Below are 222670 nucleotides of genomic sequence, written 5' to 3'. Positions count from 1 at the left end.
GCAGTCATGGGTCTGGAGGAGTCTTCCTAAAATATTCTGGAAGTCTTAAAGAGAGCTGATGACAGGCTGTGAGAGAGAACCTCAAGACCAAACTCGTTTTTCTCTCATTATGATACTTAGAGCTTCGACTCCAGCTTTGCTGAATATAATCCCATCATCAAAACAACACAACCTCCAGTTTAAAAAATATTTTAAACCCCCAGGGAGGGTTAAATTGCATCTTGACTTGTTCTCTGCTGCTGGCAAGGGAGCTCCCACTCCTGTAGCTGGCAGTAAATTTGGGGGCTTGCTGCCTGCAGAGACCCTCCAGCTCCTGGGTTTGGTGGCTGGGACTCCAGGCTGCCTTCTGCTCCCTCTAAGCAGAACCAGAGAATCAGAGAATATTTTGGGTTGGAAGGGACCTTCAAAGCCCATCCAGTGCCCCCCCTGCCATGAGCAGGGACATCTTCAGCAGCTCAGGTTGCTCAGAGCCCCGTCCAGCCTGGCCTGGGATGTCTCCAGGGATGGTTCATCCACCACCTCTGTGGCCAACCTGGGCCAGGCTCTCACCACCCTCAGGGGAAACAATTTCTTCCTCAGGTCCAGCTAGAATCTCCCTCCTTTAGTTTTAAACCATCACCCCTTGTCCTGTCACAACAAGCCCTGTCTGTCCCCATCTATCTTCTTATCGGCCCCTTTTAAGTACAGAAAGGCTGCAATAAGGTCTCTCTGGAGCTTCTCCAGGCTGAACACCCCAACTCTCTCAGCCTGTCCCAACAGAAGAAGCTGTGTCCAAGGGGTACAGAGTCCTTGGGATTCAGGGCCACCACCCCGGGATCCTGTGTGACAGATTATCCCCCTGGATGGGGACAGCTGAGGGAAGGATCTCTGCCTCCTCTCCAATCTGCCATTCAGATCTACTCGACAACTGGCTGAAAGCCATTATTCCCCTAACTGTTGCTTATTTTTAAGTAATACAGCTGCTCTGCACAATCCTAACCACCTTTTTGATTGTTCATTAGGGACCTGCAATACTCTTGGTTTATTCCATTTAAACCTGGATTTAACTAACAGTAGTTATGTGCCCCATCACCTCTTCATTATTAGACTGAATTGCTTCCTAAGGACCAAATCATGCAGAGTCTGGTGGTTTCTGCGAGGTGCCGGGCACCCTCTTTTCTCATCCATTTCACTTAGGCAGCCGCTTTTGATGGAAATTGATGGCACATTCGGGCTGGACGAGTCCTGAGCCGATGTTCAGATTCTGCATTCGAAATCTTTATTTGCAGCAAACAATGATGCACGTGACTCTGCTTAATGCAAGTTGATGTCTGCGTGACCATCAAGGAACGAAGGCTTAATAGAGGATCAATAATCGCAATGATCTAAGTAATGGTTTTGAAATATTTAATCAGAGGCAGCAATTAAGGTTCCTTTGATGTTGCAAACTTAAATCCTACGGTCTTGAATCCGAGTCTTGAATCCGAGTCAAGTGTTTACCCTTAATGATTGTACAAGTTGCCCTAAATGACACCTCTTCCTACTCAAGCTCAGCTACCTACAGAGCCCACACAGAACAAAAAAAATCACACTTTGAAAATCACATGAAATTACAATGAACTTTCTCCTTCAGCAGCTTCTTGTCACTTTTAAACAGTGTGAAACTAAAGATAGAATTTATAATTTAACTCGCATGTTAGCAAGCCATTAAATGATTCCCGAGGAAATTTTTGATCAAGTGGACTCAGGTTTTATAAAGCATAAAGACCTGTCAGCATTCCTCAGCTAGTGGGGGCTGAAATGTTATTGGGCTTTTTGGCTTTATTTTTCAGCATAATATTCAGATTTTGGAAGTGAAGAAGAATATTTGCTTGCTGGTAGCCTGAATTTCACTGAGATACAAATCTCTGTCTCTTTGAGAATGATAAAAGAAGTCAGGCAGGGTATTGTATACCATCTTGCATTAAGAAAAACTCAGAGGTTTAAGGCCATCTGTATTTAAATCCAAGGACAGATGAGACATTTAAATTTTAGTAGCACTCAGTTATACACCTGACATAGAGAAATGGCTGCAATCCTTTTTATCAGGCTGGAGAATAGGCATTAAATGACAAAATATTAGTCAGGCCATAGATCCACGAAACCTATAAGTTCTGCAGCAGCTTCATTAAATCTGTTTTTTATCAGAGGGGAGAGAAGGGTCTGGTATAACATTGCTGGCATTTGAGGCATTGGGCTTTTAGAGGATCGCTGCCAGATACTTCATCCATCTGTCTATTTTCATATTTATTGTTTTACCAATCACTTTATTCATCCATCTGTTCATCTGTGTAAACCCATTTTTTTAAATTTTAATTTTTATTTATAGACTGACCTTAATAAACTCCCCTCAAGTACCGCGTGTTTATCACTGTCATGGATGAAAACGTTATTAATGACAGGAGGGCTGAGCAGGGGAAGACGACTCTGCCCTTTAAATTCCTTTTCAGCTGACTGGACCGCAGCAACTCAGCTGGGTGGAGGTGGCTGGATCGATAAGGTCGGAGTTCAGTCACTGGTCCCATCTCCTCCATCATCCCCATCACCGCCAGCTAACGATGCCTGCAGGTGGAGCGGGGGCACGTGGACACGTTTATGAATTGCCTCGCTCCCTAGAAAAGGCTTTTCCGCCCCGTAGGAGAAGCTGGGAGTAGCTCGGGGTATTTATTTGGAAATGTATACAAGGGAAGACATGGAAGTCAATACAAGAAAAGGAGCCGGTGTGCTCAGAGGAAATATCGCTGGCTCGTCGTGCGGCGCTGGCAACGGGGGTTTCAGCTCTTCCAGGGAAATTCTGATTAAACATAAATAAGGGATGTGCTGGTCATTAAATGTGTTCCACATCACACAAAGTTTTCAGCACATAGTCACTAGTGTTGTACTTTCTATCCAACTATATAAACTGCCTTAATTGCCAGGAATCTGGGGCTGATAACCACAATGTTGCCTTTTATTTTTTTTACAAGGAGTCCCATGGAAAAGACGAGGGGCAATGGGTCCAAGTTACTTCTGGAGAGATTCCAATTGGGCACAAGAGGAAAATTTTTCACAATAAGAACAATCAGCCGTTGGAATAATTGCCCCAGGGAAGTGGTGGGTTCACAAACAATTGGCTGGTAAAGCTGGTGGGCCAGCTTGTCTAGACCAGGCTTGTGCCAAGAAAGGTTGGACCTTGAGGTCCCTTCCAACCTGTGGTTCTATGATTCTATGGTTCTACGATATGCCTCTGTATTTCCAGCAACAGCCAGAGCTTAGATACCTGCACCTGGTTTGGGCAACAATAGACACATTTCTTTTTGCAGGCGCATAACTCATAATGCAGTTCAGTAAATGCCATTTATTACTAATAATCATGTCCTTCTTTAATTGCCAGCAGCAATGTGGATGATTGTTACACTGAAAATAAAAAGTGGTAAGAGCATCTCAACGTACCTCGAGATTAGACACCTTTGGATTAAGAGTGTTTCAAATTTATGATAGGTAATAGTCACGAGGTGGCTATAAATGCTTTACGGGTTCACTTAGTTGACATAAGGTCTAAACTTGCCGCAAAAATACATTTTTATTCTGCTGCCTTAAAGCAGGTTTGACAAATACTCTCCAGGATAACTCAAGCCTCACGTTTTATCTTTGGTTGGCCTAGGTGCCATTTGCGACAGGGATTTGCCGTGAAAGATGTAGCTGTGAGGCTGGGGACATTCCCCTCATGGCTTCATCTCATCTCTCGGCTCATTAGAAGCCTTGGATTCCTGCCTGGGATTTTATTTTGACCTCCGAGGTGTAAATCAAGTCATAAACATATTTAAAATAATGTTGTTGAAAATCCGTAATTCTGACAGCGAAATGAGCAACAAAAAGTGCATATAATATTTGGTGACATGTAATTTTAACTTCATCCAGTCTCTTTGCTTTTGAGACATTGTTACCTGCAGGAAAAGGCAATAAAATAAGGATGTACAAGAATGTGTCAAATGTAGGGCTTCCCTAAATTACACTCTGAGGCACAGATTAATACATTTAATACATTCCAGTCATGAGTGAAGTACTTACAGCAGAACAACTGCTCCTTCAGTGATATCATTCACTGGAATGAACTACAGCTAACACTGACAAGCTGGAAAAATGCCCCCACTTTTCAAACTGTACAAATGGCATTTGGACACAGTAACTCAAAACTGGACACTTCATTTCAAGTTTAAAGCTAGTGGTCCAGTCAAAAGCTATTACTCCATCTTCTTTATTTGTAGTCCATGCTTTTGTGCTCTTTAAGAATCAAATAAATACTGGTGTAATGGTTAGCAACTGCCAGTTCAACGAAAAATACTGCTAAATTCACCAATAAGTCTTTTTTCTACACACACAAATTTATGACATAAGAACCGAACCCATTCCTGTTACAATGTCTGGATAGTTTTTTAATGTAGAGGGAGACTCACTTTAGTGATAAGAGTTTAAACCTCAACTACTTTTTCCTTCTTTCTGGATCATACATCTCGATGGAGAAGAGCACGAGATAAACGACCGGTGCGTGTAAGCCAAGGTGCACTGAGCTGGCCGGTTCTCAGCTCCGTCCATCCGGCAGAGACAAGTGATCTCTGTGGCCTCTTGCACCAACTGCTCCTTCCCTTTTGTGTTTGCACTGAACAAAGCGATTATTTAAAAGCAGGTGCAAGATCTGCACCCACCTCTGAGACCCTTTTGAGACCTTGATGGAGAAGGGAAGGAGGCTGAGCTCACAAGCTCTCCAGGTGCCTCATCCTGGTCCCTTCTGTACAATCCTCTTTGGTCCATTGTTTGGTCCCAAGGGTAGGTGTCAGAGGATGGACCAGACTCTGTTCAGTGGTGCCCAGTGGCAGGATGAGGGGCAATGGGCACAGACTGAAGCACAGGAGGTTCCATCTGAACATGAGGAGAAACTTCTTCACTTTGAGGTGCCAGAGCCTGGCCCAGGCTGCCCAGAGAGGCTGTGGAGTCTCCTTCTCTGAGACATTCAAACCCGCCTGGACACCTTCTTGTGTGGTCTGCTCTGGTGAGTCTGCGTTAGCTGGATTGGACTGGATGATCTCCAGAGGTCCCTTCAACCCCAGCAATTCTGAGATTCTGTGATTTGCAAGTCCCTTCACCCTTGAAGGGACATCCCAACCTTCCTACCTTGCCCCACCGCAGGTGATATAATTAGATCCCAGTTTATGATGACCACAGACATCGAGCTCCCACATGTGCTGGTGCAAAGGGAGGGAGCAGAGCCACCCTTTGAGCAAGCAGGACTTTGTACAGAAGCAAGCGGTTGCCCAGGGGATGGGGCTGGTTGTTTTCCAGTCACTGTAGCATCACGTGCAAGCTTCAGGACTTGAATTTTCAAGTTCCTGCTTTGATCTGCCTGTACAAATAACCAATGCTGACAGGTATGAGGCTTGAGCTCCTCTGTAGCCATCAGAATGTGCAGCAAACTCCAAGAGAAATCTCTCCTGCATCCCCGTACAACTACCACACTGGGGGCTATGAAGATGTCTGTGAATTAACGTTTATTCCAGACAACCTCTATGCTAAAAGAAATGCATTATTAGGTGCCACGTCACACCTGGAAGAACGCTTATGGATTTGAGGGTTACACTAAAAAATGTGCTAAACTTCTGAAATTGGCTGATGCGAGAACTAAGCAGGGATGGTGTGATGAAAGGAGAAATATTCATGCTGTCCAAGTGCCATATATTCCTCCAGCCAGCCTTTTTACAGTGTGCTGCATTCAATGCTACAGTAAAAACAAGAACCCAACAACCCACCACAGGGAAGAACCCATTAGTTTCTGAAAGAAGAGAAACTCACAGCCTAACGTTTCTTCAGAAAAGTACACAAATATGTTTCCCCAAACTCACGAGGTTACTTTCAACTTGTTTTGGGGAAGACAAGGAACGAAACCACAGGTAATTCTGGATTTTCTAAGTATATTGGTTTTGTTCTCCAGCTTCCCCAGGCAGTGATTATAATCCTATTCCTTTCTATTACTGATGTTTACCACTAGAAGACTTAAAAATATGGGGCTGTTCTCAGGATTCTTTTCCAGCAGAGCAGGCTCTGCAGTGGTCCCATCTTCAGGAGACCCATGTTATCTGAAACACTCCAGAACAAGTGTCTGGAAACAGAAAGGATTTTAATTTCCAGGGAAAGAACTTACATTATCTTTTATCCTGTTTCTTAAAGATACTGACACTGAGATGAACAAGGGTTTTACGATGTTCTAAGTAATTTCATTTGGTGTCATAATTACATCTTGATTAATTCTATCCACATGGAAAATTATGAGGAATTATTTTTTTATCCGCAGGGCACATTTTCAAGATTTTGTATTAACTGCAAGTAATGCGAGTTGGGGAGAATTGTGATAGTCTGCAGACAAAGAACCTTCAGTGACTGAGAAGGGATAAGTATATATAAGGGACAAGTATAACGGGGGCAGGATTGTCCCCCGATCTCTGCATTGACATTACAAGAACACAAAGACCACGGAAGCTCCTGTGCGAAAAAAGCATAGACTGCTGATACACGAACCTCTGTCACCTTGCTTCTTCCACCACACACAACACGTCTGTTACTGTCTTTCCTTCTTGGATAGAAGCTGCTTATGATTTGCTGCATGTTGAGTGAGAGATGGGAGCTCAGCAGCCCCAACCCCACCACATCCAGTGGGACACACGTCCCATGCAGCATCAATTGCTTCCAAAACAACAGGCTGGAGGACTGGGACTCTCATAGGTTTTCTAAAACCGTAGAATCATAGAAGCATTTTGGTTTGAAAACACCCTCAAGATCACCGAGTCCAACTATTAACCTGGCACTGGCACTAAACCATGTCCCTAAGAACCTCATCTACACATCTTTAAACCTCTCCAGGGATGGTGACTCAACCAATCCCCTGGGCAGCCTGTTCCAGTGCTTGACAAAAGTAATTTAAGAAGATTTTAATCCTTTCACCTCGTCCGGTTGACGCCACTTTTTGACGTTTGGCTGCTATTCTAAACAAATAAAATGTAACTTTCCTAAGTGGACAGACTTGTAAGTTGTTCTGTGGATACTGAGAAAAAAAATCCTCACAATTAATATTCATTTGGAAAACAGAATTGGTGTCGCTTTTCCTTTCCCTCCCTGCCATTCTCTCTTGCAAAATAGCTTCACAGTGAGGAACCCATTACCGGCCATTGCACATCATTAATTTTACAATCATTTCTCTTCTGCTGTGTCTTATACTCTTGTGTTATGCTGCATAATACTGTCATCCCAGCCGAGGAAGCGTCGCCTATTTCAAGCTTAGCACTACTGACCAGAGTTAATCAGTCCAGGAGAGACCTAAACGAGACATCCCAGAGCAGTGCAGGGGTGGAGCTCATGTATAGATATGCAGTCATGAAAATACATCGCGGATGAAGAGACATTGCTTTACGTAAAGGGGCTGGGAGCGCAGGCAATAGCTGTGGAGCTTGGCAGGTTTCTCTGCAGTGGCTTGCTTAGAAATCCAAATTTCAAGAGCGTAAATCAACCCTATTAAGATATAGCTCACTGTATACTTAAAACTATACTGAGACCTCAACACATTGTATGTTTGTTAGGCTTATGACAGAGAATACATTTAGTTTTACCTGTTTGAGCGCCCATCCATTAATAGACTTAACTATTTATTGACTGTACCGGAGGCTTTGGCCACTGGAGGCTGCACAGATGCCACCAGCGTCTGTGACTTAGCCAGGCAGAGCTTATGGCGGCAGAGAGGACACCCTTTAAACCTGAAGGCCAGACTAGCTGAGCTGAGGCCTGCAGTGTGTGTTACATGTAAACGGGCTTTGGATCCAGCCTGGCTGAGAGCAGCACCGATCAGACACCAGCGTTCACTGCAGCCGCAGGACCAGCTCTGGTGGAAACAATCTGACTTTACGCACAGGATAAAGCATTTTCACTAGAGCAGGTGAGAGGATGCAGTGCTAAGGATGCTTTTTTACGAGTACATGGCTTCTGCTCACCAGTTTTTCTTAAATATAATCTAGCCACTGGTTTACATTGGTCCACATCCAATCCAAACCCACAAACCCAGCTTGTAAACATTTTGAACTCCTCTATTTTTTTTTTTTTTGCATTTACCCAGGTAACTGGGGTTTATATGCATCTTGTACGATGGGCCACAGGATCCTAGATCAATAGAAATAAGAATGAAAAATAACACTATGTTGCAAATTGCTATGACTAATTCCTCGTATTATAATACAAAAAACAATTCAATCCATATCACAGGATTTTACCAGCGGCCAAGTACTAGTTTGGAATTTTACCAGCGTCTTCCTGCTTTCCCATGGAATAACAGCAAAACATATTTCCAATCCTGCTTTTGACTCGCTAAGTCCTGCTGACAAAATCGTTGGTTTTAAGAATGAAATGAACTGAATTTCAGATGAGCTCTCTCCTCAAGGTGCCCACATGTGCAACAGCCCTCAGATGTGTCACTCGTGGAAAACCCACCATGACGCTGGGAGACCTGATGCTCCAGCCGCAGTGCCCATAGAGCAAACTGACAAAATAATTGGATTACACATGCACAATTCAGACTTTCGGTTACTGGGTGCTTTCTTGCTCCTGGTTTCCACAGAAAAGTCAGTTTTTTGTTCCTTAAGTCCTTGTACTGCTTATTTACATATGAAAAGGTAAGTTTCTAAAAGAGCTTTCCTATTTTACTACATCTAATAGTTAATAATTTAAATCTGTAGCCATTATCATCATATAGATTGACACAAATGGCATATGGATCATTCTGGGGATGAGGGTTAGTTTCTTTTAAGAGAGAATTGTTTTAGTTTTTGCAGGAAATTAATCAGGGGAATGGGCTTTGTGGAGCATGGAGCAAATCTAATCTGTTCTTTGTTCAAATTTGCCTTGCTCCAATTCCTAGCAATTGTAGACAACATGCTCTTTTGTTCGGGAGCCACTTGTTACATGCATAATTAGAGACTGCAGTAGCTGTGTTTAAAGAAAAACTGTTTTCCAATGTAATGTGTGATCTTGATAATAGTATTTTCATCAAAGGTAGCAATTACATTCATTAAGCTGGGACTGGCAAGGCAGCAAGGAAATTAAGTGGAAGGTGAATAAAAAGCTCCCCGTTTCTTTTTAAAATCTCTGCCTCTTTATAAGTTGAAATGCACCATGTTGAGCTGCAAACTGGAAAATACATACTGAATATAAAAAAAAAAGAAAGAAAGCAAAAAATAAAGTCCTCCTTAACCTTTCTGAATAATGATCCAGAAGATATCCTAGGGACACCTACTATAGATGCACTTTTCAAATTAAAGGGCTTTATTCTACATTAATTTCTTATGCAAGTTTTAAACGAGCTCAACATATGATTCAGGTCTTTAAAGGCTCCAGGGCTCTCCAGGATTAATTCACTGTTCTTTTCACACATAAATTAATTGTTTTGTGTTCTCAAAACCAGCAAACAGCACATAAATCAACCAGTTTAGAAAAGATGCAAGACTGGTACCTTTTGCAAATCACTGGAGTTTGCTATTTACACTCCATTATTATAATATGTAACTTTTAAAGGAAAAGCTGGAAAAGCAAGACATAGTTGTTAATTCTAAGCAGACTTCTTCAGTGTGTAACTCATTTTAGCAATTTGATTCCTTGAAAGACAAAAGTAGCGAAGCACTGAAAAGCCATTCTTCCAGCACTCTAATTATATTTTTTCCCAGTTAATAATTCAATTACACATCACTAACGTATTTGCAAACATTCCCACGTAAAAATAACTAGTTGTGGGGATTTTTTGCCCCCTGTCATTTTGCTTAAGCCTTGTAGAAGTGAGATTTGTGGATGGAGAATGTGAAAATCTAAAGACGTGAGCGCGGGAGTGCTGTGCCCAACCTGTGGGCTCCCCCAGGTGCTCCTGTGGGGTGCACACACAGGAATATCACTTTTTAACTCCAAAATATAATATATTTTTTATTTTCCAGGGACTGTATCGCAGGCTGAGAAGCGGGTCCATCTCCTCGTCCCTTTGCCCTATGCCAGCAGCCGGGGCAGCTCATCCCTACAGAGAAATCACTGCTTCAGACCAGGGCTGAGCCCTAATTCTGCACACAGGCAAAATACCCCACGTCAGGGAGCTCAGCAGGCGCCAAGCGGAGCAGGTGACACTTGCAGCAAGCAGGGCAAATTTAATTTATTAATACAAGCACTCAGAACAGGACAGGTAGCGAGAAGCAGGTGATGACAGGTACTGGGCTCCCTCCTCATCAGGGAGGTGAGACCACACCTGGAATATTGTGTCCAGTTGTGGTCCCTCAGTTCCAGCAGGACAGGGAACTGCTGGAGAGAGTCCAGCGCAGCCACCAAGATGCTGAAGGGAGTGGAGCATCTCCCGTGTGAGGAAAGGCTGAGGGAGCTGGGGCTCTGGAGCTGGAGGAGACTGAGGGGTGATCTCATTAATGTTTACAGATATATCAAGGGTGAGTGTCAGGAGGATGGAGCCAGGCTCTTCTCGGTGACAACCAATGATAGGACAAGGGGCAATGGGTACAAACTGGAACACAAAAGGTTCCACTTAAATTTGAGAAGAAACTTCTTCCCGGTGAGGGTGGCAGAGCCTGGCCCAGGCTGCCCAGGGAGGTTGTGGAGTCTCCTTCTCTGTAGACATTCCAACCCGCCTGGACACCTTCCTGTGTAACCTCATCTGGGTGTTCCTGCTCCATGGGGGGATTGCACGGGATGAGCTTTCCAGGTCCCTTCCAACCCCTGACATTCTGGGATTCTGTGATTCTGTGGATGTTCCCCACGCTCCCTTCTCGAGGCGAGACAAAAAAATGAAGCCAGAACCTGGCTGTCCCTACCTCCAAAAATAACCATTTCCCCCTTTGCCCTTCCCAGAAATAGAATATGAAACCACAGCATCTTGGCCAAATTGGAATTTGCATAGTTCTGCGGAGCATTTCCTTCAGTTAGGAATGATCTAATTACTCTTCGCTTCCTCTTCTAGAAATCATTCCTGGATAATGAGGTTAGCATAGAGCAGATATGTTTCAGTCAAGAAATAGATGTTAATTCAGTGCCAGAAGGCTTTTACAGTTAAAAGACACACCAGATCATCAGGTGCTTTAACCCGGTGCTGTGTCAGCACCCTGAAGAACTGGCAGACAAACCCAACTCCCTTACAGCCCAGTTTCTTACATGAGGGTAACAAGGCACATTTTAAATAATTATTAAATAACGATAAGCTATGTTACCTCCAGAGAGCTGTTCATCTCTGCAAATTGAATCCCTGAAGTCAAAGCACAGCGGAGCTCAAGTATTTCTAGGGTAAAATGGAAGACCTGTTGCTGCACCTTTCTTTGGGCCTTGGAAACCGAGAATCCTGCATAGCACTCAAATACATTTTATGAGAAATAATTTGCTGGATCTAGATTTTATTATGCAAGTAACAATCAAAATAACCTGCTATATAAATCAATTTGCTACAATTAAACTGAGAAAATGGTTTTCTTTTTAAAGCTTGTTTGACAGACATTGAGAAGACTGAAGTAATTTGGAATTTAAGAAGGGAGTGTAACAGTTTGTCTTTGGTAAAAATAATACAGTGGAACATAAGGAATTTTTCTGTGAACATGAGGAAAACAAGACTACGAACGTAAATACAGCCTTCATATCATATAACCATCTTCTAGTACATAATGGGGAGTCATAAAACATTTTCAAAGTTGAAAAAGCACCTGAGCTGGAAAAAGTGCTTTGCCTCAATTCTTATGGGAACAATTGCAGCAAATGCTGTGTTTGGTGTGTAAACATCCTCCATCTCAGGAAGAGAATGTCGAACATTTTCTTTCCTAAAACAAACAGCATCAGCTTTTGCGCTAAAACACATTTGCTCTGTACCAACTATGTCTTCAACAGCTCCATAAACAGAACAAATTCGAAGGAGCTTTTCAGTATTTAACTACTCTTCCAGAAGCTTAACTTTGATTTCTGAATTATTCCCCAATTGTTTTTTTAGGCCAGTTTAGCAGAGCTGCTACAAAGCTGTTCTCTATGAGATAAAATGTAAGAAAAAAGAGTAAAAGATTGTGCCTACAACTTAGTAAAATTTCCAAGTTGGGTTTTTCACTTCAGCTGGTGTTGGGTGCATGATACAGTAACTCCATAAATAAAGTTATATCAGGTAATACTTCTTAGCATAAATAACATTTGCAGCTTCTGGGACTCTTAACCTTTCATACTTTCTGCTTTTTGTATCCCTACAGATTAAAAAAATCTCCAGAGAAGCTGGTATCTTTCAAAAATGTAATTATCATGTCTTTGGGTACCATCTAAACAAAGGCAGAAAAACTCAGCGACACAGTATCAAATTAAAACTGGATGACTGCTTTGGTTATATTGAAAAATTTGCATTTCGTTTGCATATTTAGGATGCAAATTAGGGAACAGAAAAAATCTTGCAGCGTGTCCTAGAAAATAATTCAGCCCCAAAACATCCAAGAAAACTTGCAGCAAGCTTAATGTGATGAAAAGGATGGTCAGCAAATCATTCTGTTCCTCTGCCAGGGGGTCATTGTTTAAAAACCTTGGCTGAATGTTCCTAAGAGAAGGGAGGAAACAAGCCCTCAGCCTGGAGAACAGCAGCTCTGGATGTATCACAACTTCTCATGTCCTCTGATTGTTTAACACCTCAGACTCTAAGACCTCCAGGCCTGGCCGGTTCCAGAGCAGAATTTACTTTTCAGGCCATAAATGCTCATTTCCCAATGAGGTGACCTACAAATAACATGAGCTTGCGATGTGGAAGTCGGGGATTTATTGCTGTATTTTGGATTTAAGTCCAAATGATCTTGAAAGACAGAAGAATATATAAAAATGCTATTGCTGCTTATTGAGACTGCACATCTTTTTGATTTCTATTTTAAAGTATTTTATCAGAAAGAAAAAATGCAACATTGTACCCTGCACGTTCTTTTGAACATTGATGTATAGCAATATGAATCAACATTTGAAAGATCTATGAAACAAGCTATTAGGAAACACAGGGGTTAGTTCTAGTCACCCGATGTGTTAGATGGTTATTGTACACGAGCAGAACATTTTTAGAGGATAATAAACGCCAAGATTTCAAAGCAGCTTAATAATGTCTCTAGTACCAGATAATGAGAAATTCCCTCAAAGCTGCTAAGCTGGACTTTGTTAATTATGGCAGCTGATCTTACAACTGGCATATTTAACTGAATAATTATTGTAATTCCTATTTATGTTTCCGCCAACGTTTTGCGCAGCAATAACATAACACAGCATAACAGGTAAATAGTTACGAAGTATTTGTGGTGGCAAAAGGCTCCCAATGAACAATTACTTCATATTTCACATAAGCATTTTCTAACACAATCTTTATACCGGGAAAAGAAAATATGGAAGAAAGAACAACAGCACAGAAAACAACATATAAAATGTTGTATTTGAGTATTTCCCAAGTAGTGATCAAACCTTTCTGTGGAAATCTGCCTCAGAACTTACCACAAACCAGAATGATATTAAAGAAACCTGAGAGATGATACAGTCATTCTCTCCCAATACAAAACTAGCAAGATCTGGGAAAAATGTTAAATGACAGATTATTAGAGAACCATCACCTGATATACAAGATTAGCATCATATCAAGTCAAATATCAAATTCAGGCACTTTTTAATACATTCTCAATACAGGTCTTTTCTTCTAACCGGGGAAGCCAGATGCAACATTTGATACTGGAAATGCTGTTCCAGGGCAATACACCACATTGACTGGGCTGACTAAGGGCATATAAAGGGAAAATTCTCTAATATAAATACATCTTGTGTATAAAGCGTCTTTGAGTCCTGTCATTAGCCCAGAAACAAGTGAATTCTTCCCAAAGTCAGTGGTACGTGCCCTTTTCAAACAACGATGAAAGAAACTCAGTAGTTAATTTGTGCGCATACTCCTCCACAGAATTTTGTAGACAAAAATCAAATACAATAAATACATTTCTTTCAAAAGTTATTGTGTACAGAATACAGAACTGAGAGATGTGAAATATTTACAGCTGTAACATTAGTTGAAGGCTTGACCTTGCTTTCCTAAGAACTGTTGAGTAGCTCCTGAAGCTGTTCAGCTGTTTCCTGGACTATGGGATCTGTGTTCAGATTGTAGGAAATCACATTATTTTGACTTTTTCCCCAATTATTTTTTCAAATGGATACCTGACACAGTTCTACACAACGAGAAAGGCCTTTTACATAATCCTGGATATCCAGCCTCAACAGTCCTTCAAAGAGCTCTGCACTTTCCTCCATAAAGAGTTTGCTTTTAGCACTATATTAAGTCAATTAAATATTGCCACTCACTTCCCAGCCTCACACAAAACCGTAGAAGCCACGTTAAGACAGTACCTCGAACCAGGAGACCTATTAAACAGTGGGAATCAAAACCTGTTAGCAAAGCAGGATAAACTGCGGCAGCTATGGACTGCACCTCCCATTAGCACAACACATCGTGTTCACCAACTCAAGCATTTTGCAGTGTGGTTATCATCATTTTACACTCACAGATAGACTGTGCTGAGCAGAACAACTGTAGTTAACCATTGTGGAGTCTGTAGTCTTCGTTCTAGTCTAACGACCTCCTCAGTCATTTCAATTCAGCTGAAAGAAAGCCTGCAAACAGCCTGAAATATATTAATTGTAATCATAAGCATAATAACCAGGCTAGAAGAGAACTTCAGAAATCATCTAGCTTACCCTCCTGCTCTTGTATATTTAAACATCTCAAAGCTGTTGATCCAAGTGATATGGGAGGGGCTTTTTAAACTGGCATAAAGACAATTACCACATTAATTTTTCGCCTATCAACAGGCAGAGTGCGGATGTGGGGGGAGTGATTAACTAAAGTAGTTATTTCCCTTTGAAGCTGACAGCAAGTCAGAAAACTCTTTGTGCTTTTCCTCCTTGCTTGTTTCTTTGTATAAGGCACTGTAGTCTGCTTGTTTTACAAAACCATATTTGTAATTAACCCCAGTTTTGCCAAAAAATCCTTTGGGAGCCTGGCACTGTAACATTCTAAGCTCCACTTGAAGTGAATCATCAGTGACTGCCAAGCTTTAAAAAGGAGATTCTTCTAAGTTAGCCAAAATCAGAAAACCAATCTTCCCCTCCCACAAACACTTGAAACAAATTGCCAATTACAGCAATTATAATAATTTTTCACGTATTAAGCTTTCCATCTCTTGATTCTTAGTTAATTAGTTCTCCAGCACTGAAGAGGTTTCTGCAGTAAATAAAATGTCTAATTTTAAAGTAAACAGAGGGACAAAAAAAGCCAACACTTCTCACTGCCCCTCCCTCTCAAAAAGAGAAAAACTTTGCTCTGTTTGTAGAGAACAGTAACTTACATGAGCGGCTTTTCCAGTCCCTCCCTAATTCCCAGGAAGGCTCTGAGGATTTAAGTTTGTAAAATGCATTGAAGATAGAAAGGCCACTGTGAGGTAGTACCACAGCATTCCTGTTACCTAGCTCATATCTGTCTTTTTTGCAGAACTACAAGAGCTTTTTTAACCCCGTTTCACAAAGATTTCAACTCAACCTTTTATGAAAGGAGAACTATAAATAGCCTCTTAGATTAAAACCCTTAACAGCTGAGAAGGCTGGAAAGGGAGGTAGATATTATCCACCTTTCAGTACTACAAATTGGGGCTGGAAGGGCTTAATTACCAAGATATACTTAAGAAGACACTAAAGGCTGCTATAAAAATGACTCCAATCACAGCGGCTCCACAGATATCGCTCCACCTGGGAGAGGGGAAACCATCATTTCTGTCTCTTCCCACGTACCTCTCCTGCACCCCACACTGATAACGGGCACCCTGAACAAACAGCAGCTTTTGCCGTGCAAAAGTCCCACTGCACGTGTGGAATCTGTCCTCCCCGGTGGCTTAACAGACCCTCTCACATCAGGCAAGCCAAGGATTCGGCTTCTTTTGTTTTCACTTTGAAATCTCAAAGTGGGGACACACTGTGTAACATTTTGTGCTGCTACAAAATAATTTCAGCCGATGTCTTGGCTTACAAATGTCTCAGGCAGAAATGTGAATTACACACTTGGTGTCCTGAAATGGGGAATTCATGGTTTTCCTTACAATTTTGTCTGTGATGATGCATTCTTTTTTCTGATTTTTTAAATTACAAATAAATGTGTAATTCACAATAAATATTCAGTGAAATAATTTCTGTTTACAGTCAGGAAGTCCTTCTGGTTTCAGTACTCCTGTGCTAAGCTTTTTGCAATGGTGCTCAACTGGATATTTGAAGTTCCTTCATATATTGTACCTGAAATCAGAAGAAAAGAAATTAGAAGACTACAAAACCACAGGGACCGTATTAAGAGAGATCAAGAGATTGCTCTAACAGTCCAGTTAGAATGTTTACAATTAAGAAATGAAGCTTTGCTGAGCAAGTTCCAGAAACAGGATTATTATTTACATAAATGTTTGTATTTTATTATCTGCAACAATTAAAATACTCTTCTGCTTGTACAACATAATGACAAGATGTTTTCCTGAAAAGCAATTCCTAAATAACCAACAAAAACTAAGTATTTACAAATTCTATCAGCAATAAGAGTCAAAGGGTAATATTGTTAGAAATGTCAAACTCTTGGGTCCAACGATTAAACTGGTAAACAAGGAAGTCTTGAAAATGAAACTCCACACAAATTCACATTTTAAAGTCACAGAAAGTATTTTCAATATTTTTTTTTAACCCAAATTTTCTTTAACAGAATGGGATGCAATGTGTGTATCTGTATTTTTTTGGTACCTAATTAAACTTTTAAACTATCCTTACATACGCAAGTATTTATACCTGAAGTTTTACCTTCTTATACCTGAGCCTTTGAATCTGGGTTGATAAAGCCAGTCATTCATCCCCAAACTTTAGTACTCCTAGTGCTACAAGAAATAAATGTTAAGAAACTATCACTCACCTATCTTGCAGTCCCGATAGTACTTTTCTATTGGATAATTCTTTGTGAATCCAACACCACCCATCCACTCAATACATTTACTAGTTGTCAGTGTTGCAACCTATGAACATAGTTTCAGAGTTACAATTTCAGGATACGAATTCATACAGGTGGTAATAAGTTTTATTCTTTGTAGCTATTTAAAGCAAACCCAAAACAGTAACTAAAGCAGGAACAAGTCATTGTATTCACGCAAGTTATTTTAGAATAAAAAAGACATTTTTCTAAATTGGAGGACATCAAGAATTCACTAACTGTTCTTTCAGTAGTGCATATAACGGACTATGAAACAGACAAGCAGCAGTACACAAGACAGCAATCACAAAAAGGCAGAAGCAATCCAGGTTTGAATCGCACTAAGACTCGCGGTTGTGACCAGCAGAGTGGAAATGGTCACAAATAGAGTCTCACCGTGCCACTTCTCCAGCCACAAAAAGAGAATTCGGACAAAATGACATCTCTCTAGATGAGTGAAAATACTAATTTATTTTCTCTTCTAATGTTGCTTGGTTTTCAGAATTTTATTTAGGGGCTGAAGCAGTTAATTCTTTGGTGGCTCACTTTACATTCCACGCACGGACTGAGAATGAGAAGATAAAAGGACGTACACGGACTTCACAGGAAGACATGAATCAGAAGTTATACATTCAGTAACAGAAGACACATCTAAACAACAGCGAAACAAATCCACTGAATGACGAGACCGCAGGTTACCTCAGCAGCGTAGTATTTGGCCATGCTGGCCTCCTTGATGAACGGCCTCCCTGTCTCCACCAGCCGGGCTGCGTTGTAGGTCAGCAGCCTCGCTGCCTCCAGCTGCGTGGCCACCTGAGCGATCTGGTGTTGCATCCCCTGCGAGAAACACACCACAAATCGGGCAGAACCAGCACATCGAGCAGAATTTCTAGCAAGAACCATTCTTTTCACCAAGGAACACACTTACGCTCTAAAAGAAGAATACAAAATCTAGGTGGTCTAGTGGTTTGCACATCTCTGCGTCTATGAAATGGAAGTTGGAGAAACTCTGGGCCACCCAAGTCCTTTTAGGAGCTGCGCTCCCATTTTCTCCTTCCCTCTTCTTGCATTCAGGAGTGCTGGGGAACTTCTTGCCTGGCTGTCTGGACAGGAGGGTTCAACATGAACCTCTCCGCATCCAAGAATATCAAGGAAAATTTCAAATCTTAACGTTCTCCTCCGCACCACAAAGGCACAGGTAGGTTGAAGCTGTATTTTTATTTGAGAACATTAATATATTATTAAGTCTAGTTCCCTGATGAGCTTAACCAAGAAAGACTTGAAAAAAGTATCTCTTAAATAAAGTAGAGAACTAGCAAGGTGACAACCACGTCTTCCCATGTCCTGTAGCCATGAGACAAGAGTTTGGAGCAGCGGAAAAGTATAAAGGACATGACTGGTCTGAATCCATTTGATTCAAGGGGCGGGAAAAAGGTGATGGAGCTCACCTCTAAATGGTAGGGATTACAAAAGAATAGGTTTATTTAAGGAGATCCAAACATTATGATGATTGAAAATGAACATTTAGTTGTCTAACTTGCTCCTAAACCACAATGAAATCTTTCATCTTATTAGAACATCTAAAATTTGCAAAAATATGAATGCAGGTCAAAATAACAAAATGATTCGGCAATTATAAATTCCACTTCCCATTCAAAAAACGCAGTTCAAATAATTTCCTAGATATCTGTGGGCGCTTCCTAAAATTTGTATAAATTATGAGTAGTACTAATGTTCCTTCCCTTCATGTGAGATGTAGGTTTCTTGTAACAAGAAAGTTACTATAGTAATTACAATTATATATCTTCCTTATTAAACTATAGATCATTTTTGCAACAAAGAGTCTTTTTCATTTTAAGATACGGATATTATCATGAAAACTAAATGTCTTTGTATAACACAGGAAATCTAATAATTCAATCAGTTTTCCTCATCTTTTTATAATTTCTAGTGTCTCTAGAAACAGGCCTTCCCCTGCACCTCATGAACGGGTATAAAAACTGGAACACATTCAACACACTGTGATATTAAAATCAGAAGAGAAAGGAGTTCCACGTGTATTATTTTTAAAGGCAGTAAATATACTATCAAGGAAAAGGAGTTATGTTAATAATGGTTTGAAGTTTTAAATGATTTATATGGTGCTTGCAAAGGCACAGGGCATTGAATTTATATATTTCACATGGCAGATGAATGCTTGTCTGAAATTACTTTGACAAATCATTCTCAGATATTGAGAAGTAGAGACACGACACAGTGTGGAGCACAAACTATTCAAATCAGATTACTAATTTGACAAACTTCATCTACTGTCGTAACTGCTACCCCCTTTGGAAGAAACTTCCCATGTGTTCGTTAACAAGTACCTGGAAATCAAACACGCTTTTCCCAAACTGGACTCTCTCCTTTGTATAGGGGATTGTATGGTCAAAACACCCCTGTGCCAGTCCTAACATCTGTAAGAAATACGACATATTGAGGTGAGTCAGGAAAAGAAAACTAAACCAAACCAAACCCAGCCATAAACTTTGAGGAATAAGCCTATTCCATCCTATTCCGTTCGTGAGTGAAACTTTCTTACTAAAGGCAAAATATTTGTGAAAACACTGTCACTAATACTTCAACAAAAGTTATGAGTTAAGTGTGGTTGCACAAATATTAAGTGTTTCTGGCAAAATTCTTAATTACATGGGAAAATTACCGTAAACTAAAGATCTACAGATGTACATTACACTATTAAAGTAAAAATAATTTGAATGATTGTCTTCATTTGAAGGTGCCAAGAAAGTAGCAACTAGGATATAACAACTACCTGACCTTAACTTTTAATGAGGTTACAAGTGTAACTGAGAATAATTAAGAGTAAAATCCAGATCATGTATTTTAACGCCAGAGCCTCTTTATTATTTATCTCTCTGAGATCAATGGGGCCTTCAGCCCTGGTTTTTAAAAGCCATACCAGGAAAAGTTTAATCACATATAATCTTTAGAAATGATGGAATAGCCAACCCATTTAGCAGCATAGTGTACCACCATGGGGACGTCTAAATTTCATCACGACTATTACTTCTGGTGTGTTTGCAAACTAGGGCAAAAGATAAGGGAGACTGATAGTACAGACATATTACACCCTATACGGTACAACTACATCCACAATAAAGTAGAAGCAAAGAAAAGATTACTTTCAAAAATAAATTAAAAATATAAAAACTTGTCAGAAATAATATTATTATAGGGCTGAACCTGATTTCCATTTAAATCAGTAGCAATCTGAGATCCAAACTGAGTTTACGACAAAATACATTTTGAAATAAGTCCAAGGTCAGCAAATATCTTCCCCTAAGATGCTGTAAAGTGCAATTTTCAAACACAACAATGAATCAGGACGCTTCTGCTATCAAAAAAATATCTTAAAAATAAGTTGACTTTTAAAAACAAGTTGTTGGGAAAACATCAGTTAGCATAAGGTCACATTTGGCATCCCATACAGTCACAGTTGGATGCATTAATATTATACATTTCAGTGTGTTATATTTTCTGCAGCTAGTTCTCTTACTAAAATAAATTTGCATAATGGAAGATAAAAATGTTGATATATTTCAGTAGCAATAAGTTAACCACCAAAGACAAACTAATTGCCATGTAATGTTTTCTAAATCTATTGCTTATGTCACTGAAGGAGAATTTTATCATTTATTGTTGGTTCAGTATTTTACTGTAACTTAGATACAGGAATAGCGACATCTAGTGGCAATTTAGTTTTTAATAAAGTATTTTCTAAATAGTTTATTCTTTTTAGCTTTAAATATTTTGCAAATGTCAATCCAAATCCAAAGTTACATACTGGTTGCATTTGGTATTAAACTAAATTACCCACCTGTGCAGCGATACCTATTCTGCCGGTATTTAGCATTCCAATCGCGTACTTGTAGCCTTGTCCAACCTGTCCCAGGATATTTGTCTCAGGAACCTAAAGAACAGAACCACCCAATTACTCCTGTTCTATTCTGCTTTGCAATTGCTAGTGTGGTTCACTGGTGAATCAGTGTATATGTTTTATTTAATGTTCCTCATAAGTAAAGGCATAAAACATAAACCAGACATCTGATTCCTAGAATATCAGATTAGAACATTTCCCCAAACACATGATTATAAAGTGATGATTAAGAAAAACTGTATCACAGTTTAAGAAACCCGACCCCCCTCCAGGCTTCTGTGAAAGAATAGGAAGGAAAAAGTTACAATCTGCCACAGAATCAGTATGCCTAAGGAAAAAAAAAAAAGGGAATTTAATTAGCATTCTTTCGTTAGATGTGGTCAAGCTCCAATTATACACAAATTATGCTTCAATAGCTAAACACCTTACAATACCTTAACATTTTCAAACGTTACTGGGCAGGTAGAAGACGCTCTGATTCCAAGCTTGTCCTCCTTCTTCCCTACATGTAGTCCCTCTGTGTTGCGATCCACTATGAAGCACGTAATTCCCCTGTATCCCTAGGATGAGTTACAAAAATAATCAAGAACTGGTTTTTATACTAATCTCACCAAATGGTGGTCTAAATATCTCATTCTGATACTGAAATTTCACGCCCGCTACAATACACACTACATTACTAAATAAAATACTGGCGACATCACCTATTCCCTCTATGTCTGCTGATTGTGGCTTAACGAAGGCCAGAATATATTTTTCTATTAACATATATTTATATATACTTAACATATCAATATATAATTATTAATTAATAATTAATTACTATAACAATTAATTAAATATTACTATATATAATACGTATTTATAAAATATGTCTATACTGGAAATCACTGGTAAAGCAAGTTACTGCTGTGCAGTAAAGTTACTGCTCGCTGTTGGAACTTGTATCACAAACGAGGGCCCAGTCTAACATCCAGAACTGCTGCACACATTTTCCTTGTGATTCCAGTTTGCAGAACATGGATATCACTGTTTCTTCACTTTAGAGAGGGAATATACTGAATAAAGTACTCTGAAATTGTTATGATAGTTGTAATGGAAAACCTCAAAGAGTTGATTTGGAATAATGATAATGATTTGGACAGGACACTAAATAACACAGTGACAACACGAAGATTGTATAGCCAGTCTACACTCTGGCATTTCCTACATACGTGCTTAAAATTGTCACATTTTTGAAGTCTTAAGCTAAATTCTTGAAGCACAGAATGGTGATTCCTGATAGCTGTTGTTTTGCCTTTTTCCTACCACGTAACTCTTATTCCCAGTTCTCTCACTCATTCTTGTTCCCTCAGCATCTCCCTGGCCAGCAATTTTGATTTTAAAAATAAATATCTTCAAGTTAATTTTTTTTTTAAGGAAGAGCCACTGGAAGGAGTTTAAAAAACAAATAGAAGTTTTAAACAATTTAGTTTTGTATTTATTACTCTACCATATTTCTACAGTACACTTTAAAGCCTGCAGTTGACTTTTCTGAATCTACTACCTATATCCAAATTGGTGACAAAACTTAAACATGCATATTCAGCTATGCATATTTTTCCCTGAACATACTTTACTACAGTACACTTGTTAGTTCACTGGTGCATGTAGCCTAAGCTCTATTTTGCCTTCTAACAACAGCAACTTGTTAGTTAAATCAGGAAGGTTGGAAAGACTGAGATTATCTGTTCTTCTGTTACTCGGAATAATACCAATGCTCTTCATTTAAGCAATTATGATTCTGACATTTTTATTTTCCCTAGTGGGAGGAATTTATTAAATTGCTCAGCAAGTTCTCATTTTTGTTGGGAAATATTTTTAAAGGTTTGCTGTCAGCTAGGAAAAGGAGCAAAGAATATTAACTTTTAACATGAAATTATTAATATAAATCCATAGTTTCGTGTCATTTCAGCTGTCACTCAAATGCAACTATTCTTCAGCAACTTACTAAGGACGGATCTGTATTTGCCATCACAAAGAAAACTCCTGCGTGTTCTGCTAAGCTAATCCACATCTTTGAGCCATTGATGATATAATAATCTCCTTTCTTTTCAGCCCGAGTCTTCAAAGAAAAAGCATCACTGCCGGATCCAGCCTCCGAAAGACAGAAACTGCCTATCTGTCAATTGAAGGGGAAAATTCAGTTTAATTTGTACTGAACATATTGGCACAACATAAAACAAATTCTGCAATGAAAATAGTTAGAAACAAGCAAAAGTCTCTTAAATACAAATATTTCAACCTACTGCATCAAAGTACCTAAGTTTCAGATATGGAGATTCAGAATAGAAACACTATGTATTTAGACATCTTGCAGAGTCGCTTGCTTTAAAAGTTCTTTTTGACAGTAAATTAAATTTTAATAAAACTAATAAGCATCTTCCCACTTTTAACTCTCAGCTACTGATGACAGGGTGTATCTATATCACCACAGATCTCAGCTCTAACCAGTGTTTCAAAGTTCACACATATTTTCCAATCTTACAGTCACACGTTTAGTTGCTGCAAAAAAAAAAAACCCACTAACATTATTTAACTATTAAAAACTATGTTATCGTTTAGTAAAGTGAGACTTTGACTCACTGTATCTTTAGCCACTCTGGGCAAGTAAGTTCTCTTTTGTTCTTCTGTTCCATACATGGTAAACAACTTATTTATTAGCGTGTTTTGGAGTTCACATAGAAGAGCTACAGCTGGATCAACTTTGGCCAGTTCTTCTACCACCAATATGATTGAAAAAAATGAAGCTCCAGTTCCTCCATATTCTTCCTCAAGCTCAATACTCATCAGCTGAAATGTAAAAGATGAAAATATATTAATTTGGTAGTTTCTGTCAACAACTTCTAAGTCCAAGCTGATACTTAAGAGATTAAAATAAAAACCACAGAATGTATTTCCAGATCCTTCCCCAAAGACCCATTTTCCTTCAATACCCGTAACAAACTAACAGTTCATCACAGAAGTTGATAGTCAATTCATGCAAGAAATAACTAACGTGCAGTACACAGGCCAATCATCACCCTAATCTGATTACATTTTCCAGAACAATTGCAATCTCAACAGAAGTCTAATATTTAGAGTTGTCATTGTATAAAATGACATTCCTTTATATTTGATAGCAGGACAGGCTAAAATTGAAGCCAGGAATGAACATCAGGATATGCACAACACAAGTCCTCGTGGTTGCCCAGTCAGGACACAGAGGAGTCCTCATACCCTTTTCCAGCAACATTTACAAAAATCATGGCAGTTCTAGCAGGAGGGGGAAAAGACAAAGACCTCAACGATACGATGAAGAATGTGGTATGGGAGAGGGAGAGATGGAAGGAATATTACAGTAAAAAAATGGAGAGTGATAATGCAGTAAAAAAAGAACAGAAAGTTGTCTTGCTGTTAATAAATCCAAAATGCTTAAAGATTCATTAATTCATTTGAATTATATCCCTCAATCTTTTAATCTAAAAATCTGAAAGTGCACAGCTAGAGATTCATAAAATGATGCCGCTTTCTGAATAAAAGATTAAGTAAAAGTGTGCAGACCCCTTGTTCAAATAATCCCTGTATTACAGAGTCTTCCATTTTCGAATTCTCATCCATTTTTTGCACCAAAGGTGCAACTCGTTCCTGAGCAAATTTTGTCACTGCAATGAAGAGAAGAAAGAAAGGGTGTAAGTATTCTAATGCTCTCCTTTTGAAGATCAATGTAACAGTAATGGGGGACTTCTGACAGGTTATGGATGTATCCCCTGACTCTCCCAGATGAGTTAATAAAAGGACAAAAAGCTGCCCAAGTGAAACAAGGTGATGTGCTACGAGGCTCAATTCTAATTGCTTTCTGAACTCAGCTGCAACTCTCTAAAACGAAACAAATACTTCCTATAAATTCAGGAACTTTGAAAGCATCTCAGCAACACAACAGTCTCAACATTTAACTAGAATTAAACAACGAAAAAAAAATAAGCTAAAATTTCCCTTCTAGTTCGACAATTCTGAATTTTAACTACACAGATAATAGGTACCCATATTTTTCAGCATTGTCTCCTCTTGGGTGAATGTTTGAAGGGGAGCACAGACAACTCCATCACTGGGTAGGTTTGGCTTGAGTTCTGATTTGGAGGATCTAAAGACACATGGAGAAGCCTTCCAAGGAGCCACATAGGCCAGAAAGTTTCTTTTCAGCTGTTGATAATAAATACAGAACACGCAAACAGTTAATAGAAATTGTATTTGTATACAGACAGCAATACACAATTTTACCCAGTGTTTTCATAACTTACATTCAATGTCCAGTTTGAAAGATTTTGAAAAGATATAAGCCCCCCAGTGTCCTAAAACAAAATATTCTTTAATGATGCCTCTTTTAACCCCAAACAGTTTTCTTTCTGGAAGTTTACTAACATAAAGTTATTTTACAAAGCATTCACAAACATTAATTTTAGTCAATTTCGGTGTTTACAGGCAATAAACCTTCTTGATAGTATTTATTTTTATAGATGATTTTGCAAGTTTGCTGCAGCATGCATAGTACGAAGTGTATATTTTGACAGAATTAATATATTTATGAACAAATATGTTAAGAGTAAATGTGAAATAGACATAGCAACATTTTTTACAGAAGACTTGTTAATTTTAATGATAGACTTAGTTTTCTCCCTGGTTTTCTAAGGACCAGCAACTCTTGTTTCTAAAGCAATCTGATAGCACTTCATCTGGATTATTGGTATTTTGCTGTGAAAGGGCTTAACTTTTAACAGCACTGTGGATTTTTGTATTCAAACTGAGGTCTTATTGACCACTTAATGATTTTCAGACTAAGCACAAGTTTCAGAGACACAGCCGTGGCATATGAATGCTTCTGTATAGTTCATTTCTGTATAGTTAGTTTAAATCCTACAGTTAGTATGTTGCTAGTACTATGTAACTAATAATATGTTTTATTTAGTTGGTTTATTTAAAAAATACAGTAAGGAACCAAGTAATTTATGCCTGACCTCTCCTCATTTGTCCACCATACACAACAATTTCAAACTATATCAAGAAGCATTGGTTACCCAACCAAGAAAGCAGAGATATTGCAGAGTATTTTACTATAGGGGGAATGGCATTAAGAACATGTGGCAAAAGTCACAAAAATGAACAGGACAGTGGCTTTTGGGACCGAGCTACATATAGTGATTGTCAGGTGTGTGGACATAGATAATGTGACAAGTAATTAATTTTGCACCTTGGAGAACTATAAACTACTTAGTGTTCAAAGACTCACTCAAGCAGATCACAGCAGGCTTTAGAAAGGAACATGTTTGGTTTCAAAGTTTCTAACCACAGAATTTCTCAGGATTTTTGAAAAGGTTATCATAATGAATATGGTCTGGCTCAAAAAGTAACAGGCTAACAGTAGCTAAACTGCTGTGAAATGTATTCCTGAAAAGCAGCATTCAAGCAAGAAGCACAGTTCGACTGACTGATCTCAAAAGAGGCAAGGCAGAAAAATGGCTTTGCTCTTGTGGCTCCCAAAACCCAACTTATTCTGTGGTTAATGCCTACAGATCAGAATTTTGCTACAGATACCCATCACTATTGCCATGTCCATCTAAAGTGTGGAAATATTAATGTCTTAGCAAGACACCTGCTGACAGAAACCCCCAGTAGAGATACAGCTGTGCCATAAAAGTAACGTATACACAAGCGTATGCTGCCAATATAGATTTTTGCCAGCACCACTCCTCACCCCACAGCGAGCAGACCAACTGTGCCGTAGCCAGACCGTGATTTAGCTCACAGAACGCAGGACAGTTCTGAAATGCACACTGTGATAGCAGCATTCCTCAAAAAATGGCAGAAGTTTGAGGTCAGGAAGTAAAAATCCCTTTGATCCTTCTAATAATTCACTCCCTTTCATGTTGGCTTTCAACACCTGTCAACTCCCTGGCTGAAGAATTGATGTAAACAGATCTACAGACTCCTTTTCTTGGAGACAAGATTCGTAAGTCTGTTACGGTAAGGAAACTCTGAATTTAGCATAACCAGCCGTACACAATGAAAATAGTGAGAAGTGGTAATATAGAAAACAAATATTGCCGTGAATATTCCATGTTTATTCACATTCAACACCCTTGGTCACATAAAACAACTACTACCTGGTGGGGCTGATTCAGGAATACAAATCTGAATGATCAGCAATAGCTACAACACTTTCCAATGAAGACTGAATTACTGGAGACACTGCAGGTCTTCAGAGAAAACCAGAGAAATAGTTCCTTTAATAAAGATAAAATCCAAGGCAACCATGTTCTGGAAGCTGTCAGACAGGAATGGATTATTTGCAGAACATCCAGCTCTGGTAGGGTCATTCAACACCCAGTTGTGTAAGACTATTAAATATCCAGCTGTGTAAGTCCATATGCTTAGCAAGGTCTGCGAAGGAAAAATCTAAATATACACACACACAAATATATATATATATTTAACACTGTATGTTTCCTGAGCACTTATAGGATTACAAATCACACATACTTCCTGCTTCTTCTACTACTTTATTTCCAAGTACAAAGAAAAGAGCATTTTTCTTTCATGGTGGCACAACCAAAAATGAATCACTGAGAATATTTCACCAGTACCAACCAAGAGCTGTCAGGACAAACACATGGTGCCTTTTTAAGATTAACTTTTGAGATAGTCACATGTCCTACCACAGCAGGAGAAAACAAGGCAGCTCTTAGCGTACTTTTGCAGAGAGGGTTTGACAAACCGATACCTGATTGAGATGGTGCGACAGGAAAAAAAGGAATATTCATAATGATGTTACCTTGAAAAGTCTTATTATAAAACCAGTAGGTTGGCCCCAAGGGATGGGACCTTTGTTGGCAACACCCACACACAGAGCAGCAACCCACAGGTATGCCAGAGCAATAGCAGTGATGTTTTATTTCAACATTTAGATTTAAAAAGAAAATAAAGTCGCTACATTTTTTTTACATTTTTATTCTTAGAAGTCATGCAGCCATAGAGCATTTCTAACTTCCAGACAGCTATTTAAAGTGCATGTGCGTTATTTAAATGTTTTGATACTGTGGCTTTTTTTCCTCTTTTTCTGTAGGTAAGGTAATGATTTACACTGTGACAAGATTCAGACTGCTTGCCCCACTAAACACGTGTATTTGAAAATTCGTTTCTGGGTTGCTGATAACATTGATTTTTCTGTTTATCTCCTTTTTTACCTCCACCTCGGCTCTTTAAAGATCAGTTATTTTCGTTTCCTTCTATTTGTTTTACAATCTAAAATGAGGTTTTAATGCTGGCAGACCTGGCAGCACCAGTAAGATATAAATAAAGGCCAAAGCAATGTATTTTCCTAAGCTCACTTTACTTTTCTTGCTGAGTTCCACTCCTGCACCCATCCTAGCTGGTTTCCAGACAGCTCCTATTTCTCAGCAGAGAAGCTTTATCACAGGACACTTGCTTGCCCTCATTTATGGCATTGGTTTTGCTTTATTTCAGTTGGCACAACACACCCACAAGCTGCCATGAGAAGGTCCTAGGCCAGCGTGTCTTCTCGCTCTGCACATTAAAAGCACATGTGTGGCACAAACCCGGGTTTTCTGCTTGTTTCCTTTGTCTTTTTACCACCTACAAATGTCTGGTCTGTTTAGGTAAGTTAAGGAAACATCCAAGAACCTCTGCTGCTGGACTTCTCACAGACACATGGCCCACGTGCTGCTCCAACTTCGTGTTTCACAAGACTTGCAAGAACTTTTCATAGCAGCAAGATACAGGATCACAGAATGGTTGGGGTTGGAAGGGACCTCTGGAGATCATTCTTCACAGAAAGGGTTGTCGGGCATTGGAACAGGCTGCCCAGGGCAGTGGTGGAGTCACCATCCCTGGAGGGGTTTAAAAGGCGTTTAGACGAGGTTCTCAGGGACATGGTTTAGTGCCAGATTTAGGTTATGGTTGGACTCGATGATCCTGAGTGTCTCTTCCAACCGAAATAATTCTATGATTCTATTATATGGTCTAGTCCAACCCGCCTGCTAAAGCAGGTTCACCTAGAACCACTCCTCCATACCAAAAAAACACAAGACAGAAGGAGAGAAGGTACTTTCATAGAATTACAGAATCACTTCAGTTGGAAGAGATCCTCAGGATCGAGTCCAACCATAACCTAACCTAACTCTAGCACTAAACCATGTCCCTAAGAACGTTATCTAAATGCCTTTTAAACCCCTCCAGGGATGGTGACTCCACCACTGCCCTGGGCAGCCTGTTCCAATGCCCAACAACTCTTTCCAGAAAGATTTTTTTTTCCTAATATCCAATCTAAACCTCCCCTGGCACAACTTGAGGTCATTTTCTCTCATCCCGTCACTTGTTACCTGGGAGCAGAGACCAACCCCCTCCATGCTCCAAGCTCCTTTCAGGCAGTTCAGAGATCAGAAGGTCTCCCCTCAGCTCCTGTTCTCCAGCTGAACCCCCCAGGTCCCTCAGCCGCTCCCATCACACTTGTGCTCCAGCCCCTCACCAGCTCCGTTCCCTTCTCTCAACTCGCTCCAGCACCTCAAGGGCTTTCTTGGTGTGAGGGACCCAAAACTCAAAGCCACCCTCACTTCCCGCACAGCTGCACCTGAACCGGCCGAACAGACCCCGCTCCCCCCAGCTCCGATCGCAGCTGCCACTTCCCACAGACGTAACGGACGCACGGAACCGTAACCGGCGGGCTGAGGCGAGAGGCGCGGGGGGAACTCCCGCCCTGCAGCTCCCTCAGGCGCGCGGCGTCGCCCCGCAATCTCGCACCCCAGCAGCAGCACAAGGCGCCCACCCCGCCGAGCGGCCCCGCTTCACCTTCCCGCAGCTCCTCAGCCACCCGCCCGCCGCCGCCATGTTGCCGCCCGCCCCGCCCCCGGTGACGCAGGCGCCCCCGCCCCCGGCGCGGTCTCGCGAGACTGCGGTGGGCCGGGCCGGGCCGCGGGAGGCACAACAAACATGGCGGCGTTGGCGGCGGGCGGTGAGGGGCGGCGGCGGTGAGTAAACCCACTGTGAGGGGGCTCGGCGGTAGTGCGGCCCACACCCCCCTGGGCCGGCGGGGGGAGGAACCGCAGCCGCGACACCCCCTGCCTGGCGGCCGCGGGGTCCCCGCTGGGGCCTCCCTTTGACGTGAGGGGCGGTGGGACGGGGGGTGATCCCGCGGGAGTGTCGCTTCGCGCCCACGTGTGGGCCGGAGAAAATTCGGGGGTCGCTCGTTGCGCGGGAAGGGGGCGGCGGAGCAGGTGACAGGTGCTGGGGCTCGGCCCGGCAGCCGCTGCCTCTTCCCCCCGCAGAACTCCCTGAGAAAGAGCAGGGAGGGCTGGGGTACATTTTGGGATCCTTCCTCCTTCCTTGTGTTCATTTTAAGTCATTTTCACTGGAAAAGGTGAGACCGAGGCAGAGAGATCCATCCCCCCCCCTCCCTTTTTATTTTCTCCTTGAAAAGGCGTGCATAATCATTTTATTCCCTTATAATTACCGTGTGAGTTCTTACTGGGTCTGTTAAACTACTGCTTTTACTTGAATTGTTTTCTTTAGCGGAATTCTTTAGGCGAAATATTAATCCTCGCACATCTTATGGCACTTCTTAACTTTATACACACCAGCACTGTAACTACTGTTAAATCCAGCACTTGTATCCTTGTAGAAAATTAATAACCAATATTCCACCCATCGGTGTCTAAAGCTGGAGAAGATACATTGTCTGTGCAGAAAACATTCTGTGTAATTAGAACTTAAGGAACATCTGGTGTAATCAGCCCATTTGAGTGCGTGAAACAGGAGCTGGTGTGCTCAGGTTTCTAATAAAAATTGCATTTAGTAGTTTGCAGTAGTGATGTAGCAAGCATGTGGTCTGTATCACTCTTCCCTGAAAAGGAGAACTGCTGGCTGTATATCTATAAAAAAATAACACATAAAATCACAAAAGATTCTTTTGTGCATGCAAATGTAGAGGTTTGAGGTGGTGCTCAAATTGTGGCAACTTACCGACATTGACATTAAAAAAAAAGAAAAAAAAAAGGACGTTTCAAATTAAATTGATGAGGTAGAGAAAGGAAGTTTTACGCAGTTGATCCCCCAAATAATGTCTTTTCCCCGGTTAGACTTTTAAAATGCTGAGTGATTTTCTTTAAAATCAAATATAGTTATAAAAGTAATGAAATAATTTTTTGTGCCTCACACAAAGGGATTCTGTGAAAACATGGACTTTTAACATGGTTTTATGTTGAACCATTCACCATTTAGAATGGTTTAATTTTAAATTGTTATTTCTTCTTATTATAATTTGGTGAAAGTTGACCTGGTCAAGACTCTACATGACCTCATCCTGTTTTTCTCTTTCATATCTTTAATCCATATCCTGATGCCTTTGTGTTATTGCAGGAGATACCAACATATGGAACGCAAATTAACTTAAGCCTACACAAGGCTGGTGACATCTGAAAGAGGGTAGGCAAAATTGACAAATAACCACATGTTCAAAACTAACATAATGGTGATAATAATGACAGTAGTTGAGCACACTTCACAGTATCACAGTATGTTTGGGATTGGAAGGGACCTCAAAAGATCTCATTTGGATGTCAGAAATGAACTAATGCTTGGAAATAACTTTGAAAATATAGGAAAATGTGTTTAAATGTGGTCTTGAACTCAGGACTTGGGTTTTTATAGGTCACCTAATGTTCTGTTTAGTGACTATTAGAAAACAAAAATATACTTATTGAAAATATAATGTTATAAATTATTACTTATTACAATCTGGAGAAATAATAATGTGGCTGACTCATTACCCTCTTTCGAACTGAATCCTAAATTCCATCTTCACAAAATAATTGCAAATTGAGACTGTAGAGGTTTGTCATTTACAGTCCCAGAAAAGAGCATTACCAGTGACTTCTACTGAATATTTTTATTATTTCAGTATAAAATAATCAACTGGATTAAGATTTTTATGCAGGGCAGGAAACAAAAATTTTGGGGGAACTATGAAATACTGCTTTCCGTGAGGCTTCTTTCCATCTTTGCTGATCAGCAACGTTCAGTTGGTTTCCTATCATTACAGTCACCATAACTGACTCTGGGATTTTTTGGTGCCACGTGTTTGCCAGAGAAACTACTCAAATGATCAGTGAAATAGAAGTGTCTTTCGGTGAGATACACAAAGGAGTACATGCAATCTTTGAAAAGGTTTTGCTGAAAGAGTAATTGCTTTATTAAAACTTATAGCCATAGAGTGTTAGAGCCCGTCTTTCTATCATATATATTTTTTCAAGATCTTTTTCTTACACCTTATGGAGTTTGGGAAGAATAATTGGTTTACATTTCCTTTTGTTTTTTCCTTCCAGGGAAAGTGAAGAAGCTGTGCTCTGTGCTTTCTATCTGACCAGTTGGGAGTACGTTTTGGAGCATGTTTGCTACGTAGCGGGGAACTAAAATTCAGGTACGATCCATGTAAAAAAATACAAGAGGCAAGTCAAGCAGTGTCATGTTGATTTTGATTATTATGTCATTTTATCCAATTTGATGTTGTCCTTACGTTACTGTTGCTGAAAGCAATTTCCCCAGTAATATGTATTTAGTGATCTTTAATTAATTAGAAGTTCTAAAATTAATAGTCTTATGGCTGCAAGTTTGTGTATTGGTTTTTTATAGGTCACAATACTGTATGATGAAAGTAGTCTTTCACTAAAACCAAACCAAACCACCGTCACCAAAAACCAAGCTTGTTTCTATGAATGCATTCAAATTCAGTGGCAGCTGTGATGTGAAAATATTTTCCTTCTAGGCACAAGAGGTTGTAAAAGTGAAGAGCGAATATGGGTGAAAAGAAGCCAGAACCTTTAGACTTTGTAAAAGATTTTCAGGAATATCTTACGCAGCAGACTCAGCATGTAAACATGATTTCTGGATCAGTTAGTGGAGAGAAGGAAGCAGAGACTCTTCAGGGAGGTAAGCTGATTTCGGTGCTGTCAAATTTTATTTTTAGAGACTGCCTTCACTGTTCACATGCAGATAATGATGCAAACAATGGTAATTGTACGGAAGCATTTCTGATAGTCATCTTCACATCAGGAAAGTTGCGTATGTACCTTTGTTTTAATCAGGGTTTGTTCTTATAGTTCTGTGTATTTAATGACTGAGGACATCCAGAAGCAGAAGATATTTGGCATATTCTCACAGCACGATAGGCAGCATCCCACTGATTTTTGACTGAAATCTCTGTTGTATTATTCACAGCTGGGACAGAAGGTGATCAGAATGGTCTGGATCATCCTTCTGTTGAAGTTTCACTGGATGAAAACTCAGGAATGTTAGTAGATGGGTTTGAAAGGACGTTTGATGGAAAGTTAAAATGTCGATACTGCAACTATGCCAGCAAAGGAACAGCACGGCTCATCGAGCATATCAGAATCCATACAGGTATGAAATATTCTGCAGTACTTTGCTGTGAGGTGGGGTGGTATGAACTTAATGTTATATTTTTTTATGTGAGGAGTTACCATCTTCAGGCAGTGTGATAGTTATTAAAGTTGCTCAACAATTAGAACTGGGTTTTGGTTTTTGTTTTTTTTTAATGGACTTTTTTTTAAAGGTGTGCCATGTACCTGTTTAAATTATGCAAATTCCTACTTACATTTGTTATTGGAGACTGCTAAATTTGAAGTAACTATGTATGGGAATGAAGTGTAGCATGAAAGTGTCAGTGTAAATTGAAAGGCCCTCTTAGTTTTTCCTCACTAATCAAAAAAGTGAAAATGGTTCATGCTGGGTGGCAGGATGCAAACCCCACTCTCTCCCCCTCCCTCCTTCATCATGGAAGGAGTAGACACATCTCCTTCTCTCTCTCTCTGCTGTTTGAGGCCAACAGCTTCTTTTGTTTGGCCCCAGAGCCCCTGGCCAGGGCCGTTAGAAGAGAGTGCCCGTGGCCTGTCTGGGGGATGTTTGGAGGCTTCAGGGGCACCCACAGCCAGGGTGGGGGTGCAGAGAAACTTCTGGAATGCCCACAGTCAGATCTGATCAGCCAATAAAAAACGGGACTCTCGTCGAGACTCTGCCCATTGTCACGGGTCTCTTGGAGAACGAGCGAGATGCTGCTGCCGAGAGCCACACTCCCCGAGATGGAGACTCCGCTTGCCTTGCTGCCACGTGTGTGAGTAAAATTTCTCCTCACAGGATTGCGAGTGTATCTACTTTCCGTGCACATGTGCACGCGTACTTTCTGTGCTCAGTATGAGCACGTGTAAAATTAATCCTCGCATAATCACGGGTGTATTTTCCTCCCGTGCTTCCACTAAGCACGTGTAACTTTCCATGCACATTTGCACGCGTACTTTCCGTGCTCAATACGAGCTCGTGTAAAATTAATCCTCGCATAATCGTGGGTGTATTTTTCCTCCCGTGCTTCCACATAAGCACGTGTAACTTTCCGTGCTCAATACGAGCAAGTGCATAAATTATTTCCTCGCACAATCGCAAGTGTATTTCCCTCCCGTGCTTCCACATAAATACGTGTAATATTCTGTGCACATTTGCACGTGTATTTTTCCTCACAGGATTGCGAGTGAATTATACATGTACCCTCGCAAGATTGCGAGTGTACACTTTCCGTACTCAATATGAATACGTGTATCCCTTTAAAATAATCCCACACCGTGTTCAGGGAAGTGTGGACTCCTCCCGGACTCAGGGGTGGCTCTGACATTGTTTTGGGTGAAGCCACGTGCGTGCACTCTGTGGACCTCCTGAATTATTATTTGCTGACCCTTAATAATTTTTCTCAACTGATATCTGAACCTGTATTCAAGTTACTTTTGGAGTGCTAAAACCCTGTTTCTCACCCGTTTAATAACAGTTGTTGTGGACGCTGTTGTCCCTTAAACTAACCTCGGGGTGCCTCCGTGACATGCTGCTGCATGGAGATTAATAGGGGCTTTTCTTCCTCCGTTGTTCAGCTATGAAAATATTCCTGTTTTGTACAACGTTCTAGATGTGGAAGTACAAAACATAAGAAGAAGTGTAAAGTTTTCTTATTGGTAGAATATTCACATGTGAAGGCATATCACCAAATAAGTGATTAATAACAGTAATGAAAAGAAAAAATACTTACTGTGGCTTGTTTAAGAGCATTTGCCTCTGTTTGGTTTATAAAGCTGAAAAGCAAAACTCACAATAAGGTTAGAATACTCTAAACTGTTCATGAAGGTAGCTCGGATTTCTTGGCAAATGAGAGAAACCAAATGAAAAGTCCTTGTGAAGTCTGACTTTGCTGCCTGCTGAGTATGTTACACCGATACAGAAGACCTCATGACTGTTAACTATAGCAAGAAGAAAAGGAAAATCGAACTAATGGAAGTTTTTGCAGGTTTCAAGTCTGGTGTGGACTGTCCCCGAACTTTTAAATGTATCATTTCAGTGCTCTTGGGTAGGTGGCATTCTGCGACTCACTTTGAAGGAAGCGCATTGTTGTAACTGGGATGTAATTGTAGCTCTGTTTGGGTACAGATATTTTTAGTCAGATTCTCACTTTGCTGTGAACCGTCGCTTCTCCGCAGTAACTCCCAGATGTATTTTGGGAAAGTTAGCTCAGTGTTGGCTTGTTTGGACAAGGCGTAATGGGGTCGAAAATGGCAACCAACTAGAAAGCAAAGAGTTCTAAGGTTCAGACCCTGAAGATCTTATAAATTCTTCTCTTGTGCTACCGCGAGCTGCCTCTGTGTGTAGCTGTTGCTGTTTTCAGATTCCCAGTGGAAATTTTGCTTAGTGGTTTACTGTGGCTTGTGCTGCCTGCATTTGACACAGAGTTAATGCCATGGCTTGCTGCAGATCTGCAGAGCAGCAGTGTGTTTTGGAGCATCTTTTATCTCTAGTTTTTCATCAAGCAGTTACAGCTTCGCCTACCATTTGCCTCCTATGGTATGTGGACAACGCAAGATATTTTAACAGCTTAACTCTGTGCAGTGCCATTTCTGAGCTTGTGGAATGATGGTCAAGTAGTGGGAGAGAGTGCTACGGATGTCCTACAGTGAACTACGTAATTTAGGATGACTTTTAAATGGTACTTAAAGTTGCAGAAGTCACATCAGTTTTAAAATTTCATGTATTTTCAGTAGCATATACCTATTGCCATCTAAAAACTTGCAGTTATTTCTGGCTAATTGTCAACATGAGCAGATGGACTGCTAGAGCTGTGATGGGAAGCCTAACTTGCTGCTAGAAGATGTTGGTATTATGTGTTTGCTGATTCTTGAGATATTTTTTGATGGCTTTGGCGTGCTCGGGGTTCCTCAAGCAGAATGACTGAAACAACGTGTTGTTACTTAATACCAAATGTCATAAATTTTAGACATACCAGAGAGCAAAAAATCAAGTCTTCCTTAAGTAGCAAAATGGGGGTATTGGGATAGTGTCAGCATTCCTTCTCTTACCCTGGGAAGTTGCCTGCATCTTGTCTATTCTCACATCTTAGGTTAACAGTTCTTTTGTGTTTTCAGAATGCTTTCTTACCCTGCCGCTACTGTAGTGAGTAGAGGTCACTAAGTGGCTTGAGCTGGCAGAAAAATTCCTGCTGCAGATTATGAGCATTTGAGCATAGTTGCAGCATAGTATGTAAAAAAAGCAAGAAAGATTCCAACAACAATTGGGAAGCTGGGAAATGTCCTCAAAAATCTCTGAGCCAGTGGTCATTGTCAAGAAGCAAACATTCCATAAGCTACACAAGTGTAATACTTTGGGTTTGTGCCTTGGCTAGCATTTGGAGTTGTTTCTTATGGTTGTAGTATATATTTTTAGCATTATACCACAGGAACCCAGCTTTATATGTGGGATGACTATTGTTTCAGTGTTCCTGTGGGTATTCCCATCAGAGTGTATATACATGACTCATTTGATCAAATAAACTTTCACAAAGGTGCTAGGAAAAGGTAGCCAAACTGAGGGCACACATAACTCTACTGCAGAATCTTGCAGTCTGAATTATTTATGTTCCAGAAAGCTGGTTAGCAGTGAGAGAAGTATACAGGGGATATCAGCCGGCTGTCCATCAAAGAGCTTCAGAAATTTGGACATGCCTTCACACAGTGAACGCTTTATAGCCGGATTACTGGTTCGAACATGTCTGATGCCTGATGAAATACCAGTAACTGTACAGTGATAACAGTTCATTTCCTGATATTAATCTGTTCAGTTTTGTAATATAGATGTGAACCTCAGACTGCCAGAGGTCTTTTTGTTTTCCTGTATAATTTCGCCTGTGTCTTTTTACAATATATTTAACATCCTTAATTATAGTACCGCACTGCATGGTGTCCTGATGGCAACACCATTTTGCCATTACCGTAACAGCTCTTTGGAAAGCCCCGCTTTGTTTCTTTGGGCAGAGACAGGGGACTCCGGAACAAAGAAGGGTTTCTTTTTATATTTTGGTTTGTTTTTCTTGTGTCTTTTTTTCACTCGAGGCCAAGGAGAGCCAAGACCTGAGTGTTGTTTTGCTTAGAAGCGTGGTAAAGGGCCAAGAGATGAATTACGTGGACTGTGAAGGCTGAGAGTGACTGAATCAACTTTAAAATAGGGAAGTGATAGCTGAGTAGTAGCCTCAGAGCAACCTAAGTAAACAGATAATACATCCTGGTTAGCAGGCAAGTGCAGCCAAGTATCTGCCAAAGTAATTATGACCCAGGCATGATCACACAACTGTTATTAAGTGCAGCTTGCTGCAGAATTAACTTCATGCTGAGTCTGACAGCAATATAATTAGTAGTTACCAGCTGTGCTGTATTAAGGTCATGCAACATGGGATGCAAATCTGTATCTCAGCATACTTAAACCAGTTTAGAATGAAGTAAGTCCGTTCAGGTTGACAAGTTCTTTGTGAATGCAGGGAATTTGTCAGTCTTTTTACGTTGTTGTTTGTACCAAATCTCCAGATCTTTATGTGTGTATGTATGTATATATCTGAATACATAAATGTGCTTATGGAGAAGTGATAGTTGCAGCTGGTGCAAAAAAAGTACTTAGAAGTAGCACAAAAACGGCTCACTTTCTTCTTGAAGAGCCAATGATGAAGGGAAAAAATAACCTTGTATTCAGTATCCCAGGCTCTGATTCCAGACTGGGATGCTCAAAATGGTCTGCTGGTTTTGACTGGGATAGAGTGAATTTTTTCCATAGTAGCTAGTCATGAGGCTGTGTTTTGGATTTGTGCTGAGAACAGTTTTGATAACCCAGGGATGTTTTGGTTATGGCTGAGTGGGGCTTACCCAGAGCCAAGGCCTTTGCTGCTGCTCACAGCACCCACCAGTGGGTGGGCTGGGGGCAGACGAGAAGTTGGGAGGGGACAGGGCTGGGACAATTATTACATTTTGGTGCAGACATTCCTGTTGTCAACTGGTTTTGTGCTTTGTAGGTGAGGCAGAGTTTGGATCCAGTTCAGAGCACCATGTAAACATTACTGCATTCAGTCCTTGGCATCATTGCTGCAATTCCTGCTCAGGTTATCTGTTATGCGAATTCTGGTCACATTTTTTTTTTTTATGCTTACTGTCACTTGGGTGAGGCAGTTGTCTAAATTTAGTCCACTCTTCTACCAGATACCCAACCAAACTCACCACTAGCAGTGACTGAAGCTGAAAGGGAACTGTTTGATCAGCAGCTCTGAGTTAGCTACTTTCTGTTCCATGAAAAGCCTTTTTCAAGCACTCTATGAGATGCCACAGTATAATCTATTTTAATTTTCCAGGCGAGAAGCCGCACAGATGCCATTTGTGTCCCTTTGCATCAGCTTACGAACGTCATCTGGAAGCTCACATGCGGTCGCATACTGGTGAAAAACCGTACAAATGTGAATTGTGTTCCTTTCGCTGCAGTGACAGGAGTAACTTATCTCACCACCGCAGGCGCAAACATAAAATGGTACCTGTTAAAGGTTCAAGGTCTTCCCTAAGCAGCAAGAAAATGTGGGGGGTTTTGCAGAAGAAGACCAGCAATTTGGGGTACAGCAGAAGAGCATTAATTAATTTGAGTCCACCTTCCATGGTGGTTCAGAAACCAGACTACCTTAATGACTTCACTCACGAAATCCCAAATATCCAGACTGAAGCGTATGAGAGCATGACAAAACCAACCCAGAGCAGTGCGTTGCCGAGAGATCCGCAAGACCTCATGGTAGATAATCCTTTAAACCAGCTCTCCACGTTAGCCGGACAATTATCCAGTTTGCCACCTGAAAACCAAAACCCAGCCTCTCCTGATGTTGTTTCCTGTCAGGATGAAAAGCCTTTCATGATCCAGCAACCTGCTGCGCCTGCGGTCGTTTCAGCTGTGGCAGCAAATATTCCTCAGAATTCATCTCCAACCAGCCCAGAGCCTCGTCCCGCACACAATCAAAGGAACTACAGCCCCGTGGCCGGTCCCAGCAGTGACCGCAGCGCCCACACCAGTACTCCCAGCATCAGTAACAGTCAGCCAAGTACTCCAGCTCCAACCCTTCCCGTTCAGGACCCTCAGCTTCTGCATCACTGCCAACACTGTGACATGTACTTTGCGGACAACATCCTTTATACTATTCACATGGGATGTCATGGATTTGAAAACCCTTTTCAGTGCAACATATGTGGGTGTAAGTGTAAAAATAAGTATGACTTTGCTTGCCATTTTGCAAGAGGCCAACATAGTCAACATTAACTGAGAACATGCTTTCACTTAGTTTTTTAACATATTACAGTATATTTTTCGTACTTGCTGAAGAAAAGCTTGCACGTTCCCATAAGGAATCTTCACATTAATCAACTCAACAAAAGAGGCAAATTTATGTTTTCGTAAAACTTGCCAGGGAAATTTTGTATAAGATGTGGTTGTTATTTTATATGTAGCTTTGCAAAAAAAGCTGAGAGAGTGCTATAAGAATTGGAATATTGGAATGCATTTACGTGCTTTCTTTGCTAAATTTAAGTTGCCTGCACTTAATCTCAACGAACATTCTACAAATATAGAAACAGGGTGTGTGTCTTGAAACACAGGATGCAATTATCAGACTATTTACTAGGCAAGACACAATATATTAACCATAAAATAGGAAAGGTTAATGCAGTGACACGTGGTTACTTTGGATACACACTTATCCTTAAAAACTCAGCTACTCCAAACTAGAAAAACAAATAGAAGCAACTTTCACATACAAATTCATTTGATGTAATATTTGCTTTAATCTAATGAAGGTTAATAATAACTTTTTGCTTAGTGTATTCTAAACTCTTCATGCTAGGACTCAAACACTAACCTAACTTATTTTTAAAACTCATCACAAAACTAGCAGATAACAGGTTATTGTGAATGAAATGCTGGTAGGAAAAAAGAGTTAAAAAGCCTGTTATTTACTAGTAGTACAAAACAAAAATAAATATTACACCTTATTTTAAACTACGCTTACCAAAATTTTACGTGTCATTCTTTAAACACGCATAATAAAGAGTCTGTAGAACTAATATATATTCCCTGAAAGTTTTAACTGCCTTAAACTAATTTGTACAGATATTTAAAATTTGCACAGTTAGATTTCTGTCTTGCTGATAGAAGTTCTAATAGAAACAAACAAAAAGTTTACAAATTAAAAATCATTTATTCAGTTTTATCTTGGGCCCAGTTACAACAGGGAAGTTGCCCAGATGTTTGAAAGTTATAACATCTAGTTTATTGTAAGATTCAGCTCAGTTTGTCTTGTCACCTGCCCTAGATTTTTTTGTCTTTTTTTTTGCGCTGGAAATAATGGGAAAGGCATTTGAAGCCATCATGATTAATGTTTGTAGGTGGCAAATGGTAACTAAAGATGTACATGAAGTCCATTGCACGTGTTTATTGGTTTTTTATACTGTACATCTTGCTTTAGAAGCACCTAGGTTAACAGACAGGCACTTTATATAAACCTCAAGAAAACATCCTAGCAAAATTAATAAAAGCTTTTAATGTGCTACATAGGAATTTGTAGTGTTTCAAAAAAGTGAAGAACTGTTACTTTTCTCATATTTAGACATGCACTTTCACCTTAGTTTGTCTTACTTTAGACAAATTAAAGTTTCCTTATGTTTTCCCCTTCTACTATCAGCAATATATGGCAGCAAATGTGTTTTGTTAAATGTAGGAAGATTTTATGAACGTTCTGCAGGTTGGAGGTTGGAATCCGTATAGCAAATGTTTGGTTTTTTCAAATTTTTATTGTTACGGGAGCTAAAGCTTCCCAAAGCCAATGGAAAAACTTACAATGACTTCACTGTAAGATCAATGCAGAAAATAACACCCTTCTGAGAATTTCAGATTTAGAAGTAATTTTTACTTCAATAAATTAGAAAATTGGGAACCAATTATGTTTCCGTCTACCTAACCTACCTATTGTTGAATTTTCTGTGCTTAAGTAACCAGTTGAAGGAACTGGATTCTTGGTTTCACATAGTGTTGTAGTAACGAGGTCAAAAACACGCTGTTGAAGTATTTCCAGTGTAGTAAAGGTGAATAACATGCTATCACTCCCCAAAAATGTTTTTGGTTTCATGCCTGGTTCCAAATCCATTTCAGTGGATTTGTAAATCAGAATGTAATTTCCACTTTTCTAATGACACTCTTTAAAAGTTATTTTATAAGCAAAACCACAACTCTGTGTGCATAAACATAGAGAGTCCTGTATTTTAAGGACTAAAGTTTGACTGAATGGGAATCCAGTTGGAAGTTACTTCTCCTGTACAGGTTTATTAACATACATGGTTCTTCTACTCAAAGAACAATGTAGGAACAATAACTTTCTTTTGATCACATATTGAGACATTCTAAAATCTGCATCTGACTAAAATACAATATTAGAACTACAGATGTTACTGTTGAAGACCATTACAATTAGTAATTTGTAGAGGTCATTTTCCTTGCCTTTTGCTGGATGACATAAACTTCTATTCCTGGGTTCTGACAACTCCAGGGAAGCCTCTGACCTGGTGCTGCTCTGTGAAGCACCTTCCAGCACTGAATGATGTGCCGATCGCAACAGCCGAGTTCTCTTTGGCTTGCGGCTCCAGCCTTTCTCCCACTTGGGATGAGATTAACTCCAAGTGCACAAATATTTGAGATTTCATCCTTCTGTTCCATTCATGTGGTTTCTGATCCATTAAGACTTTCACTGGCAGTGCCTGTAAACATCGTAGATGTTTTTTTCTTTTTGTGATGGCTCATGATTTGGCAATTTAGAACAATGATTTTTGAGCTATGAGGCCCCTGAATGAAATTTTAAATAGAATAGTCAGGTTGCTAATAGAGGCAGCTGGTAGCAAGAGGAAAGCCTGTGTGATCTGATTGATTCCCTCATCCAGGAGGGAATCTTTTGTTGTGGGGGAAAGTATGTTATTAATAATAGAACTTGATAAAAAAATCTAACCTCAAACCTTGCAAATTGTTGTTTAGAAGTGTTTTAATACTGCTAACTTAATACCATTGTTTCTGCTTGGAAGTACCTAAGGAAAAGAAAATTAGCTTGAACATCTGTGAACTGTTGAACAGCGATAAAAATATTCCGTCTTTCCTTGCGCAAGCTCCTGTTTGCAGGGGGTTCTTAGGTGGCTTCTGCCTTTGATGTCGATCCCACAGCCAGAGGTGCAGGGTGGATCCTGCCAAATAACTGCTCTAGACCAGGATTCTTAATTTTTCAGCCTCATACCGTGTGCTCAGTTGTGCCAAGCAGTACCCTGCCTATATTGATTTCCTTCTGTCCGCTGAGTAAGTTTGGAAGGTATATTTTCACATTGTTTTTTCATGATTTTGTACGTACTATTTAATTTAAAGACCAGAACTAGTACTGGAAGATTGTTTTAGAGTATGATCCCGACAGCTCCCCTGCACAAGCAGATCTCCGAGTCAGTGGGGGATCCTTGTCAGGAACTGTGGGATCGAGTCCTGCATTTGGACTTTTCATATTGAGTTCTCCATGTGCTCCACTGCACTAACTTTTGGTTTTGATTTTCTTTTTAGAAACCCAAATCCTTATATCATAAGGTGGTGATCAGCATACGAACTCCTACTAACAGGGAAGTTTGGGAATGAGCTGAAATTTTTCCATAGTTTGACTCAAAGTTCCGTAGTTGCAAAACATTAACTTTGTGGGTTTTTTTGTTTTTATTGTAAATTATTATTTCATAGAGTTGTTGATATTTTTAACATGCACTATTTATAGTACCCTTAATACAGACATTACTTTGAGACTGAATATTCCAATGAACATGCAGATATTAGGGCTGAAGATCTTAATAAATATCTCGGTTAATACTTAAACCAACCATGAAGCAGCTAATAGGGAATAATAATTGAGTTTTTTCACAGATAAAATGTTTAGAAGAGGAGGATTTTGACATAAAGTGTTGATTGGCATTTTAAAATAAAACTCTGTGCTGGAAGATATGTTCCAATGGTGTTTCATAGCAAAATGATCTGTTGCTATTTGTTTTGTTCCAGAATGTTTAGGAGGGTTGCTTGTTTGGTTTTTGTTTCTTTTTGACGAAGGGAATGTAATTTAGAGGTCTTCACTGGCAAGTTTTGTAATAACTTTAAGCTTCTTTGAAAATCTACAGCAAATGGATGTTCTGCTGCAGGAGATCTATTCCCTGCTGAAGCATTTTTCATTGAGCAATCTTTGTGTATGTGCTTGTAAGTACCTGCTTTGTTAATAGTGTGTATTTCAGTGTAAAAAGCATATTTTGTATGCAAAAAATGAAAGCCGTTAGAGTTGTAAAATAAATTTTATTGTGTAGTGAATGTTTTCAGATGACAAGGATAATTCTGAAATAACTATATCAAGTGTAGTTCATGTTGTGAAGCTTTGCTTTTGTAAGATATGAATAAAATAACACTTTCTAATTAAGCCTCATGTTAATTCTTAATTGCATATGATTCAACACGTGGAACTAGTAAACGGCTCCTAAGGTAAGGAAGGTAAGTTTACCTTTTGGGTAAGCAAGGAACACTGCATTTATGTTTCAGTCTGCTTAATTTGAAAATACTTAATTTTAGAGCTGAGCCAGGACACTCTTTAATTCCTCTCTGCTTTTAATTTTTCACATTCAATTGTTTTCCAAGTACTTTGGTTCCTCAGTCATATTTCATTATCAAGAGCGTCTGTATGTCTGAAATCAGAGGTTTTATCACGGTATTGTGGTTGTTACTGCCTGTGGGATGTCTCTGTATTTTGTTAGCAACTTTGAAGGCAGCACCAAATTTTAAGTTCCTTTGGATGCTGCAGTTAATCCTACGTGTGTGTACATGTGTGCAACTCTCGAGAACCTTAATTTAACTGCATCTCAAATTCATTGTGCTTTGCAAAGGTTCTGTCAGGGAAACTCGCAGAGAAGCCAAGAGCCTGATCTAAGGAAGGCACTTGGGAAACCAAAGCAGGACTTGGATGAAACTTGGGTGCTGACATCCTGACTTTGCTGTAGGTCTGTTAACCCACCTCGTGATTGAAATGCCAAACTCATTTCTTGTTTTCATACCTTCCCAGGCACGTGTTTTCTGGAAACGCTTGTTTGACAGAGCAGAGCAGGTCACCATCCGAGATGCTCTTCAAAACTTCAGCTGGAGGAGGCTCTGAGAAGGCTGATCCAGCTTGAAGATAGTCCCACTGTAAGCAGGTAATAGGACTAGATGACTCTTGGTGTTCCTCCCAGGCTGACTTTTCCTATGATTCTGTAAAATTTAAAATCTCAGGATGGTTTGTTGTCAGCTTGATCTTCAAACAGGCTCATTTCTTTTCCATAATATGGGAAGAAGATTTAGAGAATGCACGAGCCTCTTACGAAGCAAGCTGCACCTCTCAGATGTTTGCAGCTGTACTGCTGAAAGAGCATGGCATTTTAAACACTCTTAAAAGCCAACCAATGTTTTCTATGTCATCATTTAAAAATGTATTTATTAAGTGCATTAGTTGCCTCACATTGGAATGAAGAAATTACACTTGTAGCAGGGTCAGAATATTGATTTTGTGTGCAAATTTGGTTTTTCAAATTATTTCCTTGGCGCAAGTCTTCCAAAAATTCTGTTTTGAGTTTGTTGAGTTCTTCTGCCAGGCTCTTCATCTCATTTGGGAGTATGTTTTTATCTGAAAAAAAATTAGAGTTGAACTTTTAACTTCATGTTTCAAGACAAAATTTACAGACTTTAGCTCACATTCTACAAATAATTTTGACAAGTGTGCTGGTTTCGACTGGGATAGAGTGAATTTTTTCCGTAGTAGCTAGTATGAGGCTGTGTTTTGGAGTTGTGCTGAGAATAGTGTTGATAACCCAGGGATGTTTCAGTTACTGCTGAGCAGCCCTTCCCCAGGTAACTGTTACCCATGATGGAGCCCATCTGCTTGCATGTGCCGGGCTCTTGCTTTACCTATTAAACTGTCTTTATCTCAACCCATGAGTATTCTCACTTTCACCCTTCTGATTTTCTCCTCTACCCCACCAAGAAGGAGTGAGTGAGTGGCTGCGTGGGGATTAGTTGCTGGCTGGGGTTAAACCATGACAGCCAGAGTTGTGAAGTAGATTGGCCTCAGTCACACCTGCAGGGCCAGGATACCTTAACAGTTTACCCCGAGGGAATTTCATAGGTTTAATCTTACATTGCAGGCTCGCACCTGGATTATATTGCACGTACCTTTTGCATCCTTCATTGTCTGAGAGATGATGCGCCTGCATGTCTGATCGGCCTGATGGACGGCACTCGCTGCACAGATTGCTCGATCTGCTTCCTAGCCAGAGAGACCAACAGAAAGAGGAATACAGGCAAACACACTAAACTTTAATTAGACTGTCATCAATTTTTGAAGAAATCTTGGAAAACAAGTAACATGTTAGCAGGAACTCAGTGACTGGCGCAGTCTGATTCTAAGGAGCAGCGACTGCCAGAAACAGGTATGTGTGACATTAAGAAGTGAACGTTATTTTCCTCAGTGTCATGTTACAGCTGTAAAATCTTTTTACCACTCTAGTCCACATATTCTTAATGGTAGTTCAGTGGTTTAACTTAATAAGGTGACAGAAGTACCCATTTCAAATAGGAGTAACTCTTCTGTGTATGTTTTTGCAATCAGGAAATACAACAGCTATTTCTGATTTTCTGTCATCCCTGTGTTCTGAACACAATTCAGGAATAACTAACTCACTTATTCACTGTTATTTGAAAGAGCTGTGATTGTGGAGACAAGCAGCACTACCTTTTGCTCAGTGTTCTCTTCGTTTGGCTTCAATGGATTTTCCAAAGCAGTGGCCAGCAAATTAATTATTTGCTCACTAAGGAAAAAAAAGAGTAAAAGACATTAATCAAACAGTTTCACTGATGTTGTAATAACACCTCAGCACAGAAAAAAAACACAACTTTTCACTTAATTTTGAGGCAATAATGAAATAATCTTTATACAGCTAGTTAGATGAAAAACAGTTGCAACTAAAACTACAGCAAATTATTTCCAGTCTTAATGTTTCAAACAATTGACATAATTTTTCAACAATGATTTAGAAATGCAGTTAGTTCAAGGTCAGCTCTGCCAAGAACGCTGGCTGTGAGTTCCCAGCAACGGGCATGTACTGTGTGTAATTGACTGGCTTCCAAAAATTCCCCCATGGAATAAATTTTGCATACTGTTTACATACAGTAAAAAGCTTCTACCCACCCATTTATGAAAATGGAACTTATTGAAAACCCTAGCATCAACCCAGTCACATACTTATCCTCTGAAGTGCAATCAAAACTTTTCAGAATGAGGCTGTTCTGCTCCCAAGCATTCTTCTTGACGTCTGGCATTTCTATTTTTTCTGCCATTAAATATATTGTCTGGTCAGGTAATGGATCACTTCTTAGACGATTTCTCTGCAAGCAGCATTCAAGTGGGCACTCTAAAAATAACTGGCAGAAGCCCAAGGAATCTAAAAGAAAATAGACAATTTTACCTTTAAACTGTTAAAGTAAAAATTTCTGAGAGCAACATGCATGAGAAAAGCTTTATAGGAATGGGGAACTCCTGTGCTAGTTTTGAGTCTCAAAAGAATACAAACCTAAAAAGAATACAAACCATTTTACCTTGAAGGCTGCTCATGTAGTAATTTCTGAGATCAACATACATAAGAAAGGCTTTAAGTGGCCTAGCAACTTCTAATAATACAGTAATAAAGTGAAATTGATGGTAGTATATACAGCAGGAATCTAGCACTTAAGAGTACTTATAACCAAAGAATCACAGCATGGTTTGGGTTCGAAGGGACCTTCCCAGCTCCCCCAGTGCCCCCCCTGCCATGAGCAGGGACATCTTTACCAGCTCAGGTTGCTCAGAGCCCCATCCAGCCTGGCCTGGGATGTCTCCAGGGATAGTTCATCAACCACCTCTATGGCCAACCTGGGCCAGGCTCTCACCACCCTCAGTGTCAATTTTTTTTTCCTCATGTCCAGCCTCAATCTCCCCTCTTTTAGTTTAAAACCATCTCTCCTTGTCCTGTCACAACAGGCCCTGCTAAAAAGTCTGTCTCCATCCTTATGGGCCTCTTTTAATTCTGGAAAGGCCCCAGTAAGGTCTCCCTGGAGCTTCTCTTCTCCAGGCTGAACACGCCAACTCTCTCAGCCTGTGCTCACAGCAGAGCTATTCCAGCCTTGGATCATTTCTGTGGCTCCTCTGCCCCCTCTTAACTTAAAGGCAGTTAAAGAAAGCTGAATTTACAACAAAGCTGCAACGGTTTTCATGTGTAGGACCGAGAAGTAATTAATTACACTTGCGTGCCAGCTGGTGCACCTCGTGCCTCATGCTCTGGTAATAAAAATTGTCATCCAAGATCACGTAGAGCGGCCCAGATGTGGCTGCCGGTGTCCAGGAACGTCCCTCTCCGTGGCTCCCCGCCGGGGCGAGCAGCCCCTGCCCGCAGCAGCAGCCCAGGAAGCGCTCCCAGGCCGGCGGGGCCGTGGCCGGGGCTGACAGCGGCTCCCCGGTCACCAGCGCCCGCAGGACGCGCTCCAGGCAGTGCAGCAGGTCGCGCCGGCTCTGCTTCCAGCGGGGCGGCTGCGGAAGAAAGCGGAGGGGTGAGGGACCGCGCACCCGCCCCAGCTCCCCTGGGGCCGCTGCGGGGCTGCCCGCGGTCCCTCCGGCCGCGGAACCGGGAAGGCCTCACCGGAGGGACGCGCCGCGTTGCCTAGCAACCAGTGACGCTAATGAGCGGCGCGCCTCAGCTGACCAATGAGAGCGGAGAGCGCGTAGAGGGAAGGAGGGAAAAATCGCACTGACCAATGGGGGCGTCCCTGTCGACTCCACCTCCGCCTCGCGCGGGCCGAAGGCTTCCGGTGGGATGAGTTCGTCGTAGGTGAGGAGGGCGCAGGCCCAGCCCGGGCGCTGCGGCAGGCGGCGGCGCAGGGCGCGGGCCAGGGTGGATTTACCGGCCGCCGGCAGCCCGCACAGCACGCACAGGCCCACCCGGGCGCGCCCGGTGCCGCCCGGCTGCTCCTTCTCCACCGGCAGCGCCGCCGCTCCCGCCATCCGCCCGCGCTAGGCTGCGGCTCTGCGCATGCGCGAGGCTGGCCCCGCGGGACGCCCCCTGGCGGGCGGGCGGAGCTTCCCTCACGGCGGCAGCGCCCGACACCGATCTCGTCATGTGCGTGAAACAACCGGGTTTACTCGATAAATGCAATAATACATTTTAATGAACCCAGAAGCGCCAGGCGGCTGGCGATCCCGGGTGTGCCCAGCGGTTGTGGTTGTTAAGATCGTCAAATCCAAATACTACTAAGTGTGGTGTTGACCCTGATGATTTCTTTTAAATTACATTAATGTCATATTATTAATAAGCTCTAAATTATAGAAAAAAATTAATAACAACAATTTAAGATTCTGAGGAGGTGACAGTTTGGAAGACGTTCCTTGCCAGTGCAGATTTAGGCTTGCAATGTTTTAAGTTCGTTTGTCCAGCCCTTTGGTGAAATGGCCATCAAAGGGAGTAGAAATATTTTATCAGTGAAGCAATTCCTTCATTTATTCACTGTTTTTGCTGTTCCCAAAGTTCGCAGGTGAACACAGTCCATATGTGGTTTACAGACTGATCAGTATCCACAGCTTTGTTCTGGCCAGTGAGTTTTTCCCTGCACGGCAGCTTCTTTTCCATTAGTTGCCATTTTGACAAACTGTGTAACTTCAAATATTTTCTTTTAAATTACTACTTTTTTTAATTGTCCTGTTTAGAATGACAGAAGTTACCTGTTGCTTTTGTAGTGGAGTCAGTTTCTAGCAAAAATCTCAAGCTGCGATAACCAGGAAACATTAAACCACTGTTGTGTAACGTATTCCCTGATATATGGATTTTCTATAACAACAGAACTGTTTTGTATAACAACAGAGATGGCTTGTCTCTTTTAGACTCATACATTCTGTCTACAGGGTTTCTTTCCATTGCTGCTCTCCCTATAGGAGGTTGCTTTTCTAAATCACCTGAACTGGAAAGTAAGGCAGCCAGTAGGTAACAAGAGGCAGGATCTGGATCCCAGCTTTGATTTGCTTACGCCAAAGATGAGGCTGAGAATGTGTAGGAACCACCTGCATTCCTGGTGTACGGGGTTCAGGTGCATTCAGCAGGTGCTATGAAGGTGCCTGACGGTCCGAGAGGTAGAGAGGCTGCAGAATTCCCAAGAGGTCTCTGTGTCCTTGTTTTCACAGCAGTGTATGATGAGAGGTGAATAAATTATGTCTGTAGATAACTGAATTCACTTCTCTTTGGCCTGCAAGTAAGGCTACACTTCACAAGAGTCCTGTTCTCTGATGCTGTTATTGATTTAATCCAACAAGAGTTGACCGTCATTCTTCTATTTATAAAAAAAAAGAGATGAGGTAGAAGAGGCACAAATAGAGCCAGCAGCAATTAGCAAAACAATGGGATGTAACAAAATCTGTGTTCAGTGCCTCTTAGCATCAAGTCCTTTCCAGAGGTACGTGCTTTCAGAAGGTGTTTTGGCTGCACAGGGAGAGGACTTGAGAACCGCAATCTTTAATTTCTTTTCAGACCAAGTTACTTGTCAGAATTGGTTGAGGATTTCCCAAGCAACTTTTCAGACAGCTGGTCTAGGTGGGACTTCAGGTCGTTGAGGTCCTGAAGGAACTGCAGGAAACTGGCTTTTTACTGGCTGCCTGAAGGGTGGAAAACACATTTTGTGAAGTATTTCATGACTTGACACAACTGGTATTTCTAAACTGGTTCTTTGCCATTTTTAAACAGTTGCTGGTATTTATACATATATTTAACACTCTCTGCTCCTCCCTCTCCCTTGTTCTGCCCCTCTCCTTAGTAGCATTTACATGTCCTTTTCTGTTCTCTATACAAGCAGTAAAACAGCATTTCTCTTTCAAGCATTTAATCTATTTTATATCTCATGATGTTGTATGAAAAATCCTCCTAAGCAGGACATGAGACATTAGGAGCTTCACTTACAGTGATACAGCAATGTAAACACAGCAAACATGACATAAAGAAGGTTTTAAATACACAAACCTTGGACCAGGGAAATGCGATATAGTAAAAAACTCAGGACTTGATGTGGCAGGCTGGAAAAGATATCACAGAAAATCAAGATGACAAAAAACACAGTAGTTCAAAGCGCACTTAATTATTCAGTATTAAGCTAGTGGTATTTTAGAACTGATTTTCATTTCCTGTAACATTATTCTTATTCTCTTGTAACATTTTTTATTTATAATTTTTATTTTCTTTCATCCAGAGCCTGGCTGAGCAGATTCTCTGGTATTTGACCCAGAATTCAGAGTTCAATCTTCAGCTGTTCTAAATAGCAGCCTGTTCCATCCCCTATTATTCACAGCCTGTGTTGACAGGGCAGTCAATAAACCCCATACTTGCCCAAACAGAAGTCCCATCTAACACATTATAAATTATTTTAAATACTTGAAAATCCAGATGGCGTCAATGCATCAACAACCACAAAGTCATCAGTAACAATATTAGAGAAAAGGCACTGTACAATTTGGATTACTCAACATGAAATAATACAAATATGCATCTGTCTTACCTGATTATTTCTTGTATTATGACTTGGTCTGTTATTTTGCTTTGGTTGCTGCACATTGTTATCCCTGAAATAAAAACCACATCATCAGGCAAATCCCCCTGTGGTTTAACTACCTTCAGGATTCAGCATTTTTCAAGGGACTAATCTACAGCTCTGAGATCTGGGTTCTGTTTCCAACTCCATCCCTTTCTGGCCTTGGCAAATAATTTTAATGTGCTATGATAATACAATTATCAATTAGAATTAGGAAAGTATAATGTATTTTGGGAAAAACTGCTTGAGAACTGACAACTGGAGTATCTGAATTAAACTATAATACCTAATAGCAGGGTACTGGCTGTTAAACCACCTGCTACTACTAATAGCAGGGACGTCTTGTCTTTTAGGAGGTATGGAATTACTTGTATAGATAAATCATCTAACAGGCTTGTTAAATTAATCTTAAGTGTTGAAACATGCATTTGTAGTAAGTGAAATACCTGTGTTCTCTTCTACTTTTCCTGCAGAATTTTCTCTTTAGTGCATCACGCTTAATCACCGCTAAGATAGTAACGATCACTATCGGCAACACGAGGAAGAAAAAAATAAGCAGACCATCTCGAAGTGATGTATCTAGAGAAAAAGAATCGAAAACATGTAAGATAGTAATCTTGTTTAACCTCGTATTAAAGCATTTTTCCTGCTAAAACCACCTTCCTGTTCTAAAATCTACAATCTTCAATTTGTTATGGATCAAAACTAGTAACTCCACTGAAATTTAGAAAATGCTATGATCAGAAAAGCAGGATTTGGCCTTATGTTATCACATGTTCTTTCTGCCTTACCCACCCCGTGTTGTATGATATACAAACTTAACCCTTTCCTATATATTTTTTCAAGAATTCTAAAGCAGACAGATTCATTTTGCATTTGCTTACCCACAACCGATCTGCACGTTTTCTTGGTCTTTCTAAGCTATTAATAAATAGGAGACATTTGCAGACATTTCCCCTGTTTTAAATACTTAAATAAATATCTAAATATCTAACTATTTAAACAATGTAACAGTCATTCTAAGCAACTAATGTATCGCTTTTTATCTCAGACTAAACAGAGGTGAAATTCTCCCTTGGACCAACTTCCTTGATGTCTGCAAACCTACACATCAGATAATGATGTTTGTTTTTCAGGTCAGTGTGTGATTAAGCGTCTCACGCAGCAGAAAAGTAAAACAGTTGGAAAGAGACTGAAAAACCCCCTGTTAGTAGATTATTTCTCAGACAGCGGGGGCGGAATGAAGGGCAGTGTCAGGATCTCACCGATGTGAGCTGGACCACTGTCCACGCTGCCGCCGTAGCCCGAGCGGTTGCAGAACGGCGGCGCCCACCCGGAGTCGCAGTGGCAGTTCCCATTGTTGTTACACACCTACGGGCGATACAACAGGGATTAGTCAGCCCAACAACGCCTCTACGGAAGCAGCCGCTTTCAACCTCCAGTATGTTTGGACTTACACGTTAAGAATTGCATATGGAAACTAGAAATATTGCTTGGGAATAAGCTTTCCCACTCTAACATCCCAAAACACTGAGTGATACTGATACCAGGAGTTAAACCTCTGTAAAAATGAACCTTTGTTTTATTTGCCTGCAATAGACTACAGTCCAAACAACTTCTCGGTTTCACAACCTTTCGACTCCGTTTTGATTTTTCAGGGAGACATATATAAATCAGGAATCACTACTGTCCTCCTCACAGGAATATTTTCGTTTTACAATTCAGCAGCTCAGTAATATTAAAATTTCTCATCCTGGGGTGGGTTAGAAGGGGGTGGTCAGTAGGTCAGAGAGGTTCTCCTGCCCCTCTACTCTGCCCTGGGGAGACCACACCTGGAATATTGTGTCCAGTTGTGGCCCCTCAGTTCCAGCAGGACAGGGAACTGCTGGAGAGAGTCCAGCGCAGCCACCAAGATGCTGAAGGGAGTGGAGCATCTCCCGTGTGAGGAAAGGCTGAGGGAGCTGGGGCTCTGGAGCTGGAGGAGACTGAGGGGGGACTCATTCACGGGGATCAATATGTAAAGGGTGAGTGTCAGGAGGATGGAGCCAGGCTCTTCTCGGTGACAACCAACATTAGGACAAGTGGCAATGGGTTCAAACTGGAACACAAGAGGTTCCACTTAAATTTGAGAAGAAACTTCTTCTCAGTGAGGGTAGCAGAACACTGGCCCAGGCTGCCCAGGGGGGTTGTGGAGTCTCCTTCTCTGCAGACATTCCAACCCCCCTGGACACCTTCCTGTGTAACCTCATCTGGGTGTTCCTGCTCCATGGGGGGATTGCACTGGATGAGCTTTCCAGGTCCCTTCCAACCCCTGACATTCTGGGATTCTGTGATTCTCGAGGGAAATTCAGAAGAAATGTCTTTCAGCGTTAGTGCTAAGAGGTTTACATAAATTACAGATAAAAAGTGGACTTAACTTTTCAAACAGATCAGAAAAAACCAAAGCCATCTGGATGGTTATTGCTTTTATGGAGAGATTTTGTACCTGTCTATGTCTTCTAGAAACAGGGCATGAAAACAGCAGCTACTTACCCCATGGTCATTACACTTCTGCTTGACATCACAGCTGTAGCCCAGATGACTTGCATCAACACATTCAAAATCAAAACAGGCCTGGAAAAAGTAATTTTCAAATATCCTATCCTTTTATAAACATACTATATAAATGTACGTGTTTACAAGTCTACAGCTTTTGCTTAAATGTCAAGAAAAGGGGCTGAAAACATTCAGTACTTCACAATTTTATAGCTGTATTTGTCTTAGATTTTCTTAAATCTGTGGATGTATTTTGATGGAATAATGTGAATAACTGATAGCACAGTTCACTGATTTGTAGCATTATGATTTTTAAAGAGCTAATTAATTGGTTTTGTGTGTATATCTGAAAAAGCAGATTGTTTTATTATATAATATATGCCATTATATAATATGGCATACAAACAAGAGAACTATGTAATGCTTTTGAAAGTTAACTTCCCACTTGGTGAAATATCTTCTGTAATGCTGCCATGATTCATCTTACCTTCTTTTCTCCACAGGCTGTTCCATCGTGAACTTGAGCAGGATCAGGGACATCTGATCCTAAGTCAAAGTCAGAAGACCAGCATAGAACCCCAGATGCGTTATTGACAACGCTCCAAGCAGGAAGATTTTGAAGACTGACAGACGTGCACTGGAGCTTGCCACACAGACTGTGCCTGTATCGAACGAATGACACTCAGAAACAAGGTAAACGGAAAAAAAACCCCTAATATTGGTGCAAATACACCATCCAGTCAAACCTTTTAGCTTGCACTTCAGGGAATGATTATTTTAAATCTCATTCTCTAAGAGTTTGTAACAGAATGTGTGTTTTACATTGAAGATTTTAGGTTTAGCTTTTATTTGCTGGTGACTTACTGAACAGGACATTTCTTGTACACTCCACCTCTCATTCCACAGTTTCCAAATCTATCTCCTTTAATATTCGCTTTCTCAAAGCACACATCAGGTGCTTTTCGTGCCCCTGTACGAAAAACAGTGAATCTTAGTAAGCCTGTGTTAAAAATATGAGAAAGAAAAATTGGAAATGTCTGTTAGGAGACTGTAAGTCCTTTTACATTAAATTATAATCCTACCTTTTCCATATATAGCTTCGCATTGTGAATCAAAACTCTGGCACACTCCGTAGTAGCAATATGCCCTCCTGTTGTCGCATGGGTAACCGTTCATGACATAAACGTCCTCTGGGCAGTAGGCGTTGCTGCCGTTGCAGTATTCAGGTAGATCACAGAGATTCATTTTTGATCTGCACTCTGTTCCTGCCACTTTAAACTAGAACCAGAGAGAAATGCCACTCTACTTTTATTTTGCAACACAGGAAGTTCCAACATGAAACAATGACTACTGGGAACCTTTTGTGATTTTAAGAAGACAAAAATGTTTTTTCACATCAATATGTAACAAGTATCCAAAACTTCCCTCAGTTTCATATGGTGTAGCTAATACTGGTGTTATGAGGGGTGGCTGAGGGACCTGGGGGGTTCAGCTGGAGAACAGGAGCTGAGGGGAGACCTTCTGATCTCTGAACTGCCTGATAGGAGCTTGGAGCATGGAGGGGGTTGGTCTCTGCTCCCAAGTAACAAGCGATAGGACAAGAGGAAATGGCCTCAAGTTGTGCCAGGGGAGGTTTAGATTGGATATTGGGAACAATTTCTTCCCCAAAGGGTTGTCAGGCATTGGAACAGGCTGCCCAGGGCAGTGGTGGAGTCACCATCCCTGGAGGGGTTTAAAAGGCGTTTAGACAAGGTTCTTAGGGATGTGGTTTAGTGCCAGAGTTGGATTGGACTCAATGATCTTAAAAGGTCTTTTCCACCCAAAATGATTGTGTGATTCTCTGATGGAGATCACTGCTGCTGAGCCCCCCTTGCTCCTGTGTCCCAGGAGCGATAACACCGAGCTGACATTCCATTTCTGAGCTACTGGCCAGGAGTCATTAGACACAAATGCTCTGCTTACATGCTCTCTACTGGTGAATGTCATTTGATAATATGAAAATAAGAGTGCTACGATAGCTCTTTTCAAACATTAAAAAATACTAGTAATTAGTATCAACTTAGCTTAATAAAACATAACCTACCTTGCAATTTTTGCAGCACAGTCCTTGAGCGCACTGCGATCCAGGTGTGAGTTTGCAGGTTGCAGCATCACAACAAGGGTTGGTACATTCCTGGGGAACAGCCATGGACAAGGAACTAATATTTTTTACCTCAATATATAGCTAGGGAAGTACATCATTGAACCAAGTGCATGGACAAGCCAAACTTCAAACACATGGTCTCTCTTGCAGGTTCTGAGGCTGACATCCTTCTGCTCTAACAAAAACCAGCATCTGGTTTGGCTGTATTTTTTTACAAGTCATCAGAAAATCATCTGTTTTGATGTGTTGTGGCACAGGGGTTTAGGACAGCTTTACACTTTAAATGGACACTAAAAGAAGCAGAACGCTTTGGATTTTAAATAACACTTATCACCCTTACCCCATCTTATTTTCCCACTAAACTAGCAGTATGATGTAGAGAAATGTTTGTATGTTTTCGTGACTTAGAGAAGGCCTAGACAATGGAACCAGGGTTTGCTGACAGCCTCTCGATTTATTGGTGTCCTTTTTGAGACACACTTATTTTCTGAAGAACAACTCAATATATCCCATTCTTTGAAGGAATGTAAATTTACAAGAAAAATTCCTCAGATATTAATGCAAATCAGGGATACCAAAGGCCAGTATTATAGAACAAATATAATATATAACATAACAGTATCCAGTTGAATTTAATTCATTACCTGCGGTTTGCCACAGTCACATTCTTCATTATTATCAACCACATTATTACCGCAGACAGGTTCTTTGTAAACATGACTTGTTTGGGGAGGATTTCTAAGGCAGTTTCCTTGTCCATTTAGAATAAAGTTCTCAAAATCATCAGCACTGCAGGTGCTGAAATTCCTGGATCCACTGGAAAGCATGATATTATTTTTTTATTATAAATATTTTACTTACAGGAAAAAATACAACTTAAGCCCTTAAAATATCATTGATGTATAATAAATATCATGTTCCATAACACTTGAAGATCATGAGATACATAATTTTTACTTTATTTTGCATCAGAGTACAGTATTAGAAGTTAAAAATGCTATGGATAACATAAATGCATGTACTTTCCATCAGATTATCCTTTCTGGTGTCCTGTATAAAACAGGACATAGAAATTTCTTGTCTGTACCTAGGCTACAAATGGTCAATTAAAAATACTTTCCAGAAAGACATTCACCTTAACTTGGAATCCCTAAAAACTCAGGAATGCATCTTCTTATAGAAGTTTTGTCCAATGTTCAATTACTCTGATTTAGTAATACAAATGTGGGTAGATAAAATAATATAATATTTTTCTCTTAAGGGGAAGCCAAAGAACCAATGAACTGAAAGAAACATGGACCAAGAGGTTTTCTTTAAGTTAACTGTTAACACAATCTGTGTGAAGGATGCATGTTTGCACAGAACAGTGAGTATATGTAAAGCATCCTCAGCAGGTTAAAACCAACAGCAACACACTTATCATTAAAAAAAAAATCCAGATATATTTTGAGGAATTCTACAAATAAAGAATGACTAGACTGGAAAACAGATAGCATTTCAAATAAATTAAAATTATGTCAAGACCTAAGCCAGTGAATTCACCTCTTTGATTAAACTTTTCAAACAACTCCCCATTCATAAAAGTCCTTCAAGATTCATGGGAGTTTCACTATGTATAAGGCATGGTCGCTGCAGAGAAATAACAGTTATTAAGATAAAATAACTGGAAATCTTACTTATCTGTGCTGTGCATAATATAGGACGCAGGACACCTGTTATCGTCATGTTTCAGTCCGAGATTGTGCCCCAGTTCGTGTGCAACTACTGTAGCGTGACGTAACATATTGTTATGATTCAACTAATAGAGAGAATCAGTGTTAAAAAAAATGGTGAAACTAAAGAAAAGACTGTGTTTCTACCTACTGATTTATTCAAGCCACAAAGCTCTCAGAGGCTGTGAAAGCAGAACACTAAATTGTATTGCGAAGTGAAAGCAGCAAGGACAGTCTGTCACTTTTTATGTTCAGGTAGGGCCAGATTCTGCCACTCTTTGTATTCCTTCCATTAAGAAAGTCTTCTGAATAATAACACGGTTAATCAGTCATGACACTGATTTCAATGGAGTCTTCAATACCAAATGTACTGTTAAAGAATAGAATCTGCTTCTGAGCTTGTCCACATTGATATTGTAAGAACAGGAACTTCTGGAGATACTGATTCTGCCCCAAAGGTGGAGAAAAAAATAGTTTCTTACTAATTTTGCCCAATTTAAATTTTTTTACCATTGTCAGCCTTGTTGTGGGGAATTCCAGATACTTGAGAATATGGTGCATTATGTTTACTTTATACCCATGTAAGGAGTTAAAAACTACACATCATTTTGTAGCTGCATTCCCATCCGCAAAACATGGTGGTTATGAACTTTAATGATAGGAGGGTGGGATTTTCTTATGTGACCTTGAGTTAGATGAATTACAAAAGGTAATCAGAAAATGATTTCAGGACTAAATCAGCCAAGTGGACTGGAAGTGATGAAGAGAGAAATGGGGAAATGCCTTTTTAAAATATATATAAGTATAAAAATATGCGCAAGTCTTTACATAAGAAACCTCATTAAAGAAACCACATGACTCCACGTCTGGTCTCCAAGACTGGGGTGAATTGGCCAAATAGGTCAACAAAGAGCACATTCTTTAATAGGATGTTCTGGAAGGTACATCTATGGAAGCAACCTCTGGCAATAGCAACATCTACAGCTCTGGGGTTTGTAAATGCTGAGGGGAAACCCTTCCATTGCTCAGGGACCTCTTTGTCCCACCAGCAGCACATCTCTGATCTTTTAGCATCTCCTGGGTTAGTTTCTTCTGTTAACCACAACACGATGTACTTACAGTGCTGATGGAGCCTCCCTGGACTTGTGAGCAGACGGTTCCCACAAAAGCCATTCCAATGGATCCACCGTAAGTGCTTCTCCCTCTGCAACAAAAGCAGTTTGAAGGTGGTATTTCTGAATAACAACTCAATGTATCCCATTCTTTGAAGGAATGTAAATTTACGAGGAAAATTCCTCAGATATTCATGCAAATCAGGGATGCCAAAGGCCAGTATTATAGAAGAAATATAATATATAACATAACAGTATCCAGAGGTGCTGGAAGTTCATGATTTCTGCTAAAAGACGCTGATGAGTTTGCAACAAATACTGCAAACAAATTTGGGCTTCTTGATGTCAAGAAGAAATTTATCACCATATCAGGGCTTCACTGTAATTCATAATGAATATCTGGATAACACAAGTTGATAATCATGATCAATCACCTAATCTGCTGTGGCAGTGCTGCTGAGTTCACAGAATCACAGAATGCTTGAGGTTGGAAGGGACCTCTGCAGGTCATCTGGTCCACCCCCCCACTTAAGCAGAGCTACCTACAGCCACCTAGAATTGATGAACTGTGAAGAATTAATGACAGTTTCTTGTCATTTTTCCAGGTTAAAACAGTTGGGAAGCTGAATGAATTTTAATCCAGTTATATACTCATTCATATACAACCCCCAAATTATATACATTAACAACAACTGGCAGTGTGGCTGGTTTCTCCACTGAATGAGAACTTACACAATGAGATGGCCAACATCATTTCTCGATCGTTTAAGAAGCTCTTTCTGTCTCCAAGAAACGAATCTACCCAGTACATCTCCAGCTGAACCATCCATTACAGATATGTGGTTTCTATCTGTCCAGATCTCTAATCCAACCAAAACAATCTGGATGTTTAGTGCTCTATACATCTGAAAAAAACCCCATAATAATAATTAAGCTGTTTCAACTGAATTATGGAAGATTACATCAGTATTACTGAATAAGCAATACACTGAACATAGTGACTGAGACATAACGTCAGTTTCTTTGAAGCTAAATATAAAATATTTGTATTTATAAGCTAAAATATTTATAAATTATAAAATAAATAAAAATATCTATAAAACTAAATAAGGAAGGAATATATGACTAAAGGCAATCTACTGCATGAAGGTACCTAAACATTTCGTCCAGTTGCAGAAGTTGGAAAGACCATGTTCATTTATGTCCTTAGCTAATTGTCTAGAGGAGGAACTGAGAAAAGATGATCAGAGAGCTTATGGAATTGTTCACAGCACTGACAGTTTGCTCAATAAAATACTAACAAATGTGAGAAATACTCCTCTTGGAAATCTAAAACATGACGGAGACCTCACATTCCTGGAATGGTCAAAATCTGGGAGCGCACAGAAATGGTATAAAAACACTTGCATCTCTCCCTCTGCTTGCACATCTCTTCGTGATGTGACTTAAATGTGTTACAAATCGTGGTAGAGCTTCCAAATAGTTTCACAACTGCATTAGCTGTTCTTTTGAAAACTATGATAAAGTAGAAACTACTAAATCTGGGCAATTTCTCTGACCTACCCCATCAACGTAATTAATCAGCTCAACTGTTTCCTTTTGCACCGCAGCAGGATCAGATTTCTTCTGCAAAAACTGTAAAATAACGCATGAGAATGTCAGAGAAAAAAAATATTCATGAAGTAATAAAATGTATTTAGCATTGGATGATATAATTACCCTGTTGTGATCCACAACGACAAATAATTCCACATAGCTTTTCTGCGGCAGGACAGCTCGCTTCTTCTGCAATTTAGAAAACAGCCTAAGTTAACATTAACTAATGAATTCAAGGTTTTTTTGCTTATCTTACTGTTTTCATTTCATGTATTTTTAAAGCAATGATGCATTTTTAACGTGGCCTCAAAAGTCAGTTGGCCTTAGATCTCCACATAAATACCTGCACGTCAATAATTCACTCTGCTCAGACACTGGGATGCACGAGCTGAGTGGCAGCTTCATGCCTCTCACATCATACCCACACCTGTCTGGGGCAGAGCTCTGCTCTTCTGCTAAAGGATTGCGTTAAATTCCCTTTGTGCTGTTCTGTTTTAGGATTTCCTGAGCAGTTTTGGGGTCCAGGAATATGAAGGCAACAAGAAAGTCACCTGCTAGGCCAAAACCAACTGCAATGGTTCTAAGCCAAAGCAAGAGCTCTGGACACTCTTGGCTGCTGGAACAGACTGAAGAGAAGGCTTGGACTCGAGAAACAAAGGTATTTACCCTCAAAAGCTTTTCACTGATAGAGGTACTGTTGGATAAAAATGCATATTTCGCAGGCTGCTGCACAAACATCTCGTGATGAAGGCTGCCGTTCAGCACATCGCATTGGAAGGGGATATCCTGCATATCTTCTAACTGGTAAAACACGTGTTCAAATGTGCTGGATGCGTTGAGCGGCTCCATTCCATACCATTTGCCACCGATGTTGAGAATTCCTCTAATTATTGTAAAAGAATGAAAGTTATTCCCCATCTTTTTCCCTCGCACTTATGCATAGGTAAATGAATGGCAGCTGAATACTTAAAAACTATAATTGTCCGTACCACTATGCTGAAATAAATCATCATCTTAGCTTATCATAGTGTAGGGAATAAGTTCAAATGCCCAACAGGATCTCAAAAGACAAAGCAGAACTTGCTTAAAACACTCGATAGTACACAAGTGTGGGCTTTCTGAAACAATTAGCAGGAAAGCCAAATTGTTACTACATGAGTCTGGACTGTGGGTACAGAGCAAAGGGTTTATTTTAGGCCTTGTCTCTAGTCTCACTCCTAGCCCCATGCAGTTAAAGTAATCCAGCACTTTATAAAGAGATAGTTTTTAAGACAGAAAGAGCAGCTAAAAGCAATCACCAGGGTCCAATGAGGGCAACAGCAGTTTTGCACTGCTGAGTGTAGCTGGTTATAACAATTTTGCGTTTGTCCATGGCTCAGAAAGACCTGGCACATGCCCACATGCTGTACCAGAATCTTTCTGAAGCTATTATCTGTTCTCCAGAATCTCAAAACTCTATTTAGAAACAGAATTCTCTAGTTAATATCTTGCGAAAGAAAACCCTCAAAAATGTGAGTTCAAGGTAACCAAAGGATTTGAGTCTGCATCAGTTTACAGAATAGCCTAAAGGAAATATCTGTTCTGCTTAGTGAGATCCAGCGTTACCTGAAATACCAGCATGTTGAGCATTTAATTCTTCATTTAAAGGAATGCTAGAAAATGTCATTGTTTATTCTGAGTGGCATCTCACTGGGACACTGTACATGAAACGTGTGGGTGAACTTTATCACAGTTGCCTCTTACTGCTTGTCAAAAAGACATCAAACTGAACAAGGCTACTACAACCAATGAGTATATCCAAAATCCAGCTGAAGAGCCAAGCTCAGCGAACACGGGGGAGCGTGGACACGCTCCAAGCACATTCTAAATATCTGTGCAATTTGCCGTGTGTGTCATTTTGCCAACTCATATGGACTGATTCTATGGGGAGAACACCACCATCTTTTATGCTTTATTCTGGCTCCTTTATGTTTCTCAAATAAATATAATTTTCTTGTATTCGAAACACATAAAACTGTTTCAAATTGGGTCAAAACTTTTTCCACAGAATTTTCTCTTTAGAAACGTGCCCATTCCTAAGACAGAATTGTTCGCTGGAGCTTCATCAGTGTTTCTTCTACAAAGGTACCTCCGGTTGAGACATTTGCATCAAGTAATAGAGGCCTGTGTTCCACCTGTATTTAGATCATGCTTTCTCATTTTATCTTTTTCTGCGAAGGAATTTTGGAAAAGGGGAAAAAAGTGGTAGTTGAGGGAAGCTATAATACACCTAAAGAGTTTCAGCTTCATCAAAAGGTGAAATATATAGAAAAATGCAAGATAGGATGATGTTTTATCTCCAGCTGTATGATGAACAGCAACTGGTTTTTACTTTGCTACCGCACAATGAAGTAAAAAGCAAGATATAATACCTAAGGCCACCGCATGTGCTCAGAGCAAGCATCGAGCCAGCAATTCCTTCAACAGTGCCGTGGTAATAACAGTGTGGCTGAAATGCAACAAAACCACATAATTAATGACAAAAAAAGGCTGTTGCTTCAAATGCAAACTTATTTTCTGACGGGCCTTTTTATTTGCATGACATTAAGGCTGGCAAGAGTTCCCTATTCTGAAAGTAATCCCAGAGTAAAATATTGACACGAGTACCTACAATAGCATTTGGTCCCTTGGTTCTAGAAAACAACCAGCTTTTTAGTTTAACCCATCACCATTTTTTAGCAGAATCTTTTCATCTACATTGCTTGTCCTGTTCTTAAAGACTCCTCACAAGGGTTGATCTGAGAACATCTCCCATGCACTAAACACTCCATTAAATCTCACTAATCTCACATGCAGTTGAAAGTTGAAATTCAATTCAAAAGTATTTATAAGGCTTGTTTGAAACAGGACCTAAAAACTACAGAGTTTTGGTGCTGCCAGTGTACTGTTAATTGCATAGTATGCAAAGGTGACCTAATCAGGTAGCTCAAATTCAGCCTTGGCATAATCTCCTGGCATCTCCTTTCACACCTTGGAAAACAGTGATGCTGTGTCACCATAAAGAGCCAACTCCCTCATCAGACACAGAACCTCCTGTGTTTTATCAGTGGTAACAGTTAAACACAAATGCTACAAATGTGAAAATCCACAAAAGCCTCTTTTCCAGCAAATAAATTTTTTTCTGTAGATACTTGATGTGCGTCACTAGCATTTTCCTCTCTGCTGCCAAAAATGCAACCAGTTTTCATTGTCCTGTTATAGACATATGAACACACTCAGAATTAATGGTTGTGTGTTCACTTTTGCTTTGGTAACACATTTATTTGCATACGCATCCTTGTCATCCTCAGTTCTATCAAATTGTTAGTACAGCTTCAATTCATAAAGCTTGGCTTCCCTAGTTTGAGAAAACTCTGAAACAAAAGGGCAATTTTATTGTGTATGATACCTTGTTTTTTGATTGTGTTGCCTCCAGTTTCCCATTTTTCCCATAGGTATATAGCGTAAAGTCTTCGCCAACAAGCTTTCTGGAAACAAAAATAAACTACTGCTCTGTTAAAAGTCTAGAAAGCAAGACATAACTCAGGAATGCTAGTAAGTACTACATTCGGTTAAAATTCTGTTATTAAAATCCACAGATATGAAACAAAATACCTAAAAAATGAGCTGCATTTTTTGGAAAATAAGTTACTTTAAAATATTTTGACTAAAATATCTGTAGAGTAGGACCTGACCAGACGCTGTTATATCAGGGCCTGGACTATTACATGCTCAGGAATGAGGAACAACACTAAATACAAGGCTAACAACCCTCCCCCTGTTGAGCTGAATTCTAATCTTCCATAAGGATTTCCTGAACTCTGCTATCCTGTGGTGCTAATAAAAAAATAATAAAAATAAATTTCTGCACAATTATAAAAAATATTATTCCCTTCTATTTGCCAGCTAGTATCATAACAGAAACACTACATAACAGTCATTTTGTAATTAATATAATCTGCCATTTAAATGGTTTCTTCTGATTGTTTTCATGCTCTATGCACCTAAATCCCAAGACGGAATGATTTCTTAGAACACGCTACCACATACTTATTTTTCTTCAGTTTGAGGAGGTACGTTCCATTTCTGGTTTTAATTGAGTAAGAGAGATTGTCATCTGAATGCTCCTGAAAACAGAACGAAAGATACCACTTAATTAGGTGATTTTCTACTTGGTTCTGTCAGTTCCATGTTTTCTTTGACAAGAGAAGTCCAACTAGTGTGTGTGTCTTCAGTATTAACCAGATTTACAAAACACACAATCCTAACCCTTGTGCCTTTAAAGTCTCCGCAACACACTCGACGTTCTTCCCTATGGAAAGTTTAAATTCAACTAAGCTATAAATTTTAATGTAGAAGACAACGAAAAAGTACACAAAGTACATGAGAAATTAAATGTATCTGCCATTAGAGATTTGTAGAGGTGATGTAGAAGATATAAAGTCCACAGAAAGAATGGAAATATAAAATTTGTGGTATTAAAAGGACAAAATAGAAGTGTTAGTAAAGCTAAACCTAGTAAAGTTAGACCTAGACTACCATGCTATATTCTCTAGGCTCAGGAACAGATTGTCCTGGGACGCTGGTGGAGGGGAGGCAGATGCAGTTGGGATGAAGGTGGCTGGACTCGGTTCTCCAAGAAGGGCACAACCCACGTACCCACCCTGTGCCCAACTCCCACGTCGTGTTTCGTGACCCTCCTTAGGTAAATGAGCAGCAGCCGGATGAACGACTCACAGATTCTCCCTTCCTTAATCGGTTTGCACACAGATGACTAATGCTATTTCATCAGCAGTTACTTCACTAATGGAACTCGGTATCTGGAACAATGCAAAGTTACCTCAGAACTCAAGAATTAAGACTCAGGTGTTTTTCTTTTAACTCATTCATTTAACCTGTGCGACTCTGCTGGACCATTTCTACAAAGCGAGCATCAGCCCTTTATGTGACCAAGTACAATGAGCAAAAGAACATACACAGCATGGATGTTAAAGGTCAAGTTCAACATCTAATCTGACTCAGAGGAAATGGAATTATTCATGTTCCTCCCCACTTACAAAGCTGTTACCAGGACTAGAAGTTTGAAAGGCGTTCACTTAGAGTGAAATCAGAGACCTTTGTGGGAACAAATTCACTCTGAACTACTTGAAAACACTTAAGAATCTGAAGAGATAGTGCACATTCCTTCACAAAATTATTCTATATATACCATACATTGTGTGTGTCTGTAATATAGGACAGTAGAAAGACATCAGAAGAAGAATTCAGATAGAGTAACAAACCTCATGAGGAAATGAGTGATGTTTCTCTCTGCCCGTCAGACCTCGAGGAATAACTATTTCTAATGTAGAAAGTCTGGATGTCTGTTCAGAAGATGCACCTAAAAATAAAGTTTGAAATTTCTAAAGAATCGGAAAGGATAAGTGAGACATTTTGTTGGCATCTGCCCAGTGCTCATTGCCAAAAGTCCTGTCCGATCCGGCCATAAATGGAGAACGAGCAATTTCCCCTGTACGGGACCAGTGCTGCCCATGCTCAGTTCGGTCTGTTCTGTCTCTGCCAGAGTTGTTGCATTATGCTGGGAAAAGTCACATAAATCAATGTTTTCATTCATGGCCAACTTAGTTTTCATTTCTCACTGTTTAAACTAAATAGATATGGCCTTGTGTATTTACTTTCCGTATACAGATACGTTTTCAATGCGTAGAAATGCTGTTTTGACCATAATCAAGGTTAATGACTACACCCCCCAAAACAACCTGCACATTCAAGGAAAACTTTTCCTAAACTGGGTGTCCAAATCTTGGCTTTGACTCTTAGTCTTAGTTACAAACTGATTTTTAAAAAAAGTAACTTCAGGTTAAAGCTGGGGACTATTGGAGCATGCAAAGAAAAACTATCAACACAATCTTAATTCTCCTATAGTCTTACCTGGATGATTGATTTTGTAACTTCATCTATCATTTTTGAACATGTTTTCTTCCATGACTTACACTTTTAACTTGATGTACCACAGAAAATTTATGCAGGTACCTTCTCTGTCCACCCATCTGCCCCCTCGCAGTATTTTTTGAAGTAGCTGGCCATGCTAACATCTCACATAGAATTAATTTCCTTCAAGCTTTGTGAAATCACTTCTTTGGTGCTGATCTGTAAATCTACAGCAGGGCTGCCTGATGGACATGTAGTACAAATCCTTTGATCCAGCTTTGCCAGGATGTTTCAGAACTTGCCAGACAGGAGAATATTGTATTTCCAGGAGAATAAATACAGTCCCTAAATACCCTGGGGAATGTTTTTTACTGGTTACAGTGCCATTTGCTGTGGTCTTGCCTTCCAGCTGCTGTTAGATCCTGCACTTGCTCATCTTCTCCCTGTTGCTCCTGCCTCTACTTCTGTCCTTTTCTTGATTTAATCAACTCCCCCTTTGGCCCTCTCCTTCCATTTAAATCCCTTTATTCCTCTTCCTCCCCGCATTGCCCTGAGTGAGGAATACTAATGGTTGTCCTCTGGATATAATTCTGCCACCTGCTGCCTGTATCATCTTGGTTCACCACGCTGCCCCTGCCATTGCCTAACGCTGCATTCTGTTTGTTCCAGTGACAATCAAACCTCCGAAAAGGTTTATAGCCTTTTCCATTATATCAGAGTTATCTCCAGAGCATCACGCTAATGCAGGAAGCTAAAGATAAGAAGTCTGTTGAGTATCTGGTTTCAGGTAAACAGTTATATAAAGATGAAAACAACCTCCAGTGACACTTTAAAAAATTGTGTGAACTTGGATTCATAGAATCATAGAATCATTTTGATTGGAAGAGACCCTCGGGATCATCGAGTCCAACCATAACCTAACTCTAGCACTAAACCACGTCCGTAAGAACCTCGTCTAAATGCCTTTTAAACCCCTCCAGGGATGGTGACTCCACCACTGCCCTGGGCAGCCTGTTCCAATGGCTGACAGCCCTTTCTGGGAAGAATTTTTTCCTAATATCCAACTTAAACCTCCCCTGGAACAACTTGTCTTGTCTGCTCATCAGTCTGGTTTAAGAGTATTCACTTCGGTCAACAGAGACACAACCATTGCTTTTAAACAGGTTACAGAATAAACAATAACATGGGCTTTAATAACAAAAATGTTAATTTTTCTTTTATAAGGAAACAAAGAGATTTCTTCTCAGTTATCGTTGCACAAAGTCACCCTCAGCTGCCCATGTTTCATTCATCATTGCAAAGAAGCCAGAGGATCACCCATTCAAAGCAAGGAGGAGGATTCTTCAGTGTAATGATGATCTCTACCTATTAGATAACATCAGGATTTTTAAAAGCCAGATGCAGGCAGCACACGTTTATCATTAAGGTCTGCCATTGCAACCAAAATGTGGAAGGTGCTATTAGCAAACAGCTCTGCAAAGAATATCAGCACTCAGTATTTACTTCTGACTTTGCTCTTAATTTGCAATAGTTTTGTTATCTAAATCACAGAATCCATTCTGTTTCATGAATTAAATGTATGTTGAACTAACCGTGGAAATGCAGTTCTCATAATTTAAATTCTGACACCTGAAAGCAGGAAACTTTTAATGCAAGGCATAAAAATATCACTTGCTAAGAAATGTTTTGGGTGTCGTATCTACATCTAAAATCAGAAGCCAAATCATAAATGGAAATGAGTTAATGAAGAACTAAACCAAAACTGTAGGAACTTCCTTCATGTTACTGAAGATCAAAATCTTTCTCTCCAGGCTTTATTGTTGATGAGAGGGACAATAACTGCAGTTGTCACAACCAGTGTCCTGTAGGGAAGATGATGTATTTATGTACCTACTACATCCTGGGGAAAAAAAAAACCACACACAAAAAGCTCAACTATAAAAAGCTTCAACCTATAATCTTTTCCAGACATGTTTTTCTTGAAGAGGATTTTCTCAATTAACAAGTCAGCTAATAAGCTAATACCTGGGGAGAGCTGTGACTCGATTTGAGAGTCATTTACAGTCCGGACCGGAGAGTACAGAAACTTTCTGAATATGTAACAAAAACGGAAAGCTTACCTTTTATCCAAAAAGGTTTCCCAGTTAAAGTGAGTCCAAAAGTGAACAAAACCAGGCTGTGTTTTAACATGATTAGATTTCCCGGAGAAACGACGCCAGTATCCAAGCAGACACTGTGTACCCTGCCCTCGGCTGCAGAACTAGAAGAACAAGAACTGCCTGCTCGGAAGGTAAACAACAGAAAAAGCTCCCCGATACCTCATCTGTGCTAAGGAAATGGGAAGGAAAATCTAATCCATTAGGCTTGCGAAAAAAACCCACAAACTGGTTAGACAGCTTAAGGCAAATACAAAGCAGCACACTCTGAAATGCTGATTGGAGAAAGGGCAGCAACCCCTGCCAGGATCAAGCTGGTTTGTTCTGAAGGACTTTGATACCACGGTGAGATCATAGGAGATTAGAAACTTAAAATATTGCTACTCATAGATACGTTGTTTAGGAGGTTTAGTCCGGCTATTGTCAGCTCAGTAAAAAACCTCTAGTACAAACCAATCTACTCTCTGAAATGTCAGCTTCTTAGTTTTCAATGTTTTCATCTCTACTTTAAAAAATACAATGCATATGAACACACGGAAATCCCGCAAACACATGGAAATCCCCAAAACAGGGATTTTACTGAGTCTCTTCTATGTTAAAGATCATTCTTCTCACTAAAAGGCGTTAATTTTGTGCAGCTCATCGCTCTTCCAGGATCAAATAATCTTCTGAGGCATCATGCACCTCGTTGTCACCCAAAGCGGAAAATAAACACTTCTAAAAGTGGATGCATTTGCAATGCATTTCAGAAGTCTCAAGCACATTTAGAAACTCAAAAAGGAGACTGAGACAGTTGTCATGCTACAACATTTACATTAATTAACTTTAATTCATTCACTAATTGAAACAAAGCAAATCCATTTTTTCCATTGCTAGTAAATCGCATAAAACAACAGCTTCTGTGACATAGAGCAGAGATGCCAACTACATTTGCAATATTAGCTTATACAAAGCCTGTCCAAGTCCATCTCTCTGTTTTCACAGACCTAAATAATGCCCCTCACCCGAGCACCAAGAACTCGATATCCGTGTTCCCTGGTTTATGTCTGTACCGCGGTATCAGGAGCAGCTTCCCCCGAGTCCAGAAGCTGGGATCCTACTGAAAATTAAATGAACTCAATCTTTTATTTATAGTCTCTCTCCGTGCAAGCCAGAGAATTGCGTTGCTCCACATTTTGCTGTTTTATCAAGTTCCGTAGTGCTGAGAGGCTTTTGAGGCTTTTCCATCTCTCCAAGAGAGCTTTGTTTTATTAGAAAAAAGACTAATATTGGCATTATGAGGGGTGGCTGAAGGACCTGGGGGGTTCAGCTGGAGAACAGGAGCTGAGGGGAGACCTTCTGATCTCTGAACTGCCTGAAAGGAGCTTGGAGCATGGAGGGGGTTGGTCTCTTCTCCCAAGTAACAAGTGACAGGATGAGAAAAAATGACCTCAAGTGCCAGGGGACGTTTAGGTTGAATATTGGGAACAATTTATTCCGGGAAAGGACTGTTGGCATTGGAACAGGCTGCCCAGGGCAGTGGTGGAGTCACCATCCCTGGAGGGGTTTAAAAGGCGTTTAGACGAGGTTCTCAAGGACACGGTTTAGTGCCAGAGTTGGGTTAATGGTTGGACTCGATGATGTTAAAGGTCTTTCCCACCCAAAATGATTCTGTGATTCTCTGATGGAGATCACCGCTGCTGAGCCCCCTTGCTCCTGTGTCCCAGGAGGGATAACACCGAGCTGACATTCCACTTCTGAGCTACTGGCCAGGAGTCATTAGACACAAATTTTCTCCGTACATGCTCTCTACTGGTAAATGTCGTTTGATAATGTGAAAATATGACCTTAAGCATCTTTTCCAACCAAAACGATTCTAAGATTTGCCCACACCGCGGGTGTTATTTCCACCAGACCGCCCCCCGTGTCAGCCCTTGCTCCCCGCGGGAGGGCGAGGGGCTCTCCCCCGCCCTGGGGGCCGCGGCGGGGCAGCCCCTGGCGGGCAGGCTCCGAGCAGCGGGACGCCCGTATCCAGCCACCGACCGGCCCTGCGCGCCGCCCCTCCCCGGGGCCCCGCCGCCGCTCTCCGGGGCGCCGCCCCAGCCGCCCATGCGCAGAGCTTCGTTCCCGCCGCTTTGCGCAGGCGCTGTCCCCGGCGGCCGCCGCTGCGGGCTGGCGGCGCCGTCCCGGCGGGGTCGCGATGGCGAGCGGCCGCTCGGCGGAGGAGGTGGCGGCCGCTGACCCGGCCGGGCCGTGCGCTGTGTCCGTGCGGTGCTCCTGGCCCTGCGCGCCGCCCCACGGGCTGGCCCGGGCGCTCTGCCTGCGGGGAGACGCCAGGTAAGGGGCGGCGGAGGGTTCAGTTCAGTTCGGCTCGGGCGGCTGCGGGCAAGCGGGCGGTGTGCGGGGGGCCGGGCGGGGGCTGTGCGGGCGGCGCGGCGGGAGCGGGCCCGGCGGGGTAACGCGGCCGTGGCGCTTCCCCCGCAGCAGCGAGGCCGTGGTGGTGGAGCGGCGGGCGGGCGGCGGCGAGGAGCCCTGCGAGCTGCAGCTGGAGTGCCGGCCGCCCGGGGAGATGGTGTGCGTCGGTGTCCTGAGCGAGGCGCGGCACATGGAGGTGTACGTGGGCGAGGAGTACTGCGGGACCGGCCGCGGACAGAGCCTGGGCGCCGCCTGCGCCACGGGGTGAGTTTGCTCCGGGACCCCGAACACCGGCTGGCCCGTCGCTGTGAATCACAGGATGGTTTGGGTGGGAAGGGACCATCAAAGCTCCCCCAGTGCCCCCCCTGCCATGAGCAGGGACATCTTCACCAGCTCAGGTTGCTCAGAGCCCCGTCCAGCCTGGCCTGGGATGTCTCCAGGGATGGTTCATCCAGCACCTCTCTGGCCAACCTGGGCCAGGCTCTCACCACCCTCAGTGTAAAAAATTTCTTCCTCATGTCCAGCCTGAATCTCCCCACTTTCAGTTTAAAACCATCACCCCTTGTCCTATCACAGCAGGCTCTGCTAAAAAGTCTGTCCCCATCCTTCTTATCACCCCCTTTAAGTATGGAAAGGCCACAATGAGGTCTTCCTGGAGCTTCTCTTCTCCAGTCTGAACACCCCAACTCTCAGCCCATCATTCCCTGTCCGTATCTGAGGTGCTGCTCCTGGTAAACCCCTGATATCTGCACCATGAAAACCACCCACCTTGGGCTTTCCTGGAGGTCTGTGCAAAACTGGTGAATGGGGACAGGCACCACGGTCCTGGGAGAACTCCATGGTTGGACTCGATGATCTGAGGGTCTCTTCCAGCTGAAAAGATTGTGTGACTCTGGTTCTAACCCTGGTGTGCTCCTCACAGCTGCTGGTGGCTCGCAAAAGTGCTGCCTCTTTGATAAAGATACAAGTCTGCGATTATGCTAATAGTTACTTTTTCTTCTTTTGTAATTAGTGAAACGTTTAATTCAGTAAGTTGTGAAGTGCCACTGAAATTTTGTTGTGTAAGACTACAGAGGGAGTTAGGACAGGTGCAACTCTCCTGTATTGTTTAGTCTTTTTAGCCAACAGATCTGCTTGTCTCTTCAGCAGATCTCTCTTAGGTGATCTTTACCAAAAGATCTCGTTTCTTTGATAAATAGTCATCTCACACTTAAAGAGCAAGAGAGAAATTAAAAGATTTGTTTGCCCCTTCCATCCGTGCTTTTTCAGGGGCCCTAAAGCAATGTCTTTTTTGTTTAAGTCACTACATGGCACATCTGCTGCTTAATTAGCTAAATAAAAACAACCAACTCAGAGCCTCAGGGATGGTGTGTGAGTAACATACTAAGCCTCAAAAGCTTCTCTAGTAGGTAATGTACATATGCATACAAATCCTTTTGTATATATGTGTCCAGTAAGATTCAGTACAAGTTGGGTATATGCATTGAAACTGCTATACCACATTAGAAATATGTTCCAGTCAGACTTGGTTTTTATGTAAATATTCACCGATATAGTATATTTCTACTAAAGAGAAAAGTACTTCTTATAGTGATGTCTTAGCTTGTTTATTTTATTTTTTCAGGGAAACTGACAAGGTTACTTTATACAACAAGTACCTTAAGTTCGAATGCCCTGCAACCTCCTGTAGAATTAAGGTAGGGAGTTTAACATAACTGTTTTATTTTGTCTTTTTAATCACTTAATTGACTAAATTGCTTTGCTCTTAGTCAAACTATTGTTTTTATACACTTTGTCACTTCATATAATCCGTTAAAAATGTGTTAGATGATGGGCGCTTTGTCTTGATGGCAGCGTTCTCCTTTTAAATTTGTATCGCCGTTTTCTTTTTATGAAGGCTTAATATTTATATGAGAAAAAGAATGACCTCCTAGAGAAAAAAACCCTTCATAAAGCAGATAAACTGCAAGTAATCAATTAGAACTGTTAACTCTGATGGGGTTAAATAACCTTATGGAAGTCTGTATGGTCACTGCTCTTAAGGCCTGATGTATCTTTGGGTTGTTCACCTCTGTTCCCATCAGAATTTTCTGAGGAGTAATAGCAAGGAGAAATCAGCTTAATTTCCCTGGAAAGGCATTTGGCATTGTTTTTCCCTTGTCCCATACATACAAATAAAACACGAAACTACTTTTCTTTCCTAACCAAAATATTTTTCTTCCTTCTTGCAATAGCTGCTCTCCATTGGTGAGAAACAAAGAGTGCTCATCAGTAAAATAGTTGTACAAGTGAAAACAGTGTCTGCAAAACTAGCAACTGATTTTCCTTCACTAGGCTCGAGCATAGATCTAGACAGGGTGCAAATGATAATGGAATCCATGGGGTCCAAGTTGTCTCCTGGTGCTCAGCAGCTCATGGACATGGTCCGATGTCAGCAGAAAGTAAGTCCTGGTGCTTCTCCTTAAATGTAGGTAGTGCTGCTCTGTGACCTTGCCTGCTGTAACAGTTAAACGTGTTCCCAATTGATTTGGTGAAAAAGATTTTTTTTTAAATTATTTTTAATTTTTAACCCAGACTTTTTGCTTGTTTAATCCTGGTTTAGCTCTTGCCCACCTTAAATAAGGAGTGCAATGAATAAAGCTTCAGGAATCGCTGTGCATACACCAAGTGCAGACTTAAGAGCTCTGTATCATCAACGTTTCAGACTTCACTGCCACCCTGCCTCTCTTTTTGTTGGTGTCCCTTGTCAGTAGTGGGTGCATTCCCTGTAATGTTTGGGGTGTAGGTAGATGGGCTGGTTTGTCCCCTTTCTTGTCACTAAAAGCACGTTGCCTTCAACTAAAGGGAATGTGCTCTTTCAGAGCATTTGTTTGATTTGGATCCTAATCCTGCCTACTTCAGGCTATTTAAACAGAATCCTGAATCCATCTGATGTTAATAATGCTCAGTCCTTGGACACAGCGTGGTAAAAATGACATCTGTAAATCTGTTTTGTGACTTAGAGACTGACAAGATAATTAACACATAATACGTACAGGGAAAATCTTTTCCTGTGCTTTTTCCTAAGAGTACAATTCACAACTGCTTTAAAATCTTTACATCACACTAGTAGAATGCTATAATTATTAAGAGTTATAAAGTACCTATCGTTATATAATTTCCAGTGTGTTTTAATACTTAAATATTAATTGTGTTGTTTTTCATCCCATCAGAACAGTTTACCTTTTGGAGACAAACTGAAATGGATCTTTGGGAAAAACTCAGACTTTGGAGGTGACCTTGCAGTAGATGGGTTGCACAGTGCAGCTCTTTGGCCATCACCAGATCAACCAGCCAGTGAACCTTTGCCTGGTAAAAACCATTTAACAAGTGAAACAGCCTATGAAGACTTAAAAACTGGTCATGATCCGAACACACAGGTACCTGAAGGAGAGAATACTTCTGATTCTGAAAGACTTACTACCCAGCAGAACACAGTTGACCTCAGAAGTTATTTTAAAGCCATGGGATCTTTGCATACGCAGCAACAAGCGAGCGAAACCCCAAGTGTAGCCAATCCACAGGTTCTTCTTCCTTTTCTTCAGAACTTGTGCAGTCAGGTCAATCATCTTCGGCTAAAAGATGGTGAGAGGCGTTTTGGTAAAAATGTGGTGACTAAAGAGGAAGGCATTCAGTGTGACGGGTAAGTAAAGTTTGGTACGCTTATTAAATTAGTGGTTTATTTATTCACAAGTTTTAAAAAATAAAATACATAATGTATTTTATTCTCATTAACAACAATAGCGAGTCTTAAAATGCGTGTAAGGCTGTGTGGCGATGAACGTGATTAAAATCAGTTTTCCAGATGAGCTGCTTGAATATAAGAGTTTTTTCAGAAGAAGTCATACCATTTGTTGTTACTAAACCGTTTGTCTTTTGCCTCCAGGTCACCTTTTATGATTTCAAACAAAAGTATAGTCTTTCTGCAATTTCATATACATAGAGTTTGTCTTTCTCATCTAAATTTTCATTTTGGCTCCTAAATCTTAGCTCCAGTTTTTCACAGCATGTGCCACGATCTTTCTGCTGTACTTATTTAATCTCATCCCACTGATCTTTCCTGTCCCTCCTCATTTCTTGGCATTTACGTTGTGGTAGTAGCAGTGCACCCAGTTTGGTGCCTGAGGAACAGTGGAAGTGGTGAGATGTAGGAATTGGGATTCTAATAAAGCCTGAATATCTCCAGCTCCTGGGAAAGTGCGGTGTTTTGAAAGAATTGCATAGTTTGTATAACTCTTGAAACACTTTAGGTGGGAAGAATTTGAACTCAGTGTATACTGTTGAGTTGTGTGGATTTTGTTTTACATAACTAAGCTGCCTAATGTGTGATTGAGCCTTTGAAAAAATAAGGTTGAAAAATTACTATATACCCTAGCATGTTTATAGAAAAATTCTGAGATTGCAAATGTGACAAGCGAGGTATTTCACTAGTGCTGAAAACCTAATACCTTCCAAAGCTTATTGTCTAATAAATGAGGCTTTACATTTAAAAGAAGTTCAAGTGTCCAGGTCTCTATCATGCCCCTTGTCATTAGAAATGGATTATACTTATTCTTATATTTGCTCTTTTCACAGAGTAGAACAACAGCCTATTTGCTCCTATTTGGAAAAGATCATCTCAAAAAATATGGATCTGATGGAGAGAAAACTAATGGACTATATCGATCGCCAGATCCAGGCTCTTCAGACACATATAGATAATAAAATGGTTCTCTTAATGGACTTGGTTCAGAACTCAAAGCCAAACAAAATTTCACAAGCACACTATGATTCTAACGAAGGGTTTTCTAATGGGGAGAGATAGATGTATATGGATATAGGACTTCAGTGTAAGTACTTCAAGGGCAATTATACTTTACAAAGCTTAGTATTTATGGAGTTGTAACTGTAAAGAACCTCAGTGTTGTTTACTTGCATTTTGTTACTGTAATTCTATCCACTATTGTACACAGTTGTTAGTTTTATGGAAGATCTTAAGAATGTGTTTTTTTCCTAAATGCAAGAATTTTGTATGCCCTTTGTGGCTTATTTATTTAAAGCGCATTGCTAAAAGCCGTAGGAAACACAGTTCCAGTTTGAACAACGGAGAAGTACTCTAAATAAACTGAATTACAGTGTATCTTTTTACCTGCATGTAATCGTTTCACTTTTTTGTTGTCTTCATTTCTTTGATGTGTAACGTGTTAACAGTAGAACCAAACGTAGTTTCTTTGTGCTTTTGGTTTATTTTCATGGCTCTCCTGTTGAAGATGTTTATTATTGCATCTATAAGAGGAAGGGTAGTGCTGGCACTGCCTAACTTAGGCTGTTTAAGCACTCAGGTTTAAGTTGAACCCCAGCCTGGGTTCTTTGAAACCTCGCTGGCTGCACAGCCACCTCAATTAGCAATCAAGGCTCCTTAAGTGACATCTAGACCAAGGTTGTCATTATTTTTTCCGTCCTAAATTAATTGAGTCGTGCAGGAACAACTGAAATGAATATGTACTTGGCAGACTTGTTAATTATCCATGCTTTGTTGTCCTAAGAAATGTAAATATTTAATTTCTGGTTGCTCTCAAGGGGACTTTGTTGCCAGATGGGATGTTCTGGGGTAGGATCTCCTGCATGTCACCAATCTGAGGCCGGAGAAGGAGCCTTATCACATCATTTCTACTTTGACCCGTTGGGATGAGTTATGCTGTGATTTGGGGAGGTAGAAATGTGACTCCAAGTCCCTCTTTTGTGGAAGGTCAAGCTTCATACATCACTCTGTTTATTACTCTTTGAAATGTGGGGTGCACCATTTAACTGGGGCTGTACAGGGACTTACTGGTCAACCCTGAAGTTGGGTGAACAGACGTTGGTTGGTTTTGGTGTCTAATGTGTTGGGTGAAACCTCTTGATGGGGAAGCAAGTGTTGACTGAACAAGCAGCACAGGCACGTACATTCAATATCTTTATCTTTTACCTACTATTTTATTCTTCTCCAGGAAAACCAGTGGCTTTTGAAGACTGTCGCATCTTGATGGTAGCAACTCAACAGGGGTAGATTTTGGAGAGACGATGATTTCCTTTGAACACACATTTCACAGTTGTCCCTCAGCTCTGTTCATGCCAAGTGCAGTTTCAAAGTGATTAGAGAACAAAGGGCCTAAATTATCTTGTACTTTACAGGTCGCTTTATATTTTTTTAGATGCTAAGAAACACCCTGAGGTAGACACATTCATTTTCAGCTCAGTGATTTAAGATACAATGCTGGGTTGAGAGGGTTTTTCTTTCTAATTACAAAAAAGTTGAAATATGTTTCCAAGCATTGTTGTATTCCAAGGCTGTTAGTTTATTGCTTTCTTTAGTTGTGATGTTGTTCTTTTTTCCCCCTCTCCCCTCTTTGGGTGACAAATCTGAATGGAAGTTGACACATTTGAAATATCCCAAAGTAGTTAATAGGAGCTCTGGAGCTTTTGGTAGCTGTATCCTCCTTGATGTTTGATGTGATATTTTAGTATCACAGCTACCACAATGATAATATTTGATATTAAAACCACAAATGAAAGAGTGTAGAAGCTGTGTTGTTGCAGGTTCGGGGTTTCTTCAGCATCTGGTTTAGTGAGGGATTCTGTGTAGAGAAAAAACAAAGTGCAGTGTTTAAAGTTTTGAGCACCATGTCATTTTGATTAAAATTAAATAAGTGTTCTTCTTCAGATGTTCTGGTTCTGAGGAGTTGGCCCACACCTATTGCAAATTCTGAGCCTGTACTACTGAAGAGCTGTAAAAATATGTAATAATTGTGCAAAAGAGCATCACAATGGTACCGAACTCCTTGTTATTGCTGCAGCCAAGTTTCTGCCAAGCGGAGCTGTCGTTACTTCAGAACCGGCTGGATGGAGACGCGTTGCTGCAGCAGAGCTGGGCAGAAAGAAACTCGTGGCTCTAACTCTGCACCTTCTAATGCTTTACCAGTTGGTCTTGAGTAAAACTCGGTATTTTTATGTAAATCGTGATACTATGAGAATTAATCTGTGCTTTGTAGTACTCTGAGTGCGGTCTATTTGCACTTGAATTCTTTTCACATGATATATGTGCTCAGTTTCTAGTGTGTGGATGCAGAATCTTTATGGAAATAAATGGGAGCATGATTAAAATGCAAGAGTTCAGAGAGGCTAATAATTATAAAAAAAAAAGGAAGAAAATATGCCTACTACTATTAAAAGCACAATTAATTCTGATTTTTTCCTAGATGTGGCCTTTGGAAGCATGCGGCACAATGTGCTTTTCTCAGATGAAACCTTGGGCTCAATAAAGGTTAGAACAATGAGCATAGCGCGAGTAACAATACAAGCTCTTTAAAATAGCTTTTCCATATCTTGTAGTCTATGTTAACTCTCAGTACTCACCCAGACCACTGCAGAACTGGCTGCTGGAGAGTTGGGGCACTAAAGCTTAATTGTCTTGTAAACAGCTTTGCGGTTCTAATTTAAAAGTGTGATGCTTTAGATTTCTGCTCCAGTGACTGTCCTGTTCCTATTTTTGTTCTAACAGGTAATATGTGCAGGGTGAGGATTTAACCCAGCATAGAATAATAATTAATCTATGCTTATCATCTGGCAAAGCTGCTCTGTAGTATCAGCAAATAAAACTGAGTGAGTTGAGTGGGCTGTTGTAAACACACGGGTTATAACAACGCTTGGCTATGATTTGCAACCTGCCTTTTATGTGGTCTGTGACTTGAGAAATGAGCCCTGCTTCCTATTTATGCTTCATCGAAAAATGGCACGCTTGAAAATCTGAAATCTCTTGCCATTTGTGACTCTTTCTGAATACACAGATCCTGCCTGCGCTACTTTCGTAACCAGGAGCGAGTGCTGCTTTGTCTCCTTAACCCGAAAGAACATCAATCTATCGATGAGTTCTGGAATCTCACAAAACACAAACTGCCTTGAACCTGTTGCTCTGATGCCACAAACTAGTGTGATTCACTTATTAGTGGAAGGAAGGTAATGGAGTTACACGAAGGAGGAGCTTAATCAGATTCTTAATTTATCCGTTGTTCTTACCTGAGGCACCAGCAGACCTGAGGTCTCTCTTCAGGCGGATGGGACCGACGACAGTGTTAGTTTTCCACACGTATGAAGGAATATCTCTTTTTTGCCTGGAGATGCAGCCTCTGGTACAGCGAGAGTTGGTGTCATTGCTGTCGCAAATTACAATATCACACTGGAGATAAACTGATGGGAAGTAGCGCAGGAACCTGAAGGCGTTAAATTGGAATCTTCCATAGTGTTCAAGTGGTGGGTAGGTCACCACAGTGTCATCTTTATTGCAGCTGCAACAGAATTGACAGATGTGTTAAAATAGCCCACATGTAATAATCATTCCTGCAAACTGTCAGCTGTAACTACAGCACTTAATTGCGGCATTGTTGTTACATGTGGGTGTACAATGACGTGCTTTTTTCCTCCCCCTAGTGCAATGTGGTGCTTGTTTTTCCCAGCTCTGTTTATGTAATGCCTTTAAATTTCTATGAAACTTAGCTTTCAACCATGTTCTGCTGAATAAGATAAGTAGGAGAGAGACAAAAATAAAGGAATGTCAGCTATGGTTGACATTTAGATGATATTGCCATCTCCAAATACGTGAGGAAATAAAGTAGAGTCTTACCCGCTTCTGATTAAGTCATACGTTGGTGATCCAAAATCGGATTTTGGCGATGCTATACAGGTATCGACAAACACCAAAAGATTTGGGTCAGTGGAATGAAGACTGACTTGAGTAAAAATAGTTTGGTTCAGGTCTATGTAATATGGGGACTCAAGTATAGGATTGGAGAATGACTCCGAATCGTAGAACGATATGCTAACGTTGTACTGTCCCACAGAGGTTATGTTTTGGATTATGTTATTTTTTGTTATGTACATGATTTCTACGGTTGAGTTGTTTTCCATTTTGCATTTTGCAATAATCTCTACGCTCTTTTGGCGGGTGATGACGTTCCCAGTTGGAGAGAGGAACACAATGTTGGTGTAAGTGATGCTCTGACCTTCGTCCTGCAAAAGGAATCGTACGGAGTGCTCAGTTGTGATTGTATGAGCAGCACACTTGAAAGCAATTGTGCTGAAGTTACAAATACGCCCAGCTTATTAGAGGCTCGAGGTACCCTTGAAATGTGAAAAAGGTTACAATTACAAAAACATCATTGACCATCCTATTGTTTTCAAAACACTGAACGTGCTCAAAAAGGTTAAGGAATGCTGCACAGTGTGGAAAATACCAGAGCTGTGCTTTTGGGAATGTTCATGTTTTAGGGTTTTTCCCCTTTTCTTGTGACTCTAGGATAAGTCCCAGCCATATCGCTGGCAGAGAATGTTAAATTGCATACCTAACGTGGTGCTACTTCTGATAACCTGGAGAGGGAACGAAACATTTGGGGTTAATCCATGTGGATTCTCCTGCCCTCCCTTTGAAAGGAAGAGGAAAAATGTTCTTTCTGCTTCAAAACTGGAAACATATAATTGGGTGAGCTAAGTAAATCTGCTGTTGCCTCATTCACATCCTGTTCATAAACTGCTTTTACAAGCTCCTGTCATTCACAAGCTATTGTTGGCTTCATGTGACATTTTTTTGCCTCTTTACCTGTTTAATTGTTCCACAGCTGCTTAACGGGAAGGAAAAGATGATGGAATCTGTTACAACTGGTCTGCAAGATGGATCGTTCAGATGCAGGTGGGTTTCGTCATAACCAAGGGAGGCCAGGTAAGACTTGCTGAGAACAATTGTCATGCTGTCTGAAGAGCAGGTAAGGGATGCTGCCGTTCAGAGAGAAATTTAAGAGGAAAAAACACAGGACAAAGCAGGTTACCACAAACTGTGCTGCGCTCGTTTCTCCTTTAGACTGGATCCTTGAACCTGTTGCATGGTTCTTGATTTGTCCAAGTCTGAAATGGCTCATCCCCATTTGAGCCCATGCAGAAGTCAGGACAAAATTTCATGCTCAGCATAAAAAATATTAGAGAAGCAAAACCGTGTAAAACTTGTGGCTGGAAGTTTAATTTTAAATCCAGTAACACAGAATAAATCACAGCCTTTTTAAAAGGGAAAAGGAATCAAAGTGCTATTGCGGAGTGGTGGGTGAGAAAATTGATTTATGACAAACACTGAAGCTTTAGAGGGTCCCTTTCCACCTCAGTTGATGAGAAGGAGGACATGCAAATGTATGGAACCAATAAGGAAAGTTATCCAGCTCTGGGGGAAAGGAATTACAAGACACCTGAACCCCATTTGACCAACTGGTGTTGGACCATATTCCTGAGTATCTTGGGGAGCAAAAAAACCCATTCAAACTAACCAGTCAAAAAAGTTTTATCTTTACATCTCAAGGATGCTAACAATGCCTCTTCTGTCCAAAAGAAGGGAAAACTCAGACTTTTAGTGGTGCTGGCCAGAAAAATGGACAAAAAAAGTGAAAGAACAGACTTTCTTTTGCAATGGGTCAGTTAATAACCCACACTCCACAGGTGAGACTAACGTGGGACTTCTGTATGTAAAGAGGGTTGATGGCTGCTGATGAAAAGGCTTAAAACCTCCCTATCAACCATCAATTCTTTTTGGTATTTATAAGGGGAGGGAAGAATTGTGTGTGAGAATAAGAAACAACACCCTCTGCTCGTATCGAGTGCACTCACCATCGGGCTGCACAGGAGCGGGCAGCGGAACGCTGGTGTATTGAGCCGAAAATCCTCTGTAGGAGTTGCTGTCGTCTGTGGACAACACGACTGTCATAGCGTTTGAGGAAGACTCAAATGAGGTCTGAGTACGGCCACAGACTTTTCCTATTAACCCGGTGTCAGTGGTGGGACCGTCATAGACCGCCGTGAAGTCAAACCGGCAGTTTCGGTCGAGTTCCAGGCTGTACACAGAAACAAATATAATTACAGGGAAATCTGAGTGAGGAGAACGTTGCTCATACTGGATGGAGGATCCAGTGCAGATGAAGTGTATGATGAATCTGGTTGACTGAAATAAGAACGGAGAATAAAATAACACATAAATAGACATTATTAAAATAAAATAAACTATGGAAAACCCTCTAAGGCAAGAAATGCTTAATAAGAGCAGGATTCTGCTCCCGTTGAAATAGCAAATACTTTGCTAAAGCTCTGAACAGAAGCTGGATCAGCTATGGTTTTAAATCTCTGATACTTTATATATTGATTGCTACTTATTTACTAAAAATAACCACCCCTTCAAATAGATATTTATATAATATAGCATATATAAATAATCCTTTATCTTAAAACAAAGAGGTTTTAAAGTGTAGGCTTGACTTATGCATCCTCTTGTGCATGTCGCCAGGAGAAGGCTTTTGCCCTTTTTACCATATCTTGGTGCTCGCTGCTCTCGGTGAAAAGCACCAGCTGAGCTGTGATGGGTGGACACCTGGACACCTCCAGAGCATCATCGCTGCTCCTGAATCAACAGATGGACCCTGGCCAGGACTGGTGAGAAGATGCACCGCACTGCACAGAGTTCATCATCTCAGAGGACAGTGGTCAAGGTAATGGTTTCCTATAGAATCCTATACGTTTCATACTGAATTCTTATACAGCATTCTGCAGGCTGAATATCTCAAGATATGTTCTTGAAGATCCTGCCCTTGGAATTCCCTTGGTCTTGAGAGTTTGGTCCCTGCACAGTATCAACTGATGCAGGGAAAGCCAAAAAAGGGCTCCCAGCCCACCACATACGGGAGACCAATCCTGATGAAGGTCAATATGGGCCAGTGAAGTCCGTGCCAGTGTGGTTCCTTTCACCAAGGCATCCATTAGCACCTTGGAGGTGTTTAAAAGATGTGTAGATGAGGTTCTTAGGGATGTGGTTTAGTGGTAAACTTGGCAGTGTGAGGTTACCAGTTGGACTCAATGATCTTAAAGGTCTTTTCCAACCTAAATGGTTCTGTGATTTATACTTGTAAGTGCTTAAGCCAGGGCTACACTATTTTTGTTGCTGAACAGCCAGCAATACTGAGGAAGGTGTGTTTGGGATGGTATTTGCTTTATTGTTTTGACCCTCAATTCTAAATTGCAATTACAATGCACAGGATGGTATTAAACATGTTCCTTATGTAGCAAAAGCGTTATTTATATTGATGGACTTAGTTAAGATCATTCAGGCTAGCTTAAAATGGAGCTGCACCTCGTGGCTGCTCACCTGACATGCTTTCCCTATTTCATTGATGGACACTGCAGTAGCTATAGAGTAACATATATAGTGATGTGGAACACCTTGCAATTACTTTATCGTAAGAGTCAGCAAAGCACATTTGTCTTAAGGGTATAGATGTTCTAAAAGTTTGAAAGCATTTTTGCTCCTGTATTTAAAAGTAATGCCTTTAAACAATGAAGGAAAAAAAAAAAAAAAAAGAGTAATCGAGCATTAGGGCATTTACTCACAAAAAATCCTGGAACTCTAAGTTTATCTTTGAGTTTTTTTCTGTTTGTATGTGCCAGACGCAGTATGTAAATTCAGGGTGAGCTGCTGGGTAGTTAGGGCTGGTAAATGTCCCATTGGGACCAGTTAATTCTCCTCCACAATTTACAGTGTCTGAAAAGAAGAGTAGATAATGGTATATTAATGAGCCATAAAAAATAAAGATCTAAAGTTATGTGACTAGCAGGATTGTTTCTTTAGAATTCCATTCCTCTGGAAATGATTAAAGGTGCTAAAGACAGAGCTTCTATAGAGAGTTTCAGGTCAGGTGGATGTGACAAAATGAGCCTGTTGTCACTATGGTATATCTGCCACATCCGAGATGGCTGTAGAGGAGCTGGCTTTGATTCTGTGAATAGTTAATTCACAGAATCACAGAATGTCAGGGGTTGAAGGGACCTGGAAAGCTCATCCAGTGCAATCCCCCCATGGAGCAGGAACACCCAGATGAGGTTACACAGGAAGGTGTCCAGGCGGGTTGGAATGTCTGCAGAGAAGGAGACTCCACAACCTCCCTGGGCAGCCTGGGCCAGGCTCTGCCACCCTCACCATGAAGAAGTTTCTTCTCAAATTTAAGTGGGACCTTTTGTATTCCAGTTTGTACCCATTGCCCCTTGTCCTATCATTGGTTGTCACCGAGAAGAGCCTGGCTCCATCCTCCTGACACTCCCCCTTTAGATATCTGTAAACATTAATGAGGTCACCCCTCAGTCTCCTCTTGTCCAGCTCCAGAGCCCCAGCTCCCTCAGCCTTTCCTCACACGGGAGATGCTCCACTCCCTTCAGCATCTTTGTTGCCCTGCGCTGGACTCTCTCCAGCAGTTCCCTGTCCTGCTGGAACTGAGGGGCCACAACTGGACACAATATTCCAGGTGTGGTCTCACCAGGGCAGAGTAGAGTGGAAAGAGAACCTAATTGTATCTACATTTTGAGTAAATCATGTGCCATCTTGAAAAACAGGTAATGAAGATGCTATATCAGCCAAAAGAGACTTTGTATTAAAGGAATCTATGAGGTCTTAGTCATTATCTATATGGAAGTAAAAAATATTCAAGTTTAAGTGGGATTTTACTTGATAAACAAAGGCAAAATAAGATCAAGTCAGTGGAAACCTCAGAAAGACAAACGTAGAGTAGAAATGGGACACAATTTTTCGTCAGCAAAGTTCAACACGGGAGCAGCATAAAGTGGGATGTGGTGACTACTCTGTAAAGTGAAGCTTATAGAAGTTTAATACCACGCCATTCAGATCAGCAGAATCCAAGGAACTGGTCACAAGCTAAGACTGGTTTTGTTCAAGTTATTCTTACCTTTTAAGATAAACAGTAAAGAGCCTGATGAATGTAGACCCTTACTGACTTCTGGGACCTGTACTTGGCAGTTCTGACTACATGGTCATATTTTCTTTCTGGGTAAACACTATAATATTTGCAAACTGAGTAAATTTAGTAGGAGCCTGTAAGTAAAAGTAGACTCCCATAATGCCTTCTTTGCAATCATTTTTCTGAGTAAAATTTAACTTCCTAGGTTCTCTGCAAGCCTTTTTGCTTTTTTGCTGCTCTTTTACTGATTATCTCCCCCATCATTCTCTTATGAACTGAAGGGGTGAGACTAATTAAAGATTCTTCTAATAGTCTCTAGTTGCTGTCCTAAACTTGCCCTTAATAGGAAGTTTTCTTTTAATGGTTCAGTTCAGCTGGTATTAATGACTGCATTAAGTTCCGACTTACCTGTTTCTGAAATGAAATAATAGAAGACAAAGAAGCTTCGTGTGAAAACCACAGAGTTTGTTGTTATGAGGAAAGTTAAACTGTCTGAAGATGACTGAAGTACTGGGACGGCATCAGTGTCATTACATATTTGTCCAAGAAGAGGCGAAGTAGTTGAGGGACCATCATATACTTTAATACTTTCTGTTTCGCAGCTCGAAGAAGGAGCAAATCTATTTTAAAAAAACCAAACAGACATAATAAGAACTATCTAAGCTCACTGATAAATATACAGGCTCTTTGGATTCCACAAAACAGATTCAATACTCATTTTACTAAAGTAAATACAGAGAAACATTTGGAGGCAATATTTTTCTGTGCTGTATTCTAATGGAATGAAACAATACAAAGGCATCTGGAGAAAACACTTACTGAAAATAGGAGAAAATGGCCCGAATAGATTGATTTGTATTCCTCTGAATTTGCCAGACGCAGTTTTCATTCGCATTTAGTTCAATGTTGAATGCTTTGCTGGGCTGATTAAATGAAGCACCACAGCGAGGTGTACCTGTTGAAAACGGCAACAAAAAACAGTTTGCAAGGATATCTCTCAGGTTTTCTCTTGCAATAATATTTCAATAGGACAAGGGGGCATGGGCTTCAACTCTGCCAGGGGAAATTTAGGCTGGATATTAGAAAGCAACTCTTTGCAGAGAGAGTGGTCAGGCATTGGAATGGCTGCCCAGGGAGGTGCTGGACTCACCGGCCCTGGAGGTTTTTAAACTGAGATTGGACATGGCACTTAGTGCCATGATCTAGTCAATGGACTGGACTTGGACCAAGGGTTGGACTTGATGATCTCTGAGGTCTTTTCCAACCCAGTCCATTCTGTGATTCACCCTCCACTGTGCAAAAACCCCAGGACAATCTGCTATGGAATAGACAAGCAAAATCTTGCACTATTTTTTTTTTCCCATTTATATTACTGCAGTTTATTAAAGAATCAAATAGTAGAAGAATATTAGAAAATACTTTTTATCCTCATTTTCCTGGTAGCCGAGGGCAACGCGTATCACAGATGAAACCAATGGCAAAAGTGGATAAGCCAAGTTCCTAAAGATCATTGAATCCAGTTCTGAGGCTCAGCCCTAGGCTTGAAACATTTGGGGACCCACGCTCAGGGAATGAAAAAGGCTTTTCAGATTTGAACTTCTAAAGGACTATGTGTGGGATTACTGCATATTTACTGCTGCACACAATTCTGATCCTCTGTCTCTATAAGGTGATGCTAAATGGGAAGATCTTCAGCAGATGGCAGTGGAGATGATAAAAATATAAGGAATAGCTTCCAGACAAGGAATAAGTAAAAGGACTGAAGTATTTTAGGGAAAAAAAAGAGGTGCTAGAGGTTTGTAAATTTATAAAGAGGGTTAATACGAGTTATTCTCTTCCAACACATCAAGTCTGTGGCCTGGGAGGAAACCAGTAAATTGTGGTTTTGAAACAAAGAAAAGGAACTGGCTCTTTGCGTGTGGGTCTTTGCTGCAGGGTGATGCAGATGGTAAATTAAAACAGGCCAAATTCATGAAAGAAAAAGCCTTTGGTAACTATTTAACACAAAGGTAACATTTCTCTGTTTCAAAAGTGTGTTTGTTGGTGACTGGGAGAGGATTCTGGGGAAGTATTATGCAGACTTGTATTTGCATTCTTGTCTGAGCATCCTCTCTTGGCTGTTACTGGGTTCGGGATGTGGGGCTTGCTGGGTTTAGACCCAGTTCTTTTATGAAAAAAAAAATGATCCAACCATGGTTCACATCACTAATATCACTTAATGAATGTTAATAAATTATGAAGTAGTAGCGGATATGGCCAGTGTATAGGAAACTTTAGAAAAAAGTTTATAATCCAGTTTAAGCATAAGATCTTTCTAATTCAATGTTAATCTAAAATGCATGGTCTAAAACAGCAGGAAGAATTCCCTATACCGTGTGTGCAGTCCCAGGTAAAAAGATGAGGCTTGCTCATGAGCTCCAGAGGGAAAAACAAGGTTTAGGAGAGACCTTTCTTGTTGCGTATGAAACCTCCCGGTTATAAGAGCATTACAAAAGCAGCTCTTCTGCAGCCCTGCAGCAAAACTTCATTATCCTACAGTAGCCACCCAGCATTAATCAGGTAAATTGCTGATTCGAGCACAGAATGGTGATCCCAAATCAAGCAATAAATGACTACCTATTGCTTCTGATTGAGGAAAGGAAAGATGAGCAAATAAAAGCAACTGTTGCCCAACTGAATAACTTTATTCCTGTTACTCCAATATGGTATTAATTTATAAATGCAAATTTCAATTCCAGAGTAAAATCTCTTCAAAATCAAGTTCTTAAGTTACAAATTTGTCATAGGGAGTCATATTGGAAATATACTTTTTGTTGTTATTTAACATTTTTTAACATACTTGCTGGCACATTCTGGTGCTACTATGGTGCAGCAGTCCATTAAAATAAGATACACTTTTAGAGATATGTTTAACATTTTCCCCTTTAGTTACCTAAAATACTTATTGTGCAAAAACTAACTCGATTTCACAGGTGAAAAGAAGACTAGATTTCCATACCGTTGAGTTCTATCGAGTTGTCTTCAGCGAGGACTAAAGCGGCGATGAGAGGCAGGAGGACGAGCCGTCCGAGCACCCACATTTTGGTGGCAGCTGGGGAGGTGAGGCTGTTCTGACTTTTATACCCTCTGCTATTTCATAATCATCTTTTCTTACGTAGTATTGCGGAGGGGAGGTTTAATCAGTCACTGTTCCTTTTTAGCAGATATAAATGAGAAAGTAACAGGTGTGCCCATTTTTTTTTTTTTTAATATGTACCGCGTGGAGTAAGTTTAACTGTGCTTTCGTCAGCTCTTGTGGGTTCAAAGCATGTTTTTCAGATGATTTTATTGAGCATCTGTTTGGGTGTGTTGATGTGAGTGGGAATGTTCTGGAAGGGACTGACAGATTCCCTTGGGAGCAGTTTGCTCTTTGTACTAGTTGGCAGGAACGTGGCTTGTCCCACCTTCATTTTGACACCTTTCCCTTTAGGTTACGCTGGACAAATCGTTCCCTGCCCTTGCTGAATTTCCTCAGGTTGTGAAGTGCCACTATCATAGTAGAGTTGTTGTGAGTAATAATTTCCTTTTGCTGAAACAGTCATGGATGAACAAGGCCAGACCCATGTTAGTCACTTACTTAGAAGGAGGAGATTGCAGTGCAGCCACTTTGCAATAGAACTTTATTAGTCCTGTAATAATAACATAAAAAATAATTGAAGAATCAGCCTTTTTTTTTTTCCTCAAGGTAAGGAAACACAGTCCTGAGAGCCTCAATTCCGTGTGTCACAGAATCCCAGAATGTCAGGGATTGGAAGGGACCTGGAAAGCTCATCCAGTGCAATCCCCCCATGGAGCAGGAACACCCAGATGAGGTTACACAGGAAGGTGTCCAGGCGGGTTGGAATGTCTGCAGAGAAGGAGACTCCACAACCTCCCTGGGCAGCCTGGGCCAGGCTCTGCCACCCTCACTGAGAAGAAGTTTCTTCTCAAATTTAAGTGAGACCTTTTGTATTCCAGTTTGTACCCATTGCCCCTTGTCTTACCATTGGTTGTCACTGAGAAGAGCCTGGCTCCATCCTCCTGACACTCACCCTTTCCATATTGATCCCCATGAATGAGATCACCCCTCAGTCTCCTCTTCTCCAAACTAAAAAGCCTGAGCTCCCTCAGCCTTTCCTCACACGGGAGATGCTCCACTCCCTTCAGCATCTTTGTTGCCCTGCGCTGGACTCTCTCCAGCAGTTCCCTGTCCTGCTGGAACTGTAGCATGAGTGCGATGAGTTTTTCTTGCAATATATTTATGCTGCTTTCTCTGTCTTTCCAAAAGGACCCAAGCTCTCGAATACCAGAGCATTTCCCCCTGCAGCGGCGGGTGCCCAATCTTTAAAGCTTCTGGAGGCCGTGGTGGTGCCAGGGCCGCAGATGTGCGGGTACCTGACCTTGGCTCAGTACCCACTCAATGTGGAACAGCCAGGAACCCAGCTCTGTGATTATTCCCAATGTGGGGAGCGGGTATCCCACAGCTGTGCAAACAGCTCAGCTTTGAAGTTTACTAGAAAAGTCAAATTGTGCCGCAGACCTCCGGGAAACACATCCAGGTACTTTCATAAAAACAAAATATTGTGCAAAACCTTTTTTTTTTTTTCCTTCCCTTTTATTAACAAACTTGAAATATGATACATCTGTAATGATCCTGTATTTCTAATCTCAGACCTATGACACCTTTAAAGCAACTAACCTTGATTTTTAGCTCACTTTAAGGATTTTGAATGCAACTCTCTCTATCATGACAATGTACTTATACTGCCTTCAAACACGGAGGCATTAAATACATGTATAAAGATGTTGCATAGCATTTGAATTCCCTTTAGCTTCTGGAAATGCTAAATTTGCATTTCTTCTGTGTAGCCTTTCATTTCTAAAACCCACACATATACTTACTTGTCAGGAATTTTTAAATGCTAAAACACCCATTTTTGTACACATTTAATGTGAGAACTGGTGTGTGGAGCCCTGTCAATCCATGCTGTGTCCATCAGAACTAAATAAAAAATGCCAATGGCTATGATGCCCTGGTAATTTACTCTGGTAGTTATAGGTTGGTAGCCAAACTTTTTGGAATTACTTGTATATAAGTGATTAGGGAATTTTCTTGCCTTGGAGTTGATACTAAGGGGATGGACCCATAAGCAGTGTCCCTGTGCTTGTGCTGCAAAGCTGAGCATCCAAACCGTTTTCAAATCTTGTACGCCAAGCCCATGATCAGGTGGTGAGATGTGTTCAGATTTCAGGTGATGCTGAAATATTAATGGCCTGCTTTGAGTTTCCTACCTCAAAAGAAAGTGGTCCACAAGTCTTCATGAAAGCAAGTAAGTCCTTTAAGATGAGAATGATTGTATGGGAGGTGTTTTAGAATTGCAGCTCCTCAGAAAAAAACTAGCACACATTTGAGTACAAATGAGCAAGAATTCAGCTGTTGTGACACTTATTTACAGGCGTTTTCTCTCACTGCCTGCAGCTGGGAGCACAACAGCAGGGAAAATGTGATTTCAAGTACTTTAAATCATCAGCCAAGGCTGAACCACCAGGTAAGAGATTAGATCTGGAACGTTCATGGCAGATCTGCCTGATTTTTGGCATTTGAGAGCTAAGTTATTAATGGAGAAGCTGAGTTTCAGAATGACTGGCCCCTTTTTTTGAAGAGATGAGGCATAAAAGGAAAAATAGCTGAGAAAAGTGGGTTTTCTTTGTTTTGTGTGGTACAGCCTTTAGCTGCGAGGCATCCTTATTCACTACAAGGCATCTCATGAGTTTGACTAATCTATAAATATTTGCCATATAGAAACTGGGTATTGGTCTTAAAGATGCAGGCCAAGTTCAGCAGATTATCAAAATTTAATTCATCATCTCTTTCCCCGACTGGACTGCTGTACTCCCGTACAGTTCTGCAGTCAAGAAGGTACTTTTCTCTACTATGAACTGAAAAATACTTATTTCCGTTGTTTTTTTCACTAAGTCATTCCAAGTAGGACAATTTAACATTAAAACACAGAAACACTTTCTAAGCTCAAAGTGATACCATTTGAACAGATATTGAAAGAAAAAGGAAGAAGGAAATGCTTATAATGAAGTAAATTTAGATGTAAATTCTTTTATAGTTCTAACCTCCAGTAAGGAAAATTGACATATGGGAAGATTATAATAGTTTACAGGTATTTCAGAGATTGTATCTCAATACACGTACAATTTTTTTTCCAAATTTTTTTGAGTTCCTATTTGAGGTAATTGCTCAGACATTTTTGGTTACAAGGGATAATTATGCTTTTATTTATGTCTCTATGAGCTCAGAAAGCAGCACAGTCATGTTTATGTCTGTAAGACAGGTTAATCTTCCTTAAATGCTCGGTATTTGAGCTCATTGGTACAATGCGGAGAAGTGGAAGAACTGTGAGAGGGGGGAAAAGGTCTTGATGAGAAAAATCAGCCACCCAGTCCAGTTACTTTTTGGTCACTGAGAGTATTTACTGAAGTTTAGGGTTTTACAAATCTGGAACATAGATCCAAAGGATCTGAAATTAAGGAACACAAGTACAGTTAAGATTAAAATACCTTTAGATTTACACCCCCTAGTAAAACGTATTTTTAGAAATTAGTAGCAAATGTGCAACACACTGGTCATGTAAATGAATGATTGACAAGTCATGGTTAGACAAACCATTGTTGGGGCTGTTGCTATTGGGAGATTATAATAATGACGGGGTCACTTGTGCTTCTTTTGCCTCTTGTCTTGTAGACCCAGTAGGGTTGGAAAGGATGATTGTATCTGTTGCACCCTAATACTCTGCACCGCAGACAAGCTCTTGAGTAAATGGGACCTCCGAATTTGAACTGGAGAATCCTCTGGCCTGGTAAATAGTAGTTCCCACAGGTTGGGTCCCTTACACACCTGACGAAAAAGAAAAGGAAAAAAACCTTCATCATACAAAAATTGTGATATGGTCACCCATTCCATTTGTTTCATTGGTTACAAGAAGCTTTCCTTCGTAAATTTCTAACTCTGATGATAATCACAATTCACAGCATGGAATGCCTGAACATAGATGCAACTATATGGAATTTAAATATGTGTGTTGGTATAACAGAACATATATAAATATCACCTATGTAAATGTATAAGTGTAAAGTGCCTGATGGAATTTTAAATATGTGCGAAAGAGTTACTGTTTAGGCCTCCTGTCCTTCAGAAATGATTATTTCAACCTTAGAATTTCTGAAGAGCTATGGAGAAACAATTCCATATCCCAAATCAAACAAAACCCCTTTAAATCAGATGTTTCATCCTTCTCTGAATTTCATGTGGTGTCACAGGTACCTCCACCACGACTGACTCCAGGAATGTCTGGATCAATAGAAAGACAAGCAGCAAGAACACTGCAGAAATAGAGTTGTTTTCATAAAGTTTTACTACAATTAGTTACCAGTAGCACAGGTGTGAGTGATGAGTCAAATTGTGTTGTGCCTGAACTTCTGAATAGTGTAAGGACCCAGTTTAAAACTGTGTTTGGGGGTCCCTCGTGCATTTAAATAAATATTTACCCTTGTAATTTTATACTTGGCATTCCCGGCCTCCTCAGTCCACACTGGCCAATTAAGTATCTTAGTAGCATCAACCTCCCATATTTAGGCAGGTAGGCAAGGTTCACTGGAAAATAAGAAACTTAATGTTAATAAACTATATGTAAGCATAGAGTAAAATGCAGCATGTCTGCTTTGCGAAAGCAAATGTGGGCTATGGGTGGACCTTTTAAATGTGTTTTTTTCTGTAAATGGTGCAGACAGAGGCCAACTCAGCGCCTTGGCACTTACCACCGAGGATGGTTGGGCAGCCAGCTCCTGTATCAATGATGTGTGGTCCCTGGCAAGCCCTGAGCTCCCTACCTGCTTCCCCCCTTTCTTCTGCACTCACATCACCTCTGCCATAAACCTGCCAAGTTTTCCAGTCACATCTCTCACCCAGGATACACTGCACTTGGGAAAAGAAACCATTAAAATGAACAAAGAATGAGACTGTCGTACCTGGGTTTATAGGTTCTTGGGCTGGTTTTTGATAGGCTTTTAACATTGGAAAAAAAAAAAAAAAGAAAAAAAATTAGATTGAATGAGGAAAATTTGTGCTTTTATATAATCATTTAATATACACTGTAATCAGCTGTACACATTAAGACTGTTAGCAGCAACAGTTCTGAAGAAAAGAGTTGTTATAGACAAAGGGCTCATGTCATGAAAAGTGTATGGGACTGAACACTAATGATGATATAGTACTAGCATTAATGGGAACAAGATTTAATTCTGTTTATTCCTTGGTGTAGGTAGGTAGTCCCATGCTCAAATGCTGCTCTGCAGCTGAACTTCAGTTTCCTCTACATTGTCAACACAAGTAGGTGTGTTTTATTGCTGCAGCCGAGTGCCCTTCACCTATGTATGGCTGATAGGGCCAGACTTTAACAGAAAACCTTATCTGTTATCTAAATATCTGAGGCAGAATATTTTCAATTAATGAGCAGAACTTGCAACTCAAATTTTTCAAAAGATAAATCCCACCGTAGAAAACATTCTATAAGGTTCTGTAAGAGCAGAGACTGGGAACTCTGCCAACATAAAATCAGCTTATGACTTTGATAGGTAACTAAGGATGTAAACCAGAGTAATGCTGTGTTACTTACGCATGGTAGTGTCTGCTGCTTTGGGAGCTGGAGACACTGACGGAGTGGATGAGTTTGTTACTATGAGAAGGGGAAAATATAAAATTAAACATCGTTCACACTCTAAACAGATTGATGACTTGCATGTAAAATAGTAAACTGTTCAGCACGTTTCAAAAAATGACCAGAAATAAATACCTGGTGTTTCAGCTGTCGTGGACTCAGTCGGGGCTGTCAAAGGGAAAGTAAAAGCCACGTTTCAGTGACTGTTCCATTACCATGTGAGCAAAGCAAGGACTGTTAATGGGGAGGGAATAAATTTATTCCCAGGATCAAGGATTAGACCAGTTCTACTAAAGCTAAAGCCACACATACCTGTTGTTTCTGATGTTGTGTCTTCTGCAGGGGCTGATGCGAGACAGGAGAGAAAACAAACCCACAGTTAGCTGTTGTCCCAGCACTGGGCAGGCGTGAGGTACCCGAACCCCAGGAGACCTGCAGGTCTCATTCTACAGCTCCTGGAAGATGCTGCTCTGCCCAGGGTGGGCATCAGCAAAGTCCAGCTGGGGTGTGAGCATCTCAGTGGGGAGAATATGCATCCCCAGGCAGGCTGCTTCTGCCCTGCCCTGTGGAAGGCCTTGGAAACCTGTGGGATATTTGCTAAACAATGGTTGGGATGCTGGGGGTTAATGAGATCAGGCTATGGTTTATAATGTATAGTGCCCATAGCAGTGCTGTGTACTGCACTGGCCGCAGTGAGGTCCATGCTGCTGCCTTGGCCCTTCCTGCGGGAAGCACAGGCTGGTCTGTGGGGATGCTGGTGGGGATGCAGCTTTGGGAAGTGCAGGAAGGCTGGTTTTCTCAGGGTAGGATGATTGAGTGCAAATTTGAATTCATATTGGTGTAGTGTGTCTGCCCCTGTGGTTTCCCCTTCACTAGTACTTTCATCAGTGCTGGTATTTTTACTGTACCACTACACAAGCATTTTCCATCCCTTAATTTGTATGGCAGCCAAATGAATTATCCCCTAAATTAAACTTTAGATCTACGAAGATTGTGCACAGAGTGGAGACAGGGAGCCGTGCCAACACCAAATCAGATCATGATTTTTATAGGTAACAAATGATGTAAACCAAAGTAATGCTGTGTTACTTACAAGGGGTAGCGTCTGCTATATCAGGAGTTGTAGAGACTGATGGAGTGGATGAGTTTGTTACTGTGAGATGGGAAAACATGAAATCAAACATTGACCATGCATTAAATATATTGACGGTTTAAGGGTCTTTTGCAGACCTATTGATTCTATGATTCTAGGATTCACATGAAAAATGCTAAACTAGTAAACTGCTCACCATGGTTCAAGAAATGACCAGAAATATATACCTGGTGTTTCAGGTGTTGTGGGCTCAGTCGGGGCTGTCAAAGAGAAAGTAAAAGCCACGTTTCAGTGACTGTTCCATTACCGTGTGAGCAAAGCAAGGACTGTTAATGGGGAGGGAATAAATTTATTCCCAGGATCAAGGATTAGACCAGTTCTACTAAAGCTAAAGCCACACATACCTGTTGTTTCTGATGTTGTGTCTTCTGCAGGGGCTGATGCGAGACAGGAGAGAAAACAAACCCACAGTTAGCTGTTGTCCCAGCACTGGGCAGGCGTGAGGTACCCGAACCCCAGGAGACCTGCAGGTCTCATTCTACAGCTCCTGGAAGATGCTGCTCTGCCCAGGGCGGGCATCAGCAAAGTCCACCCAGGGTGTGAGCATCTCAGTAGGGAGAAGACACATCCCCAGGCAGGCTGCTTCTGCCCTGCCCTGTGGAAGGCCTTGGAAACCTGTGGGATATTTGCTAAACAATGGTTGGGATGCTGGGGGTTAATGAGATCAGGCTATGGTTTATAATGTATAGTGCCCATAGCAGTGCTGTGTACTGCACTGGCCACAGTGAGGTCCATGCTGCTGCCTTGGCCCTTCCTGTGGGAAGCACAGGCTGGTCTGTGGGGATGCTGGTGGGGATGCAGCTTTGGGAAGTGCAGGAAGGCTGGTTTTCTCAGGGTAGGATGATTGAGTGCAAATTTGAATTCATATTGGTGTAGTGTGTCTGCCCCTGTGGTTTCCCCTTCACTAGTACTTTCATCAGTGCTGGTATTTTTACTGTACCACTACACAAGCATTTTCCATCCCTTAATTTGTATGGCAGCCAAATGAATTATCCCCTAAATTAAACTTTAGATCTACAAAGATTGTGCACAGAGTGGAGACAGGGAGCCGTGCCAACACCAAATCAGATCATGATTTTTATAGGTAACAAATGATGTAAACCAAAGTAATGCTGTGTTACTTACAAGGGGTAGCGTCTGCTATATCAGGAGTTGTAGAGACTGACGGAGTGGATGAGTTTGTTACTGTGAGATGGGAAAACATGAAATCAAACATTGACCATGCATTAAATATATTGACGGTTTAAGGGTCTTTTGCAAACCCAGTAATTCTGTGATTCCAGGACTCACATGAAAAATGCTAAACTAGTAAACTGCTCACCATGGTTCAAGAAATGACCAGAAATATATACCTGGTGTTTCAGGTGTTGTGGACTCAGTCGGGGCTGTCAAAGAGAAAGTAAATGCCACATTTCAGTGACTGTTCCATTACTGTGTGAGCAAAGCAAGGACTGTTAATGGGAAGGGAATCAGTTTATTCCTAGGATCAAGGATTAGACCAGTTCTACTAAAGCTAAAGCCACACATACCTGTTGTTTCTGATGTTGTGTCTTCTGCAGGGGCTGATGCGAGACAGGAGAGAAAACAAACCCACAGTTAGCTGTTGTCCCAGCACTGGGCAGGCGTGAGGTACCCGAACCCCAGGAGACCTGCAGGTCTCATTCCACAGCTCCTGGAAGATGCTGCTCTGCCCAGGGTGGGCATCAGCAAAGGCGGTATTCTGTACCAATACCATGCCCCCTTCCCTCCTTCATTGTATATGGAAGCCAAGGGAAAGACTATTGGGATTATCCCTGAAGCTAATGGTTAAATCCACAATATTATACACACAGTGGAGACAGGAAGCCAGTCAATATGTTTTTACAATTTGGGCAGACAACTAAGCCCGTAAACTGGAATAACGCTGTATTACTTACAAGTGGTAGTGTCTTCTGGTTCAGGAGTAGGAGAGACTGCTAGTGTGGAAAAGAAAATATGAAATTAAATCTCATCTGCATTTCAAATGTATATTTTTGTCCCAAGACCCGTAACAGGAGTCTCAGCTGCTTACAGTATAACAAGAAGCCATGTGAACCATCAGGAACACTTGCCTGCATGGCTGAAGGCAGCCCCAGTACCACTGCATTTGAGTCTGAACACACACGCTGAGGTGACACAGCCAGAGGGATGCTGTGTGTCACCTCAGAAAACCCTACAGCAAGACCCCGAGCTTGGGCAGGGAAACCAATGGTGCAGCTGGACAGGGCACAGCTCTGGCAGCCTTGCCAGGAAGGCAGGTAGTCTGCTAAATCCTCACTTGAGACCCAAAATGTGAGTGCCTGACATTTAATTGATTGACTCAGTTCGTGAGCACTGTGTGAGCCAGGGATCCTGCTGTCCTTCACGGTCTGACAGCAGCTCTGCTCAACACAGCTCAACAAGTGACCAGAAATAAATACCTGGTGTGTCAGCCACTATGGACTCAGTCAGGACTGCCAAAGAGAAAGGAAAAGCCAGGCTTCGGTAATTTTTCCAGTCTTGAGTGAGCAAAGCAACGTTATTATTTAGGTGTAATTAGGTATAATGAGATTCTAAACCAAACTACATAGCAGTTTACCCCATAGTTTGGAATTTGTATAAAGCAACTTGTGGTATTTACATCACTCTTGGGGGTGGATGGAAACCCTGTGCATGGTTGTGTGTGTCTCCAGAAAGGTCAACGGGCTCAGTGCAGCAGGACACTTCTGTCCACAGATCCCACCAGGAGCTCGTGTCCACCTGAGCACTTGCAATTCTTTGGGGCTAACGATGACTTACAGGCTCTCTCAGCTCCAAGACAGCATGAATTTTGGCTCAGTGCTGCTAATTAACACTCGGCGATGAGATAAGTTGTATTTGACTAAACCTGAGATAAAAGAACAAACACTGAAGTACTCCGTACCTGTTGTTTCCGGTGTGGTAGGCTCCAGAGGAACTGTTGGGAGAGAAGATAAAAACTATCAAAAGAAGAAAAAGAAGATTGATTGTTTCAGTTATAGAGTGTTAAAAGCAGCAGCACAGTCTGGGTTCTCCCCAAAACTGTGACTGATGCGATGTTTTCTGAAGCCTTGGAGAAATCTACAGATGTTTCTGCTTAGCTGTTGGTGTTTCTGACATGCCATTTGCCCTGTGCAACGAGTACATCTGTTGACATGGGGCAGAGAATAAATAACAGAGAGTTAATAAATAAAATGAAAAAGGTGAGCACCTTCACAGATAACTCCAGCGTCCTCCTTGTGGTAGCAGTCGTGCGTGCCCAGCCCCTGGTGAGAGCACTGCTCCAGGGAGGATTCGTCCCCACTGCACTCCACCTCGTCCAGGAGAACAGCTCCTGTGCCTTGCCCAAAAAAGGCATCGTATTTGGCCCAGAGCGCCTGTCCGCAGCCCAGCTGCCTGCACACAACCGCGGCATCACTCATGTCCCAGCCGTCATCGCAGACGGTGGCCCAGCTCCCGTTGTGAAAGACTTCAAGGCGTCCCGAGCACGTGTCCGGTCCATCCACCAGTCTCAGGGACATGTCTTGGAAAAGCAGAAGAAAACATGCGGGCACTCGGGAGCCTCAGAAATGGGCTTTCCAGGTGCATTTATCAAATAGCAAAAGTGAGCTTTGTGGTGGTGTACAAAAAGTGGCAAAATAATGAAATTTATCTTACTGTAACAAGCCACCTTGTGTCTGTTCATCACCTATCATAAATCCTTAGTCTCATGGTGTGCCATATACACCTCAGTGTAAATATATTTTTTTCTCTTTCAGGCTCTGATATCTGTAGCTAACATAACTATTGCTATTGATACCAGCATTCTTTAACAGCAAGACTCTTAGATAAGCCTCACCTATCTCAGAAACTCTACTTACACACGTTTACTTGCTCTGAAGTTTTTACCTATAAAATTTTTACCTTCTTACCAGTGTTTAAGTTACTATATAACATATATCATCTGTGAAAGCTTTGCAAGACCCATTTAGGGAAAACTCACCAGCTGGAACAGGCTCTGTTGTGACTGTGGGAGTAACTGGCTCTAGGAAAGGAAATGGAAAAGTACATATCTAGTAGATACTAGTAGATACAGAAGATACTTAATAACATTTTTCAGTTACTATGTGAAGAAACAAACCAACAAACAAAGCCCAGTAGTGATTTAGAGCACCCCATTCATCTCTGGAAGCATCATCACCAAAAGGCAGAAGACTGCAAACCCTTTTTTAAATGTCAGGTGTTAATGGTTGCAGTTACCTTGCAGGTGTAACCTTTAATTATTTTTGGTGTCAGACATACCCACCAAAGAGACACGTGTCTGCTTAGGCCACATGTTTAATTCCACTTGAGGCCTTTACTAAAAAAACCTAACTCTATTAAAAATTTGCTTTAATTTTTCCCCAGGGAAAGGTATCCCCAGGATAAGCTGTAAACCAGCATTCTTTGTGCCTAGTCCCATCTGCCCCTTTAAGCCAGTTACATTAAATCTTGGTAATTTTGGGCTCATAGAGGATATGGATCATCGTATGGGTGAGCTTTGCCCATGGACCACCACTTGCCATGGCACTGGTGGCAGAGAGGTTGCAGTGACTCCAGTTCTCCAACCACACACGTGTTTGCAGTCAGAATACGGAATTGCTGGAAAACTGGGAATTGATTTGGAAAAAATCCTAAAGGAAGTTACTAAAAATAATTTCCTAGTAAATACAAGAAAAGGAAAATTGATTTACTAGTCATATTTCATAATTTATGGGAAATCAGTGCTAGGAGGACTGAAATGCTATAGTGATGGTGTAAAATTATGACTCAATTAGTAATGCATAAAGCTGTCAGATAATAGAGTAGGAAATGGCATCAGATAAGACTGACAATAATGTTCCAGGTTGCCAAAGGGTTTGAGAATTAAAATTAAATATATATATATATATATATAAACACCATAAAGCCCATATAAAACTCCACATAAATGAATCAATAGAATGAGCTAAAAAGAAAAAAAAAATGTGGTAAAACACAGTAGTTCTCACAGTTGTTGGTTTCATGCCTGAAACCATTCCACAAACAGAAACAAATTGTGTATCACAGTTGCATTGCTCATAAAGTGATGGTTTACAGGACACGTGCTAACGTACCTGCGCAGATGACGCTGGCGTCCTCCTTGTGCCGGCAGTTATGGACAGTGATGCCTTGGTGGGAGCACTGCCACAGGTTGTCCTCGTCCCCTCTGCACTGCACGTCATCCAGGAGGATGTTCCCAGAGCCTGGACCAAACCGGGCTTCAGACAGAGCCAGCAGAGCCTCTCCGCACCCCAGGCTCCTGCACACCACCTCGGCATCCGCCAGCTCCCAGCCGTCATCGCAGACCGTTCCCCAGCTGCCGTTGTAGTAAAGCTCGACGCGGCCCGAGCATCTGCTGCCACCGTCCGCCAGTCGCAGGGACAGAGTGGAGGTGTCTGCTGTGGAGAAAAAGCCCACACCTATGTCAGTGATGTTCACCTGAGGTGGTGGCACAGCCCGTCTTCAGGCCAGATACCACTCCAGGGAAGACAGGAGCAGATAGTCTGCTCTGAGAAAGGATGTACCCCTGTATTTCAGTGCTCTTGTGGGATATTAAGAACACTTGAACCCATCTTTCTGCCTCCAGTACCCAATGGACATGGGCATAGCCCCCTTCCACAACCTGTTGATCTTGAACATGATCCTCCCCATGCAGCTAGCTGCCACCTCTCCCCACTTTGTGCAATAGAGGGAGGGTTTTCTACCATTTCTTCACCCTCATTCTCATCTATACTGTAGTGCTGTCTAAAGGATGAACACAAATACCCAGAGCAAACCTTTTTTTCTGGGATATCTTGCAATTTAAGGGTTGTTTTTCTTTAAGTAATGCCTGGTTCAGCTGCTTTTCCCATCCTTGCAAACCCTCTGGCATAACAGATGGTCGGCGCAGCATCATTTCCCCAGAACAGTAACAGAGCTATTTCTACAGGCCAGGCTCATTTCTGAGAGCTGGGTACTTACAGAATACTCCAAACATCTATCTCACTTTCAGAGAGAAAGGCTTTTAGAGATCTGAAGTTCCAAATTAGTTTTATGGGCCTGGAGTGTATTTTTCTTTCAGAGAAAGAAATCAGAGACACCGCTGACAACATAATTGAGTTCCTCCTACTTTGTGGCCATCATAAACTGCACCAAGTATACACACCTGTCTTACTCCTTGGTGGGTCAGTGATTACAAGGTTTTCATTTTGGGACATTTTGCTGTCACCTGGCAGCCGTTTGTTACCAACTAATGCACATCCATTCAGAATGAGAGCCATGTTTCCTAAGTCTCTTTCTCCTTAATTCCTTTTCGTTGACCATGATCAAAGCTCCTTCCACCCAAGTACCATGTTTATGGTTTGCTTCTGCAAATGTTGGCTGTAAAGAAATGCCAGCAGCAACGTGCTTGGCTCATTTCCCAAGATCTAGGTCTAAACTTCTGCAAGACTGCCAAACATGATTTCAGGGAGAAAAGATGATAATTGAGACAAAAGGTAATAAACCTGTTGATCTAGGTGTTGAATATTCATCAGCAATAGGCAATTCAAAAGTTTAAGAACTGGACTACATTAGCTGTCTAAATCCAGGTGGGAATTGTAAGAAAGAGACATATTAAAAATTCTACATTCAGATCTTGACTTAAATTACAGGCAGAAATGAATTTGTTGTGATTCAGCTGATATTAAAAATGGCTGTATTGGGAGGTAGACCTCTTTCCTAGTCAAGTCTCTAAGTAAACAAAGTGTTTCATTCATCTGAAATATGAACAATCTGAAATTTTGGGGGGTTCTTTTTCACGAAATAAAGAACTGATTAAGTAATAGTCCCTGAATTCTTTAATGTATTTATTCTTGTGAAAGTGTCTATGGACAGCTGAAAGGCAACTTTTTCACTTTCAACAAATTAATAAAAGAAAATAATATTCGCATCTCTTCAAAATCAATATTTTGTGCTTAGTTAAGTACATATTATAATAAAAGGAATTGTGAAATGCTTAGTGATTCTGACCTTTTAACCCAAAGAATAATTTACCTACAGTTTGTACAAATAAAAGTAATGAGATCGTTATTTACAGCTACAGAGGAGCCTTTTTTTTTCCCCTTTAACCATCCAACAGCATCCCTGTTACACACAGTATGAATAAATAAGACGAAATTGTTTGCTCAAGTACTTGGTTAAGTAGACACAGGCAAAGCACTTAATAGTTACAAGCACATAGTTCCATAGTAATGAGGGTATTATTAGGGAACCATATATACACTGTGTATTATGCTCCTTAAGCCTGAATAACAGTCAACAGATCACTCATTTAAGAAATTCACATTCAAACTCTGAAAGCTGCACAAATAAAAGTAAATCCTGAGTGACCACATTTCATTTCTCGTTTTCACTGGTGTGTGCAGAGAAGTGCAAACTCCTTTCATTTAGCTGGAATAGAGCCCAGTCTAAGTGAGGCAAGTGGCAAAGCCTGATCAAAGCTCTGTAAAATATTCTTCAAAGTAGGAAAGTTTTCATTTTGAAAGTGAAGTGACTGGCAGGAAAAAAGGCAGAAAATCACTGACTGAAGTGTATTCTTCGCTGCGCTGAAGATTTGCCTCTGAATTTCTAAGACAACATTTGTAGAAATTAGGGTGGATAGATCCTGGATTTGGAACATGCAAATATTGCTCAAAATAAGCTGAATGGATGGAGCAGTAAGCAAATCTGCTGCTACTACTGGTATTGAGTCACAGCTCTGACCTTTCGACAGCATAGATAAGGCTGTAGAAGACAAGTGGTGTTTAAAAGAAAAGGCTGTAAATAGAGGAGTTATCAGTTACTTTGCTAATTGTTTGTCATGTTATGCAGCATCTTAGCCTAGCAGATGGTAGGGGTGTTAAACAGAGCTACTGTACTGTAATGAGATCCTCAGCTCCTGCCACTGAAACTGGAACAGGACAGACAGAGTGGCAGAAGGAAAGGCAAGATCTGTGCCCTCTCTGGAGGACATGATGAGAATTCAAAGTGATTTTCATAAACTGAATAAATGACAAAAGTCAGCAAGCTGAAATTCAACAAAGACAAGCGGAACGGGCTGCTCATTGGCAAGAGAAAACCAATGCACAAAGGCAAGAACCATCCTTTCAGCTGGCACAGAGGGACCATAGAAAAACTGGAAGCTGGTAATATTTACACTCCAGTGAGGCAGTCCAGCCTCAGTCTTGCAGCTACTTATTCTTCTTGGCATTAAAGAGACCTCAGCTGCTCAGTCAGTTATTGCACATTTAAGGAAGAAAGAGATAACGAGGAGAGCTTGGATGAACAAATAAAGAATATAATAGGCTTGAAAAATAATTAACTCTGAGGCAAACTTTCAAGAGCTGAACTTAGTTTCTGTGAGAAGCATCTTTTACTATCCTGAAAAGAGCTCCAAAGAGGATGGCCACCAGATCCTCTGCTCCCTGGAGTCTGCAGAGCTAAAACAGCAACTGTAGGCACTACAGAAAACGTCCATGGGTAAAATAACTTCAAATATAGTGTCCAATGCATGTTTTTGTGTGTCTTGAAAATATCTGTCAAGATCAAAGGCAAAGTACACACAAAGTCATCTCCCCCAGTGGAGTTTTGCATAGGAGTTTAAAGCCTGAATGCTTTGAATGCTTCTATGAATGCTTCATTAGAAGAGGAGGTAGGACAGCATACAGTGGATAGGAAGGTCCTAGCTCAGTTGTTACTGATGCAAAATGGCCCTGTCTGGTGAAATTCTAGTCATAAGATTTTATAATAACTAAGAAATTATTTCATAGAATCATTAAAACAGCTTATTCATTAGAAACTTGCAAAGTGTCTTACAAAATAGATGCCAGAATAAGAGAATGAGGAACAGGTGGGACATGAGCACACACATTGCAGCACAATCAGCACTGAAGAGTAGCTGGACCCAAGCTCTGCATAATTTAATTTCCCCTCCCCAACAGGGACCACTAAGAGGTGCTGAGGAGGAGCAGATGCATGGGACAAACACACAAATATGCCCAGGATTGTCTCTTGGCCACTTGTTTGCAGCTCAGGGACATTCTGAGCCCCAGATGGTGCCTTGTGTAGTGATGCAGGACAGGGACATTTCTGCTCCTGAACAACAGGAGGCACACAGGTTGTATCTGACTGTTTCTTACCTTTGCTCGGTGTAGTTAACAGTGTTGGAGTTGATGGCTCAGTAGTGTCTGTGACTGGGGAAGATGGGGTCAAGTAATCCCCATCTGTGATGGATGAACCTGTTGAAAGTTTGAGATTAAAAAAAACCAAAATAGGAATAATGAACAATAATGACCAAACATTAATATGAACCAGAATTAAATTTTTGCCTAAAACAATCTGGATTTGTCATTTTGCTAGAAAAGTGTAAAAATACAGGAAGAGAGCAAACATGGGTTTGTCCTCTGTATTTCTACCTGAGCCTCTAACACTACATAATGCCATGATAAATATTTAAAGTTTGGATTTTTTTAGCTTCTTAGCTACTGGAGAATGAAGCAGCATGTTCTTATCCGTATTTATTAAAACTTCATTGCATACATTTTCCATACAGTATGACTTTTCTTTAGCTAACTTAGACTCAAAATTGATTTTACAATTATAACCTTGACTTTGTAAGCTCTGCTTAGGATTGCTGGTGTAGATACTGCCTCAATTTCTTCGTGTGTTGAAGTAGATTCAAAGAAGGAATACAGGGATGTTGAAGGGACTGTGAAAGAGTTGAGGAAATACATTACTGGAGAAAAATATCAATCTCCTTGGTGAAAGAGTCCAACAGGCATGAGTGGGAAGGTACAAAGAACCAGTTTCTGTACTGTGTCAGGTGGTGGCATCTCCGTCTTTAGGATTGGGAAAGAATTGTCAAAGATTATTGAATCTTTAAGGTGATGATATCACAATCTGATTTAACAGTTGATGCTCCCCAGCATAAAGTATCCACTTTTACCCCCACAAAACCACAGATATTTGGGAACTTGTGCTGATACAAACAGGATAAGCACCTTAAAGCCCCAAATTGTTCATAAATACATATCTCCCAAACTGTGACCAATATTTTAGAAATGAAGGTTTTAGAAGGTGGATTCTTTCTTCACTGAGATGATTAGTTAGCTGTTGGCTGACCTTAAACTTTATGCAGTTATCGTAATCCTACTAATGTAGTCTATTTTAAACAAACTTAAACACTGTTATTGTGAGATTTTATGGCATAAGGGCTGTTCTTACCTCTAGTCGGTGTGGAAGTGATTTCTGGAGTTGAGGTACTACCATCTCCTATAAGCGGGGTGGGTGAAATTGATGATTCTCCAGTAGTTTCAGAGACTGTGAGAAAGAAGAAACATGGAAATGAGAGAGAAAGAGAGTTCAGGTAACACTGAGTGACTGAAATCTGCTCTTGGTGAATTTAATTGCCTTCAGGCTTTGTGGAAAAGGAAGTCTGTTTATTAGCTGTGCCCCACATCCACAGACATGGCTCAAACATGGATCTTCACATTAATATTTTGCATTATAAGCCTCACAAAAGTTTCAGACTTCTCTTCCTGAGAGTAAGAAAAGCAAAAAGAATGTGAGAAGCAAAAATGGAAAGGAATGTTGTAACTTAGCAGTAACATTTATCAGCAGTTTCCCAAAACTGCAATAGGGCATGTTTTGTCAACTTTGAACTAAGAAGTTCAAAAAGTAAAATAACAAAGGATATTCTGGTGAAAAGAGGGAAATGTTTCTTACACCTATTCTTGGCTTATCTGACTGAAAGTCTTTCTCCCAGAGATAGAGCAGTCAGTAGAGAAAGGAGAAAGAGGCCATCAGGACTGATGCTGAAATACAGCATCTATTTTTCCTGCAGTTCTCTGCTGGATCTCCTTGCCCTGTGGAAGCATCACTGTTAGCAGATGGGAGCTGTGATGAAGAGGGGAGGAAGGCTGGAGGTAGAGCCAGCTTTCCCATCCCAGCTCGCTGAGCTGAGCCTGCAACAGCCCAGGTTGACAGAGGCTGAATCTGAGCTGAGAAATCCTCAAGAGGGATTACAGGACCTGCTGGTCCTCCTGGGATGGCTTGATAAGAAAGTCCAAGCATAGAGGCTTATAAATGGTTTAGAATCCACATAGGTAATGTTATAAATGGTGAGAAACATAGGCTGGGTGGCCTTCCCCTGAGTCATGTTTCTTACAGAAATAAAAATAATGATATCCTCCAGATTGGATGGATCAAATTCTGCACTATTCAGCTTGCCCTGAAGCAGGCATTGCATTTGCAATTCCTAGTTGAAGTATATAATCACAGAATCACAGAATAGTTTGGGTTGGAAGGGACCTTCCCAGCTCTCCCAGTGCCCCCCCTGCCACGAGCAGGGACATCTTCACCAGCTCAGGTTGCTCAGAGCCCCATCCAGCCTGGCCCAGGATGTCTCCAGGGATGGGGCATCTACCACCTCTCTGGGCAACCTGGGCCATTGTTTCACCACCCTTCAGCTTTTTCAAGCAACATACGAATTTCAGCAGTGGTAGCAGTGTTGGCGATAGCCAGCCCGTGCAGCCAGAAAGCCAGCAGGTTGGTACCACACAGATGAAATTCACAGACAAACATAAGCTGCACTGAGAGATGGTAATTTTCTTGGCATCTCCACTGATGTTCCCTCCAAACCAAAACTTATAACCATATTTTTTCTAACCTGCAAAGGCCATTTACCTGTCTGCAGTGTAGTCGGGGTTTCTGATGTCGTGCTGTCCTCCGTGGTGGTACTAGAGGCATCTGTGCTGCCAGAGGAGACTATAAGGATGAGAAATTAAATGGTTGTAAGCAGCAATTAAAAACTTAAATGTGATTTGAGAAGTTAGTGACTTGTTTAAGGTGTCAGGCTTGATAAAAAAAATGGCATTTTTGGTTTGCTAAATAACCGGAGAGGGCAGAGCTCCAACCAAGGGAGGTAAGAACAAATGCCTGACTGCGCTCCTTAATGTTTCTCGAGTTTTTATGAAACTTAGACACATGAATCACAATAATCTGGACACTTTCGCCCTATAAAATTGAAAGTGTAGTATTCATAGCTACAAGCTCAGAAGTATTAATTATTAAATGCATATTTCCTGCTAGCCTGGTATTTTTAAAGTGAAGCTGTTGTAAGGACATTATTCCTTGACATAAATGTTTGATTTGTAGTTGTCTGCTATGAATATTTTACAGATTTACATGGTCACATCTTAATCCATCTGCAAACCCCAAATTAAGAGAGTATATGTTTTAGTTAGCACTTGCAAAATGTCTGTTCTTATCTGTATAAACTGTGCTTTCAGTATTTTCCTCTGTGACAACAGTGGACTCAAAGTCTATAACTGAGGCCAAGAGAAAGTTGACAAAATAAAAAGAAGAGAGACTGTCAGTAATTGGGAGTGGACATATGAACTGAAATATTGATGAAAGTAATTAGATTGGGCTTTGCAGGACAGTGAGTCAATGCATAGCCCTTAATTTTTGCTGAAACTTTCACCTTCATTTACTATTTAATAATATAGACAGTAGATATTTCTGGCTGCATTCTTCTACTGCTAGAGATGCAACAGTCATTTGGAAAGATGCAAAGGGATCACTGTTAAGGGAAATAAAGAATGAGATTTGTCATGTGCTGTGGAAGAGACTTTCAGCACACAAATGTGCCTCATCTTCCTTGAGGGACACCGAGGTCCCTGGAGCAGCCGATGCCTCAGTCCCTGCTGGGCTTGAGTTGGGTGCAGAGGTGGCCATGGGGTGGGGAAATATGTCACTAAACAGAATCACCACCACAGAAAAAAAAAGACATTTCAAGGATCTGTGAAGTCATTCATACTTTGGGCTTCATGGAAAAGAAAGTCAGTTCCCTGGACTTTGGGTTTTGGTAACGTGGCTCAGAAGAACATCTTCTAATAAGTAATTGGAGACTGATGCAATCAGTGCACCCCTCAGCAGCATATAAACACACCTCATTTCCATTCTACCTTTGCACTAACTTGAGAACCAGGAAAAATTATACAAGATTATTAAAAGAACTGAAGGTCAAGAAAATATCCAGGTAAGAGTGCCTCAGATGAACTGATGGTAAAGATCTCACCATACATACATGCACTCTGGATAATTGTATATGCAGATAGGCTTAATCACATGCCCATTTTCCAACCACATTTTCCTGTGAAAATGAAGGTGATTGGCTCTTCCAAGGCTAACTACATGGAGAATTATTAAATATTTTCACTGAATTCCCAGTGTTTCTCTTGTCTGCTCTAAACAAATCGCATATATCCCTCAAAATTTCCACACATGACATTTGCAGTTTCTTTTTTTTCCCTTGCCTTTGTCAGTAGGAGGTGGGGTTTCTGTGGTAGTTGTCACAACAGTGCTGTCTGTGGAAAATGTTGATGCAGAAGTGGAAGTTTGAGGGTTCTCTGAGGATGCTGGAAGTCAGAGGAAATAAATTATTAGATAACTGTAAGAATGGTCATGAGAACTGAGACACTGGTGAAATGATTTAAGCACCAGGTTTGGTGCAACACTGGTTTAATGCAAAAGACTAATTTCTGATAGAATAATATTTCTGTTGATTAAGAGCAGTTCTAAATGAACATTCGAGACAGAGATGTGCAGAACATGCAGCATCAGTTCAAGACTACTGCGATGTGGTTTTGCAGGTTCAAGTCTTGAGAAAAATGATTTTGTGAACTGCTCCTTCACTTCTGGGCTACATGTGATCAAAACCTGCATTTTAGCAGCCACTCCTTTAGTGGCTTTAGTACTTAACACTTAACACTTAAAAACCCTAGGAAACATGAGTAATATCTGTACTTTAAGGTTTCCAGGGTGCTATCACTATTTCAGGAACAACAGAAAAAACAGAAGTCAGAAACCTAGACTGGGAGTGTTAAGACTCACCTTATGTTTCTCCCTAATTAGTAGTAGATAAGTGGCTAATACAGCTCCTATGAGCAATCCAAAGAACAGAAATAATGTTACAGTGGATGAATAAATAGTAATTTGGAGCAATAATTAGTGATTCAGAGCATGTACCTTTCTAGAATACTGTCTGCCAAGGAGATGCAATCACATGATTTTTGAGTTAAATATTAATCTCTGGGCATTTGGGAAGACTGTGAAGAGCTAATAGACTTATATCTCAAGAGCCCTGCCTTACCTGTCGGTGCAACTGTGGAGCGTGCAGCAGCTGTGAACATGGGAAAAAAGCCAAAATTAACTTCTACTGTGCAGTTGTTTATATTGCTTCAAAACAGGCTGCTTCTAGCTATGCAAACATTGATTTCAGATATGTTTATGACAAGAGTATTAACTTTGATTTTCAATTCAGACATACTTGGTTCACTTCTGGATGCGCTTCTCCTCTTAACTGGCTACCTTTCTTTTTTTTTTGGGAATGGCCTGTAATCAGATGTTGGCTAAAGTGGTCCTGAACTAACTTCTTTTCATCATTTTTATACCCACTGCTTGCCACTACCAATCTTGGTATCTTATCCAGGACATCCTTTTGTTCCTTGATCACACAGACCAGCTTAAACACAAGGAGCCTCCACATGCACACAGTTCAGCTCTAGCCTGATTTCCAAACTCTGTTTCCTGCATTTACGGTCAACATGAAAATCCAAATAAATGATTAATAATGCATAATTTTTTTGGTGGGTTTGTTTTGGTTTTTTTCACCTGAACAGATGACTCCAACATCCTCATTGTGTCCACAGTCATGTGTGTTCCAGCCAGCATGAGGACAGTCCCAAAGGTAAGATTCGGTTCCTTCACACTGGACATCATCCAGATGGATGTCTTCTGTGCCACCACCAAAGTAAGACCATCCAAAGACAGAAACAACATGGCCACAGCCAAGTTGCCTGCATACAACATTGCCACTGTTCTTACTGAAGTGATCGTCACAGACTGTCCCCCATTTCCCTTCATAATAAACTTCAACCCTCCCGGCGCATTGGTCTCCTCCAGAGACCAGTCGTATTTGTGGCTCTCCTGAAACTAAAGCAAAAGACAGGTGAACATCTCAATTTGTTTATTGCCAGGATATCTACACTTCTTATGTATAAGGTTGCATCCTTGTCTGCACAGTGATGGGCTGCTCAGTGTTTCTGTCTTCCCAGTAGCTGGAGCTTACTGGGGAACGTCCAGAGTGTACAAAGCTGGGAGCTGAACAGCAGAGCCCAAATCATGGTTAATTCAGCCCTGTTCACATGGCTCTGCTGCCTACAGGAGCTGGTCTGTCATGGTGGGTTATTGGCTGTGCTGGTGAGATAACCAGCTCACCTCATGTCACTCCACAGGGGTGCCAGGTAAGTTCTTAGTCAGGACCATGTGTCACCCTCTTACCTTTGCGTCTCAATAGGTCTTTTATCCATTTTGAAAGTTTATTCCATATTAAGTTTTGACCTCCAGTTGAGCCTCCCTGTGAGTTCCACCACATACCACTTGCTGTGGCAGACAAGAAAACGTATTAGCATTAATGTAACATATCACAATTCTAGGTATATATTATGTTTTACTGTGAGATGGCACCCCGTATGTGTTGATACAGAGTAAGATACAGTAAGTGTTGGTATGTGGTGCGTTTTTAAAGCAATCCTGTGGTTCCTCCCTGTGTCTGGAAGGACATGCTCATGTCCTCAGTGGAAGATGACTGCAGAGGACTTTATTTCATGGCAGCACAAAGCACAAAGGGATCCAGTCCCAGAATCCTTGTGTGCATCCTTCAGCTCCAGTGAAGACATGGTCTTCTAGGAGATGAGCTCTGCCCAATTTCACTGGGGCAGTAGAAAGGGTTTACTCACCTTTGCCATATGTGATTACCACAGTAGCAGGGGAGGCTGTGGACCATTTGTCTGTGCAGATGATGACAGTTATTTTGGCTGACATCTCAGCATGTTAGATTAAAAGACACAGGTGAGGTTCTTAGGGACAGGGTTTAGTGCCAGAGTTAGGTTATGGTTGGACTTGATGATCTTGTGGGTCTCTTCCAACCTAAATGATTCTATGATTCTATTAAGCTACTTTCTTCACAAATGTCCACTCAGGTCTGCATGGGAAGCCCAATTTTGTCCAACTTTGCAATGAAGAATATACTATCTACTGCATAAGGTATTTAAAAATGTATGTTTGATTAAACCAGACCATGGCATCATAATTCAGATCCTAGGGGATTAACTGGTCTTTCAAAATAATGGTACAAACATGCAGTATTATCATGTGCTTTTGATGATCTGTAGTTTTAGTCACATAAATACCTTTAATAATCTACATATATTCATTGAAAGGAAAAAGGATTTAGGCTTCCAGGAGTCAAAGCAATGTTTTCAAATGACAGATTTCAAAAATAATATCCTTGCTCTTTCAGAATGAGTATGCTCTGCAGAGCTGTGCCTTTTTCAGTCACTAAAATTAGGAGAAATTTCGTTTGGGGATTTTATTTTTTCCCCTTTTAAAAAAAAAAAAAAAAATTGGCATTTGATCTTCAGACATTCACTTTCACAGATTTTTACTTTAATGATATTGAAGTCTTGGGTTTGCAACACAATATCCTAAGTGATTTTTTCAGTCAAAGTTAATCCAGTCTACATACATCAGGTCAAATCAAAGACAAGAGTCAGCCTATTGAATAAGAATAAAGACCATAACATTACTGAAGTGCTGGGATTTGACCACCTTCTTGAAATGCAGCTTAGTCCCCTTTGATGCTGAACTTCCCTCTGGGCTGCCTTTGCTCTTGTCGTATAAATAATTCAATGTAGCCAACCTCTTAACCTACACTCTGTAAAATTATCTCTTTTTGTAAGGGATTGACATTACTTTACTCACCGTGCCTATGCTGATAACTATAGATCAAAGTATCTAATTCAAACCAGCAAGATTATGAGGAAGGTTTGGAGCTATTGTTTGAAGTTTGAAGGAACATGGCACTGCATTAAAGTATATTTTCACCTGGGTCTGGCAGGCTGCTCTGTTTCTTATTCTATATTTAAAAATGTAGAGAAAGACAGAAGTGTAGAAGAATTTAAATTCAAAATTGGAACGTAAGAACAACATTTAGAGAACAGCTTAGCCAAACTATTCCACTCTACAGAAGAGAAACAATGAAAATGTTCTTCAGCCTACAGCCTTCATGTATATCTATTTCTGGTTATACATATATAATTATATATTTAGCCTATGGATTTGATATGAATCTTTGAATTAGAAGGCAAATTAAACCATCAATTTTATGGAGCAAATCTTGCCTGCAGTAGTCTAGGATACTCTTTTCCACCACTTCCCAGCAAGCTGGTCTGTATTTGTAACTAATTCTGTCTGTAACATTTCCCTGGAAAGATGAAAAGTTTTCAGACACAGTACCTGGTTCAGAGAGAAGAGAAGAACTTAACAGGAGCAGCCAAGTAAGACTCACTTGAAGGTCCATTTTCATTGTGGTTGTCTGTTCTAACTCAAAGCAGTTTCAGAATTTATACTAAATGGGTTCTGGTCTACACCAAAGGTGTGTGCTGTGCAATTTGATCTGTCTTCCTCAACTTCCAGATCAATGCCAAGGAAGTGATTTACTGACTATTTTCATTTCACAGGGTACATCCAGACATCCGGATAAGTAGATCCAGATCACAGAGCTGTTCCGGACTGGCTACCAAGATCTTCCCAAACACTCCCCAGGCACCTTTGTGGCTGTGTCCTGATGATGTGGTTGTTCCAGGAAGCAACGATTTACTTTTGGAGATTAGGCTGTTTGGTAAGGATTCTCATACCACTTAGTTAAGTCTCTTTCCAATTTACAATTTACTAAATGAGATTAAATTGATGTGAGAATTGTGTCAAAGGAAGAGTAGCATCTTAAAAATGTCAGGGAAGTCTCAACAAAATTATCTCTCTCTGCTACAGGTTACTCCTCTAAGAAGCAATTTCCATGCTTTTCTGTATTTCTCTGAATTCTCTTTAACCTGTGACTAGATCCCTCCAGTGTGTTAGAGATCTGCAGTTCTCTCTCTCTCAGTTGCAACCTACAGAGCAATAAAATGGCTGTAAGAGGTATTGGCCAAGGTGTGGTTGGGTAAGAAGAAACTAGAAGCAGGTTTTTATTCTACTTGCAAGAGACACGAAATCATAGGATGAGAGGTGGAATATATTGCAATGTCAGTATAAACACAAATAAATAAAAGACTAGGAGAAAACATGAAAAGAAGTCATCATGAAGAGGAAATATACAACAAGTCATGACAGATATTGGGTCATAACAGATATTGTCCTTTGCCACCTGTTTTCATGGTAGCTTTTCAGATTAGGTGACTTGCTTGAAAAAAAGGAATCCCACCTGGAATGGCCATGCTGTACAACTTCCAAAAGACTGCCCTGTAGCAAAGCCATGGCTCCATCAGGATACGTCCAGCCACACCGTTTTCTCCCTGGCATGAGGTGGTGGTATCAAAACTATTCTGGCTTCTGATACCCCAAGGGATGCTTCCAGCTCTACCTCACCCTGTACTAGCAGGGAGAAGATGGGTCTCAGCTAGAGACATAAACCAAACAAAGCTCAATTTTCTTGGTTGACTTAGAAATGAACATAAATTCTTTCTTTCCATGAATGCTTTTCTTATTTTCTTAACACAGTACAATGTGTGATATCTGTCTAGGTACCCCTGTTCCTACCTTGACAATAACTTACTGAGCAAAAACAATCAAGTATCTAAACTCCTAGTTCCATGCGAAGATTACTTTAAGTCAATATCATTTCCTGAAGTGACTAAGTGGGTTTATCATAGATCCTTATCAATACATTGCAATTCAAATAGCTCTAAGCTGGGCCTGAACAGTATCACATGTACAACTTTTCTTTCCTGACAGCAATTAATCAATTTTATACAAATATTTTTGACTTCTGAATAAAAATAAAAAAAAAAAAATCAGAAATAGCCCAAAAATCCAACAGAAATCTCATGAAGGTTTTCTTCTCAAGCCAAAAAGAAACAAATTCTTTATGCCTTGTGATTTAACCCGAGTCTAAGTGCTTTGGATTTAAAGATTTGGATCTGAGTAATGTTCACAGACGACACAGAAGTCTGATACATATATACTGTTTCAGTGCACTTTGTAACTATCTGATAATGAACCTGTTTATTCTTTGGCTGTTGCTGGACTTTCAAAGATATCCTCTCTAGGAACTGCAGAATCCTGTAGAAATAGTTAATATGTCAATCTGGTGACTCAGCCAAACAGCATACTCAGCAGCAAAGCTAATTGCCTAAGATATCCTGTGCAGTTGGAGCATGGCTATTAATGGAAAGTAGGGCCATAATTCACATTATCTAGTTGTAGGCATCTGCTTTATTTATAAACTAGGCTTTTAATCAGTGGCATTTCAGTGCAACTCTGTTTGGAGCCTAGGTTTAGGGGTGGGAAAATATGGGGGACATGGCTGAATAGAAATATCTTGAATATGAATCATCAAGATTTGCTTTTTCAGCATTCCTCAGCCTTTTTTATAAAACAGGTCCCAAATAAGATATTAGTCCCAGTGAACACGTGCAGGGGTGAGGACTCCACTCCCCATCTCTTGCCCAATGAGGCTGGATCTCACCTAAGGCTATTTTACACCATATCTAAGAAGTAATGGTGGTATGTGTGAATGCTAGCAATGGCTAATCTGTAGTGATAGGTGACAAAATAATGACCAGTTTTCACATTAAATACTGCAGCTCCTGTCATAGACATTGAAGGCACTATTAGAAAGGAGGTGGTAAGTCTTGAGTCCAACACTAAGCAAACAGACTAATCCTGTGTGGCAAGAACCAGCAGTGATGACAGTAGGGTTGACCTTTGTGGTCTTGAAATAGCAAAGGTGTTTCCCAGAACATCTTCTTAATGAAATCTGTCAAAATTCACTCATAGAAAACAAACAGTGTTTGTCTGTAGTGAAATATTTTCACTAGATTGGTTGTTAAGCTTTCTTCAAGGAATGAAGTTTTGCTGCACTGACAAAACTTCCCCTCCCTGGAAGTAGCTTTTGTCAGCTTTTTCAAACTACAAATGGATGTCAGTGCGTATTTCATATTGTGAAATACAAACACACAAAGGTCAGTATGCACAGAAATACATACATTTGTAAACGTGACATATTCTCCCTGAAACACCTTATACTAAGGGGCAAGTTCTCCATGCTGCTTTGTAGCTCTGATGGGGCAACTTCTCCATCATTAGCGAATAGAAGTAAGCTCACCAAAGGCATTTAAACATCTAGTTTTCATGGAAAGCTGTAGTGTTACAATATCCATGAGTATGTGGGTCTAATGTAGTTTAAAGGGCTAAAACCAGCAAAGCTGTTCTGGAGGCTCCTGCCACTGGAGGGCAGCGAGGCACTGTCCTTTGGGAGCGAGAACATCTCTGGATAAGATGGTCTAACATCACAGTGCTTTTGTAGAGTCCGTAAAGAGGCCTCCACTTTAGCAAAAACCTTTAAAAGTAGGCAGAGGTGAAAATAAACATATGCAGAAGAGACAGCTACAAACAGCAGGGCAGATGTTCGCATTCCTTACCTGTCTTCCATCAAAATTGGAGGAGATGTCTCTGGCCCAATAGAGGTCAGGAGAAACTCTGAGCCACTTCAGGCACACACCTGGTTCATCTTCCTTTACAACTCTTCACTCATTATCACTTAATGAGGTAATAAACCATCACACCTGACAGCTCTCATATCTACTGTTTGTAAAGAATGCCATTGAAATATCTTTGAAGGAATCAACTAGGGCTGACTGCCTTTCTTCTGTGTGTATATTTCTTATACAAATACTTACCTGTATTTCTTCTTCCCTGAAAAAAAAATCACTAATGTGTGTGAACTCAAAAAATTATAAACTTTTCTCTGTGCTATAGTAGCTTATTTGTTATTTCTTCAAATATACATACTGCACTTTTGAGAACATTTCTTATGTAACAAATCCCAGGTTTTGCCAAACCCGTCACATTCCCAACAGTCTGGTAATGGCCACGTCAATTGTCCTGCCATAGTGAGGGTGTTTGCAGTGCCCTACAGAAACAATCCCAGGAGGTCTCACCCAGTGGGGCTCTGGTGACGGATCATCATGCTGAAACCTGGATCCCCACACAAATGAACTCATCTGCTCTGTCAGTGCTGACCTGAGGAGACAAGGGAAATACTTCTCTTGGGTCATGAAACACCATTGGTAAGGACCTGCTTAGCTTTCTAAAAAAATAGTGTCTTTTGAAGCCTGATGAAAAATGATTTCATTAAATATAGTAAGGGCAAGGCAAAACATTGATTTTGGAAGAAATTTCTTACATTGTTTCATCAGATTTGTCTTCTATTTCTAAAAGCAGAGAAGAAGGACAAAGTTCAGAGAAACGTGAATGAAGGTTCCTTATTTTTTCTACTTTGAAAAAAACTGAGAATGAACATGGGAGTAAAATAACATATTGTCAAAGAGCAGCAACAGGAAAAGTGAACAAGTAGGGGAGCTGAAGGCTACCTTTTTTCTGCTTTTCGCAGCCCCAAGCCTTGCTGTCTCAGGGGCAGCAGAAATTCCCTGATAACAGTAGTCCTTGCCCTGGTGTACACACATACCTCTGCATGCCTGAGATTAGCAGGGCTCTGGATGATATGTGTGTGTGATAAAGGATGATGAAAAGCTGTTGTACAGCTTTGCGGTATGATTAGCATTTGGAAATGCAATATTCTGTGGAGGTTTGGAGACCCTGGGTATGTATCTGGTTGCTTGGTCCTGTTAAGGCCCATGACATTGTATATTCACTGCTACCGTTACCTATGTCATCTGTTTGAAGTTGTGTAGTGTCCTAATATTTGTTGCTGAGCTGCCCAGACATATTCTTAATTGTAATTATGATGTGTATTCTTTCAATGCATCTTTTTTTCTTGTTTTTTTCTCTGCCAGCCATTCCACTAAATTAAACCCTGGTAACTTTTGAAGTGAAAGGTATTTCACTGAAGAATGTATAAAGAAAAGAGGAAAGTCCATGTGAAGTAAATCACATCCCTGATGATATAACTTTCAAACATGTTCCCTGCATTTATGGTGAATTTATTTGTAAAGCAAAGTTGAAACTTTACATGTGAAGCCATATTCTATGGACGAAACTGAACAGCGAGTGCTTGTTCCAAATTCCCAGTCCCAGAGGAGAATTGCCTTGGGATAAGGATGTCACCATCCAGCCTCTGGAAGCCCCGGTCCACCCTTGTGAATCCTGCGATGGCAAATCTTTGTCAGAAATGAAGGCTGTGCCAATGTAAATTGGGTATCAGTGATCTTGGCTCTGCAGGCAGTAGGACAGGCCGTTTCATCCTGTTACCAGCTAAATTTTGTGTCAACACAGGTTGTTTGTCTTGGCATGAGCTGCATTCTTGCAGTTTTCCTGGTTTTCATGTTCACATGGACAATAATAAATCAATAATAAATTTGCCTCTAGCAAGTCCTTTCCATCTCAGCAGGTACCATGGGTCACACAGCACACAGTGCACCCTTAAAGGTTTTATTATTGCAAAAGCGGAATTGGATTTCTAGTGCACAGGGGGTGCCAGGGAGTTAGATGTGATTAATACTGCCTTTAAATTTGTCTTAAGTAGATTTTGATAGTACAAACAATGCACTAAGAAACAGGGACTGAAACACATAGTCTAATCAAATGTTAACCCTGTCAAAGTCAGCTTCCTTCAATAATAAGATCCATTTATGAAAGCTACAGTTCTATTTAAGCTTTATCTTCTGAGATAATCCTGCTCTCAGGATTTTGATTCAAAGACATTTCTACCTAAAAATAATCAATACATTACTGATTAAAAAGTGCACTAAGACAACACAAAACTGAGCACATAAATGGCCAAACCCCAACCCAATCAACTTCCAAATTAAAGTCATCAAAGCTCACATCACACAAGAGGAGTGAGGAGTACCCTGAGTCAATGTTTCCACTGCTTGTAATTAATTGACTCCTTCTGGCACTCCTTTTCATGAGTACCACTCAAGGAAAGAAAAAGTGTGGAAATTCACAAATGCTTCTCCAGAGAAAACACTGGGTGTTGTGCCTGCATAAAATTCAAGAACGTTTGAGGCAATATTAGAGCCCTAGTAGAAGACTTCAGCGGGTTCCTGCTGAAGTTCCTGCTGCCCATCAGCCCCTGTGGCACTTCCGAGAGAGCAACGAGAATGGGAAACTTTGATTTTCCTTGGGAAATTAATGTAACAATGCTGAATCTCTAGTCATGAAAACATTTCTCCTTGATCAATCTGCTTGTAATCCAGCTTATTTTTGGTTTATTTGAATATCGGATTGTTTCCAAGCATGAGGAGAGAATCAAAGCACAAAACTGATAGATTTCCAACACAACGTGTATAAAGGGAGATTACTGCAGGAGGAACTTATTGTTAGATGGATTATATAAATGTATTATTTTCTAAAGAGTGTTTTGACATGAACAAATAACACTGTTAGCTAAGGTGAAAGTCATGGGGTGATGGGAAGATAACACAAACACTGCTTCTCTGAGGAGCTGTTATCTCCAAGAGTGGAGGCTGTTTGGGATGTAATGTGGACCAAGAATATCTCTGCAATGGAGGACACCCGGCTTCCCTTTTCTCATTCCAGATTGTGGAATCCTGTGTCAATCAGGTTAAAAAAGTTTGCCTCACAGTTTTCTTACTTGGTACATCAATCCTAGTGGACTCTCTAGAGCAAAGAGAGTAGAAACAGTTTGTGTCTTCCTACTTGAGCTAAAGGTCAAGAACATTAGTCACAATATACTCAAGCTTGTGAATCTCAGGTAATTAGCAGAAGAAATCACTGAGACTTCGAGTTTGTAATAGATAAAATTCATTGTAAAGAGGCTTTCCTCATCATTCCTCACGGAGAAATCCCATTCTCATAGAGACTGGGGATTTGTAATGTGAACCCATGACATCTACTGGTTTGAGTGGGCTTTGATGCAGGCTACAAAATTTGCCAATATTTATTTTAGAGGAAAACAGAAGAGAGAGGGGGGTTGCTCTGAATAGTGTAAGAGACAGTACCTGACCCCTGCAGACATCCTCCACAATGCATCCTAACCGGTCAGCACGAGACTCATGTACACTGCATTCCCTATAACCCTGATAAAGCAGGTTTTGAAATTTATAAACACCTAGAATTAAAAGCTGTGCGCTCTGCAGTTTGACCAGCCTTATTTTGTTTGAATTTAGTGACTTCATACGATGGAGGTATTTCTAAATTTTAAAAACATTCTCTTGCCTTTTTTTTTTTTTTTTTGGCAAGACTTTGTTTATAATGTCTTGATTTTTTGGTTACTTTAATTACTGCTTAAAGCTTTTCTCTTCTATGGACCAGTGGTTAAACCCTCTCCTTGGCATATCCAGTGGCAGCCACTGGCCCGAGAGGAACCAGCTGTGTGGAGCCATGGAGAAAATTAGTGTTGTCAAGCAAAAATTGATGGCAGACATTTTTTTACCTCTCAGTTCTCCACTGTCCTGAAGCTGAAGTGGTTGTGCTCCTGTGTCCCCTCACAGACCAGAAGCCCCAGCCCATGTCCATGGTGGTGGCCCTGACCGGGGTACATCGGGGTGGGCTGAGAGGGTTGCAGGGGTTTGCAGCACCTCCTGCCCTGGTGCATTTGTGCTGTCCAGGAGCCCAAACAGAGTGAATTCCAACAAGAAAAGCCAGCCCCATCTTCAGAACCTTTTGGGGCAGAGGTACCATGAGCAGCTGAGGTCTCAGCCCCATGTTCCTGTGGCTCACACAGCCAGGGCACCAGAGCAGCTCTAAGGATTCCCGAAGCAATGGACTGCCTAGGAAACAAAATGCTTTTTTTTTCAAAATGCAATGCCAGAAGCCCCTAAAGACTGTACGAATTCTAGTCTCAATTTCAAACAGTTAATTTTCAGCTTGTTCCGTAAGCATCATCCCAGCTGTCATACCTCACAGCCTTCAGAAAGCATCTCATGTGATGCCTGGATTAATCCTTGCAATGTTGGCAGAGAGAAGTCCACTTGTCTTCCTTAACAATACATTCCTTAGAGAAACCCAGTGAACTTTTACGAAACAAAGAAGGCTTGTTTCGCACTGGCAAGGCTCAGATTGAGTGTTTACTCTACATGCACAGTGTGCAGCTTTCTAAGGCGTTCTGCCCAAGCTGCTCAGGAGCTCAAGAAGAAACTGAAGCAACAGGTTTTGGCCACTGTTCTGTAGCTGGGGATTCACAGTTGTCTTTCTGAGCCTGCAACAATGTCAGAATCCAGTATTTTGGAAAGAAGGCGTGGATTTGCTATATTAATATGAAGTCATGCTCTTCGCCACTTCTTTGCATGGGAGAAGAGACTTCACATCAGCATAACTCAATTTTCATAACATCTCATACAACAAAGCTCTGCTCAAATCCAGGCTTAGCAATGGAAGACATTTGTAACTAATACCAAACACCTCAACATCCCCAGCTGGATCTGTGTATAAACCTTTTATAACCAGATAACTTCAGCAAATGAGAAGCCCTCAAGTCAGGGTCCACTTGTTCTATCAGCTGGTCAGGCAGAGAAGAAAACTCAGTCTTTGCACTGAGTACCTAATTTTATTCAGTGCCTAAATCAAAAAGCAATAAGGGAGATAAAGCAAGGAGTAACAAGATCTTGACATGTACTGGGAAGTTAACTATGTGGTAGGAGCAGGGATGAGAGAGGAGAAGGAAGGAAGGAAGGAAGGAAGGAAGGAAGGAAGGAAGGAAGGAAGGAAGGAAGGAAGGAAGGAAGGAAGGAAGGAAGGAAGGAAGGAAGGAAGGAAGGAAGGAAGGAAGGAAGGAAGGAAGGAAGGAAAAAGTCATACAGAAAAAACAGAAGAGACTTAATCCCCATCCTAGTAGATGGATTTCAGCCTCTAAGACTCCAATGCAACACTCTGCAACTGTTCAAAACTCCAAATTTTATCTATTTTGTTTAGACACTCACAGAAAACTTCCTTAGACCCAACAGGTTTGTGTGGATATGTCTGAGGACAAAATACGGCTCTCACAGTCTTCATACAGAAAGAGAAAAGAAGAAAGAAGCCATCTCTCTGAAACTACAATTTCTGAAAACTGAACAAAAATACACAAACAGAAGACAACCTTCTTCAAGCTGGGCGTGTTCTTCAGAACAGCAGCAGCACAATTAATTTCTACATTACAACCTATGACTAATTAGTTCAGAAAGAACAAGGAAAATCTGCTTAGATGGGCACCAGGTGATTCAGGGCAAAAGAGCTGATCCAAGTGTTATTCTAGGAAAAGAAAACAAATGTCACTCTCAGTAACCCAGTCGGGTCACTCACATGTTTCCTCAGTTAGGCAAGACTTATTCAAATATGCTTTTTGTGTCATAGTTCATGAGCCTGAGATAGAAAATCTCCTAAAATACATGAGCTGCTGTGAGAATTTTAGTTTCTCCTTGTTTTTTTTCCCAGCTATATGGTAACTGCCAAAACAAATAATAACGTTTTAAAACCCCATGAAAACAAAGCTACCAAAATAGAGAAAAACAAGGAGTTGAACAGAAAGTGTAAAAAAGGTTGGTTGTACTTGGCTTCAGAGATGCTGGACAGTGAAGGGTTGCAATGCTGCTGCTGCTGCTTCTTCTTCTGCTTCTTATTATTATCATCTTGTCACAAGTAAAGGGCAGTGTTGGGTCAGGCTCAATAAATGCATTTGCTGTTTTCTCTGAGTTTATTAAGTGTGGTGGAAAATTCAGCAACCCAGTCACAGTGGCTGGCTGCCTGATTGCCCATTCAAGGTAGATTCTAGTGCAATCCTATTAAAAAAATTTGGCCTTGGCTGATGAGTCTCAAGGAGTTATTAAAAAAAGCAATCAGTCAAGTGAAAGTGATCTCTAGAGCATATTAATTTAGTTATTTAATTGGAATTTGGTGCAAGCTTTCAGCCTCGGGCATTAAAGGACCTAAGTCAGAAGTGTGAGCAGAGGGTTACACTTAGCGCCTTAATTTGGCTTGATATCAATGAATATCTGTGCACTTCTATGGCAAGGCATGGGGAGAAAGTAATGAAAATTACACAAGAAAAATTGTGTTTCTTACTCATACCCTGCCAACCCAAATTAGCTTTTTTTAGTCTCAATCCACAAAACATGGGGATTTGCTATGAAAAACAAATCTACTTGCTAGCTACGGGATCCAGAAGCAAAACAACATTTATTTATACCCGATTATAAATATTTTTATAGCATGTTCCTGGGAAGGAGGACTAGAGAGCTGAATTATCTGCTTCATACTTCAAAATTAGAACAGCAAGATAAACAGGACACCAAAGCACAGGAAATTCAGCATACAAACAAGCAAACAGAACTTTGTTTCTGAGCTTTGCTTTAATTGCACTGCTGGGCAAACAGGTTGTATGACAACGCTGGGAATGGCACACTGGAAGGAACTCAATATTCTATTCAATATTTTATAAAAAAAAAGTGTATGTATTTGAAACAAAATTGCTATGGATCCATTCTCTTTCAATGAAAAAGCCCTCCTTCAATATTACTTTAGGGGAGTTATTCAAGGATGTGCAGTTTTGTTGGAGTTATGAACACCTGTAGCTGCATAGTCTGTATATACATGGTATAATTCAATTATTATCCTCTCCCAACACAGCTCGCACTACACAGGTTGACATTTGTAAGGGATTTTAACATGATGTTGGAAACAAGACGCTTAGTTGGTGCTGAGATTGTTGGTTGAGTACATACTACTGAGCGGACAAAAAAAGTACATACTACACGGTTGAGTAGTGACAGACACACCAAGTGATGGCTGGTGTGTCTGGTCTAAGGGTGGAGGAGGTGACAACAATTGCAGCCTCCAGAAAGCTCATTTAAAAAGAACAAATGTTGTGCCCTCCATGTGCTTCTGTTTCTTGACATCCTTGTGTTTGCATGCACCAACTAGTAATAGTTGGCATAACACTAAACCCCCCCCAAAATGAACAAAATAACAAAACTAAGGGAAAAAAACCCTCCAATTTAAGTTTACATTTTGGCTTTCTTTCTCTGTACTTTCAACTAGGACATGAAAGGCAAAACTCACCAGATCTTGCTTTTCATGTTTTCATGCACCAATGGTAAATGTTTATGTGGTATTTGGCTGTTTGGATTGCCAGCATATTTTAGTCTGCACAATACACTCTGAAAGGCTGGGTAAGTCTTGAGAAGCCAAACTCCTCACAACAAAGCAGCATACACCCATGGGGAAAAAGAAAAAGATATATATATATATATATATATATATATATGTTGTCATCAGCAACCAAAAGTACTAAAAATTGAACAAAACTCCTCCTTTTGGAAATGACACACAAAATGTCTTTCAACATTTAAATGGCATTTAAATGGAATTTAAATGAGACTTGAAAATTCTCCTGACTGAGGTTTGATACCTTGAATGAGATTTATGTTTTTTCCAGGTTTAGGATGTATGTCAATGGGAAGGCGTCCCACTGATTTGACAAGCCTTTAGATAAGATTGTGTGATTCAGCCTTAAATATTGCAAACAAAACACCTTTAACAGCACAGTATCTTTTTAATTTAGATTTATTTAATCTAGAAAAGTGAAAACTTGGTGCAAAATCCAACATCAATCTTCAACCAGGTAAAATGCACCTAAAGAGAAAGGAGAGAAAATGACTCCCCATTGCCAGGAGCGACAGACCAAGAGCTGAAGGGCTTGATCAGTGACAGTGAAAACTGAGGATAGATATCGTGAAAAGCCTTTTCAACAGTGATGCTAATTTCAACTGTGAGTCTTGCTAAGCATGAGAAGAGATTTGTCAAGTTAGGGACATGTCTCTTGGGAAGAGATTGGGCTGAGGTGGTGGAGCTGAGGTGCAGATGGAAGCTCCAGCTGATATGATGCTCTGGGTGAGCAGCAGTGCCCGTGGCCGATGAGGAGGAGGAGGAACTGGGGTGGTTGGCACAGAGGATGGAGGCAGAAGCAGCAGGGACCTCACAGCTCTATGGTGTTCATGGGGACAAGTGCCACAATGTGGCCATGTGGAAGAAGCAGGGGAAACCAAAAGAAAAGGCATTTCTGAATCAAGAGTCAGCAATCTGTCTTCCCAGGGCAGATATTTTCTGTAAATTTGCATATGCAGAAAGAAAAAGAATGAGCTCATTCCTTTTGAAGCTTACATTAAGATATCTAGAAATTCCCCATGCAGTATTTCAGAAGCAGGGGCTCACTACATCACTTGGAAAAATTTTAATCCAACAGACCATGCTCTTCAACGCACTAAAACTTTGGTTTCTATTTTAATCACAGAGACATTAATTTCAAAGACAAAATAGAATTGTTGCTTTGTAAACTTTCCTTCCTTTGACTTTAAATTACACTCTTCACATCACAGATTACTTGGAAATCTCTGCATTTTATAAATAAGCACAGATCCATTACTGTTCCAAGAAGAAATTTAACATTAAAAAACAAAAACAAGGTATTAGAATATTGTATAGCCACAATTCCAGATGCCACGGTAAGATCAATTTCTACATTTCCTTTCCAGAAATGACCTATTGCTTCTCCCCAAATTAAATCTTCCTCCCTTTTAATAAACCTTGAAATATTTATTGATGCCTCATTGATATTTTCTCTCCAACTCACAAAATTACAAGGCATTAGATAAATGGTCTTAGAAGGATGTGGGAAAAGAATTGAAGAGGAGAAAAATGATAAAATTATTGTACCAAACAACTCATTAAATGAATGTTGAAATTATTTCTTAATCTTTTAAGGGATGTTAGGATTACAAAGATGTTCTAAGGCATTCTAACAGGATTGATTGTAGACAAAGATATCGCAGCTTCTGGCAAATGGCTTATATATGACAGTCATCAGTGAAGCAGTTTGGTGGCTCATAATACGTGACATTTACCCTGTAGTCATTTAGTGGGTGATGCCGACCTTTGATCTCACATTATCCCGTGCAAAAGAGGTTTCTTCAGCGCAGGTCTCACAAGAAAACCAGCGAGAACAAAAACGACAACGGCCAGGACGGCAACAGCAGCAACGAGCGGCACGAGGAGACTGTCAGCAGCAGCGGGAGGCACAGGAGGGTCCAGCCCTGTGAGTGGAGGCACAGAGGGTTTGGTCTCAATATATTAAAGATCAGGCCATAAAGAGCTGCTGCATTAAAAGGGATAGTTCCTAGATAAGAGTCAGAAATAAGCTAACTTCTTACAATTTCGCTGCTTTGATCTATTTGATCAGGCTTTGCTTTAGCAGGGATGACAGCTTAACTAAGCAAACTTCATGAGCAGAAGACAATGGAGGGAATTGGATGTTTCTCAAGAAGGCTGCGAGTTTGCTCCCTCCTGGCCACCACATTACACAATCAGACTGGAGCTAATTAGATCAATGGAGCTGTAGCACTAAAATAGGTTACACGCTACCGCTCCCTTGAGACAGCCAAAGCAGTTATATTTTTTATATAGGTGGGTGAAAACAGGAGTTTTGCAAGGTGTTGAAAGAGGAAGAGATTTGTAAACAATTGGGTCAACCAAAAAATCCCTCCTTTTTACGGCAAAGTTAACAAAAGCAGATTTCAGAGGCAGATGTCAGAAATCATAGAATCATAGAACAGTTTTGTTTGGAAAAGACCTTTAAGATCATAGAGTCCAATCCCTAATCCAGCCACTGCCAAGTCAACCTCTAAAGCATGTCCCTAAGCACCACATCTCCATGTCTTTTAAATGCCCCCCAGGGATGGTGACTCCACCACTGCCCTGGACAGCCTGTTCCAATGCCCGATAAGCCTTTCCGAGTGCTTTCGAAACGAAGCAGATAGCAAACTACTGTGTACAGATTCACTTGCTCTAAGTCATACAGCACCTAACACCAAATAACCCTTCACATTAATCCTCAGCAGAAATGTGAAAAAACTGGCAACAAACATTTCAGCATAGTAATTCAATTACTATGAAACCCACAGTCATAGATTTTACTGAGGGACAATCACCGGGAGGAATCCATGACATTGTCTTATAATAGAATCATAGAATCATTTTCGTTGGAAGAGACCCTCAAAATCATCAAGTCCAACCATAACCTAACTCTGGCACTAAACCATGTCCCTAAGAAGCTCGTCTAAATGCCTTTTAAACCTCTCCAGGGATGGTGACTCCACCACTGCCCTGGGTAGCCTGTTCCAATGCCTGACAACCCTTGCTGGAAAGAAATTCTTCCTAATATCCAATCTGAATCTTCCCTGTTGTAACTTGAGACCATTTCCTCTTGCCCTGTCAGTTGCTACTTGGGAGATATCACAGAGCAGAATGCTAGGAGGGAGGTTATTTTATTGCAAAGTGAAATGATGAGGTAATGGTAACATGATTTTATAAATTGCATGCACAGCTATGTTTTTTCTTGAAGCCCAGAGTGGTCTTAAAGTAAACATGAGAGAAATTTATTTCACTTTACCAGTAATCCTACTCTGAGCACCCCCATCTCGAAGCTGAACTGGGCCAGCAACCACTTGCACCCTTTCCTCAGCAGAACTTGATTCTCTCTTGGACCTGCTAGTGCAGCCCTGGTAGCAGCGGGAGGAATAGTCCCCGAGCCTGCACACCACCAGCTCGCACTGCAGGTACACGGACGTGTGGTGCCTGATGAACTCAAAGGCATTAAACTTGAACCGAGCCAAGTGGTGGTCGGGGGACTGGTAGGTGGCATAGGAAGAATCTCTAACGCATCTACAAAGAAATGAAAAGGACAATTAGTCTTCATGGATTTACACATGGACATTCCTGCAAAAATAGAATAGATTAAAAGAAAATCATCACAGCCAGCACTAAGAACACGATGACATAAAAATGAAACTTTTATGGCATAGTATAGACTTTTAAAATATAGACTTATTTAAGTTCTATGCAACAGCAGGAACATTGGCAACTCTTTTTTGGTTTGTTTGTTTGTTTGTTTGTTTTCCCCAAGAGAAAGAGACTATAAGTAGAGAAGAGGGGAGAACAGACTCTTAGAATGTCCTGAGTTGGAAGAGACCCACAAGGATCATGGAGTCCAACTCCTGTCCCTGCACAGGACAACCTCACAGTTCACACCATGTGTCTGAGGACGTTGTCCAGTCTCTTCTTGAGCACTGTCAGGTTTGGTGCTGTGACACCTCCCTGGGGAGCCTGTTCAGTGTCCAGCACCCTCTGGGTGAAGAACCTTTTCCTCATGTCCAACTGACCCTCCCCTGGCACATCTTCTGCCATTCCCTTGGGTTCTGTTGTTGGTCACTAAAGAGAAGAGCTCAGCCCTGCCCCTTCTGCTCCCCTTGTGAGGAAGCTGGAGCCACCATGAGGTTTCCCCTCTTACACACGTCTGTGCTATACAAGACATAAAAAACTGAATCTAATGCTTGACCTGGTTTTACTAAAATATTTAATGCCTAAGATGACAGATTTCTCCTGCCAGTTTTCACTATCTCATCTACCTCACTCCCACTACTTTGAATTTTGCATGTAGGACAAAAATGAAGTAAGTGAAACAAAATGTTAGTGAGGTCTAAATGGCATTTCTTATTTCCAGGCTCACATTGTAAAAAAAAAAAAAAAAAAAAATTAAAAAGCAATTAAAAAGACTGATTTTAGCAGTCCGTTGATAACAAGATCTAAACCAACACAGGTTTGCTCTATTATTTTAAATAAATTCAGAAAGCATATTACAGCTATGCTTCTAACAACTTCAGAAAGCTCTTACCCATGCTTGATTATATCATAGGCCACAGTGTTAAAATCATGGGGATCAGGTGATGCCACACATGTGTCCACAAATATCGTCAGATTTTGGTCAGAGCTGTGAAGATAAGCTTGAAGGTACAAATTTTGGTTCAAATCAACATAGTATGGGGAGTCGTGCACTTGCCGCAAGAATGAGGAGGAATCATAAAAAGTGATGTTCATGTCATATCTTCCGAACTGATATTCATTCACGTCTATAGTATCCTCAGCAACATACATTATTTGTGTCCATGTGTCCTCTAGCATTTTGCAACTGATATGTAAATGAATGTTCTTTTTCCTCTTGATTATGTGCCCAGAAGATGTAACCTCGATCGTGTTGGAATAGTTGATTGTATCATTGTTCTCCTGTTTAACATGTAATTTGAAATGAGGAATTGCGTTTTTGTCACATTCCATGTTCTAAGCTTTGATAGAGTAATATACAATTAAAAAATATAGATTCATCTTAAACCCTTTAAACCAAGAACCTTGATGTTAGTCTTTCCTGCTCACACATTTTAAATAAACCTCCTGAAATAGAAATCAGTGGAGAAAAACTCTTCGTTAAATCCAAGGCAGAACCAACTCATTGAACATCTGTAAAAACACCAATTGTGTAGAACAAAATCATCCCAAATCTCCACGGCACTTACAGGACTATGTCTGCTTTAAATCATGGAAAGTTCATGTAACTTCCTCCCATACTTTCCTCCCTGTAAGCTCATTTCTGTTAAGCATGGACATTACCTAAGGCATGGAGACCTAAAGCACTAAAACCCCCCAGGTCTCATTGGTTCACTTCTTAGCACTGTGAACCACAATGTCCCTTTAATGACTCTTTTCAAATCAGATCTTGCAATTCCCCATGCACAACAGTGACCGTACCTCTCGTATCGTCCCACAGCCGTTGTAGGGAATGTTGAATATGACCTCGCGCGGCGTGACTGTTGGTGTACAGCGATGGTCGCTCAGGGTGACCATCTGAGCTGAGTAGCCTTGGGACTGGAGATAGTCTCTGCTAACCACGGCACGCATGTAGTCTGGCAAACACAGAAGGGCTGGCAGGAAAAGATGATAAAATATAATTAGTGACTTCAGGAACCTGTTAATGATTAAAGGTTGTAACTGATCCACATTATGATTTATTCTTAATTTAGAACATCGGCAGTTCACACCCCAACCCATCAGATTTCACACATATCATTTCATTTCCCTAACATCTTTAAATATACATAAATATTTATTTTGCAAACAAAAACAATAGACAGCCTTGTCCATTGAGAAACACTGAATGGGAACTTACTGGTGGTGTGATCTGATGAAATGGAGGAGTAGTGAGCTTGAAACCCTCTGAAGGTGTATCTAGAATCGCTGTGAAAGTGAACGGTCATCATGTTTGAAGAGGATGTGTACGTGGGAAAGGAACCAGAACAAAGTCTCCCAAGAAGCGGGGAAGAGTCTGGAGGCCCATCATAGACTTCAATGTAGTCATCCTGGCATCCGACGCTTTGCATCCTGGTGAACAAATGTCAGCACCTTGTCAAATGGGTTTCAGAAACTCTGATTTAACTGCCTAACGTGTGATAGAATCAGGGCTTAAAGTTTTCATGGCAGAAGTTTTATTCATTTTCTATATAGTTTTAGCAGAAAACTGTGAGCGGAAAATACCCCAGTACTCCAGATTTTGTTGTAGCATTCCAACTGCTGGATGTTATTGAAAATATCTTTAAAATTGGGAAGCTTTCTTATTTCAAATAAGTTTTCAAACTTCTCAAGTAAGTTTTGACTTCATTATTTCCCCAGGGAATCAATATTTTACTTACGCAATATCTCTAAATGTGAGCATAACACGGAAATTGTTCTCTACTTGTATTTCCCACACACAGTCAACGTTGTTTGGATAACTTCTAGGGTAGAACGGGCTCTGTAGTATCCCAGAGGAATTTGAAACTGAGCCACCACAAAAATAAGGTGCTGCAGAAAGAAATGGAAGAGAAATTACTTACAGTAGCCCCCACAACATTGTACTTGAGCTGTACATGTCTCATTCACAGCTCCTGAGAAGCGGGTCTCCCGCTGACTGCAGATGATATTCTGCATGACTCAAATCAAAACAAATATTTGGTTTTGCATTAGGTTTTCTTTCATGTTGCATTCAGGATTCTCTGCCACATCCATGGTGTCAGGCCACCCTCTTCAGGCTGGGCTGGTGATACTGTGATGCTTTCTGCTCCAGTCTCTCCTTTCTGTAGTTGAGATCTGATTCTGGGAGGTGTCATGACAGTAAAAATGGAAGTCTTAAATAGATCTCATTTCTCCTATAAGCGTAGCTGCAAAAAGCTTTTGTGTTCCTGACAGCATGAATGACGTATGATTCTGATGTTAAACACATAGTTAATCCTAAAAGTTTCCTTATAGGAAGGAGAGCACAAGTTCTGAACTTAATTCCTGCAAGATAAGACACATAAAGGCAACAACCTCCATATTTTATATTCCAGCACACTCCTTCCTGCCTCAGGATTTTGGGGTTCTTGGGTATCCCAAGCTTGGGAGCATCAGCTGTATGCACACACAGCCCCTTTGACGAACCCTCAGAAACTTCCATACTATTTTCTGTGAATGGTCAAGCTCTAAATCTAACATCTGCTTTCTAATGCAAAAATAGCAAGTTGAAGACCATAAGAGCTATAAGTAAGCAGAAGAGCCAAAAAATACCCACTGCACACAGCCTCTCTGATAAATGACCTGTGACTCTGGAAGCAAATGAAGAACGTTTCAATTGAACAGGTATAATTTTGAAAAAGAAGATATGTTTCTTAAGGAAATTCTAAAAGAAGACAAAGGAAGTTATGCCATCAGGGAAGCAGATGAAGACAAAATGGAAAATAAAAAAAAAATCAGGAGAAAAAATGATTTATGAGTGCTATATAGAAATCATGACAATAAGGAAACTTTACCACACACACAAATAGTCAGCCGAATAACACTGTTGTGGTTTGATGTTGCTATCCTTTAGATCTTCAGTTCTGAAGAAAGTACATACATCACTTTGCCAGTACTGATACATGTGGCTAAAAGAGATTTAGACAACACTTTCTAAGCCTTGAGCCAGCTGAAGAGCCCAGTGGGGAAATGGCATGTCCACAGTCAACAACTATAACTGCACAATAAGAATCACAGAGGTGCAAGGGGTTATCACAGGTGGTCTAAGAATTATCACGTGAGTTTAAAGTGATATTGCCACAGATACAAAAATCAAATTCAAAAACCCTGAGAGGAAGACACCAATAAGAAAGGTGAGAAGAGTTCCAGAAGAGCATTACCTGATGAAGGTGTCGTGATGTCCAGAGAATCTGCAAGTATGAAGGAAGAAAAACCAAAAGTGAGATTTGTTTTTCAGAAGAAAGATACTGAGGTGTAGGCATGTCCCCATACTGAGGCATAGGGTAACATGACAGGAATCATAGCAATGTGGGAATGGGGACATGGGGGATCATGAGGTTCATGGGAGAGCTCATGTCCTCTGCTGCCCACGTACCTGCACAGATGACGCTGGCATCCTCGCCATGCCCGCAGTTGTGCACACCCCAGCCCCTGTGCCTGCACATCTGGAGGGAGGGCTCGTCCCCGCTGCACTGCACATCATCCAGGAAGATGGGCCCGGAGCCGGGGCCAAAGCGTGCGCTGCCCGGGGCGTCCAAGGCCTGGCCACAGCCCAGCTGCTGGCACACCACCTGGGCTTCGCTCAGGTCCCACAAGTCATCGCACACAGTCCCCCAGCTGTTGTCCTTGTACAGCTCCACACGTCCTTCGCAGCTGTTCCTGCCACCGGAGAGGCGCAGGCTGGTGCCTGTGGGGAGGCAAGTGGTGCTGGGTCAGGGTCCCTCCCACACAGGACCTACGTTCCCCACCTCCCTGTCCATTTTGGAGCTTTGGCCTCGGGGACCATGAGCTGGGGTTGTGTAGACCTACACGGAGCAGGGGAGGGCAGTGAGAGAGCAACAACGCTGGGTACACCTGACCAGGGACATGCTGGGGATCTGTGAGAGATCCCTGGGGGCAGAGGTGCTTACGGCATAGGGGCTTTTGCAGAAAAATCCCTTTGTACGACTAGAGTGTTGTCCATCCCCTGAGGGATAACAACCATGCACTCTGGGGATGTCATGAGCAGAGGGGAAGAGCAGCCTGTGCTGGGCAGACACAGGACAGCCCATCTCCTCTCCTCTCGTCTCCTCTTGTGCTGTACTGGGGCTCAGTGCAAAGCTGGGAACAAGCTTGGAGGGCATGAATTACCTGGTGTGTATGGCCATTCAGCAGGAGGGGTTGAAGGTGGATCTGCAAGGAAGAAAAGGGAGTAAATGAAAGGGAAACAAACGTAGCAGGCTTGGGGCAATGGAGGCGATGGACATAGAGATGGTCATGGCAATGGCAAAAGACAAGGATATGGACATGGAAAAGCAAGGCTAGAGTATTAATGGTTGACAAGAGCATTAAGCTCTGCCTTGCCATTCCCCATTCAGACACAAATCTGATGTGCCCCCACTACTGCCTCATTCTCTCTATGCCATGATCCTGCCATCCCACTCTTTGTCAGTGCATAAAGAACCTAGACCTGTGCATGTGGAGAGCCTGCTGTACCTTCTGTGTGCAAAAACGGGGCTGTTGCATGACATCTCCTTGCAGACACAGGCAGCAGAAAACCTCAGCCTTGCCACTCAAGCCTGGCTCTGCCAAGGGAGGGAAGCACGGCTGCCCCCAAGGGACGGCAGCCAAACCCATCCAGTGGGACCACCAGGAAAGCCAGTGTCCTCTGCTGCCCACACACCTGCACAGATGACGCTGGCATCCTCGCCATGCCCGCAGTTGTGCACACCCCAGCCCCTGTGCCTGCACATCTGGAGGGAGGGCTCGTCCCCGCTGCACTGCACGTCGTCCAGGAAGATGGGCCCAGAGCCGGGGCCAAAGCGCGCGCTGCCCGGGGCGTCCATGGCCTGGCCACAGCCCAGCTGCTGGCACACCACCTGGGCTTCGCTCAGGTCCCACAAGTCATCACACACAGTCCCCCAGCTGTTGTCCTTGTACAGCTCCACACGTCCCTCGCAGCTGTTCCTGCCACCGGAGAGGCGCAGGCTGGTGCCTGTGGGGAGGCAAGTGGTGCTGGGTCTGGGTCCCTCCCACATAGGACCTATGTTCCCCACCTCCCTGTCCATTTTGGAGCTTTGGCCTCGGGGACCATGAGCTGGGATGGTATAGACCTACACGGACAAGGGGAGGGCAGTGAGAGCGCAATGACCCTGGGTGTGCAGAGAGCAGATGTACCTGTCCAGGGAAATGCTGGTGGTCTCTGGAACTTGTCTTTGGGGCAGGGTGCTTGGGGCATGGGGAGATTTGCAGAAAAAGCCTTTGTACAGCTGGAGTGTAGCCCATCCCCTGAAGGAGATCAGCCACACAGCCTGGAGATGTCATGGGCAGAGGGGAACAGCAGCCTGTGCTGGGCAAATTCAGGCCAGCCTGTCACCTCCTCTCCCTTCCCCTCCACTCTCCTTTCCTGCTAGGCCTCAGCGCAAGCATGTGAATAAGCTGGGTGGGCATGTATTACCTGGTGTGTATGGCCATTCAGCAGGAGGGGTTGAATGTGGAGCTGCAAGGAAGACGAGGGAGTGAATGAAAGCGCAGTGAATTCAGTAGGCTTGTGGCCATGGCCATGGACACGGACATCGAGGTGGCCATGGCCATGGCAATGGACAAGAACATAGAGTAGCAAGGCTGAAGTACTAATGGGTGTCAAGAGTGTTAAACTCTGTCCTGCAATCTCCCATCCAGAAAACCCTGATGCACCCCCAGGGCTGACTCATTTTCCCCAAGTCACAGTCCCACCATCCTGCTCTTTTCCACCACGCCAAGCACCTACACCTGTGAGCGTGGAGTTCCTACTGTGCCTTCTGCATATGAAATGGTGGCTTTTGTGTGTTATGTGCTCCTAGCACCAGGCAGCGCAAGCCCCCAGCCTCACTGCTCTGCCCTGGCTCCACCAAGGGAGAGAAGTATGGCTGCTCCCAAGGGACGACATCAAACCCACCCAGTGGGTCCTCTGTGAGAGTCAATGTCCTCTGCTGCCCACACACCTGCACAGATGACGCTGGCATCCTCGCCATGCCCGCAGTTGTGCACACCCCAGCCCCTGTGCCTGCACATCTGGAGGGAGGGCTCGTCCCCACTGCACTGCACGTCGTCCAGGAAGATGGGCCCAGAGCCGGGGCCAAAGCGCGCGCTGCCCGGGGCGTCCATGGCCTGGCCACAGCCCAGCTGCTGGCACACCACCTGGGCTTCGCTCAGGTCCCACAAGTCATCGCACACAGTCCCCCAGCTGTTGTCCTTGTACAGCTCCACACGTCCTTCGCAGCTGTTCCTGCCACCGGAGAGGCGCAGGCTGGTGCCTGTGGGGAGGCAAGTGGTGCTGGGTCAGGGTCCCTCCCACACAGGACCTACGTTCCCCACCTCCCTGTCCATTTTGGAGCTTTGGCCTCGGGGACCATGAGCTGGGGTGGTGTAGACCTACACAGACCAGGGGAGGGCAGTGAGAGAGCAACAACGCTGGGTATACCTGACCAGGGACATGCTGGGGATCTGTGGGAGATCCCTGGGGGCAGAGGTGCTTAGGGCATGGGGGCTTTTGCAGAAAAATCCCTTTGTATGACTAGAGTGTTGTCCATCCCCTGAGGGATAACAACCATGCACTCTGGGGATGTCATGAGCAGAGGGGAAGAGCAGCCTGTGCTGGGCAGACACAGGACAGCCCATCTCCTCTCCTCTCGTCTCCTCTTGTGCTGTACTGGGGCTCAGTGCAAAGCTGGGAACAAGCTTGGAGGGCATGAATTACCTGGTGTGTATGGCCATTCAGCAGGAGGGGTTGAATGTGGATCTGCAAGGAAGAAAAGGGAGTAAATGAAAGGTAAGCAAATGTAGCAGGCTTGGGGCAATGGAGGCGATGGACATAGAGATGGTCATGGCAATGGCAAAAGACAAGGATATGGACATGGAAAAGCAAGGCTAGAGTATTGATGGTTGACAAGAGCATTAAGCTCTGCCTTGCCATTCCCCATTCAGACACAAATCTGATGTGCCCCCACTACTGCCTCATTCTCTCTATGCCATGATCCTGCCATCCCACTCTTTGTCAGTGCATAAAGAACCTAGACCTGTGCATGTGGAGAGCCTGCTGTACCTTCTGTGTGCAAAAATGGGGCTGTTGCATGACATCTCCTTGCAGACACAGGCAGCAGAAAACCTCAACCTTGCCACTCAAGCCTGGCTCTGCCAAGGGAGGGAAGCACGGCTGCCTCCAAGGGACAGAACCCAAACCCATCCAGTGGGACCACCAGGAAAGCCAGTGTCCTCTGCTGCCCACACACCTGCACAGATGACGCTGGCATCCTCGCCATGCCCGCAGTTGTGCACACCCCAGCCCCTGTGCCTGCACATCTGGAGGGAGGGCTCGTCCCCACTGCACTGCACGTCGTCCAGGAAGATGGGCCCAGAGCCGGGGCCAAAGCGCGCGCTGCCCGGGGCGTCCATGGCCTGGCCACAGCCCAGCTGCTGGCACACCACCTGGGCTTCGCTCAGGTCCCAAAAGTCATCACACACAGTCCCCCAGCTGTTGTCCTTGTACAGCTCCACACGTCCTTCGCAGCTGTTCCTGCCACCGGAGAGGCGCAGGCTGGTGCCTGTGGGGAGGCAAGTGGTGCTGGGTCAGGGTCCCTCCAGCCCAACATCCATGGTCCCTATCACCCTGTCCATTTTGGAGATTTGGTCACAGTGACCATGAGGTGGTGTGGGGTAGACCCACAGAGACCAGTGGAGGGCAGTGAAAGAGCAATGACCTTGGGAGTGCAGAGAGCAGGTGCATCTGATCAGGAACATGCTGGGGGATCTGTGGGGGCTGCCTGGGGACAGAGGTGCTTGGGGCATGGGGACATTTGCAGAAAAAGCCTTTGTATGGCTGGAGTCTTCCCCATCCCCTAAGGGAGACAAACTGTGCACTCAGGAGATGTCACAGGCAGAGGGGCGCAGCAGCCTTTGCTGGACAGACAGAGGACAGCCCGTCCCCAATCCTCTCTCTTGGGCTGGGCTAGGGCTTAGTGTATAGTTGGGAACATACTGGGTGGGCATGAATTACCTGGTGTGTACGGCCATTCAGCAGGAGGGTTTGAATGTCGAGCTGCAAGGAAGAAGAGGCTGTGAATAAAAGTGCAGTGAATGTAGCAGATTTTTGGCAATGGAGATGGCAATGGACATGGAGAGGGAGATGGACATAGCAATGGCAAAGGACATGGAAAAGCAAGGCTGGATGGAGTACTAATGGTAATGACAGCGCGAAGCTCTCTCCTGCCATCTCCCATCCAGACTCAAACTGGATGTGCCCCCAGGGCTGGCCCATCCTCCCCACACCACAATCCTGCTCTTCACCACCACAGCAAGTGCCTACACCTGCAAGCATGGAGAGCCTGCTGTGCCCTCTGTGTGAAAAAAGGTGACTTCTGTGTGACACATGCTCCCAGCAACAGGCAGCAGAACACACCAACCTCACTGCTCTGCCGCAGCGCTACCAAGGGAGGGAAGCACGGCTGCCCCCAAGGGACGGCACCCAAGGATGCCCAGTGGGATCACCAGGAAAGCTGGCGTGTCCTCTGCTGCCCACACACCTGCACAGATGACGCTGGCATCCTCGCCGTGCCCGCAGTTGTGCACACCCCAGCCCCTGTGCCTGCACATCTGGAGGGAGGGCTCGTCCCCACTGCACTGCACGTCGTCCAGGAAGATGGGCCCGGAGCCGGGGCCAAAGCGCGCGCTGCCCGGGGCGTCCATGGCCTGGCCACAGCCCAGCTGCTGGCACACCACCTGGGCTTCGCTCAGGTCCCAAAAGTCATCGCACACAGTCCCCCAGCTGTTGTCCTTGTACAGCTCCACACGTCCTTCGCAGCTGTTCCTGCCACCGGAGAGGCGCAGGCTGGTGCCTGTGGGGAGACAAGTGGTGCTGGGTCAGGGTCCCTCCCACACAGCACCCATGGTCCCCACTCCCTCTTCCCCTGGCTATGTCACAGACAGAGGGGAGCAGCAGCCTGTGCAGAGGGCAGAATCAGCCCAGCTCGTCCCCTGTCCTCCCCTGTCATTCTGGGCTGGGGATCACTGCAAGGCTGGGAACAAGCTTTTTGGGCATGAATTTCATGTTGCATATGGCCATTCAGGAGGGGCTGAATGTGAAGCATGAAGAAAGAAGAGGGAGTAAAGGAAAGTGCAGCAAGTGCAGCAGGTTTGTGGCAATGGACATAGATGTCAACATGGAAACAGAAAAAAAAGGCTGGAGAACTAATGAGTGATGCGAATGCACGGCACCCACAGTGGCCAGATGGGGCCCTGCCACAGGGAACCTGCATGATTGCTGCATGGCCAGGGATGGGTCTGGTGGGCAAAAATTACCTGTTGAATCTGTCCAGTCTGTGGTGATCTCTGAAGCTACGGATGCAAGTAAAAATTTGGTGTCAATGAAAAAGGCTCTGAAGACAGTCAGCACATGTCATGTACCCTGTAGTAGCCCATCTTCAAGAAATCCCTGTTCCATGGCACTTATGTGGAGGTTTTTAATTCGATTGAAATGAGCATTATGACTTCTCTGTTTCACAGAGCCTTGTCCTCCTTAGCCAGGAATCTCAGACCCATAGAGGTCTAACTTGCATTACAAAACATTTGATGCAGCAGATTTCTCTTTTCCAGTCATATCCCAAATCCCACAGCACGTCTAGGAAATACCTATGGTACTATCCATGCAGAAACTGCAGGGGCAAAGGCAGAATGGTCCCTTGTCACAGTCTCCCCAGCTGCAGCGAGGGAAAATCCCTCACTGAACAGTCTCATTCACCAGGAATGGCTACAGAGGTCCTGGCCCCAAGCCTCAGCCCCCAGTTTACCAGCTCTTCTCCATGCTCTGCTTGCATCCTCTCAGTGGACTTGGGTGTCAGGAGTGTCCTAACTGGAGTGACCCAGGAATGGGAGAATCCCTCCCATACACTAAGAAGATCAGTGAGTGACAGTGGACAGGGTTACCTGTTGTGCTGGTCTCTGCTGTGGTGGCCATCTCTGCTAGGGTGAACATCTCCACTGTGGTGGTTGTTGGTGGTGCGCTGGACGTCTCTGCTAGGGTGAACATCTCCACTGTGGTGGTTGGTGGTGCTGCGCTGGACGTCTCTGCTAGGGTGGACGTCTCCACTGTGGTGGTTGGTGGTGGTGTGCTGGACGTCTCTGCTAGGGTGGATGTCTCCACTGTGGTGGTTGGTGGTGCTGTGGTGGTTGTCTCTGCAGGAGAGGTTGTTAGTGTTGCAGTGGTTGAGTCCTCTGTGGAGGTCACCTCTGCTGTGTCCAGTGTTGAGTCTGTTGGCCCTGTGGAGATTGTCGGTGCTGTGGTGGTCTCTCCTATAAATGTGGAAGAAAAATGTCACCCACGTGAGGATCAGCTTGTGCAATGGGTACATCTGTGTGTTAACTATGATTATGGATCAGACCAGCATGAACATGGCCATGTTGAATATGGTCAGTCTGTTATAGCCAATGGAGCTACAGATGCAAACAAGAAATGAATGGCACCTAAACAGACATTGAACATAGCACACATATGGTAATAGAGGTATCGGAGCAAGTTTTGTTATCATCAGTGATTTCTCAGTTTATAACGATCTGTTGTTAATACAGGAGAAAATAACCTACAAATGAATTACCTTTTCTTAAAAAGTAAGGGGAAAGTAAAATCAGAAAACAGCAAGATGACACAGTACTCAAAAAGGATGGATAAGGAAAAGAATACTGATGGACCTAAACTTGAAGAAAAACTTGAAAAATACGGAAACAATGCAAAGTGAGTTGTCAGCTATGGCAGTTTGGGTTGTGACTCTGAAACTGTTATTGCTCGTAATGAATGCATTAAGGCTTGTGACGAATGTCATGTAGCCCCATTCCTCCCCGATTAAAATTGCCTACCAAACATAGCTTTGCCTCTGATTTCAACTTGTTTCCTTATTCTCCTTGTCACTGCTGGGTGATTAGACAGAACAAAAGTTCTGCTTATTGCAATGCATCTCTGATCCTTGGGTTTTTTAATTGCTTTGCATGGAGTGAGCGAGCACAACTTGTATATTTAGCGAGAAAATCATGAGTCTGTCCTGGCTCTGCAGGGTCAGTGGAGTGAAAAGACTGGATTGTTGGAAGATCAGACTCTGTTTCCTGAGAACAGGCCTTTTCAGAGGGTGCACAACCTTCCACAGATAGAAAATTCTTCATAATGAAATAGAAAGATTATACATGCACATGGGTTACATCTGATATAACTTTGTACCACATTTCTTGAATGAATGAAATGTTATCTCAGAAGAATGTCTGCATACCCACATGCTGACACAAGTAAATTGAGTGCAATTTATAGCAAAAGTATTTAGAAAATAAAAATGTTGGCAGCACCTGAACAGACAACGCTAGCATCTTCGTAGTGGGCACAGTTGTGCCTCCTCCAGCCCAGGTGAGCACAATGCTCCAAGGAGACCTCGGTTCCATTGCAGTTGACATTGTCCAGCAGGATGTCGCCTGAGCCTTGGCCGAAGTAAGCACTTCCAAGAGCTGCGATGGCCTGGCCGCATCCCAGCTGCCTGCACACAACCTGGGCATCGCGAAGATCCCAGAAATCATCACAAACTGTCCCCAGGCTTCCTCTGTAATAGACCTCAACGCGACCTTCACATCTGTGCCTTCCATTCACCAGCTGGAGATAGGTCTCTTTGGGAGAAAGGGAATTGAGCACAAACACAGTTGAACAAATAAGCTAGAAATGACCACAGGAAGGCATCTATTCGGTCCTCTTACCCCATCAATCCTAGTAGGTTTTTGCCTAGCCCAATATTAACTGTCTGTGAGGACAGAGGTGATTACACACCTTTTTTGTTCCTGTCTTCCAGATCTTAAAATCAGCTACATATATTTAATGCAAAATTTCTACATAAAATTTAGATGGCAGGCTAAGCACCAAATATTTCAGCAAGAAGGGAAATTTTTTAAGAATAATAAAAGCATAACAGGAAAGGTGACAGATGCCCCATCCCTGGAGACATCCCAGGCCAGGCTGGACGGGGCTCTGAGCAACCTGAGCTGGTGAAGATGTCCCTGCTCATGGCAGGGGTTGGACTAGATGAACTCTGAAGGTCCCTTACAACCCAAACTATTCTATGATGAGTCTATCAAAGCAAAGGAGAGAATATGCATTTCTGTATTTAAACAAAATCTAAGCAAAACTATATTAAGAAAACAGCTATACATTTTTTTTTTTTTTTTACTTTCTTAGCTGGAAGAAAATGACATGTTTGAAGAATATATTTCATATTTATGTGTGTGTATGAGGGAATGAAAGAGGACCTAGCCCAAATAACATAAAATCTAAAGAAGAAAAGATTTCCCACAATATGAATGTAGGCTGAAATCCAGCCCCATGAAAAGAATCAGAAAGACACAGAGGAGCTGTATGTAGGATTTAAACAGTTAGTACAATAATGATTTGTACAAAAGCATAACAATATGCAAATGATACAACTCCAATGTATAAACTAGTAACTAATACACCTCCAAAGTAATGCATCTGAAAAGTGAAATAAGAAGATACACCTGGCGTAGTTAGTTGATGGTGGAGTGCTAACAGTGGTTGTGCTTGTGGCATCTATAGAGGAGGAAGAGAAAGAAGCAAGTCATAACATTGTGGATGAAGAAGAATGGACAGGTTTTCTCCCAGTCATGGGGATATTGGAGCCACACTGTCACATGGGAGACAGACAGCCTGAGGGTCTCTGCAGGATGGTCTTCCATGGTGGGCACAAAGAAAAGCATGGTCTTTGACTGTGCCTCCAAGACATGGCTAATTGCAGCCAACAAGGGCCACTTTTGGAAAGTGTCCTGGAATTTAGGAAGGAGAAGCAACGGTACCTGAGCACACAACACCAGCATCTTCATGGTGGCCACAGTTGTGGACACCCCAGCCACGGTGGCTGCACTGGAAGAGGGAGGACTCATTCCCTCTGCACTGCACATCATCCAGGTAGATGGTGCCACTGCCTTGTCCAAAGTAGGCGTTTGAGGGTGCAGAAACAGCAGAGCCGCATCCCAGTTGCCTGCACACGACCTGGGCATCGTTCAGGTCCCAGCTGTCATCACAGACAGTGCCTGTGCCTGCGTAGGTGTTAATCTGTACGCGTCCCTCACACGGGTTCCTGCCGTTCACCAGGCTCAGGGTTGCACCTTGGAAAGGAGGAGACAGGGAACACATGAGAAAATCTTCTAGCAGTCCAGCACCTTCTCTCACTGGGGCATTGGCAATGCTCTAGGAGTTCTAGGCCACCAGGACTGCCACCCTGTGTTATACTAGGCTGTGTATTTCCCTGGGTCTGCTCTCCCACGGAGAAGACCAAGACCCAGCATGTGAGCCACTAACTGGTTCCACCAGAAGTAGTGGCTACAAAAACCAAGACAAATTCAGACTCACCTGGAGGAATGGTTGTTGGGAAGCTGGTTGTGCTTATGCTTGTGGTGTCTGTAGAGGAGGAAGAGAAAGAAGCAAGTGAGGACATTGTGGATAAAAAGCATGGACAGTTTTTTTCCAGCCTTGGCGATGTTGGTGCCACCTGACACATAGGTGATGGAGAGCCTGGGGGTCTCTGCAGGATGGTCTTCTATGGTGGGCGCAAAGAAAAGCATGATCTTTGACTGTGCCGTCAAGACATGGCTAATTGCAGCCAACAAGGGCCGCTTTTGGAAAGTGTCCTGGTATTTAGGAAGGAGAAGCAACGGTACCTGAGCACAAGTTTTCAACAGAATGGACAGTGCTTTCAGCAGGATTATTAAAAATTCAATAGAAAGCCACTGGCTTTATTTCTTATATGCCTGTAAAATGTTATTAGAGTTTTAAATAGAGAAATACCTCATAATCTATCATGTATACATCTGATTACTTCATTCATTCAGGTAAAGCTCATCTGCCTACCAGTTTGAGCTAGCTTGTTTAGACATTTTGCAGTGAACAGTATGAAAATACTGATTTTAGAGATACATTTTTTATAAAGAAGTTTACTGAAGACTTTGCCACTAAGTGAGCAAATAAGTGTCGTAACTTGTGACCTGCAGTATTTAGACTTTGGAAATTAAAACACACACACTACACTTGTTATACTTTGCCTTTCTGCCAAATACATGTTTAGCTTGTTATTAAACACTAAGTCACCCAAAGCAAAACAAATCTAAGAAGATAACATCTCTGGATTTTTTCACCGTGTCCGATTTTTTGTTGTTGGACTAGAAGAGTCAAAGCAGTGTCCAAATTAAATTTGTCTCTATTTGTATGCATTTAACTGTCAGGGAGAAGATACAAAAATGCCCCTTGACTTATATCTTATTTGTTTTTTCAAATATCTATTTGGACATTTTTGAACCATACTCATTGGATTTTTGGGAAGTGAAACAGCAAACCTGGCAAAAAGTCAGAATGGGATTAGGAAATTAAAGCCGATCTGAACCAGTTTTATTTGCTTTCATTCAGGGTCTGTCATCCCTGTGAGAGCTGGACATGTAACTAAGCAGGTTGTGTCCTGCCTCCCACGTTAAAGGTGTCAAAAAGCCAACAGCCTGTGAAAATACAAATACAGCACTTGCTCTGAGCCAGGAAACAGAGGCAAGGGTGGGGAATGGAGCCAAGAGCAGAGAGAAGAACTGGAGCAGCAAGAGTGAGATGACTTATGGCCAGGCAAGCAGAGGACAGATGAAGAAAACTGGTTGAGGTGGATGATGGCAATATAAATCCTCACAGTCATGCTTAAATAACTCATTAAAAAATAATTGGCAATTTTTCTAGGATATACATAGAATTATTTAGCTCAAAGTCACCTAAGTCACTAAGGAGACAGAAAATAAGGATGTAATGAAAATGTCAATGACCAAAAAAAAATTTTAAGTTCACGTCTTTAATTATTTTTAGATGTCCCTCAATTATCCACAGTGCTAGAATATGAAAACCAACTTCTTGTTATATTTCATTAAATTAACAAGAATCGAATAATACAAGCAATATTAAAAATATAGCATGTACGCGTGCATATACTCTGGAATAAATATATATATATATTTTTTTTAATTTTTCTAAAAAAATTCTTCCATAATTCTTAGATCAAATTTCTGGAACTGGAAGAATGACTCATTCATAACATACTCACAGACACAGGTATCATAATGATAAAAGCTAAGACAAGCATTACCATGTGGTAGCAGAATGAACTCCACTACATGGTTTAAATAATTCTTATTCACTATCATGATTAGTTAATAATTTTAGTAGAAAATAACCCTGTGCTATCTCTTTCATCCAATTTCCCCTTTAAACTTTTGCCCAAACTGATAGCAGCATGAATATGATTTCTATTCACCGAACCAACAGAAAAAACCCCAAGCAGTCTTTTTAGATGTATTTTATGTGCCCTGGAACAAGCCTAAGTGCTTTACCTGATTTGACCTCCAGAACTGCTGGACCTAACAAGAGCAGCCATGTCAAAATCATAGTGGTACCCATCTCATCCAGTTCTGCTGATAGAAAGGACTGTCAGAATATATAATCTCTATTTCTGAAGGGGAGTGGCTCTATAGGTTTCTCTTTCTACAGGAGAATAAACCAACCACAGTCCTATGATCCGAAAGAAAAATATGTTTGATTTGTTATTCAAGATTTTGTAACTTCCTGGGTTTTGAAGAAGGATTATATCCCAAGACTGTAATTTTCCATTGCCTGAAAGGAAATATTTATGCCACTATAGGTTTCACAATCATCTTATTGCAGAAAGCAAATGAGCACCTATCCAAAGATACATTTTCATTCTGGATGATGAATCTCAGCATTTTTGTTTTACGGGAAGATTCCTTTGCAGGTCTGGGGAAGGTGGGGGAATATTGAAACTTAAACGTATTTCCTCCAACGAAGTAATAAAAGAGCTTCATATCTTGATTCCAACTCCCTGGGTAGCCAAGAATTCCTCACAGCTTTAGCATATTTCAAATAAAATGAGATGAGACCTGGTGGCCCTATTCAAGTATGACTGGTGGGTCTCTGAACATAACCCACCAGAACTGTGGTTGTTGAATGCAACGTGAAGATACCTGAGAGACAATTAATCGAGACAGTTGCATCCCATCAAATTTGCCAGCTCCACCACAACATCACTACCTTTGCTGTCAGCAGCAGAGCCAACAACAAGAAGGTTAAGGTAGACGGTGATGCAGTCACTTGATGGATGTAGGAGCCACTGGAGATGTGAGGAAAGGAGAGGAGGCAATCAGTGGTCCTGGGCTGAGATACCAGTCCAGGACCTTAGGGTAAAAGAGTTGGAGTGTCAGCAAGAGGAGTTGACTTGAGAGAGGTGTGAAATATCGCTTGCTACTTTCTTTGCTGAGAGCCACAGCTGTAAGTGCAGAGGAGCTCACACCATAATGTGTGTGATAACTTTGCCTCAACACATGGGTAATTTGCTCCAGATAATTAAGGAAACTGAGCAAAGACTTGTAAACAAATCACTGTGAGACATCTGAAGAACCCTGCAGCTGAAATCAACACCTCCAGCCCCAATAAGACCCTTTTGATACTCCCAAGTTCAGGTCCAAACTCTGTTCACAGAGAGATTGTTACATTTCAAGAAAGTGCCAGGAGAATCAGGGTCAGCTGATAACTTTTTGTGAAAACTGTGCAGAAAAATGGGTGGATTTTATGCATAGTTAAGTAAATTCCATAGGTTGCAACTTAGCTTTATTCTAAAATTTCCTTTGATCCTTTGAACCACAAAATGAGAAGAAAACAGGTTCAGATTTCTGTTAAGAATCTTTCTTGACATATTCCGTGTTTAATTTTGCATAGTGACAATTACAGCCATGTCATTCTTTGAAGAACAAATCCAAAGTTTTCCTACAACGTGAAATAATGCTTAATTGTCATTCATCATTTTCTTGCCAGGGTGGTTACTTTCCTGTGTTTCTGTGTTTTAACTACTTAATGAGAAAAGGCTGATGACCATCCTAACACTGAAGAGCCAGAATATTGTTCTTCATCTGATTCCAGCCTCTACAGGCATCATGGCTTGGCTGGCATCACCAGGAGTTAAAATTTGAGGCACAATATATATCATATACAGATTTATTGCCTCCAGGGATAGCCGTCAAGGATGAAGACCAAGGGAAAATGGCTTGAAGGTCTTTCCACAAAGGCCAGCATTATTGGAATGGAAGAAGGAAAACACAAGAGGCCAAAGATAATGTTGGAAGCTTTGAAAGTGAACACTGAGAAGGGTAAATATGTTTTTTTACACAAACAACCACATTTGCACATGAATAAGGAAATGTACGCAACACCTGGTATTCACTATTCATATTCTCCTGGATTTGACATCTTGGCAAGAAGTAGAGAAAATCCAGTATATTTGACTGACCAATCAAACACTGCAATCTGTGAAGCACAAGTAAGTGATGGATGGTGATTCTCCAAACTCTCGTAATAACTGAAAAGGATGGAGAGTAAGGAGAACAGGAAAGTGATTCCTGGATGGTTCAAGCAAAAAACAACAACAACAACAACAACAACAAAACAAAAAAACCAAACAAACCTGTCAAACTGTCCAGGTAAATGACCAACACTGGTTGATTAATTCTTCCCTACATCCTTCACTAATTAATTCTTTACCACAAACTTCAAAGATCTGGATATTTCTAGAGATTTTGTTTATCAGACAATCTCTGCAGAGTAGGAACAGGTAAATATTATATTTCAATTGATTAATTCATGCAAATACCATACAGCACATTTTTCATCCTTCCCTTTGGCTAGGTTATGTCTCTCGCAGTAATAAGTTCTGCTCTATACGGCTTCTTCTGGCAGCTTGAAGTGTTTCTCAGCACCTTAGTCTGTGACAGAAGCTCCACTGAACTATGAAAACACTTTCTTTTCTACCGACTGTTGTAAGGACACTTCTGCAGACATACCTGCTTTTGTGAAGTCCAAATGAAAACGATTGAAAGGACACAGAAGATTCATCAGCTTTCATCTGTGTCTATAAGGGAGTATCTAGAGTGGAATGAGGGTATCCGCAGATTTCTGGACAAAGAAACAATAGTCCATCCATGCATTAAGATGTAACTAGGCAACTTAGTCTAATTTGCTGAGTTCCTTGATGGCCTCTTGGGCTCTGTTGCATGTGTCATGTGAAGCAAGTCCTTGAATATCAATTTGCATTTGTTTAATGGTGAAGATCCAAGTGGATCAGAACTGTCTACTACTGAGAGTCAAATCCACTGGATTTAGCGGTGGAAGCTTTCCCGAGGGTGGCTGGGGCAGCGGGTGGGAAGGAAGGTTCTTGGCAAAGACACCATTCACCAGGCATATGTACTTTAGAGTATGACCCTTTCCTCATCACCAAATCCAGTTTTATCAAATCCTGCACTTTTACAATACTTGTGGATCAAGGAAGGTGACAGAAAACAAGGAGGATGATTCTGAGACACCAGCTACTTGACTCAGCTCTGAACAGTGTAAGCACGTTGCAGATTGAAGGCACCAACATCCTAGGTCTAGGATCTTTCTGCTGGTCTGATCACAATAATATTCAGAGACTAGGAGAAGTAGAAAAGGTGCCATCAAGATATGCCCTGAAAAATGGTGGGATAGTAACACCACAGCAGCAAAGCCACAGCAGGAGAGAAAACAGTAGGTGTGGAAACAAAAGAGGAGAAGGTCCTCTTCTAGAGAGACAGGAAAGCCCAGGTCCAGGCAAGTCTTCCTGGGCTGAAAAGGTCACTGGATTCCTCCAAGCCTGGACAACCTCTGGGCCACACAACAGGACTAGACAAAAGCCAGGTCAGCCTCCTGGATTTCTCTGCCCTTCAAAGGTGGCTTTAGACAGAGAGGAAGAGAAGACCCTCCTCAATCCTTATTCCTCATGTGTGGGCAACAAAATTCAATTTCTAGATTCTGTGGGCAATGCCAGTCCCTCCTGTATGGTCCATTCTCCACAGCATGGAGAGGTGATGAGATGTCTGCCTGGAGTCACCGGGAAAAGGCAGCTTGCATGAAGAAATGGTATAATACAAGCTGTAGTGATGATTCCTGTCAGAGCTGCCCACATCCTCCTTGTCAGGACACGATGTCACCCTAGAGTACAGCTCACCTTCCTCACACGTCACTGCGTTATCTCTGGCTCACCTCACACATAGTACATTATACTGTTCCAAATGAACCTTCCTCCTTCACCGCTGGCTAGAAAACAAGCAAATATGAAGAGGTGCATTTCTCAATCAAATAACAGTGACCTTTCCACCTGTACTAAGTGGTTTCTTCCAGGCAGGTTCTTTCTTTACTAATTTTTTAATTTTGATTTTGCGTGGGGATAAGAGACAGGTCACGCTTCCTTATGGCAACTTACATACATTCTCTCTTTCCCTCCCCATTATGGGTGTAGAAATGCGTAAGAAGATCTCAAGCATTGCTTGGCAAAGTCATTTCATCAGAAGCCACGTTCTCCAACCTGATGATACATTAGCTGGAAGTTCAGACACATACATTGCATATTTGCAAGTATGGAACAAATGTATTGCTCAAAAAAACATTTTATTTCCCTCTTTTTTTTAATGACACATTTACATAACAGATTTGATTATATCCGTCCTCTATACCAAAACTTATAAATGGCCTGCAATTTCTCAGAGAAACATGTAATTGTGAACAACCATACCCCCCAACAATAAGGAACGTTCTACAGGAGCAATTCCTTATGTGCAGTCCCTGTGTCTTTTTGCTTATGGATCTTCACTGAGATATTTTTAAGTGAAAAGTAACATTTTTCTTGGACTGCTTTCCAGGGTAACTCATGGTGCTACACAGCTGTTTTATCTGCATATCAGCAAGGGCAAAACAACTCAGTTCTTCTTTCTCAAGTCACCTAAATTAGTCTTCTCACACAAACACTCAGCTAGAAACTCAACTGAGATGCTCTGAAATGTCCCGCACTGAAGATGGCAGCTCATTTGAATGCTGGGATGGAAGAATCAGCCTTTCTTTAGACTTTAGGTATATTTGGACTTGAGGATTTTGAAGTCAGACTCCTTTGTAAGTTCAGTTCATGGTAACACTGGCTGTTATCTTGATGCAGCACATTCTTCAAACAAGATCTGGATGGTGGAATAGTCAGGTAAGAGTTACCCTCTACACAGATTGTAAAACCAAATAATGAAGCAGATGGCTGGTGAAAATATCCTTCTACCTGCAAGTGTTGGCTTGCCTCTCACATTATCTGGTATGGGATGGGTTCCTGCAGTTTACGCTTCAAAAGGAATCCTCCCACCATGAGAACAGCAGCTACCAGCACTACAATGGTCACAGCCAGAGGAACGTGGGAGCTGGCAGTGGGCGCTGGGCTCTGGGACTCCTCTTTCACCTGGATGTCAGAGGCCAGCTCTGTGTAAAAAAGAGAAAGAGAGAGGCTTATGTTTGTTTTCGCAGGCTGGTTCATCTCAAAGCCAATTAGGCAATGAGAACTTGAAGTAAAATGTTGCAATCTGGATCTGATCAGAAGCCAAACTGCTTTATCGCACATTTATTTCACAAATGGTTCTGTGGTTTGTGCCAAACAAGTAAAGATTATGGCAAGAAATAAAAGAGGAGCTAAGAATTTGCAATTATTACACTCTTAAGACCATAAGGTGCTGCTTTCTGATAGTGGAAACAGCAGATACTGGACACTGGAAAACAACATTTCCAAGGGGACCTACTGATTGGTTGCTAAAAAATCAGAGATGTCAACAAGGCACAGGGACCTTTGAAAAATTAACATAAATCCTGCAGGGAGATGAGTTTTATCTTATCCCTGTTCCCACAGAACCAAACCAATTGCCATTTGAAGTGTGCAGAACAAATATTGGATCTAAATTATGATAGAAGGCAAATAATTTTAAAACATCATATAACAAAATTATAAAAATTAATTTTTAAATTCCCTGTAAGAATTGTAATAGAGTTGTGAATAAATGAGCTGAGCCATATTGCAGAACTGGATTTTGTGTCTGAACTGACACAAACATACACATAATAATAAACACTTATTGAAGTTATTTAAACTTACCAACATTCCTGTTCTCAGCCTGAGCTTCTCGAAGCTGAACAGGTCCAATAACAACATTCATATTTTCCTGGGAAGAACCTGCATTCCTCTTGAACCGACTAATGCAGCCCTGATAGCAGCGGGAGGAGTAGTCGTGGTACCTGCACACCACCAGCTCACACTGCAGGTAAACTGATGGGTATTGGTTAACAAATGAAAAAGCGTTAAATGCAAACCGGGAAACACTGCTGTATGGTGAATAGTAAGAAGAGTAGGTGGGATCCTTAGGACACCTGGAAAGAGACAAAATTGACAGGTTATCTATTGTGAATAAAAACAGCATTACGCTATCTCTGTACAATATGCTTTGAGTTCAAATATAAAAATAGAAGATTAGAGTACAAGACAAAAGGACTTTTTAAAAGTGTTTTTAGTGAGAAGGGAAATTAAGAGACAAAAATAAGGGAAAGCGGCAGTGATTTCTACCACAATCATGTATACAGCACAGAAATTTCGTAGCTCAATTAAATTTGTGTAAACACAAATAACTGAAAAATAACCAGTGGTTCTGCTGGTTTCTGTGTTCCAGGTGAGGACCTGGTTTGCATTTCCAAACTGGTCTACCTGTTTGCAAAGAGGCTCCTGCAGGTTGTTGCAGAAGTAGAAAGGGCCCCTTTCTACTCTGGAAGGACAAAACTAATTCTAATAGACATCTATCTTGGGTCAATAAACCTGCTCTTTAGTCCTTCAATGTTTGCAGAGTACCTTGCTTGAGTGATCACAACACCTGTCAGATTTCCAGATGATTCACAGAGCAAGTTGCCAGATTAACTTTCCTGTCAATGAGGTTCACTTCCTGACAATTACTAGTTTTAGAAGTTACCTAACTTAGATCCTGGTCATTCTGGTTTAATTTAAGTACCCTGCAAAAATATCACAATAATTCACCCTCCACAGAATATCTCAAAGTTGTCATTAATTATGTTTGAATACATTGTGCTCATTTCCCTAACAAAGACCCCAAGGATTTTAAGTCCTCTCATTCTTAAGTTTATTTTATACTGCAGTGATATCTGAACACATATGAAATCTATAGATGGATATTACTGATTTTAGATTTTGTAAATATGTTTGTTTTTAATACAGAGCCCTTGACATCCCTACATTTAATGCATCTATTTCAGAAACAAATCGAGGCCGCAGTTTCTCCACTGCCTCCTTGAGTGAAATCTCCAGTGTTGACTGCAATCTCTGAATGGCATTTCTTTGACATAGATTTTATTCAGGCTTTGCCAAAATATCTTTCTTAGAAGTCTATTTGTATTGAGAATTGCAACCAATGTACGCTGACCCTAGATCACCTCTTTCATAAATGGAGCTCTTTCAGAACTATGCATAGAGATACTTTTAAAATAATTCATTGGAAATTTCTTACCCGCTTCTGATCAATTCATAGGCCAGTGTTCTAAAATCGCTAGGATCTGGCGATGCCACACATGTGTCCACAAACAGCACCAGATTCGGGTCAGAGCTGTGAAGAGAAGCTTGAAGGAACAAATTCTGATTCAGGTCAACATAGTATGGAAAGTCATGCACTGGCCACACAAAAGATGAGGAATTGTAGAATGTCAGGTTTACATCATATCTGCCATACTGGGTTTCAGTGACATTAACAGCATTACTGTTGTCATCAGCAATGTACACTGCTTGCACCCAGGTGTTCTGGAGCATTTTGCAGTTGATGAGCAAGCGAAGGTCCTTTTGCCTCTTGATGATGTAATCAGAAGCAAGTACTTTTATCACATTGGAGTAGGTGATGGTTTCACTGTCGACCTATTTGACACATTAGACAAGTAAACGGTTATCACAGGTAGTCATGTTCACAATCTGTACCACAAACTTCTGTATTTGCCAGGTCCTAGTATTAGTCAGTATTAGTCAGGAAGAACATGTCATACTCAAAAGTTCCAAACTTCCTGGATAGGTTTGTTCACTTAACTGTCTTCTGTACTTTTTTCTCTAAAGCATGTCCCTGAAACAGATACAGGGATTACCTAAACCACAGGAAGGATAATTAGGAATGCTTAACAAATATTTGCCTCCAGAAACACATGTTGCTTTTCTGTGTTTTGAATATCTGTGAGCTACAACACCCTTTGCAATTCATGACAATTTCCCAAGAGTCTATTCAATATCTATGCCCAGAGTTGGAGAGCTCTCCAAAATATGTTGACACCAACCTGTCTACGTGTACCACAGCCGTTGTATGGAACATTGAATATAACTTCAGTTGATGTAATTGTTGGTCTACAGTAAGAGTCAGACAAGCTGATGTTTGACACTGAGTAGCCCTGTGACTGGAGATAGTGTCTGTCTACAACTGCACGCATGTAGGCTGGTGAGCACACAAGGGCTAGGGAAGAAAATACGAATTATTAGTCATTTCAGGTACTTGATAAAGTTTGCATGTTACAACTTCAACAAATGCTATAGCTACTGCCACTTAGGGGAGAGGATTCATAAGCCAAACCACATAGTTTTACACCTTAGACATAGATACAAATAAGTAACTGTCTCTGACAAACTTCAGCTGACCTTAAGTTACTTTCCTACAAAAACATATAACTTACAATAGGCTTTTACTGAGACCTTGAGCATGTATCAGCACTCACACAAAAATGCTAAGAAATGGGAGTTTTTCCTGAATAAGAATCCAAAAGCTATTATGCACTCTGGCTTGCAGAAACATTACTTGGGTGGGAACGGATCCTGAAACCATCTCCATGATGGTTCACTGAGTCCATGGCATGAAAAGCAATGATCCCAGGGAATGTTAGGCCTTTGGTAGAGAGAGATATCTGATGCCAGGGGCCGACTGGCAACACACAGCCTCTTTAAAAGAAGTTACAAAGACAACATAGCCAAAGACAATGGCCATTGTTTGTGCCTGGGGAGGTTGTGAGTGCATGCTAGACAAACTTTCTCACTAGGGCTGCAGGCCAGTCCTGGAACAGGTCATACAGAGAAATTGTGGCTTGGAACATTTCTAGAGACTCAGCTGGACAAAGTCATCATGAACTTGATCTGGTGTTGGCAATAGCTCTGCTTGGAATAGTTGGGGTAGGAAGCCTCCAAAGGTCCTTTCTAACCAATATTTCTATGGTTCTATGAAAAACTGGCTGAAAAGGTAGAAAAAATATATATACATAATGATGTGATGAGAAGAAATAAGGATTTAGACTGGCCATTGTAGAAAACATCTAAAGGCAATTAATTTGCCTTGAAGATTTTTTAAAATAAATAAAATATCATCTGAAAGTGATTGGTCAATAACCGGTTATGAAATTAAAGTTGGAATATCAGCCATCTACAAGCTGTTCAACAACATTAAGAAATACTAGTTTGGAAAATAAAATCAAGGTGTAATTCTTCTGAGCAAAGACAGCATTACAAACTGAATAGAAACTTACTGATGTCCTGGTCTGCTAGAAAAGTGTGATACTCAGCATAAAACCCTCTACTGGAATAGCTGGAGTCGCTGTTAAATCTGACAGTCATAAAATTTGAAGATGATGTGTATGTGAGATAAGAACCAGAACAAATTCTTCCAAGCAGAGGAGAAGAATTGGGTGGCCCATCATAGATTTCAATATAGTCATTCTGGCATCCACCTTGCAACCTGAGGAAGAAACATGAATATATGGTAAAATGCATTTGGTAAACTTTGTTTTTTAAGTGTCAAACAAACAATCAATTAAGATAGTGCACTGACACAATTTCCATGTAGTATTTATAATTCCCTTATAAGCACTGGAAATGTGCTTGGCAACTGTGGGTTTAGTTGAGATTTGGGACCCATTTATTGCCCAAGCAGCAAGTGGTTTACTTACTCAACAAGTCCAAATGTGAGCATAATACGGAAATTATTCACTACTTGTATTTGCCACAAACACTCTGCATTATCTGGATAATTCCAAGGATAAAAAGGACTCTGAAACGTTCCAGAGGAATCAACAAGAAAGCCACCACAAATATATTTTCTCCCTAAAAAAAAAGAAAAAAAAGATGTGATTGACTTAGATTTAGATGTACTTCCCATCAAAGGAAAATACATTTTTTTGTGTGTCCAAGCCATAGCAACAGGAGAATAAATCTCCAGAGAAATCAAATGGTTGTGCTCTTCTCACTCAGGCTGCAGATATTATGATCTCTTGAGAAAACTCCTACTCTACCTTGCTATTAACATTTGGTAGCATTAACATGTAAGTGTATATGAGAGAATGAAAGAGGAGGTAGACCAAATAACATAAAATCTAAAGAAGAAAGGATTTCCCACAAAATCACCGTAGTCTGAAATCCACTCCCAGTGACAGAATCAGAAAGACACAGAGGAGCTGTATATAGGACTTAAACAGTTAGTACAATAATGATTTTTCAAAAAGCATTACATTGTGAAAATGATACAACACCAAATAACAAACTACCAATGAATACACCTCCAAAATGACGAATCCAAAAGGTGAAATAAGAAGACAAACCTGATGTTGGTGTAGCGGTAAGAGTGGTCATGTGTGTGTCATCTATAGAGGAGGAAGAGAAAGAATCAAGTGAGGAACTCGTGTATGCAAAAGCATGGACAGCTTTTCTCCCAGTCATGGGGATATTCATGCCACCCAGACACATGAGTGACAGAGAGCTTGGGGATCTCTGCAGGGCGGTCTTCCATGGTGGACACAAAAATCCCACAATTGATGGTGTGACACACAAACAGGTAGCAGCAAAAGTAGTGGCTACAAAAAAAAAGACAAATTCAGACTCACCTGGAGGAATAGTCGTTGGGAAGCTGGTTGTGCTTATGCTTGTGGCATCTGTAGAGGAGGAAGAGAAAGAAGCAAGTGAGGACATTGTGGATGAAAAGCATGGACAGATTTTTTCCCAGCCCTGGCGTTGTTGGTGCCACCTTGACACATAGGTGATGGAAAGCTTGGGGGTCTCTCCAGGGGGGCCTTTCATGGTGGGTGCAAAGAAAAGCATGATCTTTGACTGTGCCTCCAAGACATGGCTAATTGCAGCCAACAAGGGCCACTTTGGAAAGTGTCCTGGTATTTAGGAAGGAGAAGCAACGGTACCTGAGCACACAACACCAGCATCTTCATGGTGGCCACAGTTGTGGACACCCCAGCCACGGTGGCTGCACTGGAAGAGGGAGGACTCATTCCCTCTGCACTGCACATCATCCAGGTAGATGGTGCCACTGCCTTGTCCAAAGTAGGCGTTTGAGGGTGCAGAAACAGCAGAGCCGCATCCCAGTTGCCTGCACACGACCTGGGCATCGTTCAGGTCCCAGCTGTCATCACAGACAGTGCCTGTGCCCGTGTAGGTGTTAATCTGTACGCGTCCCTCACACGGGTTCCTGCCGTTCACCAGGCTCAGGGTTGCACCTTGGAAAGGAGGAGACAGGGAACACATGAGAAAATCTTCTAGCAGTCCAGCACCTTCTCTCACTGGGGCGTTGGCAATGTTCTAGGAGTTCCAGGCCAGCAGGACTGCCACCCTGTGTTATACTAGGCTGTGTATTTCCCTGGGTCTGCTCTCCCATGGAGAAGACCAAGACCCAGCACGTGAGCCACTAACTGGTTCCACCAAAAGTAGTGGCTACAAAAACCAAGACAAATTCAGACTCACCTGGAGGAATGGTTGTTGGGAAGCTGGTTGTGCTTATGCTTGTGGCATCTGTAGAGGAGGAAGAGAAAGAAGCAAGTGAGGACATTGTGGATGAAAAGCATGGACAGATTTTTTCCCAGCCCTGGCGTTGTTGGTGCCACCTTGACACATAGGTGATGGAAAGCTTGGGGGTCTCTCCAGGGGGGCCTTTCATGGTGGGTGCAAAGAAAAGCATGATCTTTGACTGTGCCTCCAAGACATGGCTAATTGCAGCCAACAAGGGCCACTTTGGAAAGTGTCCTGGTATTTAGGAAGGAGAAGCAACGGTACCTGAGCACACAACACCAGCATCTTCATGGTGGCCACAGTTGTGGACACCCCAGCCACGGTGGCTGCACTGGAAGAGGGAGGACTCATTCCCTCTGCACTGCACATCATCCAGGTAGATGGTGCCACTGCCTTGTCCAAAGTAGGCGTTTGAGGGTGCAGAAACAGCAGAGCCGCATCCCAGTTGCCTGCACACGACCTGGGCATCGTTCAGGTCCCAGCTGTCATCACAGACAGTGCCTGTGCCCGTGTAGGTGTTAATCTGTACGCGTCCCTCACACGGGTTCCTGCCGTTCACCAGGCTCAGGGCTGCACCTTGGAAAGGAGGAGACAGGGAACACATGAGAAAATCTTCTAGCAGTCCAGCACCTTCTCTCACTGGGGCGTTGGCAATGTTCTAGGAGTTCCAGGCCAGCAGGACTGCCACCCTGTGTTATACTAGGCTGTGTATTTCCCTGGGTCTGCTCTCCCATGGAGAAGACCAAGACCCAGCACGTGAGCCACTAACTGGTTCCACCAAAAGTAGTGGCTACAAAACCAAGACAAATTCAGACTCACCTGGAGGAATGGTTGTTGGGAAGCTGGTTGTGCTTATGCTTGTGGCATCTGTAGAGGAGGAAGAGAAAGAAGCAAGTGAGGACATTGTGGATGAAAAGCATGGACAGATTTTTTCCCAGCCCTGGCGTTGTTGGTGCCACCTTGACACATAGGTGATGGAAAGCTTGGGGGTCTGCGCAGAATGGTCTTCCATGGTAGACACAAAGAAAAGCATGATCTTTGACTGTGCCTCCAAGACATGGCTAATTGCAGCCAACAAGGGCCACTTTGGAAAGTGTCCTGGTATTTAGGAAGGAGAAGCAACGGTACCTGAGCACACAACACCAGCATCTTCATGGTGGCCACAGTTGTGGACACCCCAGCCACGGTGGCTGCACTGGAAGAGGGAGGACTCATTCCCTCTGCACTGCACATCATCCAGGTAGATGGTACCACTGCCTTGTCCAAAGTAGGCGTTTGAGGGTGCAGAAACAGCAGAGCCGCATCCCAGTTGCCTGCACACGACCTGGGCATCGTTCAGGTCCCAGCTGTCATCACAGACAGTGCCCGTGCCCGTGTAGGTGTTAATCTGTACGCGTCCCTCACACGGGTTCCTGCCGTTCACCAGGCTCAGGGTTGCACCTTGGAAAGGAGGAGACAGGGAACACATGAGAAAATCTTCTAGCAGTCCAGCACCTTCTCTCACTGGGGCGTTGGCAATGTTCTAGGAGTTCCAGGCCAGCAGGACTGCCACCCTGTGTTATACTAGGCTGTGTATTTCCCTGGGTCTGCTCTCCCATGGAGAAGACCAAGACCCAGCACGTGAGCCACTAACTGGTTCCACCAAAAGTAGTGGCTACAAAAACCAAGACAAATTCAGACTCACCTGGAGGAATGGTTGTTGGGAAGCTGGTTGTGCTTATGCTTGTGGCATCTGTAGAGGAGGAAGAGAAAGAAGCAAGTGAGGACATTGTGGATGAAAAGCATGGACAGATTTTTTCCCAGCCCTGGCGTTGTTGGTGCCACCTTGACACATAGGTGATGGAAAGCTTGGGGGTCTCTCCAGGGGGGCCTTTCATGGTGGGTGCAAAGAAAAGCATGATCTTTGACTGTGCCTCCAAGACATGGCTAATTGCAGCCAACAAGGGCCACTTTGGAAAGTGTCCTGGTATTTAGGAAGGAGAAGCAACGGTACCTGAGCACACAACACCAGCATCTTCATGGTGGCCACAGTTGTGGACACCCCAGCCACGGTGGCTGCACTGGAAGAGGGAGGACTCATTCCCTCTGCACTGCACATCATCCAGGTAGATGGTGCCGGTGCCTTGTCCAAAGTAGGCGTTTGAGGGTGCAGAAACAGCAGAGCCGCATCCCAGTTGCCTGCACACGACCTGGGCATCGTTCAGGTCCCAGCTGTCATCACAGACAGTGCCCGTGCCCGTGTAGGTGTTAATCTGTACGCGTCCCTCACACGGGTTCCTGCCGTTCACCAGGCTCAGGGTTGCACCTTGGAAAGGAGGAGACAGGGAACACATGAGAAAATCTTCTAGCAGTCCAGCACCTTCTCTCACTGGGGCGTTGGCAATGTTCTAGGAGTTCCAGGCCAGCAGGACTGCTACCCTGTGTTATACTAGGCTGTGTATTTCCCTGGGTCTGCTCTCCCATGGAGAAGACCAAGACCCAGCACGTGAGCCACTAACTGGTTCCACCAAAAGTAGTGGCTACAAAAACCAAGACAAATTCAGACTCACCTGGAGGAATGGTTGTTGGGAAGCTGGTTGTGCTTATGCTTGTGGCATCTGTAGGGGAGGAAGAGAAAGAAGCAAGTGAGGGCATTGTGGATGAAAAGCATGGACAGATTTTTTTCCAGCCCTGGCGTTGTTGGTGCCACCTTGACACATAGGTGATGGAAAGCTTGGGGGTCTGCGCAGAATGGTCTTCCATGGTAGACACAAAGAAAAGCATGATCTTTGACTGTGCCTCCAAGACATGGCTAATTGCAGCCAACAAGGGCCACTTTGGAAAGTGTCCTGGTATTTAGGAAGGAGAAGCAACGGTACCTGAGCACACAACACCAGCATCTTCATGGTGGCCACAGTTGTGGACACCCCAGCCACGGTGGCTGCACTGGAAGAGGGAGGACTCATTCCCTCTGCACTGCACATCATCCAGGTAGATGGTACCACTGCCTTGTCCAAAGTAGGCGTTTGAGGGTGCAGAAACAGCAGAGCCGCATCCCAGTTGCCTGCACACGACCTGGGCATCGTTCAGGTCCCAGCTGTCATCACAGACAGTGCCCGTGCCCGTGTAGGTGTTAATCTGTACGCGTCCCTCACACGGGTTCCTGCCGTTCACCAGGCTCAGGGTTGCACCTTGGAAAGGAGGAGACAGGGAACACATGAGAAAATCTTCTAGCAGTCCAGCACCTTCTCTCACTGGGGCGTTGGCAATGTTCTAGGAGTTCCAGGCCAGCAGGACTGCCACCCTGTGTTATACTAGGCTGTGTATTTCCCTGGGTCTGACCTCCCATGGAGAAGACCAAGACCCAGCATGTGAGCCACTAACTGGTTCCACCAAAATAGTGGCTACAAAAACCAAGACAAATTCAGACTCACCTGGAGGAATGGTTGTTGGGAAGCTGGTTGTGCTTATGCTTGTGGCATCTGTAGAGGAGGAAGAGAAAGAAGCAAGTGAGGACATTGTGGATGAAAAGCCATGGACAGGTTTTTTCCCAGCCCTGGCGTTGTTGGTGCCACCTTGACACATAGGTGATGGAGAGCCTGGGGGTCTGTCCAGGGGAGTCTTTCATGGTGGGTGCAATGAACAACACAATCTCTGATCGTTTCAGCGACAAACTGTTCCCAGCAAAAGTAGTGGGCATAAAGAAAAAAAAAAACCAACAAGAAAATTCAGACCCACCTGGCGTAGTCATTGGTGGAGTGGTAACAGTTGTCGTGCTTGTGACACCTGTAGATCAGGAAGAGAAAGAAGCAAGTGAGAAGCTTGTGGATGAAGGAACATGGACAGGTTTTCTCCCAGCCCTGGGGATATTCGTGCCAGTCTGTCATATGCGAGATGGAGAGCTTGCAGGTCTCTGCAGGATGGCCTTCTATGGTGGGCTCAAAGAAAAACACAACCTTTGAATGTGCCTCCAAGACATAATTAATTGTGGCCAAGAAGGGCCGCTTTTGGAAAGTATCCCAGTATTTAGGAGGGAGAAGCAACGGTACCTGAGCACACAACACCAGCATCTTCATGGTGGCCACAGTTGTGGACACCCCAGCCACGGTGGCTGCACTGGAAGAGGGAGGACTCATTCCCTCTGCACTGCACATCATCCAGGTAGATGGTGCCGGTGCCTTGTCCAAAGTAGGCGTTTGAGGGTGCAGTAACAGCAGAGCCGCATCCCAGCTGCCTGCACACGACCTGGGCATCGTTCAGGTCCCAGCTGTCATCACAGACAGTGCCCGTGCCCGCGTAGTAGTCAATCTCTACACGTCCCTCACACCGGTTCCTGCCATTTACCAGGCTCAGGGTTGCACCTTGGAAAGGAGGAGACAGGGAACACATGAGAGAGTCTTCTAGCAGTCCAGCACCTTCTCTCACTGGGGCGTTGGCAATGTTCTAGGAGTTCCAGGCCAGCAGGACTGCCACCCTGTGTTATACTAGGCTGTGTATTTCCCTGGGTCTGCTCTCCCATGGAGAAGACCAAGACCCAGCATGTGAGCCACTAACTGGTGCCATCAAAAGAGCAGTAGCTAAAAAAACTGTGAGAAATTCAGACCCACCTGGAAGATCGGTCTCCACTAAGGCCTTTTCCGCTGCATTTATTTCTTCTGGTGTAAGTAGTGGTGGGGGAACAGCTTTCACGCTTGTGGCATCTGTAGCGGAGGAAGAGAAAGAATCAAGTGAGGATCTTGTGTACGAAGGAGCATGGACAGGTTTTCTCCCAGCCATGGGGATATTCCTACCACCCAGACACATGGATAGTGGAGAGCTTGGGGTTCTCTGCAAAGTATTTGTCTATGGTGGGAGGAAAGAAAAACACAGTCTTTGAACACATCTCCAAAACCTTTTGTCTTCAGGCAATGAAGTGCTTATTTCTTGGTTGCCTAGACATGTTGTACATGTCCCATCCCTGGAAACATTCATGGACAGGTTAGACAGTGCTCTGAGACATCCTCTAGCTGAAAATAACACTCCTCATTACAGGAGGGTTGCACCAGACGTCCTCTAAAGGTCCTTTCCAACCCAAACCATTCTCTGATTCCATGATTCTATGAGTCTTGTGTTAAACGGCTGCTTTTAGTGAGTGACTAAATTGGACAATGCAAGTGATAAACAAACGCAGGTGAGCTATGGTTTCCCTGGAGAGGTGCATCTTTTGGGACCTGGTGCAATCCACCTTGGAGCTTTGCTGTCTTTGGGTTTTCATGGCAGAAGCCCGATAGCACCAAGGGCACAACTGGCAGACCAGTGCCCTGCCCTGGGCATGTGGTGCATAGCGCCGTGCTCCTAGACTTGCTAGACTTGTCTGTCTTACCACTCTTAGGATTATGAATATCAAGGGGCAGAACCTATGCATTGCATGCACTCATAAGTGAGTAATTCATTTGGCCTTGAAAATATATATAGAAACACTTACATATTGGAGAGGAACAAGTGATGGTTGACCTGACTGTCAGAAATGGTGTTTTGCATGTGTGTGCAATGTTAAAACATTTATTCAAAGTTTAAAGTAGTTCCCTTCTGTCAAACTCAATTGAATGTGGTTAAAATAATCTGAACTCAGAGGGGAGGGCAGTGCTGCACCATAAATTCAGTCTGCATGAGAGAACATCCTACAAAACATCGTACAAGCATCACAGCAAAGTTTGCTCTTTTACATTAAACCTGTGGCTCAAAGTCTCTGGGTAATATCAGCCATGGCCCATAAGGGCTTAGTAACCTCCCACAATTAACTTTTCAATTAACAAAAGACTGTACACAGACAACCAAAGGCCAGTCTGCCATCTAGCAAATCAGTTTTTCATACATGCAGGTTTGATCAATGTTCTGTCAGACTAAAGAGACTAGGTTGTTTTTTTGACTAATATCTGCATTTTCTGTGGTAATCCTTAGCATGTATTTGCTAGCAATAATGCACAGAAGGTGCTGGGAGCTAAATAAATCAAATATTGCACAGACTTATTGTCATCACAGTTAAAAAAAACAGTCAAAGTTTACAGAAAGATGTGACTGGGTGGGAGTAATGGAGAAAATTTGTGGTACTTTCTTAAATCTGTGATTCTAATTTGAAATATCCATGGTATTTTAATTGTGGAACATCGGTTGTTTATCTGCTTTTTTTTTTTTTCCTGTAAACTTAAATGCATGGTGAAAAACATGTAAAACAAGCATAAAGAAAACTCACTTAGGTTATTCATTTCATGTCTAGTAGGAAAAATGTATTAATGATTTTCATATAAAAACAGTGACATGCTTAGCCATGATCCATGGTCTGATACAGCATTTCAGAAGTGGTGTGTATTTCTCAAGCCTTTTTTATTTTGAGTAGCACACAAAAAATACATAGTAATTCCCACACCTTCAAAAAGTGACTTTATGCAGTGAGACAGATAGTGGAGTTTAGCATAAAATGAAGAGCAAACAGTGATCACCATGTAAATTCCTCCTTAACTGCCAGGCTGGGTCATGCAAATTCCATTGGGCATTGCAATTAAAATATTTAGTCTTTAACAGGGGAAACATTTTGGAAAACCAGGGTAACTTTCAGTAAGTAACGGTTTGTGCATCCTTCAAAATTGCACAGCTTGATTTAAAACAAACTAAACTCCCCAGTGTTCACCTCAACCCTCCCCAAGTAAGGTGCTTTTCTTTAGGCAGCGATGTATAAAGCCCTGTGTTTGATGGGAATAGCAAATCCAAGAAGTAATCCCTGTAAAATATCAATAGTTTTAAGAAAGTCCTCAGTGACGCTAAATATTGGTTTCTGAGAAAATCCAACACTGTTTTGATTTGCATGTCTAAATGTGCAGACCGGATTGTTATAGTCTCCAGGTTTTTCTTCCATGTGCATGAAGGTCTCAAGGGTGCAACTGTGAGCAAAATGCACAACTCTAGGACTTCATGATACCGTACAGGGTAGCAACTGTGTCCTATTAGTGTGCTTCCATTAAATTATATAAAGGTAACTAAGTATTGAGTAGTTCCATGTGCATATGCAAAGTTGAATTTGAAGTCTTTTTAAGCTTATATGCATTGCAGCCAAAGAAACCATATTCCATCTTAATTTCATGCTGAATCCCACAGATTTATAGAAACAAAGTTCATCACTAGTATTTTCCTGGTAGGTTTTTTTGTTCATTTAAACTATGCAAGACACTACTGCAAAACACAGTAATATTTTTTTTCACTGCACTAAATTTACTTTAACATGATTAATAGTTAAACACAATACTGATTGGTTCATATTTTTAAATAGACAACATCACACTATCTAATTTCATTCTGTCTTCTAATCTTTGCACAAAGTTGATTAAACTGGCATGTGAATTACATGTATGGAACCAATATGGAGGAGTAAGACATCTCCCTTTTTCCTACATTTTTTAGAAGAATGGTCTTTAGATATTTGAAGTGACTTACCTGAGGTGGCATCCAGGAGTGCTGTATTTAAGAGGAATAACCACAGCCAGGTCTTGGTGGTACCCATCTTGCCAAGAGATGCTAATAAGGCAGAGCATGAGAATTTATACTCTGCACCTGTAAAAGGGTGAGGCTCCCAAGGCCAGTCTGGTTCATGTTGTATCTGATTTCTTAAGTAATATCTTTATGACTACCTGTTCTTTACAGAATTATTACACATGAACAGTAAAGTTCCCATGTTACGGATAATTAGTGATATTGCCCTTACTATAAATTATCTTGACAGTATGTGCAGGCCCAGCATTACCTTTGGAACCAGACTTGTGAACCTACATGTTTCTTCGACCCCACCATCCCAATTTCATTTATTTGTTGCTTGTAACTAACAACTTAATTAATCAGACTGGAATGCATTGCAAGGTGCAGCAGCAAATTCATAGCAGGCTTTCTGATAAATCCTTCAGCAGAGAGCCCTGGTCTCATAAATGTTTATGTTTCTGATGGTTTCCACTTGAAATTACAGGCTTGTTTCCCTGCTGCTTGTACATAAACAGCACATCACAGATGAGATTATGTCAAGTATCAAGTAGATCAACACCAGAAATTTGTAACATACTCTAAGTGGACCTCATCTGGGACCAGCTTGCTCGGGTTGACCAATCCCTTCCCTCAATTTACTGCTATGCTCCTCGCTGAGTTTGCCAACAAGACTTCCTTCAGTCCTTTGAATCATGAAGTTTATAGAAATGGAAAGAAATATAGGTTGAAGTAAAATCAAAAATCCTGTTGAAATTATTTTCTTAGTTGGTCTATGTGAAGTCTTAGTGGAATTATAGATCACTTCGGGCACAACAGCCCATAATCCTGTCCTGCTAATATATTTGCTGGAGTCACTATATTGCATTTTTACTGTTTCTCCTCATCTGATGAGGAGAAATGTAGGTCAATTAGAAACCGGACAATTATTGGTCCAGTATCTATTCATTATACTTGATCCAGGCTGTACCTATCCGACAAACATCAACCAAACCACAGTAGCTGACATAGCTCATGACCCCTGCTGGTGTATTCCAACCTCTCTCTTGCAGAAAAGCACATTATAGGTCTTGAGACACAGGGACAAAGGAGTCCTCTTCCTGCAAGTGTGCACAGTGCTAGAGTAGCGGAGGAATGACAAAAGGCCAGAGTCCAGAAACTAAACAGAAACTGTCAGAGCAGTTGTTGAGAAGAACAAACAAACTGGAGGACAATGGTAAGTACAACTGATTGTATTGATATGGTAATAAAGAAATGTAAGCCTGAACATTGCTATTCACAGCTCTACTGCTCCTGACTTCCTGACAAAAGCAAAAACAATACCATGTGTTCAGTGGAGTTATCACACACTGTCATTGGGAAGGGGCTACAGGGTCATAATACTGACTCTAAACTCTTGAAAAATAAGGTCGTTGTATAGACCAAGGAACCCAAGCAGCTGGAAAGCAGTTTTGCAGCAAAGAACTGGGGGGTCCTGGGGAACAAATTTACCATGAGCCAGCAATGTGCCTGTGGCATCCCGGTGTTCAGAGGAACATTGCCAGCAGGTCAAGGGAGGTGATCCTCCCCCTCTACTCAGCACTGGTGAGACACATCTGGGGTGTAAGTTCCAGTTCTGGGCTCCCCAGTACAAGAGAAACATAACATCCTAGAGCAAGTCTACAAAGGGCCACTGAGATGATTAAGGAACTAGAGCATCTCTCATAGGAGGAGAGGCCCAGAGAAGAGAAGGCTCAGGGGGATCTCACCAATGTGTGCAAATACCTGATGGGATGGAGTAATGACAGAGCCAGACTCTTCTCAGTGGTGCCTGATGGCAGGATGAGAAGCATTGGGCATCAACTGAAGTAAATTCGATTTAAGCATAAGAAAGAAGAATGAGGGTAGCCAAGCAGTGGAATAGGCTGCCCAGTGAGGTTATAGGTTCCTCCATTCTTCAAGATATTCAAACACAACTGGACACAGTCTTGAGCAACCTGCTTCTCTGAACCTGCTTTGAGCAAGGGGATGGACTAGAGGATCCCCAGAACATCCAGCCTGAGCTGGTCTGTGACACCATGAATAGAAAATTTATGGATGACATGGAGGAGATTCAGGAACAGAGGGGGACCGAATGCACTGCGGTTAAATTTATCCACAACAATTAAATCTGCTAGCATGGTTCTTTAACAAAAACTTGACTGTCAGCGTTCTTGCCAGGCTTCACCAGTCCCAGCTTCCTGGTTCGTTTCTGACATTTCCAGTAAATGTTCTTTAACTTGTGTGGGAATCTATGACTACAGCTTTGATAACAGATGCCTTTGATGTGCAGCTGCTGAAATGCCAGTGTCCTCTGTACAAAATACACCTTAGATTATCGCTCCTTTCTATTGCACGTACTGACAGCAAAACAAGAGGAAGCTTGCCACAAAATAAAGTACCATAAAAAACTGTAAAGAACCTGACGTATGAGGCTGCATTCCTGATAGTGTATCAGCAGTCAGTTGCTGTTCTCACAACAGTAGGAAATGGAAACTGTTACATTGGCCTTTGACTGTGGATCACTGACACAGAATACATGGGATCGAATTTGTCTTACCATAATATGAAAGATTTCAGGCACACAAAACCTAAAGAAGTTTGTCCAAGAAAACCAACCACAGCTGTCTCATGATACATTCTACCAGAGGTTAGCTGTCCACTAGAACAAGTGTTCACTAAATCTTACTGTTATACTTGGAGTTAAAAAAAAAAAAAAAAAGAAAAGAAAAAGAAAACCAAAACAAATAAACAAAAAAACCCCAAACCAAAACACATATTTTTAGTGCAATTTCAATTAAAAATGTGGGTCCAAACTACATAATGACTGAATTTTTCAAACACAGTTGTCATTTTTAGTAGCAATCAGAGCTGTTGAAGACTAGAAATCTCTGCCATGTCCCTTGATCAATCATTTTCTTTTAGTTTGAGAAATAAAAAAAATAAAACATTTTAATTACCATAACATGTTGGGTTCTAGATGCATGTACTGGTTTTCTGCCACGTGCTTCTTGCGGGAGGGAGATTGAACACATCAGTCTTCACATTGATCCTTTGTATCTGCCCAGGAACACTCTGCAGGACTGAAGTTCTTAGATATGTTCCCATTCATCTCATGATATACACAGATGGTCAATACCCCATCAGGAGCCCATCCAATATTTCATGGACTTTAATTCTTAGCCTGCTTTTCTTTGTCCCTGCAACAGGAGAAAAGATCAGTTGTGAGTCTAAGAAAGTAGCAAAAAAACCCCAAACAAACAAACAAACAAAATTCAGGAATCTTATGAAGAGCAATATACAGGTGAAATAAATCTGTACACCATCTGTACCCAGGTCTGTTATTTCAATAGTGTCCTGCTGGGTAGGCTCTCATATCCACAAAAACATCTGGAGAAGTTAAAGAAATTTCAAATCAAGAGTTTGCAGCAATGTCCCATTCCTCAAATACTGTACATTTTGAATCTCTCTGTAGCAGAAATGTCAACAGCCAAGTTTTAGCTTCTATGTACCCTCATTGTCACTCTGGGTGTCAGCACATTTGCATTTCAAATCTGACTCCAGCCATATTTGATAACGTTGTGTGATTTTTCTTCCATTGCTAAGACTTAATCAGGCAGAAATGGAGAGACTGTATACAGCCTTTTGATGGTTTTCTTGAAGCTGGGTGTTTTGGGCACCTATGTTATTCTGCATATGCCTATATGGCAGCTGCTGTTCAGCAAGGTAGTTGACTGCCCTATCTGGTATGCAGAGCTGAATATATACCCTTAATCCTTGTATAGATATGTTTACACTTCTTGTTATAATAAATAGTATATCCATAGAAAGATGAACATATATTCTGCTAAATTCGTAAATACCTTTCCATAAAGATTTCAAGCAGTGCATTACCAACTCCAGTGGCAGACCACACCGCTTGGTTTGGTCATGGCTAAACCAACAATCCAATCTTGCCTCTGCTACTGTCCCTAGCAATTGCCTCCTAATTTTAATAGTCACCCATTTCATGCTATTTTCACCTCTTTTACAGTTTTATTGCATGTGCTTTCTCATTGGCCACTCCTCTATTTTATTTAAATTCTTCTGTAGATCTCTAATTTCTATGCACTGCTCTGCTTGCACCTTCCCCATTGGGCCTGGAAAATCCAGAATAAATCATGGAAGAGGTGTCAATACCTAACAACTGCTGCACACTTTCCCATCGTTTAGATCTGATCTTCAATCCCGGCTTTTGCTTTCCAACCTCTTATTATACTTTTCTATTCAAGCCATCCTTAGTTCTTTGAACTAAGCACTCCTTGCTATTGCCTTCAGACCAGGAGAAGGACCAGTAGGAAGGAAATTATGCTGCAAGTTGCCAATAGAATTGTTCAAACAAAGTAATTGCTTCATGTGCAAAAATACTTATATGCATGAAAAGCCACCTGGTCTCAAAACAGAGTCCATCAGAGGTGTTGTACTGCAGGAGTGAGCCAGGTGATTTATGTATAAACCCAAGGAAAGTATATAAGGAAGCAATATGTAGTTCTTTCTGTGTGAGAGATTATGTCAGTATAAGAGACAGAAGTCAATCTTTTAGCAGTTTCACTGTGATTATTTCTCAACCCCAATCCACTTATAATGTGTTAGTCAGCTTTTATGCAACTTTACAGCTGATAGAAAGTGATAAACAGCATAGCCATCATGGAAAGCTAAAAGTACCATTTTGCCTAAATGCTTTTAACCATTCCATCCCCTTTCAAGAATGTTTTTGGATGTCTCATTTTAGCTACACTCCATATTTTCTCTTTGTTCTCACAACTGACAACAATACCGTATTTCTGAAGCATATTTTTATAGACAGGGAAAAGAATTTAGTGAATTTTGTCATGCTAGATGAAATCAATTTGACATGCATATTGCTCTATTAGATATTGCACTATGTACTGACATTTAACTGGGAGGCAAGAGAGGTCATTAACATTGTATATTTGAATTAGCAACAAAACTTTGCAAATGCTTAAATAAGGTATGTGCATAACAATTTCATTATGAATAGTCTCCCAAATTCTTTGGAAATTAGTGAGGAAATTAAATGTTTGCCTTAACCTCTGCAAGATCAGGCCTCCAATGCCCTTCTCAAAATCCATTCTGAAGATATTTATTGAAATGCTTACTGCTCAACTGGTGACCTCAGCTTCTAAATTTCCCAATGATGGTGCATACCGAGGGCGTCAAACCTCAACCTACATATTGGAAAACTCCCAAAGTCCAAAGCAGACCATGCTATACCTTTCTACAGAGCCTGGCACATCTGGGACATGACCATGCCAACACCAAGCAGTAGGTTTTGTTCTTTAGCATGAAGAAAAAACACAGGAATGCTCTCAGGTGGTCTGGGCAAGGGATGAGGTCTCCAGCCTGTGCTTGTCTTCACATAAATAGGAGTGAAGTGTGAGAATAAAGAAGAGAGCCAGAAATTGGCCATAGCATAATGCATGGCTGGGCACCAGCTGTATTAACTGACCACCCAAGTGCTCACAGCCTGCTGAGAAGGCTGGGCAAGGCTTAGCTGCTTCATTCAGTCACTTCAGACCTTGCAAACATACATCTGTTAGATAAGAGAAATTGTGTATTGATCTATTTGTCTAAAAAACCCACATCAAACAAACAAAAAAAACCCAACCAACCAACAACACAGAAGGAAAAAAGTGTGTGGGAGGGGGAAGGTGTTGGAGACTCCTTATAGTTAGGTGATATATAATATCTTCTTACAGCTTTGACATTCAGATTTATTAAAATGATTGTAAACTCAACAAATATGATCCAAGAACAGTGCCGGTCTATAGAAACGTTTAAAATACTCCAAAAAAGATTCTGCATTATGTTTGTGAGTTATCTGTTTTAAGAATGTCATACTTCTCATCCCCTCTATGACCTGTATTTTTTTTCCTTGGGGATTTTACTGCTCTGCAATTGCCTTTGGGTTTGGTGTTCCCTGGTTCACGTGAATACAAGAAAACAATGAAGCTACTCTGTCTTGTCATAAGGATGCATGAGTAATCCCTTAAAAAAAGAAAAAGACAATAGCCATTGACTTATTCCATTGTGCCCTTTGTAGCTGCCACTCTACAGTGTAAGAATATTGTTGTAGTTTTGAACCAAGAGCCTGAGCTAAGGATAGTAATAAGCAAGGCTTTTACTGAACTGACAAAAAGCCTTGAAAGAGAAATCGATGCTAACACAAGCCTTTTTGAACAAGAATTAGGAAGGAAAGAATGATTAGGAAAGAAAATGTGAGATATGTTAGTTGCTAAGAACCGTTATCAGTATTTATTACAAGCACTTTAACAACTATACCCTTTGACCTAAAATTTGAGATTTGATATACAGATGGGGGAGACTTACCTTATACAACCAAGAAATGGTGGCGAAAACTTCAGACCTTAGTGCAAATATGACCCTTCAAATATCGCTATAGTGATGCTCATGTACCTTTTATTCATTCACCAATATTTAATAAAGGGGGAAATTACAGGGACATTTGGGATTTTGCTGCAATTATGGAGGTTGTAGTTTCATGATAACAGAAACTTATTATAGCTCTTTAGCTACTACATATACTTCGGTCTTAAGCATTAAGTACTCGTGAGTCATTGAACTTTCATCCAGTTCAGTCCTCAATCTATGTTGTTTTTTAGCCCTTTCTTCTTCAGAAACCTTCCGCTGAAAATTTTCCCCTGGCTGTATGCAATTACATTATCACAGTGTTAAGTCAAAGGGCACTGAAGTCTGATGTTGCCTTTTTCCTCTTAGGAAGTTTTGAATATGTTCCAACACCAGAAGCAGTAGCAGTAGCTCAGTTTGCCCATTCACAGTTCCAGTTACACCTAACCAGGATAGCCTTAGGAATAATAAAAGGCAGAGCTTTGCTATCTCTGGCATCATAAGCCTTTAAATGTTGCAACAGAGGTACCAAAGGTCTGTTGATTCAGGTGTAGCTGCCCTGAGAACAGCCATTGAAGTCCATTTTCACCTGCCTTGGCCACAGTCCAGGACCAGCCTTGACCACACATGATCCAACGCTAAGGATAAAAAGGCACTTTCCAGAGACATCAAAGCAAAGCTTCTCTTCAATAAGGGCTCCCATGAGATGTGCTCCACAGCAGGGAGCATCATGCTCTGTCTGTGCTATGCCTCATCTCATGCCATGGTCAAAGGTGCAGCAGGAGAACAGCCTGGCTTATGCAGGCAGGGGACAAGGAAGCACAGCACTTCCGTGAGACACCAACTTCTTCAAAGATCTTTCTAGAAGTTGCCTACTGATGGCTTGGCAAATGAGGATCTCCCAGTGTCTCAGTCCAGCATGTACCATCCACAATATGTATTGCTATTGATATTCCATCACACATGATGTCATGCTCAGCATGTAAAGCTGGGAGAAGAAGAAGGGAGGAAGGATATTCAGAGTCATGGTGTTTGCCTTCCCAAGTAACTACTACACATGATGGAGCCCTGGTTTCCTAGAGATCATAAAATCATAGACTCATAGAATTATTTAGGTTGGAAAAGGCATGCAACCAATGTTACATGGAGTAAGTGGATTGCACTGATTACATAAGGAGCTCAAACAGGGAGTCCCAGTCATCCAGGAATTTTAGAAGTGATGACAGACTGGCCAGAAGGTAAAGACTTTGGAATGTTGTCAGATGAAGGGGAAGTGACACGTGCTGAAGAAGCTCCACCACATAGTAAACTACCAGAGAATGAGAAGCAATACACCCTGTTAACTGATGGATCCTGTCATCTTGTAGGAAAGCATCGGAAGTGGGAAGGTGTTGTGTGGATTCCCATACAGTGGATCACAAAAGCCATTGAGGGACAAGGTGAATCAAGTCTGTTCACAGAGGTGAAAGCCATCCAGATGGCTTTAGATGTTGCTGAACAGGAAAAGTGGCCAGTATTTTATTTCTACACTGACTCATGGATGGTGGCAGATACCTTGTCGGGGACAGTTACAGCAATGGAAGAGGAGCAACTGGCAGTAACTATGGATATTATTTCACAGTTTATGCATGAGCGTGAAACCTGTGCTGAAATCAAACAAGCCAGACAGTTAAAGCCTGTATGGTATGGAGGGTAATGATTAAAATATAAATACGGAAAGGCTTGGCAGATTGATTATATTACACTTCCACAAACCTGCCAAGGTAAGCACTATGGACTTACAATGGTGGAAGAAACTACCAGATGGCTGGAAACATGTGCCATACCCCACACTACAGCCCGAAATACTATCTTGGGTCTTGAAAAGCAAGTCCTATGGCAACACGGCATGCCAGAAAGAATCAAGTCAGACAATGGGACTAATTTCAAAAACAGGCTTAGAGACACTTGGGCCAAAGAGCATAACATATCACATCGCCTATCTTGCACAAGCTTCTGGGAAAATTGAAAAGTACAATGGACTGTTAACGTACAATGGACATACTAAGGACAATGGGTGGTAGAACCTTCAAAAATTGGGATTCACATTTAGCAAAAGCCACTTGGTTGGTCAGCACTAGAGGATCCTTCAATCGAGCCAGGTCTGCCCAATCAGAACTTCTAAGTACTGTAGAAAGGGATGAACTCCCTGCAGTGCACACAAAAAATAAGTTAGGGAAGGCAGTTTGGGTTACTCCTGCCTCAGGTGTAGGCAAATCCATTCATGAAAAGGTTTACACCCAAGGACCTGGAAGCACTTGATGGGTAATACCGAAGGATGGAGAAGTTCAATGTGTACCTCAGGGGATTTGATTCTGGGTGACAATAAATATTGAACTGCATGGTGTTAATCGCTACATGATGCTATATACCATACCGTGTTCAATAAGTGACTTTCAGATTAATGCAGTGGGAATGAAACCAGAGCCGGCTTTAAAAAGTGGCGACTGGCAACATCTTTAACCCACAAACTGTGGGTATGAGCTGTACTAGATAAAACATCTTTCCTGCCCTGGGAGGCTGTTGTGATAAATGAAGCTAAAGTCATGAAATAAATGAACAAAAGGGTGTCACACAGACTAAGGGAATGATGAATTTTATCTCTGTATATACAAGTACGTATGTGCATATGTACACAAGTATTATATATAAGAGTAGTAATTAATTAGAATGCATTGATAAGGCCTAAGCATGCAGTAAATAAAGGTTGCAATGTGCTGGTTTGAATGAAAGTGAGTTAATTTTCTTTATGCAGTTAGAAATCGTTCTTTTTCAAAGCTAGTGCAGTCATTGTTGGGATTTAGCTTGAGAAGAAGAAGATAACATCCCGGGACAGAATTAATGTTTTTATTTGTTGCTGTTGGGAAGCCAAGGTCTATGTGAGCACTCTGCCCACAGGTATGAGGCAGTGAGGAAGGGGAGCATGGGTGGGGCAGACCTTGAATGACATCCAGGCTGATCAATGAGATATATTCCATGCTGTTAGCGTCACGCTTCATATTTAAGGAGAGGTGGTATTTTCTGGCTAGCGGGAGGGAGAGACGGAGACTCGTTCCTGTTTCTGCTCCATTTCTGTGCAGCTCTATTTGGGAGTTCTTTTGGTACAGCCTTTTGCCATCTTGAAATTTTGAAGTGGTCTCTGGGCTTTTCTGCCTCTTTCTCTCTTCTGTCTCCATGATCGGCTGTTTGGGACAAGGGTGTTTTCTTCCTGAGACTGGCTGCTTGATACAGAGAGAGTTCATGAGGAAGTGTATTTAGAATTTTCTTTTATATTCTATTTTCATTTTATATAGAGTAGTAGTACATTAGTAATATTTTGTTAATTTATTAAACTATGTTTATTTCAAACCACGAGTTTCTCCCTACCCTTTCAAATCTCTCACCTATTCAGAGGTGGAGAGAGGGCAAAGTGAGAGAGCAGCTACCGTGGTTGTGAATTGCTAACTTGGGTTAAACCAGGATGTGTTGGAGAAGCCAGAGGGTCTGGATGCCCAGAGGGTGCTAGGACCCACCAGAAGGCCTTTCAGGAAGAGTTTGTGCTTTTGTCACAGCAAGAGTGAAGGACAGATGGGATCTTACCTGTGCTGCTGTTGGATGCAGGAAATGAACTGTAGGAAGCCTCAAAGCCTCTGAGTGTGACACTCTTGTCAGTGCGAAACAGGACGGTCAGCTGGGGCCCCAATGAATTGAAGACACTGTGGTTGTTACTGCAAACGGAGCCAAGGAACAGGCCATCTATGGACCCACCATCGTAGACCTCAATGGCATCATAACGGCAGGAGGTGCCTTCCAGCCTGCGGAGGGAGAGGAGGGTCTGTCAGCACCTCAGGCTGTGCCACCTCCGACCACAAGAACCAGCAGGAGCTGCAGGGCTCCAGCATCCCGACCCCATCCCTGGCCTGGCTCAGGCACGTAGGCAGAGGTGGCCAAGGCCCCGTGACGGGGATGAAGACACCCCTGACCCCACAGGTGGCACTGGGCATCCTGCCCACACCACAGCTGCCACCCCGCTAGACTCACTCGACATCCAAGATCTGGAGCTCCACTCTGAGATTGGGGTCTGGCAGCTGGATGATCCACACACAGCGGGCATCATTGGGGTAGGCGTTGGGGTAGCCAGGGCTCTGGAATGAGCCAGACAAACCCTGAAGCAAGCCACCGCAGGAGTTGTTCCCTGTGGAAAGGAGCAGAGGCCAGGAATGGGCAGAGAGCTCTTGAGATCCTGTGACCAGAAGCTGTTGGAGAAGGGCATGGCCACCAGAAAGAAGGCTCTGCCACAGCCCCACAGAGACCCTCTCTCCCACGCATGTGGTTGCACTTGAAGCCTCATCCCTGCATCCCCCCAGCCCACAGCACAGGTTGTGCTTGGCATGGGCAGTCACCCCCATTGGTGGAGCTACTCTATCCAGTGGCACACCTCATCAGGAGATAACCCGATCTGTTAATCCTTCTGACCAAGGTGTAATGAAGGACACAGGGGATTTTGAACTGGACGTCCCTGGTGGTACAGCGAGAAATCAGCAGGTGAATGAGCAGCATTTGGCCTAAGAGGAACAACCTGATGGGAGTCAACCGTCTCCAAAAATCAGGCCCTTTCCAGTGGTGCCCAGTGATGGCACAAGTGGTGCTGGGTACAAACTAAAACACAGGAGGCTCCCTTGGAATCTCAGGAAACTCTTTTGCACTATGAGCATGACTGAGCATGGGCACATGGTCCCCACAGAGGTGCTGGAGTCTGGATCCTTTGAAAATGTCAAGCGCCATCTGGACATGGACATGGGCAGCCAGCTCTAGGTGATCCTGCAATAGCCAGGGTCTATGACCTCATGGACTCCAAAGGTCCCTTCCAAGCTCAACCATCCTCTTATTATTAGACTGTGAGCTGGGTCAGGAGAGGAGCAGACCCCCCCACAGGCCCTCCAGGCCCTACCTGGGCTCAGTAAGAAGGGGCAAATGGAGCTGGAGCTCCCTGGGGGTGCAGGCAGAGAGCAGCAGCTGTGCTCGCTCATCCATGACTTCTCAGCTGCAACAAGGAGTTCACTGCACTGCATGTGAACTCATTGGCCCTTGTTGATTTGGGAAGACAAGTAGTAACACTGACCGGGAATACTGGCCTCTGCGATTGAAGCAAAATGGGTTTCGCACTGGCTGAGGTGGAAAAAGCCCTGTCCCTGCCATTCAGCAAAGAAACCTCCTTCTGCCAGCAATGTGGGGGCATTCGGTCCAAAACAATGACCCCAGGACAAAACACTTGTCTCTGGGGCCAGAGGATCTGGATGCTCAGAGGTGCCGGGACACCTCGGAAGGCCTTCAAGAAGAGTTTCTGCTTCTGCCACATCAAAGCATGCAGGACAGATGGAATCTTACCCGTGCTGTTGTTGGATGCAGGAAACGAGCTGTAGGAGGCCTCAAAACCTCTTCGAGTGATGCTCCTGTCACTGCGAAACAGGACGGTCAGCTGGGACCCAGAAGAATTAAAGATGCTATGGCTGTTACTGCAAACGGAGCTGAGGAGCGGGCTGTACGTGGACCCACCATCGTAGACCTCGATGGCATCGTACTGACAGGTGCTGCCTTCCAGCCTGCAGAGGGAGAGGAGGGTCTGTCAACACCGCAGGCTGTGCCACCTCCGAGCACAAGGACCAGCAGGAGCTGCAGGGCTCCAGCATCCCAACCCCATTCCTGGCCTGAATATGGCACTTGGGTGGAGGTGACCCATGCCCTATGATGGGGACAGAACCACTCCTGAGCCCACATCCAGTACTGGGCACCCTGCCCAGTCCACAGCTGCCTCACCACCAGACTCACTCGACATCCAAGAACTGGAGCTCCACTCTGAGATTCTGCTCTGGCAGCTGGATGATCCACACACAGCGGGCATCATTGGGGTAGGCATTGGGGTAGCCAGGGCTCTGGAATGAGCCGGACAAACCCTGAAGCAAGCCACTGCAGGAGTTGTTCCCTGTGGAAAGGAGCAGAGGCCAGGGATGAGCTGAGAGGTCGTGGAATCCTGTGGCCAGAAGCTGTTGCAGAAGGGCATGGTCACCAGCAAGAAGGCTTTGCCAGGGACCCACATGGAGTCTCCCTCTATCAGACTTGGCTACACCTGAAGCCTCATCCCTGTGTCACCCCAGCCCACAGCACAGGTTGTGCTTGACATGGGCAGTCACCCCAATTGGTAGGACCTGTCATTCCAGCTGGTTACCCGGGGTAGAATATAACCCGCTCCTAAATCCCTCTGGTCCTAAACATGGTCGAGGACAAGGAGGGAGTTGAGCTGGAATTTCCTGGTGCTGCAAGGAGAAATCAGCAGGTGAGGGAGCAGTATTTGTCCTAAGAGGAACAACCTGCTGGGAGTCAACCCTCAGGTGGTGGAGTCTCAATCCTTTGAAAATGCCAAGCGCTATCTGGACATGGACTTGCGCAGCCAGCTCTAGGTGATCCTGCTATAGCCAGCGTTTATGACCACATGGACTCCAAAAGTCCCTTCAGGCTCAACCATCCTCTCATTCTTAGATTGTGAGCTGGGTCACAATGAGATGAGCAGACCCCCAAAGCCCTCCAGGTCCTACCTGAGCTCAGTAACAAGGGGCAAATGGAGCTGGAGCTCCCTGGGGTGCAGGCAGAGAGCAGCGGCTGTGCTCGCTCATCCATGACTTCTCAGCTCTAAAATGGAGTTCACTGCACTGCATGTGAACTCATTGGCCCTCGGTCATTTGAGAAGACAAGTAATAACTATGAGGGTGAACATGGGCCTCTTCAGCTGCAACACAGGGGGTGCCATGAACAAGGAACTGCTCTGCCTGCAATCAAGGTCAGAAAAATCGATGATTTTTCCACATCAGTGTCAGGGGTGCAGAAAGCCCTAACCCTGCCATCAAGTAAAGAAACCACCCTTCGACAGCAGTGTGGGGGCAGTCCTGTCCAAAATGATCCCCCAAGACAAAATATATTCCAATGGGGCCAGAGGGTCAGATAGTCAAGAGATGCCAGGAACCCACAGAAGACCTATGTGTAACAGATTGTGCTTTAGCCATGACAAGGAGAGAATGACAGCAGGGAGCTTACCCGAGTTGTAGGAGGCCTGAAAACCTCTCTTAGTGACACTGCGGTCACTGTAAAACAGGACCGTCAGCTGTGGTCCAGATGAATAGAAGAGGCGAGAGTCATTGGTGCAAACAGATCCGAGGAGTGGGCTGTCTGTGGACCCGCCATCGTAGATTTTGATGGCGTCAAGCTGGCAGGTGGTGCCTTCCAGCCTGTGAAGGGAGAGGAGGGTCTGTCAGCACCCCAGACTGTGCTACTTTGGAGCATGAGGAGCAGCCGGACCTGCAGGGCTCCAGCATCCCGACCCCTTCCCTGGCCTGGCTCAGGCAATTGGGTACAGGTGTCCAATGCCCCACATTGGTAACAAAGCCACCCTTGAGCCCGCAGTCGACACTGGGCACCCTCCCACACCGCAGCTGCCACCCCACTGGACTCACTCGATATCCAAGAACCTGAGCTGAACTTTGCGATTAGAAGCTGGTGGCTGGATGATCCACACACAGCGGGCACTGTTGGGGTAGGTGTTGGGGTAGCCAGGGCTCTGGAATGTGCCGGCCAAACCCTCAAGCAGGCCACCGCAGGAGTCAGTCACTGTAGAAAGGAGCAGAGCCCGGGAATGGGCAGAGAGCTCTTGAGATCCCATCCCAGAAGCTGTGGCAGAGGGGCAGAGCCACCAGCAGGGAGGCTCTGCCACAGCCCCACACAGACCCTCCCTCCCACACATGTGGCTGCACATGAAGCCTCGTCGCTGTGATCCCCCAGCTCACAGCTCTGGTTGTGCTTAGCGTGGGCAGTCACTGCCATCGGTGGGATCTGTCTGTCCAGCTAGACACCTGGGTCAGGAGACAACCCAATCTCTTAATCCTTCTGAGCCACAGCATCTTGAAGGATGAGAGGGGTGTCCACCCAAAGCTCCCTGGTGCTGCAGGGAAAAATCAGCAAGTGAGGGAGCAGCATTTGCCTTAAGAGGAACAACCTGCTGGCAGTCAACTCAGTCCAAAGGCCAGGCTCTTTGCAGTGGTGTCCAGCGATGGGACAAGTAGCCTGGGGCACAGACCGAATCAGAGCAGGTTCCTGCAGAAAATCACGAATCATTTTTGCACTATGAGGGTGACTGAGCACTAGCACAGGTATCACTTAGAGATGGTGGAGTCTCAATCCTTTGAAAATGGCAAGAGCCATCTGGACATGGACTTGGGCAGCTAGCAGGTGATCCTGCTATAGCCAGGGTCTATGACCCTCATGGACTCCAAAGGTCCCTTCCAAGCTCAACCATCCTCTCATTCTTAAATTATGAGCTGGGTCAGGAGATAAGCAGACTCCTCAAGCCCTCCAGGCCTACCTGAGCTCAGTAAGAAGGGGCAAATGGAGCTGGAGCTGCCTGGGGGTGCAGGCAGAGAGCAGCAGCTGTGCTCGCTCATCCATGACTTCTCAGCTGCAACAAGGAGTTCACTGCACTGCATGTGAACTCATTGGCCCTTGTTGATTTGGGAAGACAAGTAGTAACACTGACCGGGAATACTGGCCTCTGCGATTGAAGCAAAATGGGTGTCACACTGGCTGAGTTGGAAAAAGCCCTGTCCCTGCCATTCAGCAAAGAAACCTCCTTCTGCCAGCAATGTGGGGGCATTCGGTCCAAAACAATGACCCCAGGACAAAACACTTGTCTCTGGGGCCAGAGGATCTGGATGCTCAGAGGTGCCGGGACACCTCGGAAGGCCTTCAAGAAGAGTTTCTGCTTCTGCCACATCAAAGCATGCAGGACAGATGGAATCTTACCCGTGTTCTTGTTGGATGCAGCAAACGAGCTGTAGGAGGCCTCAAAACCTTCTCGAGTGATGCTGCTGTCACTGCGAAACAGGACAGTCAGCTGGGACCCAGAAGAATTAAAGACGCTATGGGTGTTACTGCAAACGGAGCCGAGGAGCGGGCTGTACGTGGACCCACCATCGTAGACCTCGATGGCATCGTGCTGACAGGTGGTGCCTTCCAGCCTGCAGAGGGAGAGGAGGGTCTGTCAACACCGCAGGCTGTGCCACCTCCGAGCACAAGGACCAGCAGGAGCTGCAGGGCTCCAGCATCCCAACCCCATTCCTGGCCTGAATATGGCACTTGGGTGGAGGTGACCCATGCCCTGTGATGGGGACAGAACCACTCCTGAGCCCACATCCAGTACTGGGCATCCTGCCCAGTCCACAGCTGCCTCACCACCAGACTCACTCGACATCCAAGAACTGGAGCTCCACTCTGAGATTCTGCTCTGGCAGCTGGATGATCCACACACAGCGGGCATCATTGGGGTAGGCATTGGGGTAGCCAGGGCTCTGGAATGAGCCGGACAAACCCTGAAGCAAGCCACCGCAGGAGTTGTTCCCTGTGGGAAGGAGCAGAGGCCAGGGATGAGCTGAGAGGTCGTGGAATCCTGTGGCCAGAAGCTGTTGCAGAAGGGCATGGTCACCAGCAAGGAGGCTTTGCCAGGGACCCACATGGAGTCTCCCTCTATCAGACTTGGCTACACCTGAAGCCTCATCCCTGTGTCACCCCAGCCCACAGCACAGGTTGTGCTTGACATGGGCAGTCACCCCAATTGGTAGGACCTGTCATTCCAGCTGGTTACCCGGGGTAGAATATAACCCGCTCCTAAATCCCTCTGGTCCTAAACATGGTCGAGGACAAGGAGGGAGTTGAGCTGGAATTTCCTGGTGCTGCAAGGAGAAATCAGCAGGTGAGGGAGCAGTATTTGTCCTAAGAGGAACAACCTGCTGGGAGTCAACCCTCAGGTGGTGGAGTCTCAATCCTTTGAAAATGCCAAGCGTTATCTGGACATGGACTTGCGCAGCCAGCTCTAGGTGATCCTGCTATAGCCAGCGTTTATGACAACATGGACTCCAAAAGTCCCTTCAAGCTCAACCATCCTCTCATTCTTAGACTGTGAGCTGGGTCACAATGAGATGAGCAGACCCCCAAAGCCCTCCAGGTCCTACCTGAGCTCAGTAAGAAGGGGCAAAGGGAGCTGGAGCTCCCTGGGGGTGCAGGCAGAGAGGAGCGGCTGTGCTCGCTCATCCATGATTTCTCAGCTCTAAAATGGAGTTCACTGCACTGCATGTGAACTCATTGGCCCTCGGTCATTTAAGAAGACAAGTAATAACTATGAGGGTGAACATGGGCCTCTTCAGCTGCAACACAGAGGGTATCATGAACAAGGAACTGCTCTGCCTGCAATCAAGGTCAGAAAAATCGATGATTTTTCCACATCAGTGTCAGGGGTGCAGAAAGCCCTAACCCTGCCATCAAGTAAAGAAACCACCCTTCGACAGCAGTGTGGGGGCAGTCCTGTCCAAAATGATCCCCCAAGACAAAATATATTCCAATGGGGCCAGAGGGTCAGATAGTCAAGAGATGCCAGGAACCCACAGAAGACCTATGTGTAACAGATTGTGCTTTAGCCATGACAAGGAGAGAATGACAGCAGGGAGCTTACCCAAGTTGTAGGAGGCCTGAAAACCTCTCTTAGTGACACTGCGGTCACTGTAAAACAGGACCGTCAGCTGTGGTCCAGATGAATAGAAGAGGCGAGAGTCATTGGTGCAAACAGATCCGAGGAGTGGACTGTCTGTGGACCCGCCATCGTAGATTTTGATGGCGTCATGCTGGCAGGTGGTGCCTTCCAGCCTGTGAAGGGAGAGGAGGGTCTGTCAGCACCCCAGCCTGTGCTACTTTGGAGCATGAGGATCAGCCGGACCTGCAGGGCTCCAGCATCCCGACCCCTTCCCTGGCCTGGCTCAGGCAATTGGGTACAGGTGTCCAATGCCCCACATTGGTTACAAAGCCACCCTTGAGCCCGCAGTCGACACTGGGCACCCTCCCACACCGCAGCTGCCACCCCACTGGACTCACTCGATATCCAAGAACCTGAGCTGAACTTTGCGATTAGAAGCTGGCGGCTGGATGATCCACACACAGCGGGCACTGTTGGGGTAGGTGTTGGGGTAGCCAGGGCTCTGGAATGTGCCGGCCAAACCCTCAAGCAAGCCACCGCAGGAGTTGGCCACTGCAGAAAGGAGCAGAGCCCGGGAATGGGCAGAGAGCTCTTGAGATCCCATCCCAGAAGCTGTGGCAGAGGGGCAGAGCCACCAGCAGGGAGGCTCTGCCACAGCCCCACACAGACCCTCCCTCCCACACATGTGGCTGCACATGAAGCCTCGTCGCTGTGATCCCCCAGCTCACAGCTCTGGTTGTGCTTAGCGTGGGCAGTCACTGCCATCGGTGGGATCTGTCTGTCCAGCTAGACACCTGGGTCAGGAGACAACCCAATCTCTTAATCCTTCTGAGCCACAGCATCTTGAAGGATGAGAGGGGTGTCCACCCAAAGCTCCCTGGTGCTGCAGGGAAAAATCAGCAAGTGAGGGAGCAACATTTGTCTTAAGAGGAACAACCTGCTGGCAGTCAACTCCGTCCAAAAGCCAGGCTCTTTGCAGTGGTGTCCAGCGATGGGACAAGTAGCCTGGGGCACAGACCGAATCAGAGCAGGTTCCTGCAGAAAATCAGGAATCGTTTTTGCACTATGAGGGTGACTGAGCACTAGCACAGGTATCACTTAGAGATGGTGGAGTCTCAAGCCTTTGAAAATGGCAAGAGCCATCTGGACATGGACTTGGGCAGCTAGCAGGTGATCCTGCTATAGCCAGGGTCTATGACCTCATGGACTCCAAAGGTCCCTTCCAAGCTCAACCATCCTCTCATTCTTAAATTATGAGCTGGGTCAGGAGATAAGCAGACCCCTCAAGCCCTCCAGGCCCTACCTGAGCTCAGTAAGAAGGGGCAAATGGATCTGGAGCTCCCTGGGGGTGCAGGCAGAGAGCAGCAGCTGTTCTTGCTCATCCATGACTTCTCAGCTGCAAAAAGGAGTTCACTGCACTGCGTGTCAACTCATTGGCCCTCAATCGTTTGAGAAGACAAGTAGTAACCATGAGGGAGAACACAAGACTCTTCAGCTGCAACATAGAGGGTACCATGAACAAGCAACTGCTCTGCCTGCAATCAAGGTCAGAAAAATCGATGATCATTCCCCAGCAGCACTGTTGGGGGTGGAGAAAGCCGTGTCCCTGCCGTCAGGCAAACAAACCACCTTCTAGCGGCAGTGTGGGGGCAATTCTTTCCAAAAAGATCCCCCAAGACAAAATACATTTCAATGGGGCCAGAGGATCTGGATGCCCAGAGATGCAGTGACCCTTCAGAAGGTCTTTCAGGAAGCCTTGGTGCTTCAGTCACATCAAAGAGTGAATGACAGCAGGGAGCTTACCCGAGTTGTAGGAGGCCTGAAAACCTCTCTTAGTGACACTGCCGTCACTGTAAAACAGGACCGTCAGCTGTGGCCCAGATGAATAGAAGAGGCGAGAGTCATTGCTGCAAACAGATCCGAGGAGTGGGCTGTCTGTGGACCCGCCATCGTAGATTTTGATGGAATCATGCTGGCAGCTGGTGCCTTCCAGCCTGTGAAGGGAGAGGAGGGTCTGTCAGCACCCCAGACTGTGCTACTTTGGAGCATGAGGAGCAGCCGGACCCGCAGGGCTCCAGCATCCCGACCCCTTCCCTGGCCTGGCTCAGGCAATTGGGTACAGGTGTCCAATGCCCCACATTGGTTACAAAGCCACCCTTGAGCCCGCAGTCGACACTGGGCACCCTCCCACACCGCAGCTGCCACCCCACTGGACTCACTCGATATCCAAGAACCTGAGCTGAACTTTGCGATTAGAAGCTGGCGGCTGGATGATCCACACACAGCGGGCACTGTTGGGGTAGGTGTTGGGGTAGCCAGGGCTCTGGAATGTGCCGGCCAAACCCTCAAGCAAGCCACCGCAGGAGTTGGCCACTGCAGAAAGGAGCAGAGCCCGGGAATGGGCAGAGAGCTCTTGAGATCCCATCCCAGAAGCTGTGGCAGAGGGGCAGAGCCACCAGCAGGGAGGCTCTGCCACAGCCCCACACAGACCCTCCCTCCCACACATGTGGCTGCACATGAAGCCTCGTCGCTGTGATCCCCCAGCTCACAGCTCTGGTTGTGCTTAGCGTGGGCAGTCACTGCCATCGGTGGGATCTGTCTGTCCAGCTAGACACCTGGGTCAGGAGACAACCCAATCTCTTAATCCTTCTGAGCCACAGCATCTTGAAGGATGAGAGGGGTGTCCACCCAAAGCTCCCTGGTGCTGCAGGGAAAAATCAGCAAGTGAGGGAGCAACATTTGTCTTAAGAGGAACAACCTGCTGGCAGTCAACTCCGTCCAAAAGCCAGGCTCTTTGCAGTGGTGTCCAGCGATGGGACAAGTAGCCTGGGGCACAGACCGAATCAGAGCAGGTTCCTGCAGAAAATCAGGAATCGTTTTTGCACTATGAGGGTGACTGAGCACTAGCACAGGTATCACTTAGAGATGGTGGAGTCTCAAGCCTTTGAAAATGGCAAGAGCCATCTGGACATGGACTTGGGCAGCTAGCAGGTGATCCTGCTATAGCCAGGGTCTATGACCTCATGGACTCCAAAGGTCCCTTCCAAGCTCAACCATCCTCTCATTCTTAAATTATGAGCTGGGTCAGGAGATAAGCAGACCCCTCAAGCCCTCCAGGCCCTACCTGAGCTCAGTAAGAAGGGGCAAATGGATCTGGAGCTCCCTGGGGGTGCAGGCAGAGAGCAGCAGCTGTTCTTGCTCATCCATGACTTCTCAGCTGCAAAAAGGAGTTCACTGCACTGCGTGTCAACTCATTGGCCCTCAATCGTTTGAGAAGACAAGTAGTAACCATGAGGGAGAACACAAGACTCTTCAGCTGCAACATAGAGGGTACCATGAACAAGCAACTGCTCTGCCTGCAATCAAGGTCAGAAAAATCGATGATCATTCCCCAGCAGCACTGTTGGGGGTGGAGAAAGCCGTGTCCCTGCCGTCAGGCAAACAAACCACCTTCTAGCGGCAGTGTGGGGGCAATTCTTTCCAAAAAGATCCCCCAAGACAAAATACATTTCAATGGGGCCAGAGGATCTGGATGCCCAGAGATGCAGTGACCCTTCAGAAGGTCTTTCAGGAAGCCTTGGTGCTTCAGTCACATCAAAGAGTGAATGACAGCAGGGAGCTTACCCGAGTTGTAGGAGGCCTGAAAACCTCTCTTAGTGACACTGCCGTCACTGTAAAACAGGACCGTCAGCTGTGGCCCAGATGAATAGAAGAGGCGAGAGTCATTGCTGCAAACAGATCCGAGGAGTGGGCTGTCTGTGGACCCGCCATCGTAGATTTTGATGGAATCATGCTGGCAGCTGGTGCCTTCCAGCCTGTGAAGGGAGAGGAGGGTCTGTCAGCACCCCAGACTGTGCTACTTTGGAGCATGAGGAGCAGCCGGACCCGCAGGGCTCCAGCATCCCGACCCCTTCCCTGGCCTGGCTCAGGCAATTGGGTACAGGTGTCCAATGCCCCACATTGGTTACAAAGCCACCCTTGAGCCCGCAGTCGACACTGGGCACCCTCCCACACCGCAGCTGCCACCCCACTGGACTCACTCGATATCCAAGAACCTGAGCTGAACTTTGCGATTAGAAGCTGGCGGCTGGATGATCCACACACAGCGGGCACTGTTGGGGTAGGTGTTGGGGTAGCCAGGGCTCTGGAATGTGCCGGCCAAACCCTCAAGCAAGCCACCGCAGGAGTTGGCCACTGCAGAAAGGAGCAGAGCCCGGGAATGGGCAGAGAGCTCTTGAGATCCCATCCCAGAAGCTGTGGCAGAGGGGCATAGCCACCAGCAGGGAGGCTCTGCCACAGCCCCACACAGACCCTCCCTCCCACACATGTGGCTGCACATGAAGCCTCGTCGCTGTGATCCCCCAGCTCACAGCTCTGGTTGTGCTTAGCGTGGGCAGTCACTGCCATCGGTGGGATCTGTCTGTCCAGCTAGACACCTGGGTCAGGAGACAACCCAATCTCTTAATCCTTCTGAGCCACAGCATCTTGAAGGATGAGAGGGGTGTCCACCCAAAGCTCCCTGGTGCTGCAGGGAAAAATCAGCAAGTGAGGGAGCAGGATTTGTCTTAAGAGGAACAACCTGCTGGCAGTCAACTCAGTCCAAAAGCCAGGCTCTTTCCAGTGGTGTCCAGCGATGGGACAAGTAGCCTGGGGCACAGACCGAATCAGAGCAGGTTCCTGCAGAAAATCAGGAATCCTTTTTGCACTATGAGGGTGACTGAGCACTAGCACAGGTATCACTTAGAGATGGTGGAGTCTCAAGCCTTTGAAAATGGCAAGAGCCATCTGGACATGGACTTGGGCAGCTAGCAGGTGATCCTGCTATAGCCAGGGTCTATGACCTCATGGACTCCAAAGGTCCCTTCCAAGCTCAACCATCCTCTCATTCTTAAATTATGAGCTGGGTCAGGAGATAAGCAGACTCCTCAAGCCCTCCAGGCCCTACCTGAGCTCAGTAAGAAGGGGCAAATGGATCTGGAGCTCCCTGGGGGTGCAGGCAGAGAGCAGCAGCTGTTCTTGCTCATCCATGACTTCTCAGCTGCAAAAAGGAGTTCACTGCACTGCGTGTCAACTCATTGGCCCTCAATCGTTTTAGAAGACAAGTAGTAACCATGAGGGTTACACAAGACTCTTCAGCTGCAACATAGAGGGTACCATGAACAAGCAACTGCTCTGCCTGCAATCAAGGTCAGAAAAATCGATGATCATTCCCCAGCAGCACTGTTGGGGGTGGAGAAAGCCGTGTCCCTGCCGTCAGGCAAACAAACCACCTTCTAGCGGCAGTGTGGGGGCAATTCTTTCCAAAAAGATCCCCCAAGACAAAATACATTTCAATGGGGCCAGAGGATCTGGATGCCCAGAGATGCAGTGACCCTTCAGAAGGTCTTTCAGGAAGCCTTGGTGCTTCAGTCACATCAAAGAGTGAATGACAGCAGGGAGCTTACCCGAGTTGTAGGAGGCCTGAAAACCTCTCTTAGTGACACTGCCGTCACTGTAAAACAGGACCGTCAGCTGTGGCCCAGATGAATAGAAGAGGCGAGAGTCATTGGTGCAAACAGATCCGAGGAGTGGACTGTCTGTGGACCCACCGTCGTAGATTTTGATGGCGTCATGCTGGCAGGTGGTGCCTTCCAGCCTGTGAAGGGAGAGGAGGGTCTGTCAGCACCCCAGCCTGTGCTACTTTGGAGCATGAGGAGCAGCCGGACCCGCAGGGCTCCAGCATCCCGACCCCTTCCCTGGCCTGGCTCAGGCAATATGGTACAGGTGGCCAATGCCCCACATTGGTAACAAAGCCACCCTTGAGCCCGCAGTCGACACTGGGCACCCTCCCACACCGCAGCTGCCACCCCACTGGACTCACTCGATATCCAAGAACCTGAGCTGAACTTGCAGATTAGAAGCTTCCAGGCTGTGGAGAGAGAGAAGGGTCTGTCAGCACCACAGGCTGTGTCACCTCCGAGCACGAGGCCCGGCACTAGCTGCAGGGCTCCAGCGACTCGATCCCTTCCTTGGCCTGGCCATAGCGCTCAGGTAGAGGTCACCAAGACCCCACATTGGTGACAATGTCACCCCTGAAACTCCAGCTGGCAATGGGCACCCTCCCCACACCACAGCTGCCACCCTGCTGGACTCACTCCATATCCAAGAACTTGAGCGGATCTTCCAGATTAGGATCTGGCAGCTGGATGATCCACGTACAGCGGGCGTTGTTGGGGTAGGTGTTGGGGTAGCCAGGGCTCTGGAAAGTGCCGGACAATTCATCAAGCCGACCACCGCAGGAGTAGTCCACTGTGGAAAATAGCAGAGCACAAGGTTTTGCAGAGAGCTCTTGAAATCTGGTGGCCAGAAGCAATGGGAGAAAGGCATGGACACCAGCGAGGAGGCTCTGCCACATCTCTACACAGACCCTTCCTCCCCTGCACGTGGCTGCATCTGAAGCCTTTTCCCTGCATCCCCCTCACCCCACAGCACAGGTTGTGTGTGCTCAGCACAGGCAGTCACCACCATCAGCATGGCCTCTGTGTCCAGCAAGATACCCAGGGCAGGAGATAACTCCCCCCTTAATCCTTCTGGGCCTTGACACGGTCTAGGACATGGGGGTGAGCTTTTTCATTATACGAATTTTTCCCAAGAACAAACATCTTTGTTATATAAAGCTATCACTGTCATATAAAGTATAAATGTAAGAATTTCTACTTACAAGCAGTGAGCTGATGTGGTCCTGGGAGAACTACACTACAGCTGCGTCCTCTTTTTCTCCATAACAAGAAAAACAAAGCTACCCCAAAACTCTTAAGAGAAATTAAGATGACAGAAAGCTATCTGGGGAGCTGGTCAGAACACAGTCAGTGAAGAAGGGAGGCTGCACGTACCATTATCTTCCTTTATTTTGTACAGCTGCAGACAAAAAGTGGTCTCCAAAAGCTACCAGTGACAGGTTTTGCTCACATTTCCCCTACATTTAAGCTATTCTTGCTCCCTTCCCTTTCCAATACCACTGATTTCATCCACACCTTGCTGCTAAGCCCAACTGGTGGCATAAACTCTGGGTCAGAGAAGAGTTTTCGCCTCTAAGGTTCCTGTACAGGACAGCTGATGGAAAGCCCTCCAGGTGGCACCAACAGATCAAAGGTGTCCTGTGGGACAGGGCTCTGGCAGACCAAGAAACACGATCTCCTTCCTACTTTCTCCTTCATCTAACCTAGAGAGCCAGGCTTTCTGAGCTAGGGCTTTATGGGGTTATTCAAACCCTGGGGTCAGGACAGCATATAGATGACCATGATCCTTCTGCACCAGGGCTGACAATTCTCCATCATCCTCAGAGGATTGTGCATGAATTTTCAGGAATTGTTTCATTTGAATTCAGCTACACTCTGAGGTAATTCTACATCCTTATTAAAGTGAATTTGCATTTTATATACCGGAATATTTAACAGTGTATTTGAGAAGGATGTAGGTGTTGGAAGAAAGCATATACTCTTAAGAAACAACTCGTCTCTTATTGGGAAATCATCATTCACAAAATGCAGTACTCTGAGCACTACCAATGTCTACACACGTGTTGCTGATCTTGTTAGGTTTGAAAAAGTCAAGCAGTTATCAAATAAATACTAATTCATAGATGATTAAAGATTTAAATCCACATGGCTGGAGACTACTATTATTCTCGTCAGTGGTCATGAATACCAGTAAAATTCATCAAACTTCTCCAAAAACGTAGCTGTGAGTAAACTCATCAAGTCAACATCAATAAACTCAGCAGGTAAAGCTAGATTTTTCTGTTTTTCTGTTTTCATATTAGATTAGAACCTCGCCTTTAGGAAATAACAAACAAACAACAACAAAAAAAACCCCCACCAAACAAACAAACAGAAAAATGTTCAAAAGGATTTAGAATAGGTAGTTCAGCTGTTTAAAAACAGGTTTCAAAACATAAACTGAGCTGTTTCAGTGTTTGGTCTACTTTAGTAATTGTGGTTACTGAAACAAATAATATTTCCATATTGCCTTAATCACAGTACCACTGTATTACTTTGAAATAATTGCGAATTTGACAAAGATGAGCTGATGGGTCTGGTAGTATGAGAGTGAGCATGGTAGAGCATGGAAAAATTTGGTGACAGCACCAATCCTATGATCAAAATGAATAAGGGCATCTCATGGGGGCAGTGAAATCATGTTCTGTCTCTGTGTAAATCACTAGCAAACACAAAACACAAGACAAAATATCGTTCAATGGGGCCAGAGGATCTGGATGCCCAGAGATGCAGTGACCCTTCAGAAGGTCTTTCAGGAAGACTTGGTGCTTCAGTCACATCAAAGAGTGAATGACAGCAGGGAGCTTACCCGAGTTGTAGGAGGCCTGAAAACCTCTCTCAGTGACACTGCCGTCACTGTAAAACAGGACCGTCAGCTGTGGCCCAGATGAATAGAAGAGGCGAGAGTCATTGCTGCAAACAGATCCGAGGAGTGGACTGTCTGTGGACCCGCCATCGTAGATTTTGATGGCGTCATGCTGGCAGGTGGTGCCTTCCAGCCTGTGAAGGGAGAGGAGGGTCTGTCAGCACCCCAGACTGTGCTACTTTGGAGCATGAGGAGCAGCCGGACCCGCAGGGCTCCAGCATCCCGACCCCTTCCCTGGCCTGGCTCAGGCAATTGGGTACAGGTGGCCAATGCCCCACATTGGTTACAAAGCCACCCTTGAGCCCGCAGTCGACACTGGGCACCCTCCCACACCGCAGCTGCCACCCCACTGGACTCACTCGACATCCAAGAACCTGAGCTGAACTTTGCGATTAGAAGCTGGCAGCTGGATGATCCACACACAGCGGGCACTGTTGGGGTAGGTGTTGGGGTAGCCAGGGCTCTGGAATGTGCCGGCCAAACCCTCAAGCAAGCCACCGCAGGAGTCAGTCACTGTAGAAAGGAGCAGAGCCCGGGAATGGGCAGAGAGCTCTTGAGATCCCATCCCAGAAGCTGTGGCAGAGGGGCATAGCCACCACCAGGGAGGCTCTGCCACAGCCCCACACAGACCCTCCCTCCCACACTTGTGGCTGCACATGAGGCCTCGTCGCTGTGATCCCCCAGCTCACAGCTCTGGTTGTGCTTAGCGTGGGCAGTCACTACCATCGGTGGGATCTGTCTGTCCAGCTAGACACCTGGGTCAGGAGACAACCCAATCTCTTAATCCTTCTGAGCCACAGCATCTTGAAGGATGAGAGGGGTGTCCACCCAAAGCTCCCTGGTGCTGCAGGGAAAAATCAGCAAGTGAGGGAGCAGCATTTGCCTTAAGAGGAACAACCTGCTGGCAGTCAACTCAGTCCAAAAGCCAGGCTCTTTCCAGTGGTGTGCAGTGATGGGACAAGGAGCCTGGGGCACAGACCGAATCAGAGCAGGTTCCTGCAGAAAATCAGGAATCCTTTTTGCACTATGAGGGTGACTGAGCACTAGCACAGGTATCACTTAGAGATGGTGGAGTCTCAATCCTTTGAAAATGGCGAGTGCCATCTGGACATGGACTTGGGCAGCTAGCAGGTGATCCTGCTATAGCCAGGGTCTACGACCTCATGGACTCCAAAGGTCCCTTCCAAGCTCAACCATCCTCTCATTCTTAAATTATGAGCTGGGTCAGGAGATAAGCAGACTCCTCAAGCCCTCCAGGCCCTACCTGAGCTCAGTGACAAGGGGGAAATGGAGCTGGAGCTCCCTGGGGGTGTAGGCAGAGAGCAGCAGCTGTTCTTGCTCATCCACGACTTCTCAGCTGCAACAAGGAGTTCACTGCACTGCATGTCAACTCATTGGCCCTCAATCGTTTTAGAAGACAAGTAGTGACCATGAGGGAGAACACAGGACTCTTCAGCTGCAACTTAGAGGGTACCATGAACAAGCAACTGCTCTGCCTGCAATCAAGGTCAGAAAAATCGATGATCATTCCCCAGCAGCACTGTTGGGGGTGGAGAAAGCCGTGTCCCTGCCATCAGGCAAACAAACCGCCTTCTAACAGCAGTGTGGGGGCAATTCTTTCCAAAAAGATCCCCCAAGACAAAATATCTTTCAATGGGGCCAGAGGATCTGGATGCCCAGAGATGCAGTGACCCTTCAGAAGGTCTTTCAGGAAGCCTTGGTGCTTCAGTCACATCAAAGAGTGAATGACAGCAGGGAGCTTACCCGAGTTGTAGGAGGCCTGAAAACCTCTCTTAGTGACACTGCCGTCACTGTAAAACAGGACCGTCAGCTGTGGCCCAGATGAATAGAAGAGGCGAGAGTCATTGCTGCAAACAGATCCGAGGAGTGGACTGTCTGTGGACCCACCATCGTAGATTTTGATGGCGTCATGCTGGCAGGTGGTGCCTTCCAGCCTGTGAAGGGAGAGGAGGGTCTGTCAGCACCCCAGACTGTGCTACTTTGGAGCATGAGGAGCAGCCGGACCCGCAGGGCTCCAGCATCCCGACCCCTTCCCTGGCCTGGCTCAGGCAATATGGTACAGGTGTCCAATGCCCCACATTGGTTACAAAGCCACCCTTGAGCCCGCAGTCGACACTGGGCACCCTCCCACACCGCAGCTGCCACCCCACTGGACTCACTCGATATCCAAGAACCTGAGCTGAACTTGCAGATTAGAAGCTTCCAGGCTGTGGAGAGAGAGAAGGCTCTGTCAGCACCACAGGCTGTGTCACCTCCGAGCACGAGGCCCGGCACTAGCTGCAGGGCTCCAGCGACTCGATCCCTTCCTTGACGCGGCCATAGCGCTCAGGTAGAGGTCACCAAGACCCCACATTGGTGACAATGTCACCCCTGAAACTCCAGCTAGCAATGGGCACCCTCCCCACACCACAGCTGCCACCCTGCTGGACTCACTCCATATCCAAGAACTTGAGCGGATCTTCCAGATTGGGATCTGGCAGCTGGATGATCCACGTACAGCGGGCGTTGTTGGGGTAGGTGTTGGGGTAGCCAGGGCTCTGGAAAGTGCCGGACAATTCATCAAGCCGACCACTGCAGGAGTAGTCCACTGTGGAAAATAGCAGAGCACAAGGTTTTGCAGAGAGCTCTTGAAATCTGGTGGCCAGAAGCAATGGGAGAAAGGCATGGACACCAGCGAGGAGGCTCTGCCACATCTCTACACAGACCCTTCCTCCCCTGCACGTGGCTGCATCTGAAGCCTTTTCCCTGCATCCCCCTCACCCCACAGCACAGGCTGTGTGTGCTCAGCACAGGCAGTTACCACCATCAGCATGGCCTCTGTGTCCAGCAAGATACCCAGGGCAGGAGATAACTCCCCCCTTAATCCTTCTGGGCCTTGACACGGTCTAGGACATGGGGGTGAGCTTTTTCATTATACGAATTTTTCCCAAGAACAAACATCTTTGTTATATAAAGCTATCACTGTCATATAAAGTAAAAATATAAGAATTTCTACTTACAAGCAGTGAGCTGATGTGGTCCTGGGAGAACTACACTACAGCTGCGTCCTCTTTTTCTCCATAACAAGAAAAACAAAGCTACCCCAAAACTCTTAAGAGAAATTAAGATGACAGAAAGCTATCTGGGGAGCTGGTCAGAACACGGTCAGTGAAGAAGGGAGGCTGCACATACCATTATCTTCCTTTATTTTGCACAGCTGCAGACAAAAAGTGGTCTCCAAAAGCTACCAGTGACAGGTTTTGCTCACATTTCCCCCACATTTAAGCTATTCTTGCTCCCTTCCCTTTCCAATACCACTGATTTCATCCACACCTTGCTGCTAAGCCTAGCTGGTGGCATAAACTCTGGGTCAGAGAAGAGTTTTCGCCTCTAAGGTTCCTGTACAGGACAGCTGATGAAAAGCCCTCCAGGTGGCACCAACAGATCAAAGGTGTCCTGTGGGACAGGGCTCTGGCAGACCAAGAAACACGATCTCCTTCCTACTTTCTCCTTCATCTAACCTAGAGAGTCAGGCTTTCTGAGCTAGGGCTTTATGGGGTTATTCAAACCCTGGGGTCAGGACAGCATATAGATGACCATGATCCTTCTGCACCAGGGCTGACAATTCTCCATCATCCTCAGAGGATTGTGCATGAATTTTCAGGAATTGTTTCATTTGAATTCAGCTACACTCTGAGGTAATTCTACATCCTTATTAAAGTGAATTTGCATTTTATATACCGGAATATTTAACAGTGTATTTGAGAAGGATGTAGGTGTTGGCAGAAAGCATATACTCTTAAGAAACAACTCGTCTCTAATTGGGAAATCATCATTCACAAAATGCAGTACTCTGAGCACTACCAATGTCTACACACGTGTTGCTGATCTTGTTAGGTTTGAAAAAGTCAAGCAGTTATCAAATAAATACTAATTCATAGATGATTAAAGATTTAAATCCACATGGCTGGAGACTACTATTATTCTCGTCAGTGGTCATGAATACCAGTAAAATTCATCAAACTTCTCCAAAAACGTAGCTGTGAGTAAACTCATCAAGTCAACATCAATAAACTCAGCAGGTAAAGCTAGATTTTTCTGTTTTTCTGTTTTCATATTAGATTAGAACCTCGCCTTTAGGAAATAACAAACAAACAACAACAAAAAAAACCCCCACCAAACAAACAAACAGAAAAATGTTCAAAAGGATTTAGAATAGGTAGTTCAGCTGTTTAAAAACAGGTTTCAAAACATAAACTGAGCTGTTTCAGTGTTTGGTCTACTTTAGTAATTGTGGTTACTGAAACAAATAATATTTCCATATTGCCTTAATCACAGTACCACTGTATTACTTTGAAATAATTGCGAATTTGACAAAGATGAGCTGATGGGTCTGGTAGTATGAGAGTGAGCATGGTAGAGCATGGAAAAATTTGGTGACAGCACCAATCCTATGATCAAAATGAATAAGGGCATCTCATGGGGGCAGTGAAATCATGTTCTGTCTCTGTGTAAATCACTAGCAAACACAAAACACAAGACAAAATATCGTTCAATGGGGCCAGAGGATCTGGATGCCCAGAGATGCAGTGACCCTTCAGAAGGTCTTTCAGGAAGACTTGGTGCTTCAGTCACATCAAAGAGTGAATGAAAGCAGGGAGCTTACCCGAGTTGTAGGAGGCCTGAAAACCTCTCTTAGTGACACTGCCGTCACTGTAAAACAGGACCGTCAGCTGTGGCCCAGATGAATAGAAGAGGCGAGAGTCATTGCTGCAAACAGATCCGAGGAGTGGGCTGTCTGTGGACCCGCCATCGTAGATTTTGATGGCATCATGCTGGCAGGTGGTGCCTTCCAGCCTGTGAAGGGAGAGGAGGGTCTGTCAGCACCCCAGCCTGTGCTACTTTGGAGCATGAGGAGCAGCCGGACCCGCAGGGCTCCAGCATCCCGACCCCTTCCCTGGCCTGGCTCAGGCAATTGGGTACAGGTGTCCAATGCCCCACATTGGTTACAAAGCCACCCTTGAGCCCGCAGTCGACACTGGGCACCCTCCCACACCGCAGCTGCCACCCCACTGGACTCACTCGATATCCAAGAACCTGAGCTGAACTTTGCGATTAGAAGCTGGCGGCTGGATGATCCACACACAGCGGGCACTGTTGGGGTAGGTGTTGGGGTAGCCAGGGCTCTGGAATGTGCCGGCCAAACCCTCAAGCAAGCCACCGCAGGAGTTGGCCACTGCAGAAAGGAGCAGAGCCCGGGAATGGGCAGAGAGCTCTTGAGATCCCATCCCAGAAGCTGTGGCAGAGGGGCATAGCCACCAGCAGGGAGGCTCTGCCACAGCCCCACACAGACCCTCCCTCCCACACATGTGGCTGCACATGAAGCCTCGTCGCTGTGATCCCCCAGCTCACAGCTCTGGTTGTGCTTAGCGTGGGCAGTCACTGCCATCGGTGGGATCTGTCTGTCCAGCTAGACACCTGGGTCAGGAGACAACCCAATCTCTTAATCCTTCTGACCCACAGCATCTTGAAGGATGAGAGGGGTGTCCACCCAAAGCTCCCTGGTGCTGCAGGGAAAAATCAGCAAGTGAGGGAGCAACATTTGCCTTAAGAGGAACAACCTGCTGGCAGTCAACTCAGTCCAAAAGCCAGGCTCTTTGCACTGGTGTCCAGTGATGGGACAAGTAGCCTGGGGCACAGACCGAATCAGAGCAGGTTCCTGCAGAAAATCAGGAATCGTTTTTGCACTATGAGGGTGACTGAGCACTAGCACAGGTATCACTTAGAGATGGTGGAGTCTCAAGCCTTTGAAAATGGCAAGAGCCATCTGGACATGGACTTGGGCAGCTAGCAGGTGATCCTGCTATAGCCAGGGTCTATGACCTCATGGACTCCAAAGGTCCCTTCCAAGCTCAACCATCCTCTCATTCTTAAATTATGAGCTGGGTCAGGAGATAAGCAGACCCCTCAAGCCCTCCAGGCCCTCCCTGAGCTCAGTGACAAGGGGGAAATGAACTGGAGCTCCCTGGGGGTGCAGGCAGAGAGCAGCAGCTGTTCTTGCTCATGAATGACTTCTCAGCTGCAACAAGGAGTTCACTGCACTGCGTGTCAACTCATTGGCCCTCAATCGTTTGAGAAGACAAGTAGTAACCATGAGGGAGAACACAAGACTCTTCAGCTGCAACATAGAGGGTACCATGAACAAGCAACTGCTCTGCCTGCAATCAAGGTCAGAAAAATCGATCATCATTCCCCAGCAGCACTGTTGGGGGTGGAGAAAGCCGTGTCCCTGCCATCAGGCAAACAAACCACCTTCTAGCGGCAGTGTGGGGGCAATTCTTTCCAAAAAGATCCCCCAAGACAAAATACATTTCAATGGGGCCAGAGGATCTGGATGCCCAGAGATGCAGTGACCCTTCAGAAGGTCTTTCAGGAAGCCTTGGTGCTTCAGTCACATCAAAGAGTGAATGACAGCAGGGAGCTTACCCGAGTTGTAGGAGGCCTGAAAACCTCTCTTAGTGACACTGCTGTCACTGTAAAACAGGACCGTCAGCTGTGGCCCAGATGAATAGAAGAGGCGAGAGTCATTGCTGCAAACAGATCCGAGGAGTGGACTGTCTGTGGACCCGCCATCGTAGATTTTGATGGAATCATGCTGGCAGGTGTCGCGTTCCAGCCTGTGAAGGGAGAGGAGGGTCTGTCAGCACCCCAGACTGTGCTACTTTGGAGCATGAGGATCAGCCGGACCCGCAGGGCTCCAGCATCCCGACCCCTTCCCTGGCCTGGCTCAGGCAATTGGGTACAGGTGTCCAATGCCCCACATTGGTAACAAAGCCACCCTTGAGCCCACAGTCGACACTGGGCACCCTCCCACACCGCAGCTGCCACCCCACTGGACTCACTCGATATCCAAGAACCTGAGCTGAACTTTGCGATTAGAAGCTGGCGGCTGGATGATCCACACACAGCGGGCACTGTTGGGGTAGGTGTTGGGGTAGCCAGGGCTCTGGAATGTGCCGGCCAAACCCTCAAGCAAGCCACCGCAGGAGCTGGCCACTGCAGAAAGGAGCAGAGCCCGGGAATGGGCAGAGAGCTCTTGAGATCCCATCCCAGAAGCTGTGGCAGAGGGGCAGAGCCACCAGCAGGGAGGCTCTGCCACAGCCCCACACAGACCCTCCCTCCCACACGTGGCTGCACATGAAGCCTCGTCGCTGTGATCCCCCAGCTCACAGCTCTGGTTGTGCTTAGCGTGGGCAGTCACTGCCATCGGTGGGATCTGTCTGTCCAGCTAGACACCTGGGTCAGGAGACAACCCAATCTCTTAATCCTTCTGAGCCACAGCATCTTGAAGGATGAGAGGGGTGTCCACCCAAAGCTCCCTGGTGCTGCAGGGAAAAATCAGCAAGTGAGGGAGCAACATTTGCCTTAAGAGGAACAACCTGCTGGCAGTCAACTCAGTCCAAAAGCCAGGCTCTTTGCACTGGTGTCCAGTGATGGGACAAGTAGCCTGGGGCACAGACCGAATCAGAGCAGGTTCCTGCAGAAAATCAGGAATCGTTTTTGCACTATGAGGGTGACTGAGCACTAGCACAGGTATCACTTAGAGATGGTGGAGTCTCAAGCCTTTGAAAATGGTAAGAGCCATCTGGACATGGACTTGGGCAGCTAGCAGGTGATCCTGCTATAGCCAGGGTCTATGACCTCATGGACTCCAAAGGTCCCTTCCAAGCTCAACCATCCTCTCATTCTTAAATTATGAGCTGGGTCAGGAGATAAGCAGACCCCTCAAGCCCTCCAGGCCCTCCCTGAGCTCAGTGACAAGGGGGAAATGAACTGGAGCTCCCTGGGGGTGCAGGCAGAGAGCAGCAGCTGTTCTTGCTCATGAATGACTTCTCAGCTGCAACAAGGAGTTCACTGCACTGCGTGTCAACTCATTGGCCCTCAATCGTTTGAGAAGACAAGTAGTAACCATGAGGGAGAACACAAGACTCTTCAGCTGCAACATAGAGGGTACCATGAACAAGCAACTGCTCTGCCTGCAATCAAGGTCAGAAAAATCGATGATCATTCCCCAGCAGCACTGTTGGGGGTGGAGAAAGCCGTGTCCCTGCCATCAGGCAAACAAACCACCTTCTAGCGGCAGTGTGGGGGCAATTCTTTCCAAAAAGATCCCCCAAGACAAAATACATTTCAATGGGGCCAGAGGATCTGGATGCCCAGAGATGCAGTGACCCTTCAGAAGGTCTTTCAGGAAGCCTTGGTGCTTCAGTCACATCAAAGAGTGAATGACAGCAGGGAGCTTACCCGAGTTGTAGGAGGCCTGAAAACCTCTCTTAGTGACACTGCCGTCACTGTAAAACAGGACCGTCAGCTGTGGCCCAGATGAATAGAAGAGGCGAGAGTCATTGCTGCAAACAGATCCGAGGAGTGGACTGTCTGTGGACCCGCCATCGTAGATTTTGATGGAATCATGCTGGCAGGTGGTGCCTTCCAGCCTGTGAAGGGAGAGGAGGGTCTGTCAGCACCCCAGACTGTGCTACTTTGGAGCATGAGGAGCAGCCGGACCTGCAGGGCTCCAGCATCCTGACCCCTTCCCTGGCCTGGCTCAGGCAATTGGGTACAGGTGGCCAATGCCCCACATTGCTTACAAAGCCACCCTTGAGCCCACAGTCGACACTGGGCACCCTCCCACACCGCAGCTGCCACCCCACTGGACTCACTCGATATCCAAGAACCTGAGCTGAACTTTGCGATTAGAAGCTGGCGGCTGGATGATCCACACACAGCGGGCACTGTTGGGGTAGGTGTTGGGGTAGCCAGGGCTCTGGAATGTGCCGGCCAAACCCTCAAGCAAGCCACCGCAGGAGTTGGCCACTGCAGAAAGGAGCAGAGCCCGGGAATGGGCAGAGAGCTCTTGAGATCCCATCCCAGAAGCTGTGGCAGAGGGGCATAGCCACCAGCAGGGAGGCTCTGCCACAGCCCCACACAGACCCTCCCTCCCACACATGTGGCTGCACATGAAGCCTCGTCGCTGTGATCCCCCAGCTCACAGCTCTGGTTGTGCTTAGCGTGGGCAGTCACTACCATCGGTGGGATCTGTCTGTCCAGCTAGACACCTGGGTCAGGAGACAACCCAATCTCTTAATCCTTCTGAGCCACAGCATCTTGAAGGATGAGAGGGGTGTCCACCCAAAGCTCCCTGGTGCTGCAGGGAAAAATCAGCAAGTGAGGGAGCAACATTTGCCTTAAGAGGAACAACCTGCTGGCAGTCAACTCAGTCCAAAAGCCAGGCTCTTTGCACTGGTGTCCAGTGATGGGACAAGTAGCCTGGGGCACAGACCGAATCAGAGCAGGTTCCTGCAGAAAATCACGAATCCTTTTTGCACTATGAGGGTGACTGAGCACTAGCACAGGTATCACTTAGAGATGGTGGAGTCTCAAGCCTTTGAAAATGGCAAGAGCCATCTGGACATGGACTTGGGCAGCTAGCAGGTGATCCTGCTATAGCCAGGGTCTATGACCTCATGGACTCCAAAGGTCCCTTCCAAGCTCAACCATCCTCTCATTCTTAAATTATGAGCTGGGTCAGGAGATAAGCAGACCCCTCAAGCCCTCCAGGCCCTACCTGAGCTCAGTAAGAAGGGGCAAAGGGATCTGGAGCTCCCTGGGGGTGCAGGCAGAGAGCAGCAGCTGTTCTTGCTCATCCATGACTTCTCAGCTGCAACAAGGAGTTCACTGCACTGCGTGTCAACTCATTGGCCCTCAATCGTTTGAGAAGACAAGTAGTAACCATGAGGGAGAACACAAGACTCTTCAGCTGCAACATAGAGGGTACCATGAACAAGCAACTGCTCTGCCTGCAATCAAGGTCAGAAAAATCGATGATCATTCCCCAGCAGCACTGTTGGGGGTGGAGAAAGCCGTGTCCCTGCCATCAGGCAAACAAACCACCTTCTAGCGGCAGTGTGGGGGCAATTCTTTCCAAAAAGATCCCCCAAGACAAAATACATTTCAATGGGGCCAGAGGATCTGGATGCCCAGAGATGCAGTGACCCTTCAGAAGGTCTTTCAGGAAGCCTTGGTGCTTCAGTCACATCAAAGAGTGAATGACAGCAGGGAGCTTACCCGAGTTGTAGGAGGCCTGAAAACCTCTTTTAGTGACACTGCCGTCACTGTAAAACAGGACCGTCAGCTGTGGCCCAGATGAATAGAAGAGGCGAGAGTCATTGGTGCAAACAGATCCGAGGAGTGGACTGTCTGTGGACCCGCCATCGTAGATTTTGATGGAATCATGCTGGCAGGTGGTGCCTTCCAGCCTGTGAAGGGAGAGGAGGGTCTGTCAGCACCCCAGACTGTGCTACTTTGGAGCATGAGGAGCAGCCGGACCCGCAGGGCTCCAGCATCCCGACCCCTTCCCTGGCCTGGCTCAGGCAATTGGGTACAGGTGGCCAATGCCCCACATTGCTTACAAAGCCACCCTTGAGTCCGCAGTCGACACTGGGCACCCTCCCACACCGCAGCTGCCACCCCACTGGACTCACTCGATATCCAAGAACCTGAGCTGAACTTTGCGATTAGAAGCTGGCGGCTGGATGATCCACACACAGCGGGCACTGTTGGGGTAGGTGTTGGGGTAGCCAGGGCTCTGGAATGTGCCGGCCAAACCCTCAAGCAGGCCACCGCAGGAGTTGGCCACTGCAGAAAGGAGCAGAGCCGGGAATGGGCAGAGAGCTCTTGAGATCCTGTGACCAGAAGCTGTGTCAGAGGGGCATAGCCACCAGCAGGGAGGCTCTGCCACAGCCCCACACAGACCCTCCCTCCCACACATGTGGCTGCACATGAAGCCTCGTCACTGTGATCCCCCAGCTCACAGCTCTGGTTGTGTTTAGCGTGGGCTGTCACTACCATCGGTGGGATCTGTCTGTCCAGCTAGACACCTGGGTAAGGAGATAGCCCAATCTCTTAATCCTTCTGAGCCACAGCATCTTGAAGGATGAGAGGGGTGTCCACCCAAAGCTCCCTGGTGCTGCAGGGAAAAATCAGCAAGTGAGGGAGCAACATTTGCCTTAAGAGGAACAACCTGCTGGCAGTCAACTCAGTCCAAAAGCCAGGCTCTTTGCAGTGGTGTCCAGCGATGGGACAAGTAGCCTGGGGCACAGACCGAATCGGAGAAGGTTCCTGCAGAAAATCAGGAATCCTTTTTGCACTATGAGGGTGACTGAGCACTAGCACAGGTATCACTTAGAGATGGTGGAGTCTCAAGCCTTTGAAAATGGCAAGTGCCATCTGGACATGGACTTGGGCAGCTAGCAGGTGATCCTGCTATAGCCAGGGTCTATGACCTCATGGACTCCAAAGGTCCCTTCCAAGCTCAACCATCCTCTCATTCTTAAATTATGAGCTGGGTCAGGAGATAAGCAGACCCCTCAAGCCCTCCAGGCCCTCCCTGAGCTCAGTGACAAGGGGGAAATGAACTGGAGCTCCCTGGGGGTGCAGGCAGAGAGCAGCAGCTGTTCTTGCTCATGAATGACTTCTCAGCTGCAAAAAGGAGTTCACTGCACTGTGTGTCAACTCATTGGCCCTCAATCGTTTTAGAAGACAAGTAGTAACCATGAGGGAGAACACAGGACTCTTCAGCTGCAACGTAGAGGGTACCATGAACAAGCAACTGCTCTGCCTGCAATCAAGGTCAGAAAAATCGATGATCATTCCCCAGCAGCACTGTTGGGGGTGGAGAAAGCCGTGTCCCTGCCATCAGGCAAACAAACCAATTTCTAGCAGCAGTGTGGGGGCAATTTTTTCCCAAAAAATCCCCCCGATAAAATATCTTTCAATGGGGCCAGAGGATCTGGATGCCCAGAGATGCAGTGACCCTTCAGAAGGTCTTTCAAGAAGACTTGGTACTTCAGTCACATCAAAGAGTGAATGAAAGCAGGGAGCTTACCCGAGTTGTAGGAGGCCTGAAAACCTCTCTTAGTGACACTGCTGTCACTGTAAAACAGGACTGTCAGCTGTGGCCCAGATGAATAGAAGAGGCGAGAGTCATTGCTGCAAACAGATCCGAGGAGTGCACCGTCTGTGGACCCGCCATCGTAGATTTCGATGGCGTCATGCCGGCAGGTGTCGCGTTCCAGCCTGTGAAGGGAGAGGAGGGTCTGTCAGCACCCCAGACTGTGCTACTTTGGAGCATGAGGATCAGCCGGACCTGCAGGGCTCCAGCATCCCGACCCCTTCCCTGGCCTGGCTCAGGCAATTGGGTACAGGTGGCCAATGCCCCACATTGGTAACAAAGCCACCCTTGAGCCCGCAGTCGACACTGGGCACCCTCCCACACCACAGCTGCCACCCCACTGGACTCACTCGACATCCAAGAACCTGAGCTGAACTTTAAGATTAGAAGCTGGCAGCTGGATGATCCACACACAGCGGGCACTGTTGGGGTAGGTGTTGGGGTAGCCAGGGCTCTGGAATGTGCCGGCCAAACCCTCAAGCAAGCCACTGCAGGAGTCAGTCACTGTAGAAAGGAGCAGAGCCCGGGAATGGGCAGAGAGCTCTTGAGATCCCATCCCAGAAGCTGTGGCAGAGGGGCATAGCCACCAGCAGGGAGGCTCTGCCACAGCCCCACACAGACCCTCCCTCCCACACATGTGGCTGCACATGAAGCCTCGTCGCTGTGATCCCCCAGCTCACAGCTCTGGTTGTGCTTAGCGTGGGCAGTCACTACCATCAGTGGGATCTGTCTGTCCAGCTAGACACCTGGGTCAGGAGACAACCCAATCTCTTAATCCTTCTGAGCCACAGCATCTTGAAGGATGAGAGGGGTGTCCACCCAAAGCTCCCTGGTGCTGCAGGGAAAAATCAGCAAGTGAGGGAGCAGCATTTGCGTTAAGAGGAACAACCTGCTGGCAGTCAACTCAGTCCAAAAGCCAGGCTCTTTGCACTGGTGTCCAGCGATGGGACAAGTAGCCTGGGGCACAGACCGAATCAGAGCAGGTTCCTGCAAAAAATCAGGAATCCTTTTTGCACTATGAGGGTGATTGAGCACTAGCACAGGTATCACTTAGAGATGGTGGATTCTCAATCCTTTGAAAATGGCAAGAGCCATCTGGACATTGACTTGGGCAGCCAGCTCTAGGTGATCCTGCTATAGCCAGGGTCTATGACCTCATGGACTCCAAAGGTCCCTTCCAAGCTCAGCCATCCTCTCATTCTTAAATTATGAGCTGGGTGAGGAGATAAGGAGACCCCTCAAGCCCTCCAGGCCCTCCCTGAGCTCAGTGACAAGGGGGAAATGAACTGGAGCTCCCTGGGGGTGCAGGCAGAGAGCAGCAGCTGTTCTTGCTCATGAATGACTTCTCAGCTGCAAAAAGGAGTTCACTGCACTGCGTGTCAACTCATTGGCCCTCAATCGTTTGAGAAGACAAGTAGTAACCATGAGGGAGAACACAAGACTCTTCAGCTGCAACATAGAGGGTACCATGAACAAGCAACTGCTCTGCCTGCAATCAAGGTCAGAAAAATCGATGATCATTCCCCAGCAGCACTGTTGGGGGTGGAGAAAGCCGTGTCCCTGCCATCAGGCAAACAAACCAATTTCTAGCAGCAGTGTGGGGGCAATTCTTTCCCAAAAGATACTACAAGACAAAGTATCTTTCAATGGGGCCAGAGGATCTGGATGCCCAGAGATGCAGTGACCCTTCAGAAGGTCTTTCAGGAAGCCTTGGTGCTTCAGTCACATCAAAGAGTGAATGACAGCAGGGAGCTTACCCGAGTAGTAGGAGGCCTGAAAACCTCTCTTAGTGACACTGTCGTCACTGTAAAACAGGACTGTCAGCTGTGGCCCAGCTGAATAGAAAAGGCGAGAGTCATTGCTGCAAACGGACCCCAGGAGTGGGCTGTCTGTGGACCCACCATCGTAAACTTTGACATTGTCATACGAGCAGCTGGTGCCTTCCAGCCTGTGGAGAGAGAGAAGGGTCTGTCAGCACTGCAGGCTGTGTCACCTCCGAGCACGAGGTCCGGCAGAAGCTGCAGGGCTCCCGCGTCTCGATCCCTTCCTTGGCCTGGCCATAGCGCTCAGGTGGAGGTCACCAAGACCCCAGATTGATGACTATGTCACCCCTGAAACTCCAGCTGGCAATGGTCACCCTCCCCACACCACAGCTGCCACTCCGCTGGACTCACTCCACATCCAAGAACCGGAGCTGAATTTCCAGTTTAGGATCTGGCAGCTGGATGATCCACGTACAGCGGGCGTTGTTGGGGTAGGTGTTGGGGTAGCCAGGGCTCTGGAAAGTGCCGGACAATCCATCAAGCCGACCACCGCAGGAGTCGTCCACTGTGGAAAGTAGCAGAGCACAAGGTTTTGCAGAGAGCTCTTGAAATCTGGTGGCCAGAAGCAATGGGAGAAAGGACACCAGCGAGGAGGCTCTGCCACATCTCTACACAGACCCTTCCTCCCCTGCATGTGGCTGCATCTGAAGCCTTTTCCCTGCATCCCTCTCACCCCACAGCACAGGTTGTGCTCAACACAGGCAGTCACCACCATCAGCATGGCCTCTGTGTCCAGCAAGATACCCAGGGCAGGAGATAACTCCCCCCTTAATCCTTCTGGGCCTTGACACGGTCTAGGACATGGGGTTGACCTTTTCATTATAAGAACAAACAACCTACAAACCTGTAATCAGTTAAAATTTGTCTGTTCAAACCACGGATAACTTTCCTCTGTGCTGCCAGATACTCAGAAACTGCTGCATTTATACAGCCTCCATTTTTCACATGGCATTGTCATCCCAAGGCTTTAGCTCAAGCACTGATTTGCTTAAGCTCTTCATTGCAGCAAGCCTTTCTTGGAGAGAGTGACATATACATACAATTATATGCTCCATTTTAAGTGCATGGGTACATTTCAGCACCTGGGAGCCCACTTTGAAGGACACTGAATCCCAACTACACCCATAGGTTGGCTATATCAGCTACAAGTGGACTAGAGAAGTTTTGAAATCCAAAATGCAGACATTGTCATCAGGAGCGACAAACAAACAAAAAAAGTTGGAAGAACATTGCATGAATTAAGTAACACTGAAAGTTGGCGCTTAAACACACAGTTTGTGTAGTTAATGTGATTTCCGGATATAGAAGAAGATACTAACAGGGACCCCCATCATTTATTCAGTTAGTAAGGACCTTTCCAACACGTCCCACACACTGCTCCTCATGCATACAAGGCTTTAAATCTAAATTAATTAGATGGTAATGAAAAATTAAGCAGTAACTCAGTATTTTCCAGCTCAATATCAACATTAAATCTTAGTTTTCAATATCACTAAGTGCACCTCAAACATTTATGAGGGGAGGAAATTATAAGAGTAATAAAAACCTGAGCCCAGAAACAACCCTGAACAGTTATTTATTTCCATTTTGTATGTGGGTGTATGGGAGCACAGGAAGGGAAAACAGGTTTTTGCCTTTGATTCATTAGTCCAAGTCAAGTTAAGGTCAGAACTTTACATCTGAAAGAGGGAGGGCTGGAAAGACAGCAGCTCTTGCAAATACTTTTGATCTTTTTCCATTCCTCCCTCCTGCACAAAAATTGCAAGAACAGCTGCTTGAGAAGAAATGCCTTGATACTCATGATACCACCCTGGCTCTGTGCTCAGCCAGGGAAGCCTCACCTAAGAAAAGGGGAGATGTTTTTTGAACAGAAGGAGACCATTTTACCCTATTTGAAGCATCCTCCCTCCCATCAAACCCATCAATATTTGTATTGGTCCCCAAAGGGATAAAAGTGGCCGAGCAGATCACTGCCTCTGTAACCAAACCAAATTACACTTGTAACAGGAATTAGACTAAGGGAAATAAGAGTAATGTAAAATTACAGTAGTTCTTGTTACATTCTACTAATTACAACAACAATAGGAACAGGGACATGTGCCATACTTGTTTTATCTAGGGCACTCTGTTACTAAACACCCATGTGTTAAGCCTTAACAACATACTTAGTCAAAGATAAAATACCTCATTCAAAAAGCACCTCACACTCTTTAAAATAAGCATTAATTTCATCCAGAAAATACATATTGGTCTTTAAATTAATTACCCCAATACCACAATTCAGAAAGTATATAATTTGCTTTACAATATATTTATTTGGATTTCCTTTACTAGCCTCTTTACAAAAAAATGTGAGAAAAACATCTAAATTCATTCAGCAGTTTCAATAAAAGCTTTTGAATTAATGGGTACAACAACTGATTTACTCAGCTCATAGGTGTGACCTGCCTATGGTTTCTGAAAGATCTAAGCCATGCTACTGAATCTTTTTCTACCCTTAAATCTGAACATTAGCTCGATATGAAATGCCACCATGAAGGTGATCAGAAGCGAGAAGCTTTACCTGCATCCACCTGTGTTTGGAGACTTATCATCACCATCCAAATCAAGATCATGTTGGCAGCCATCTCTGTGGAGCTCCCGATCTAGGAGGGAACCAGAATTTATAGGCAGAGACACTGAAGGGCGTAGGTCAGCAGCCCTATCTGTCCTATGGTTAAATCAATACCGAACACATTCCCCCACTGCCCTTACCTCCCAAACTTCCGAGATGTTTGACTACCCCATGTTTGATTAGTTATCTAAGATTTATATCTTCCTGGTTCTAAGAAAAGACAACACCTGCTATTTTCCCATCCCATCCCATCCCTCTTTCAGCTGTGAAGTTCTGTTGCTGTCACAAATGTAACATGTCCCTTTCTCAGGTTTGAGTTGTATCTGAGACACAGTTGCTTTTTAAGCTTATGTAGCAGATCCTTCTCTTTTGTGACTGCAGATGTGGAGCGTTAAGAGCATGGTGGCAAACAAGCAAGGGTCTTATGGAGAGTCTTCTGACTGACCTGGACTTGCTGGGGGAGACATGTCCACCAGCTGCTGGAAGGGTACACCCCAGAGACAATCGTCATGTCTACAACCCCTTAAAATGGTTGTGAAATTAGTTTCAGGAATTGTCAAATATCACACATAACATCATGTATTTCTCAAATATTAGTTACATCTTAGGTAACTTTCTGGAGGTAGAAGAGTTTGGAACTAGTTTGCTGAGCTGCCTTGAACTATCCTGGATCATTTCAATGTGTTTAAATAATTTTCTATCTAATAGATGTCACATAGAAGTGCAGTAGAAAGTGAGGCCATTAATCTCTTCCTGTGTTCATCCTTCATTGTGCTTGATCTTCACCAAGGTAGCAGGACTGACAGTACATTTAAGCTCTGCAAGTTATCTGCTGCAAAACTGAAGCCACAAAAGTCATCTTCTGCATTTTGTCACAAACTGAAGTAAAAATTCAGTAGTCACACACTGATCATTCTCAAACTGCACAAACCCTCCCAGAGAATTAGGTGTTTAAGTATAGGAATATGGACAAGGAAAGAAAACAGGGAAAATTCATCCTAAATTCTCTGCTTTTGAAGGTCTTAAGAACTTTACAGATTCCTTGACACATCCCTCCTCCTCTGGGATTTAAAATTTATTTAAGATAACAAATAATAGGATCCAATGGAACTCTGCAGTGGATTTTTATGAAGAGAAACTATATTTCAGGTCACGGTCAGGTTTCAGTTGATCCAAGTGCCCATCAAAGAACTTGCAGTTGCACAGCACTGGTAAATTTGCCAATGTTTAAACAATACGTAAAACTCTGATGTCACAGAAGATTTAGCCTTGAAGGGGCCTCTGAAGTCCATCTGGTCCAACTCCCAAGTCAAAGCAGTTTTATCTGCAAGTTCAACGAGGTGGCTCATGGTCTTAGTTGTTCCTGTAATGTAGAAAAATTTTGCTGGTCATTTTCTAGACAAACTGTGCAAAAACTTCTGGTAGATAGAGATTTGATATGCTGGTTGTTTCTGCTGCTGGTTTTACATGTGTTTGGATTCATTACTGATTGGGAAATGTATTACTTCTCAGGAACTCAGAAATTTGTCTCTTGTGCCTCATGAAATGTGCAATGTGACTGTCCAAACCCCCCAAAACCAGCACCCAAACTCAACTTGATACAGCAGAGGAGATCCAGAAGGTCAAAAGAAGCGCAAACTCTGTAAGAGTTACTTTGTTAGACATGCAAACAGCTCACTGTCTGTAAACTTCGGTAGGGTTTTGCAACTTGTATTAGGGTTTTGCAAGCCAGATGGAAGAAATGGTCATTCATGGGAAGTGGAGGAAGGAAGGGAGGTGGCTTGTTAAACCTGTCAGGTAGGTGTTGCCTGCCCAAAGAGATGAAAGAAAAGCAAGAACAGATTAGAAACATTGAAAACTCAACAAAAGGTTTTAAAATTTGAATGGAAAAGAAGAGCAATGTGAGACAATGCCAAAGAATAACTCTGAGGCAAGATCCAGGTGGCTGCACCACATGGGCCCCAAGAGGTTGCAATGGCAAACATCACTGCATGGCCATTCTACTTTAGTGCTGGCATTCACTGCTTGGAGTCTGTTGTCTCAATTCTTCTGTCTCTAGATAAAGAGAAAACAAGTGTGATGGATTGACCTCGGCCTGCTGCAAGACACCATCCATCTCATTTCTCATTCCTCCTCCTCAACAAGTCAGGAGAAAACAAGGTGGAAAAGCTCATGGCTTGAGCTATGGACGGGGAAATCATTTACCAAGATGCAGAGCTGGCTGGAACACATCACAGTGCCAGAGACGCTGGGTCAGAGATCAAGATGCTAGCTGACATAGGAGGAAACCACCCTTTCCATTACAGTACTGGGTTGCATTTGCAGTGGTCACTACACGGTCCCTGATACCACAGAAAAAATATCCAAAGAGCCAGTGGCAAAACCAGTCCTTCGGTATTAATCTCTTCTGCACAACATGATCTTTCTTCCCACCAGGTAGGATGCACAATGGGGTGGGAGGTTGTTTGTTGAATCTCAGCTCATTTCACCAAAACCGGAACTTGATGAGGGTATATACAAACATTAGCTTCACTTTGGATCCATACTTCTTTAGAAGTCAACTATGCCAAGAAATGTTTGTCTTTTGGGTGAGAGAAAGGATGCAAGTTGTCCACCGTTTCTTATTAATTACTATTATTGATCATTTCCCACTTACTCCTTTAAATTCAACTGATATCAGAATTTCTGTTGCATCCTTAACCTGGGACACAGCAAGGGGCAGAAAGCACATGGCAGTCACTCAGGCCAAGCTGAGATAGCCTACATGGTACCCACCTTCCGCTGGTCCTCATACTTTCTCCCAGTTTGTTCACTTTCCTTTTCACACAAATGTTACCAAAGCAAATTGCAAAGCTGGAAAGGTTTGGTTGCATAACAAAATTGAGATTCATGGTTAAGCTCTGTTTGCTTGAAACAGTGAAGGCTGATTGAGCAACTGGAGACAGCCATGCCGCTTGGCCATGGGAATAATGCCTTCCTGCCCTGTACAGAGGTCTCCTGCCAGCCCTCTGCTGCGCTTGCTTCCCGTAATGGTCATGATCTCATTCTTTAAATCAACACACTCAGACCTGCAGCTGATAAAGACAGATTAAGGTTAAATAGCAAAGAAAAAAAAGAAAAAAGAAAAATATAATCTCAGAGCATGTCCTTGTCACCACAAAGTGTCAATACCTAAGGTTTACATAAACTCTTACTGGAAAAGAGGTAATAACAAGACTTGGAGGAGGGACTAGGACAGGGGCTTGCACACTTTGAAGCAGCCTTTAGCCACTGCTAAAAAGCTGCACCTAATTCTGCAATCCTTTGCTTCTGGCACCATGTAGGTAGAAGCATGGAGACCTCTCCTACCCTGGCCAACTGACGGTCCAACTGATTTTCTAGGATGAGATAGATGGATTTGACCCCTTCTCTCCTTGGGCATTTCCTTGCCAAATGGACTAACTCTTAAACCATTTTAAGAGGCAAAAGACCCACGCTCAGAAATAAAACTACTTCTACTTTCCCAGCTGTAAGTAGCCTTATCCAGTCATACTGCATATGGCATTTGCTGTGATCACTCACCACTTCAGACTTTTAGGCAAGTGCTAAATATTTTAGTCCCAATAATCAAATTTAAATGCCTCCAAAATTGGTGGCAACTAATGTCAGCAAGCAATGGGGAAGGACAATTTAATTTCCATCCATCCAGGATCTCCCTTAAATCTTACCTTAAGCTTGTTGAACAAACTTAATCTAATACCTGATAAAACAGCAGAAGTTGAAAAAGGTGAGCGGTGGCTTGCAGAAGGAGGATGGGTGTCATCACTGCGTGTGAACAGCTCGTGGACAGTGCCCTGCAGCTCATCACCATAGGCGGGGGGACGCGTAACTGCAGAGAGTAACAAATCGTTGCCTGTGTTTGTCACGTGGCCACTAAGCAAAGAGTACATCAGGGTTGGAAAAACATGGTCTGGGGACATTGATATTCAGTGTTGTTAAGAGTTCATTAAAGGGTATTGATGTTAAATTCATATTGAATTAGACTCATTACTCTCGCCGTCCCGTCTGTGCTCAAAAGGTCCTGCCGGCAATTTTGCATTCTCCACATCATATGTCATATGGTAGCAGAGGATGGTTAGCAAAGCAGGATCTCCGGAGCACAATTTACTGCGGTAAGCAGCATTCATAAAGACGGAGCCAAGCCAGGTTGTAGGAGAGTGTGCTTTGTCCGGTATCAAAAGACAAGCACCAGACAAGCTGGCCACTCACTTTCTACTTTAAGACCGCGCTGATAAGATAATGGATATTGAAACAGCCGCGGCACTGTTGACGACTATTCTCTCTAAGAGAGGTATCGAATCGTCACAGGAAAAGTTAATCACATTGATTTTTTTAGCTCAGAAGTGGGGACACACTTCCTTATGGCAACTTACATACATTCTCTCTTTCCCTCCCCATTATAGGCGTAGAAATGCGTAAGAAGATCGCAAGCATTGCTTGGCAAAGTCATTTCATCAGAAGCCACATTCTCCAACCTGATGATACGTTAGCTGGAAGTTCAGACACATACATTGCATGTTTGCAAGTATGGAACAAACGTATTGCTCAAGAAAACATTTTCTTTCCTGCTTTTTTTAATGACACATTTACATAACAGATTTGATTATATCTGTCCTCTATACCAAAACTTATAAATGGCCTGCAATTTCTCAGAGAAACATGTAATTGTGAAGAACCGTAACCCCCAACAATAAGGAACGGTCTACAGGAGCAATTCCTTATGTGCAGTCCCTGTGTCTTTTTGCTTATGGATCTTCACTGAGATATTTTTAAGTGAAAAGTAACATTTTTCTTGGACTACTTTCCAGGGTAACTCATGGTGCTACACAGCTGTTTTATCTGCATATCAGCAAGGGCAAAAGAACTCAGTTCTTCTTTCTCAAGTCACCTAAATTAGTCTTCTCACACAAACACTCAGCTAGAAACTCAACTGAGATGCTCTGAAATGTCCCGCACTGAAGATGGCAGCTCATTTGAATGCTGGGATGGAAGAATCAGCCTTTCTTTAGACTTTAGGTATATTTGGACTTGAGGATTTTAAAGTCAGACTCCTTTGCAAGTTCAGTTCATGGTAACACTGGCTGTTATCTTGATGCAGCACATTCTTCAAACGAGATCTGGGTGGTGGAATAGTCAGGTAAGAGTTGCCCTCTACACAGATTGTAAAACCAAATAATGAAGCAGATGGCTGGTGAAAATATCCTTCTACCTGCAAGTGTTGGCTTGCCTCTCACATTATCTGATATGGGATGGGTTCCTGCAGTTTACGCTTCAAAAGGAATCCTCCCACCATGAGAACAGCAGCTACCAGCACTACAATGGTCACAGCCAGAGGAACGTGGGAGCTGGCAGCGGGCACTGGGCTCTGGGACTCCTCTTTCACCTGGATGTCAGTGGCCAGCTCTGTGCAAAAAAGAGAAAGAGAGAGGCTTATGTTTGTTTTCGCAGGCTGGTTCATCTCAAAGCCAATTGGGCAATGAGGACTTGAAGTAAAATGTTGCAATCTGGATCTGATCAGAAGCCAAACTGCTTTATCGCATATTTATTTCACAAATGGTTCTGTGGTTGTGCCAAACAAGTAAAGATTATGGCAAGAAATAAAAGAGGAGCTAAGAATTTGCAATTATTACACTCTTAAGACCATAAGGTGCTGCTTTCTGATAGTGGAAACAGCAGATACTGGACACTGGAAAACAACATTTCCAAGGGGACCTACTGATTGGTTGCTAAAAAATCAGAGATGTCAACAAGGCACAGGGACCTTTGAAAAATTAACATAAATCCTGCAGGGAGATGAGTTTTATCTTATCCCTGTTCCCACAGAACCAAACCAATTGCCATTTGAAGTGTGCAGAACAAATATTGGATCTAAATTATGATAGAAGGCAAATAATTTTAAAATTTTGTATATATGTTTGCTTTTAATACAGAGCCCTTGACATCCCTACATTTAATGCATCTGTTTCAGAAACAAATTGAGGCTGCAGTTTCTCCACTGCCTCCTTGAGTGAAATCTCCAGTGTTGACTGCAATCTCTGAATGGCATTTCTTTGACATAGATTTTATTCAGGCTTTGCCAAAATACCGTTCTTAGAAGTCTATTTGTACTGAGAATTGCAGCCAATGTACGCTGACCCTAGATCACCTCTTTCATAAATGGAGCTCTTGCAGAACTATGCATAGAGATACTTTTAAAATAATTCATTGGAAATTTCTTACCCACTTCTGATCAATTCATAGGCCAGTGTTCTAAAATCGCTAGGATCTGGCGATGCCACACGTGTCCACAAACAGCACCAGATTCGGGTCAGAGCTGTGAAGAGAAGCTTGAAGGAACAAATTCTGATTCAGGTCAACATAGTATGGAAAGTCATGCACTGGCCACACAAAAGACGAGGAATTGTAGAATGTCAGGTTTACATCATATCTGCCACACTGAGTTTCAGTGACGTTAATAGCATTATTGTTGTCATCAGCAATGTACACTGCTTGCATCCAGGTGTTCTGCAGCATTTTGCAGTTGATGAGCAAGCGAAGGTCCTTTTGCCTCTTGATGATGTAATCAGAAGCAATTCCCTTATAAGCACTGGAAATGTGCTTGGCAACTGTGGGTTTAGTTGAGATTTGGGACCTGTTTATTGCCCAAGCAGCAAGTGGTTTACTTACTCAGCACGTCCAAATGTGAGCATAATACGGAAATTATTCACTACTTGTATTTGCCACAAACACTCTGCATTATCTGGATAATTCCAACGATAAAAAGGACTCTGAAACGTTCCAGAGGAATCAAAAAGTAAGCCACCATAGATGTATATTCTCCCTAAAAAAAAAAGAAAGAAAAAGAGATGTAATTGACTTATATTTAGATGTACTTCCCATCAAAGGAAAATATATTTTTTTGTGTCCAAGCCATAGCAACAGGAGATTAAGTCTCCAGAGAAATCAAATGGTTGTGCTCTTCTCACTCAGGCTGCAGGTATGATGATCTCTTGAGAAAACTCCTACTCTACCTTGCTATTAACATTTGGTAGCATTAACATGTAAGTGTATACGAGAGAATGAAAGAGGAGGTAGACCAAATAACATAAAATCTAAAGAAGAAAGGATTTCCCACAAAATCACCGTAGTCCGAAATCCACCCTGTGGGAAGATGCAAACTCCCTCTCTCCCCCTCCCCCACAGCCAGGGTGGGGCTGCAGAGAAGCTTCTGTAATGCTCACAATCAGATCTGATCAGCCTATAAAAAATCGGGACTCTCGTCGAGACTCCGCCCATTGTCGTGGATCTCTTGGAGCATGAGCAAGATGCTGCCACTGAGAGCCGCCCTCCCTGGGGTGGAGACTCCGCTTGCCTTGCCGCCACGTGTGTGAGTAAAATTTCTCCTCGCAAGATTGCGAGTGTATTTATTATTTCTGTGCACATGTGCACGCGTACTTTCCGTGCTCAATATGAGCACGTGTAAAATTAATTGTCGCATAATTGTGGGTGTATTTTCCTCCCGTGCTTCCACATTTGCATGTGTAACTTTCTGTGCTCAATACGAGCATGTGTATAAATTATTTCCTCGCAGAATCGCGAGTGTATTTTCCTCCCGTGCTTCCACATAAACACGTGTAAGTAAATTAACCCTCGCAGGATTGTGAGTGTATTCTAAATTTACCCTCACAGGATTGCGAGTGTACTAACTTTCTGTACTCACTACGAGTATGTGTATCTCTTTAAAATAATCCCGCACCGTGTTCAGGCAAGTGTGTACTCCTCCCGGACTCAGAGATGGTTCCGGCATTGCTTGGGGTGAAGCCACGTGCATGCACTCTGTGGACCACCTGTTGTATTAGTTGCTGCCCCTTAATAATTTTCCTCAACTGATATCCAAACCTGTATTTAGGTCAGTTTTGGAGTGCTAAAACCCTGTTTCTCACCGGTTTAATAAAAGTTGTTCTGGACCCTGTTGTCCCACACCTTGTTGTCCCTTAAACTAACCTCGGGGTGCCTCCGTGACATTTTTGGCGTAGTCAGCAGGATATCAGAGATGAAGAAATTATTTAGCCGGTTGAGTAATATTTCTGCTGCAACTTGGCGTCTCGTGGTGTGTTTTCTTCTGGCCGTTTGCTTTAACTTAGCGCGGGATGTGCGTAAACTTGACTTCCAAATAGAGCAAGAAGTTTTGCGGCAAAACAAACATGCGGGCTTTTTAAGCGAACGCCCCTTCACCCCCCCGTTTATCGACATTGAAAACAGTGTTGATGAAATAGAAAGAGAGGATGTGCGCCATCTCATTGAAATGGAGATGTGTACGTGCTTTGTTTGTGTGGCCCCGTGTGCCAAGGGTGATCGGATGTTGTTAAGTGGTAGTTTGGACGCTTCCCCACCCCCTGCCAAGGGATCCGGTACTGGTAGTGCTGCGACCAGTTCGTGGGAGCCTTGGTGGGTTCTCTATAGCTGGCCGCTCCCCTTTCCACTGGCCGGTCCCGATTGCCCATCGCAGTCGAGACCATGACCTGTCCCTCGCCGCGGTGTCCAGACGGTCCCCTCCCCGTACCAGCAACTCGGAGGGTCCAGCATAGCAAAGCCCGACCTCGCGAGTGCTGGCGACCGGCCCGGGACTGGCGACGCGAAACAGAGCAGCCTGAAAGAGCCGCTAGAAATACATGTTCAGTACAGGTGTGACCCAAAAAACAGAGGCAAACTACCCCCCGTAAAGCTTCTACTGCCTGTCTGCGCACCTCCTCCTGGCTGGCCCCCTCCTCCCCATTCCTGGCATCCAAGTCCTGGTGGTGTGGGGCGGGGCAGCCCGGCCTCCTGGGTGCTGGCGGGCAACCACCTTCCCCGGGTTGGTCGCCTCCCCCACCTCGCTGCGGGTGGGAGCGCCCCCCCACTCTTTCAAACTGAAGAAAAAAAAAGCCACGGCTTGGGATCAGTGACCCCGCCCCGGCTCAGTGCTCTCTGAGGTTCAGAGGCAGCTCGCATTAGGACCCGGCAATATGCCTCAGCACTGCTCCTTACTAAAAGTAGCTGCTAACATTACTTGCTGTCAAAAATTAACCGGCACTCCACTGCAGCTAAATGGGGCATTATGGAGGCCATTAATGATTTTGATAAAGAGTCAATAACAGGCAACAATTCGATAAAGACCTGCCCCCAAAACAAAAGGTCCAAGAGGTTTTCTGCTCAGAACCTTCTGAGCTAGTTCAACATGTTAACTATGAAAGCTCGGTTCTGAAGGGACCGAGGTCTGTTTTTGTGTTTCCTTGTAGGGCGAAGGAAGATGACGGGGTGGAAGAGGATCCAGCTAACACCAGGAAGGGATGGAAGAGGATCCAGATGCCTTGGAAACGAAACAACACCAACAATGACGGGGTGGAAAAGGATCCAGCTAACACCAGCAAGCCATTCAGAAGGAAGGCAGTCACAGGAATGGGCACACTAGTGAACTGTGACTGACGTTTGCACTCAATAATAACCTCGGGCAGTTGTTGATTGTTGTAATTAGTTCAATTCTATAGTTGATTGTTATTAATAACTGTTTTGCAGGGGTAAGTCAACACATGAGATATGGTGATCCACAGTGGACATTAAGGCTCACCAGCAAAAGTGTCCCTTTTTTACTTTGGAGGCAAGAGGTGAATGCAGCACAACTCCAAAGTATCAGATCATGACTGTAGCCACGGGGTGGATTGTGGGAGGATGCAAACCCCCCTCTCTCCCCCATCCTCCTTCAGTATGGAAGGAGTAGGCACATCTCCCTCTCTCTCTGCTACTTGAGGTTAACAGCTTCTTTTGTTTGGCCCCAGAGCACTCTGGCCAGGGCCATTAGGAGAATGGAGTGCCAAGGCGCCGAGGTGTCAGTGAGCCGCTGGGTGCCCGCAGCCAGTTTGGGGGATGTTTGGAGGCTTCAGGGGCACCCACAGCAGTGTGGGGGTGCAGAGAAGCTTCTGGAATGCCCACAGTCAGATCTGATCAGCCTATAAAAAAAACGGGACTCTTGTCGAGACTCCGCCCACTGTCGTGGATCTCTTGGAGCATGAGCAAGATGCTGCTGCCGAGAGCCACCCTCCCTGGGGTGGAGATTCCGCTTGCCTTGCCGCCACGTGTGTGAGTAAAATTAACCCTTGCAGGATTGCGAGTGTATTTATACTTTCTGTGCACATGTGCACGCGTACTTTCCGTGCTCAATATGAGCACGTGTAAAATTAATTGTCTCATAATTGTGGGTGTATTTTCCTCCCGTGCTTCCACATTTGCATGTGTAACTTTCCGTGCTCAATATGAGCACATGTATAAATGGTTTCCTCGCAGAATCGCGAGTGTATTTTCCTCCCGTGCTTCCACATAAGCACGTGTAAGTAAATTAACCCTCGCCGGATTGTGAGTGTATTCTAAATTTACCCTCACAGGATTGCGAGTGTACTAACTTTCCGTACTCACTACGAGTACGTGTATCTCTTTAAAATAATCCCGCACCGTGTTCAGGCAAGTGTGTACTCCTCCCAGACTCAGAGATGGCTCCGGCATTGCTTGGGGTGAAGCCATGTACATGCACTCTGTGGACTGCCTGTTGTATTAGTTGCTGCCCCTTAATAATTTTCCTCAACTGATATCCGAACCTGTATTTAGGTCACTTGTGGAGTGCTAAAACCCTGTTTCTCACTGGTTTAATAAAAGTTGTTTTGGACCCTGTTGTCCCTTAAACTAACCTCGGGGTCCCTCCGTGACACACCCCCAGTGACAGATTCAGAAAGACACAGAGGAGCAGTATACAGGACTTAAACAGTTAGTACAATAATGATTTTTCAGAAAGCATTACATTGTGCAAATGATACAACACCAAATAACAAACTACCAATGAATACACCTCCAAAATGATGAATCCAAAAGGTGAAATAAGAAGACACACCTGATGTTGGTGTAGCGGTAAGAGTGGTCACGTGTGTGTCATCTATAGAGGAGGAAGAGAAAGAATCAAGTGAGGAACTTGTGTATGAAGGAGCATGGACAGGTTTTCTCCCAGTCATGGGGATATTCACGCCACCCAGACACATGAGTGACGGAGAGCTTGGGGATCTCTGCAGGCCGGTCTTCCATGGTGGACACAAAAAACCCCACAACAATTGATGGTGTGACACACAAACAGGTAGCAGCAAAAGTAGAGGCTACAAAAAAAATGACAAATTCAGACCCACCTGGAGGAATGGTTGTTGGGAAGTTGGTTGTGTTTGTACTTACGGCATCTGTAGGGGAGGAAGAGAAAGAAGCAAGTGAGGAACTTGTGGATGAAAAAAACGTGGAAAGATTATTTTTCTCCGAGTCCTGGGGATGTTGGTGCCACCTTGACACATGGGTGATGGAGAGCTTGGAGGTCTCTGCAGGATGGCCTTCAATGGTGGGCGCAAAGAAGAACAAAATCTTTGAATGTGCCTCCAAGACATAATTAATTGTGGCCAAGAAGGGCCACTTTTGGAAAGTATCCCGGTATTTAGGAAGGAGAAGCAACGGTACCTGAGCACACAACACCAGCATCTTCATGGTGGCCACAGTTGTGGACACCCCAGCCACGGTGGCTGCACTGGAAGAGGGAGGACTCATTCCCTCTGCACTGCACATCATCCAGGTAGATGGTGCCGGTGCCTTGTCCAAAGTAGGCGTTTGAGGGTGCAGAAACAGCAGAGCCGCATCCCAGTTGCCTGCACACAACCTGGGCATCGTTCAGGTCCCAGCTGTCATCACAGACAGTGCCCGTGCCCGCGTAGTAGTCAATCTCTACGCGTCCCTCACACGGGTTCCTGCCGTTCACCAGGCTCAGGGTTGCACCTTGGAAAGGAGGAGACAGGGAACACATGAGAAAATCTTCTAGCAGTCCAGCACCTTCTCTCACTGGGGCATTGGCAATGCTCTAGGAGTTCTCGGCCACCAGGACTGCCACCCTGTGTTATACTAGGCTGTGTATTTCCCTGGGTCTGACCTCCCATGGAGAAGACCAAGACCCAGCATGTGAGCCACTAACTGGTTCCACCAAAATAGTGGCTACAAAAACCAAGACAAATTCAGACTCACCTGGAGGAATGGTTGTTGGGAAGCTGGTTGTGCTTATGCTTGTGGCATCTGTAGGGGAGGAAGAGAAAGAAGCAAGTGAGGACATTGTGGATGAAAAGCCATGGACAGGTTTTTTCCCAGCCCTGGCGTTGTTGGTGCCACCTTGACACATAGGTGATGGAGAGCCTGGGGGTCTGTCCAGGGGCGTCTTTCATGGTGGGTGCAATGAACAACACAATCTCTGATCGTTTCAGCGACAAACTGTTCCCAGCAAAAGTAGTGGGCATAAACAAAAAAAAAAAAACAACAAGAAAATTCAGACCCACCTGGCGTAGTCATTGGTGGAGTGGTAACAGTTGTCGTGCTTGTGACACCTGTAGATCAGGAAGAGAAAGAAGCAAGTGAGAAGCTTGTGGATGAAGGAACATGGACAGGTTTTCTCCCAGCCCTGGGGATATTCGTGCCAGTCTGTCATATGCGAGATGGAGAGCTTGCAGGTCTCTGCAGGATGGCCTTCAATGGTGGGAGCAAAGAAAAACACAATCTTTGAATGTGCCTCCAAGACATAATTAATTGTGGCCAAGAAGGGCCGCTTTTGGAAAGTATCCCAGTATTTAGGAGGGAGAAGCAACGGTACCTGAGCACACAACACCAGCATCTTCATGGTGGCCACAGTTGTGGACACCCCAGCCACGGTGGCTGCACTGGAAGAGGGAGGACTCATTCCCTCTGCACTGCACATCATCCAGGTAGATGGTGCCGGTGCCTTGTCCAAAGTAGGCGTTTGAGGGTGCAGAAACAGCAGAGCCGCATCCCAGCTGCCTGCACACGACCTGGGCATCGTTCAGGTCCCAGCTGTCATCACAGACAGTGCCTGTGCCCGCGTAGTAGTCAATCTCTACGCGTCCCTCACACGGGTTCCTGCCGTTCACCAGGCTCAGGGTTGCACCTTGGAAAGGAGGAGACAGGGAACACATGAGAAAGTCTTCTAGCAGTCCAGCACCTTCTCTCACTGGGGTGTTGGCAATGTTCTAGGAGTTCCAGGCCAGCAGGACTGCCACCCTGTGTTATACTAGGCTGTGTATTTCCCTGGGTCTGCTCTCCCATGGAGAAGACCAAGACCCAGCATGTGAGCCACTAACTGGTGCCATCAAAAGAGCAGTAGCTAAAAAAACTGTGAGAAATTCAGACCCACCTGGAAGATCGGTCTCCACTAAGGCCTTTTCCGCTGCATTTGTGTCTTCTGGTGTAAGTAGTGGTGGGGGAACAGCTTTCACGCTTGTGGCATCTGTAGAGGAGGAAGAGAAAGAATCAAGTGAGGATCTTGTGTACGAAGGAGCATGGACAGGTTTTCTCCCAGCCACGGGGATATTCCTACCACCCAGACACATGGATAGTGGAGAGCTTGGGGTTCTCTGCAAAGTATTTGTCTATGGTGGGAGGAAAGAAAAACACGGTCTTTGAACACATCTCCAAAACCTTTTGTCTTCAGGCAATGAAGTGCTCATTTCTTGGTTGCCTAGACATGTTGTACATGTCCCATCCCTGGAAACATTCACGGACAGGTTAGACAGTGCTCTGAGACATCCTCTAGCTGAAAATAACACTCCTCATTACAGGAGGGTTGCACCAGATGTCATCTAAAGGTCCTTTCCAACCCAAACCATTCTCTGATTCCATGATTCTATGAGTCTTGTGTTAAACGGCTGCTTTTAGTGAGTGACTAAATTGGACAATGCAAGTGATAAACAAACGCAGGTGAGCTACAGTTTCCCTGGAGAGGTGCATCTTTTGGGACCTGGTGCAATCCACCTTGGAGCTTTGCTGTCTTTGGGTTTTCATGGCAGAAGCCCTATAGCACCAAGGGCACAACTGGCAGACCAGTGCCCTGTCCTGGGTATGTGGTTCTTAGCACCGTGCTCCAATTTGTCCCACCTACCACCAGGCAGCTTCAGACCCCTGAGCTGAGATATGAACTAGTACATGCCAAAAGTAACACATAGACAGAAAACATGAAAACACAGATACAACTCAAGACATTAGCATAGTGGCACTTTTGGTCCTGAGATATGAAACTGTTTAAGGTAGAAGAGAAAGAAGCAAGTAAGAATCTTTTAATCTTAGAAACTAGGATCCCTCCCAGGTCCCTTAATTTCCCTTTATGCAACTGCTTTACAAATCAAAACTAAAACAGTAGTGAGGAACTTGTTTCCAACGAGATAAACTCATTTGCCGCAGTGACTAGGACAATAGCAGATTGAGGCCCACAGCTTTGGACAAGACAGACAAGAGAGGTGTGTGTGTGGGTTTGTTGAAAATGGAATTTTACAAAAAGGACGTGTTGCATATTTTGCCCAGTGATATACTTACACTGAGGATATAAAGGCATCCATTGCTCTAGGACACAGAAGTAATAAATTTTTACAACTTCTTTATTAAACTGCTAAGGATAAATCTTTGCTATTAATATTTGCTAGACTTGTCTGTCTTACCACTCTTAGGATTATAGAATAAAGGGGCAGAGCCTATGCATTGTATGCATGCATAAATGTGTGAGTAATTCATTTGGCCTTGAAAATATATATAGAAACACTTATATATTGGAAAAGAACAAGTGGTGGTTGACCATCTGCAGAGTTTTTGGAAGAAAGAGGACATGGGCTGTGTGCTGTGAACAAGCCAGAGCTTGATGTGGCTGAGGTGTAAGCCAGGACCTGCACAGAGGCTTGTCTGGAGACACCAAAAACAGAACGGAAGTAAGCAGAAGCTGGTCTATCCTCATCCCAGGCTGCCGGAGGGGCGCTGTCGTCACTGTGCGTGAACAGCTCATGGACAGTGCCCTGCAGCTAATCACCATGGTGGGGGGACGCATGACTGCAGAGAATAACCAATCACAGCCTGTGTTTGGTCGTGTGACCACTAAGTAAAGACTATATATGGGTTGTTAAAACGTGTATTGGGGACATTGATATTCAATGTGTTGTTAAAACGTTCATTAGAGGGCATTGATGTTAAACTCATATTGAGCCCGAGTCTGTGTCCTTGCTGGTTCGCCTGTCACACTCAAAGAGACTTACCGTGCCCAAGTTTTTCATTCTACACATGACCTGACTGTCAGAAATGGTGTTTTGCATGCGTATGTAATGTTAAAACATTTAATCAAAGTTTAAAGTTGTTCCCTTCTGTCAAACTCAATTGAATGTGGTTAAAATAATCTGAACCCAGAGGGGAGGGCAGGGCTGCACTATAAATTCAATCTGCATGAGAGAACATCCTACAAAACATCGTACAAGCATCACAGTAACATTTGCTCTTTTACATTAAACCTGTGGCTCAAAGTCTCTGGGTAATATCGGCCATGGCCCATAAGGGCTTAGTAACCTCCCACAATTAACTTTTCAATTAACAAAAGACTGTACACAGAAAACCAAAGGCCAGTCTGCCATCTAGCAAATCAGTTTTTCATACATGCAGGTTTGGATCAATGTTCTGTCAGACTAAAGAGACTAGTTTGGATTTTTGACTAATATCTGCATTTTCTGCGGTAATCCTTAGCATGTATTTGCTAGCAATAATGCACAGAAGGTGCTGGGAGCTAAATAAATCAAGTATTGCACAGACTTATTGTCATCACAGTTAAAAAAAACAGTCAAAGTTTACAGAAATATGTGACTGGGTGGAAGTAATGGAGAAAATTTGTGGTACTTTCTTAAATCTGTGATTCTAATTTGAAATATCCATGGTATTTTAATTGTGGAACATCGGTTGTTTATCTGCTTTTTTTTTTTTTTTTTCCTGTAAACTTAAATGCATGGTGAAAAACATGTAAAACAAGCATAAAGAAAACTCACTTAGGTTATTCATTTCATATCTAGTAGGAAAAATATATTAATGATTTTCACATAAAAACAGTGACATGCTTAGCCACGATCCATGGTCTGATACAGCATTTCAGAAGTGGTGTGTATTTCTCAAGCCTTTTTTATTTTGAGTAGCGCACAAAAAATACTTAGTAATTCCCACACCTTCAAAAAGTGACTTTATGCAGTGAGACAGATAGTGGAGTTTAGCATAAAATGAAGAGCAAACAGTGATCACCATGTAAATTCCTCCTTAACTGCCAGGCTGGGTCATGCAAATTCTATTAGGCATTGCAATTAAAATATTTAGTCTTTAAGAGGGGAAACATTTTGGAAAACCAGGGTAACTTTCAGTAAGTAATGGTTTGTGCATCCTTCAAAATTGCACAGCTTGATTTAAAACAAACTAAACTCCCCAGTGTTCACCTCAACCCTCCCCAGGTAAGGTGCTTTTCTTTAGGCAGCGATCTATAAAGCCCTGTGTTTGCTGGGAATAGCAAATCCAAGAATTAATCCCTGTAAAATATCAATAGTTTTAAGAAAGTCCTCAGTGACGCTAAATATTGGTTTCTGAGAAAATCCAACACTGTTTTGATTTGCATGTCTAAATGTGCAGACCGGATTGTTATAGTCTCCAGGTTTTTCTTCCATGTGCATGAAGGTCTCAAGGGTGCAGCTGTGAGCAAAATGCACAACTCTAGGACTTCATGATACCGTACAGGGTGGCAACTGTGTCCTACTAGTGTGCTTCCATTAAATTATATAAAGGTAAATAAGTATTGAGTAGTTCCATGTGCATATGCAAAGTTGAATTTGAAGTCTTTTTAAGCTTATACGCATTGCAGCCAAAGAAACCATATTCCATCTTAATTTCCTGCTGAATCCCACAGATTTATAGAAACAAAGTATATCACTAGTATTTTCCTGGTAGGTTTTTTTGTTCATTTAAACTATGCAAGACACTACTGCAAAACACAGTAATATTTTTTTTCACTGCACTAAATTTACTTTAACATGATTAATAGTTAAACACAATACTGATTGGTTCATATTTTTAAATAGACAACATCACACTATCTAATTTCATTCTGTCTTCTAATCTTTGCACAAAGTTGATTAGACTGGCATGTGAATTACATGTATGGAACCAATATGGAGGGGTTAGACATCTCCCTTTTTCCTACATTTTTTAGAAGAATGGTCTTTAGAGATTTGAAGTGACTTACCTGAAGTGGCATCCAGGAGTGCTGTATTTAAGAGGAATAACCACAGCCAGGTCTTGGTGGTACCCATCTTGCCAGGAGATGCTAATAAGGCAGAGCATCAGAATTTATACTCTGCATCTGTAAAAGGGTGAGGCTCCCAAGGCCAGTCTGGTTCATGTTCTATCTGATTTCTTCAGTAATATCTTTATGACTACTTGTTCTTTACAGAATTATTACATATAAACAGTAAAGTTCCCATGTTATGGATAATTAGCGCTATTGCCCTTATTATAAATTATCTTAACAGTATGTGCAAGCCCAGCATTACCTTTGGAACCAGACTAGTGAACCTACATGTTTCTTCGCCCCCACCCTCCCAATTTCATTTATTTGTTGCTTGTAATAAACAACTTAATTAATCAGACTGGAATGCATTGCAAGGTGCAGCAGCAAATTCATAGCAGGCTTTCTGATAAATCCTTCAGCAGAGAGCCCTGGTCTCATAAACGTTTATATTTCTGATGGTTTCCACTTGAAATTACAGGCTTGTTTCCCTGCTGCTTGTACACAAACAGCACATCACAAAAATGGATTATGTCAAGTATCAAGTAGATCAACACCAGCAATATGTAACATACTCTAAGTGGACCTCATCTGGGACCAGCTTGCTCTGGTTGACCAATCCCTTCCCTCAATTTACTGCTATGCTCCTCAGCTGAGTTTGCCAACAAGACTTCCTTCAGTCCTTTGAATCATGAAGTTTATAGAAAGGGAAAGAAATATAGGTTGAAGTAAAATCAAAAATCCTGTTGAAATTATTTTCTCGGTTGGTCTATGTGAAGTCTTAGTGGAGTTATAGATCCCTCCGCACACAACAGCCCATAATCCTGTCCTGCTAATATATTTGCTGGAGTCACTATATTGCATTTTTACTGTTTCTCCTCATCTGATGAGGAGAAATGTAGGTCAGTTAGAAACCGGACAATTATTGGTCTATTATCTATTCATTACACTTCATCTAGGCTGTACCTATCCGACAAACATCAACCAAACCACAGTAGCTGACATAGCTCATGACCCCTGCTGGTGTATTCCAACCTCTCTCTCACAGAAAAGCTCATTATAGGTCTTGAGACACAGGGACAAAGGAGTCCTCTTCCTGCAAGTGTGCACAGTGCTAGAGTAGCGGAGGAATGACAAAAGGCCAGAGTCCAGAAACTAAACAGAAACTGTCAGAGCAGTTGTTGAGAAGAGCAAACAAACTGGAGGACAATGGTAAATACAACTGATTGTATTGATATGGTAATAAAGAAATGTAAGCCTGAACATTGCTATTCACAGCTCTACTGCTCCTGACTTCCTGACAAAAGCAAAAACAATACCATGTGTTCAGTGGAGTTATCACACACTGTCATTGGGAAGGGGCTACAGGGTTATAATCCTGACTCTAAACTCTTGAAAAATAAGGTCGTTGTATAGACCAAGGAACCCAAGCAGCTGGAAAACAGTTTTGCAGCAAAGAACTGGGGGGTCCTGGGGAACACATTTACCATGAGCCAGCAATGTGCCTGTGGCATCCCGGTGTTCAGAGGAACATTGCCAGTAGGTCAAGGGAGGTGATTCCCCCCCTCTACTCAGCACTGGTGAGACACATCTGGGGTGTAAGTTCCAGTTCTGGGCTCCCCAGTACAAGAGAGACATGAACATCCTAGAGCAAGTCTACAAAGGGCCACTGAGATGATTAAGGAACTAGAGCATCTCTCATAGGAGGAGAGACCCAGAGAAGAGAAGGCTCAGGGGGATCTCATCAATGTGTGCAAATACCTCATGGGATGGAGTAACGACAGAGCCAGACTCTTCTCAGTGGTGCCTGATGGCAGGATGAGAAGCATTGGGCATCAACTGAAGTAAATTCCATTT

General features: G+C 43.5%; 7 protein-coding genes across 12 annotated transcripts; 2 read left to right on the top strand and 5 right to left on the bottom strand.

Moving 5' to 3' along the window:
- Positions 1-13478: 13478 nt before the first annotated feature.
- On the bottom strand, positions 13479-29951 carry ACADSB (acyl-CoA dehydrogenase short/branched chain). 3 transcript variants are annotated; one of them, XM_082052304.1, is made up of 11 exons: positions 29907-29951; positions 25088-25247; positions 24609-24709; positions 23652-23858; positions 23017-23187; positions 21461-21586; positions 20967-21059; positions 19456-19545; positions 17789-17926; positions 17036-17135; positions 13479-16380 (listed from the first exon to the last, which is right to left on the bottom strand). In XM_082052304.1, the coding sequence occupies exons 1-11, from the start codon at positions 29943-29945 to the stop codon at positions 16310-16312; spliced, it is 1296 nt and encodes a 431-aa protein (XP_081908430.1). In that variant the 5' UTR covers positions 29946-29951; the 3' UTR covers positions 13479-16309. The 3 variants fall into 3 exon arrangements, with proteins under 3 accessions (XP_081908430.1, XP_081908431.1, XP_081908432.1); XM_082052305.1 differs by lacking the exon at positions 29907-29951 and adding an exon at positions 28743-28943; XM_082052306.1 differs by lacking the exons at positions 24609-24709; positions 29907-29951 and adding an exon at positions 28743-28944.
- Positions 29952-30000: 49 nt separating this feature from the next.
- IKZF5 (IKAROS family zinc finger 5) lies at positions 30001-43002 on the top strand. Of its 2 annotated transcripts, XM_082054854.1 has the most exons (6): positions 30001-30085; positions 31473-31538; positions 32438-32532; positions 32878-33041; positions 33330-33512; positions 38827-43002. In XM_082054854.1, the coding sequence occupies exons 4-6, from the start codon at positions 32909-32911 to the stop codon at positions 39768-39770; spliced, it is 1260 nt and encodes a 419-aa protein (XP_081910980.1). In that variant the 5' UTR covers positions 30001-30085; positions 31473-31538; positions 32438-32532; positions 32878-32908; the 3' UTR covers positions 39771-43002. The 2 variants fall into 2 exon arrangements, with proteins under 2 accessions (XP_081910980.1, XP_081910981.1); XM_082054855.1 differs by lacking the exon at positions 31473-31538 and having other exon boundaries at positions 30071-30085.
- A 1854-nt stretch (positions 43003-44856) lies between these two features.
- On the bottom strand, positions 44857-48672 carry PSTK (phosphoseryl-tRNA kinase). 2 transcript variants are annotated; one of them, XM_082054857.1, is made up of 6 exons: positions 48367-48672; positions 47865-48144; positions 46825-47023; positions 46315-46390; positions 45756-45849; positions 44857-45210 (listed from the first exon to the last, which is right to left on the bottom strand). In XM_082054857.1, the coding sequence occupies exons 1-6, from the start codon at positions 48613-48615 to the stop codon at positions 45005-45007; spliced, it is 1104 nt and encodes a 367-aa protein (XP_081910983.1). In that variant the 5' UTR covers positions 48616-48672; the 3' UTR covers positions 44857-45004. The 2 variants fall into 2 exon arrangements, with proteins under 2 accessions (XP_081910983.1, XP_081910982.1); XM_082054856.1 differs by having other exon boundaries at positions 47859-48144; positions 48367-48666.
- A 1502-nt stretch (positions 48673-50174) lies between these two features.
- LOC309439893 (disintegrin and metalloproteinase domain-containing protein 9-like) lies at positions 50175-68416 on the bottom strand (the record flags this gene model as incomplete). The annotated part of the gene is made up of 22 exons (XM_082053061.1): positions 50175-50249; positions 50611-50667; positions 51147-51210; positions 51626-51758; positions 52445-52550; positions 53712-53792; positions 54202-54376; positions 54579-54684; positions 54797-54992; positions 55798-55887; positions 56502-56673; positions 57534-57655; positions 58689-58773; positions 59414-59586; positions 60245-60316; positions 60401-60466; positions 60944-61160; positions 62689-62765; positions 63705-63783; positions 64346-64422; positions 65578-65675; positions 68347-68416. The coding sequence occupies 22 exons, from the start codon at positions 68414-68416 to the stop codon at positions 50175-50177; spliced, it is 2391 nt and encodes a 796-aa protein (XP_081909187.1).
- Positions 68417-70511: 2095 nt separating this feature from the next.
- LOC309440769 (ATPase PAAT) lies at positions 70512-75948 on the top strand. 2 transcript variants are annotated; one of them, XM_082054852.1, is made up of 6 exons: positions 70512-70698; positions 70846-71040; positions 72401-72473; positions 73011-73217; positions 73989-74458; positions 75391-75948. In XM_082054852.1, exons 1-6 carry the CDS (start codon positions 70562-70564, stop codon positions 75617-75619), a joined length of 1311 nt encoding a protein of 436 aa, XP_081910978.1. In that variant the 5' UTR covers positions 70512-70561; the 3' UTR covers positions 75620-75948. The 2 variants fall into 2 exon arrangements, with proteins under 2 accessions (XP_081910978.1, XP_081910979.1); XM_082054853.1 differs by lacking the exon at positions 70846-71040.
- A 1180-nt stretch (positions 75949-77128) lies between these two features.
- Positions 77129-87679, bottom strand: CUZD1 (CUB and zona pellucida like domains 1; the record flags this gene model as incomplete). Its single annotated transcript, XM_082054208.1, has 9 exons — positions 77129-77411; positions 78850-79118; positions 79454-79839; positions 80426-80598; positions 81475-81698; positions 83242-83392; positions 85008-85219; positions 85419-85554; positions 87598-87679. 9 exons carry the CDS (start codon positions 87677-87679, stop codon positions 77236-77238), a joined length of 1809 nt encoding a protein of 602 aa, XP_081910334.1. The 3' UTR covers positions 77129-77235.
- A 3837-nt stretch (positions 87680-91516) lies between these two features.
- Positions 91517-140971, bottom strand: DMBT1 (deleted in malignant brain tumors 1; the record flags this gene model as incomplete). Its single annotated transcript, XM_082054207.1, has 21 exons — positions 91517-91524; positions 97417-97449; positions 97723-98034; positions 99626-99949; positions 104772-104867; positions 106233-106313; positions 126016-126287; positions 127297-127685; positions 128205-128359; positions 130643-130672; positions 130858-131169; positions 131613-131654; positions 132145-132456; positions 133445-133756; positions 134732-135043; positions 136022-136333; positions 136797-136832; positions 137421-137786; positions 138825-139136; positions 140331-140642; positions 140887-140971. 21 exons carry the CDS (start codon positions 140969-140971, stop codon positions 91517-91519), a joined length of 4413 nt encoding a protein of 1470 aa, XP_081910333.1.
- Positions 140972-222670: the final 81699 nt, after the last annotated feature.

This window comes from Streptopelia decaocto (assembly GCF_964273445.1).
Source record: "Streptopelia decaocto genome assembly, chromosome: 5".
Classification (NCBI taxonomy): Eukaryota; Metazoa; Chordata; class Aves; order Columbiformes; family Columbidae; genus Streptopelia; species Streptopelia decaocto.
This window is presented reverse-complemented; position numbering and strand designations above follow the sequence as displayed.

Coding starts and splice junctions, on each gene's coding strand:
- ACADSB (XM_082052304.1), bottom strand. CDS start 29,945: ATGGCGGCGGCGGGCGGGTGGCTGAGGAGCTGCGGGAAG. Junction 25,248..29,906: donor GGCTGAGGAGCTGCGGGAAG/GTGAAGCGGGGC, acceptor TATTATCAACAG/CTGAAAAGAAACTTTCTGGC. Junction 23,188..23,651: donor CCAGAGTGGCTAAAGATACA/GTGAGTCAAAGT, acceptor TTCAATTGACAG/ATAGGCAGTTTCTGTCTTTC.
- IKZF5 (XM_082054854.1), top strand. CDS start 32,909: ATGGGTGAAAAGAAGCCAGAACCTTTAGACTTTGTAAAAGATTTTCAG. Junction 33,042..33,329: donor AGCAGAGACTCTTCAGGGAG/GTAAGCTGATTT, acceptor TATTATTCACAG/CTGGGACAGAAGGTGATCAG. Junction 33,513..38,826: donor GCATATCAGAATCCATACAG/GTATGAAATATT, acceptor TTAATTTTCCAG/GCGAGAAGCCGCACAGATGC.
- PSTK (XM_082054856.1), bottom strand. CDS start 48,615: ATGGCGGGAGCGGCGGCGCTGCCGGTGGAGAAGGAGCAGCCGGGCGGC. Junction 46,391..46,824: donor GATTGCACTTCAGAGGATAA/GTATGTGACTGG, acceptor TTTTTTCCTTAG/TGAGCAAATAATTAATTTGC. Junction 45,850..46,314: donor AAGAGAACACTGAGCAAAAG/GTAGTGCTGCTT, acceptor CTCTCTGGCTAG/GAAGCAGATCGAGCAATCTG.
- LOC309440769 (XM_082054852.1), top strand. CDS start 70,562: ATGGCGAGCGGCCGCTCGGCGGAGGAGGTGGCGGCCGCTGACCCGGCC. Junction 70,699..70,845: donor TGCCTGCGGGGAGACGCCAG/GTAAGGGGCGGC, acceptor CTTCCCCCGCAG/CAGCGAGGCCGTGGTGGTGG. Junction 72,474..73,010: donor CAACCTCCTGTAGAATTAAG/GTAGGGAGTTTA, acceptor TTCTTGCAATAG/CTGCTCTCCATTGGTGAGAA.